The sequence below is a fragment of the Elgaria multicarinata genome, chromosome 6 (genome assembly GCF_023053635.1).
Source record: "Elgaria multicarinata webbii isolate HBS135686 ecotype San Diego chromosome 6, rElgMul1.1.pri, whole genome shotgun sequence".
NCBI classification, from domain to species: domain Eukaryota; kingdom Metazoa; phylum Chordata; class Lepidosauria; order Squamata; family Anguidae; genus Elgaria; species Elgaria multicarinata.
This window is the reverse complement of record NC_086176.1, coordinates 73,837,296-74,085,441: the sequence shown is the minus strand read 5'-3', so window position 1 is coordinate 74,085,441 and position 248,146 is coordinate 73,837,296. Positions and strand designations below refer to the sequence as shown.

The 248,146-nt window shown below is 41.2% G+C and overlaps 8 protein-coding genes across 13 annotated transcripts; 4 read left to right on the top strand and 4 right to left on the bottom strand.

Moving 5' to 3' along the window:
- Window positions 1–8,978: 8,978 nt before the first annotated feature.
- Window positions 8,979–42,096, top strand: FAM81B (family with sequence similarity 81 member B). Its single transcript, XM_063128620.1, has 10 exons — window positions 8,979–9,026; window positions 13,981–14,155; window positions 16,349–16,410; window positions 24,404–24,662; window positions 29,021–29,139; window positions 32,302–32,431; window positions 33,709–33,815; window positions 36,060–36,195; window positions 40,814–41,009; window positions 41,930–42,096. Exons 3-10 carry the CDS (start codon window positions 16,367–16,369, stop codon window positions 42,061–42,063), a joined length of 1,125 nt encoding a protein of 374 aa, XP_062984690.1. The 5' UTR covers window positions 8,979–9,026; window positions 13,981–14,155; window positions 16,349–16,366; the 3' UTR covers window positions 42,064–42,096.
- A 2,843-nt stretch (window positions 42,097–44,939) lies between these two features.
- Window positions 44,940–110,269, bottom strand: SKIC3 (SKI3 subunit of superkiller complex). 3 transcript variants are annotated; one of them, XM_063129597.1, is made up of 41 exons: window positions 110,200–110,269; window positions 107,890–107,984; window positions 106,929–107,072; window positions 104,958–105,049; window positions 103,949–104,024; window positions 101,634–101,774; window positions 100,905–101,003; window positions 100,695–100,803; window positions 97,535–97,675; window positions 96,963–97,064; window positions 96,128–96,267; window positions 92,904–92,990; window positions 92,712–92,815; window positions 92,519–92,645; window positions 91,383–91,562; window positions 88,903–89,027; window positions 87,271–87,524; window positions 85,693–85,795; window positions 84,906–85,082; window positions 83,499–83,643; window positions 83,260–83,338; window positions 83,092–83,153; window positions 82,935–82,991; window positions 81,375–81,443; window positions 79,533–79,607; window positions 79,018–79,159; window positions 77,695–77,788; window positions 76,846–76,923; window positions 72,331–72,455; window positions 70,019–70,142; window positions 65,007–65,228; window positions 63,182–63,254; window positions 62,131–62,184; window positions 61,908–62,019; window positions 59,981–60,109; window positions 58,471–58,592; window positions 56,238–56,396; window positions 49,929–50,081; window positions 48,553–48,683; window positions 47,406–47,529; window positions 44,940–45,774 (listed from the first exon to the last, which is right to left on the bottom strand). In XM_063129597.1, the coding sequence occupies exons 2-41, from the start codon at window positions 107,977–107,979 to the stop codon at window positions 45,694–45,696; spliced, it is 4,701 nt and encodes a 1,566-aa protein (XP_062985667.1). In that variant the 5' UTR covers window positions 107,980–107,984; window positions 110,200–110,269; the 3' UTR covers window positions 44,940–45,693. The 3 variants fall into 3 exon arrangements, with proteins under 3 accessions (XP_062985667.1, XP_062985669.1, XP_062985670.1); XM_063129599.1 differs by having other exon boundaries at window positions 107,890–107,981; XM_063129600.1 differs by lacking the exons at window positions 44,940–45,774; window positions 47,406–47,529; window positions 48,553–48,683; window positions 49,929–50,081 and having other exon boundaries at window positions 56,244–56,349.
- Window positions 110,270–110,620: 351 nt separating this feature from the next.
- Window positions 110,621–131,087, top strand: ARSK (arylsulfatase family member K). The gene is made up of 8 exons (XM_063129593.1): window positions 110,621–111,121; window positions 112,907–113,036; window positions 116,098–116,257; window positions 118,035–118,317; window positions 122,194–122,365; window positions 122,797–123,018; window positions 125,986–126,210; window positions 128,917–131,087. Exons 1-8 carry the CDS (start codon window positions 110,900–110,902, stop codon window positions 129,222–129,224), a joined length of 1,722 nt encoding a protein of 573 aa, XP_062985663.1. The 5' UTR covers window positions 110,621–110,899; the 3' UTR covers window positions 129,225–131,087.
- Window positions 131,088–137,043: 5,956 nt separating this feature from the next.
- GPR150 (G protein-coupled receptor 150) lies at window positions 137,044–138,402 on the bottom strand. The gene is made up of 2 exons (XM_063128771.1): window positions 137,622–138,402; window positions 137,044–137,498 (listed from the first exon to the last, which is right to left on the bottom strand). Exons 1-2 carry the CDS (start codon window positions 138,400–138,402, stop codon window positions 137,044–137,046), a joined length of 1,236 nt encoding a protein of 411 aa, XP_062984841.1.
- A 6,949-nt stretch (window positions 138,403–145,351) lies between these two features.
- RFESD (Rieske Fe-S domain containing) lies at window positions 145,352–154,468 on the top strand. Its single transcript, XM_063128619.1, has 4 exons — window positions 145,352–145,397; window positions 152,115–152,295; window positions 153,228–153,262; window positions 154,093–154,468. Exons 1-4 carry the CDS (start codon window positions 145,389–145,391, stop codon window positions 154,363–154,365), a joined length of 498 nt encoding a protein of 165 aa, XP_062984689.1. The 5' UTR covers window positions 145,352–145,388; the 3' UTR covers window positions 154,366–154,468.
- A 3,547-nt stretch (window positions 154,469–158,015) lies between these two features.
- Window positions 158,016–171,657, bottom strand: SPATA9 (spermatogenesis associated 9). The gene is made up of 5 exons (XM_063128617.1): window positions 171,597–171,657; window positions 168,937–169,025; window positions 165,270–165,497; window positions 159,448–159,543; window positions 158,016–158,252 (listed from the first exon to the last, which is right to left on the bottom strand). The coding sequence occupies exons 1-5, from the start codon at window positions 171,655–171,657 to the stop codon at window positions 158,016–158,018; spliced, it is 711 nt and encodes a 236-aa protein (XP_062984687.1).
- Window positions 171,658–184,224: 12,567 nt separating this feature from the next.
- LOC134400912 (carnitine O-palmitoyltransferase 2, mitochondrial-like) lies at window positions 184,225–196,393 on the bottom strand. The gene is made up of 5 exons (XM_063129588.1): window positions 196,215–196,393; window positions 195,387–195,467; window positions 194,412–194,520; window positions 191,498–192,794; window positions 184,225–184,553 (listed from the first exon to the last, which is right to left on the bottom strand). Exons 1-5 carry the CDS (start codon window positions 196,391–196,393, stop codon window positions 184,225–184,227), a joined length of 1,995 nt encoding a protein of 664 aa, XP_062985658.1.
- Window positions 196,217–235,687, top strand: RHOBTB3 (Rho related BTB domain containing 3). Of its 4 annotated transcripts, none has more exons than XM_063129590.1 (13): window positions 196,217–196,241; window positions 200,607–200,791; window positions 200,988–201,213; window positions 205,546–205,738; window positions 210,319–210,470; window positions 217,925–218,036; window positions 219,898–220,263; window positions 222,464–222,576; window positions 224,157–224,277; window positions 226,982–227,155; window positions 230,403–230,569; window positions 232,557–232,653; window positions 234,665–235,687. In XM_063129590.1, coding segments are annotated over exons 2-13 (1,839 nt in total). In that variant the 5' UTR covers window positions 196,217–196,241; window positions 200,607–200,789; the 3' UTR covers window positions 234,781–235,687. The 4 variants fall into 4 exon arrangements, with proteins under 4 accessions (XP_062985660.1, XP_062985659.1, XP_062985662.1 ...); XM_063129589.1 differs by lacking the exon at window positions 196,217–196,241 and adding an exon at window positions 200,393–200,513; XM_063129592.1 differs by lacking the exon at window positions 196,217–196,241 and having other exon boundaries at window positions 200,393–200,791; window positions 210,352–210,470.
- The last annotated feature ends 12,459 nt before the right edge of the window (window positions 235,688–248,146 follow it).

The window sequence follows — 248,146 nt, the reverse complement described above, 5'->3', positions numbered from 1 at the left end:
GGGATAGAGTTAATATCTAGGTGTGGTTCCTGTATCTGCACCTCTGTTACACAGTCAGTTGTAGGTGAGAAGCTGTTTCAGGTTGTGGGGACTATCTGTAAGCAAGTACAAGCCTACCACCTCAAAACCTGTGAAAGAGAAGTGTCATTGTCCAGGCTGTAGATCATTAATATGTTTAAGCGGTTTTCGCGGGAAACTGTATGTGACAATAGCTGATTTTCTGTTATTTTCTCTTCTCAATCTGTCCTGTAGTGCATTGTTCCTGGGTAGCAGTCTGGCCTTCTTGATCTGCTTTTTTAACTTCATTGGGTATGTATTCTAGTCTGAGGAAAGTCTAATTTAAACCAGTAAATTATGAGTATCTGTCCAACATGTCTGAATACATACAGTTGTATTGGAGGGCTTGGATGTGGACAGTGGATTTTGTGATCTCTTCTAGTAGAAACTGGAAGCATGTACATGTGTAGTGCTCAGCAGGTTTCCAATATAAGGTAGTGCTTTATATCCATTATGTAGTTGCACACTCATGCCCAGAAAAAGAAACTGTTGTGTTAGCTGTTCTATATTCTGGTGGATGGTGGGATGAAAGTTATTGAGTTGCTAGTGGAACTTCATCAGGGTTTCCCGTCCACAAGTCCATATAATAATAATGTTCCCAATGAATCTCAGAGAATAGGCTTTTGGGGACATGAGCTGAGAAAGCATTGTTCTAAGTCAGCCATGAAGATATGGCCATACAGTGGGGCCACACACCAGTACTCACAGCGGTGCAATTGATCTGAAGATATATGTTCTCCCCAAAGCTGATGAAGTTGTGCATAAGTTTGGCAGAGTTTGGAGATATGCTGTGCCACCATCAGTGATGATTTTCCTGATGGCTTTTAGTATATCTCTGTGGGAATTTTACTGTAAAGGGCCTCAGCATCCATGGTAGCTAGGACAGTTTTTTCTGTGATATTGTCAATGGATTGTATTTTTCTCAGTGGTATCCCATATGTAACTTGGAATGTTAGCAGCATATGATCTGAAACTAGATATCATATAACCAGACACTCCACTGTAATTGTACCAATGTCCAGGATAATTCCATTAGTTTCTCCTACTACTTTAGGTCAAGACATGTATGTTTGAGAGCAAGGTTTTGGATTTCTCTTAGGCTCCAATGTCGGAGCTGTCTGCAACAGAAGATAGGAATGCTCTGCAAATGAAGCAATAATACTGTGCATCGTTATATAGATAACTATATAATGTTTTGATACAAGAGCTGAAAACAGAAACATACAGATCTGCTTCTGTTGATCTACAATGATTACTTGTTCACTTAATATATGGCATAATGTAAAGGACACTGAACTTTCATCTCTGGGGACAATAGCTTATGTCAGAAAATTAAGGTATTGATAATGATCTTACAAGAAAATGGTTCAATTATTTGCAGAATTAACAGTAAATTTTAGAGTAGCCATGTTCATCTATTGTAGCGGTCTGGATCAGCTAATTCCCATTCATTTTTAAAAAAGGGGGGATCCCAGACCAGTAGACTCCAAAACAATATGTTTTCTTATACTAAGATGTGTGTGTTTATATTCATTGTGCTTTGAAAAGCTCTATATTGAAGCTTCCAAAGCAATTTTGTTTTGAAGTGAGATGTTGAAACCAACCAAGCTGCACATAATTTTAATACATCTAATTCCATATTTCTTCTTAAGTAGAATGATTTTCAGGTAACATATACACTGCAGTGATTCAAGCTAGAACTATAAATTGAAGTGCATTGAAAAATCTATACTGATTCACTTAAGACTGGTTTCCAAGAAGACTCCCTGACTTTTGATTTTAAGTTGGAAAGAGGAGTGATAAAACAATTGTGTGGTGTTCTATTTTAAGAGTCAGTGGCACTCTTTCATTAGACAGAAGGGCAAGTGCTTTGGGCAATTTCACACATTAGTCTCAAATCGCCTTTGAGCCTCTCGCAGCCAATGTATGTTAACTTCTTGCTAGTTAATTTCCACCAGAAAGGTTACAAACTTATATGCACTTCTCAAAGAGAAATCATCATTGAACTCAAAGGAACTTTCTTCTGAACAGACATGAATAGGTAGTGGAGGCTAGTGGCTCCAATGTCAGCGGGGTGGCAAATCAGAATTGGGTTTCAGCCGGAAGCGGGTTTCAGTGTGAACCTTTGATAGCTCCTTTAGAGTTCTGACTGGTTCCAACTGAAACCCAGAATGGATTCACCGGCCCACTAACATTGGAGCCACCAGCCTCCACTGTGTATAGAGTTACAGTGTAAATGGAAAGATCATAGGTTATTTAAATGATATTTTAAGAATAATAGTTTGGATCCAATAGCGTTCTGCCAGCAGAAGGGAAACTGCTGGTAGCATGGAGCTCTCCCTCTCCCCTCATCCCAGAGCTCCCCAAATCTGATCTGAAGAGTTGGGTGACACTCTGGAGCAGATCTGTGGTATACACAGAGGCTGCAGGGTGGAGGAGAGGATGGGGAAGTCCTGTTGTATGAATGAAAGTCCACTCGCACAAGACTGGCCCCAAGCCAACGTGTTTCAATTTACTCAGACATGTCTTTCCAGACTAATTATCATAAAAGTTAATGTGTTTAATATAGTGAAGAAAATAGTTTATAATTTCATTTATTTCATTTATATGGGCCACCCAATAACCATGCTCTCTGGGCTGTTCAGGAACATTAAAAACAAGATTAAAATGCAATGAAGATAAAGCAACAAATCGCAGCATAAAGTTGTCAGCAAACCAGTTTCACAGCATACCTCTTAATACTGAACAGATAAGCAGCGGACATCTAGCCTATGAAACAACAGGATGGGATGGTTATAAAATGGTCTAAACATGCATTAAAACATCTACAATTTACTAATGGAATCTTATTCAAAAGGCATCCAATATTTTGGGGGGTATGGAAAAACATTTTTGAAAATTCCTTTCAGTGTCATTATGGCAGGATTGCATTGTTATCCCAAATGCATTTCTCAGACTTCCACAACTGACTCATTGGGATGCAAGGGATTTATATCTGCAGCATTAGGGTTATTCTATTGTGTATTGTGACTTTGCCACTGCACATATCCTCCGCTAATACACAAAAATAATCCCAATAATTGAAAAAAGAAAGAAAATGAAAACATGATGCTCTCATCTTTTGGGGATTAACCTAGCTTGGGAGCAATATTCCCTCTCTTTCATCAGCATTACTGCTGCAAGGAATAAGCCCTTTGGGGAAATGTTGTTCAGAATGATACACCAAGTACAAGAAGCATATTTGTTTTCTATAAGCCAAATGAAAACAGCAGTTGATGCCCCCCCTCAAAAAATTCACTCATACCACTTTTGAACTCAATTGAACTTTTAGTTTATTTCTTTTGTTACAATTGTAGGGTGACCATATGAAAAGGAGGACAGGGCTCCTGTATCTTTAATAGCTGTATAGAAAAAGGAATTTCAGCAGGTGTCATTTATATGCATATAGCACCTGGTGAAATTGCCACTTTATCACAACAGTTAAAGCTGCAGGAGCCCTGCCCTCTTCTGTATCTGGTCAAGAGGGCAGGGCTCCTGCAGCTTTAACTGTTGTGATGAAGAGGGAATTTCACCATGTTGAATGATTTTAAAGCTGGTGTAATATGGTCACCCCTAGGTCACCCCAACCTGGCTGCCATATTTTGAACTAGCTGTAGTTTCTGGACTAGGTACAAAGGTAGCCCTATGTGCAGTGCATTGCAGAAGTCGAGCCTCAAAGTTACCAGTGCATGCACTACTGTCTTTAGGTCTTCTAATATAATCCCAATAATTGAAAAAAGAACGAAAATGAAAACATGATGCTCTCATCTTTGGAGGATTAACCTAGCTTGGAAGCAATGTTCCCTCTCTTTCATCAGCATCACTGCTGCAAGGAATAAGCCTTTTGGGGGTAATTCTAGGAAGGGGTGCAGCTAGTGTATCAGTGAAAACTGATAGTAGGCACTCCTGGCCATCGCATCTATCTGGGATGTCATTTGGAGCAACGGATCCAGAAGCACCCCCAAGCTGCAAATGCATTCTTTCAGGGGGAGTGTAACCCCATCCAGAACTGGTTGACACATCTCCAAACCCAGGTTAGGGCCCTTGACAGTAAGCACCTCCATCTTGTCTGGATTCAGCTTTTTTTCCTCATTCAGCCCATTACCGCGTCCAAGCATTCATTCAGAGGAGACACACTATCCTTAGCTGATGCTGTTGTCGGAGGCATAGAGAAATATATTGGGGTGTCATCAGCATACTAATACCACCCTGTCCCATGCCTCCAGAGGATCTCTTCCAGCGGTTTCATGTAGATATTGAACAGCATTGGGGATAGGATGGCTCCTTGTGGTACACCATACAACAGCTTCTTCTTTGAGGAGCAGCTATCCCCAAGCATCACCATTTGGAACTTACCTGAGAGGCAGGACCAGAACCACTGGAGCACAGTGCCCCCGATTCCCAAATCTCCCAGGTGTTCCAGAAGGATGCCATGGTCAATGGTATCGAAAGCTGCTGAGAGGTCCAAAAGTACCAGCAGGGACACACTCCCCCTGTCAATACCTTTGCAAAGATCATCCATTAAGGCGACCATAGCAGTCTCAATTCCGTATCCTGCTCTGAAGCCAGTATTCCCCAGCCAGCCATACCAGCTGGGAAATGCTGGGAGTTGTAGGGCTTATTCTGTCTAAACATACATAGGATTGTGCCCTAATTGCCCAGTTTCTCCCTCCACCTACCTACAACCCTCCCAACTTGATGTGGTTCATCACATGAGGCTGAAATCCCACATCCTTAGTTGGGTATTCTGTTTCTGGAGTCTTTGCCATATTGAGTTTGACTTCTTTATATGGGGCGAACACATGGAGGACTTCTGTTCTTGACAGGTTCTATATGTTTCATTTTACATCCACTAGATGGCACTGTGATTATAGTGCTACACTGTCATTTCACACAGGCAATAGATCAAATAATGTCCCTTATTGCCTTAACTCTGGTTTTTTGAAAGTGGGATAAACCTAATAAGCCACAAGAGGGGCCCTGGAGGTTGATGTCTTGTAAAGGAACTGCTAACTTCCGTGAATAACCATTCTTGATCACATGATATAAGCCCCATGTGGAGAAGCTCAAATGTTTTTTACTCTTGTGTTTTCACTTGGTGCACATTGCTTCTTACAGATCGATCCTTATGGAAAAGAGACAAGGGGTGGGGTGAGGAGAAAGGACAGAAAAGGTAGGAAAAGTAGGATAGATTTTTATTGGCTTGCAGGCCTACCCAGCTGATATTGGCACAAGTCTTTTATTTCACCTGGAATAAAAGGCTAAGAAAAGGGAAACAAGAGAAGTGGAAATTGGAGCAAGAAAAAGAAGCATGGAGGAAAGAAGGGATTTAAGGTAACTGGAGGAACCAGGGAGCATGAGAAGGCCATCAGGTAACAGAAAAGGAAGCTAGAGCTGGTACTTTTTCAGAAAACCAGAAACACTCTCCCACTATTTGTAGAAGACAAAATATAGATTACAATTCATTTTGTCCTGACATTTATGGCTGTAAGACTGATTCCCAAAGCCCTGATTTGATTATGTGTCAGAGAGAGAGACAGACAGACAGAAAGCATTTGGTTTCTGAACTTTCACAATGAGACATGACATGTTAAATTTGTTTCCCTGTTATTTAATAGATGTAGCAAGTAAAATAAAATTGTAAATCCACTTTAAATGTGAACCGTTCTGTATCACCTCCAGGATAAAATGAATCTGTATGCAGTTATACACACAGAAACTTTGGGATGGGTGAACATTTCATTTCTATTTGTTTTTGATAAGAATGACCAAAATGTGTGCAATTTTTCATATCCCAGGTGGAAAGAATTTGAAATTTACAAAACTAGAATGCAGGAGAAAGTAATACTCACAGATTCTTCCATCCCTACACAAACCTGGAGGAACTCACCCAGTGTTCAAAAGCAGCATGGAGGCCTGCTATAAGTGTGGCATCAGTCATGACATAAATTTCTGTCCAGTGTATGGGAAGGAATGCAGAAAATGTGGCAAACTTAATCATTTTGCTAAAATGTATAAAACCAAAGACAGGAAAATTCAAGGCAGACAGATATTTTCAATAGAAGAAACCACTAAAAATACTCATGATTTCTTCATTGGTACATTGAATTCTACAGCTCTGGAAGTTGAATGGTGTGTGGATTTTGTCATAAATGATCACATGTACGTGACTTTTAAAATTGACACAGGGGCACAGGCTAATGCTATGTCTTTAAAAACATAAAAAGCCTGGCAAGTGGAACCAGTTCATTGTTCAAATACCAAATTAATAACCTACTCTGGAGAAAGACTGCAAGAATCTGATGAATTTAATCTGGATTGCAAGTATAAAGATAAAAGAGTTCAGTTGGAATTTGAAATTGTAGACTTTGATACACAAACCGTACTGGGTCTACAGGTTGTGACTAATTGAAAAGTGCCAGAAGGTCAGTCAACCAAGAAGAAGAGAAGAGTAGTCGTTGTGGGAGACTCCCTGCTGCATGGGATTGAAACCCAAGTATGTCATGAAGACCCATGGATTTGCCAGGTATGCTGTCTCCCTGGAGCACAGATTAAAGATGTGACTGAAGGGTTTCCGAAGCTCATAAAGCCCACTGACACATATCCTTTTCTTCACATATCCTGATGTCGCCAAGCGGAGCTACGAAGAAATCATGTCAGACTTTGAAGCTCTTGGAAGGAAACTCAAGAACTTTGGGACCCAGATAGTTTTCTCATCCATCCTCCCTGTTGTTGGAAGAGGATTAGAAAGGGAAAGAAAAATACTCCAGATGAATGACTGGCTACAAAGGTGATGCTGACGTGAGTTTTGGATTCTGGGACCACGGGTTACACTACTTGGAAGATGGACTGCTGGCAAGTGATGGGTTGCACCCCACAAGGGCTAAATTTGAATTAATACACCTTTTAATGTATCAAAATCAACCATTACAAATGAACTGAGCATAACTACCTTCACATGTCTTGCTGTATCAGTTCTTGTCTATTTTGTGATATTTCCAAAGTGAGTGAAATTAATCACATGTAGCCATCACAAAGCTGAGTTAGTCACAATCATATTGTGGCAATTATAAAATCTCAAAGAGTCACTAGTACCCTTTTCATGCATCTTTAGCATGCCCAAATTCAACAGCTGCACTTTTCCCCATCTCTGTTTTTCCAAGGTGGGAAAAGTTCAACCAGCTAAATTTCTCCTGGTTGCACAGCTGTTAAAAAATCAGGTGTCCTACCTGGAAAAGTAATTGTCCTAAATTGGCAGTTTTATTTTTGATTTCTTTTTTGCTTTCATGTTTATTCTATTGCTTGAACTTGTACCTTCTACTTTAGCCTTATAAGATCTCTATTTTATAAGTGAGAACAACAGCAGGCACCAGATTTATTCCCCAAATCCAATAGTTTATCATTACAACCTACTAGGAAAATCTATGGCAGAAAAACCTGGATTGGAAAGGGAGAAAAACAAGTGCAACGTAACCGTGAATTATCCAAGAGCACTGGTCCTTCTGGTTGTGTATGTATGTGTAGATCATGCAGGCCCAAGTATATAGTCTTCTACTGAAAAAGTGGAACTATTCCTCCCAGAATAGCCTGTTTGCGATGAGCCTTCTAACTTGCCTCTTAAAGATAGCCAACAGGAAGGCATCAAAGTAGCTAAAAAACAAAAGTGAGAGAAAAATCACTTATTTATTTTTGTGTCAGTCTGCCAAATGTTTCAGAGATAAACTCATTTCGCAGAGGCTACTAAAAACATATTATAATTTTATACATATACTTCCAAAAAATAAGGGACAAAAATACTATAGAATAATTAACTGCACCCATTCACAAATGCATTATAAACTTTCAACACAAGGATATTCACAAATAAAACTAATAAATTAAAAACCCTCATATACAATGTATGTCTAAGTAATTAAAATAACACAATAAACACAACTGCCCAATAAAACAAAGACTATGTTATTTGCACTAGTCAAAACTCCGCCTGGCACCTACACTGTACTCCTTTCGTCGCCAACTGAAGACCTTTTTATTCTCTCAGTATTTTAACACTTAATTTTAACTTAAATTTAAATTTTACTGTTCTAATTCTGTATTTTAATCTTATATCAATTTCTGCTGCGTGGTTTTATCCTGGTTGTGCTTTTTATACTGTATTTTGTATTTTATACTGTATTTTATACTGTTTTTAGACTATTGGTTGTTTTATTATGGTTTTAATTTTTGTGAACCGCCCAGAGAACTTCAGCTATTGGGCTGTCTCAAAATGTAATAAATAAATAAATAAATAAAATTGTCACTGCACATTCACATGACTCTAAAGCACCCGCCTATATCTTAAACATAGATGCAAACATTTCCCTCTAGGGTTCATCTCAAAAAACTAAAACCCTGAGTTCACTCCCCAGGGATTATCACTAATCTCTGTTTTTATAATTTAAGGGCGGGTGGTGGTGGGCAGGATCCAAAACACAATCATAATAAGGGAAGAAATTATATCTTCTCATTCATTCCTCCTGGAAACAAACCCCCAGGCTTCAAGATCCACTGGATTTCTTTCTTGATGACATTTTTTTCAACTTCCTGAACCACCTGTTCCTGAGAGGTGAATGAGAAGCCCTACAGGGTTCAAATGCAAGGCACAGAATAAAAACACACATATTTAAATGTTATATTCATGCTACAGTGTGACACACGCAGCGCTTAGCTTTCCTGTACACCTCCCTGCCTGAAAGCACTGTAGGCATTCTGGTTGCCTAGAGACAGAAGTAAACAAAAGAATCTTGGTGACAAGAGTGCTAAATCCTGTGGAACCTATTTGCTGCTCTTCATGACAAATCAAGAAAAAAACACAATGCTGCAAAGCCTCCTCTTTTGATTTGTCGCTCCAAAACGAAGTACAGTAGTTCCATCAAGAATTTTACCATCAGGTATTGGTAGTTCTGATATTTTTAGCAAGGCGCCAGGCAAACTAGAAGAGGAAAGAAATGGCTACTGCAGGAAGATGTCAGGTTGTCTTAGTTTGGAGTCAGCTTGTTGTGGCACTGAAAATGTGAATGTGACCAGTTTAAAGCTTTTTAAAAGACAGATGACAAGTGTCAAAGACAAGGTAAAATGCTCGCTTAAGAGTTCTGTTGTGATTTTCAAAGATTGGATGCACTCACAGGAATTCAAAAGTTGCAACGGTATGCGGAAGAGGGAATAATTGTCATAATCCACTGTCTAGAAAGACAAATTGTGTTGAGCAGTATCTTGTATTATTTGACTAGGTTTGCTTATTGTTTGTGTTTAATAAATTTATAGCATATATAAGTAGGGCAATTTCTCTGATTTTGTTTTAGTTCTATAGTCCTAAGAAACTGGAATTTTCATGTCACTTCTCTCATTTGGGATTTGAATCTCTCTCTCATTGAACAATGCTGAATTATATGTGTAGGTTTAGTCCTAAGTACGCTTTGGCTGTCTAAGTGAAATAACATTTCTACAACATTTTGTATTATTCATATCATACCTGTGCCAGATGTTGAAAAATTGCTAATTGCTCTGGAAATTGCTGGAGTTGCCAATCAACTGATGACACATTTTTTTCACATATGATGGGATCATAGGACAGTGAAAATAATATTGGCCAAAACCCTTAAAGGGTATTAAAGAGCTATAAAATCCACTGTAGAATTCATTAGTAATTATGTTAAAAAGGTAATCTAAGAAGAAAACATTGTGAACTAGTTAGGATTTTGTTAATGACAACCAATGTATCATTGGCAAAATGTGAAAAGAATACCCAAATCTCTAATCTGGCCAAGAGGTTGAGATGATTTTAGGAATGAGTTAATATGCTTCAGATTTTATTTATTTATTTACTACATTTCTATACAACCCTATAGCCAAAGATCTCTGGGCGGTTCACAAAAATTAAAGCCACAAAACATAACATAAAATACAAAATAAAATATAATGGCTTAAAACTGCAATTTAAAAGTGCAACCAGAGTAAAACCTAGCAGCAGTGCAGAGATTTAAAATGCAACAGCAGAGCTGAAAACTGGAATGCTAAAATGCTAAAAATGCTTGGGGGGGAAAAGTCTTCACCTGGCACCATAAAGAGTACAACATAGGCACCGGATGAACCTCATTCTATAACTAGAGTGCCACAGCAGAAAAGGCCCTTTTCCTGGTATTATTTATTTATTTATTTATTTATTTATATAGCGCCATCAGTGTACATGGTGCTGTACAGAGTAAAACAGTAAATAGCAAGATCCTGCCGCATAGGCTTACATTCTAATAAAATCTTAATAAAACAATGAGGGGAAGAGAATGCACCAAACAGGCACAGGGTAGGGTAAAAGTAGCAGTATAAAGTCAGAACAAAATCAAGTTTTAAAAGCTTTAGGAAAAAGAAAAGTTTTTAGCTGAGCTTTAAAAGCTGCGATTGAACTTGTGGATCTCAGATGTTCTGGAAGAGCGTTCCAGGCGTAAGGGGCAGCAGAAGAAAATGGACGAAGCCGAGCAAGGGAAGTAGAGACCCTTGGGCAGGCGAGAAGCATGGCCTCAGAGGAGCGGAGAGCACGAGCGGGGCAATAGTGTGAGATGAGAGAGGAGAGAGAGGAAGGAGCTAGACAGTGAAAAGCTTTGTAGGTCAACAGGAGAAGTTTATATTGGATTCTGAAGTGAATTGGAAGCCAATGAAGAGATTTCAGAAGTGGAGTAACATGGTCAGAGCGGCGAGCCAAGAAGATGATCTTAGCAGCAGAGTGGTGAACAGAAACCAACGGACTGATGTGAGAAGAAGGAAGGCCAGTGAGAAGAAGGTTGCAGTAGTCCAACCGAGAAATAACCAATGCTTATCACTTCTTATGGCAGAGGCTCCCAAAGAAGGATCCCAGAAGAAAACCTTAGTGTCAGTGCATGTACATGTGGGAGGAGATGTTTATGGGACAGGAAAATACATTGAGGCTTTTTTCCTATTTCATTAATAATTGGAATAAAGATAAACCAGAAGAGATTGTACAAAAAGCAGATTAGCTATGAATTATCATCATCATCATCATTATCATCATCATTATGTCTTTCCTGCCTTCAGGTCACAAATCCTTCTTCAGTAGGTTACAACAAAATATTGTATTTAATGTTGTTCCCCGCCTCGATCCAGAGGGAGGGGCGGGTAAGAAATAAATAAATAAATAAATTATTATTATTATTATTATTATTATTATTATTATTATTATTCAATAAAGATAGTTAAAACAATACCAAATTGAACATTAAAACACAACAGGATGAACAAAAAAGAGTGAAAGTATATTCAGACCAGTCCCACTCAATAAATGTGCTGCTTTCTGCAATCCATTCTGAATCTCTCTGAAAATAAGAGTTCCATATGACATAAGCACTCATATATGATTTATGATTACATTGCTGTTTTTTTAACCTTGATATTTTGTGTGATTAATTTTGCTTAATTTAATACTGTTGGGGGGAGGAGGAGAAATACACATCATATTGCTATTTCAGGCACATCCATGAAACTCATAATACTAGTACTTTAATCCAGTTCTTCCCTGCCTTCAAGGCCATAGAGTTCTCAAGGAGGCTTAACAATACAATTCAAGTAAACATATTAATAAAATCATACCAAATATAAACAATGTAAAATATAAACATACATTTCAATAAAACATACATTCCAAAATATCCATCAGGAGTGAATACTATAATTTTCTTTTCAAATTACAAGCCAAGCAGAATAGACAAGTTTCAAAAACTCTCAAAAGCAGCCATATGTGGGACAATCTACATATTTCTCTGGAGGGAAATCCAGAGGGCAGGGTTGGGCAACATGTGGGCTACATGTACCCCCCAGCCTTTCTTACACTCCCACACTACCAAAATTTGGCAGCGCAACAATGGCAAAAGAAGCTGCAGCAGCTATTTCACCCTGTTTTAAAGAAAAATTGCACACCTGGAAGTCGTGACAGGGAGGTGTGTGGTCCCATTGGGTTCAGGGGAGGGGGAGAAGTTGGCCCCTAGACCTCCAGAAGTTGTCCACCCCTATCATAGGGTAAGGGCCACTACTGAAAAGGCCCTATCTGTGGTGCCCATCAACCTTACATGGTGGCTGGCCAACAAGCAGGGCACCTAAAGATTATTCTGGATTAGCCCAGGAGAACTAGCAGGGTTGCACTCTCTCTGTTCATACCCCAGTGTAAGTCATCGACAAGGGCAACCAAGTTGTTTCTATCCCAAAGCTAAGCCTGAATCTAGAATGGAGTGGATCCAAATAATGAGTATCCTCCATGACTACCTGGATTTGAGAACCCAACACCTGCTCCAGAACCTTGCTTAAAAATGTAAGGTTAGATTATCAGGCAATAGTTATGTTAGATTAGGGGTGTGGGTGTGTGTGTGTGTGTGTGTGTGTGTGTGTGTGTCATCTAGATTTGCTTTTTTCGGGAAGGCCTAAGCCCCAACTCCTTAAGTGTAGAAGACCCCACTCCCTTCCTCAAAGAAGGTTTTATTACTGCTGAGATCAAACATACAGCCCTAGAAGACTTTAAAAGCCAAGATGGGCAAACATACAAGCGGCAGGCCTCAGTCCTTCAAGAAGCTTGTTCACACCCTCAGGCTGCACAATATCAGCACTGTATTATCAGAGAGACATTTGCTATCAGTATTGAAAAACAAAAGATGCACAGAAACAAGAAACCAACTAAAGCTGTTTCTCTCCTCCCCCAAGCAATCTCTAATGCTGGGAATGCAAATAAAGATGCTTGCTGAAGCCCCATTAAGCAATGTACATATATTCCTTAGAGAGAATAAAATAGTAAAAATAGCTACAGCATGGGAAAATCCAAAAGACTTTATTTATTTATTTACAATATTTATATACCACTCCATATCTAAAATATAATCTGGAGCAGTGAACATAAGAAATAAAACAGTAAGAAGTTAAGATTAAAACAGTATATTAAAATTGTTCAATTTAAAACAGAATACCAATTAAAAATGGTGGCTAGTCAGTTAAGGAATGCTTCCTGGAAAAGAACTGTTTTCAGGGGGTGCAGGAAGCAGCACAGTGTTGGCGCATGCCTGGACTCTATGGGGCACAGAATTCCCCCCAAAAAGAGGCCACCACACTAAAGGTTCTTCTCCTCGTGGACTCCAGTCGGGCCGTAGGCCCATGTAGAACCACCAGGATCATTCCCTATAATGACCTCAGTGACCAGGCAGGTTGGTATATTACACCTTGTAGGAGATTAAACCATCCTTTTGCAAAATATTTCTCTATGGGAGGACTTCATGTCAGTATCATACCATATTATAACCTCCTCCATTGCACAGATAAACAAGGAACAAGGATAAGCAAATCTAACAGTACGAAAGGAGCGTCGTTGACTTCCCATTCAACCACATACAGACATTAGCCTAGTCACCAATTCAAATGCTATAAATCAAAGATCACTGTAACACCCCCTTCAGATGTTCAGTTTTTGTAAGCACGGATAGGGTGGAAGAGCTGAGTACTTCAGCCCCACTTCCTTCACGTCCAACCTCCCTGTTGGTTAAGCAGGAAATTGAAAGAGGCAGCAACAGCTAGGCCTACAACCAAAGCTTTATTGAAACTGAAAGTGGAAGACCCCACTAAGCTTAGAGCTGTTCCCTTGTGACTAGTTTCCCCCAGAGAGTCTGTTGTCAATTTCAGTTCCACTAATCAGAGCTCCATGAGATCAGAACCCCGCCTTACCAGCACTATTGCAGAGCTTCCCGATTAACATGGGGAGGTTGCATGTGGAGGGAGTATGGCAAGAATGCACCTTCCATGGCACCTTCCACACTTATAAAAACGGAATACCTGAAGACGCTTTATGTTTCACTAATTCAGGTTGCCCAAGTTCTGTCATGAGCCATGGAAATGGAATGTTGAGCTCATGGCATCACCTAGGAAACAGCAAGACCAGTTCTAAGCATCATTCAAAGTTGGATAACAGCCTGAGTTGTTCAGTACGAAGCTGTACACCTACTGTTGGGTTTACAGAACTACAGCTCCTTAGTCTGAGGTAAGACACTTATCTAAACTATTTTATGACAGTTCAATTTGCAATCCTCATGATATGTAGTGCATTATAGATATTGTAGTATTCATTATCAGAAGTCTTTTCTGTAAGTACTATGCAGAAATAAATCTAATTATGTTATTATCTTTTTCGTCTGCTGCCCCTTACGCCTGGAACGCTCTTCCAGAACACTTGAGAACTACAAACTCAATCACTGCTTTTAAAACTCAGCTAAAAACTTTTCTTTTCCCTATAGCCTTCAAACATTGAGTTTGTTCTGACTCTATACTGTTAGCTTCACCCTACCCGGTGCCTGTTTACACTTCCCTGTGCCTGTTTGCATTCTCCTTCCCTCTTTATTGTTTACTACAACTTATTAGATTGTAAGCCTATGCGGCAGGGTCTTGCTATTTACTGTGTTATCTGTACAGCACCATGTACATTGATGGTGCTATATAAATAAATAAATAATAATAATAATAATTAGCATTTCTCTCTATATGCCATCATTACGAATAGTATGTTACTACTAGTAATAATGTCATATAGAGATCCATCACACCAGCAGTTTAACACACTCTCACCATGTCTGGTATCTGGATTTGCAGCACAGGACTCACATGACATCGCCTCTGTCCTGCTCACTTTTTGCCACTTTTCCTCTGTTTTGTGTATTATTTTGGTGTGAGGAAAATCTAGATTACTTTCCCAAAGCGGATTTAATGTGCCCTTAAGCCTCTATGTATTGCTGTCCTCTTGCTTTTTCCTTTGTTGGGTGTGTGTGCTTTGAATGCAGTCTTGCTGATGAAAGGGGATGGCGGGGCGGTTCTCCTCCTCCAGCATGCCTTGTCGAACAAACAGACTTGTACTTAGTCAGTTGAATGGACTTTTTACTGTTCCAACCCCACCCTCATTGCCTGCAGAAATGGAGCCCAGCTGATGAAACATTAAATCAGTAAATCGCCAGACAACAAAGCCAGAGCAAAGGGTGGAGGGAGAGCCCACGCCTGTCCGATTACCACAACCAATGAACTGAGGGGGGCAGGAGAAGGGGTGGGGTGGAGTGGAAAGGCAAACAAGCGAAAGGGAGGTTTCACAGTGCAGCACAATACCACAAACCCATGTGAAAGGAACCTTTACCTTGACATGCTTATGAAACAGAGGTAAAAAACATGGAGACAAACCAAGGGAAAAAATAGGTGTGATGGACCCCATAGAGAACAAAACCCCCAATAATAGAAATACTAGTAACTGTTCTTTGTGAAGTGCCATTTATATAGATGGCACAACTGTAATAATAACAACAATAATAGCAGTATGCTAGACACTATGTTCTAGAACAGGGGAGGGCAACTTTCGAAGGTCTTGGGGCTATTTTTGCACCAGATCCCTGCCACTGGCCACAATCTTCAGGGCACTGTCTAGTCCAGAAAGGGCCAAGATTCAGTGGCAAACCATTCCATAGCGCTTCAGAGGTTAAATTTAACCTGCTTCCAAACAAAATTTAACTGTTTTGGTGGTCCGGAGCTGCTACGGGTTCCATTTTAATAATAATAATAATAATAATAATAATAATAATAATAATAATAATAATAATAATAATAATAATAATACTTTTTTTAAAAAAATGGAAGTACTAGGGGGTGTAACAGAGGGCTTGCTTACAGCCTGTGGGCTACACATTGTCCACCCCTGTACTAGAACAAATTTCTCTAATGTGCTGCCTCCAGATGTTTCGTGCTTCAGCTACAACATCTGGTGGGCACCAGGTTGCTAGCTGCTCTTAGAAGAATTCAGAAAAGGTGTTGCTGAAGTAGTGGGTTTTCTAGAGGGACATGGAGGAGTAGAAGTTGGAGTTAAGGGAGATTGCCCAAGGCATAGGTGGAAAGCAGTCGAGATTCTCCCTTTTTCGGGGGGTGGGGAATGGTGGAAGCGACATCCTTCTGGAACGTCGTGTGGCCATCAAGATGCTGGGGGAGGATCATGGAAGCCGATAAGTCCACAATCCTCCCTCCCTCTACACCCGATGGTGTAGACATGCCCCCAGTTGTTCTGAACATTGGATTATATGACTACGTTAGGTTTTCTGCAAGCCATTCAGTAAAGTAAGACTATACAGTTTGAAGTGCAATGCAATTAGTTTGATTGGTGGATGTGGAGCCTTTAATTAATAATGTTTTCTGGCCTATGTTGTAGATAATACTTCAAATAAAGATGTCCACAGAGAACACAACAGAGTTGGTTAAACGCCTTGACAAGTAAGTCAGCCATTCTCTAGGTTTTCAATTATCACAAGCCACAATTAATTTGATTAAGAAGGATAACACAAATAGGGCTGAATTTGTGATAGTCGGCATCATTACTAAGAGTTGTTGAGTTAAAGCAGGCATCTGGACATTCCTTCTTTTCCATTTCACCTTTTACTGACTTCCAAAAAATACACTCCATTCAAAGCTTCCAATGCCTTGTCTTAACCTTCTCAGATATCTCTCCCAGTTTTTCTTCATCCTCATTAGACTCCTGCCTAGACAATATCCAATGCATAATGTCTAAACCTGCCTTGAATTCATATTGTGATAAATATGTTCCTTAAATTTACCAAAATGTAACTGATTTGTTACCTTGTCTATGTAAATATAGACAATTATATTTTTATTCTGCTTTTCAGACAAATGGAGCAGTTTATATCAATTTTAAGAAATGTCGGCCCAAGACTCTTTGCAATGTGGTATATCCTAGTAGAAAGATGACATTAATCACTTCTTTAAATGATTAAAATTTGAATTTTTGGGACACATAAACCCTTTTATACAGCTTTTAAAAACAACCTTGAAGCATTATGGGTCAGCAAGAGATTAATCATACCACGGTTCCAGTTAAATAATAGTGAATGTATGATAAAAAAAACAAACTGAGCTGAGTTAAACTCAAGGTAAAAACTGCAACAACAAAAATTCACAGGATGCAAAGGTCAGTGCAGTAGGTTATTCTTTATATTCTCCTCAGATACAGATTTCACAAGAGCAAAGAGCATAAATGATTTTTTCTCAGTGAATGAATTAAAGCAACCACTCACTCTGACGGATGCTCTCACATGTCTCTAAGGGAATATAATTAATACAATCAAGCGGTAAGAGTGAGCTGTTTTGTTCTGAAAGCAATAAAGCGGGGGAGAGGGATTAATCCAGCCTACAGAGCATTTTATGGTTACTCCAGGGGGCAGGACTCCAATGTCCCCCTCATCCCCACCACTGTCTCCAATCCCAGAATGGAGATAGCAGCAGGATACAGGGTGACCTCTTTGTCTGTGTTGGGAGGAGGCCCACTAACCATAAGAATTAGTGGTCATAAGAATTCAGAATAACTTCCATAGCCCGAGGTGACAAGGCACAAACCTTTTCTTCAGCACGAAGAAAAACGAAACAGCTCACCTTTGCAGATGTTGAAGAAGATTCACTTGCATTTATTCACTCCTGCAAGGGAAGCAGCACTGGAAATCAGAGATACACATCAGTTTGGCAGTATTTCAGTGCTCTTGAAAACATGTCCCTCAGTCCCTAAATTCTGCTTGGAATGAAATCGTTGAGTGCTGGTTGTATGGCTCGTGACACACATTTTTAAGACCAACTCATTTTTTATAGCTCCGTTTGTTATGTCTAACGCACATGGGTGAACTGGCATCATAAATAATTTGTCTTATGGCAACCCTGTTTCCAGGAGAGATTGCAATTGGGACATGCTCCGCTGAAATTACTTGAGTTGATCAGTCTCCAGCCATTAAAATCTTGAAACTGTGGGGCCATGTATACGCAATTCCACACGAAGTTAGGATCAGCTCCCCTGAAAAATTAATGTGATTTGGCACTGCTCCAGTCAATCCAAAGTCATGCAGACAGACAGGCAGACAAAGGCTTGTTTACAAAAGGGTGAATTTTATTAGAGCTAAGATTAATTGTTTCAGTTAAAGATCCAGACACAAATATGGATGTTTTGTAATATTCAGCTGTTAAATCATCAGGGCCAAATGTTTTATTCTTCTTTGGGGACTTAACATGTAATGCTACTTGATGAAACGGCTTTTCTAAACATATCTGCTTAAGTGACATTTTCAGAAGAGTTTTCTAGTTTTCAGGTAGTGTATTTAAGAAATGTTAATATCCTCTGCAGTTAATTGATAGAGCAATAAATTCACAGCCCTCATTTTTATTTGATCGCTTATCTAGCCGAAATTTCCCCAATCTGGTGTCCTAAAGATGTCTGGCATTACAACTCCGATCATCCACCAGTCCAAGACTTCTGCAGGGCACCAGGGTGGGTGAGGTCATTCTAGCTAGTTTAATTTTTCCACCAGCAGGGAAACCCTAAGCTTTTTAATAACTACTTTAGGCAGGATAAGGTGTGCCAGTGTTTGTCCCAAATTCTGCTGAACAGCCCTCTCCTAAGAAATAGGGCCACCAGGGCTGGCCCAAGACATTTTCTTGCCTGAGGCGAAAGACAAGATCTTCCTGTGTCATGTCATGTACCGAAGTCAAGCTGGGGACTGTCTAAACATTGTCTTTGCCCTAGGTGGATCAGAATCTGTGCTGTGTTGGTTATATGACGCAGCTGCTGATTTGGAGCCACCCTGGGGCAAAGAGCCAAAGATCTGCAGCAGAAAAGTTGGGAATGTACCTCAACTTTTCCTGCCCAAGCGAGGTCAGCAAAGCTCTTCCACCATCTGTCCTTGCTCTGGCGCTGCACTGGGGGTGTTCCCAGGTGGAAGGCAACCTCCCATTGGTCTCTGGAAGCCACGGGAGTGGGAGGGGGCAGGCCCAGCAAGCCTAATGGGTGCTGGAAAGTCTGCACTACCTCCCTGAGTGGGGATTACTGGGCGCCACCCTACACCAATGATACCACAGGATTTGGCGGCAGAGCAGCGCCAACTTGGTGCCATAAAGCTGCTTACTTCAACACTGGCGAAAGGATAATATCCTCAACAACACATGAGGCAGCAGGCTAACTTCGGGGCCCTCAGCCTACTTTTCAGTGGGGTGGCCCAGAAATCTATGCAATTAGGAAAATTCCACTCACTTTTGGCTCTGGCTCCACCCATTAGCTGTATCCCAACCCCAGACATTTCCCTTGTAGCAATAGCCCTTCATAGGATAAAGTTTCAACACCCCTGAAACCTCTGGGCTTATATTTAGGCCAGAGGCCAGTCACTATTCTTTCTTTACCATTTTGTTTTCCCCAGAAGCAGTCCCTGAAAACACTTTCCCAATGCTCTTAGCCTTGTAATATCATCATCATCATCATCATCATCATCATCTTGTATAATGCATGTTATTCCAGTTCATTAGCTCTTTCCCAGTGGGATCAGCACTTATGAAAATAAACAGCATAAAAAGAGAAAAGAAGCCAATGTTTTTATTTTTCTGTTATGATGTTTATGTAGACTGAAGGCAGAGAGACTGTCTATACTTAAACATGTTTTTAAAAGCAAGCCAAAAAGCAGCTAAATAGTGGAAACTCTTCCAGTGCATTTTACTCTGTCTAGTCCTTATTTTAGCTGATCCCAGGATAGTTTTCCTACATGGACCTTTCTTCTGAACAGGAAAACTGCATGTACATTATAAGATGTGACAAAAATACGCAACTGTGTCCATTTCTCTGTGTGTACACATGGTGGTATGGGCCCCTACACTGTGGTGTACCATTGAAATCCATTTTGTATCCTGTGTCTTCAACATACTAATTACGACGTGCCTCATTAATACTGCATGTTCCTTTCATCAATCCACATTAACAAATGCAAAGACTAGGGAGAGGGGCAATCTAACAACTAACACAATGTGCAGTTGGGACAGAACACTCCCTGCCTTATTATTATTATTATCATTATTATTATTATTATTATTCCACCTTTTGCCCAATACTGGGCCATATCCACAAAATTTGTTAACTGTAGATGCATTGTTAAATAATTAAGACCTTGCTAGCTATGTACTCGTACAACATGAGCCACCTTGCCTCAACAATAGATCTAATAAATGTTTTACTGTCCTTTGCTTTGTTGTCTTAACCTATCTTGTGCCGGATGCTTTTCTCTGCTTGAGAATACACGTCCACCAAACTAGGCCTAATGCACAGATGCCAATGGTGGAAACTGCTGGTAGGTCTTCTGTAGGGTGACCATATTTGGGAAACCAAAAAAGAGGACACCTAGTGTGTGTGTGTGGAAGCAGCTTTCTGAGTCCTGCAGAAAGTACGTTATTCCCCCGCCACCTTAAAGAACCTGATTGGAGTGGAGGAGGGGAAAGGATTTCATTCTGCACCACCACCATCCACTCCAATTGGGGCCTTTTCTATAATGTCCACGAATGACCCACTTTCCCCTTTAAGACCTCAATTGGAGCTCGGGGTGGGGGAATGATGTGCCTCAAGAAAGCATGCCATTCCCTCCTGCCATGCTAATGGCAGCCTTAAAGGGGAAGGTGTGTCATTCCAGGACATTATTGAAAATTATAGAAAATCCCTCCTGACACCATGGAAAGAACAAAAAACAGGACAAATCTGGGGAAATCCTGACAGTTGGTCACCCTAGTCTTCTGGCCATTGGTAAAAGGAACATGCAGTGTCAATGAGACATGTTGTAATTAGTAGGAGTAATGTCCACTCTGAGAAGGGCTCGAAATGATCAGAATCCAAATAACCTTTGTGTAGGTGGGCACTTGTGGATGACTTTCTGCAACTGTTTCTGGGTTCATGGATTTGAAACAGTCTTCTTCTATCACTGGGTAAAGATTATCCTGGTCTTTTTAAACACGTGGACTGCATCAGATGAGCTGCTGGAGAGATCCTTGGAGCATGCTCTGCAGGAATCTTGTCACTGGGAACATAGTGCCACTATTCTGGTCATATTGATTTCCTTGAAGATATTGGATTGGATAACAACAACTGTGAGCAGAACTTTGCTTGTGGAATGGGGTTTTCTACCTCCTTTTTCCTGCATTCTGTTGCAGCCTCTTCAGCCCCAAAAAGCTACTCTTGAAGGCCAGAGGATGTGACTCAGGGGACTGCAGCTGGAGGGGGGGAATCAGCAGAAATTAGGGCCTGCCTCCCCTTGCATGATTAGAAGTGCCTTCAGTCATGCTAGGATACTGCTGGATCTAAGCCATCAACCTTTTCAGTCTTTGCATCCATTACTGCAGCTGTATTCTAAATTGGTTTGCTTAATAGGTAAAGTACTTAAGTCGAAGGGTCAGATACCTGCTAAGGTTAAGGCTTGTACTATATTTACTCCTCATTTTGACTCTGGAAGAAAATGTTAATTCTAAAATAGAAATACCATTCAATTTTAACAGTTAGTTGTTCTGTGAATTACTACCATGAGAAAAGCAGACTATAATATATGTAATATATCTTAAATTGGTGCAAAGGTTGGCACCACTCCCACAAAAACACCAACATTGTTTTTAAAAGAAACGTTAGCTGAATTTAATCTGTTCAAAACTAAAGTTGCTCCTTAACTAGCATTGATGCTGAGCTAAAGAGACAAATATAGGAGAGTAAATACTCTCCCTTTCCAACCAGCAAGATGGCAATCCTAACTAGCATCATTTTTAACAGCCACAACAAGAAGGGTACCAGGACATTTTACAAATCTAGCACCACACCAAGTTTTTGGTGTACTCCATAAGTCCAGGTTCTCACCATCCCAAACTCCTGGTCCTGGCTGCACCAGGTATATAGAAACAGTCTAGCACAGTTTTCCCCAGTGTGGTGCCCTCCAGATGTTTTGGACAACAACGCCCTCAACCACAGCCAGCATGGCCAATGGTCAGGAATAGTGGGAGTTGTAGGCCAAAACATCTGGAGGACACCATGTTAGGGAAGGCTGCACTAGCATTTCTTGCTGCAGGAGTGAATATCCTGCCTTACTTATGAACCGCTGCTTAGATGGTTCCTTTAATACAGTTTTGGATTGGCAGAATATACCTTAAGTGGTTTAGACTGAAGCACAGAACGTTTAAATGTGCAACTGACTTAAGGCTTGATAATTTTCTATCTAGCCTCAGTGGAACCATGACTCCAGGTAAGATGTATGTAGCAGAACATGATCGTAATAACTCCAGTGGGGAGGGGGCAGAGTTATATGTTATATATTATAGAGCTGATAACTGAAAACACATTTGCATGGCAATAGGCCCCCACCCCCACAAGTCTTAATAGAATCTGAACATAAAAACTGAAAGAAAAGGGCAAAATTGCAGGTTGTAATTGCAGTTCTATACTAGAACTGTCAATACCTTTTATAAGAACATTTACAGGAATTGATCTGTAAGATTAGAACTTTCTTTTTAAGTAGAATGCATGCCTTTCCTCCTCATCCTCGGATATCAAAGGAAGACCTCCTTATCTATAATTTCACAGCATTTTCATATTTATTAGAAGGTTTTAACATCTAACCTCCCAACTTTAAATATTTCTTTTATGGAACACTTGCGACCATTCAGCAGCCAATGATTTCCATGCAGGCTGCACATGATTTTGAACACGAAGTGCCATCTGTATGGGGATTCTGTAATGTTTGAGATTGCCTTGAGGTTTCTGGAGGTTGCATCTGTTTAAGTTAAAGGTGGCCTGAATTTGCACTCATCCTAGAACCTATTTTGCTGCTGTTAATAATTTAGATATACTGCACAGGCATTAACCTTACAGCAACCTTGTGAGGTAGGATCTCAAGGATTCCATATACCTAGATGTAAACAGAGATAATACGTGGCCAGCTAATTCATGGGTGAAAATTTAGCTCGATCCTTTCAGCTCCAAATCTATTAACCAATGTGGCTGGTTTATGTTTAATAATATGATCTTATGTCTTTTTAATTGCCCAGTAACTGCTTAAATATTCTTGGCTTAGAACAGAAGGAATTGTATGTATTATTTATGTCTCAGTAAAGAATTAGGGACCCATTTTCCTGGGCATTGTTTAAACATAGGTAAACTATCTAGTCCCACAGGAATTAATTCTTCTGTGGCTGTAGAAAATCCCATATCATGTCACACAAAATATCTGGTTTTATACACTACAGTGCTATAATAAAATTCTGTCACCCTTCTTGCAGCTACATTCTTACTACCTTTGGTAACAACTGCACATGTTGTCGTTGATTTTTTTTTTGATTTTTTTTTAATTTATTTTCTACACTATATAAACATACATAAAACATTACCATAATAATAATAATAACAGAAGAAAAACAGAAAAACATCAAACAACTGCTGCATACATATTGAATAAATGTTGAGTACATATGTTGAATAACTATTACATATACCTTATCATACTACAACATCATCATTCTTAACATAAAAGTGCACCCCCCACCTCGGGATCATTCCTGAGTCCAAAATCTAATCGTTTCTTCTGCTGGCGGTTTCCCACTTCCCTTAATAAACACAAATATTAGGAACTGTTTCCAGATTCCTTCAAACTCATTTATTTTAGTTACGCCTTTTCTCCACTTAATATTACATGTCAGTTTATCATTCATGGCTATATCCCATACTTCTTTATACCAATCTTCTATAGAATATTCCCCTTGAACCTTCCAGTACCTAGCTACCATCAATCGTGCTGCAACCAGCAAACTCGATATCAGCTCTATAGTTCCTTTTCCACACTTTATATCTTCGAATAGTGACAGCAATGCAATCTTTGGTGTTTGTTCTATTTTCATTCCCACTATTTCTTCAATTTCTGAAAACACCATCATCCATAATCTTTGTACATATTTGCATTGCCACCACATATGTAAATACGTTCCTTTTTCCCCACAACCTCTCCAACAATTTGCTGAATGCTGATCGTTTATCTTATTCAATCTAACCGGGGTTAGGTACCACCTCCATATAATTTTAAAATAATTCTCCTTTATTCTCACTGATAAACTTCTCAACACTCTTTGTTTCCATAGTCCCTCCCAGCTCTGTCGCTGAATATAGTGCCAAAATGTTTGCTTTTCCCCCACACCTCCCCAGTGGTGAACCTCCTAATCCAAAGTCTTTTTGCTTTGGGCAGATTACATGGTCTTGAAAGCCGTATAATATAGTCACACATAGAAATATGCAACCTGAGGAGGGGGAGAAATTACAACATGAATACACTCTATCGTTGTTATATTTTACCTTGTCATAGTTGGGCACAATCATAAATGGCTTACCTTTAACTCAATATCCTCTTAACCTGTGCTGTTGCTTGTTGGACAGGAGTTTGAGCCAGTCTTTCTTGCCTGCGATTCCTAATGTTTCTGGAAGCAGAGTGAATTCCCTCGAAGACCGGATGTCCAACCAGGAAAGGACCACCGCTGTTCTTCTGGATCAGGCCTTTCGGATCAAAGACGGCATTGTTTCTTACCTTCAGGGGAATAAAGGTTTTCATCAAGGGGAGGCAGCAGCGCGCCAGCTACTGGAAAACCACATCCAGACCATTACAAGCATCGTTAAAAAGCTGAGCCATGACATAGAGGTACCTCAGAAGTCGTGTTTGGCATCACTGGCAATTTGTAAAACCTCTAGTTTATTCATTAGCAATGGGTTTTTTCCCTTTTAAACTGCAGATGGGTTTACTTAATCTTAAGTTACTTATAAAATATGTATATCCTTATTCGCCCCAGGAGGCAGGAAGTCTAGTTAACTTGTTGCCAGGATCTACCTTCTGTCCTGAATGCAAAATATGTGGAGGTCTCACCCTTATGACAAGGGAATCCTCAAAGGACAGATTCTGACCGGTGGCACAGGTGGGAGTTTCTTGGCCTCTACCCTAAATTATGGGGAACCAGAGACTGGGGTTAAAATAACTTGATTCTTTGCATAACCCATCCCTGAACTTGCCAGGACTTAGAGATGCATTTAAAAAGATATATACAAGCTCTAGTTTCTGAGGCAGTAAGCTGGTATACACCAGTTGCTGGGAAACATGGGTGGGAGGATGCTGTTGCACCGTGTCCTGCTTGTGGGTCCCTGGTCGACAGCTGGTTGGCCACTGTGTGAACAGAGTGCTGGAGTAGATGGACCTTTGGTGTGATCCAGCATAGCTCTTCTTATGTGCATTTAGTGCAGGGGCATTTTCAGCTGACTGTCCAGAAATTGAAGTTGGACTCTATATTTTCTTTACCTCTTGTTTCCCTGGGACACAGAGACAGTACTCCTTTTCAGTTCTAAAACTCTTTTAGTTGTCACATTTCAACTGCTAGGTAATATTTTCCAAAGCACTTCTGCTTCAACTTTCCTGTGGCAGGGAGGAACCTAAGGTCTCTGCCCCATGACAAGAATCCTGGTGCAGCTGGAACACTTAAGCAATGACAACAGAATGATCCCACAAACTCTGAAAACTCAGAACAAGTTTACACAGTAGGAAGAATGAGGTGGTAGAAATGTGAACTATACCATTTCTGATTGCATGTTTCTTCATGCTCCCCAATGTTAAAAACTCTCCCTTTATGTACTAAACTTTTCATCCTGATGTGTCAGGTATTTATGAGCTGGAGCATCCAAAAATATCACAAACACATACCTTTGCAGTGCAATAACTAGTAAGGTCCAGAATTTTACCACCCTTATTCTTCACAATATGTAAACTTGGGCAGGATCTACACTACGGCTTTATAATTGTTTATAATGGTTTTGACCACTGTTTGGGCCCAGGGCACATTATATATACCAAAGTGCTATATCCTGCTTGGTGTAGATCTGGCCTAGCTCTCAGGGTTCTTGTAGACAAGGCTTTTTACGGTCCAATTGCCTAGCCTCATCCATGGAATTTTATGGGGGATCCAGATTATGTCCTCTTCCATTTTACCCTCCTGTGTTTTCCTACTGCTTCTTTGTTGTTGTTTTACCTCAGAAAGTCTATTTAGGGGGACTTACCTCATGTTTTTATACACATCCCCCCTTTTAGTATTTGGAACTGGATGGCAACGGGGGTGGAGGGCAGGTTCCCCCACCCAATGTAAAGCATAAGTGGAATCCATGAGCCAAGATCTCTCTCATGCACACTCACACACATCATAATAATGAAATGCTTCCTGGAACAAAGGTGGTTTTTAATCAGTCTTGCTAACATAGGAATATGAGACGGACATAATAACCATGAATAATTTGGGCCTTGGCAGAGGAAGTCACCAGGGAGAGTAAAGTTAACAGTCCCATTCTCAGAGTCATCATAACTGTACTGATGGAAACATTAGTAATACTCAGCATGAGGAGGTAAATGGAGGCAAAGTCGTTATGGATCTCTCTGCTTAGGAAACAGTAGAAAAATTCAATCAGCACTTGGCATATAGAAATAAAACTATTAGTAGGACAGACACATTCTAATAGAGGTTTTCAGACTGTGGGGAGAATCATAATTAAAACCGTTTTGAAAGAGTATTCAACATTGTTATTTCAATTATATTCATGAAATAATAATTACTTAGAGAAAGTTGGAGGCAGAAAAGGAGATAATGTTTTATCTGTTACCACACTCTCATGGAGTCTGAGAATTAACAGCAATGTTAGAATTTAGTCCTTAGATGACCAGCTTGTGGAACAAGTGTCATGAGTGACAGCAGCAGCAGAACTTTGTGGCACCTGGCTATAGCTTTGAATCAGGCCTGGAGACCTGCATGCTTCCCCTGTATTGAAATTATATATATGTATGCCATTGGGAAACACTAATTTCCCAGGCCGTGTCTATACAAGGTTGCATTGGTGCCTCGAGACCCCACTTTCGCTCCTGGGTAGTTCCCACAGCAAAGAGCGCAATGCAGGGTTTAAAACCTCACCAGGAGGAGGAGGAGGGGCCATTGCCGCCCATAGCACCCCATTCCCCCCCCCATTGTTTCCCTGCTCCTCCTCCCTGCTACAGAAGAGAAAGCAGTTGCAGAGGGGGGAGTCTGCACCTCGCTCCATTTTTTTTTACTTTTTTCTTTTAATGAGAAGCTCCACAGAGGTGGCCCAGCAGTCATTTGGCTTGCTGGGCTGCCCCTTCCCCCTGTCTTGGCACGCCAGCACCTCACTACAGTTCTTTATTTTATTTTTTTACATTTTCCTTTGACTGCGATGCTCCACTGGTTCATGGAGGCATGGAGGTGGTCCAGCGCACACTTGGCTCGCTGACCTACCCCCTCCCTTATCCAGCCGATGACAACCAATCAGGGGTTGCCATCAGTTGGGGCACGTCTCCGCCGCAGCTCCGGAGCAAGGCAACAAACGAAGAATGGTGTTGTCACCTCACTCCAAGTGGGAAATCAGTGCTTCAAGGGAAAGCCCTGGGATGGCTCCACAGTGGCTGCTGTGTGACTTGCTGCCACTGCGGATCCATCCCAGGGCTTTCCCCTTGTCAAGATGTACCTCCTGCTATGTGAATGAGCCATGTCAAGTGTTGGGCTCTTGTACAGCCTCTACTTTCTCCACTTCTTTATCAGCCACAAGAATGAGATCATAAGCATTTGCTTTTAAACAAATCACAGTTTGCTGTGATGTTTCAACTTGGAAGACTGTGGTTTGTTTAAACTGTGGTTTCTTTGAACAAACCAGGATAAAGTTGTAGTTCTAGATCCTGGCTTGTTTACTAGCTGGAGTTTAAACAAATTACAGTTCCTTGATTCTGAAAATCCCTGGGCTTTGTTTAAAAGCAGAAGGTGATGCTTCTGTTGCCATGGTTGCAAAAGAAGAGAGGGAGGAGCATGTGAGTGTAGGACTCACCATGATTCATATAGCAAGATTCAGGAAACTATAGTTTCCTGTAATATCTCTATCAGGCCCTATGTCTTACTATTAGATGGGGGAAAGTAAAATGGTTTCAAGGAATATGGTCCAGGATTTGTGTTTTCTGCTTCCAGGTGACCCAGAACCTCCCTTTTGAATCACAGTAAAATCCTAATTTCTACAGTTCTACCTACTACACCCTTTTATTCTAGGGTGACCATATGAAAAGGAGGGCTGGGCTCCTGTATCTTTAACAGTTGTACAGAAAAGGGAATTTCAGCAGGTGTCGTTTTTATGCACGCCGCACCTGGTGAAATTCCCTCTTCATCACAACAGTTAAAGCTGCAGGAGCCCTGCCCTCTTTTGTATCTGGTCACTCTAGTATAGCTCCTGCAGCTTTAACTGTTGTGATACAGAAGCCCTGTCCTCCTTTTCATATGGTCACCCTATTTATTCATCATTTTATCTTATGCTGCCAGATCTGGTTCAACTCATCTGCCTGTTGGTTTAAAGGCCTCTTTGCCAGAAAAGAGACAAATCATATGTTAAGGCCTTAGGAACCTTCCCCACATTCCATATTCTCTCAGAGATTCGGTACTGACTATGACAATGTGGGCAAAAATAATATATGCCAACATAGAAATTGGGCGCTTTTACAATGTGGGGACAGATAAGTTCCAAAGGTGCCACCAGTTAGTCTGAGAATCCTGCTACTCCCTTTTGTAAGATAAAGGAGTTACATAAGCACATTACTATGCACTAACCAGGGCCAGATCTACACCAAGCAGGATATGACACTTTGAAAATGGTTTGAAAACTGTATATGTAGTGTGCCCTGGGCCTAAACAGTTGTCACTACTGTTATAAACCATTATAAAGCAGTAGTGCGTGTCAGACCAATAGTCTATTTAGCAGCTATTTATTCCTCCATTCCAGACTAGGAGGCAATTCTGAAGTGTGCCCCATTAACTCCATTTAGACTTCCTAAACAGATCGGTGGTAGAGCAGTAGTTTTACAGGTTTCAAACTGAGGTGCCCCATTTTATGGAAATACCAGCTCTTTTGCATTCTTTTGTAAAACAGTAAACTGAGCACGTACAAACACAGTGTTTTACAATCCATATACATTTCTAGACGTTGGAGAGGCAAATAAAAACAAGAGATGATGTGACATCAGGAACAAATTTTGCAATGCAGAGTCTGGACCATAAGCATCTGCAGGGAGTTGGGGATCTACGTGGGAGAGTGGCTAGGTAAGTTCACCCGGCTCTATTAGTGGAAGCTTATCTTGACAATGGTTACGTTTGGGCATCATGATAAGCCATGGTTTAACTTGAAAAGAATCAGCCTGTGTGAGCCTCAGACTCACATGCTCCCTATCCCTCTCCACCTTCAGAGACTTTTGTTTCCGCTCTTGATATATTTAACATTTTATTTACTTATTTTATTATTGCATTTATATCCTGCATTTTTTTCTCCAAGGAACCCAAAGTGGCTACATAATCCTTCTCCTCTTCATTTTATCTTCACAACAACAATAACAACCCTGTGAGGTAGGTTGGGCTGAGAGTCTGTGACTGGCCCAAAGTCACCCAGTGGGTTTTTTTGGCCGAGTGGGGACTAGAACCTGGATCTCCAGACTCCTAGTTCAACACTTTAGCCACTACACCACACTGGCTCTCCATAACAAAGTGAATAGTAAATCGAATTCATCTAGCCAGATTTTTGTACTGAGATTGCCTATACATCTGCCAGGATAGTTTAGGAATATATTTAGGGATCCTTTTGGAAAATGCAGGCTCATTTCAATAGTGTCCAAAAGGGCAGGTTTATTTTCTGGTCTTAGGTTGGCACAGAAACATAGCATTTGGAACTACAGGGATGAACCCTTGGCATTTCCTGCATAATTAACATAGTGTGAGTGATCTGGAGCATTAGTTTTAATTTCCCAAGTTATTTTATAAAATAATTTCCACCTATTTTTGAGAGTGAGGGGTGGAGGGAAACATGCACACACACCAATCTCTAGGCTCAGCGCAACCTCTTGATATTGTGGCACCAGGGCTGGCTATAGTAGCTGTACTTAAAAAGCCCATTTTTAATAGATCTGAGCATGAATAATTGCTCTTAGGTTAAGCTAGCATACAGTGAAATGATTTATGCTACCTTTTGCATATTGCTTGCTACTAGTGTTTCTTTATGGAAATGTTGAGCTAGCCTAATTTCCAACACTGGAAAATTACCAGTAGAAACTATTCAAGGAAGCTTTTATCATGCTGGCCTCAGACACGTGTTTCCCATTGTACTAGCAGTGGGACCTGGGGGGATCTACACTACTGCTTTAAAGCGCTTTAAAGCACTTTGAAAAAGTTTTGAAAACTGTATATGGAGTGTGTCCTGGGCCCCAACAGTTGTCAAAACTGTTATAAGTAGTAGTGTAGATCCTGCCCTGGTAGCTCACGGCCAGCGTGGACTGCCCTGTATCCGCCATCTCAGGATGACATTACATGTATCTGATAATGCAGGCTCTGGTTGATGAAAGCTTATGCCATAATAAACTGGGGCAGATCCGCACGTCGGCCCCAGAGCGTATTTATGCGACCCCAGGGCACCCCGAAAACGATAGTCTGTACTTGCCTGTAAAAAGAAACGAGGAAGAGACGACGACAATAATGCGCCGACGCCGATGCCACCCAGCTTCCTGCTCCCCGGCCGGGACGGAGAGCTGGGTGGAGAGCGGAAAAAGCTCTCTACCCTGCCTTCTTCAAAAAGAGCTCTCCGAGCCGCCGGGGAGCAGGAAGCTGGGCGGCGGCGGCATCGTCGTCGTCTCTTCCTCGTTTCTTTTTACAGGCAAGTACAGACTATCGTGTTCGGGGTGCCCAGGGGTCGCATAAATGCGCTCTGGGGCCGACGTGCGGATCCGCCCCTGGTTAGTCTTTAAAATGCCACAAGAGTCTTCATTGTTTTTGTCCCAGATAAAGGGAGGATAATAGGGGAAATCTGCAGTGAGAAGAAAAATTAGCCAAAAGGAGCCTGCACAATGACACTTCAGCAGTTGTGGGGGCAGCATGGGATTGGGTGTTGAAGAGGAGGAAACTGGAAAGCTGCCAAGAGAGGAAAAGAGACGGGAATACCTTTCCTTATGATCTGTCTGAGAACATAGGGAGGTGGAGTGAAAATCCAGAAAGAAAGGCTCTCATCAGTCACAATAAGGCTTTACTGGGCTGCACAGATGAGCACTCAGAATGGGGAGCTCCAAGAGTCAGCTAGGTTGTGTTTATCCCAGCAAGGGCATTCTCTTGAAATCACACAGTCATAGTCTTAGAAAACAACCAGTATATAATGTGAGACAGTCCTGGAAGGATGATTTCCAGGTGCAGAAAAGAAAGGATGATGGATTTTACTTTGGTGCATTGCAGTACTATTTGAAAAGACACACGATAACTTTTTGATAATTGATAAGCAATGCAGTGTTCATTGAATTAGTTAGCGCAGGAAAATTAGGCATTACTGAGACGAAGAGGTCCAAGACCAGAGTATAGAACAAGGGTAGAGAATCTGTGATCTCCTAAATATTGTTGGATTCCCACTCCCATCAGCCCCAGACACCATGGCCAATGGTCAGTGATAGTAAGAGTTGTTGTCCACTAGTTTGGGGAGTGCTGGTTTAGGACCTTCAGGGTCAACACTAGCACTTTAAATTGGATATGGAAGCCAATGCTATTGTCACAGTATCGTTGAGTTGACGGAAGCATTGTAATCCCTCCCCACAGATGGCTGTCCAACAGATTATTTATTTATTTATTGCATTTTTATACCGCCCAATAGCCGAAGCTGGTTTGCACAACATGGTGCTGCTGGTCATACATTATTTAACTCGTGATGATTCATGTGCCTGTGGGCATTGCTTTGCATATTCAACCCCTGTTTGGGGCTTGACATGCCATGCAGATCTGGCATGCATGGGTTATACGAGGGTTAAACAACCCTTGCATAACCTGTAGTTTGTTCTAGGGTTATGAGTGGGTTGTTTAACCTTCACATAACCCCCACTCAGAACCGCCACACATGACGACCCCTGCTTGGGGTTGGATATGGAAAATGGTGGCTGCATGCACCCTGTATGTAATGGTTAGAGTGAACCCTGTAGTGGACTGGGAATCAGGAGATTCGAGTTCTAATCCTCACTCGGCCATGGAAACCCACTGGGAGACTTTAGGCCAGTCACAGACAATCAGCCCAACCTACCTCACAGGGTTGTTGTTGTGAGGAAAAAGTAGAGAGGAGAGAGGAAAGCTGATGGTTTGGGTAGAAACACTTCTGGGTGAGTGATGGTGATGGGAATGTATGGGATGGAGAACATTTAGGGATTGTTAATGCCTCTTTGTGCTTTGTCCTCCAACTTTCATTTCTAGATGTGATGCCAACATTGCAAAACTCTCTGGAGATATAAATATCATCAGGCACGAAATTTCAAAATTGGAGAGAGACATTCATGCCATCCAGTCATCCCTGGAAAATTATGCTAATAATGTAGAAATGAAGGTGAGTGGATCTGAAGAAAAATGTTTTTGTTATTTTAATGTCACTCCAATCTCAGCCCCTCTTTTTATCCACAAGTCCTAACTGATGTTAATGGAAAGCAAAGACCGAGGGATGCCTTTGGCACTCCAGTGGGGAGGGGATGACAGCTTAAGAGGTAAGGATCCAGAGTGATTACAGTAACCAGATGTCCGATGCAATGCAGGGCAGTGTTGGGGTGTGGAGGCTCTGAAGTGATACTCCATTGTCATTACCATCACAACATTATTATTTCTGCAGCACTTAAAACTAAATAATGCCCCAAAGTGCATAAGTTTATTGAAATTAATAGAATGGAACACACAAAAACACCAGATCTTTTCTTAAACATAAAAAAGATTCTGACATTCTAAAAAGATTATAGCAGCGTTCTCCAACATGGTGCCTTCCAGATGTACTGGATTCCAACTCCATAATCCCTGGCCAGCACAGCAACACCCAGCTGGATAGGGGTGGGTGGGAGTTCAGGCTGACATGTGCAATGGTAGGGAAGGCTGGATAATAGGTGTTGTTGTTTTTTAAATTACAGGAGCCTAAAACCCAATTTTCAATGTTCATGTATTTCAGGCTCATGCCTGAAGACCTGTTTGGAGTGTGAAAGCTCAGTCCTGAAACATTGCTATTAAAAAGGGCAAGATTATTTGTGAGCACCGAAAAGCTGCTGTTTCCTCACCGTTAGGAATCTACAGCTAGACACCATCTGTCTGAGGGAGGGAGGGAGGGAAGGAGAGAGAGAGAGAGGCTCCATTGATTCCTCTCTGTGTAAATGTTAAAAACACTGCTTCCATAATCAATGGAAAATATAGTAAATACATATCATATGAAATAGGATACCAAAGTATGTAAAAATAAAGCCAATCCTTTCATAGAAAGGGAAAGTAAGCCAAAAAAAAAAAAAAGACAAATAAAACCTCAATAGTAAAAGAGCATTTGCATTCAAAGCTGAGCTATGCATTCTGAAATAACTATATGGTACAGTCCTTTCTGGACAAGAGTTAGGGAAAAGAGTTCTAGCACAGCTTTCCACGTGTACAAAAAAATTCAATCTATGGAATGCCGGGTATTAATAATTATTTTGCCCAAATTAGGGGCACATTTTTATTGTTCAGTGAAGCTAATTCTGAGAAAAGCTCTTAAGAATGGGTCTTATGGCTTTCTCCACAGTCACTGCAGCAATAATGTGTATTTAATGTAAGTGCTGGAATTCTGCCTCATAATGTTCCCTGTTGAATTCTTATTAGGTAACGCAGCTTTTAGGCAAGATAGAGACTTCAAACACAGAGCAAGACTCAAATTTAAAGGCAGTACAAGGGAATCAGCACCATGAATTGGAGCTCCTGGATCTCAAGTAAGTGATTGAAGCTTTTTAATTCTGTTAATGTGCCTAGTGGAACGGTTTAGATGGATGGTGTTGGCATGAGAGCAGAACGGAACCATTAATTTACATGCATTTGGGAATCCTGATGGACGAGTGAGGAGAAAAAGTCTGGTAGAAATATAGCAGTATTTCTTGCAAAGAAATTTGTCAAAGTGAGGCTACACTAATTTGCTCTTGCGCTTAATAAAATCAAATTTTGCGTCTCACATTTAAAAGCAAATCAAGGATTGCACCTTTTCATGTTATGGTCGCATTTCATTCTGACCTGCAGGGGTGTTTTGCATCTTCTTCAATTCTTAGGTTTCTCCATTAAGGGCCATGGTATATATGTTGAAAAAATCCACGTGAAGGCTGTACTACAGCTTTTGGTGGTTCTCCTAACACTTCCCAGGACAGTTATTTCCTTACCTGCTAAGGTCCACTGTGAAACCCAAGATTTGTTCAATGCCTGTTCCTGAATCAATTAGAGTTCTGAGGCTAGTAAATATCTATCATAAAACTGAAATAAATGGAAAACAAGAGTGGGGGGAATCTATGAGAAAAAAATAAACATAAATGAGGAATGAAACTTTGGGGGAGCAAAGGAGAAAAAGAAAAGTCTTCATACAAAGACCAAGAAATAAGTACGGATATGGTGCTTAAATTGAAGCTATTAGAATTCAGAATAAAAATGAGATCAGGATTACGAGATATTAAATGGCACAAGATACAATATGATAATATACAGACTGTCACTCTGTCTCAATTTAAATCTTTTTTAAAAAAGTTTTTTTTATTATTTTGAAGCAGAATAGTTGAAGAATACATTCCATTTAATATCTGATTGAATGGAAATGTGTTTCATTCAGGCATGAAGAACTTCAGGCCCGGGTGCCAAATCCACCCATCTAGCATTACTCAGAACGCCATGCACCTGTCTCTTACCCCAGGAAAGGCTAGCATTATACACCATCTGAAAACAGGCACGGAGTTTTAACCTACAATTAATTGTCAGAAGGCTCAAGGCAGACATGATTCTTTTAAAAAAAGAACAAGGAGTACTCAGAAACGCAACAAAATAATTCATAGCATATTGGAGGCATTCATGTCAAAAATCCTTTCTTAGGGGGCACCCAGTATGAAAGTCCCAGACTATGCGGCAGGGTCTTGCTATTTACTGTTTTACTCTGTACAGCACCATGTACATTGATGGTGCTATATAAAGAAATAATAATAATAATAACAACTATTTTTTGACTCAGGGGTTTCAGAATTTCAGTCCAAACCAAGGACTCTCCAGGACTCCTAGTTTTTTCTTCAAATTCTTATGATATAGAAGGAAATGTTCACAGAAAATCTTCAAATCAAAATGTAACAGCGTGATTCAAGTTCAGGTCAACCACAAAATCATGCAGTAAAATACAGCCCTGAATCATTACACTAATTATTGCTCATATTGTAAATGTATATGCATGCACACATACAGTTCATACTGAAATGTCTAATCTCTATTTTCAGGGTGGTTTTCAGAACCTCATTATCTTGGAGATCTGTTTCCATTCTGGTCTTTTATAGTTCAATCCACTTGCTGCCCCCATGAATACCTGATGTTCTTATTTTCTGCTTTCTTATATTTTCACACAGACTTCGAACTTTCCACCATAAAAGTTGTGATCATAGGCTAAAATACCATATTTGAAAAATGAATAGATTTTCAATACTGTCAAACAAAAGTAGCCATGGTAACTGTAAGAATAATTCCAAAAATCCATTAAGTGTAATACCTTCATTAGGCCAACTTTGTGCAAGGTTTCGAGATCTCCATATCTCTTCACCACTTGAGTCCAAATGTTTTCTAGGTATCCATCCATTGAGTATAAAGCCAACAGTTTCATGATCTTAGAAAGAAAAATACCAGAAATGGCAAAATTTGGATCTCTGATACTTGTAACATGGAATCTGGCATGGTAACCACATTTCACTGTTTGACTGGCACTACCACACACAAGAGTTTGGTTTCCTTGAGAAGGTCACACTGAGCTAACATAAAATTAGACAACATAAAAAAGCCAGTTTGACATATAGCATAACCATATTCCAGCCACCTTAAGATTTAAACTGTTTGTAGTTAGATACAGTAGATTTGAGAAGTCTCCAATTTTGACTGATATATTTTTCATGCTGTATTAATATTCACTACTAGTAATTAAAAAAGCAATTCTCTTTCAATATTAGGATAAATGGTATTTTAAATGACTTTAAGGATCAAATTCTGAATCAATGGAAATGGACTGAAAACGAGGTGAGGAGAACTGAACAAGAGCAAGCCCACCTCGCAAATCAGCTTCTTGGCACAATGAAAGACAAACTGGTAAGAATAATGTCATAGAGGTGAATACGGTCATGGAGGTGACATGACGAAAATCAGTATAGAACAAGGGTGGGCAACCTCCAGGCTGCGGGCCTAATCCACCTGTGGGAGTTTGGGCTTCCTCTGCAGGTCTTGTCGCCTCCTCAAGCCACGCCCCGTGGTCTGGATGCTACCATTGTCTTTGGGAGGAAGCAGAGAGAGGAATTCCCTTGTTATCTCTGATGCATCGAAGATGGTCATGTTTTATTATCCAAGATTGATATTCTGACATCTTTGTAACAGTTTAGCCCTTGTTTTCAGCATACTGCTGTTAAGAGTAATGTAAAAATGTTTCTTCTATGAAATGGGGCATTCCGAAAATGTATGGATTTTAATATTATATTACCTTTCAGTATGGGTGTTGCTCCTTCAGTTACAGGCACAACCATAATATACTGCCTGAAGTAAGTCTCCCGCAGATGGCGAATTGCCCACTTTTCAAAGAACTGCATTCTAAATTACACTTTTGTTCTTGGCAAATGAAGAACTCTTGGCTACATGCAGGCACTTAAGTAGAGTGTTTAGCATCAGGAAATCCCTGTTCCAGGATCAAGGCTATCAATGTTATCTAAATTAAATTTCTCAGAGAGTTCTTGATGCAACTGGAAAGGTACATTTCATAACACAGGAGCCACATATCCAGTTCCACCCCCCACCCCAAAAAGCAAAAAACTAAATAACGGATTATTATTGACATTGTATACCATATGTATATTAAGCACTGTAGAGTTTTCTTTGTTGAAGACAACTCATTGTGAAAAATCCCACTGAAGGGACATGGCAGAAGAGATCTGTAGCCTGTCGTACCCATTCTAAAAACCCAGAGCCTACCGTGGGAAGCTCATCTTCACCAAAAGCCATTGTAGAAGCAGGAGATGGCTGTGGTGACTGTGAACTAGGAACATTCTGATCTGGGATAAACACAGTGCAGTCCACACAATGGCCTGTCTATTTATTTAAAACATTTACACCCCACTCTGCAGCCAAAATATCTCCCAGAGCAGCTTACAAAGATCAGAAATAAGACACACCCTGCTTGCAGGCTTACAAATTAAAAGTTATGAAAGAAAAGGAACGAGGATTGGGAGGGAGGAGGAAAAAAGCAGACCTCCAACACTGGATTTATACGGTCAAACTACACACATAGCTATCAGCAATGTCATTTTTTCTTTACTCAAAAGGTAAGCACTGGGGACCTGATCCAGACTGGGACCTTAGCATGGGTGTAGTGGAGGTTAACTCTTTGTCCGCTGCTGTGATCCTGATCTGGATCAGGGGCCCTGTGCCTCCAATTTGTGTTGCAAGAAAGTGCTCCATTCATTTTATGTCTTTAAAGTAATGTGTTTTGATCCTTAGTTACAAAGTTCAGCAGATCATAGAGTTGGACCTAAGCACAGTCAAATGGCTGATGTTTCCTCTTCAGTGGCCTCAGCAGTGGCATTTGGTAACCAAAGAGAGGGTTCTGGAGTAGTGTACCTCTGAAGATACCTAGTATAGCTATGTTATTTTCAATGAGAATATAAAATCTTGGTCCTAAACTCTATTTGGATATGATTTTTGTTTTGCTACCATTTGAAATAATTTAAGTCCAGTAGAAAGAAACTTTTTTGGGGGGGGGGCACTGAGCAGATACAGGGATTTTTACACTATCCAATTACTTCAGTTAACAAATATCATTTAAGTTCAGAAATACATTTGTTATAACGTTGTGAATATTAAAAGGAGTAGGCCTCACTCTTCTGTCTTCAGACTCCACTGTTCTCCACAAATTATGGCTACAGTGTAATATCTAAGGGCAAGGGGAATTTTGAGATTCCCCCCCACCCAATGACTGGACTGAGGAGGTGCTTCTGAAGGCAACTGTATTAGATTCTTAAATCATGTAAGTCATAAGGAACAGCCTTTCCAAATAACCCTACAGAAGAACTCAGTGCCATCGATCCTTATGAACATGAACACAATTTTGGATACTATTTTTGCTATATTCATCTACCACATAGACATTTGCCTTTATTCCTCTCCCTTAGCTATCAGGGTTCACAAGCTAGACCACAATAGGAGGGTGACACTAGAATGCTATTAAACATCTTTTTTTGTAAAAAGCAATTTGACACATAAGAAAACTGTTATATAATCAGAAGTTCTTTATCAGATCATTTTTGTATGTGTATCTGACTTTAGAAATTATTTAATTTGGAGTTAAATATTGCCTATTCTAACTGCTCTTCACACTTCACCATATTTTGAAACAACTATGGAAAACTTCAGTTAATCATTTTGGTTTTTTTAAAAAAACCCTACTAAAGTCGTTTTGCTAAATGTATATTCTAGTAACTTTCTGTTGACATAAGGCTTTAGCAAAATTTATTAATGTTTTCTGATGAAGTTCGTAGTAGCATGATATTTGCTGTAAGGCTATTATCAAAAATAGTTAATTTCATGCTGTTTTTCCTATAGACAGTCAGTACTGCTGAATATTTCACTAAGATTAAATTGTTTACAAGCTTTCTACACAACCTTAGGGACTGTTTTATGTATTTTGCAACACTCTTCCCTCATTGAAAGCCCACTAGCTCTCTGGATCTGTAATCCACCCATCATTATTAAGAGCCCCTGTAAACTCACCAAATTCCTCCTGTAATAGGGCAAGACACAGATTTGAAGGGGTCATTTCCCCCAAACCCATTTGCCATAATGAGGAGTGCAGGTTGAAGATTCATTTGGCCAAGGTTAATTTGCTGATAGAAGATTATGGAAGGGTACACTGAACCACAATGAGATGATAGGGGACTAGAGCTTTCTTTTCAATTATCCCTACAAATAGATTCTCAAAGAAATCTGGGCTTCCATAATGCAACACTGTAGCCTCCATGATGGCAACAGCTCACAGTTACAAGTATATTAATGAGCAAGATGTTTATTATGTGGTTAAGAATTGGCAGTGTGTGGCTGCTGGTGATTTTGAAATGATGGTCCTTAATGGTGGGCATTTTAAAAATGTATATCCTGCCTTTTCCTCCAAGGATCTCAAAGTGGCATAGAGGATGTGTGTGTTCCCAGTTCCTCGCCCCATGTTTTATCCTCACAGCAGCCCTGTGTGTGATAGGTTAGACTGAGAAATAGTGATTGATCCACACTCAATGAGCTTCATGGCTAAGTAGGTATTAGAACAGTAGCCTCCTCACTCCTAGTTCAACACTCCGTAAACATTGCACCAGACTGGCTCTTCACCCAACATGAATTCTGTGCTACTACATGACAGTTAGAATTCCTCATTTAATTGGAGCAGGTACCCATCTTCTAAAGCACAATGATGAAACTATGTAAATAAAATACAATCTGTATTTGGTGACATTAAACAGATCATATATTGTTCAACTAGGAGGCTGTCTATATGCTGTCTTTGCCCCAGAGTGGCACCGAATCTGCACTGTGTCAGTTATATGATGCAGCTGCCGATTCGGAACCACCCCAGGGCAAATTGCTGAAGATGCAGAGCAGAAAAGTCAGGAATTTACTTCGGCTTTTCCAGACCAAACAAAGTCAGTGTGGCTCTTCTCTTTGCTCAGGCACTGCCCCGAGGGTGTTCCTGGGTGGAAGGCAACCTGCCATTGGTTGCCAGAAGCTGCGGGAGGAGAAAGGGGCTAGCCTAATGGCCACTGGAAAGCATGCACTGCCTCCCTTCATGTGCATAACTTGCTGCCACCCCACACCAGCAATACCGCATGGTTTGGCAACGGCATGGTGCCAACTCAGTGCTGTGAAGACAGCCCCTAGGACTAGTTTAAAGCCCATGTTGCCTTGGGTGCTAGTAATATGAGGATGAAACATACTGCTTTTTTACTCCTGCTGTGTCTGTTGTACAGAAGCTGTATGGTGGTTACTTTCCTTCAATGTAACAGAGGGCTTTTGGATCTCACTTCTTCATAGCTGTCACTACTGAATGATGTTAGTTACTTCCCCTCAAGCCTCTCTCTTTCTTCCCCCACATTTTAAAACTCCCCACCCCCCAGGGCTGCTTCTTTTCCTCCTCCGCTGCCTCAGAGCATTCACTGCTGATTCCACCGGAGCGGGCTCAATTCGCAAAGCCCAAAGCCCTCACTCTGTCCCCACCTTTGTGTTTTTCTCCCTGCATGCTTTCACGGTGTGGAGTTACATGGGAGCTGTAGTTCCCCAGCTATCTCAGGCTCCAAGCCAAGACGCAGAATCATACTGTTTGGCTATTAAAGCTTCAGCTTTGAACTTTTTCAAAGTTTCAAAAATAAGCAAAATCAGTCTGGTAGATTTCAAGTAATAAGCCTTATACTACTGTATTCTTATATAAGATTTTAATTCGACGTGGTAAGTTTTTACAGCAAAGAATTTACAACAGGGAATGAGAAGCAGTTTAACTCATGCTTGAAAGCCAGTTTTATGGGAATGAGTAGAATCATAGAATCATAGAATCATAGAATAGCAGAGTTGGAAGGGGCCTACAAGGCCATCGAGTCCAACCCCCTGCTCAATGCAGGAATCCACCCTAATATACAGTTCTTATATTGGTAATTCTATTAATTTATCATAATCCATCTCTCAAAAGGAAGCAGTGGAAAAGAAAATGGAAGATGGTTTTTATTACCTCTCCAAACGGATAGAGAGCACAGATAAAACAGTGCAATTTGATACAGACCTGAACCAGGTGAAAAATGATCAAAATAAACTCCATGCAAGGATTACTAGATTTGAAAAATTGATGTGGAATGAGCTGGAAGAAATTCAGAGTGAATATAGATCAGGTGAGGTTTTTTTAAAACAAGTATTTTAAAAAAGCAATTTATCTAGCCTTCTCATCTTTCAGATGTTTACCAAATCAGACCAGGAAGAGAGAAGTTCATGTCCTTGTGTATGGTTCATTATCCCCTCATATCTTGGTGAAGTATGCATCAGTCACTAATGACAAAAACCAAGCTGCGAGTTGTGCTCTCCTGCTGTGGTAGATGAACCAGTTTATTTTAGCAATAATTTCTTCAAGAACCAGAAGCCTTTCCAGATCAATACATTCCTAGTTAATTAAGGAAAAGCAACAAACAGAGCTAATTTCCTACTAAAAAGATATGTTTTCTTGTTTGAAGCAGTCTGTGTCTGGCATCTAGACCAATGGAGGGACTTGCTCTGCTAACTCGTAAAAGCTGTTAAGTTCTCCCATTCAATCAATATCCCCGAAAGAGACCTCTCCCAAGGTTTCCAGCCCTCTGTAGCGGCAGCCCATAAGGGTTGAGGGGCTGCCACTTTTTTTGCCTTTCCGTGTGTGTGTTTGTTGGAGCCCACCCAGTGAAAAATAACAACTGACACTCGTACCAGAATATGCTGAACATTTCGAGATTCAGGCATCAAATGTAATGCTTCCCCAATTATGATGCCACATTAAAATAGCAGAGCATGTGGGAAAATAATTAATTACAGCAGTTATAGAAGTGTGAATTTTACCTCCTTTTGCTGAGTGGGTTGCATCAGAGATATTCATATATATTTTAACGACTAACAAAGAACTTGTGTTTTTTTAATTGCAACTTCATGGCATGAGATAGAACTGATTAATTCAGTATACCTCAAACCAGGTGATAGGTAGCTGAAGGTCTGCCAAACTTTTAATGAGAAAAAAGCAGTAATGACCCTTGTTTTTCAACTTAACTTAAGCATGTCTGCTTTTAACCAGGATTTCAATCCATCCGTGACTCTCTCAACACACTAAAACAGATACAGACAACAAAGCTGAAACTTGAAGAAGAGAAGTTCAAGCAGGACATGAAGAAGATACAAAAAAAGATAACTGAACTTCAAGAAGATTAATGTCTTTTTAACATTTGCAGTTATACCATTGTGGGGAAGTGTTCAAAAGGCTGAAAAAATAGTTTCTCACTTGTTTTCCTGTATATCCCTAGGGCATTAGTAACATATTGTACAATAGCATTCAAATTGAATCATATTCATTGATTATAATTTATATTTTGGAGAAAATAAAAATTCAAGAGCTGCCACTAATTGTTGTACAAGCAGTTGCTTGATCTATTTTGGCTTTGGTTATTAATCAAGCATCCACTGTTACATCCTGAAATTCTCAAACCATAAGCCTATTTTCTGGCTTCATACATATACTAAGAAAAGGCCTACAAAAGTGTTGCAGCAAAATTTATAATCAGATACCAATATCACATATAAAAGGGCAGCTACATATATTTTCTCCTAAAACCCACTTAAATTTTATTTTAAAAGCTGCCCTTTGTGACAGCAACAACTGTCTTGCAAATTCAAATGACTGATCTTACATGCATAGTGTTCTAACTATAGATTTGTTGTTCCTTGCTGCTTTAATTTTGACATAACATACAAGGTATAGAAAAGGCCAACAATATTATAGAATGCCTGGAAAGATGGTGGGTGGTTGCAGAACTGGAGTACAGGAAAGAAGGATGTTCTCACTGCTGTTCTGCGACCCCCACTGTAACGATGAGATGGTAAATATGATTCACCAACGTTTTTTTTAACATGGTTAGATGACTATTTAGTTCTCTTGTGGTGGTATTTGCATGAGAGATGGACAAACAATCCAGAAACAAATCCACTTCACACACCAATCTGACCAGCCCAGGAAATGAACACTCATCTCTGCCTGCCCTCAAAGCATCCTTCTCACCTCTCCCTCTACTTACCTGCATGCAAAAACAGCTGTGGAGAACAGGAAGTATTACTTCCCCTGCCTTTCTGCCCTCTCATTCCCTCTCTAGCAGGCTTGAGGAGGTATGGACATCATGGACCCTTCTTCAGCCCAGCTATTAATTTGAGCCAGAGGTGGTCTCAGGAGTTTCTTAAATTCTTTCCTTTCCTTTTAAGAACCACAGAAATTCATTTTTGAGCTACGCACAGCATTTGTGCTATCATTAATCTATATTCATGTCTATATTGCGAAGGGTTCAACATGAATTCAGAAGAAGTCTCTACAAAAGAATAGCAGACCTCGGGGGGGAAAGTGTTCCTAAAAATTAGAAACGGCACTCATTTCATAGCTCTCATAAATACTTTCAAACTCAAGATGCTTAGCTATGTACAAGTGACCATCAAAATGGTCATAGGTTACACTGGTTGTGGACAAAGTATTCCTCATTTTCCTAAAGATACCTCCAAGTCACATTTTGCAATCATGCTAGGAAAAGAAACATTTTAACAGCAACTGTGAGATCTATGCCATATCTAAAATGGGGTTTTTCAGTAGAGTGTATGAATTAGAGATATAATTCTATTTCTGGGATAATAGAGTAAGCAGCAGATACAGAACTTGACTTCATTTCAGAGAGCTATTTAGTATTTCCATGTCACTCACTGCCCTAATTTAAAACATTGAAGAAATTACTTACATTCTACTTCCTCAGCCTCACAATCTATAATTTAGGTATTACATTTATTGCTCTTGAAATAGTGATAAATGAGTGATAAAAAGTGCTGACAGTGATAAATCTACAGATTAGATATTGCTAACTTTGAAAAAAAAGTCTTATTGCATAGGAAAGGAGTGAGGGAACTTGAAGTATGGAACTTAACTCAGAGAAATTCCTCTGATACAGTGGCAGCAGGTTGATTTGTATAGCATTTTACCTTCCCATCTAGGAGTGTCAGGAATGACACAGGAGAGGCAGGAAAAGTCTTGATTAGGAAGTAGGCAGCACAAGAACAGGATAAGTGGCGTTTACCTTTAGGCTTTAAAGTACCTTGTTAAAATCTCCCTTCAAGCAGTTATCTAAATATATATATATGGGATGCAGAATAGCAAACTCCAAAAGAACATACTGCACATCATTTTAAGCTACAAAGGGCATCCAGAACTGACATTTACAAGACTTGGTAATGTAGAGCAAGAGTTTGGAAGTCAAAAACTATTTATCCTAAGGTACTCTTTCATAAACTGAGAAAACAGAAGTATTTAGATTTATTGTAATTATCATCCATTCCTAAGGCTAATGGTACATAAACCAACAAATATAATGATTTTGGTAAAATAACAAACAAATTTGTTGAAATTAATGATAAGAGCCCACAATCAGTAAAGATCTAAACCAATTAGATCCTGATGCATTTGTGTCAAGAATACCCCTTTCTGGCTACTATTTACCCTTGCTGTAGACAGGATATGATGGGTACATATCTCGATTTCTTCTTTACAATGGGAGGATCTTAAACAGAGCAATGACATGTCAGTACATATTAAGAAACCCCATTCAGGCCTTTTGCTTCAAAGTGCAGCCTCCAAGGATGCAGTATGTGAAGAAAAATCTAAGAAAAGAATCATAGAATGATAAGTAACATAGTTCCACCCTCAGAAAAATGCAACCCAACTATTTTCACACATTTAACCTTAGATGGAGTTTACCACCCACTTTGGGCTGTATTTCCAAGCATCCCAAGTCTGAAAAGACTTTGTACAGGTGTAGCAGAAGCCTCTATTAGTCTCACACCATCCAACAACCTACTTTATTAGTATAAAAAAATCTTTCAAAATTGACCATAATGCAGGAAATTAAAGGATAAGACAAAATTTTCATTTTTGGCAATTAGACTTAACATCCATATATCGAAATCAAAATCAAGCAGCATATGCTTGAATGCGAACATTTACAGCACACAACAACACTGAAAGATATTGGCAACACAAAAGATCAATGGGGACAGCAAAGTAAATGCACTGTTTTTAATTTCATGTGGACATGGGGAATTACAGTTATGTTTTGTTGCAATCATCACAAGGCTCTGAGTTGCAGAAGAGGTTTTGCAAGAAAAAATGTAAAGATTTTAGGCAAAATGTTTCAACACATTATAGGGATTAATTCTCCAACACCATCAAGTTGTAATATTATTTTGCCCAAAAAGCTGCAGAAGGGTGAACCTATAAAGGAGAATAAAATGGATACTGACATGTATGGCAAAAGCTTTGGCATGCTATAAAGCAGCCTTCCCCAACCTTATACCCTCTAAACGTTATCAGTAACAATGCCCATCATCCCCAGCCATTGGCCATGCTGGCTGGGACTAATGGAAGTTGTAGTCCAAAACATCTAGAAAGCACCAGGTTGGGGAAAGTTGCTATAGGTGTGGACAATGTTCCAACAATTTTGCTTAACACATGATTATTAAGGCTGTGTTTCAAAGACAGAAACATGTTCTACTCTGCACCATAGCAGACACCAACTAAGCATAAACCGTGGATGGAATCTCTCAAATGATCTGTAGAATAAGTTGTGCACAAATCAAACAAATGTCAAATGAATTGCAACTGTTTAATGACAGATCCCTTTTAAAATATGTTCGGAAAAGTACCAACAAAAGTACTTAACAAAATGTGAACCCTGACTTTAAGGAACAATTGCTACGTGGATTTCCATGGGCCTCTGCAGTTAATTTTCTACGTCTGCCTCCTCATTGCAGCTCACATTAGGATGCTGCTGCTGAGAGTTTCTTGTCTAGTTCCAAAGCTCGAACATCCCCATTAGCTTTGGCGTTTGCTACAAGAGCCTGTAGGAGAATGGAGGTGGGCGGGGGGGGGGGGGGAGAGAGAGAATGGTACATTACTGCTAAGGCTTGAATAAAATCATTTACTTCCTTGCTGACAAGTCACGAGCTAAAGAGGTCACTTGATCATATGACTTATCCCAGGATCCACATGTCTAATATCAAGGCAACCCATTCATGGGCAATCTTCCTACAAGCTACGTTCCCATGGTAATCCTGCTACAATAGGAACATAGAGCAAAGAGATGAGGCACACAGCACTCTTTGCCAAAGCATCAGTGCTCCTCAAATGCACCCTCTTTTCATATTTAGTATTTTATTCCTCACAACAGCATAGCTGGGATGAAGAAAGGCAGTGCCAGACCCCACCAGTCCCCAGGTACAGAGAAGCAAAATATGACAGCAATTGGTAAAGAGGTTGCAGTGGGAGCCTAACAGCTTTTCCAGCTTGCCACTAGCAGCTGTCGACTTCTTTTCATGGCAAGGAGAGTATTTCCCCTTGTAGCCACCCCAGACATGCACTGATGCAATTGGGATCCGCTGCTTCTCTTGGAGAGCCAAACAAGTGCATTATTGAAGGAGGGGCAGTTCTACAAACAGCACACATTTTCTTAAGGAACATCAAATACTGGAGAGGCTTCTGAAATAAAAGTAAAGTTCTCTAGTGTTGTTTGATGACCTGGTAACTACTCTTGATTGGTTTTTTGCCAGTCACACATATTACTGTAATAATTAACGGCTGACACTACAAATTCATGAGTGTTTCCCATGGTGTGAAGAGAAAACCAAAGTTCAAGATCCTCAAGAATGGTTCATCTACTTAATATACTAGGGGTGGGGAACAGGTTTTAGGTGGGAAGCTGAATTGCCCACCACCAGGACCTCCATGGGCTGGATGATGTCAGTGGGAAGGCCATACCCCTGAAGTCAACAGGTCATGGCCATGCCTACTGACGTGACACCCCCTCCCCCATTTTGCTGTCCTCTGTGCTGAATGGGGCACCAAATTCCATGACACTTGCAGCATGGAACAGAACTTGGCTGGCACTGGGAGGAGCAGATGTCAGCTCCTCCCCATAGCAAGCAAAGTCCTTGGTTTCGTGTAGTGTGTGTCATCCACATGCAAATAGACTCAGACGGTGCTGGGAAGCTTTGTGTGCCACACATCATTCCCATGGGGGCAGCACATGACCAGATTCAATCTACTTTTCAGGTGAAGAGCAAAAGGTAGGTATGGACTTAAAAAAAAAACACCCAGTAATATAACCAAACATAAATAGATTCACCAACAACAAAGCATATGCATACTGCAGCTATTATAAAATCCACACTAAGCAAAGCACTTCTAACACGTGAGAAAAGTTTTAACCATACATCAAAAATTATGGAAAGATGTATTCTAGCTTGACTTTCTGGGGAGGGGATTCCATAACTGCACCACTATCACTAAATTATATATATATATATATATATGCATGCCTCAGTTGCTAATACATCTAAATTTCCCAAACAGTGGGCACACAGAGCATAACTTCATTAGCTGACCTCAAATAACAATCCCAACTATTATTTGGCCGTATCTAATTCCTAGATAAGGAATTCAAAAGGCGTTTGTACAACAGAGTGCTACTTACATCTATCAATTCATAATCATCTTTGGCATGTAAGTGTCTTAAGAGATACCATCGGGCAACTGATGCTACAGTTTCTGGATACCCAGGTTGATACACCACCCTTTCTAGCAAGCGACGAGTTTCTCTGCAAAGAAAACCAGAGAAATTGTTATGCTAATTAGATGTTACAAGATGTGAAGAGAAAATTACTAGAAAACAACTTTGAGTCTGTAGCATTTTAAAAGTTCAAATTAGGGCTTTCTATTCAAACGGTACAGTTTGCACAGCACATTTTCACATGCATTTGAGGCACTTAGTATAAAGAGCAGAACAAACCTAAATGCAAAAGTGTTTACACTGCGCCTGTTCTGATGACACTTCAGGCTCTGTGGTTAGCGAAACTGTGGTTCTCTGGGATTACCACTAACCATAAGTTGTTCTGTCGCACATAACACTTTAAGCCACAGTTAGAGCCACTAACCCTGCTGCACACGGTGTGATTGTGGTTAGCGAGTGCAGGGTTTAGCAAAATGCATCGCACAAGACACCTTAAACTCTGTTGCTTAACCAAAAGCCTTAACCAGCAGGGTTTAAGGTGTCTTCTGAACAGGCCCACTGTTGAATCAAGATAAAATGCTGGACTGTTCCATTAGAATGAAGCAGGAATTAGATGCTCCTAACTTCCTCTTGGGGGTGGCATCTGAAGTGTCTACTGGGCAGAAGATGTCTTGGCCACCACTGTGTCTTATTACTTGGCTCTCATTCAAAGGATAATCTCAATGTGAGTAAGAAAGCTGTATGTGCCCCCAGAGATTTTGTTTTCCATTTCTGTAGCAGTTTCCACTTCTAAAGAGGCAGGCCACATTTCATTTTTAAAAGCATTGCCACTTTGGCAATGGAAGCTGCTGCAGCGGAAACTTCACAGAAACCTGCAGTTGCAAGCCATTTCCCTACTCAGTTATGAATTCAGAGGTTTTAGGTCTCCCCAACCTGCTGCCCTTCAGATACGTTGGATGTAACTCCCATAATTCCCATAGGCCATGCTGGCTGGGAATTATGGGAGTTGTAATCCAACACGTCTGGAAGTTTGAAGGTATGTTTAATTAGGTATATTTTCATTACATCCAAAATTCTGACTACATGCCATGTAACAGAGACCAGTACGCACCTGGAACCCATTTTGCGGTTGTATTGCAGAAGTGCTTGAAATAGAACGCCCAGAGGGCAGAAGGAAAGTTTCAAAGCTTCTGTTGTGGCTTCTTGAACCAGAGATGGCCAGTGATCATTTGAAATATTAGCCTTTAAAAAACAACAATGTTCTATCATTGCATGATAATGGTCACTGGTTTTAACTGTGATTCCAACAAACAAGAAGGCTGCAGTTGGTAATCACAAATGGTAAGGAGTGCCCCTAGGCACACAACTGCATAACAGTTGAATCAAACAATATTTATATCGAATTTCAAAACAGTGACTTATTTTACAACAACAACAATTATAAGGTAGTTCAACCAAACAAATTAGTAACATCAATTATAAAGCGGTTCAATCAAACAACATAGAATAGGGAGTAAATAATGACTTCCCAAACATTACATTGACAACGAAAATACTGTTTTTAAAGTCCCTACATTGATGTTGTTACGATAGACTGAATTATTTTTATGACAATGAAATTATTACAATAGACCGAATTATTTCTATAACAGGAGTCCGGATTAGTGTCCCATTTCGTGTTACTTCCTTAGATATACGGTCATTAAGCGTCGCCATGTACGAGCATAAGCCGTAGGGGTGTTGGCTGGAGATAGCAAGTCCAAATCTCCTTTTAATTATCTGACGCCTTCTTTCTACAGGAATTCTCTTTTGCCCCAGCTAAGAATGTATTAGCTTCAAGTCGATGAAACAGCAATTTTAGAAAAAGCACTGGCTACTTCAGGACTGTGTATAAGTCCTGTCCAACTAACAATTGGACAGCTGGAATGATGAAGTATCAAAATGTGCTTGCCTAACACTTCAGTAAAAAAAACAATCACCTTAATAACTCTGCCTTGAACACTTGTGGGAAAGATGCCATCAGTTCTTCATAAACTGTGCTTCTTTCTGATACCATGGAATGCTGTTTCTATATTTCCTTTACAATTAAATGAAATCAAACTCCTCTGAGCAGTGTTGGTTGCTTACTAATGCTATTTATTTATTTATTTATTACATTTTTATACCACCCAATAGCCGAAGCCCTCTGGGCGGTTCACAAAAATTAAAACCATGAAGAGCATAAAAAAAACCAACAAATTTAAAACACAAATACAAAATACAATATAAAAAGCACTGACTTTTTAGCACTGACTTTCATAGTACATTTCTAATGAATGCTGGCTAGTGTAAATTACCTTATCATACAGTTTGTATGGGAAAAACTTCCTGCCCATAAATTTTCTCTGATTTTACACATAGTCATAAAAGGAAAAGCACCCTATTACATTTTAAACTCAGATTATGGTAATCAGAGCATTTGATCATTGAATAAGTTAGCTCTCTTACCATGCAGATTTCCAGGGCAAGGTTAGCAAGCCTAAGTAGACTAGAGAGCTTCCCACTCCAGTTGCCCTGCTGGGATGCCAGTTGCAGACTTTTTCGGTAACACATCTCTGCAGCAACCATCATTCCCTGAGATCGGTACACTTGTGCCAACCACTGGAGAGAAAGGAACAAAGTTCATTTTTTAGACTAACAGCTTTGTTTTTATTGTTATTGCATACTTAATTCCTAGTCTCATAATTACATAAAACATTCTTTTAAAAAACAAAAACAAAAACCCCATGAACAGCAAAAGTTACTTTAAAGTAAGTAAAAAGGGTTGATACCCAAAATATAAGCATCTGCAAAGTGTCTTACTGTTCATTAGCAGTATAATGTAGAATTCTATATAGAGGTCCATTAAGAGTATATTAGATTTGGGTAAAAGGGAACATAGAGCTGGAGGTCAGTGACTCTGCCTATTGCTTAGATATGTAACTTATTCTGGGATTATGAGAAAGTATTAAAGATCCTGGACAGCTTCCTCTCTTAAGTGCTGCAGCTGGTAGCATAAGGCAGAATTCTCAAGTTGCTCTATGAAACATCCCCTCCAGATAGAGGGTTTTCATGAGTATCAGCACAGGTAACATCTGCAGATCACATTGTGCTCAATAGTGCTACCTAAAATGTACTAGGAAAATTAGTGCTACTAGGGAAACAAATGTCACCCACAAAAAACTGCAGCACTATTGTCATCGGTAGGCATTCACACAGCTATTGTTGGAAAGGGATGGCTGCATAAATTCCAAATCCGCATGCTGAATGGGCCTGTTGGAGTGCACACACACATTTGGGAATGACTCAAGAGGAGTTGATTTTGGTGCTGAACAGCTATATCCTTTCTCCCTCCCACCTTTCTCTACCTCTGCTAGGCATCCCCTAAATACACTAAGATGGCACATTGTTTTAACTGCTTTTACTGCTTTTAAATTATATATTGTTTTAACTTGGTTCATGGTTTAATTTGTTTTTAACTGTGCATATTTATTGCACAGATATGCTTTTATCTGTACGCCGCTCTGAGATCTTAATGATATAGGGCAGGATATAAATGTTCTAAATAAATAAATAATAAATAAATAGCACACAGTCTAACAGAACCCTAGAATTTAACTCGTGGAAAGGTATGCTTTCACCAAGCACAGATGCACCTTCTCCAGCATCTTATATCTCTCCTTCTCTGCACCTCCCAATAAAATCCTGGGTTTTTACTCTAGTCTAAGCTACTGTAGTTTCATTTTTGCCTCTGCTGAGCTCATTTAGCCCTGTAAGTAATTATTTAGGAAAAGGACACTCACTACCTGCTCTGCTTGCCTGCGCTTCACTAACTTTCCCATAATTCCCCTACTGCCCCTGCCACTCTACACCCCACCCCTGCCAGAACATATCTGAGCTTGGCTTTGCAATGGTGAGTACATGCACTGCCCACGCGCACACCCTCTCCAATTTTCTAAAGGACAGCAGCCCTTTCAGGATCATACAGAGAGAAAGAAGCCAGTTAAGGGGTGTTATGTCAAAGATACAAAGCTCCGCATCAGAATATAAGAGCATCCCTGCTGAATCAGATTGAAGACTTTGCTAGTCAGGCATTCTGTTTCCACAGTGGCTAAGCAGGTGCTAATGGGAAGCTCACAAAAGACACAAGCACAACAACACCCTCCCACTTGTGTTCCCAGGAGGTATTCAGAGGCATCCTGCCTCTAATGTTGCTGGCAATATATAGATGTTTGCCACAACTCTACTCCCTTAAATGCATCATTTGAGATGCTTCCTGATCCTTCCATTCTGTGCAAGCCCATTTCGTTTGTCCCCCTTGTCTCCTCTTCACATGACTGTCCCCAGGCTGAAAATCAGGCTTGGAAGAGACCCCCACCTTCACTTGGCAAGCTGTTTTTGTCTCCTCAAGACCCTCTTTTTAGCAAAGCCTCCCCTGAATCAACCAAGCTTCATTTCATTCGCACTGCAACTGTCACCAACTCATATCCCATATCCCTGCACTCCTCACCAGCCCTGAGTTCTTTTCCCCACTCGATGTAACTCACCCATACCCTAGCATGCAGTTTACCAAAATGCTTTAAATATCAGCACTACAAAGAAGCAGAAGAAATATGCTGCATAATAATCGTAGGTATTAAAACTTTGCCAGGCATTTGTATTTTTCCATTGTGTTCTTGAATCTATACTGCTGTAGAAGTGTCATTCATTTAGTTTATCAAGACGTTGGTAAAGATACTTTTACTGGAAATGTATTGGCAAAGATGGGCCAGAAACTCAAAAAGTAGTCTGATAATATCAAGAGATGTGGAAGCTCAAAAGAAGCTTCCAAGAAATGATTACATCAGTACTATTCCTTAAGTAGCAAAAAACAGCACCACCCATACATAACAGCGCAATATCAACAGCCTTGAGCAATTCCAAGGCTTGTAGAAGTACAGCTCCCCAAAACAGCCAAATGGAACCCCTAAAACAGCCAAATGAGGGAATGCTGCTCAGTGAGCACAGAATACAGGCTGACTGTTTGGGGAGTTGGGGAAGAATAGAAAATAAAGGTGGGGGTGAGACAGAATGTCCAGAAGTCTAAACGTACTCCATGTTGCAATATTTTCTTTCAACTCCCACTTGTCCAGTATTAATGTGATTTGGGCACAGAATATTGAGATTTGTTTAATTTTCCCAAACCAAACAATCTGACTGTAATATCACACACACACACACACCTGTATATCCATATCTATCTATCTATCTATCTATCTATCTATCTATGGATTTGGTAACGAACTGTAGTAGTTGAAACTTATTGTATGTTAGAGCAAAAAGAAAGGGAACAAGAGAAAAAGCTTGCAAAATTTTAACAGATGTACTAGATATGCCTAAATTAATAAAATCAAATTTGTTAAACAAAGTTTTGTTATGTAATGATTGTGAAACAAGATTAAAGAGGAGCAATGTTTTTTTCCCCTTCAGTGTTTTAGTATATAGTACTTTCTCAAGCAAGCCTGCTCTTCTTTTATGAATTGGGTATTTGTATAAGTTCATAGTGATAATACAGAAGGAATTGCAACAGGAGGAAAGAGGGCACATGTGGTAGAAGAACTGGGTAGTTCTACATCTTAAATGCCCCCCTCCCCTCTGCTGCCCTGTGCAGATTGGGGTGTTTTTTAAAAAAGATTTTGTTATCCAGAAATAGTGAAAAAACAGCTCTGCATTTAACTACTCTTTGTTCTTTTAGTTATTGGCCATGGTGTTAAACCATTTTTGCTTGCATTAATGAAGTGCAAAAAGCCATATTCTCTGGGCAAGGTATCAAATGCATTTAAGTGCAGAAGAATGGAATCAAATAGAATATTGCAAAGACTACTTTGATTCTAAAGATCAACTGAAGAAGCTACCAAGAACCAATGTGCTGATGCAGGATTAGAGTTATTGATAGTATCTATTCTTCCACAGGCAGTCATGTCAACTTCTATTGACTTTAATGGTGTGATACTGATGGCAGCAGGACAAGTAAATGGCCTGACTGTAAAACTTGCTTCACCTGCAAAACTACATTCAGTATGTGTGCGTGTGTCCATGCATAACTGAGTGAAAGAGGGGAGACAAGCACAAGCACGTACATTCCCAGTATATTCCTATAGGCAGATATACCTATTTGAAAGACGCAAGTAAAAAAACACCTGCTCAACTACATCCTATAGCCTTGGGCATACTTGGTTGGATCCAGATTTAGGTGAATGCAAGAGGGCCGTTCCCTTCCTACCCATGTCAGTTTCTCCAGCCTCCAGAAAATGCTACACAACGGATGGGGGGGGATCACTAGAGGAACCCACCACTGATTTTCTCAAGATTCACAGAAGTATGCATAGATCTTTATCTCAGAGAATTATCTAGAATGATATCACAGAATAGTAGAGTTGGAAGGGGCCTATAAGTCCATTGTCTCCAACTACCTGCTCAATGCAGGAATCCACCTTAAAGCATCCCTGACAGACAGCTGTCCAGCTGCCTCTTGAATGCCTCCAGTGTGGGAGAGCCCACAACCTCCCTAGGTAATTGGTTCCATTGTCATACTGCTCTTACAGTCAGGACGTTTTTCTGTTTATGTTTTATATGTTATTTTATAGTACATAACATCATTGACTTCATTTCAAAACTAAGCTCATCTCTAAAAGACCAATACAGATCTGCATTTCTGAATTTTTAAGTAAAAAATAAACATGGAGGTTATTTATTTATCACATTTCTATACCGCCCAATAGCTGAAGCTCTCTTAGATTCATGATCTGCCTTCTGCGAGAGGAAGGGATCTTGTGCAAGGGGAAGGGCTCTGGTCACAGAAGGTCCCTCCGCCTGATTTTTGGGGATCCACCCCTCCCCACAGCTCAGCCCATTCAGCAGGGACTCTGGACTCTCTTGGTAGCATTTTTAGTGGGTTTGAGGGGCTGCTATGGGAAGGAGAGGATGAAGAAGTCCACTTCTGCCAGCACAGTTGATCAGCGTAACTCTGGATCCAAATAGCCAGAACAATTTTAATATCAGAATCAACACAGTAACGTTGAATGTTTTACTTGGTTGGCACAACACTGTTTGGGATATTACTTGAATGGAAAACCCAGGGTGTTTCCAGGCAGAGGGCTCTCAGCACTACACCAAAGGAAAGGCTTTGTGCGGTTATTCCATCTTTTCATCCTTAACTGATATTTCTAGTAAGAAAAGAAGACTGAAAAAGGGGTGGGAAAATATGGGAGGGGTTACAAAAGGAAAATGACCTCTGGCCCACCTGCAAAATTCCATAAACAAGGCAGGCTGATTGCACAATAAAAGCCTCCTCTGGAAGCACCCCAACTCACAATATGGGCATTATTTGAGGGACTCTTCTTTTCTGGCTTGCACTTGGGATATTGTGCCCCTTCTCCATTGCTCTCTACTTGTGAATTATAATATGGTCCATTTGTATTTATCTTGATTTCTATCTCAATCCATCCCAACCCCATGGTAGTGGAGAGAGACAGGTGAAATGATAATGTAGGATTACTATTTGGAAGGCTCTGAAGAGTATCTAATTAGATGTCAAGCTCCTTCTAGACCTCATAATTCTGTAAATTCATATTTTCTCTTACAAGGGTTTAGAGATTGAAAAAAAATCAGAAGGGTGTTTGTGCCCAAAACAAGCAAAACATCCCTAGTTTGGGGATTCCCAAGCCATTTTGAGCCAGTGCCATAACCCACCCCCACTCCAAATTTCATTTCTGCTCACACTGCCTTAGCATCAGCCTTTCTCTGCCAATTTCCATCCTCCCCCTTTTTCAAGCCTGCCAAATTTTGAACAGGGAGGAGAGGAGAGGAAAGAGCAGATAGAACGACCGGCAAAAACCAAAGGGTTTAACTTTCTGAATATCTGCAATGAAGGCTTCTGAGTTTGCTCAGACTTTGCATTATCAATGTGAACTCTGTAACTACAGTTCCTTGTTATTATTCCTCCGGGAAAATGAATGAGCAACAAAAACTACACTTCCCATTATTTCCATCAGAAAAGCAGGCTCTATGTATGCTCAGTAACCTTCACTGCAGAGAGTCAGGCACAGCTTGGAAACAGCCCTCAGCTTCAGTCAATCCTCCTGACTCCAGTTTCCCTTCCTCCCTCTATCTCATAACCTTGTTAGCTTGGGAAAAATAGGAAAGCATAGGGAATAATGGCTATTAGTCACAATAGCTATATTTTACTTCTACTATCTGAGGCAGTATCCCTCTGTATACCAGTTGCTGGGGAACAAGAGCAGGAGGTACTATTGCACACATGACCTACTTTTGGGCTTCCCATAGTCATCTGGCTGTCCAATGTGGAAACAGAATGCTGGAGTTCACTGGTCTGATTCAGCAGGTTCTGCTTAGGTTCTTGTGGAATGGCAAATAAAGGAGGAGTTGGCATGAGCTGGGACTTTTCAAGCTTTGCATAACTCCAAAAAAGCTCAAGCAATAAACATGTATTTGAAAAGCTTAAGCTGATTTGGCAACTGTCCAAAAAGTCTCAGAAAAAAGCAGCCCATTTCAAATGAAGATAGATGGGGTTCATCTCTCAAAGTTGATAGAACTCTACTTCTTATCTGCTGCATAGCTAACAATGGATTTCAATGGAACTTACTTCCAAGTGATGTTTAAAACTAGCTCTCACATGTGGTATTCTCAACTCTTACATTAATAGCCACCATTATGCCAAACTGCAATCAGAGATAATGAAGAGATCTCAGACCACAAACAAATAATATCCAATCTTACATGCCAAGCTGTAACTGAAGTAGAGTTGGACATCACTGCCTTTCGGAGCTCTTCTAAGATGGCATCAGGAAGCTCTTTGTGAGATTGCAAAAGGGGTTTACACTGAACTTGTCTTAAAAGCAAGTACAAAGTTGGATGCTCAGGAAACGTTTTTAATTCCTAGAGACAAAAATTTGTTTTGAATTGAATATGGAAAATAATTTGAAACAGTTTTAATGATAAGCAGGACCTTCATGAGAACAATACAACTTTGAGTGACTCAGAGGACTGAAATTACTCAAGGACTAACAAGCAAAAAGGGAATATGTGTTCACTAACAGTCAGTCAATACTTTATTTATTGAAATCAAAAGTCATAACAATGGCTACATTTGGACATCACAAAACCCCAGTTGTTGTTTTTTAAAAATCCTCCGATGTGAATTAAATTAGAGCAAGCAAGCATGTTGGTTCCTGCCTGATTGCCCCATTCAAGGCTAAGCTACCGAGGGATGTTGTTTAGCATGATCTCAGAACCAAAATTCTGGTTTGTTGGGGGAGGACACCCCAAAATTGGAATCCATGGTTTAACTCATGATGCATCCCTGGGTTCTTTAGCTGCTCCTGCTTGCAGAAGGAGTGATTGGGCAACAGGAGCCAGCACACTCACTTGCTTCCATTTCATTCACATTTTATGAGGTCTGAAAACAGTCAATATTTAATAAGTAATTCCTATCACATTTTGGTGAAGAAGTAATGTCACCAGACAAGATTGTTCACAGTCTCATGTAGAGGAGCTATGCCTCCAAACATGTTTTACTAGTAGGCAATGCAATTAGTGTCTTAATGGGGGTAACCAAAATATGTCAGAAATTTTACTTATAAAATAATAATTGTACCTTTTTGTCCTTTTCTCTTACATCAGTTATCATACAAAGAGTTTAACTAGCCAGCAAAGAGGTGCAAAATATTCATTTTCTTTCTTTTATGGGAAATCGACAAAGACTCACCCATTTGAAGATGAGGAATTTACAAAGAATTCTAAAGCAAATCTGAGGGTTATTTTTTTTACCTATGCGGCAGGGTCTTGCTATTTACTGTGTAATCTGTACAGCACCATGTACATTGATGGTGCTATATAAATAAATAATAATAATAATAATTACCCCAAAGCCAAACCATGACCATCACTGTTATCACAATCCTAGCCATGTCCACACCATCTCTTTTGATATAGTTTCCCTCTCCAGTGTTCTTAGAGGCCTATAAGTTACTAAGTCCTTTGGCACTGAAGCCAACCATATATCTAGACAAATACTTGTGTTAATTCAAGGAAAATATACTTATTTACGTTGATGGTACCTTTCTGCCAGCATTTTCTTTGAAATTAATTTGGGGAGTAAAAGAAATTGGACATGGAACAAAAATCTAAAAGCATCTAATATATAGAGTTTGCTCCAGATTTAGTCAATGGGTCTTGAGCTTTTCATGATTAACTTGTCCCATGTGTTTCAATGAGTCTTCTGTGACCTTCCTGAACCTGGTGTGATCCAGATGTTTTGGACTTAAACTCCCATCAGCCCCAGTCAACATGGCCAATTGTTAGGAATCCTGAAAGAAGCTGTCCAAAACGTCTGGAAGGCACCAGATTGGGGAAAGCTGGTCTTCTCTAAGCATTGCTAACTTTGGATCCAACCCACTGGCAATAGCTTGTCTTTTTCAGATATTTCTGAAATTAGGATTGTAGCATGAGAACAAAGCGTCAACAAATGTAAACAGGAAACAATGAAAAGTGTGCATAAGATTGCATTTCTATGCTAGAACTACAAAGTAAAGGAACATCTGCACACATGTATGGAATGTGGCCATTACGTGTTGCCTACATATGCCAAAGAGTTTCACCTCATGATGCTCCCTCTCTACCATCCACTTACCTGATGCAGGTAACTGACCACCAATGCTAGCTTTTGCAGCAAACTTCTTCTGCTTCCAGGATTGTGCAGAGAAAAAATATCCAGAATGCTACTCACATTTGTGTCTGTGAATCTACAATTCTCAGCTGGTAGCACAAGGTACTGCTGCACAGACAAGGCCCATCTTTTGAGTCAAGCACATAAAAAACTGGTATGCAGCAAACTCACCACAGTAATTTTTATCAAAATGGATCAGCCCTTCTAACCAAATACACTCTAATACTTATACCTTAGCTCTCCACTCAAAATTTACAGAAGAAACTATCTTGAGAATGATCATACCTTTGCACAGAGAGCCTCGGCTTCTGGAGCTCTACCTGTCTCATTTAAGCCAGTAACAGCTTGGAAAAGAGACCACTCTTCAAGAGCTTGGGCATGGGAAGCTGGAAGATTCTTTTCTTTAGCTAGAAAGCATGTAAAGCTCATTATTTCTCAAAGTTCCATGGCTTGTTTGTGTATAAAAAAACAAGCTTTAGCAGCAGAAGCTATGTTAAAGTAAGAAGAAAACATACAAATAAAATACTTTTTACATTAAAGCAATCCTTGTGTTCATATATCATTTTATGCATATATATGTGTCACGCATTCAAAAGCTTTGCCCCTTAATGGAAATGTCAAGCCCTGAGGAAGATGAGCCTTGATTCTGGCTCCCCTACCCTCCATTCACAAGCTCCTCAAAGCCAGCAGCCCTCTTTTATCTTCGAGCTCAAGCCAGCTTCTGCATCTTGTTTGCTACAAACAAAGCAGGGAAGGAGAAAAGCAAAAACTGATTTTTTTTTAATGGTCTACTGAAGTTGTTTTTGTTTGATAAATGCACATAAAGCACATAGCCCTGAGTAAAATTTCCGGTCTGTAATTGGAAGATCACAAATTCCTAACAAAATGACTGATAGGATATTGGTATTCATGTAAGGCATCACCAGAGCTGCTAATGTCTTTAATCATAACCATTTATTCATTCTAGTTTTTGGCTTAAGCCCTTACATTTAGGTACAAAATATTTCCTTTACAACAATGTGGCAATGTCCTTCGTCACCAGTAGAAGCACAACCAATATATAAAATAATACAGAAAGGGTGGAACAGAACATCTACCTGCTGGTCACACTATTCTTCAGCACGGTCAAAGGATGAAGGAGCCACTAACTGATACCTAAGAAGCCCCATGTCCCTGCAACAATCACTTAGGTCTAAGCTTGTGGCCAAAAGAGGTGGTAGTATGGACTACACCAGGCTACAGGTGGGGGTGCCGTTTTTGAATGCTCTACAATGTCAAAAACTTCCTGCAAGTTAAAACAAAATAGCTCAGAGAGCAAGGTTCTAGCCTTTTCCACTCTTTGCTGTGCTAGTTTTTTTTTTTTTATTTGCAAGAGGCTGCTACACACAGGAGAGCATTCAAAAACATACCCTCCACCTGGAGCCTGAAAGTGGTACAGCTCATTTTGCCAGCTCATCCCACTGCATGTGTAGACCAGGCTTTCTCCTGAGCTCTTCAACCAAATGGCTGTCATTTTTCCCTTGTGATGATGGCTCTTCTGATGATAACATTTCTGATGATCACTTCTTGTGGTGATAACACTTCTGGAATAGTTCCAAGCCTCATTCAAATTTTTGAATTATGCTTAAGAGATACAGTGACTTTTTCTATCTACATTACACATACTGTGCTGCACCCACTTGTGTCGTTATGCCCATTAACTAATCATTTCAAAAGAGAACGACTGAGGCTGGAAGAAAAATTCTAAAGACTTCCTCTCAAAATGAGTTATTTGTACCAACAAAAAAAGCCTTACTTTTCACTGAGATTGTGGCTACAATCATTTCCCCCAAATTTATCCTCTTGGGTTGTGTATTATGTAGACAAGCAACCGTGTTTTCAGCATGACAGGCAGCCAGGAGCACTGCCCAAGCAGCAGGATCGTCTGGGGGGGGGGGGGAGGGAAATGAGTTAGCGGTCATTTTCAAAATATAACAATAGCTGAATAGCTAAAGAAGTGGATGTACCCAGGAATGCAAACCCTAAGAATTAAAATGGACACCCCATTGAGAATATGAATATATGTAAGACTCATATTGTAAGATGCAAATTCTTTCATAAACAGCTCAACATTGTAAAACCAGTTCTGTAGGAGTACAAACATTGCAATGATTCAGAATACAAGAGCTGGGTACATGCAAGTCTTAAATCCTGAGCAAAACTTGGTTTGTTTCACTCAGTCAGCACAGGAAGTCACAAATGCAGAGAAGAAATTTCAGAGTCTCAGTACTAGGCTGCTCTTCAGGAAGAATTGCTCATAAGCATTCTTCCTTAGTATCCAGGTGTCAATGTATCAGGAGAAATATAAAAAAATGCATTGCCACAGAGCCAAGTAGGAACATCACTCTGAGTTTAGATTTCAGTTTTCATTTCATACATTCCATCCAAAGGCTGAGGGAATCTTACAAGAGTATGAAATATCAAAGCATACTGTAAATAACCTACAACACAACTCTGATTGGTTTTGAACAATCATGTCAGTAAAAGCAGCCACGGCTTCTTCCCCTGCCCTGGGATGGTAACTGTGGTTTACATAATTCCCTGTGATGCAGTGCAGGTTGGTGTGTCATCTGAATGCAGCACGGCGGGGGTGGCTTCAGACCCATCCTACAACCCACAACTTGAAGTAGGGGTCGGGTGCCGGGTTTGGATGACGCACCAACCCATGCTGCATTGTGGGGAATTATACATGCACGGAGAGGAGAAGCCACAAAGGTTTCTTTTTCCAACGTGATTGTTTGAACACCCTCTTTTTATCCTCTAACCTCAGGATCAGAAACTACAGTTTCAGCCTCTTTCAATCCCAAATTAAGTTTGTTCAAGCCCTTAAAATCCAGGAATCCAACCTCACCCACTTATATTTATATCTCCACTCCCAACCTAAACAAAACAAAGGAAAAGATTTTGTAATTTCTTATGGACCAGCACTGCTTACTTTGGTTTTATGTGTAACTTGGAAAATACCTTATTCAGCTATTCAGGAGCAGGGTTGTATAACTAGATAAGTACCAACCACCTAAAGATGGGACTTTACTCTGAGTATTTCCTTCCTTCCAACCACTAAATACCACCAACAATTTGTCATTTATTGACTTTCTTTTACCTAGAACACCACTCAAAATTAATCTCCAGCTATACTAAAATAAATGCTGCTATGTTTCTATTCATTTTGCTCTCTGCCTACCAAGGAACATGTGTGTTTTAGCTAAGGTTGGAGACAAATCCAAATAACTACTGGTTTTAATATATTTTTTAAATGGGGGAGTCAGCCATTATGTGCTTATTTGTCCTAATAGTTCCAGGTGAAACCTGAAACTTGCATGACACCTAATAGACTAGAGGCTAATCCACTTCAGTCCGTGCTTCCTCCTCCACTCCATCTTAACACTTGGATGATGCCGACTTCATGACTTCACCATCAAGTCACCCCTCCCCACCCCTGCCATTTGTAATATTTTGCCTCATAAAGAGATCTGGAGATCTCAAAACTTGCCCACAATTTTGAGCACATTTTTGTGTTTTTTTATATATAATAAAGCATTTCCTGATTATGACACTTAGAATGGCCTGGTATGGCTTATTTATATATTATGCTACTCAACTGTCTTCCAGAAAAGTCCCTGAATGTTGCTTAAAATTAAGGGTTTAGAACTATTAGTTCTGGATTCAGAAATAAAAGTTACCTGGGGAAAGATGGACTGCCTTTTGGATATTCTTCAATGCATTGGTCTTTTCATTTTCAGCTGTGTGACATCCTACAGCCAACTGATTAACTGCAGTATTCAGCAAGGCTTTCTAAATATGAGAATATATAGCACATGATTACTTTATTCTTTTGATTAAAAATCACTCTAAAGTCATCAGGCAGGATTTTTAAAAAAATAAATTAATTGAGAAAATGCTAACCTTTCCATGGTTCAAATCAAGAATATGAGCAACCGTTCCTGCCACAGCTCCACCCTGCAAGGTAAAATATTGATCAGGGTATGGCATGTCAGAGACAAGTCTGACATATTAATAAGTCAGAATAGATCTGCTGCCCTTTGGATCAATACATGTGAAAATGTCAAATAGGTTTGTATATTTAAATATTCTAAGTTCTTCAAAGGATTAATAAAAATCAGTCTGTCACTTGCTTCCTTTGCTCTCCTTTCTTTGTACATCTTTGCTGACAGGGTGAGACAACTCACAAATGACCTCTCCACAGAGACTCAGTGAGAGATTGTACTGCTGCTGCAAGCAAACTGAGACAGGTAAATCCAGAAGTTGAGTGGGTTTGCTGCAGCAGTGACAGCTCATCATTATACCTTATCCCACAGAGAAGGAAAACATAAGGACGAAAGGAGCTTCGTAGAGGCTGGGAAATGCAGGAAGGATTCCAAGGACTGCCACCTAGCAATGCTTACAGAAGACCATGGTTGGCTGTGCTGAATACAGTAGAACCTGGTCCTTAAATTTAATATGGAAGCTTTTATTCCACCCCCACACTCCACTCCTATCCTGAATTACCCAAGCCACTTCATTTCCATTAGAAAGGCCCGTTTCTAAGGGATCAGTCTAGCTATAAACTGCTTTGTGAGTTTTACAGAGCAGGGGTGTGCAGAAGGGTTAGTGATGTTTTAGGAAGTAACCAATCTCTATCAATAATAGAGACCATAGCCTGCCCTTGCTAATCTCCAAATAACTACTTTAGATACTTTTAGAAGGATCCAGTGTCACTATTAGTATATAGATCATATATTATATGACACTTATTTTCTGGAAACAGAATTGGTATCATTAATACCCATTTGAAAAGCCGAGAATGTTGAAGGTTGTTTGTCAAAATAATTAATAGTTGTGTATGACTGTTGATGCTAACTCAGCAATTTGTTTTAGTAACAAGTTCTATTTATTAATATTACAATTCAGCATATAAATAAATGGCCATATTATGTTTCACCCTATGCATATTCACCTTTGCATTTTGCGGTGTACACCGAGGTACCAGTCGGGACAGAAGAGACCACAGGGCAGGATTATCTGGGTTGCTAGAGAAGAGACCATATCAGGATTGAAATTATCATGTTCTACAGTTGTAAAACCTATCAGCATGGATTGAAGTTATAAAATGTGTTTTCTAAATAACCATTTCTAAGTCAGCACCTCCTAATTTACATTGTTCTTTTAATCTAGAAAAAGTTAACATTTACAAAAGAGTAGTCATTTAAGAATGGAGGGCATAAGCGAGTGGAAGAAATAGTTTGAAAAGTTATTGAAAATTAGGTTAGATTAAAATTTAAATCTAAGTTCTACTGACACATCAAGACTTCAAAGAATAAGGCAAAGCCTAACCCCACAAAAATGATTAAAATATTCCTTATCAATTGTAATTAGTGCTGGATGTGCAATGCTTGGATCAATTCAAAATGCATTCTACAAAAGAAGTATTAAAAGAACCTAGGGTATCCATGGAAAACATGCTGCTCTAGCTATGCTATTGGCATTACACTGCAGGTCGCTTATGCTAGTGCTATGTTGATGGTATAAGTGTTAGATACTGGCCCTAGAAAGAAAGTTACTTCTTCTTAGCCCAAATCTAAAACCTGGACACCACCGCACTTCCAATTACATCTTTTGAGCATACTGGAGCCTGAAAGCTTCCACCCAATCCCACTCCAAACTTTGTTGGAGTTTGGGTTCAGTTAATAATGAGTTAGAAGTTATAATGAATGATTTCATTTTTATTTTTTTTAGAAAAAGGAAACAAGGTTCATTCTTGAAAATTTTCTTCCTCTGTTACTAGGTATCACCCCAACCCTCCCAATAACAAAGCTATTATCTAACAATAGTGAGGTTTTAGTCCCCCACCCCTGAATTCGCTGCCCATTATTGGGGGGGGGGGGGGAGAAAGAATGGCTGACCTAAAAGTTCATTAATTCATTTCATAGGTAATTCGTGCTTTTGAAGTTCAATTATTCATATTAAACTGGAAAAGTTCACTTGCCCTGAAACACCAGAGTTTGCAAGAAAAAAAGTCTGGCTTCTTACTGAATGGATAAAAACTCTTCTCAACCAAGGAAGGAGAAAGTTTGAATTCTAGGCCTCATATTGAGTATTGTGTTCAGTTTCTGGACATCACACTTCAAGAAGGAGCAGACAAGCTGGAGGGGGTTCAGAGGAGGGCAACTATGAAGATCAAGGGTCTGGAAACAAAGCCCTATGAGGAGAGACTGAAAGAACTGGGCATGTTTACCCTTGAGAAGAGAAGACTGAGGGGAGACATGATAGCACTCTTCAAATACCTGAAGGGTTGTCACAGAGAGGAGGGCCAGGATTTCTTCTTGATCATCCCACAGTGCAGGACACAGAATCATGGGCTCAAGTTACAGGAAGCCAGATTCCGGCTGGACATCAGGAAAAACTTCCTGACTGTTAGAGCAGTACAACAAGGGAACCAATGAGCGAGGGAAGTAGTGGGCTCTCCCACAAAAGAGGCATTCAAGAGGCAGCTGGACAGCCATCAGACAGATATGTTTTAATGTGGATTCCTGCACTGAGCAGCTGGTTGAACTCGATGGCCTTATAGGTCCCTTCCAACTCTACTATTCTATGATTCTACATGCACACGCAACACCATGGGGGGTCTACATTTCCATCTAGTTCAATTCAGCTATGCAACCTATAGGGCAGTATTAGCAGTTGAATCTTTATTAGCCTAACCTACCTCACAAGGTAGTTGTAATGCCAAAACAGAACAGAAGAGTGTAACCCAATTTGTTTCAGGAAAACAGATTACATACCTGTGGACAGCTTTAGAAACTTGTCTTTGAACAGCCAGATTTCTGCCTTGTAATGCGTAGACAGCAGATGTAAGAAGGCACCTTTTATATACATTATCGTTTCTTTCTACATGCTTTAACAATTCTTTAAGTGCTGCTGTTGCAAGGGTAGCATCCTGCTTTATCAGCCCTAAAGTACATAAAGCTTGCAGACTTTCCATATTAGGTTCCTGTAATATAGAACTAAGTGCAAAACAGATAACTGGTTACTCAATGCACTATCATTCCAAAGTAAAAAATGATGGATCTGTTGTTTACTTGGCACGGTATTTAGAAATCTAAATGCCATTTGTCATCTGAAAAATTACGTGTGCTTCTGAATGACTGCAAAATGCTCCAGAACCACAAAATGGGAAGGAGCCATAACAGCTCATAGGGAGAGCATATACTCTGCATGTAGATGATCCCAGGTTCTCTCCTAGCATCACCAGTTGCAAGAATCCCAACCCTTCTACCACAGATTCTTTTAAATGGGATATTCTAAGGAATGTAATCTTCTGCTTAAGACTTTTGAGAGCTACTGTCAGCTAAAGTAGACAGTTTTGGGACAGATAGACCAATGATCTGACCTGGTTATCAGCTAGCTTCATATATTTATCTCCAGATCTCAAGATAGCTGAATGCTTGCTTCTAACAATTAACTATATCCTTTAGTATATTCGTCCAGAGCCCTGCAGGCATACAAGATTTACATTGCTGAATATGACAGGTAAGGTTCCACGAGACTGCTCTCATCATAGCCATCACAGCCATCCCTGAGATCCCTTCCAACCATCCTGAAGTAGAGAGGCCATATGGACTAGTTCAGATGACACAATAGTCAACTGTTGCTTAAATAGTCCACCGTTGACTATTGTGTCTTTTCCATACAACGGTTGGTTATTTCCCAGAAATAACCAATGCAAAAAATCAACGGTATGCAGAGTTGACTTTCTGCACAATCATTGATTATTGTGTCGTGTGGTGGGCTCCGTTGACTATTTCACATGCCTACAGAGTCGTGAGGCAAGAGTGGCAGAAACCCCTGCTTCTCTTTGCCCAGCGAAGTTCTGTAAGCAGGTGTCAGCTGTCCGTTGGAGCCGCGATTGTTGGTTCCCCACGTGCTTACCGGGATATGCACATGCTGTCCCTGGGTGGGGTGTTGCAATGTGTGACTTCCCACATGTTCACAGGTATGCGCATGTCCCATCCCTGGGTGGGGTGGGGTGCTGCAATCAGCGGAAGGATGTCTCCCATGGTTTGATGTTACACGTTCAAGCTGCGGGACACATCCTTTGCCCCACCTCCCGCAATCCATTTCAATATGGGGTTGGGGAGATGGCAGGAGAGCTCCTTCCATCCCCCTGACCCCATATCCAAATGGCAGGGTGACAGAAGCATCTCTCCTGGTTCTGGCAGCTGCAGGAAGATCCTTGCGCCACCACCCACCCCTTCTCCACAAAGAACAAGCGGGCAGTGGTGCAAGGATCTCTCCTGCAGCTGTCATGAGCAGGAGAGATGCTTCCGTTCCCCATCGACCACAAGAGAAGAGGGATGGGATGTAGAAGCATTTCTCCTGCCAAGGCAGGAGAGGTACTTGCACATTCCTTCCCCCTTCTCTTGTTGCGAATGGGGATGGGACACGCAAGCACCTCTCCTGCCGCAGGTTTTGCATCTTGTCCTCCTTCATTTGTAGCGAATGGGAACCGCAGGCGCTGCCTGCGCGTCTTGTCCCCATTCGCCACAAGAAGGGGACGTGATGTGCAAACATGTCTCCTACTTGTGACAGCTGCAGGAGAGATCCTTGCACCTCCGCCCACCCTTTCTTTATAGAGAAGGGGCGGGTGCCAGTGCAAGGATCTCTCCTGTAGCTGGCAATAGTCAACCCTGTGTTAATAGTCAACTCCATGGATGACTATTTAGGGGGTACCCAAAACGACATGATAATGGTCATCCCTGGAGTTGACTATTAACACAGGGTTGACTATTGTTGTCCAAACGCGGCCATGGAGAAGTATATTACAGACTTCAACATGTCAAAGATACTCCTATGGAGATGACTACAGCAGCTTCAAAGCTCCCAACATGACAAGATTTGAGTTTTGCTTTTCAGTTGACAAATGTGTAGGTGTTTAGGGTGGCATTATTTCCTGATGAAAAGGCAAACTATCTTGAACAACAAAAACCATCAACTTGAACAAAAATCAATAGCAGCATACAAAGCCAGTTGTACCCACAATTGATTTTGTTTTTTTCATTAAAAGAAAGAGATAATAGCACCTTGACCCCCAATTAAGATTGTGGGGTATGCATCCTCAACTTAAAGGTTGAGAATCCTAAAATAGTAAACCAAACTACTCTGGCCATAAACAGTTAACAACTGAAGTAGAAGGAAATGATTATGATTTTTTTTTGTATCTTTAAGTTCTCCTGATTTTAACAGTAATAATAATAAAAATAAAAAAAAATTGTTCTTACCCACCTCTCCCTCTGGATCGAGGTGGGGAAGAACATTAAATACAACAATGCAATACATAAAACTGGTTAAAAGAGCATATAAAACCGATACAATATTAACGTAACTATCACAACTTCTTAAAATTCTTAGGTTTAAAATTCATCTGGGTAGGACTGCTGGAAGAGATTATTCTTTATGGCTGTTTTAAACTCAGAGAGAATGTGAAGTTGACGAATCTCTCCCAGCAGGCCACTGGAGGTGGCAGAGGAAACTCCAAACTGTGGTTTTCGCAAATCACAGTTTGCCAAGTTTGGATGAAATAGCAAACTGATTTGCTGTAACTGATTGGCACATGAGAGGAGGGCAGAATGCATGAGCTGACATGTGCCTCCACATTCTCATAATGTCAGACCACAAATTCGGCATTACATTTGAATGGCTCCACTACATAATTCATTTATCATCAAATAAATTTAAATATTGACTTTTCAACTGGGAAATGTAGTGAAACTTTTGTCAATTATGCCATTGCTCTATTATTTACCAAAACATGACAAATTACAAAAGTTGTGTATGTGAAATAACAGGAATGTATTTAGCATTATAATGCAAGTAATTTATTCTGTATTAAGAAAGAGGTAGTAAGATGTTCTACTGTAGACTGGTTTATTCACATGCAAATTCATGCATGCGTATACAACCTATTGATGGGGTAAAAGCCAAAGAGATGGTAAAAACTCAGAGTGCTCTGCTGCAAGCACACACAAGAAAAAGAAACTCAGTGAATGAAGGCCAAAATCTAGAGCTCCCACACACTAACAATACATTGCAATTGGAATGGTATTAGATATAACTATCATTGCAGCTAATGTTTTGATTGCTAGTGAAAGAGCAACATGGCTTTAATATAACTCTTATAACAACAACCTCAAAAACAAAGCTCATCAAAATCAGACTGAAAGGCAATCTTGACATCTGACTCTTTCCCCCCTTATTTCCAGCCAAAGCTCTGTTCAATTCTTTTTAATATTAGTGATGTATCATTTTGTTACTGCTGCCAGTTAAAATTGGAGCAGTATAAAAACTCAGCTTTTAGAGTAATAGTCCGCACATCTACAGCAATGCTTTGCCTCTTCCTATTAAAATGATGCATCTTTGAAGGATGTTACCATTTGTCTCTAAAATAAATGACTAATATTCTGTAGGATGGTTAAAAACAGGAATGCTGCTGCCGTGGCTAATCTTCACAATTTCTAATATCAGTTATTACTTGCTCTGGGTCTGGAGAATTGTCAATCAGACACCTTTATCAATTTAGGGAATCTGAGATCTACATGCCTGGCAGCATTTCTGAGTGCATCTCAATTCATGGTATCAAGATCAAGTTAAGAGATATTACATTTTGCTGCTGCACCCAAGCCTCTACACTTCTGCATAGGCCCCTGCAGCTTCAGTTCCTTTTATTATGCAGTCACAGAGACATTAAATGCTCCAGTGCCATTTTAAATGCTCCAGTGCCATTCTTAGAAAATACAAAATGGTATTTTGTATTTGGATTCAGCACAGTGCTTTGTTTTGAAGCACGTCCACCTGTCCAGGAGAAAGGGAACGCTAACCAAGGGGCGGTAGGGAGAATTCTATCCTAGGGGCTAGAGATGGTGAGGGTGATGTTTTGCCTATAGGGTGTGCATGCGTGTTTTGCCTGTGTTTTTTTTTTTAAAAATTGGTGCATGTGCTTTGCCTTGGTTTTGTTTTTTAATGTGGCTTGTGTGTATGCAGGCGTTATCTAGTTTGTTTGCTTTGGGGTGGCATGCATTTTGCCTGGTGTGCGTGTGTTTGCATGTTTTTTGTGTTTTCTTGGCTGTGTGTGTGTGTGTGTGTGTGTGTGTGTGTGTGAGTGAGAGAGAGAGAGAGAGAGAGAGAGAGAGAATTAAACTTGTCTTCTGTGAAATGAGTATTTTGTTGTGTTTAATGGGGGGAAATATGTGATTTGGCATTTGTAGCACAAATCCGACCTCTGCATTTTACTCAAGTCATCTTGGCCATATTACTTGTCTCTGGAACTTAGCACTTTGCCTTCTGTGAAATGGGTTTTAGATAAAAAAATGTGGGTTCAAAAGTTTTTTGTTTTGTTACTCTGATTCCACCTCTGCCTTGCACTTATTCTTGGCTGCTGCTTTTTCTTTTAGCTTCATCAGTGTGCCTTTTGGGAAATGGGTGTTTTGTGATTGGCCATGCCCACTGGCAGCCATTTTGTAAACAAGCAAGTCCCTCACTCATGAAAACCATTTTGTAAAAAGGTTGGGGACCCCATAACCCCTTCAATATATAGAAGCCACAATTGTATTTGAGGATATTCCCCATTTCTTTTCAAATTATTAGAAGGAGTGATGATTACTTCCAAAGTATTTAATAGGTAGGCGACCTGGTGCCCTACATATATTTTGGACTATAACTCCCTTAATCCCTGACCATTGGCCATACTGGCTGGGGTTGATGGGAGTTCTTTAGAAAAATGCAAATACTTTATACATACCATTTAAACAAGAGAGCCTTTGCAGCATCCACTTGATTCTGCTTGTATTCTATTATTGCAAGAGCTGTCAGAATATATGCTTTGTCTTGCTCACATTCAGCAACAGCAAGTGCTCTCTCATAAGCTAATAATAATAACAAAAGTTAGAAATTCAAAAAACATTGGGAAAGCATCACTGTTCAAAATACTTTGCCCTCCCCCAGGATAAGCAGCAGAAGAAAGTTACCTTCTATAATATCTGTAATGACTATTTTTATACGGCTCATTTACCTCACTTTCTAAGAGCACCAAAATAGAATTTACTTAACATATGAGTGACCAGGGTATGCTGCTAACTTAAGTTTTTATATTATTTCGTATAGATAACAAAAGACAGTCAGCATAAACTTATTAGATTTACAACTGCACTATGGTTCCATGATTTGAAAATGCAAGAAGAAGGAGAAGATGATTAACAGTGACTTTAGAAATATTTTCCAGTAAGAATTCAGTTTCTTTTTGATGGTTAGCTTAAAAAGGGTATATGGGCACTAATTTGCTCCTGGGATACTACTAGGGCGGGACTGAGAGTAAGGCCTTCGGTTTGCATTCTCCATCCGTTATTCTTCTGCATGAGTAGAAATAAACACATGATCTGGGAGACTGCATTTTTATTGGAATGCAGGATCTTTCAGTTTAAAAATAACTTCTATCCATAGTAAGGGAAGCAATAAGGAGAAAGAACAGGTTGCTTCCCTGTAACTGTGGTTCTTCGAGTGGTCATCTTTGGAGTCACACATATGAGCTCCGCGCAGGCGCAGAGCCCATATGTTTGATGCAAAGAGACCACGATGAAGAATAGTGCAAATCCAAAACCTGTCTTAATTTCAGATAGACACTCAAGAGCAAAATAACATCTGAAGAGACCCTGGTGATGATGGTGATGATGGTTACTCATATTATCAAATGACCGACATGATCATATTATGCCAGTACTTTCCCATCTGTACCAGCTTCCATTTCCAGGTCTGACTCAAAGTACTGGTATTAACTTTCAAACCTGGCTTCAAAATAGCTTGGGGCCAGATTACCTGAAAGATAATATTCTCCCATATACACCTGACTGGACCCTAAAATCATCTTCAGCAGTCATTCTCTGGGAGCCCCACCGAAGGAAGTGAAGTGGGAGGCTGGTAAGAAGAGGGCCTTTTGTGTTGAGGCACCCCGGTTGCAGAACGAGCTTCCCTGAGAGGCTCATCTGGTGCTTACATTGTGCTCTTTGGGGCGCCACATGAAGACATTTTTATTTTCCCAGTTGTTTTAGTTGTTCAGATTTTGTTTTAAATCCAGTACTATATTTTAAATCTTTGCATTGCTTCCAGGGTATATTTTTGTTTTATACTCTACTTTTAAACCCTCAGATTTTTATACTGGATTATATTGTATTTTATGGTTTTAACTGTGAACCGCCCAGGGAGCTTGGGGTATTGGGCAGTATAGAAATGTAATAAATATTCGCCAACCTGCATCTTCAGCCAACATTAACACAGGAAGTATTGCTTCAGCTGAATAAACATGAATGTGTTCTTGATACAGGCTGGCATTAGGTAAAGATATGATCGGGAAGTCATGTTTGCATGGCAGCATCTCACTTGAAACTCAACTATTCAACATACAACAATGAGCGTAGGGAACATCCTTGGAAATGTCAAGGTTTGTCCTTTGTGCGATGGCTGCAAACCAATACAGTGAAGCTGGCTGTACAAACTGTATAGTCCAAAACTGTTTAATGGCAAGAAGTCAACAAACCATGGTGAGTGTCCCTCCTGACATTGGAAAAAATGTTTGCCTCTAAGTTGTGCTGCACTTTCAGGGCACTCCAAGTGCATTGGAAACAGCGTGATTACACGTATAGTCTCTTGGCCCCTCTCCCCCAAAGTTTGTCAATAGGGGAGGGGGGTAATCACACACATTCCTACACCCTGTTGAAAGATCATGAGCTCCATCCCCTGCCCATTCCAACCACCTTTGTTTTCAGACAGAGTATGCACAGAGCTCTTCCACACAATAATAAAACGTATTAGCTTGAAGATGGAGGAGCCTTTGTTTTGTCGATTATGTGGAGGGAGGGCTACCATTCTGACAACTACATCTTGTTAATGCCCTTTTTTTTCTGATTAAGTTGCATTTTGTGGGGAAATGTGATGAAGTCAGTCTATTACCATGCCTATTTAGGAAAGAACATTGCAATCTTAATGCATGTGTATAAGTCACAACAGAATTAAAGCAGTGACATTGCAAATTCATACAGATGGTGTATTTGAAACACTTACCTTTCTTACTTTCTTGGAAATGGCCTTCCTTGAAGTAAGCCTGGGCAATTCCTACAATATTATCAAATTCTGTGAGATGGGTTGACATGTAAGCCTGGATGGCATCATCATAATGGCCAAGAGCACTTTCAAGAAGGAAGAACAAACAAAGCCCAATGAGAACATACAAATGATTCTTATCCTCTTCAGACTTAATAATAAGCTCCTAGGTACACAACACACCTTTCAAATCACTGGGAGAAATCTAGCTCCATAAAGCTTTAAGGAGTGAATTGTGCCTATTATCTTGGCCATTATGCAGTTGTTCACTTCTGAGTGTGATTAGATCATTTATCAACTCACCTACAGAAATTATGTAAAATTAGTTTCAGAATGGAAATGCTTGGCTATAAAGAGATTTGGGAGTATAATTTAAAATGCTGAGCTTAAATGATAAAGCCCTGTATAATTTGAAACCTAGCCAACAGCAACTGCTTCTCTACTGGTGATCTTTTAAAATGTATTGTTTACAACATTTCAACGCTGCATTTGGCAACTAGAATACATAAGGAATCAAGGTGAAAGACACTCAATCTCTCGAACTTCAATCTCTTTGAACTTCCTTCAAATTTCTCCTCAAAATCCACCTTTCCCATGACCTACTGTAATTCACCCTGTAAGTAATTTTTTTTTTTTTTACATTTTTATACTGCCCAATAGCCGAAGCTCTCTGGGCGGTTCACAAAAATTAAAACCACAATAAAACACCCAACAGGTTAAAACACAATTACGAAATACAGTATAAAAAGCACAACCAGGATAAAACCACACAGCAAAGTTGATATAAGATTAAAATACAGAGTTAAAACAGTAAAATTTAAATTTAAGTTAAAATTAAGTGTTAAAATACTGAGTGAATAAAAAGGTCTTCAGCTGGCGACGAAAGCAGTACAGTGTAGGCGCCAGGCGGACCTCTCTGGGGAGCTCGTTCCGCAACCGGGGTGCCACAGCGGAGAAAGCCCTCCTCCTAGTAGCCACCTGCCTCACTTCCTTTGGCAGGGGCTCACGGAGAAGGGCCCCTGTAGATGATCTTAAGGTCCGGGTAGGTACATATGGGAGGAGGCGTTCCTTCAGATAACCTGGCCCCAAACCGTTTAGGGCTTTAAATGTCAATACCAGCACTTTGAATTGGGCCCGGACCTGGACTGGACTGTAAGCTTCAAAACACTATGTCAATCTTTCCCAGCCTGGTGCCCTTCAGATGTGCTGAACTCCAGAATCTCCCACCCAGCATTATTTCTTCATCGTTGTCGTCGTCATCTTCTTCTTTTTAAAGAGGAACTAATTTTTTGAAGACAATCAACCAAGCACTACCATTGCACGTTCAATTCAGTGGACCTTAAGAGCGAGCCCTATGTAAGCTTCACAGTAGTGATGAAGGTTAAGCTGCCGAAGCTTAGTTTGGATTAGACTTCCCCTACTTGGGGCCCTTCAGATGTTTTGGTGGCCTATAACTCCCAGTGTCACCCAGTCAGCCATGGTTGGGGAATGCTGCAGTATGTTCCACTGTCAAACACTGTTCCCCCTTCCTCTGTCATTTCCCATGTCAAATTTTAAAGTGTAAGCTCCTGTCTTCTTATACTCTAAAAAAGTCATGCACAGTGATGGTGCCACGAAAATAAATAAAAACATAAATAGACTTCAGATATATACCAACGTCTATACCAGCCTTCCCCAACCTAGTGCTTTACAAACGTTTTGGACTACAACTCCCAACAGTCCCCAAAAGAATGGCTACTCAGGGATGCTAGAAGTTGTAGTCCAAAACATCTGAGGGCAACAGGTTGGGGGAAGGCTGGTCCAGGAATGGTAGCCAAACAATGACATTCAACAAATCAAGTTACAGTAAATATCAGTTAAGAAGTTACAGTTGAAGAGAGTCAGTCTGTGGAGAGAAAGGGAAAAGATCTGCTGGCTGGTGTGCGCTATTACAGAAGGACTAGGAGAAAGCTGAGGAGAAAGTGAATAGCTAAAGGAATGAATAGTAAATTATCCCTTCTCTGTGGGATAATCTTACATAGCTGGTAAAGATCAAGAGTAAGGAGCAAATGGCTGTGTTCTGCCAGGCAGTTGCCCTAAGATCTTGACAGAAGATTATACAAGAAGTAAAAACCTAGATAAACTGTTCAAGCAGCCAGTAATACAATGTGAGGAGGTTTGGTGTCTGTACCCAGAAGCTGGATCTTGTTGTGTTTTTTGCTGGGGGGAAGTTTTAAGGAATTTGGCTTGAGGTCAAATGTCATTAAGAGGCTCGCAATAGCAAAAGTGTCTCTTGAGTCCTTAAGAGTTCCTTAAGCGCAGAAATATAAGCATTTGCTAGGTGGGAGCAGCCTCCCCTATAGGTGGTGGCAGCGCTGGAGAGAAAAAAATCTTCCATAGCTGTGAAAAAGCAGTTTATATCAAAGCCTGCATTGGCCATACCTAAGCCCGTAATATTTGAAATCAGTTATGAATTGATATAGTAAAAGAAATAATTCACTGTAAAAGAAATAATATAGTAAATTAATAAATATACTAATAATATAGTAAATATAGTAAATAATATAGTAAAAGAAATAATAACACTGGAGCTTCCCTCATTTCATGTGTATCCAAGGGGCACAGGAGTGTTCCTTGGTTAAGGTGAGTTGCAAAAATGAAACTTCAGCTAATAACCTGAACCATGGCTTCCACAATCTACCTGATGACATCTACAATTGTGCAAAATTTAAAACCGATCCAATACAAATCGCTACAAGCAGAGCAAGTTATAAAAAGTGCTGAAAATTGACACATTTGTACTTTTTACTCAAGCTACGGTTTAGAATACCATCTATTTCTTTCATATTCTAAGGGAAAGCACCGATATACTATATTCAGGCTTGTTTAGGAGGGATGGCTTTCGGTGGTTTGCTGAAGTTTTGAGCAACAGTTTAAAAGTAATCAGTTTTTTATGCTGCATGAAAGCCTATGGCAGCAATTGCTAGCAAAGTTATGTCAGGCATGCTTAGTTTCACTTTGAAGCTAGAATGCTGCCAGTACACGCCGGTGTTTTGAATTCCACTGTTCTTCTCAGCATTTTGACAGCAGGGGAGGAGTAGCTGGAAACTGTCAACTGTCATAAAGTGAGGTAATTTTGAAGGCTGAGAGAATCGCTCTCACTAACAAAGAGAGGGAGGAAAAAGAAAAAGCTATGCTGGATTTCTGCTCAGGCTTAATTTGAACTAAGTTATTCTGAACATGCAGGGTCATTTGTACACATCTACTCATTTAAATGACTTCTTTGTGCATGTTTTAAAGTTTGTGGGGGTTTTTTTCAGATAAGGGTTATAATATATTACCTTTCTGAAATCATGGAAAATCCAATGATCAAAAACCTGCTGGTTTAAGAAAAGGTTATCTCAAATTGGTTCAAGATCCACAAAGCCAGAAAATCAAAAGTTTAGGCTGATGCCTTAACAGACATGCCTGTGATCAGTAATGATGTTGTACAATGTCATATATTGTGTTTGCTTGCAAACAACAAACAATAAAGTAAAGTTCAGTTGCTTTATAAAATAATACAGGGCCAGGACAACATGGGGCATCTTTGCTAGTCCCAGGGATTCTATCCTCCCCATCTGGATTTGGCCTGAAAGACTCAGGGAAAGTGTAGGTGCATGGAGGGTTATAAGCAAGCCCAATTTGTGCTGTTGCATAACATCATTACTGATCACAGGGCACATCTAAGGTTCCATGTTCCTGACTCTGTGCAGCTTGAGACAACATGAGACAACCTTAAGTCTGGTCTTAAACGGGCAGGGTGTTTTTTTACTATTGAATTTATAATGGGTTGAATCCAGAGATAATTCAGCAAAATTCCAGTCTTGCAACGAGGATTTTCTGACTCTTCCCCCACCCCACCACTAAACTCCCCCCAAACCTCTCCTAAGAGTCAGTGGCCATTCCCTAATGGTGTAGGATGGGGCAGGTTGGAGCTGCAAAAGGACAGAGATATTGGAGGAATTCAGAAGGGCTGCCTTATATGTGGTAATGTTTTTCTGCTCACACAAGACATCTCTGAATTCAAAACAAAAGATACAAATTTATTTACTAATTGTATCCTGCCTTTGCCCCAAAGATCCTAAGGCAGTAAATATGGGTTTGCCTCCTATATTATCCTTCTAACAACCTTATGAGGTAGGTGATGAAAGATGGTGACTGGTCCAAGGCCACCCTGTAAATTTCATAGCCAACTGTGGATTTGAACCTGGGTGGACCCCAATCCTTTCCAGCATTCTCACCACTATACCACACTGGTCCAAGCATAGAGTGTAGTAAAAATTATGCATTCTAGGAATTTTTTGCATGAAAACCTATTGAAAGATGTGATGTGGTAATAGCTTTTTCCAATGTAGTAAAAGATTATTCATTATTTAAAAAGTTTTTTTCAGAACTGTAGATCTTAATTTTAAATGAAGATTAAAATTATACCTATCTAAAAATAAGCAGACTTACCACAGTGATCTGCCATAATTTTTCATTGCTATATTGTATTTCTCTTTATCTTCAGAATTTTTCAGCAATAGAACTGCCCTAAAAAGTGAACATAAGAAATAAGAATTCTTGTAGTTTTAATATGAATGGCTGGTTTGTAAAATGTGGAAGGCTCAAAATTCTATGCTCTTATTTCACTGAGACCACTTATCTAAGTTTTAAGATCTGGAGCTTGATTTTTGTAATTGAAGTGATTAAAACTGATACACGTCCCACAAAGATAAAGAGGACCAAAGGCAATTTTGTTGCATGCTTTGCATTTTCTCTGCCAAAAACTGTATCCTGGAGGTTCAACAAAAGCTTGAGCCCTTACTCGAGGTAATTTGAGACTTTCATGTTGGGCCTGGCATTTGGCGGTTGTGTAAGACAGTAATTGTGAGGTTATTTTACTCTTTCTACTTATTCCTTGAGCTTTCAACATAGAAGAGGATGCACATTTAAAAATAATAAGAGCTATATGACGGGGGAAATGTGTAGCTTTACTAAATCATTTACTCAAAACAGAAGCAACAGAACATGGTTTGTATTGCCTTTATTATCCAATTCCCTCTGGTTGGGCATTCTAACACCTAAAACCCTTCCCCAAACATGCCAAAAAGGACAGATGCTATTATTTTGATCTGATCATTTTAGTGTGAAAGTCCACGTGAAATTTAGCACCTGCTTTTGCATGTCCTCCAGGTCAGACTAATACAAAACAAAATTAAGCTAACCTAGGTTGCTTGTAGCGTGAATATTTATTAGTCTAAGATGCAGCTATGCTACAAGAAGTAGTAGACTGAAACTGTTATGCTGCTCAACCCAGTTTACCTTTGGTATGCATCTGTTGCCTGCTTTTTCAGTTGGAGATATTCATTTAAATAACCAAGCATTGTGAAGGCACATGCATCATTTTGGATTCTTTCTGCAAGAACAAATCATACACACACACCAATGAAAAGGGGGGAATAAAGAAGCAAAGTAAGGAAAGCTGAATTCTAGGTTCTATGTCTGTTGTGACACTTACAGAAGAGGAGGGGAATACTTAAGATCAACTGTGATTATTCTTAATAATCTCTGATTATGTGGAACAAAAATTAACAAATACACTGCTTAGGGGCAATTTGAGCACAAGTGTATTCAAGAGCAGGCGTTTGAACCTTGCTGCGCATCTCTCTCTCTCTCTCTCTCTCTCTCTCTCTCTCCACAGTGGTGCTACCTCATACTTTGGACTGGATTTGTGGCACACTTGCCAAAAAAGGCTGGTCAGAATGTAAGCTTATTTTAGGCTACCAGAATTTAAGAGAAGCCCTGCTGGATCACAGCAAAGGTCCATGTAACCCAGCATCATGTTTCTTATAGTGGCTAACGAATGCCTCTGAGTCCACTTACAAGGACAGCATGAATGCAGCATCCCCTATCCTGTTTGTCCCCAGACTATGATCCTCAGATGTATACTGCCTCTGATCATAGTGGTACCACCTAGTTGTCATGAGTAATATAAGTTATACATCTATCCTTCATGAAGTTGCATAATGCTTTCAAATTAATGTTTTCACATAATATTGTGGAAGTTAATTCAATAAATTAATTATATGTTGTCCAGCGCTGATTCTGGTTTTTGAGGACCTTTGGGCAAGACTCTCTCAATAGGCCTCCTCCTCAGTGAGTGTATCTTTTCACTGCCATTGACACCAGCAGCCATTGCTCCTCATTGTGTTTTTCATCATTGCTTGATTGGCAATGATGAAAAACACAATGAGGAGCAATGGCTTCTGCTAACAATGGCAATGAGAGCGCCTCCTTCTCACTACCACCATGGTCGGGAGCAGAGTGAGAGGCATGTGAACAAGCAGGTCACAATGGCAGAGGAACTCCAGGAGGAGTACCTTCAACACTGCCCCTGATGCTTTCTGGAAATAGTACTTTCCTACGTCTGTTCTGAAACTCTTGATAAAATTTCATTGGATGCCCCCCAAGTTCTGAGAGTTCCTCCCACTCTCTCGTACTACCAACTTTCCCTAAAGAATGACTTTTTAAACCACCATGTTTCATTTCGAGTAACTAATTGACTTGACTGAGGTTTATGCCTATAGAACAGTTGTTACATAGAATAGGTAGTAGGCTGCCACTTCAAACATCAGATGAAGTTACCTGTGTATTTGGTCAGAGCTACTTGTGCTGCTGGAATAGCATTCATCTGAAGGATATTGTACCTATACAATTCAGTGTTCCTATTGGTTTCATCTTGCAGGGTTGAGCACACCCAATGGGCATAGCCTTTCGCTCCCTCTGTCTGATTGAAGGGAAAACACAACTGGAGTTAATAACTGTTCAACTGGGACATCTTAATTTTTTTACTCTTGTTGAAGCATATAATCCTGCAGTGTAAACGAAAGATCTGGATGAACAACACTGTCTTTTGCTATTCCTCTTAAAGCCAAACCCTAGGCATTGGACTCATTTAGGAAAAATAACCCAATATACCGCATGCTCAGCAGGTTGGATCAAAATAAAGGCAGCAGTCATATTTCAGAAGATCCATTTAATACATCTAATGAAAGTACATCAGGAACGTAGGAAATTGTAATGGACCTCTTGGTAGGCTTTGGGCAGCCCTCAGCTTCCTGCTTACTGATTCGGAACCTGAAATAGTGACAAGTACTTACATGCATGCTGAGTTCAGTAGTGTGCCTGAAAAGGTCCATAGTTTCGTAGCTGCCTACAGTTTCTGCAATGAGAGCCTACAAAGAAAATAAAGAAAAAAAACCAAGCTACTTCATTTGACACAACATGCACTAGAGCAGGGGTCCCCAACCCCCGGTCCACGGACCAGTCCTGGTCCGTGGCCTGCTAGGAACCGGGCCGTGCAGGTGAGCTGCTTTCACCCACCTCCACCCCCAGCCCAGCACACCTGGGCGCGGGACACCATCTCGCCTGCCCAGCTGAAGCGAAGCTAGAACGTTGGGGTGGGGGTGGGTGGGTGGCTTCGGAACAGCGCACCTGGCCGGAAGCCGCTCTAGGAGAACGACTTCCGGGCACACCATTCTGAAGCCGCCCCCCCACACCAGCGTCCTGGCTTCACTTCAGCTGGGTGCCCATCCAGCTGAAGCAAAGCCATGCCTGCCCCCCCCCCACTCCAGCATCTCTCAGAGCCGCTGTGGGAGAGTGGCTTCCAGGTGCGGCGGCAGGGGTGGGGAGGCTGCCGCAGCTCAGCTCCACCTTCTCGGGGACCAGTTGGGTGCAACCCTGGCCACCGCCGCTTGCAGGCAGGAGCGGGCCTTGGATGGGTTGGAGGCACATGGCACCGTTGGCACTCCGAACACGGAGCAGGTTGCAGCTTGGGCTGATGCTTGGTGGGAGGAGGAGGGAGGGAGAGTGGCTGCAGCTGGCAAGGAAAGGGGCGGCCCACCCCTTGGCGCCTCCCTAAGCCCTCAACCACCACCACCCCGGTCCGTGGAAAAATTGTCTTCCACGAAACCGGTCCCTGGTGTCAAAAAGGTTGGGGACCACTGCACTAGAGCATTGCATATTTATTTCTCAGTACTGACACCATCACTTGCTAAGTTCAGGTATGGCAATACTTGATTTCAACCCGATTAGTTCTATTTATGGCCACAGGATTAACAGCCCCAATTTTGTGGATGCAAGAGGACTTTCACTGTCCTGAAATTGAAAGTGGCACAGAAACAGAATTGGATTGTTCCACTATACAGCAACGTTTTGGGCTTTATGGGACAAAAAGTTTTTCTTGTGTTAAGAGGGTGCAGAGGAATTTTCCACTGCCCTGCCCTGCTTCCCTGAATGTTTTTTAAGGTGCAGTGGTGCAAACCTCTCTTGCCCCACCTCTCTAATCATTTCCTTAGGTATTTTAGGAACTGTTTATTATTATTTATTAGATCTTTGCACTGTTTTATCCTTGTTGCTGTTTTTACTTCTGGTTTGATTATGTTACTGCTGCTGGATTTATCTTGATTTTCATCTCATGCTTTATCTTATGGTAATTTTGTATTTTTATGTTTTCAGTTTGTACACTCTCCAGAGAACTTAGGTTATTTGTTGGTTGTTTTAAATATGTAATCAGTCGATAAATTTATACCACAACAGCTACTGTAAGTGATAGTAGTGGTGTCAGTACTTCAAGCTTGACTGGACTGTGAATAGTACTGCCATGAGACACATAATATTTCATCATAAGATGAAAATGACACTAAGTTCAGCCATTTCTGAAGGTTCCAGCAAATAAGGAGAGACTGGTAACAAGAAAAGTAGGAGAAAACAACAAATTTGAATTTGAATCAAAGAACTGTTGTTTTGTTTTTAGAAAACCAGGTTCAGTGATAAGCCTGGTCCTCTATGCTTTGAGTCACTTAATAAGGACAGCAATCAATTTACGTTTCAGTAGGAACTTAATGCCATTCAGATAGTAAAATGCCAATCAGGTGGTATGTTGTCTAAATCCTTAAACTACTGACATATAAACAGAGAACTAAAATAGGTTAAGACCTTACCTGCCCAATCCAGCATGTTAGATAGGAGGGTTCTAAGGATTGGGCTACTTTGAAGCCTTCATGAGCTTGCTAGAAAAATAGGAAAAATCAACACAGAATGGTAAAATTAACTGATGGTAGCTATGCATGCAACTAAATAAGCTATACAAGATACAAGAATAACTGTCCCTTCTTTTCATGCTTGCCTGCAATTTTCTCCAGATTGCCAATTTATACAGCAATGACTGAACAGAACCAGGCAAAGCTCATTTTAGAAGGGGGGACTGCAGGCTCATAGGGAATCTCAGGTTCGAGGGCCAAATCCAGCCCTCCTGGAGTCCCAATCTGGGTCTCTGGAATTCCCCAGATGACTGTGCTTTATTTTTCTGGCCACAACACTCGCCACCCCCCGACTGCTGGTCATTTAGTGGTTTTCCAGCTTTTGTATGTTCCCCCCCACCCCACCCCTGCACCCTAAAAGTCTGAAATATCTTTCCTAAGGCTTAGCTACTGGCAGGAAGAACTTTAAGATAAAATATGCTGGTATTTTGGCCCCACTTCTTTTGCCTTTAGTTCCTCCCACCAGTGGAATACAGCCTGAGAGCTTCTGCAAAACTGAATTCAACCCTTGGCCTGAAAGGGGCTCCCCATCTTTATGTTAGAAGGTAAGCAAATTTCCATCTCTGCAGGAATATGAACCTCAAGCCCCCCACCGAAAACGTCCAAGCCAGAACTGGTGAGCTCCCCAGGAGATTAGTCAGCTAACGATGTGGCTATTAAATCTTTTCACATCCTTCAATTACCCCAACCTCCTCCTCCCCACTTCCTATGTTTTATACCTGCGGTACAAAACATGCTGCAGACAGCCTTCAAAACATGTCTGGCTGCTGCCAGACCCCCAGCATATGCAACTGCTGAAAAAAGGGGGCGGGCGGGACAAAATACACATGCTCTATGATTCTTGCCATGGAAACCTTATTCCTGGAATGTCCCTGGAGTGTCCTAGGAATCAGCACTTTGAGGTTCCTCCCAGCTTCTTAAAATGCTCTGGGATCTCAAGGAATGAGGTTTCTGTAGCAGAAACCATTGAGTCCATTCCTAGATCATTTTTTCTTCTCTTTTTTGACAATCAGGTTGGGGTGGCTGGGGAGGGGAGGGGGCACCAACATCCTGATGCTGAAACATGCCACAAAACAAAGATCTGTTGCTGCTGGGTGATGCATGTGTATCCAGCAGACACCCTATGTGACCATCGGGGCTGAAAAGCTCTATACTATTTTAGAGGGACATATTTAAAAAGTTTCTTTTGGGTCATTGTTTCTGATGTCTCTGGGAGACTGCTCTGACAGCATTGAAAGACAGTTACATAAGAGTCACAATGCTGTTCTTCATACCAATAATTACCTGAGACTTGAATAACGTTATTTTGGTATTTAAAATGCTCTGATAGTCACTCAATGAGAAGGAAACATCTCAGATTATTTCTTTACAGTTGGTACCTCACTTGGCTTCTTACACTTAAAATTGCATTTCTGAAGATAGCACATGTACACACACACACACACACACACACTTATTTACCTCTATGTTTCCACTTGTTAAGTATAAGACGCCCAAATTAGTCCAAGCAACAACGTTCTAGACAGAATAAAAGTTACAAAACATAAATTAAACATTCTTGAAACATCCTTCAAATATCCTTTAAATATTCTTGAGATATCCTATCTAGAGCACTTACAATTTGGTCAGCTTGAATAGATTTAATGAATGCATGTTGTGCAAGGGCATAGTTTCCAGCACCTAAAAGATACAGATTTAGCTAACATCCTCTGCAATAGTCAGTTAAAAAAAAACTCTGAACAATGAAAGGGTGTCAATATTTTTAAAGTTTTCCTTTGAAACATACCTTTGCAACAGGCCACCACACCAAGGGCATTCCAGTAGAGATGATTTTTACTGTCTAGTCTCACAGCTTTTTTAAGACACTGGAAGAGATTGAGAGTGCAGTGCTATAATCCTATGTGTCATATTTTGATGTGTTATGCTAACAAACATCTTATGCTGGGCACAACTGAGAAATGTTCCTAACTCGAATAGATCCATTATTGTAAATGTGATTAAAGACAAGAAAGTTTAAAAAATTACCTGTATGGATTTCTCTAAAAGTTCACTTGTCTCATTCTTGTTACTGCCCATTGCTGTAAGATGCTGTGCTTGATGGTAATAATTTATCCCAAGATCACACCATGTATTTGGTGAGGACATCAGTTTTAATCCTCTCCCATAACACCTACAGAAATATGGATCGTTGAATGAAGAGAATAATTTATTAGCTAGATGGGCGGAAAAAGAAGTAAACACATTAATTTAAGAATGTTTTTAGAGCCTGCTGCGTTCATACACTCCCTATTCTGAAGACAAATGCTCTAAAGAAACTATATGAGAGAGAACGAGAATGTTACACAACCTTCATTCTTGAGAGGAATATTCAGTTCAGTTAGAATTAGGGAATGAGAGATCTGAATACATCTTGGCCCACATAGCATTGGTTGCGGGGCAGCTCTACTGTTGAAGAATTGTGAAGCCTCAATTCCAGAAGTTAATTCTAAACAGGCATTGATAAAATAGCCAAAATGTAATGTCTAGGCTATAGCTGAGGGAGCGGGTGAGTGAAAGTCCTAACTTCCCTTTCTAATTGTTTTTGCCCTGCATTTCTTTATGATTTCTCCATGATTTCTCCCTCTCTTATGACTCTTACTACTGTCCATTTTACCCAAGCCCTATATGGCCAAACTAGTGGGGTTTCCAGACAGCAGCTATGCTGGCTGTTGCTCACATTTGTAAGTCCACATTCATTCTCAACTCTTTGCTTTCCAGGCCTGTTAAGCATGGCAGTCTTTGCTCCATTCCTCAGTGTGAGGCATGTTGGTAGCTAGGCATGCAAATAGGCCTGAGGGTGGGAAATGATATAATAGCACAGTCTTCAAAAGCATTGAAGCTTTTCCAAAGCAGAGAAATAATTGTTATGAGTCTATGCATTTTCTAGAAGGGAGAGAAGAGACATTTTGAAGATTTTTCCTAAGTGAAAAGTTGGAAGTTGCCCAAACACAGTCCATTACCTTCTCCTCCCTCTCAGCTTTCAAATGACTGCTTTCCTGCCCATGCCAGCAAATCATTTCAGGAGAAGGCAGCCAGCCTTCTAGAGTTGTGGAAGACTGCAAGAAGATCAAACCAGTCCATACTCCAGGAAATAAAGCCGGACTGCTTACTTGAGGGAATGGTATTAAAGGCAAAACTGAAATACTTTGGCCACATAATGAGAAGACAGGATACCCTGGAGAAGAGGCTGATGCTAGGGAAAGTGGAAGGCAAAAGGAAGAGGGGCCAACCAAGGGCAAGATGGATGGATGATATTCTGGAGGTGACAGACTTGACCTTGGGGGAGCTAGGGGTGGCAACGGCCGACAGAAAGCTCTGGCGTGGGCTGGTCCATGAAGTCACGAAGAGTCGGAAGCGAATGAACGAATAAACAACAACAATATTACACATTACCTTCCTCCGAGACTGAGCAGATCACTTTTGTTTAGCACGCATTTGTCCATATTCTGACCAATAAGGAACCCTAAAACTTGCACATTCACTTTAGACGATGAAATAACACAAACGCAGCTACAGGCATCTCCAAGCAACTTCCAGAGGCAAGACACTTCTGGGCGATGCTTTGCTGCTCTGAAAGAAATCAAAGGTTTTATGACCAGAACTCACCTAAAGAGTTTATGGGTTGGATCCAGATTGGCTATTCTGTCTACAACATGGCTTGCACGCATGGCCCCGTATCATTTACAACAGTGGAGCACAACATCTTGCCCAAAAGGGCCACATCTACTGTTGGCTAGGCTAGGGCCTGCACATACGCTCACACACTTACACCCTTCATCCCCTCTCTGCATATCCACATATGGGAATGGGGAGATTTAAATCTCCCCTCCCTGCCTGCTGAGATCCAGGGATCGCTGGCGGTGGTAGAGATGAAAGCTTTTCCCCTCCCTGCAGCGAGGAGTGTGGTTTTCCTGCAGCTAGTAGCAGTGAAAAACAACAATGTCAGAAGGCAGGCAACAGCAGTCTCCCCCGTCCCCAGTTTATCAGCTCGATTGTGGGGGAAATTGGGTAGGGTTCTGCCACTTTGGGGACTGCACAGGGAGTGGACAAGGGTTCTGCACCTCTCATTTACAGGAACCAACTGCTTTTTTGATATTAGTTAAAAAATCTATACTGAAATAAGGCAATTTGTTTCAGACTTACAGGACCTTGTTGGCAATGGAGATATATGAATACTAACCGTGCTAAAAAACCAAGGGATTGTTCTATGTAGTCCAGAGCTTTCCCATCCAGATAGTCAGCAAGGGCCATCTTTGCCATCATCAGATAGCACTCTCCCAAACCTAAATAGAAAATAAGCTGTTAACGTGTGATAAGACTGCAATAAGCACAGTGGCAAATGCTGGGAAACCGTTTATTTGACAATGAGGGTATTTAGTATAAACTTTAAAACCCTTAGGTGCACATTAGAAATGCAGCAGTAAGGTAGCCCAGAAATCTAAGGATAATTAGAATATTAGTATATTACATATACATGCACATTACTTCCAAAAAATTAAATATAATAAAGGGAGTAATAAAGGAAGTTAAGGGGTTGGGGAAGCAAATTTCCTTACCAATTTTCATTCCATGCAAGATGTAGGATGAGGCAAAAATTCAGAAAATGGAACACAGGAAGCTGCCTTATACTGACTTGGTTCACACATCACCATGACTAATCTTGGGTTAATTAACTCACAATTTGCAAGAATGTAGATAGCATGAGCCATGTCCAGTTTGAATCAACAACCATGTTTCATTGTTGAGTTAAATCTGACATGTTTAATCTATAAACAACCCAGAGACCTGGTTCTCATGTAACAACAACCCATTGGTTTAAAAAATGATGGGTTGTTGTGCATGAATGGGAGAGAGCAACAAGAATCCATGGGTTAATGGCTGGCTTACTTAGCGCCCCGAAAAACACTGCACTCTGGGTCCAGACATTACGCTCTGCAACCTATGAAGTAGCTGATCATGGCTTGTGGAGTAAAAGCAGAAGAGGTGGATGCACTGCAGGCTCCCTTTCTCTCCCACTCATGCATGACAATCCATCGGTTTTACATTGATGGGTTGCTGTTACGTGTGAACAGCCCTAGAGTGTCCAGGTTTGGATGTCACACACTAACAACCTATGAATGGGGGCGTTCATAGGTTATTAATTCAATCTGGAAATGGCTTGTACACTCCGCACATCCCTGAAAATAGTCGGTTAATTAACCCACAATTTACTCGAGTGACGTGCAAACTGGCCCATTGACTCAGACCATTGGTCCATCTAAGCCCAGTATTGTTGAAACTCACTGGTAGCAGTTTTCCATAGTTTCAGACAGGAATTTTTCCAGCCCTACCTGAAGACACCAGGGACTGAGCCTGGTACCTTCTGCATGCAAAGCATGTGCTATATCACTAAGCCATAGCTCCTCACCAAGTGACTGAATTGTCTTCTTAGTTTACAGCTTTTTTTAGTTAGAACATGTAAATGGAAATATTCTTTACTAGCAGTTATTAATGTACCATATTTTAAGTAATGCACAGCTGTATCATGGAATATTTTTAAAGAACATCCTTTCCCTTCTCAAGTCTCTCAAATAGCCTAGCCATTCCTCTGATTTCAAATCGCCTATAGAAACTCACATATTTTGTTGAGAAGTGGTCATATTCGTTTAAAAATGGGGGGTGGCAGTGGGACATGTTAAGCATGAAACTATATCATCATAACTCTCTAGTGTGGAGAATATATTGCATGTCACTATATCTAACAAAAATACATGAATACCTTTCAGTGCAGGGACATAATCGTTGGATTTCTTCAAGATGTGCTGATATTCTGCAATAGCTTCTTTATATTTTCCTAGAATTTGTTCAATTGCTGCAGCTTTATAAACACTATATATAGACTTGGGGTTTAGTTCTCTGGCCTTTCGGAAAGACTTCAGTGCTGTCGTGTAGCCCCCTCTGCTCAGATATGCCTCTCCGAGGGATTCCCAACAGTGGGGATCCTTTGGATCTGCTCGCAGTGCTGCCTGCAAACTGGGCACATTAAGAAAGCACAAGCCATGAGTGAACTCATAACAACATTAGAAACGACTTTGTTTCTCTACATGTAACTTCTTAGAAATTTTATCTAGAAACTTTCAGATTGAAACGTTGACGAAAAAAATTAAGTAATTATTGTGTTTTGGGGTTGTTGGTTTTTTTTTTAAAAAAAAGTTCATAGACCATTTGCTGAGGGAAAAAGCCATAACTCTAAATACAACTTGGGGCCCTCCAGATGTGTTGGCCTACAACTCTTAGTATGCCCAAGCAGGCCATGCTGGCTGGGGGATGCTGGGAATTTTAGGTGAACATATCTGGAAGGTATGAGATTAGGAAGGCTGGTTTGGACAACCAACTTTAACCGGCTCAAGGGTAAAACCTCGTATTCTGTGCTCTCAGAGTGCACATAGGTTCCTCCTATGGGGCTTTATGCCAATTCTTCCCTATTTGCAGTCTTTATTCCCCAAGGTCCCAACATTCAGACTACTCCCAGCAAAAAACAAGAGTAGAGTGGTGTGAATTGGGACTGGCAAAAAGCCAGGGAGAGGACACTGTCACAATCACATAGAATCGCTTTGGTCATACTGAATGACTCTGCCAGGTTGCAATGTACTTGGATCAATAGTGGGACCCCATACACTGAGGCGCTGCATGGGGAGTGGTTAGGGTTGTCACAGAGCCCTGTGTAGGATGCTCTGCAATGTTCCATATAGCTACAACATGCAGGATTGCACCTCCAATGTTTAAAGGAGACACACTAGTGTCTCCTTTGCCCATCAGTAACAAGGTTACTGAAAATTATAATCAGGGATATCATTCTTACTTTCATAAAATAGTTTTACCCATCATTCTGAAGTTTTCAGGAGCCAGAAAGAAGTGTTGATTTTACATACTCTGAAAATCTCAGGTTGATTGTTGAAACTTTGAAGGAGAAAGACCAATTTAAAGGCAAAAAAACTTTATCAAAAGTGACTTTGAAAAAAACATTGGCAACCATTTTTTAAATGATGAACTTCCTTTTTCATTTACAGTGCAATCATATATGTGTCTACTCAGAAGTAAGTCCCACTGAGTACAATGGGGCATACATCCAAATAAGCAGGTATAGGATTTCAGCTTTCGTATATTATTATCAGAGAGCGTAACTTCTGGTGCTCATTTATTAATTTGAAAAGGGATTTGAACTCATAACACTCACTTACAATGAATATTGCAAATAAACACCAAGAAGAAAAATTCATAGAGAGGAAGACGATTTCCCTTTTTTAAAAAAAACATATATAGACATTTATCAGATCATCTGTTTAACTTGCATTTTGCAAAAAACAATGAAATCTCCTCCTCCTCCTCCTCCTCCTCCTCCTCCTCTTACTCTGCCACTGCTTGTGAATGCTGACCAGCTCTCAGGTAATAAAGTCCACGTCGAAGCCAGGCCCATTTTGCTCTCCCAGGACTTGCTCGTTCAGTTACCTCTGTCAAGATGGTAAGGGCAGTTTCCTAGCACACAAAGATAATGTTGGGTTGGATCCAGATATAAATTGGGTTAACTGCATGGGCGGAAGTGGCCATCCTGCCCTTTCCTTCCCATGGCAACCCCACCAGCCCCCAGAAAATGCTACAGAGTAAGCAGACCCTGCTGAGTAGGATGAGCTTTGTTGTGGAGGCAAGGATGGATTCCCAAAAATTGGGCAGAGGGAACTTCTGTGAGTGGAGCCTTTCCTCTCATGGAAGGCAGATCCTGGATCTTACCCCCAATGTTACATTAGGTGCTTGGCAAAGGAAATTGTGCATATGCTCTTCTACCATGAAATTGGATTGTATACGGGGAAGGATATGAACCAGGCCTGGAGCTCAGTATATTAACTATGGACAGCAGGCTTGAGAGTCTGCTAGTTTAAGTTCAGCGTGATTATTACACTTTCATGAATAAATCGTCCCTCCACTTCCTGTGTGGCAACCCACTCTGCCATCTCCTGGATTAAAAATAGTGATGGATGAGCTGTCCCCTTTCGGTCACATTGACTTGGCTTGGAAATGAGCTGAATTATTCCACCATCCCTGAAAAGAAGTAAAACATAGCAGCGCATTTTCTTAGCTGATATGGCATTTGGACTTCACCCCTCCCTGTCAGCCCTTCCTGATCCCCAAAACTCCTTCCTCCATAAAGGCTTACTAGCCAGTGCAGAGCCAACCCAAGATATTTTGTTGCCTGCAGGCAGAGCAGCAAATGGTGCACTCCTCTCCACCCAAGTGGAAGTGCATGGTTCCCAAAACTAGCCGAATTATTTTACTACATATGGCAGAAACCTCTCCCCCTTCCCAGGCAGTAGAAATGCAATAAATAATTTGGTGCTTCTTATGTGTACACATAATGACAAAGATCAGATAGATGTAAGCACATTTGAAAATGGATACGAATCTCTGAAGTAGTTTCTTAGAATTCCTGTAACCATAAAATAATCAAAGCGAACACACACTACCAACAAAGGCTGATCATCTAGATTTCATTCATTCAAGGAGAGGTGCTCAGAGCTCAGGCCTGCCTTAGAGTCATGTATCTGAGCCAGAAGCCCTCCGGCCCAATGAATGGGGCTGGTTGCAGCTTCACATTGCTAAGGGAAATGTCTTCGTAGTACATGCTGGGAAACCCTATTAATGTTAAATATTCCAGCATTGAGCCCCGACACTGAACACAAATGATGAGGTTAAGCCCTGACTCACATTAAACCTTCATTATACTCATACTTACTACTTGATCAGTGGTAAGTACTGATGTGCCTATCAATTTATTGATGGGCAGATTAGGAGAAATCCTGACAACTATGACTTGGCTTTAAAAAAAGGGGGGGATATGCCTTGCTTTTATAGGTAAACTGTAATTGCAGATAGGACAATCCTCAAGTTCTTACCCTGAATGATGAGTAATACACAGTATATAGGGTGCGTGTGCAACTCCAAAGGCTTTTGGTAGCACCTAGAATGAACTCTCTGAATTTGTTATCCTGCACTTGTTTCCATACTGCAGAAGAGTACACAGGATTCCATTTCGTACCATTATCATAGCAATGGAATACTATGCTTTCCATTGCTTTAAGATTTCCACCCAGAAAGCTCCCTCTGTTGGCTGAAAATCAAAATGCCAGGGAGAACATTAACTCTCCTCTGCAGTAGTTTCATGTCATGGGTGGGTATCCTGGCAGCAAGTGGAAGCTTGGACTAAATCTCAGAGAGGGAGCCTCTCTCAAAACATGATTAACTGTTTTAATCATGCACATTGCTTTAACTGTTTTCACTGCTTTTAAATTATATACTGGTTTTAACTTGATTAATGTTTTAATTCGTTTTTAGCTGTGTATATTTATTGTTTTATATTGTATAATTTTCTCTGTACACCACCCTGAGTTCCTAGTGATATAAGGTAGGATACAAATGTTTTAAATAAATCAATAACTCAATAAACTCTAGGAGCAAGGATTTAATCCATGCTATATATGACCTTAAAACTGTGATTGAAAGCTGGGCGACCACACAGCGTGGTGGGAAATATCTGGGAGAAGCACTTGTCACCCCTCAGAGCCATCCTTGAATCACACAAAGTTTTACCAAGTTGTCAGTGGATTCTGAAGCCATCTGAATTGGTGGAAGAGCTGAAGGGGTGGGGGAAAGAGTGAAAATGCAAGACATTCTGAGGTAATTTTGTTTATGAGGGAACAAGAGTAGCTCCCCACTTGGCAAAAATTAAGCTCAAAAAGATGAACCATTTTTGACACATATGTATTTTGTGAACACCATTACAGCTATACTGGTTACTGTTGTACATAAAAAAAACACTCAAATTAAGATGTACAGTACCAAGTCTCCAAGCTCAGTGCTTAGGTCTACTACTGCTGCTCCAGCTTCTCCATCTGTTTTGTCTTTCTCAAATGCCTTTTTATAGCAGCCGAGAGCTCGGTTTTTATCTCCAGCTATATCCTTGTAGTATTGACCTAAATAGTGGAAAGCACTTCCGAAGTAATTGTCCAGTTTTGCCGCCTACAAAAAAACAAAAAACAAAAAAACACCAGACCTACTACTGCAACAAAAACCTAGTCAAGTCCTGTCTTTTGTGTAAGTGTAAACAAGAACACTAATGCAGGAGTTCTACAGGAACTGTGGTAACTGAAGGAACACCATCTCTTGCACATTAAGACAATCTTCAAAAGCCCTTTTCTAGATAACCCACCCTTAGAGATGGGATGGGTGGTGAAAGGGAAGAGGATTTTGGCACCCAACCCCCCGAATACCCTCCTGGAAGCCTTTGGAGCAAGGGCAATGTTGTCTTGTTTTGAATTTATTAGGTCTTTTTAAACTATGTCTGACTGTTAAAGGCGTGTGGGTTGGTGGTTTTTTTGCTGCAATTCTAGCCTGCTTTTTATATCATTGTTTTATTTAGGTATTTTGATTTTGTTGTTAATCTGTTTCTTTTACAGTGAGCTATATGCTAGGAGTAGCAATACCGAAGAGTGGTGTATAAATTTTTAAACTAAAGTAAACACATATAATATTAACAGAGGAAGGATGAAGAAGATTAGAAAAAAGACAGTAACTTTCAATTCAACTGTTCCTGGTTTAAGTCTCTCAACGGTCAGAACTCATGTCTTCTGTGTAACCCCCAAATTAACCACATTGTCCGTATCGCTAAGACAAAACCTAAGTATGAATAACTTCATTGGCCCACCGTATTTTGCTACCCTTGTCTCTGTTGTTTCCTTACCCCAGCATTTAAGCTATAAACTCCTTGCGGCAGGCACCTGTCTTTTTGTTGATATTATTATAAAAAGCACCAGGTACACCACCAACTCAGTGGTGGGCAACTTTCAGGGATCTGAGGGCCAATTTCCTCCTGCCAGACTCACTAGGGGTCATACCACTGCCATGCCACCAAATCTGCTGCTGAAATTCAGTGGTTTAGTGGCAGTAGGTAAGTTATCTCTCTCATCATATTTTACCTTCAGAAACTGAGTAAGAGCTTTGGATTTATCTTTTCTTGTCTCTTCACTCATAAACCAATAAGTGAGGCCCAGGCAGAAATGGAAATCAGCAATTTCAGCTTCTTTTTCAATAGCTCTCTGGAAACTAAAAAGAAAAAATCATTAAAAATGGTTTTCAAGTACCCTCTCCCCAAAGAAATGTGCAATTTACCTTGTTTCTGCCTCATGATACTTCTTCTGCCTGTAATGAATCAAGCCTTCAAGATGGTGGGCTTCTGCCAGGTCAGGATGTATCAATTTAAGCTCTTGTGCAATCTATAATAAAGTGTTAAATTTTACAATTTACAAGGAACGATGCCATCATTTTAACAAAAGTCTGCATTATAAAGAAAAATATACCAACCTTCAAAGCTTCTTTGCCAAGTCCTTTATTTAGATAGGCCTGTCCTTTAAGAATTATAAGCTTTGGATCATTATTCCTATCCAAAACCTAGAAACCAAATGGATATTTTAAGTTTCAACCCTCAAAAAATGAAACACATTCTGAAGATGTTAAATATGTATAACACTAAGCCTACCTAATACCACAATGTTGCTGCTTTCTAAATGCAAAACTTGATTTTCACCTCTACTCAGTGGATGACAAAGTTTGAGAGTATTTAATAACATTGGTATATCCTAAACATTAACTTTCAAGGGAAATTACATAACCAAAACGACTTACAAACCACCCATGGTTAAGGCAATTCTAGCACACATACAAAAAAAAAAGATCTATCAAGTTGTCATTGTACATCATTGATCACTGCATCTTGTTATTGAAGAAAATCCTACCCTACTGCATGCCAGGTAGTTTTAGGTTCTTTCTTTCTTATTCTAGAAGTGCCTAAAAGTCTGATGAAGAAGATATAACCTTATTATTATTTGGCTGTGTATGCTCCCTAAAGCCCAAATTAGATGAGAAGCCATTCACAGAATTAACCATTGTGTGAATGGTGTCTCACCTAGCTTAGCCATTTCATGAATGGCTTTTAAAAAATAAAGAGGTGGTGCAGGGAGGCCCTACCTGGATCAGGATCCTGGCATAGGGGAGCCCTGACATCTGCTTCTTGCATTTGCACCAATGGAAGCTTTTCTTGCAATGCATATAGCAAGCATGGGGCCTCCGAGCTGGAGCAGAACTGCGGGGTAGGGAAAAGGGTTAAAGCTCCCGCCGTCATGCCTGCTATTTACTTTAATAAAAAACCCACGCAATTGCTAATAGTGCAAAAGGTATATAGTCTAGTTTAGTCTCGATTAATTCTTGCTATCTTCCAGAGCTGCTGATCAAGATACAAAGACCTATTTTAAGGCTTGCACATACTCAAGAGTTGTCTTTTCTTTTCTTTTAAAAAACCCAACCTTTTTTCTTCGAACAGCAAAACCCTACGTGATACCACCAGCTGCTTCTGAAACTTGTATTAGTTTCAAAAACTGCTTGACATGTGACATAGAGAACTGTACTTTTAAGAAACAGAAGCCCAAAAGCTCCTTGGGTATGCAGGACTAGTTATACAGTTCTTTAAATTCTGGGCATTGTGAATAATTAAATAATGCTAGCAATCTGTGGTAGATGTCACACATTTAAAGAAATATTTGGTACACTATTAAATATAATTATACAATATTTAATGATAAATGTACCTCAGAACTGTGCTGGAGTTCCTAGCCAGAAACTGACTATTCTCACAACTTTGTAATTACCTTTTGGATAGAAGATGTACAGTGCAGACAAATTAGATTCTTGTGAAAGTAAAATTCCCTGGCAGTGCAGTAACTGATGATAAATGCACTCAAGGAAACAGATTCAAATATGCTAACTGATACAATCTCAAACTGGCATGAATTTTATGAAGTTTTAAAGTTAATGTTAGAAAGAAGCTTTACCAATTTACTGTAAGTTTAAAAGTATATAAAGGCAACAACTGAAAAAGTGTAAGATATTTTTGGTTGATTTACCCTCACCACTGGTCAGAGCAAAGGATAAAATTACAATAAAAGGAGATACCAATTAGATTGTGGTTTCTTTCAAAACTTTTATGTTTATTAAAATGTGTAATTGTTATAAACCAAAATAAAGAAGTGTTAAGAATAATTTTAAAAATGTGTCATAAAAGCAATCAATCATGTGCACATCTAAGAGGTTTTGCCACACTTTATGCAATCATTAATGTAAAAGTTATCTTTCCCAATACATTTCTCTTTCTACTGGCAAACAAAAATGTAGTTATTTAATTATATTGACAAGTGGTCTCTTTCCAGCAAGGAGAGTTTCCAGAGATTTATGTATAGAAAGTGCTGAAAGAAGTAACACAACAAACAAGCCCTTCACTACAGATACAGAATCTTAAATTAATCAGGAATGTTCCTGTTAATAGCCATTGCAGACAACTCAGTGGCCTCACATAACCGTTTAGCAGGTGAAGCTTTTTCTACCACATCTGCATGTGAGGAAAAGCATAACTTGCTACACTGTATGGCAGTCAGCTGAAAGGAGTCTGCAAAAAAAAGGGGGGGCAACTGTAGTCTAGAGGAAGAAGGCACTACAAGCATGAATTTAAAACAAGAAACTGAAGGAAGCATGTGTGTGCGCATGGGGGACGGGGAATTAATGAAAAGGGGTGGCTGTGCAAAAAACCACAGGGTATGACTGTGAATGCTGTATTAGCAAGGAGGAAGACTGGGGCTTAGCTTTTCTCATGACTGCAGCATTACGAAGGAGAAACCAACCCTTGATTACACTTTCCTTTCTTGCAACTATTAGAGCGGGGGCGGGGAGCAACTTGTGGCCCTCCATGTTTTGGCCTACAGCTCCCATCAGCCCTCGCCACAATAGCCAATGGTGAGGGATCATGGGAGTTGTGGACATCTAGAAGTTTGGGATTACAAGGTACCCAACCCTGTATTAGAGGCACAGCGGTACTGTCCGGATCATAACCTAGAAATCCTAAACGGCAGGAAGCCAAACAGGCAGGGCTGGGAGCTGAATTTCAAATGGATTTGCACTAACCAGATATAGTGGAGAATGGGATGAGAGGCAAATCCTGCACTGTGTTGCCAGGCAGGGCTCCTTGGTGAAGAATATGAAACTATAATGAGAGGCAGCAATAGTAACACCAGACTTCATTTCTTTTCCACCTCAACCATGGCAGAGACAGCATTGTCTTTGGAAAGGAGCATGTACTACTCCAGTGAAGATGGAGAACCCAGGGCAACCTAGGCCTTATCTCTCTCTATTGGAGCTATAGAAGCAACTGCACTGGTATAATTACAGCCTAAGACCTCTAATATTCTTTAAAACTGACAGAGGGTGCTTCCAGACAGAGGGTTCCTAGTGCTAAAAGTCAAAAGGCACATTGTGCAGCTATTGCATCTTTTCTTCCTTCAAGGATTTTTCTGGGATGAAGAGATGGAAGAAGCAATGGGGAAATATGGGAGGGCTACAAATTGAAGACAATGTTATTTGGATCCCTCATAAATGCTGCAATTGAGGCAGTACAATTGCACAATAAAAGCCTCTTCTGGAAGCACCCATGGATTTTACTTACCAACACTGTACTGTTTTTTTTTTTAAAGTTAATCACATACCTGATCAAGGGAACTGATGGCTTCTTCTGCAGAGTCAGCACTTGGAATTTTAATCAGGGCTACTGCTTTGAAACAATGGGCAAGGTTTTTCTGTTGCTGGCTGGTACTGGATTCATTAAATTGTCCCAATGTCTTTAAAGCTATCAAAGAAAGAACTCTAGTTCTATGCTTGTCTTAAAGGCACTGTCACTTTAACAAGTTAACATATCAACATTGCTAGTTTGAAAGGGCACCAAAGAATTACGAATTTTAAAATAATTCTGTGGACGAAGAAACTTACATCTTTACAATATGAGGAAATTTCAAGAAAAAGTTATTCAAGTCTACCTGTTTGCAACCTATGCTTTATTAGCACGGTATAACACATATTGTTTTTTCATTAACATGCTATCTGGGACCTAAAGAATCTGTAACATAACATTCACAATAACATTAAATATACTTAACACTGAGATCTAGCAAGTTACAATTTTTGGCAAGTGCCAACTACTGTAAAATTACAGCAGCCGAGGAGGCTTTTTTGTAATCAGTTCCAATATCGTGTAACTATCTCCCACAAGAAATCCATCAGATCAAAAAGCACAATCTTTTTAAGTAGGCTTTGAAAGTTTTTAATTAATGAGCTTTTGACTGCTGAATATAACAATTGCAATTTGTGCTTGCTACTGGTGTTTGACATTCCATTGCCTTCATTATTTGATTTTTTATTATTTACTTTGTCATATTTTATTAATTATAAAATTAATTATAATTGCTGTTTCCTCCTTTGGAAGTTATTTATTGAAAGGCAGACTACATTTTTTCTAAGTTATATTTTATCTAGCTCCACAATTACCTTGATTGCAAGACTGAACAGCCTCTTTGTATTTATGCATTTTCACTTGTACCTTTCCTAAGTAACACCATGCTACTGGACATTGGCTGGTCCGCTGCAAACCTAGCGGGAAAGATTGATGTAACACATTTTAAACACATGAGGTCAGATGGCCCTTCCTGTTACTAGAATTTAACACTATATGACTTTTCAAACCATGCACAGAGAATGGCTACACCCAAAATAACTTGCTTAACTATTACTTGGACCAGTTTTGTCTTAATCCTAACACATCAACAACACTGGGAAAGTGGGCCATTAAGTGATTAATTGTTATTACTGTTGGACTTAATATAGATTAAACTTTAAAATGTCACTTACAACTAATTTCAACATTCCCCTTCCCAGTGTCTGATGAGGAATCATGTTGGTTTTAAGTAAAGTTCACTTCTAGCATAAGACTCAAAATTGAGTGCATTTAAGATTATATTCCCCATTTCTAGCACTGAGATCTCTCTCACACACACACATACATTATATATCTGCATCTATAAACACACTCACACACCCCTACCTACACCCATATTGCTTACCTTCGGTTAGGTTTTTTTCAGCTTCATCATATTTTTTTTCTTGGAGGGAGTGAATTCCTAAACCAATGAGAGCTGGGCCACTTCTTGAGTCAATATCCAAAAGCATCCGACAACAATTCACAGCCTCCTCAGTGAAATTGCCTATAAATAGAGGAATTTGGTCACATTTTAGAAGTTAAGAATATACCATAAGCAATTTTGCCACTTTCTTTTCTCTGGTATTCCATTTGAAAAGCATAATATTTCCTGACTTGTCCATAGCAAATATTTCCAGGGCCTACAGGTACACTTAAGTTGGTTAAGGATTGAAATCCATAGTCACTATGCTAGGCAAGACCAGTCTTTGTAATTTAGTACAATGCTTCAAGCTGAACATTTTCTCCTCTTCTCCAGAGGAAGATATCTAAGAAAAGTTCTTAATTCTTACTTGCAGAATAACCATTGATCTAAACATTTTAACAGGTGTGAGGAATGAGGGGCATCACTCATTAGAACAGAAGCCAGTATTTGTTACTATTTATCTTGCACCCACATCTATCTTGTAACTTAAAGTCTAAATCAAGTCATTTTCTCCATGGATTAAATCCAACATCAAGCAAGTGGACTTCCACTTGCCCAATGGAGCTTCCCCTTGCTCTCTTCCTCCAAAGCCCTCTCCCCGCCCCCACCGCAATGTGCTTGGGGGAAGTAGGGGGAGGAGAAATCCATTCAGCTGGCAGACTGATAGCACTGGATCCAATTCCATGGCTCCACAATCACATAACTTAACATTTTTCTGCTTTAACTCATTAAAAACTAAGGTTATCCACAGCACTGTTTCTGACCATTTTATCTAGAACATTAGAGGATCAATACAGTGGTCTCCTTTATGCTCAAAGACTTTGTATTCATCAAAAGGCACCCCCCCCCCCCGACACTTTACCTTTTTATTGTCCTTTGAATCAGAAATCTAGAGAGGAACTGGCATTTTGACTTTAATCCAAGAAAATACCCTTTACAGGGGGTACAGAACTTGATGGCCTCCCTCAACATGCTGCTTTTTAAAACTAAATTACTTGACCATTAAGGACTGCCCCTCCCTTATATTCAAGGATGCTCTTAACTAGGGATAGATGCAGCTGTCTACTTCTGATTTGTGTCAGTTTTGCATGTGTTCAGACAGAAGTCTGTTCCATCAATTTTCATATTGGTTTAAGATGTATAAATTGCATGAAAATTCACATTTTCCCTAAAATATGCATTTGGTATGCAATTTTCCCCTTACATACATATTTTATCTATTTTTGAGCTGGAAACTGCATCACAACATTTGAAGAAGCAGGCATTCTGAAGAATAACTGTGTTCTTATCTGCATATTAGTCCAGGAACTATGAATTAGGTCCATTCACTTAAAAATGCAAAACAGAATTCTTCCCCAACTTCACTTGCATCTATACCATCTGTTCAAACAACAAGGTTACATAGAGGGATGTTCTTGATGCTCCCCACAACTTTGCAATTCCCTTTCCCAAGATAGTTATCAAATTTCAAAAATTTCAAAAATGTCAAAAACGTTCTTGTTTGGTCTGGCTTTTAGTGGTTGGGGTTAACAGGAGAGTATATTGTTTTAATAATTGTTAATTGGGTATTTTATTCTGTATTTACTGTGTAGCTTTTTACATTGTTACCTGCCTTGATCTTTAAGAATAGAGTGGAATAGGTGAATATATTTAAGAGCTTTGCAGGTCAACAATAGCACCTTCAATGGTAACCAGAATGCTATAGGAAGAGGGGGAGTTTTCAGGGCCACTACTTTACTTCAGAATCTTCCATCACCCCCATCTGCCAGAATTTATTTATTTAAAACTAGCAAATGGTCCTGGCTTTACACAGCTTGGAATAGCCCTTCTTTATATACAGCAAAGTCTTCAAAACAAAGTTATACAGCTTTAAGAGTTGAACACATTGTGCCTGGCCTGTACAGTGAAGCCATGACTGCTGGCACTCCTAGGCACAATGACTGCCATAGGTCACCCCTATAGATTCCTGAAGGGGTCCATCCACTACCTTCACTTGAGAGGGGGCTGCCCCACAGCAGGAAGGAGAGGGAATCGGTATAGTTCTGTCCCTTAGACTATTTCCTCCAGGCTTCAAACTGTATTGAATGCACAGCTAAATGCTGCATAGAAATACCTCCCACCTAGTGACGGATGACAATATTGCAGGCTTCAAACACATGGATACGTTAAAATTAAAATTAATTAATGCACTTTAAAAACCAAGTAAGCCTACGGTACACACCCCTAGGGTCCCCTTAATATGCATCCCATGTTTCAAGTGTCTAGGTTTCATGGTCTTGGAGCTATGGTGCTGACAGACACACATCCTCTTTTATTATTATACTTATTAGCCACACATCAAAGCAGTGCACATTAGTCAAGTATAGAGACAAAAGCAGGAAGTGACTGTTGCCAGATCTGGATCAAAGTTGCCACATTCCGCCACAAAAGCTGGTGAACAATGTCCCAACCACTATCACAACCTAAAAGTCCAGAAGCAAAAGCAAGCAACCCTTGAATGATTTGTGCTATTTTGACACCTTGTTCTCCATTTTCAGATACACACACACACACACAAAATGTTGAGCTGAACTTCATACTTTTTTACTTTTAAAAGCCCTTCTTGTGACAACCTCAGATCTGTCAGAGATCCTAGGACAAAAGCTCTGTATTAATCTGGGGTTCTGATTCTGTCAGGTCCCAGTCAAAGTAGATTCTTTTGATTAACAAGATGAAACAAAGCCACTTGTGCAAAAGGGTGATAGTTTATTGATAGAAAATGAGGCAGAATATATGCGCAAAGAAAGCTCACACCTCTCTTCAGCTTGGGACCTGACAGAATTGGAACCTCAAATAAATACATTTGGCAATGAAGATGGCATCAACAATTTGGACAGTACTATGTGGAAGGGCCAGTGGCTCACAGGCTCCCTGGATAGCCAATGCATGGCACATGAAAACCCGAGGCCTAAATGCTGAGTGGTGGTGCCCATAAGCTCCTTTGTTTGAGAAAACTTGATTAAAGGCAGCAGACACAGTGGTCAAATTAAAAGAGGATGGAAAAGTAACACACACACCCAAAAAGTAACACTGATTTAAATTAAAAAGCTACCCGAATTACCTGACTGAATGAAATGTAAGCAAAGAACTTCCAGAGGATCACTCACAGCAGCATACAACTTCATCATATCTTCACAGGCCTTCTTCAGTCTAGAAGACTCATGAGGTAACTTGTTTTAGGAGAAGAGTAACAATTAACAATGTAGACTGTGATACAGATTAAAAACAGGTCATTTTTCACTTCAATAATACAAGTAAAAGCAATCCTTACTTTTGACAAACATTGAATGAACTCTCTGTAAAGCTTTTGGTGCTCTTCACTCGGAACTGGGTCTGAGGAATTCAGTGCCTCTTCAAATGCATTAAGAAGCTGAAAAAGAAATACAGGCACTGCAAGATGGAGCTCAACAAACAGCAAGTTTTGAACAGGTGGAGGGGTACTCTCTGGATACTATGTGTGCCTAGAGTTTGAAAAGATATCGTCCTCTGACTCTACATATAGACCATTTCTTCTAGATTCTAGGCCTATAGATTGTTTCAGGAACAAAGCAGAAGGCAATAACGTGCAACATGTTGAGAGGAAGATGTAGGAAGGTCCAATTTTGTAACACAGTCTAGCTCAGTTAAGGGAGCCAATGAACATAAAGCAGACATAAGGGGAAAAAAACAATTACCAAAAAGCCCTGAACTAGTTGTGCATTGTGACACTCTTGATTACTGCTTATGTTTTCATACTGCCAGTATATTATTTATACCATAAGATATTTATGATACACAAAGCAGAATTTGCATCAGAGCTGGCCATAAGCCAGTTTAGCCACAAACTCAAGCAGATAATCCTGGGAAACTCCATATATTTTGCTCTCATTTCCCACCTGTAAAATGCACATTCTGAATACCCTGTTCTGAGAATCAGCTTGAATGATTGTACAGCACTTTGCATATATGTTGACAGGTTTTAAAAACAGTAAATAATCTGACCCTAAGGGACAGCCCTTACCAATTGCTGCGTTTCATTATCCTGGAGATGTGCGCCTTCTTCCAGTAACTTGACCAATCTCTTCCATAGCTGATGAAGCTCAGCATTATCTGCACCTTCTTCCTGTCTTATTTTTATTAGCTTGTGCCACGTTCGAGCCACCTGTCAAGAAAACCAGTCAAGCTTCAACAGCTTCTCAAATGAGAGAGCTGTTTGATCTTTGATTACTAGTGAATTGGAAGACATTTCTCAATTCCAGTGATCAAGGTGAATGTCCTTTAGCTTGACTGAGATGTCAGAAGCAATAAGGAATCAGTATTATAAGATGACTTTGCAATATTGCTTACTGTTGTCTACTGAAACATACACCTATAGAAATTGTTTTAGTGCTATGTTGTAGGCGGCATTTCCCAGAAGTTTATGCATGATTACTGGTTGCTTCTACACTACACATCTCCTTCTTGAATTGCCATGTTTAGTCACTCAGCTTTTATAGAGTGTCTAGATGTTTTCATTGTCAGTCCATGACATTCTAGTATTTCTGTGCTGTTCTCTTGTGTTTTTTCAGATCTAATCGGTGACAATATTTGCTAATACAATGCAATTGCCATACCAGCCTTCTCTAATGTGACAGGCAAAGCCCCATCAATGCATTTAAGGGCATCTTTTGGCAGGCTGATCCCCCTCTTTTTTTTGTTTTCTGCTTCCATTTTATTGTGAGTGTTGGTTTCATGATGAACCGTCTGCTAATTGTCCCTTCACTAGACTGGCACTGGGACAATGAAGATTATTTCCCCCCCCTAAAGAGGGACATTTGAATTGCTAGTTTTCTTTCATTATTATTGTTTTCTACATCTTCAGCATGGCTGGCAGAAGGTTGCTTGACATCTGAGAAAACTGGAGGGCACCAGGTTGGAGAAATCTGAATTAAATTCAGAACATAAATTGACACTGGGCAATTGAGAAGTTATTTGTCATTAATTCCCCCACCTGCATTAAGCGAGAAGCAGTAAATTAGGCTAAACTTACAAGGAGGAAGCTCTTAATTAATCTTGCACAGAATTTTGACTGAATGAGAATTACCTGTGAGTTAACAATTGTAAGAGGATCTTGGCCACAAGAAAGAGCAGCACAGGATAATATAATGCTACATTGAGTTGCTTGTGTGGAAACTCTGCTTTAATTCCACTTTCAGTTAATTGTGGAAAAGCAATGCCCCAGGAGCACTAAAGTACTTTAATGAACAAGCAACCAATACATTTCTGGACAATATATTAAAGGAATTGACACTAATGGAAGCAATCAAAGAGCAATTGAAGTACATAACAGACTGTATCCCAATATGCTAGACTGTGAAGAAACTTTACTGTTAACCACAGGGGTCTCTAGCAATACATGTGCATAAAAAAGTGACTAATTTAATGGTTGGTTCAATGAAATCTAAGAACAACTGTCTGTGTAAGATGTACAAGAAAAATTTCCATATGATTTCTACACCTTTGATTTAAAAGGTTTGAACTGTCAAAGTGTTTGACTTGCTTCCATTACAAAATAGAACTTCAACAGACTTATACTGCCTTGTTCTCTTAGGGCTACCAACGTAATTCCTTTGCAGACTAACTGGGATAGTAATAGATGCTGACATTCCCAACATCTAGAACGGAGAGGACATAATCCCTAAATCCGGAGAATCAAAACAGTAGCCTGGGGGAAACTTATGAAATAGAAGAGCAACATAATTTGGGACAAATTCAGTTGCACAAAACGAATAGCAAAAACTGCCTTGTGCCTGAGTTTAATCATACAAGTACCCTATTGAACACTGTCCTTCCACCAGCAGAACAGACATCACTGATGGACTGACCTACCCTTCACATTGAGCCCCCTAAATCTACTCCAGGAAGCTGGGGACCCCCTAAAAACAGACTGGGGGGCATGTGAAGGGATGCTGCAAGAGGGAGGAAAGGAACCTCCCACTGTATGAGACAAAGTTTGTTCAAATTATTGGATTTTGAATTCCTATGCTTTTTCTCTCAACTCATTTGCAGCAGCTAATATCTTACAATCAGATTAAAGCCAAAGGCTTGTGGCCACAGCCATAGCACATCTACAGATTACCAGAGTAGATGAGTACAGGAGGCAATCCTCACCAGGCTACACCAGAACATTTCCACTAAAAACAACAGAAGACAGAGGAACGCCAGAAATACCCAAGGAGGTGACATTTGCCAATATAACACAGACAAACATTTCTGCATAGCAACATGCTTTATGTAAAGGAGGCCGATTACAAAGGCTGATCACAACAAATGACAATCAACAAGATAATGACTAACCTGGAGGTATTTTTTTTCTTGCTGATACTGCTCCACAAGCTTTCTACATACCTCACACCATTTCTGTTTATCAGTACTAGAAAAAAAAATACAAAAGAATGTCTATTAATTCACTAAAATTTCAATTAACATACTGCATCAACTTAAAATGAGGTTTGTTTAAAGATTGGCTCTTTCGTACCTCTTGTTTTCGATCAGGCCTCTTCTCTATCTCATCTTCAACCTATGAAGAGTGAACACTGCTTCCAGCAGTCCCCTCTGTGCCCCTCCCTTGCTGTCTTTCCCATTCAAACCCTCCTTGTCCCTTAACTTCCTGCCATCCCTAAGATGGCACAGCTTCCCTTCAATTGGTCCCTGATTCCTTCCAATTCAGTTTATGGTTACCAGCTTCCTGTATCCCCCCTTCCCTTGACTTTGTCTTCTACCTCCTTCCCTTCAGAGTCCTACTCTATCAGAGCTAGGCGTTTCTAATCAAGCTTTAAGGCAAAAAAAAGGCTTGTGCTGTCACACCTATCCACTTACAGGTAGCCTCTTTGTGCTTCCCCACTGCAGTTCCTAGAAAAAAGGGGAACGAGGCTTTCTCCTAATTGAAGGAATAGAATACTATCTCTTCTCTCCCTCAACTTTCCAATGGTACTGTCCATATTGGTAAAGTGGTTCAAAATGAAAAGAGAAGTGCATGCAGATATACAAAACATTTTGGGGGTGAAGTAATAACACGTAATAAATGTGGGGGTAAAATTTCACACAAAAATGTTTTTGTATGGAACGATCTTCATAACTTTTAATCAACATGACAGAAATATAACTTCAGATGCCAAGGATTTATATTCATGACTAGGAGAATTTCATATTGTGGCAGAAAAAATATATTTATTAATTTGACAAGAAAGGTATTGGATACTTTAGTGATAAAAGATTGCTCTGTGATTAATAGCATGAAGATTAGATTTAATTGAATTTTAACATATTGTTGCAAAAGGCTGTAAAATCTTCCGCTATTTCTTACCTTTCATAGAGTTCCAGGAGTTTTTGGTAAACATTAACCAAATCCTCTCGCACATCTGCACGGTTCATTTTTTCATATAAATTTGCTAAGCCCTAGATGAAAGTGAAGCATGTTATTTAAAAAAAACCTTATATGTGGTTTATCTCCAGATTCACTTTAGTGCTGATCTAATGATCAATTTTTAAGGGCCACATCTTATAAAACAAGGTGGACATATTACAAAACACTCAAGTGAAAACCCACTGAAAGTTGAGTCTGTATACAGAGGTACTATTTACACAAAAATAACATAAGTTGATTATACTCAATGCTGTTAATGGAAATAAAGCCCATTAAGGACTTGTTTTTACAGTACTGGTGATAATAGGTATTGATTCAGAGTGAATCAACAATTTCTGCATCAACAATTCCTGTTTACTTTGGCAGAGAAAGCCAGATGTTTTAGTTACACCTCTTTTTCATCCTTTCAGAACATTTTCCACATAATATAAATTCTCTGTTGCATCACCATTCCCAGATATGACCATGCTACTATATATTTAATATCCAATGAAGCACAGTAATTTACCAGGAGGTTAACTTATTTTCTTTTAAACCTTTTGAATGTATAAAATCCAAAAATGAAAAAAGTATCAAGCTAATATTTCATGGCCTATCAAAACACTGCATTTGACTGTGTGAAAAGAATGCAGCAGAGACTAGAGAGCCCTACCCATCACTTATAATTTGCAAGCCTCCATTTCAATCAACTTTTTCCTAAGCAGCAAAACTTGGTATCTTCAGCCAGCTTTCTCCAGCTTGCTGCCATCCAGATGTGTTGGATGACAATTACCATCAACCCCAGCCAGCATTGCTATTCTTAGTAGGCATGCATGGAGTTGGGCTGTGCTTTGCATACCTGAAAACTGTTATACTGGGGCTTACTTCTGAGTAAATGTGTTACCATGATGATGATGCATAATAAATATAGGGGCAGTAAACATGCTAAAAGAGATCTCAACTGATTTAGGGCAATTAATTTTTTCCCCAATTCATAACGTTCTGGGAAATCCACATTACTGTTCCCCATTTTACTCCCCTAGTTTTGGCTTCTTTGAAATTCCCCACAACTTATATGATAGCTTCCATTAACATATATTAGGGGTTCAGTGTTTGCTGGGAGAGGGAAGAAAGATGTTTACAATACTGCAGCTACCCTGTATAAAGAGCAAAATGAGCATGCATACTAACGATGCATTACCAAGGCAGGAAGAAAAACACGTCTTTTTAAGTCCAATCAGGTAGGGTGCTGTATTTAAGATGCCCAGATGATCCAATATAGGGCCTCCTATCTGTGAATCCAACACCGCACAGCACGAGTGGGGAACCCTTTCAAACTGAGGCCCAAATTCTAATCTGTGAGAATTCTCAGAGCTGCATTCCATCTGTGGTCATTGGCCAAATGTAGCATGGGCAGGCTCAGAAATGATTACTTATTTTAAACCTATTCAGAAGTAAGGACAAGGCTTCTGAATGTCTACTCATAAGTAAACAGGACAGAATCAATCATTAGCTTCCTCCACAGGTTCCATCCCTGCTTCCCTGTAGGGAAAAACTAGTGTCTCCAATCAGCACCTGAACAGAGATGAGAGCTTTTCCTGCTACACAGTGACAACGGCTCCCTTTCTCACTGCATAGCATGGAAAAGCTTTTATCACCAGTCAGCTGCTGGTTGGCTAAAAGAGCTTTTTCAAGCAGGGGAGAGGGGTTGGGATCTGGGGGAAAAGTTGGCAGGCTAAATGGAGAAGCCCTGCAGGCCTTATCCAGCCCAGGGGCTAGAGGTTCCACATTCCTGTTGTATAGTGTTCACGAACTATTTGTACGTTACTCCTTTTATAGTGTTCACAAACTATTTGTAAGTTACTCCTTTTACTCATACAAGTACATAGAAACCTATTTAATACAATATGGAAGATGGGATTGACTGCATACCTGCCATGCCAGCAACTGTCCTGGTTCAAGTTCAGCAGCCTTTTTGTAAGCTCCTTGGGCTTGATCAGGTTGTTCAAGTTCAGCAGCTGCCAGTCCAATGAATACCCAGGCATTGTAGTTATTTTTTTCTTGTTTCAGCACTGCCTAGAAATACACAAGTTCAAGTAAAAAGCACTGAAATATCCACTTTGCAATACCAATGTAAAATTCATAAATCATTTCACAGCTGAGTAAGCAGAACATATGAAGCAACATCCTGATTTGTGCATTATCCTAACCAAAAGATTCAGGACAGTTTATGACATCTAAAACTATGGAAGAATAAAGCATATGCATGTGCAAGGTCTCAGGCTCAATCCCTGGTAGCTGTGTGACAGCAGCTAGGGCTGGGAAAACTTTTGCCTGAAACCCTAGAGACCCACTGCCAATCAGTGTTAACAATACTAGGCTAGATGGACCAATGGTTTGACTCAGAATGAGGCAGCTACCTATGTCTCTAACGTCTCCAGTTCAAAGTATATCAGGTTGGAGGAAAAACCTGCCTCAGATACTAGAGCAGCCTTCCCCAGTTTGGTGCCCTCCAGATAGTCAGGGATGTTGGGAGTTGTAGTCCAAACCGTCTGGAGGGCATCAGGTTGAGGAAGGCTGTCCTAGAACCACCGCTAGATAGAGAAGACAGTACTGGGATAGACAGACCAATGATTCAACTCAAGATAAAGCAGCTTTGTATGTTCATATCGCCAAGGATGAAAGAAAAGCCAAACCCTCAACAACAGAGCAAGAAAACAAAATCATACTACTCCTGCATAGCACAACTGGAGTACACAGCTAGAAAAGTACCTTAGAAGTATTGAGGTACAGTGAAGATAAGATAATCCTTTAAAGAGCATCAGAGAGGATTAAAGAGAATAGGTAAAATTGCATATCTAGAAAGCTTAGTTGTACATTAGAGTGCTGTTACCTTGCAGTGTTTCAGTGCTTCTTTGAATTCTTTATTTCTTATCGCATCTCTGGCACTTCTCAATGCTCCTTTCACTTCCTTGCTTGACATGACTACTGGTAATATTAACAGAAGGAAATTACTGCCTTACACAACACTTCAAATATTTTAAAATCATTATAACTTACACTCACCTATTTGTGAAACAACAAAAATACTGTAATAGTTAACTGATCAGTGGGATCAAATGAAAAGAAACATGCTTTACAGCTACACTGACTGCATTTGAACACAATGGTAAGAAAAAGCCTGGCTTATTGTGAACAAGCAGGATGCTTTTGGATACAGTCCATTTGCTCCTTGACTCTCCCACCAGCAGAAGTGGTTAAACTAACCAGGAATTGAAAGCTTACTGTGTTGTCCAGAACCATAAACCATCACTTAACCTAATTATCCTGTTAGTACAAAAGGACAGATCCTTGCCCTGAGGAAATTACAACCTAAATTCTATACAAGGAGTTGGAAGCAGAGAAAGAATAGGAGTTTATTTCATTTCAACATGCTTAAGTTCACTAAATTAGGGTATGGAGACTAAGACTACCTCAGAGGAGGTGATTTGACCTCACAAACCCCCTCCCAGTGATTGCAGTTCTTCCACAGCCCTTGCTGCACCTGCATCAGTACAGAAAAAGGGCCGTTGCATGAATGTGGTGGGGCAAATCAGGTGAAAGCTTGGATCGACAGAATTCATAGTCGTCCTTTTATCCTGACATGTGTCTGGAATAGAAGAAAATGTACACCAGCCATGGAGTTGGCATACATAATTTTCTTTGGATTGCAACGAAATGGAGGGAAATCATATTAAAAGTTCCCAAAAGGGAACAAAATGAAAAACACAGCTCCTCTGATCTTTCTACCCTGCTGCCACAAGCCCAACAGAGCTTTGAATATGGTAATTCAAATTTCACTCACCAGTAGGATTTCTCAGCATAGAGTTGCACTAAAGACTGGTGTAAGAAATAGGCTTTGAGGAGCATTTTAGAGAATTCAAAGCAGTGTGCCTACAGTATTTGTTTAACAATATTTATGAATTACTTATATTAAAAGATACTTCTACACAGGCTACAAAAACATGGTATATTGTTTATACGGAAGATAACATTATCTTCCTGGTAGTGCTTGTTGGAAAAGGTTTATTTTCTGTGGGCACCAAAAACTCAGAAGTGGTACTATTAATTTGTAGCGGTAGGAAGTTCCAGAGAGTAAAACTTAAAGTAAAGGCCCTATTCCAAGCCACCACAGACATTGACCTGATTTGTACATAATGACAACCTATCAGGACAAGTGGGTGTGCTGCCTATAGTATACCCACTACTTCTGCTTTTACTGCACAACTAATGATCAGTTCCTTTGTAGGCTGTGGCACGTGTGAAATGTGAACGCCAATCATGGGTTATTTAGTTTGTTGTTGGGTTAACCGCTGGGTTGTTTAGCCCCTAAACAACCCAGCCGCCTGTGTTCACATGCCACGCTCAATAACCTTCAACTGAGCTAATTGTGGGTTGCAGGATTAAAGGAGAAGAAACACTTGTGCACGACAACCGATGTGTGAACAACTCCAAAATCTTGGCCACCACCAGGAGGGTAATCCTTACAGCCTATTTTTGTGTTGCAGAGGGTGGTGAGGGGACTGAGGGACTTGACAAAAGCCACTTAGTGAGTTCATCATAGCAGAAGCAAGATTGGAACTGGTGACTTTTGGATTGGCAGCTCCACCTCAATAAGCTTATTCAAGCCAGTTGCAGGATGTTGGGAGTTGTAATCCAACACAACTGGAGGGCACCAGGTTGGGGAAGGCTGGTCTATATTGATTCACGATCAGTGGCCAAGCTATGGTACCTCATAGAATGACCCAAAGAGGAGGGGACGGGGGAAGGCAGGGAGGAAAGATTGCCTTTACATATTAAACGCACAACTTGTTTACAGTAGGGAATGAGGATTAAAGCCAAGGGGGCCTGTAGCCAGAGGCGCTCAAGCTTTACCAGACCGTTATTCCTGCCGTTTAACTGAACTAGCGGGCGAGAAGTAGCCCAAATTAATGAAGACCGGGCACACCTCGCGCAACTCCCGAGCGAGTCTAGCTCAGTCGTTTGTCTCCCTCCGCTTTCCCCACTGGAACCGCGGCCCCAGCGCAAGCTGGAAACTCACGGCACTCCTGCCTAGCCCTTAGCAGGGGAAAAAAGAGAGGAACAAAACAGGCACAGCGGCAGAAAGAGCCTCCTCAAGAGAGGCCTCAGCCCGGAGCCGCGCAACAGTCAGTCAGTCACTCACCGGCTGTCACCACTCCCTGCCACAACTACCAACAGCGGCTACCAACAACCATTGTCCGGAACTCGCGCAGGCGCACCAATTCGTTGTTGCTTTAAACTCCTCCCCTTTCGCGGACGCAGAAGCCTTAGAGCGCATGACTGTCAATCACGCTATCACGTCCTCCGCGTGGTGATGGGAGTTGTAGTTCGTTACAACTTTCCTCTCGTGATGTACGTACGCTAGGAAGGATCGAAACTCTCAAGCCTTGTAGACTGAGGCTGCAATCCTATACACATATTTTCCTGGGGAGTAAGTCCCACTGACTATAGTAGGACTTACGGCGGAGTATGCATGCATAGTATTGCACTGTTAATAGTATAGGGCGCAGGGAGTGTTGGGAGTTGTAGGACTTTTCTCTGTCTATAAGTGCATGGAATCGCGCCCTTATTTTCTTATCTTTATTGGCCACATTCATAGTACTGGCTTGTTTCCGAAAGCGATAGGCTTTGAAACTATCTTTCCCCACACGCCTGATGGGAGTAGTAGTTTCTCCCGACGCAGGCTTGAGTTAGCCTGGGCGAAATCATGCCACTTGCCCTCCCTGAGCTTCTGCTTCTAGAGGGGCCAGCGGGTGCACCGTGGGACGAACTCCTCCGGCAGTGTCAGGAGACACGCAGCCTAGCTGTCTGAAACGAAGGGTGGGTCCGAGAAAGCGCTCTTGATGGAGGCCCCCTCGAGCCCTTGTTCTGCTCTTCAGGAAGGCATGGATCGAGGGGGTCGAAATCACGGAGCCGTCCGAAGCCACGGCCCCCTAGCAGTTGCCTCGGTGGCCCTCCTGCTCCTGGGGTTTGCTTCTCGAGGAGCTGTGGAGGCGAGGCCTCTCTTTGGCACTGATGATAGTTATGGCAAGCCTAACGTTGTGATGGTCATATGCGATTCCTTTGTAAGTATTTTATTTTTAAAAAAACTAATCTAGAACAACTTGATTTCCGGCGCCTCTGTTTGAAGGAAGGAACGTGAGGCGAAGTGATGTGAAACAGCTATGCTTTCAACTCTCATATGCTCTTCTATAACTGCTTGAGCCTTCTGCCTCTTGGCTTTGCAACTAGTAGTGCATCTAGGTAATTTTAAACCCAGGATGTAGTGGTCCCGTTGAGGCCGCCTTTGCCTTCTCTCCACACACACTGCCATTCCATGCTTAACAACTGCTTTTACATTCCTAAATATTTGTTAGGATAGCAGCAGCAGTAACAGATCTGTTTGCCAACCGTGGTTTAAAACAACAAAACTCTGAGCATGTGCAGTTTTGCATTTTAAATGGACTTAAATCATAGTACTGTCACAACTAACTGAATAAAACAAAGCTCGTTTCTGCTGTCCTGAAGCCCCCATCACCTGCTGCTCTCTGGGTGGTTATTTGGGGATGGGCTGTGGGGCCTTGGACTTTTTGGCCCCAAGGTTGCTCTATTGCTAGTTGCTCTACTGCTTTCCACCTGGAGGTGCCACTTTCATGCCACAGAATCTAGTGTGAGCACCGAGCATTGTTGCTAAACTTTTGCTTAGTAATTTGGGGACATGTTCATGTATGTGATACTGCAATCCTATGCACATGGTTATTTGAGTACATTTGTGCATTGACATGGTGGGACTTATTTCCAAGTAGACATGCTACACAAAACCATTTCAAACTGCTCTTTCTGTCCACTGGGTGGCCCACCAGCATAGCCCAAAAAATCGTAGATTGGCTGTGAGGCATTTTGTAACATCTCTAGTGTAGGTGTTTGTACGCAGTGGCAGTGTGAACATGAAGCAGCTTGATCAGTATTACTCAAGAACAGATAGGCAGCTTCTAGAAATGAGAGCGTTAGCATAAGTGACGGTCACTTGAACACAGAACAAATTGCTATGTGCAGAGCTCCCTTAAAAGACAGAAGCATTCTACTGACATTGTTTTCTTTGCCTACATCATCGGAAAGAGGCAGGTCTACATAAGCAGCCTTAAACAGCTGGGAACAAAGATTCTGAGTGACTAGTGGTCATGACTCAGGCTCCTACTCAACAACTATTCACAAAGGTTACTCCAAGATTTACTGAATTTTATGATGGGTGGGGAGAAGTGAGAGGGAGAATCTAGATGATGTGACCATCCCATGTTTCCTCACCACTGCTTCCACCTTTCTTATCAGGGAAAATCCATTAAGAAAGAAAAGATGAAATAGCTGCACACTGCCTTCTGATAGTTAATGTTAGGATCCCTCTGTCTGAAAGCACCCAAAGTCTTACTGAAATGAATCTACACAATTGAGAGGGTCACAAGATAGCACTGTTACTACAAAATTGTACTACCTCAGGCTTCAGATGTGAAATCACAATGCTTCCCCACTCTAAGTGTATAGAAGACAATTGTAGGATAGGAACTGTTTCTCTGACATGTCAAGCTAAGTGCCCCAGGTGCGCCATCTTTCTCAGCTTCTGATGTTCCGAGATGTTGTTAACTGTGTTGGTGTCTGTGATTGAAAACACGCGCATAGAAAAACTCCAGTTTTTTTAAAAAAATAAAAAAAATAAAAAAAATACCTGCAGCAAATGTGTGTATGTGTAATAGATACCATCCAGAACATCTGAAATGGATGTTTTGGAAGAAGATTTACAGGTTGATTGTAGTATTGCAGATATTAACCAGCAGAGAATTTCCATAATGTCCTTTCCCCTCCCCCCCTTCGTACAGGATGGAAGGCTGACATTTCACCCAAAAAATGAAACGGTAGCTTTGCCTTTTATCAATCTCATGAGAAGACATGGCTCTCTCTTTCTTAATGCCTACACCAATTCTCCAATATGTTGTCCTTCCCGTGCTGGTAAGATCATACTTAAGCAATAAACACTTGAGTAGAGTCTGCTTAAATACTAATTTATGATAGTTAAACTTCAAAAGGCTTTACTTGGATAACTAAAATCTTGTGTTTTTTAATTGTCTGTGCCCTGGACTATGAGGATAGACATATCATTGGTATCTATATTTTTAAATGACATAAACAGCTGTAAGACTTTGAGAATGTATTATTGTCTTCTTTCCTATCCACCATGTACTGAAGGTCAGAATTAGTGATTCAGTCATTCACACAAAAGTGTGAGTTGGTTAGGCCTATTGTCATGCGCATTTAACAGATGGAGAACAGAGTCTGGGTATTGTGGTGACTTGCACAAAGCCGCTCAATTGACAGTACCAACTCAATTGACAGTACCACTTATCCTTGATAAAAGTTTGTTTCATGACCTACGCATCTGCTTATCCCGTCATTAGGAGTTGTGTTACAGAACTGCCAGTACTGGGAGATCCATCTGGCTTCCTCCTCTATAAGACACCTTTATTCTGTCAGGTATTCCATCTGATTGACTCTTTTCTCTGTTTTCCTAGACAATTTTATCTGTTACTTTGTCTGTTCTTGCTTTATCTGTTTGAAAGCTGTTATGTGGGGTTTTTTTTTTCAGTTTAGGCTTCTTCCAGACAAGGATTTATAGTTTTTTCCAAATTTGGTGTGTATGTAAGGTTCATACAACTTTGTCATTATTTGTAATCTTCCCATGTTTTCCTAGTACAGTCTTTTTTCTTACCAGAGGAAGTCTGACTTTTTGAAAACGATGGAAGAATAATTCAATCTCCATAGGTGTAGAGATCCTTACCAATATTCTTCTATCTTGATTAAGGAGTGTGATTTTGATGTGACAAGTGAGTTATTGGGCAGGTGAACATATAGCTAAACACACATTTAGTTTGGATGCCATTTTTATTACCTGCTTTGTGACAGATTTGTCCTTGTCTATGGATTTTATGATATGGGATTTCTGTATGTAGCTGGATCATGAATCAGCAGGTAATGTATTCCATGCAATATTTCAGGAACAATGTGTCACCATAGCAATTGTAAGTTTACAAAATTCCTGGTAGTAACACACAGAGTTTTTAAATAGAAGCCTCTGAGAACAGGTATATCTTTTCATCTTTTATATTTCATGATAAAAGAGCATTAAACATATAATAGTTGCAAATAAAACACATATTAAAAGTGTTCTAAGTTTAGATCTAGAGTACTGCCTTTAAAGATTAAAGTTTCTTAGCCAATGACATTTCTGAGCTGGGAGCAAAACTGAGCATAGAGAAGATGATGAGGACTGGTGCCATTGTCCTGCAGAGGACAGGTGGAATATTCTGTTAGAACCAATGTCCTGGAGTCCCTATGCTTTGGATCTCATATTTAAATGATTTCTTATCAACTTGCTTATGTATGTTTTCCACCAAACAGAATTTCTCTAACAATTATTTATTTACTGCATTTATATACCGCCCCATAGCCAAAGCTCTCTGGGCGGTTTACAAAAAATAAATTAGTTTTGGGGGGTATTTAATTACTTCATCTTCTGTCATTAGTCCTGAGGACATTTCCTTAAGTTGCCCAAACAGAATAACATCTACTTCTCTTATGCAGATCCTGTCTACTTCTCACAATATTTAGGGTGACCATATGAAAAGGAGGACAGTTGCATAGAAAAGGGGATTTCAGCAGGTGTCATTTGTATATATGGAGAACCTGGTGAAATTCCCTCGTCATCACAACAGTTAAAGGTGCAGGTGCTATACTAGCGTGACCAGATTTAAAAGAGGGCAGGGCACCTGCAGCTTTAACTGTTGTGATGAAGAGGGAATTTCACCAGGTGCTGCATGCATACAAATGGCACCTGCTGAAATTTGAAAATTGTAGCTCTTAAAAGTTTTGCCATTTATGAGAGAAGTGTGGAAGACCAAATAACTCTTCATTTTGGATAAATATTTGCAAGGTTAATTATTTATTTTGTGTGTTTCCTAGAAGTGGAGAGACAGAATAGAAATCCCTATATAAACAAACACTTGGGCATTGATGAAGTGAGCTGCCCATGCACAGGTGGTCCTCCCTTTTCTTTATATTGAACAGATTATGAGAACTGACTGTACTGATAGTAGCAGGTCAGAAGGGAAAAGGACACCTGGACTGAGTGCAACACCTCCTTTCTCTTTTCTCCTGCCCCCTCTTCAGTAGGTTACCATATTAGAACTCTGATCATTTGGTGGTGGGTGTTTGGGGCACGGCCAAGTATGCATATGCTGAATGTTATACCTTCTCCTCTCCCATCTTGTGGCATCCTTCTGTGCTCAGATAAGGAAGCACCACTAGCAAAAAACTGTTTCCACTCTTGTATCTCCCTTGCTGTAGTATGGCGTTTAAGAATTAATTGTCAATAGTCAAAAGCATAGGTCTAAATTCAGGAGATGATTTCTACTTGTAGTTCCATCTATCAGCAAATTGAAAATAGTGGCAATAGCAGTCCTAAATAAGATTGGTCATAATTGCATCCATTTCATCTCTTAAGTTCCATGTCAAATACAAAGGGTTGGATCTAAACTTCGTTGTTCTTAGAGTAGACCCATTGAAAGCAATGGGACTTAAGTTAGTCATGACTAACATAAGTCCTGTATTTCAATGGATCTGCTCTAAGTAGGATCAAATCTTGATCCACCCCAATGTAATCAAGGCAATAGCTATATTATGGTTTCCAACTTTTTTTTATTGTAAATTGCTTTGGGAGGACTTGCTCTAAAAGGTATGATAGAAGTAAATGAAATAACTTTTTTTTTGTTGGGAGTGGAGAGGGAGGAGGGATTTTCATGCTGTTGGACCAGCTCTGGTCTCCTGGGATCAATGCAACAATGTGCCGGAAAAATAAAGAAAGACTCTATCAGTCTTGAAGTCACAAGTTCTTGCCCTGTAGGATGCCTTTTAGCTGCAGTGCAAGTTATATACATTAAAGAGAAATTTTTATAGAATTTTTATAGGATGGTTTTATGCATTTATGATTATCAACAACTTATGGTATGTTTTTTAGCTATGTGGAGTGGACTCTTCACTCACTTAACAGAGTCTTGGAATAACTTTAAGGGCTTAGATCCAAATTACATAACATGGATGGACCTCATGGAAAAGCAAGGCTACTCTGCTCAGAAATATGGAAAAATAGATTATACTTCAGGGCACCATTCAGTAAGGTGAGCAAATGAAAAAAAAGAAGTATTTTTTGATGCCCATTGATTTAAACTTTATCATTGTTTTCTCATTTCTCTTTTATCTGTAAAGTGCTTTTCAGCAGTTAGCTTATTTATCATGGCAACAAACATAAAAACATTGGGAATGTAGGATGCAATCCTATGCATGTTTAGACAGAAAGAAGTCCTACCACACCCAGTATTCCTAATACAGCATAGCTGGGTGGTGGATGCTGGAAATTGTAGGACTTTTTCTGACTAAACATGCATAGTATTGCACCCTTAGTCACATGACTCTTGTGTCACATATAGTTTAGCTATCAAAGATGCCTCAGCAGTCTTTGTACTACCTGTTAACTTCCTTATTAATAGATGTGCCCTCTGCTATAACCTCAAATTCTAAGAGTACAATGGCTATCCGTAAAATGAGTTATCCCATTAATTTTTTTTATCTGTCTCAAACTATATGAGACTTTTTCTCAAATGATTTTTCTCAAATGATTTTTCTGTTAACTTTTCTAAAAACCTCTTTGTATTGTCTGCCCTCATTGTGTGGGAGATATAAAAATGATAAGGCAACAAACATCTTAGAGTGGCTTATATTTTTTGTAAAAGTTCAATACCTTATGAGAATTGTAGGTATATGTGTGTGTTTTTAAATGTCTAGCTTTTCTCTTCAGAAAATGTAAACACTTGTAGGCACCCACGCAGAACCTTTCTGAGGGTCATGGTTTGTTTGCACTGTTATAAGGAGAAAATGACTGGGTGTGTGTCATTCCTTTTCCAGAATGTCTAGATTTAGTCAGAGAAGTTCAAGTCTATTACAAAAATATTTTTCATTTCCTCTTTTGTATATGGAAGAAGGCACCATTCTATTATGCACTCAAAAATGCTGTTCAGTGTTTTTTGTGGTGCTTATTTTGTGGCGCACAGCTGTGAGGAGGCGACTGGAAACCTCCACATTCATTTTAGATTAACCTTAGTTTAATATTTCATCTGAACCCTACACTGTGGTTAACCTTAACTATGGTTAGTGAAAACAAGCCAGCTTTATAATCTATGATTTGAATTTGGCTTGTTTTCTTTAACCCTAGTTAAGACTAACCATAGTTTGTATGGTTTCAGATATCAAGACAAGCTGTGGTTAGACTAAATTGGAAGCAAAAGCTCCTGAACTTCTCCTTGCAGCTGTGCCAAAGGAGGAGGGGTTAGAGTGCAAGCCCAGGGCTCTCTCTACAGCTTGTCCCTCTAATGCAGCGGTTCTCAACCTGTGGGTCGGGACCCCTTTGGGGGTCGAATGACCCTTTCACAGGGGTCGCCTAAGACCATCGGAAAACACATATTTCCGATGGTTTAGAAACTGTATTGACTGAACTGTCATGTATCATCTTTTGTATTATTAAAGCTATTGTTATGTATTATTTTCATCAGCAAACCATCCCATGACGATGGATCGTGTAGAGAAGAACGAAAATAATTTTATGGTTGGGGGTCACCACAACATGAGGAACTGTATTAAAGGGTCGCGGCATTAGGAAGGTTGAGAACCACTGCTCTAATGCTAAACTACGGTTTCACATTACATGCACACACAGCATATATCTGGAAATATGTTGAAGGGTGAGATATAAATATCCAAAGTAAAAATATTCCAAAAAGTATGAGATGGAAGTACTATATTCAAAAGGCAAATGTTTCAGAATTTTGAAAAGGCTGGTAATCTGTCTGCAACTATGCGTAATCTGAAATGGCCAACAATGAATGCTCTTCTTATTTTCAGTAACCGTGTGGAGGCTTGGACCAGAAATGTCAATTTTTTGCTTGAGCAGGAAGGCAGGCCTGTGGCCAAACTCATAGGTAACAAGAGTTATATAAGAGTCATGCAAAAAGATTGGGAGATCACTGATGAAGCAGCAAGTTGGATAAGAAATAATGCAACTCACTTAAAACAACCCTTTGTTCTTTACTTGGGATTAAATTTACCTCACCCATATCCTTCACCCTCCTCAGGAGAAAATTATGGATCGTCTACATTTCTGACATCTCCATATTGGCTACAAAGGGTATGTAAAGGTTTTAAGAATAGCATTTGTTGGCTATCACATTTCTCAACTCCGTGCAACTCAGTCTAAGAGCCCCATCACATCTAGGTAGAAAAGTGCAGCTCCCGTCGCTTCTCTCGTTGTCCGACGTTGCTTCCTGAAAACAGAAAGTAACGAGGTCTATTCAGTCTGGCAGGAGAGAGTAGCAACTGGACTTTTTCTGGGTGGGGGTGGGGGTTGCGGTGCAAGGAAGGCCAGAAGGGGTGGAAGATGCGCGAGAGGTAGACGACATCATGGGAGCAATCTGTGAATGCCCAGTAACAAGCGTGCAGTAAAACGCTCATTGGATGGAGCTCTAAGACTAAAGGTTTAGTCTTTGTCTATGTTGATAGATTATCAGAAGCTAGGTAAGACACATCTGCACTAGCGGTTTATGATAAGCCTGTTCAGACAACATGCTATGCCATGGTTAGGCTGCTAATCCTTTTGCAGCAAATGGTTAAGTGAGCGTGTTTAAACCATGATTTAAACACTTTGAATGTTTTTAATTTTTGTGAACCTCCCAGAGAGCTCCGGCTATTGGGCAGTATAGAAGTGTAATTAATAAATAAATAATAAATAAATAAATGGTTATTGTAGCCACCATGGTTAGGAATGTTTTTTACACTACTTTAACTGTCATCCCCTTCTCCCCCCCACCCACAGAATTGTAGTTTGGTGGGGATGCTACCGGATTCGGCAGTCCCTCCAACCCTCTATATATCATTTTTGGAGGGCTGGAGGGACTGCCGTGAAGATGAGGGAGTGGGGATGTCCACTTCTGCCAGCCTCATTGCACATTCCTAAATACAACCAAATATTATTTATTACATCAGTATACACCTTATAGAGTTGCATAGGAAGATTGCTGCCTGCAAGGAATTTCCAAGCTAAAATGCACAAAGGGGGTAAACTGTAGGAGTTGGGTGGTGTTGAAAGAAACAAGAGGAAGGATGAATGTGGGCAAATGCATTTAACTTTAGAACACACAAGACTTGTCCCCGGTGTGGTGGCAGAGGAGAAGGCATCACATAAGCGTAGTAGCATGAGCATGACTTGGCACCATTCTTTGACTCTTTGTGCTTACGCTTGTTTCCTTCTGAGTTTTTTTCCACCATGATTAGGGAAAGTAAACTGGTGATAAACAGTGTCTGCTACCAAGGTGGAGTGTGTGTGCGTGCTTGGAATAGGTTATTTTGTACATTTTACATTTGTTTGCTGGTATAGTCCTTGTATTGGCAGTCTGTATCTCACTGTACATAAAACATATGTCCTTGATGCAGTATTGAATATTGTGTTGGTAGATTGACCTTCCCTGGAGTAATGTTGCAATGTAACATTCTAAAGAGTGCTTTTGTTTATGTCTGTTACAGGATTGGTTGATTTCTATTATATGATGGAAAAGTTAATTCAAGCTGTTTACCCTTTCTTCTCTAATTTGTGGGAGTGGGATCTAGTTGTTTTCCTATGAAGGAACCCAGTAATATTTCCGAGACAGGGAGTCAATTATTCCTGTTTGTTTGTATGCCATTTGAATTATTCCCTGATGCTGTCTTACTATGGTCACAGCACTTTCCAGACTGGTTACCATGGCTCCCAGTGCTTAAACAGCAGCACAGTGCTGTAATTCAGCAGAATATTTTAAACAAAACAATCATTTCTTCACAAAAACATCTTCAGTGCACGTAGGTTGCTTTTTTCTTTTGCTTTTTTAATATTTGAGGTAATAGTCAAAACTAGTCCTCATAATTGTAATATCTGGGATTTTCAGCTGTTTAAGAAATCTTCTTTTCTCCTGTTGTAATACACATCAGTGGTCTGTCTTCATTTAGTGAAGCATGATTGGTTTACTGTGCATCTTGAACTCAGCTCTCTAAAATCTCTACTAAGCTCCCCCCACCCCCCTCAGCTCTGGTCCCTGTGCGACATCCTTAAACTGGGGACAACAGAGAGTGTACCTCAAATCTCTGCTCATGTGATTCTTAGACTGGAAATTGGGTGTTTCATGTAATGAAACCAATCTATTAAGACTTCTCTTGTCATTTTTCATCTTTGTGGCCAACAGGGACAATTGTAGGGCTACCAATGGGCTGCACAATTGACTTTCCACTGTCAGTACAGGAGAATCCTAACAGGAGAAAAGTTGTGTGTTTTTTCCTGGGATCCACATGCAGTTGTGTGCTACAGTGCCAAGCGAGAACTATGGGTAGCTTCTGTGCAGATATGCCATAAAGCCCACGAAATATATACTATGCAATTGATCTTTGACAGTGCATAGTTAAACTATGGAATTCACTACCACAAGGTATAGTGATGGCCACCAATTTAGATGGCTTTAAAAGAGGATTAAACAAATTAATGGAGGATTACCTCCACTGTCGGAGGCAGTATGCTTCTGTATATCAGTTGATGGGGATCACTAATGGGAGGGTGCTATTGCACTCACTCCTGGTTTGTGGGCTTCCCAGAGGCAGCTGGTTGGGCACAGACTGCTGGAGTAGATGTAGGTCTTTGGTTTGATTCAGCATGGCTCTTATGATTTTAGATGGTAATTTTCCTACCCTTCTGTGTCTTCTCTTCCCTTCTGTTAGTTGACCTTTGTCTTTAATTTTGAGAGCAGTTGTATGGATGGATGATGGATTTTACATGGCTAGAGTCTAGATTTTTAGGTTCCTTGTAATAGCATCTGTATTACATTTTCACAGAACCCCAAATTTGGCAGCAGCAATTGGGGCAATAATTGACAGGATTTCTTCTTCAAGTGCATGTTTGATTAGATACTTTACCATGGCAGAGCTGGAGCCAGACAAAAATAGTCCTTTGTTTGCTCCTTGGCTTCCTCAGGGGAAAGCTGTGGACATCTAAGAACATAAGAGCCCTGTTGGATCAGCATCCTATTTCCCACAGTAGCCAAACAGAGGCTTTCAAGGAACTCACAAGTAGCACATGACAGCAATAAACTACCTGGGTTTTCCCCCCACCCCTCCCCAGCAGCCGATATCCAGTGTCCATTTGTCCAGCTGTGGCATTGTCTCCACTGAGCCGGGCCAGAGCTGTCCAGTTCTGATATTGAATCTATTGAAATGAATCAATCTGAGCACACGTTTAGCAAAATCCTGGGGATTTGCTACTAGAACTCTAGGATTGCCATCATGACAAACGTTTGCTGGGTAAACAAAGGAGCTCTTTTGTATGAGCCTAAGGGATTTCATGCATCAAGCGGGGCTTTTTTTCCTTTCTTTCAATACTAGTCTGCCATGCTGTGTGTGTGTATGTATGTGTGTACACTGCTGGAAGTCCTGCTGGGCTTGTAGAATGAATTCCATGGTTCCTGGGATTGTGGCAGCCTGACTAGGTTTGAATGGAGCTTAGCATTGAAGCAACCTCTCTGTTCATTTGGTGCATCAACATGATGCTCTCACAGTACACTGTGTTGCTAAGCAGATGGTCTGTAAGGCAGTATAACAGCCAGAGCTGTATTTGAGGCATGTGGCTTCATTCCAAGACACATGAGCTGTAGTCAGCAAAGGCAGATCAAGTTCAGTTTTGTCGGAAGAGGTTTTATTTTAGAGGATTTATATAAGCATTTGAATGGTTATAGCTATACGGTTAGAGGAAATACTGTGATCAGAAGAGGCTGCTGGACTCTACAAAAGAGGAGGCCACTGCAGCAGAAGGCTGTGATACTCCCCCGAAACCAAAGAGTAGCTTGCGGCAACAGACTGTCCTGGATCCCTCCGCCTGTGCTTTCTGAATGATTTGGGCTGGCAGAGAAAAAAGGCACCTACTTGAAAACTCTTGACAAATTGTGGGTGTACACTAGTCTGCCAAAATAACATATTTCTATCTTCTTATTAGGTGAGATACAAAGCCATTAAGATTCCAAAATGGTCTCCATTTTCAGAGATGCACTCAGTAGATTATTATTCCTCTTACACTAAGAACTGCACTGGGAAATTTACACAGAAAGAAATCAGAGATATTCGAGCACATTATTATGCCATGTGTGCAGAAACTGATGCCATGCTTGGTAGGTGATATCCTAGTCTAATTTTCTTACTAATGCCTTAATGCAGTTCTTAATAATATTACAGTGAAAACAATTATTATTCTGATCCTGGTCATGTAGAAGCTGCATTGCATTCCAATCATACATTATTAGAAGTCTTAGAATTGTAGCTTGCAGAAAACGTTTTTCAGAACCTAGCGCAAGGTGTTTTATGTTGGAGTTTCTTTGATCTTTTATTTATTTAGGCTTCTGCCTGTCCAGAGGGTTTAAACCTCATGCAGTCCATCACACCTAGAGATCACCAGGTTGGGAAGGCTGATCTAGTGCTTTGTGTGTAATGGGGAAAGAGTTATGTTCAAGGCTTAACAAATACACACCAGTTTTTATACATACAGATATTTAATTAATATTGTAATGTTTGTGTGGTAACATTTTCTTGTCTTTTGTTGCAGGTGAGATAATTTCTGCTCTAACTGAAACAGGGTTACTCAAAAGAACTCTTGTCATATTCATGGCAGATCATGGAGAACTTGCTATGGAACATAGACAGTTTTATAAAATGAGCATGTATGAAGCAAGTTCCCATGTTCCCCTGCTTATAATGGGGCCGAGCATTAAGCCACAAGTCATAGCCAATGTGGTGTCCCTTGTGGATATCTATCCTACCATGCTTGGTAAGTGTCCTAAGTAATCAATCATATTTAGCTGTATGACATCACTGAGGGCAAAGAAAGCCAATTGAGAGGGAGGTCAATGCTTCTTGGGTCAGTGACATGGGTGATCCCATCCAATTGGAAATCATGTAAACAGGATGACAGCATGATGTTACATATTTGGCTGAAACAAAGCTAATTCATTTTACCCCATGGGATGATCTGAAGACGCATGATGCAACAAATGTTCAGAAGCTAAGCAGATCTGTGTCTGATTAGTGCCTGGATACAAACCCCATGAATGCTGCATTTTGTTTTATGGAAGTAACACAGCGTATAAATAAATGAGCATGAGAATGATGCCTCCTGGAATGGTCATGTGGGTGATCCCAACCAATTGGTAATTGCATTATGAACATGATGACATGGCAATGCTACATAGTTGATTGTAACTGAATTCATTTGTTATGACAGTATTACTGGGGGCAAATGAAATCAATTCAGAGTGAGGGCAACATGTTCTGAACAGGTAAACACTTTTGAAGAAACTATTGAAGAATTGCCCAAAAGGCAGGGGCAGGAGGTGGTGCTATTCTGTGCTGCTGAAAATTTCCTGCAAAATGCTCAGCACTTTCAAATGAAACCCTACGTTCTAACTAGAGGCTTAAATTTAACATTACTAATCAACTGAGTCATACAGCACATCTCAGTCCCTCCCTTCTTGTTGGTGACTTTTTTGTTCCAACTGTGTTGATTTCTCTCTCTCTCTCTCTTCCTGAAGTTTGTATTTTTAAATCACTGTCCTTCCTGTTCTCTCATTCTCCATATGTTCTCCTGATTCCTCCTTCCTGTAATCAGAATGTTAAAAATAAAAACATAAATCAAGAAGGATTAATTTATTTAGGTGAGTAACCAACAAATGATTAATGTTATTTTCTCAGCCATTCTGACTGATGAAATAAATTATGACCTTGTCTGTAGTAAATAGGAGTATCTGTCCGTGTTCTTTATCATTTTATTTTGCAATTTATTGCTTTATGTGAATGTTCTGTGTTTATCACAACAATTCATGCCTTAATAATATGGTAATGTACTTATGCATTTAACCCTAATACCCTAACGAGCTTCTGAGGCTGCAATCCTATGCCACTTCATTGGGACTAACTCCTGAGTATTGACATGTACAGGATTGTACTCTCAGTTAGCTTCAGTCCACAGAGATATACATTTTTAATTGTATCTGTTGTTGATGCATTCCTTCGATTCTCACAGCTGTAAATGACCACTAAAATAAATCTCTGGAGTTGTGCCCCTTATTTGCACAGACGGTACAAGGATGAGAAAATATCTGTTCTAAAGCAACACTCCAGCCAATGAAATATGTTATGTTAGGGTTACAGTTAGGAAAACGTAATCTTCACATCACAAACTAGATTTTAGTGACCTTGAGATCACAAAACTGGAATCTCACCCTAGATTCTGAGTGATCTTGAAAAATCTATGCTCCTTAGTGTTGTGGGAAATGGGAATATTAGTGATCACCAAATTTATAGGGTGGTATACAGATTATGCATAAGCAGCATGAAGCATTTTGTGCACTAATATTCTAGAAGTGGTTACCAATAATTACTTAGACATATTTTAACAGATTCATAAAAAAAGCATGAATTTAACTGAATTCTGCACCAATGAAAAAAACCATCTTTATACATATTTACAAGGCTATAATTGGGGGAAAAGAATTTTGTCCATTTACAAATTGTCAGGAGGGTATCATACAACTGCAAAAAGGCAAGAAATGAATAGGAAAAAATAACATAGTCATATGAAATCCCTAGTATAACATCAACTATACAATGAATTTGAAACAGTTGTATTACTTTGGTGACAAGTGTAAAGCCCATGACACCATGGGCACTAGTAGTCTTGCTCCTTTTTGTCCCTCAGTCCCCTCACCACATAGGAGCTCATGAATAATACAAATGTGGCTCATGCATAGTGAATCCCCCCTCCAAAATTTGCATGTAGTATAGCCCTTCCCTCTCCCTCTTGCCCCCTGATTGGCTGCCTCCACCCCTTTCCTCTTCCCTCTCCCCACTGGTGGTGTCAGCCTAACTGTGTGGCTGTGCCCAGGACCTGTCTTTATGCCACACTGATTGGCTGAGCATGGCTATCCATCATCCCACTGGAGAAGGAACTGCCCTGCCTGTTTGGTGCAGAGGAAATTAATTGCTATTAAAGCTCAAGCTTTGAACTTTTTAAAACTTTCAAAATTTTCTGCACATCTACACTGTTCAAGCTTCAGTTTAAAACAAAAATGAGCAAAATCACTCTGGCATAAGCCTTACATTACCATATTCTTATATAGATACTGTCTATGCTGTAGTCATACAGTCTCCTTACTGTTGAGTACTTCCATTGGTTACAATAACAACTATTATAACTTTCTGCCCACTTCTAAGCAGTTTTTACTTGGAGATAATTCCCATTGATTTCAGTGGGCCTTACTTCCAAGTAGCACCCTAATTCTAAACATCTACATCAGTGTGTCTCCCTGTGGTGTTGCTGTTGATGTTTTGCATTATTTTGTGATATTATGCTCATATAATTTTGGATGCATCCCATTGTCTTAAGAGAATTGAAATCTTGACGGCAAGAATTCTCTTGGATACATAGCATTTATATTTTTATACGGACATTTAGGTTACAATCCAGTTACCTTGGAGTAATGCCTATTGAATACAGTGTCTTTACTTCTGAGTAGATATGTATAGTATTGCATGGTTTGTAGGCATTTTGGGGGTTAAAATAGATAAAAAAGACCAGGAATAGCTCTAAAAGAGCAAAAGGACATGACAAAAGAGTTGTAATAGTTAACATGATATAATTTCTTTTCTCAGTGGCTTTTAGAGTTTTGTTTTTTGCTTTGCTTTTAATTCAAACTTTTACTTGTTTTCTATCCAACTGATTTAGTCACATCTTTTTCAGATATTGCTAGAGTACCCATGCCAAAAAATCTCAGTGGAAATTCACTGATGCCTTTGTTATTGGAAAAGACAGAAGATGAAGTCCCAACTAGAAATCCACGTCCCAATTGGGTTCTGAGTGAATTCCATGGCTGCAATGTGAATTCTTCAACCTACATGCTGCGAATTGACAAATGGAAATACATAGCTTATTCAGATGGCCGTTCAGTATCTCCTCAGCTGTTTGGTATGTTTACCACTTTACTAAAGTTTCAGTCCAATCCGATACACATGAACGGTAGATTTCCAGTGTTGCACTAGTGCATCTACACAGTTCCTGTCTTGTACCAGCACAAGACAGTCAGCTTAAAAACGAAGAAAGAGTGTGATACAGGTAGGATGGAAGAGTAGTAATAATAATTAGCATTATTATGCCTAATCCTGCAACAATGCAAGTCAGTGCACTGAAAACATACATTTTCATTCAAAATACAATACTATAAATGCACTGCCCAGTGGGGAACAGTGGGAAATTCAGACAAAGAGGGAGTTAGGAAGAAACCCTGCAGAGCTGCTACCAGTCAGTGTCAACAATACTGGGTTAGTTGGACTACTGGTCTGACTCAGTATAAGGCATTCTCCTAAATTCCTAGGTCAGTTGCCTTTCTAATGTCTCAGGTGCTGTGCCTAGCTTCCTGGAATCCATAAACCTGGATTTGAATCTGGCCACTGAATTATAGCTCCTCTCAACCTGGGCAACATAGTCCAGGGACCCATGCATGGCCCAAAGAAGTGCTGGCTAAGGATCCGTAGTTTTTGAGTTCCATTACTGAATGGGGGAACTGGGTTCCAGTCCCATTGGTTTTGAGTTCATCAGTTATCCTATAGACTGCACACATTTCCATTTAAAATAACTATTGAAAGGATCCAGATAGGAACATTAACATAAGTGTATTACATAGAATATTAGAATAAAATTACATAGAATGTCAGCTTTCAATTGTATGGAACAAATCAACTGTAATGGGCGTGGAAATGGGAAAAGGAGTTAATACAAACTAACAAGATCACAATTTTACTCCTATCTACCAATTCCTAATGAAGCACTCTTAGCCAGCAATCAATCACTTCAGAGGTTGCATGCTTTAATCTTGTTTTTGCAATTTTTCTTCAATGACTGCCCATTTCTTTTGTACACCCACACACATTTCTGTTAAAAACCAGTAATTTTCATAATGTAGATGGCTGCATATATTTCGAGATGCCCCTGAAAATATTGTGTGCAGGTGTTAGAGCTGAGAATCAGCATTTGCCAGGAGCAGGAGCAGATGTTTCCTTCGTGACAGATTTGTTCTTGGCTGGGGATATTATAATATGAGATTTTTGTATTTAGCTGATCATGGATTAACTGGTAACATGTCCCATGTCATGTTCCAGGTACAAAGTGTTACCAAAGAATTGTAAGTTTACAGCATTCCTGGTATTAACACACAATTTTTAAATAGAGAACTCTGAGATCAGGAGTGTCTTTTTATCTTCTACTTCAAAATCTCAAGCAGTTTCTACATTGCATGATATCATTTCCATTCAGTCTTTATTTGCTTAAAACCAAAGGTTATTGCAAAACAGGAGCATTGATACAAGACAAAATACAAAGTGGTTGCAAGCAGAACACATTTTTAAAACTATCTAAGGATAGTTCTTGGAGCATGGCCTTCATTTTAAAGATTAAAGCATCTTATCCAATTACATTTCTGAGCCTGGAGCAAAGTAGAGCAGAGAAGTCAATGAGGATCGATGCCATGGTCCTCTTGAGGCCAGATGTCGCATCCTCTAAAAACTGATATTGGGTTCTGAAGTTTGACTCTCGTATTTATCTGGGTTTTTTTTATCAGCACTGCTTATGTCCTCCCTTTCTGCAGAATGGAATTTCCTTGACATTAAGTTCTTATTTTTTTCAAACTTCTCAGCTGTGATTTTGGGAAGTAATATATTTACTTCATTACTTGTCAGCACCACTGAGCTACACATTTCCATCAGTCTTCCAAACAGAACAATATCTGCCTCTCTTCCACAGGTTTATTGTTTCACTATTTAACATCTTAAGTTTTTCTTGGTTCTGTTTACTTCCCACATTATTTAAGTTCACTTATTTGCATCACAACCTGAACATGTACAATAGTACAGTAATCTTCCACTTTCTTATCGGATGCATTTGTTACTGCTTTCCAGCTGAGAAAATTTCATCTTTCCCATAGCAGGCTCCTAGGTCAGTGGAAAATCACAGCATATCAGCGGAAATGCTTCTGTTAGAATACCTCTAATAGAATCAAACTGATATAAACTTCATATGATAATACGTTTTAATATATTATTTGTTTCTCTATGAAAAGTATAAACTCATGAGAGATAAATTTGAGGGAAATATGAAGAAGACCAATAATCTTCCTTTTGGATAAATATTTCCAAGGTAGCCTATTATGCAAATTGGTGCAGGGGTCTTCCCAGATGTGAAGGCTTCTGGGTGAAATATTTGTCACACACTTTTTATTGCAGCACTTTAAATCACGGACCTGCAATGGCATGGTTGACATTCCTGGGAGGAAGGCTGTTAGTCTTCCCTTTAACCCTCACTGACCAAGATCAATTGGAGATAAAGGGATAAAAATGAGTTAGATATTGCCATCGATATAAGTATGATGTTGAGGTATCCAGATCGATATTTTTCTACATCATTTGGGGGTGGGGGCTATCCCAGCATGATGCCATGATTGGTGGAGGAGTTGCTGTTCACTTTGTGTGGGTGTGCTAACAGTTCCTGTGTTCATGTAAATGATACAGAGCTGTGCCTGCAGCTAGCAGTGGGTGTCTTCGCTGGACTATATGATCAAGCTACCTAATGGATTTTTCTGAAGCTGAGCCTCAACTTGTTTACTTTCTTCCTTTGTTGCAGATCTCTCTGCTGATCCAGATGAACTAACAAACATAGCAACACAGTTTCCAGAGATCGCACAATCTTTGAACAAAAAACTCTACTCCATAATTGACTATCCAAAAGTTTCTGCCTCTGTTGAGCAATACAACAAGCAGCAATTTATCAACTGGAAACAAAGTTTAGGACAAAACTATTCAGATACCTTAGCTAACCTCAGATGGCATCAGAACTGGAAAAAACACCCCAGGAAGTATGAGCATGCAATTGACAGATGGATTAAAGGGAATACAACTATACAAAATGCATGTAGAAAGTGCCCCAAATAATCTGAGTCTGAAAATAAAGGAATAGTGCAGGTATAATGAGCAGTGATCTCTCATTGCTACAGAGATTGGGAATGGGCCGTAGGATCAGTTGCTCCTTGTCCCATAGTCTCTCCCATCTCCAGACACAAATTCACCCTGCTGAGCTGTAAATACAGTTCAATATTTTACCAATGTGAGCTGTGATTAATACTAACCCAGTTCTCTCTAAACGATTTCAAGTCTGGTTTAGAGAAAACTCTGGTTAGTGAATCACGATTAGCATGGGTGCTGACATAATGGCCTCATTCAGACATAATCTATCTCCTCCCTTCTCCTCTTAAGGCATGGCTGCAAGATCAGAGCCTTTCTCTTCTGTTTTGAACTAACTGCAGTGTATTGTTATGGCCAAACCCAAACTGTTTAAACTTCACCATGGTTTGAGCAGAGCAGAGGTGCAGAGCCCTTGTTCCATTGGGACAACAAGTGGGGCACAAAGCTGGGGAGTTGGCTGGTGCTCGGAAGAGCACCTGTTCTTTCCAGTCCTGGCTGAGTCCCTTTCTCTGAGCTGAGAGATGGTGTGGAACTCTGTGCCTCTTCTCAACACAGGGAAAGTAAAATTGGGTGGGAACAGGGTGATGGAATCAGGGGGTGGGATCTTGTCCACTGACATCATCTAACCTGCAGAGGGCCTGGGGGGAGGCAGTTTATCACTTCACCAAAGATTAGTTCTGCAACCTAATTTAGAATAACCATTTCTAATCTTGGGTCCCCAGATGTTGGACTACAACTCCTATCATCCCTATCCATTGGTCATGGTGGCTGGAGATTATGGGAGTTGTCCAACAACATCTGGGGACCCAAGTTTGGGAAAAGCTAGTTTAGGGAAATAAGCCAACTTCAAACCATGGTTCATGGTTGTTTCCCTAAATCATAGTTAAGATTAACTACAGTTTTGAGTTCAGATGTAATGATAAATTTCCGTTAAAAAGGAAGCAAAAGCTTCTAATGTTTTGATGAGCCTAAGGCTCATGCATATATTGGTAAGCCATAGTTTAGTGTTACTTCTGAACCTGTCCAGTGCTTAACTGTGGTTAAGGCTGACAAGGGAATGACAGGGAATACATCCAGGGGGCTTATGAGACATGGTCTGCTCCCAGTCATTTAACCATGCTTAAGAAATCACTGCATATTACATTTGCACCAGCCGTAAAGGTGCCTTCAGGAAAATAAAAACAGTATATAACATTGTGGCTAAATGATTGAGCTACAAATCAGGCCGCTAAGATCATCTTCCTGGCTCGCAGCTCTGACCATGTTACTCCACTTCTGAAATCTCTTCATTGGCTTCCAATTCACTTCAGAATCCAATATAAACTTCTCCTGTCGACCTTCAAAGCTTTTCATGGTCTAGCTCCTTCCTATCTCTCCTCTCTCATCTCACACTATTGCCCCGCTCGTGCTCTTCGCTCCTCTGATGCCATGTTTCTCACCTGCCCAAGGGCCTCTACTTCCCTTGCTCGGCTTCGTCCATTTTCCTCTGCTGCCCCTTACGCCTGGAACGCTCTTCCAGAACATCTGAGATCCACAAGTTCAATCGCAGCTTTTAAAGCTCAGCTAAAAACTTTTCTTTTTCCTAAAGCCTTTAAAACTTGATGTTGCTTGGACTTTATACTGTTAGTTCTACCCTACCCTGTGCCTGTTTACCCTACCCAGTGCTTGTTTGCATTCTCTTCCCCTCCTCATTGCTTTACTATGGTTTTATTAGATTGTAAGCCTATGCGGCAGGGTCTTGTGATTTACTGTTTTACTCTGTACAGCACCATGTACATTGATGGTGCTATATAAATAAATAAATAAATAAATAAATAAATAATAATAATAATAGTTTGAATCTCTCCTCTGTCATGAACTCAATAGCTGGCCTAATGAGACAAGGCATTTTCTCTCAGCCTCAGTCTCCCAACCTGCAATATGAAAGATAAAACTGATTTATGTTACATGATTGATACAAACAGGGACCAGGGAACCTCAGGCCCCTGCCCCAAATCCATCCCTCCTGGGAAAACCCTGTATGCCTCCGCCCCCTGCTCCCTCACCACCAATCATCTGCTGGTTCTTTGGTGGTTTCCTGGCTTCTGTGCAGGCTTCTTCCCATTCTACAAGGCTGAAATGCCTGTTGTTATTGGCAGGAAGAGCTTTTAAGTTAAAATATGCTGGTATCTTTTGTACTTTTGTTTCGATTTTGGCCCTGCCCTTTTGGTTTTTGGTCTCACCCACCACTGGAATGCACCCCACTCCCAAAGAGCTTTTCCAAAATTGAATTTGGCTTTTGGGCTGAAAGAGCCCCTTTTATAAGGATGTTAGGATTCCAACTAGATAATGCATCTTGGAATACCCCAAAGCACTATACAAATATGGATTGTTATTATACTTGCAAGTATTATTTTCATACTTGAACATATGTAGTCTTTGCAGCACTTCACTTATAGTATCAGGTTTGTGCTCACAGGTTTGTGTTTCTATTGAAAATTGAACCATCTTAAAGCTAGGGACCAAATTCCTTGATCCTTAAAAAGAATGCTCTTTTAATGTTTTCAGGAACATGCTTCATGTCTTTCTTACCTCCTACGTGGAGAATTAAACAAGCTCTGCATCCTAGCATAATGTGCTCTTAGTCGTGGTGACCCTAGCTCACTAGGCTATTTAAACAGTGCCAGGATCTCACCTAGAATACTTTCTCTTCCTCTAATCTAGAGCTACCTGAATTTGATGGGTTGTTGGTAGACTGACCATTCCAAGTTAAAGGAGAATTATCAGTGTAAAGCAGCCTTCTCAAATCTGGGCAGGATCTACACTACTGCTTTAAAATGGTTTATATAGGTGTTTATAACAATAGTGTCAACTCTTGGGGCCCAGGACACACTCCATATACAGTTTCCAAACTGTTTTCAAAGTGTCATATCCTGCTTGGTGTAGATCTGGCCCTGGTGCCATCCATGTTTTTGACTTCATTTCCCATTAACCCCAACCAGCATGGCCAATCATCAGGAATGGTGGGAGTTGTAGTCCAAAACATCTGTAGGACACAAGGTTGGGAGGGGCTGATGTCAACTAATGGTAGACTGAGGGTTCAGTACTTAAAGAGTGTAGCGTGCACAAATGAAGTTTTGGACTACACAACAGAACTTGTAAGAGTTCTGTAGATAGGAGACTTGGGAATACAGTTCTTCAAAGTAGGAGCCCCCTACGTTTTGGGTGGGTGGGTAGGTTTGGAATTTTGAGTGTGTCATGAGTGCTCTCACAAAATAGCTGCTGTGAAGAAGGGTTGCTTGCCCATTCATAAAATTGCTGCCATGGTCACAAAACACTATTTCTCCAGAAGGAAACTAGTAAAACTAAAAGAAAAATAACTTGCCCCAGATATCTAAATAAAAGGCCGAGGTGAGGGCTGAGCTCCTAAACATGAATGCACTTTTTTGAAACCCAAAACAGATGATGTTAGAGGACAAGACTCCCAATTTAAATAAATAAATCTGAAGAAATAATATAAGAACCAAGAGAGCCAGGGAGCTTGGTAGGTGACTAGAAAATTGTTTGCAACCCCACAGACACTATACTGGAAATCTCAGCTTTAGAGCATATTTTGCCAAAACAAACTTTGAGACTGAATAGCATGCTATAGCCTGTGTTGTACAGATCAGCCTATCAATAGTATAGATATATGATTTGGAGCAGCTGAAAGGTCAACTCCCAATTTGATTCTTCTGACCTTTAATTCAGTCATTTTCATCCAGTTCTTAAATTTTAAAGAAAATGTTCACAGCTGTTGGAGGGGAATCAACAAAAGTTGCTTCCTCACTCTTCTGCCAGTGGGTTCTCCAATGATTGTGCAATGTGGCCCTAAATATTTTGGCTTAATTGCTTTGCATGACAGATTACAAGTGTATTTTAGTAGGGATGTGCTCCGCTTCTAATCGGAACGGCGAATTAGAAGCAGAGTGGGGTGCTTCGCCTCCCCTTAAAGCAGAGGCGAAGAGGATTGGGGGGCCGGCGGAGCGTTGTGAAGAGGATCGAGGTGAAGGCGGATCCTTCGCCTTGATCCGGAGCTCCGCAAGAAAGGTAAGTGGGGTTTACCGGGCCCTGCCGCTGTCACCCATGCGTCGACAGCGGCAGGGCCCGGTAAACCCCCCCTCCCTCCTCCCCCTTACCTGCGTCCGTCCGCGGTCCCTCGGCTTCTTCAATTGAGCCTGCGGCTCAACCAGGAAGTCTAGGCCGCACTTGACCTAGGCCACGGGCTCAATTGAAGCCGAGGGACTGCGGACGGACGCAGGTAAGGGAGAGGAGGGAGGGGGCCTTACCTGGCGCCACTCCCCTCCACTGCAGAGCTCTGATTCGGAGCCGGAGCTCCGTGGCGAAGAGGAGCAGACTATGGGCGGAGCGGTGCGGAGCAGGCCGATCCGAAATTTTCGGATCGGCCCGCAGGGCGGAGCAGGGGGTCCGTGCACACCCCTATATTTTAGCTAAACAAAAATGTAAACAAATATGATGATGGTGATTCATACTGTGTAGATCAAGACTAATTCCATCTGCAGTTCTTTACAGCTCTAATAGAGGCTTTTCAAAACTGTGTTTTCTTTTACCATGTTGTATCCACTGTTTATCCTTCATGCAGTGAACTCCAAATATGTATTTGCATATACCAATATGACTTGCATTTGCAGTTCAGTTGTTGGCAGCATATTGCATTATGTTTAAATTGGTCTAAATATCCAAGACATTTGCATGCAGATTCCTTCCACCCAAAGGTGTTAAATCTCCCAGCAACTTTAGTGTGCCCTGCCATGCCTGCTACAAAACAGAGGCGTTCGCTCTCTTTTCCTTCCCTCCCTCCCTCGGCAAGCCTGCAGCGGGTGCTTCCTATTTAAAGGGTCCATTCTCAGCTCCTCAGCTCAGCTCCTCCACCTGGCCGCCACCACCGCTGCTCAGACTGGGCGCCCAGACCAGCAGGATCCAGAGGAGTGCGGCCCCTTTAAATGGGTTTTAGTGTGGTCTGCCTACTTCTCTCCAAGCAAAGAAATTGACTCCAGGTTACTAAATGTGGTGATTTAAGACTCATGTTAAGTGACTTTAAACCAGACATTGGGAAACTGGTATCAATGAGTTGATGAAACTGGTATCATCAAGCCCATCCACCACATTAAGAATTTACAGAATAGTGAGGTACTCTACCCTAGTTACTAAATGTGATATCTACTATTCTTGCTAAATGACTATCAGACTTTGAAAAGATGATATCACTGGATCAAATCTGTCAATTATGTTTAATTGAATAAATTAAAAAAATGTAATTGGATTTTTAATATTCAATTAATTGTTACTGTTTTGAATTTTATTGTTATCTTCCTTAGTGGTTCATTGAAAACTTCTATTCTGAATAATAATTTTTATAGTGTAGGGTAGGGGGCACTGGGCATGACTTTGTGGAACCAAGTCTTTGTGGTTACCTGAAAAAGTTTGGGAACCACTGCCTTAGCATATAGGCTGGTAGGATGTTGTGGAAAGTTTCAGATGGGTGGCCAAGAAAAAAAGGGATTCCTTTTTGTTTTCCCATCGTGAAGCCTTCCCCCTGGAAGCTCCGAGGCTGCTTGGAGCCTTGGACAACAGCACTTCCACTAACCAAGAGGTTAACTGCAACATTTTGTTGGGGTTCCCACTTACTTATCTTTTATTACACAGGCCTATAATGCTACATCAATTAGATAGCTTGTTCTTCTCCAGAGACACCGAGCCCTCCATCAGACAAGTGTTTTATTGCACGCTTGTTACTGGGCACTCTCAAATTTTCATGGGTCCCTCTCACAATGTCATCTGCCTCCTGCATGCCTTCCGCTCCTTCTGGCCTTCTTTGCGCCACAAATAAACACCCCAGTAAGTCCAACTTAGTTTTAAAGACGGAAGTTGCCACTATCTCCTGCTGTGTGGAGAAGCAACATGATCAAAATGACCCAATGAGACACATGAAAGTTGTTTACTTCCCCTTCAAAAAGAGGAAGTAATGAAGGACAAATGCACAGGTAGAGAAGCGACAGTAAGCAAACACGATTTCGCATGTGATGATGCTATAATTACTCCCACGTGAAACAATACTGTGCCTGAAAGGAACAACAGGAATAATGGCTGGAATTCATTTCAGCATTAATAAATGGTATGGGCTGTGTCCAGACCAGTACTTGTTACATTTCATTTGATTTCAGTCCCTTGGTATCCTACCACACAATGTGCTTGCTCATCTTAAGAGTTGTTGGCTTTTGTTTTGTTTGTTTTTATAGAAGATGAATGACTTAATTGCACCCTTTCCTACAAAATCATTTGATAAGTGTGTGCTGAAAACAGGAAACCAACTGCACAAAAGAGCACAAAATAATAGACAGTAGTACTACCTAAGCCGGCTTTTCCCCCAATTTCCTGGAATATACTTTATATAAAACAACAAAACAACTGTTGGCCTGGATGAACTTTGTAGTTTTATGCAGATCTACTTAGAAGTAAGTCTGTTCAAAAATAACTCAGTGAGACTTACTCCCAGGAAAGTGTATAGCATTGTAGTCTTCATCACTAATTTTAATAGGAGAAAGTAATTATTTATTAAAAACAACTGCAATTGTAGAATACCAGAGTAGGGGCTGCTTATATACAAGACATTTATTTAAACCCATGACAAAGCCACATCTTTTTGCATATCTGATACTGATGTTCAAGTACAAGGGAGCTGCACGTTTTGCAAGGTATATTTTGTACCTGCTGATTTTTGTCACCATCTTCCCACACAGGTCACTGACTCAGCCTTCATGACTATATCGTATATACTAAGCAGATCAACCACAATGAATAAAAGACAATTGTTATCATATGCTCCATATACAAAATGTCTCATTCATATATTACTTTATTTACAATGATAGTATGGAATATGACAAAATTAAGGAAGGCATTAACATATCCTGTCTGTTTGCATAGCAATTAGCAGCCCTCTTTTCTTCTGCCCTTTTCTCTTGAAAACGAATGGGATAAAATTTGTGGCAATGGAACGTGAAAATAAAATGCCTGGAAATTGTTGATGGGTGAAAGCAATGGATTATACATATTTCCTTTATGACCAGCCTGATGCAATGATTGCCCTGCTTCTGTACAGATCCTACCATCAGTTATGGGATGCAGTGAATTCTTGCAAGATTCTGTTCCATCGAATCAATCTGTAATGAAAGTGTAAAGGTTCCCACTGCTTTGAACCCAGATACTATAGTAAAACAAATCAAACCCCAGAAAGCTGAAAACTTGGCTATGTTATCATCCCCATCCTAATCATGTGTACTTGGAAATAAGTCCACAGTTCCAAGTAAGTGCTTAAAATAACCGCTAGACTTGAAATGGTCAAAATTAATCCATTGATCCAACTAGTCTTCCTTGATTTGGAACAGGGTGTAAGATTCACAGCCTGGTTTTTGTATTCAACACTAGAAGTGAAAAGTATTTGTAAAGAGTGTTGTTGAGCACGGGAAGGTCCACATGAGACATCAGTTCCCACTAAACAGTAGCTAGCAGCCCCCTATTGTTAACAGGAAGGTCTTCCAGATAAGAGCATGACCAGCAGGGAAACTTGAGCCCCAGCACTTCTTCTTTTAGAAATGATGGACTTGCTTTAGTGTGAGATCCGGGGCACACTGTATGAAGAGAGGCAAGATAAGCCTTTTAATATGTCCCTGTCAGATTGAGACAGATTTCTGCCAGCAGGTTTTTGTCGCGCTTCATCTCTTCCTTGTCCGTGCAGAGCGCGAGCTAGTTAGAATCCGCTCTCGCACGCAGGCGGGGCAGTCCGGCTCTCAATCTCCTCTCGCTGGGCCGCCGTGGAGACGTTGGATGCCTTGCTTTGGCAGGGGCAGAGCCAGAGCGCCGTGCGCTCGGCGGCTGCCTGTGGCGGCGGGCCGTGCCGATGGCGAGCTCGCCGTCGGGGCTGTCCGTCTGGGCAGCGGCAGAGACTGCGCTGGAGGCGCCGCGCCCACGACCGGTGGCTATGGAATAAGAGGCACACGTAGGGGTTGAGGGCACTGTTAGTGGCCGCCATGATGCTGCCCAGGGTCGTCCGGGCTTCGTCGTCTGTACTCGCAGGAGAAGCAAACGCCAAGCCGAGCTCCAGAAGGAAGCGCGGGAATCCACAGAGCGCGAACAGCGTGGCCAGCGCCAGTGTCAGCTGCAGTGCCCGGGCTCGCGCGCGGGGCAGACTTCGGGGCGCAGTTGGCGAGGGTAACACGCACTTGGCGACTGGCAAAAGCCGCAGTAGTAGAGGCGGCGGCGGCGGATGCGCTGGTGAGGACGCAGCGGAGCCGCCAGGCAGCTCCACGCGATATTGGCGGGCGCTGCCTCCCGCCGACCCCCGCGACGGCTCCTCCTCTTGGGTGCGCGAGGCGCTGAGCGCGTAGAGGATGCGGCCGCAGGTCCCGCCCAACAAGCAGGCGGGGGCCACGAAGCCCGTGAGGGCCCCGTACACGGCGTAGGCTTGGCTGTGCCAGCGGGGCCGCTGCCCGAAGACGCTGAGGCAGCGGCCTCCGGGCTGCGGCGGGCTCAGCCTGTACACGAAGGCTTGAGGTAGGGCGAGCAGCAGCGCCAACAGCCAGCCCAGCGCGGCCAGGGCACCCCGGGCTGGCATGAAAGAGGGCAGCGGGTGCAGCGGTCCCCTCACCAAGTGGTGTCGTTCCAGCGCGATAAGCACCAGCATGTGCGAGGGCGCTAGCAGCCCCGAGCCTTGCAGGAGCCGGAGCAGGCGACAGGTGGCGTCCCCTGCCGGCCACCCCGCGTACCCCGCCTCTGCTCCCTCGGCTGAAGGAAGCTGGGAGAGCAGCGCCAGTCCGCAGCCGTAGAGATCGGCTACGGCCAAGTGCGCCAAGAGGAAATCCATCTTGCGCCGCCGTCCGAAGCGGCCCCCGCAGCAGCAACACCCCCCGCAGCGGAGATGGTGCAAGAGCAGACCGTTGCCCACCAGTGCCAGCAACATGATCGCGCCCGCCGAGATGGTCCGCGCGGGCTGCCCGGGAGTAGCCCAGCCGGAGGGGAAGGAAAGGTTCAAGTTCCACTCGCCGGGATGCTGCGCGCTGGACAAGTTGGGTCCGAAGGGAAGGCTGTCGGGCTTGAGCGTGCCGTCCATGGCTTGTTGCACCCGCCAAATTGGGAACAAGAAACTTTATCTCCTGGAGAAAGAAAGTGCGAAGATTTTGCATGGATGGACGCGCCTCGGCGGCATATATAGGGCTCTGCCTGTCACCTGGCACTCGCCGTGGGTGGGCACAACAGCCGTCGCTCCTGTGCTCTGCCCACCCCTCTAGCATCTCCCCCCCTCCAATTCAGCAGTAGGCAATAGCCTTGCACACCCACCTAAGCAGAGTCAGGATCTCCTCACCTTATTCCTCACAGCCATCCCCTGAAGGAGCATCTTCCACACCTGAACCGTCTTCTTTCCTGGCCAGGATGTGGCTTAATCTTTATCTGAGCCAAAGAATCAATTCTCCCCATCATCTAGCAGCCGCATGGATTCACAGTATCGTTTGCTGGAATGACGGAATCCTGTGTCTGGCTTGAATATGAATGCGTGAGAAACCTGTTGCAAGGAGAATCAATGGCTGCAGTCCTGGTGTACTAAAATCCACGGCAGCGTTGCCAGTTAATTAGGAACAGGATTGCATATTCCTCACAAGCTTTTCAGAGCTAAAGTTGCCAATTAACCTGCAAGAAACAAACCCTAGCCTGATGTACAGAAAGCAGCAAGATAAGCTTTTCAAAGCACAGAGATAAACACTATCAATTGTTCAAGTCTATGTCAAGCTTCTGTTAAAGGCAGAGGTACAGTGACCAGTTAAGTAGTTGACAACTCTAGACCCAAACATTCCTTAGGATGCAATCCTAGGCATGCTTAGATAGGGAAAAAGCCCTACACTTTCCAGCATGCCTAGCCAGCATGGCTGACCGGAGATATGCTGGGAGTTATAGGACTTTTTTTCTGTCTAAACATGCATACGATTGCACCTTTAGTCTAGCTTGTAACCTTTCATGCTTCACAACCTCAAAATGAAACCCATAGATTAAGACCAATCGGTTAACTAAATTACTACAATCCTTTGCTCATAGGTTCCATACTTCATATAGCATTCCTGTGGTATTTTCACAGCTTCTGTCCCAACATGGTGGAAGAAGGTAAAACCAGACAAGCTAAGGTGCATTTTGCACACCACTAGGGCATTTCCATTCTTTCCTTTTGGAGTAGAAATGAAGCAAATAGCTCCAATTCACAGATCCTCTTTTTCTTTTAACATGAAAAGAGACTCATGGCACATAGATTTTAATGTTTAACAAATTTATTGTGACATAAGCTTTTGTGGACTGGAGCCCTCTTCATCAAAAAGTAAATGAGTTTGCCTTTTAGATGCTATTTTGTTTTCTGTAGCAATCAAACACAGCAGCTACTCTGCAAGTTCATTTATTGTATTTTAAGGCTGCCCAATAATCAAAGTTCTCTGTGAGGTGTATACATTAAAAACATAAAATACAAAATAGCAATCAAACATGTAAAATAAAAGCAAGATACAACCAGCAGCAAGACATAATAAAACCAAAAGTAAAACCAGCAGCAGGGATTAAAATGTGAAGATCTAAAAGCACTAAAACCAGTTCCTAAAATACCTAGGAAAATAAAAAGGTCTTCATCTGATGTGCAAAGATAATAATGTAGGCATCTATGGAATAATGTATTCCACAGATGATGCGCCACCACTGAAAAGGCTCTCCTTGTAGCCACCCTCTTCATCTCATTTGGCAGGGACACCTAGGTAAGATCTCAGATGTTGATATTAGTGTCTGGGTGAGCAAATATAGGAGAAGATGCTCTTTCAGGTAACCTTGTTCCAAGCCATTTAGGGCTTTAAAAGTTAAGACCAGCATTGTGGATTGTGTCTGGAAATGGACTGATAGCTAATGCAGAAGGCAAAGTACTGGCATAATGTGGTATCAGCTAGTCCTCATTAACAATCTAGAAGCCCTGTTTTTGACTAGCTGAAGTTTTCAGATCATTCTCAAAGGTAGCCCCACCACACAGTGCAATAATCCAAATGGGAGGTTATGAGAACATTTATAAATATTGCAAGGCTATGGCTGCACAGTCATATTTGGTACACCCACAAGTAATATCTCCATCTTCTTGAGTTTAATCTCTCTTTGTTAGCCATCCAGTCTCTCTTTTTTAAAAAGTTCTCTTTTTAAAAAAGAAGTTATTTGCTTCTGGTCTGTCTCTAAGTGGAGAAAGCCCTGTGGTGACTGCAAATTTGCACTGCGTCAGTTATATGATACAGCTGCAGATTCACAGCCACCACAGGGCTTTCCTACGAAGCTGGGCTTTGAAAAAGTCAGTGACTTACCCCGACTTTTTCAGTGGGAGCTAGGTCAGTACAGCTCTTCCACCATCTGACCTTGCGCTGGGGCTGATTTGGGGGGTGGTCCTGGTGGAACGCGACCAGCGCTTGGTCGCCTTCCACCAGGAAGAGGGCAGGGGAGTGGCTCCAGGACCCAGATGACAGCCGGAAACCCTGCGCTCCCTCCTTGGCATCAGGATTACCTAACACCACCCTGGTAAGTAAAATTGGTTTTGGGGGAACATGGTGCCAACTTGGCACCATGAAGACAGCCCCTTGTATGTGATCCAATCAAGCACCTTTAATATGATCAGGTAACTTTACACAGGTCCTTATGGTAGAGCTGACTTCAGGTTTGTCCTTTGAGCAAGATGCTCTGAGTGGACATATCTCCTTGCCACTGCCCCCACCACAAACCAGAAGGAGAGTGCAAGGCAAGCGGAAGCTGTTCCTTCTAGTTCTTGCCACTGGTTTTATGGCTGTGAATAGGCAACAAGAGGATCGGGGGCCAGGAGGTCTTGGGATATAGGCCTCAGCAGGTGTTTGTCAATGTTGACCCTTGACTTCAGTCCTGCCTTATAGGATCAGTAAGGTGTACTTGAGTAGGGTGGTTCAATCATTTAGAAGAAGTAAGAAGTTATTATCTGCTATCATTGTGCTCCATTTAATGAAAAGGGGGTGGCCAGAAGAATTAGGAGTGCTATATAATATTTTATATTAATCAAAACAACCTACTTTCCTGCCACACACAGAGTTTATGCTAAACCTGTTCTCAAACCCTATTCAATTGAAAGCCACCTGTTGCTGTTGTAGTCTGTAATAAAAGTTGTATCCTGTTGGGAGCCATATTTGTCACTGTGCTATGATTTACAGTAATATTTTCTCCATCCTTTCATTTCAAAGAATTGCCACAGAGAGAAGAAAGGTCAGTCACAGAGTAATACTCCCGCATCAACTCACTTGCATGTTCATTCCAAAGGATGCATCTCCTACATCATCACTTCTAATATGATTTCCACCAGATGGCACTTCATTATAAGTACGCCCCCATGTAATGGGAGGCAAAATGAATCAGAAAAGGTAAAAAAACACCCAAGGTTTTCATCTTCAGCTCATGAAAAGAATCTAAGAATGAAAGTACACATTTAAAAGTGGAGGGAGCCTTTATTGTTTAAAAATATTTTTTGTAAAATACTGCTTGAGGGTTGTTGTTGAGGGTTTTTTTGCTATGTATTTTTCCTCGCATTAATTCTGTTTGCTATTTTTTGGCATTTATTTTGCTATCTCTGTTTATTATATACTCTCAAGATAACATTGATAAACGGTGCAATCCTGAAATCAGTGAATCACATCGAGTTACAGTAGACCCAATGGAATTAATGGGACAATTTTGTCACAAAAACTAACTAGCTTAAATTCCATTCATCTCAGGAGGTCTACTCTAAGTATGATTAAGTTTGGATCCAACCCGTAGAAACATATTTGTAAGTAATGAGTTTGAGATTGAATTATAAGGCTGAAGTTTTCAAACAATAATCTTTAATAATCCTAGTGGCCATGTCTTTTATTGTTCTATAAGGAGTTGGAAATCTGAGCTCACACAGTGATAGTTGCAACAAACCTTCCCAGTATCCTGTTCCAAACCAGAGACGATTGTCTGCTGAGGTTATAAATTAGATTTCATTGACTAGAATTACAAACAGTGGGATCTTTAATCTTGCTGTGTAAACAACATTCAACTCAATTCAGGGTTTATTTCACAGAATCATAGAATAACAGAGTTGAAAGGGGCCTACAAGGCCATTGAGTCCAACCCCCTGCTCAATGCAGGAATCCACCTTAAAGCATCCCTGACAGATGGTTGTCCAGCTGCCTCTTGAATGCCTCTAGTGTGGGAGAGCCCACAACCTCCCTAGGTAACTGATTCCATTGTCGTACTGCTCTAACAGTCAGGAAGTTTTTCCTGATGTCCAGCTGGAATCTGGCTTCCTTTAACTTGAGCCCGTTATTCCGTGTCCTGCACTCTGGGAGGAGCGAGAAGAGATCCTGGCCCTCTTCTGTGTGACAACCTTTTAAGTATTTGAAGAGTGCTATCATGTCTCCCCTCAATCTTCTCTTTTCCAGGCTAAACATGCCCAGTTGTTTCAGTCTCTCTTCATAGGCCTTTGTTTTCCGACCCTTGATCATCCTGGTTGTTTATTTTATTTATTTATTTATTACATTTATATACCGCCCCACAGCCAAAGCTCTTTGGGCGGTTTACAACAGTTAAAAATGGTAAACATTAAAAAGTATACAAAATTTAAAAACCATCAAAAACATAAAAAGTATACAAAATGCATTTGCCAGTTTCATCATCCAATTCAAAGGAAGGGGCCACCTCAGGATATTCATGTTTTAGCGCTGTGCATAGGAAGGCATGGCAGGAGGGGGAGTTTCTCTGCATCTCCAAGAGAGTAAGTGGACTGAGGATAGAAAGCTCTGCTTGTGTACTGCTCTCTTACTACTGCCTATAGAAATATCAGTGATTCCAGACACTTCTCCAAATTTCAGTTTTGGTAAACAACACTTTTCATCCTATTGCATTAGATAGACCAGCTCTGCTATCACTACCAGTGTTTTTAGTAGTTTTCCTTACTGGTTAAGTAAAGCTTACAGTTCAGAGCGATGAGAAGTTTCAGGGGCTCCAGTGTGTATTCAGTGTTCAATTTCCTTAGGAGGAGATCACTGAAGTCTTAAGGCGTTACTGCAATATTGGATTTGTTTACACACACATATATGGGCTGAAGAAAAGATGGAAGGTCCACAGCATTAACACTCCAACAGATCCCCATCAGATTTCTAGGGGAACCCATAGCAACTGCAGAGAGCAACTCTTTACCTCCTTTCAGTTTCTGTTCCAGCAGAGAATAACTTCCTGCTAGAGATCTCTTACCCGGTTCCCGTGTTCGGTCTCCACCCATCAACTATTCTTTCTTGGGCTATCCCAGCACCCATAGAAACACATCATCAGAATGTTACAGCTATTCTCTGGCCTTTGTCAAGTCTCTTTACACATCTACACTGATATTTACTTACAGAAATTGTAAATCATGAATTAGAGTCAGAAATGATTTTTTCCTCCCTATCCACTTTCTCCCCACATGCATAATTTTGTACAACTCTATCACATCTCCCATTTCTTTCTTTTTTTCTAAACAATGCCAGCTGCTGTAACCTTTCCTCATGGGAAGCTGCTCCATTATTATTATTATTATTTATTATTATTATTTATTTATTTATTTATTTATTTATTTCTATAGCGCCATCAATGTACATGGTGCTGTACAGAGTAAAACAATAAAATAGCAAAACCCTGCCGCATAGGCTTACATTCTAATAAAATCATAATAAAACAATAAGAACAGGAAGAGAATGCACCAAACAGGCACAGGGTAGAGTAAAACTAACAGTATAAAAGTCAGAACAAAATCAAGTTTTCAAAGCTTTAGGAAAAAGAAAAGTTTTTAGCTGAGCTTTAAAAGCTGCGATTGAACTTGTAGTTCTCAAAACTTGCAGTTCTGGAAGAGTGTTCCAGGCGTAAGGGGCAGCCGAAGAAAATGGACGAAGCCGAGCAAGGGAAGTAGAGACCCTTGGGCAGGTGAGAAACATGGCATCAGAGGAGCTAAGAGCACGAGCGGGGCAATAGTGTGAGATGAGAAAAAATTATGAGAAAAAATCCAGCCCCTTGATTTTAGTTACCTTTTTCTGCACTTTTTCCATCTCTACAATATCCTTTTCTAGGTGCAACGACCAGAACCGTATATAGTATTTTAAATGTGGTCACACCATAAGGTTGAATCAAATGGATTGTATCCATTGTTAGCCTAACTTAAGTCCAATTCATTTCAAAGGGTCTACTCTTAAGTAGGACTAATGTTCGATACAACCCATAGATTTGTATGAGGATTATGATCAGCCTAAGACAGAACCAAATAATGACTAGATTTTATCTTTAAAATAAATAAATGGGGAAACAAAATTTCTGCGACCTTGTCCCAGTAACCCTGGGTGAATCCTAAAATCTGTTGGGTCCCTGGTGAGGTTAATCTGTACATATGTCTGCCTATTTTCTCCTCTTCCCACCCAGTCTTTAAAAACTTATCAACTGCAGGCTTTGGGTAACATCAAGGCCAGCTTTTGCTACCTTCTCCCCCACCTCACGTTTTGCTCAACATCCAGTGTGATGAAAACAGCTGAGAAATTGCAAGTTTGTTTAGAGGCTTTATGACTTTTTGATTGATCCTAATAAAGGTATTACCAAACCATGACTTTTGAATATTTTTCCCTAATGAATTAACGCAGATACATACAATTTTCAGGTATTTCCTGATAGAACAGTTCTATGCACACTCAAAATCAAGGTCCAATACGTTCAATGGGGTTACTTCCTAGTAAATATGCATAGGATTGTAACCTAGGGCTGCACTCCTATGCACAACTGGCAGGAAGTAAGTCCCATTGAAGTCAATAGGGTAGCTGCTGAGTAGACGTGCAGACGTGAGAGCACCATACATCTATAAGAGGCAGGCCGGTTTCTATCACGTGATGCTTCGATCTCCAATAGCGTTTCAGATTTTGCCATTTTAGTGATGCGACGCTCCAACAACAGAAAACTCGGGGGAACGATTCTGCAGTTATCGAGTCGCAGTTGATCGGAAGCGCTTTCGGTTGTGCTTGGAGGAAAGGCAAAATGGAACAGGTTTGTATTCGTTAAGACCGTACTCTCTCCTCCTCCCCCGTAACGCTTACGCATAAATCTATACATTGCACATGTGAGAGGGGAATGGGGTGGAGCTGATCGCAAAGCTTCTAGGGAATTGTAGTCTTTTAGACCGCGAGGACTACTGGGATTTGTGGTCTTTGAGTTTGGGCAGCGCACGCGCACTGGTGTTGGCTGGTTGGCAAGGGTTTGTGTGTGGAACGCCGCCTGGCGGGCGGTTTCGTCACCGACTTTTCCCTGGTCTTTATGGCCGCGTTGGGTGGGGAGGGATGAGCCTCGTTCCGAAGATGGGAAAGCGAGCAAGGACGGAGGCGGGCAGCTACAGTTGGGAGGGAAAAAACCTAGTCGGATTTGGATCTACTGCAAGCTCTCCAATAATGCATTTGTGGAGGCCCATCAGCCAGCGGTGAGGGATGATGGGAGTTGTAGCCCAGCAACATCTGGACCACCACACCTTCCTCATCCCTGGCTTATATCTTATCGTTATGATATTCTTTTAAAAGCGATTCTTATCAAAAAGCTAGGTATATTTAAACAGTGTTCTTACCTAGTAGTAATTTCTGGTGCAGTTGGATTTTCAGAATACTGTGTAATATGGATACAGTTTTATATTTTCACTTGGTGTGAGGGGTTCAACTGATAGGGCTTCTTGGATTTCTCTACTAATATTTAAAAATTCTGTACTAAGAAAAAGAACGTTTTCTGATTTGTATAAGTTATTCCAGTTATATGCTTGGGTTGTTACAGAACCTGTTTAAAATGACATGGCTCAAACATAATCTCTGAGCACGAGCAGAATACCTTTCTTCACTACATAACTGAACAGCTTCTACATTTGGGGGATAAGGGAGAAGAATTTGTAAGAAATTAGACTCAAAACAGGAGCAAGAAGGACATCAGCCTCACCTTTGCAAGCAACAACGGTGTTCTCAAACTGCAGTCTCTCCTACTCTCCAGTTCTACATTACAGTCCAATTCATGCAATTGTAGTCTAAATAGTAATGAGTATTCACAATTCCAGGCAGGGTTGAGTACCAATGCCAGCACAAGTAAGGCCCACCAAATACAAGACAGGAGACAAGTTCCACAATTTGGGTGTGTGTGCAAAATTTGGGTGTGTGTGCCTAGGAAGAGGTAAGAAAAAACTCTAGAAAAAGGCAGGCAGGTAGGCAGGCACGCCCCCCCATTCCCCCAAAAGACAGGTACTACAGCCAACCAACCAACCAACCAATAAGAACACTACTCAAAACAATCCACCCTTCAGTGTGCAAGGTTGCAGACTGCTAATGGGCTTGGCAAACAGTCTATAAACATCAATGCTTACACGTGTGTCTATCAAAGAGCCTTATTGCTCTTTCAAATTTAACTCATACTGGTAGGCGAATTCCAACAGCTCAATTCTGCAGGTGATTGGCTGGGTCTGCACATTGATGGCACCAATGTCAAGGGAAGGCACGTAATTGTCGGAATCAAAAGTGATGAGCCTTGGGGTTGAGAGGAACAGAACACCCACCGGACTAAAGCCAAATGAGAAAATAAGTCTTGCCACATGATTCTCTCAGCATATAAGAATTCTTTAATAGCATCATACTGACACATTAACTACTTATCATGATGCATGCTTTAAGCTGCATGGGGTTCTGTTGGCCAATAGGATTTTTTCTTATTCCATCATTTTCCCAGTAGACCTTTGCTTCAAAAGGCTTCTGGAGGTTTCTTAGAAGTTTTGTGTTATAGAAATTTCACGTAAGTGTGGTTTATAAATGATAAATTCATACACAAATAAATAAGGGTGCAATCGCATAGCAATATCTGTAACCCTCCGAACTATACAGAGCAGGAGGAGAGGTGGAGGTGATCGCCTCTGTGCTCCTCCCGCTCTGCGTTTTTCCTAGATAGGCTTTTTCTTCCATCTTGCTGGGGCGTGTCGAAGCGGGAGAGAAGAATGCTGGGGAGGCCTTGGGATACATTGGCTTCTCCCCTCCCCGTCCACTGGCATGCCTCCTTTACTCATTCTCCAAGGTTGCCTCAGAGAGGAAGTCAATGTGGTTCTTTCCGTGCTGGTGGGGAGAGGGAGCACGGATTCCTGGATCTGTGGTTGGAGCCCTGTCTCTGACCTCAGATCCAGGAATCCGAATCTTCCTATGGCTCCCCAGACTTTGTCTAGGAGCCATAGGATTGCTCCCTAAATGTTTTAATCCTTTTGCTATGAATTCATCACGTTTGGCTTTTACGTTTAGGAATGTTTTAAAACCATCTGGCGTACTATTTTGAATTTAACCTCAATGTTAGGCAGTGGACAATTTAAAACATGCATGCAAATAAATAAACAGATGCAAGTGAGCAGTACCCATCTTCTTTCTGGTGGAGAAAGGTGGTAACCCTAGACATTAATAGGATTTAGTTCTAGGCATACAGTGTGGGATAGCCATTATATCACAGCAGGGATAGCGACTCCCAGCAGAGAAGGAGCCAAAAACGACTAGGTGTCATCCCCCCCCTCCCATTCCCATCTATGTATTCTGAACCTAATGGCACTTTGGATGCTGTGTCAGTATGTTTACTTCCAGCCAGTTCTTTCCTTGTAAATCACAAACCATCTCAAGTTGTTCCCAGCTAAGAGGCTGCTTGGCAAATACAAACGGTGACTCACAGGAAGAATGAAAGCTGGGAAATGCAAGTGAATAGGATTTGCTATAGACGTTGGCAAGCATTCACAACTGGCCTGGCAGCTGAAATTGTCCATGCTACCCATACTGAGATTTTAATAGCTGTCAGTTACACCTCACGATGGGCCATCAGGTTCTGCTCACTTCTGGCTGAGTGGTGGTTTGGGTTCCTAACTGTGCCTCTTTATTGAAGATAGTGGTTAATATTGAAGTGCAGGCACTCATCATGACAGTCGCAATGGCCGCGTCCCCAAAGAGAGCCCAAAAATGTAAGCAGCTGTCTTAATCCATATCAACAAACTAGTTCTAGGTGGTTTCATGTGCACCACAAGCAGGCCTTTTGTAAGCTCATGGGTCTTAATTGCCCATTCAAGAGACCCAGCTATCCCCAAATATTGTACACTACAACAGCAATAGCTCACAATGATACATTGTTGCTGGAAAAAATCAGCTTATTGTGAGGATTGCAGCCAAGCTTAGAGAGAACATGGAAGCTTGAGAGATACTGGTGGTGGCAATGGTGGCAGCTGATGACATCATTGTCCCTGCTTATCAGAAAGTCCAAGTGCCTCCACCCTGCAAGCCCTGGTTCCACTATACCACTAATGGAAAGGTTTCATTTTGGGTTATTTGCTGAGGGTTGCATGAAGAAAATGCTATTTCAATAGGTTCTCTGACAGTACAATGCCCATTCATCTCACTAGGGTTATGTCTCCAAAAGGCATAAAATGTTGATGATGTTGGATAGGAACATTGTTCCATTGGAATGAATGGAAACCATTAAAGCCTGGTCCAATGTATGTTTGTTTGGTAAACCTACTGAATCCAGTCACAGCCTCACTCTGGAAAAATATAGTAGTAGATCTCACTTTTCTGCAGCTGCTACCTGTCATATTTTAAGTGATCCTTTGTTATTTACAAAGCAAATTTTTGGTTGGAAAGGTAATGAGCTGAAGGATACAAAGCTTCCTCATTAATGAGGACGACTCCTTTTGTAAAAAGAGCATTAGCCTTTTAACAGTAACGACAGGAAGTGGATTAGTTTATGAAGAGATGTGGAAACGATTGCTTTTTGAGTCATGCATAATTGGTTGGTCATAGTGACAGTGTATTGTTAAGACTGAGTTATAATTAATACTTTCGTTATTATGGTGGAGAAAACTCAATTACTGGAGAAGGCAAGAATGAGGAGGAAAGTGATTGTAGAAGTCTCTAGAACCTAAAAGGTCTTTGTTATCAATTTAATGCAGACTTGTTCCTGCCCTCTTATCTGCTCGGGCATGATGCATCTTCAGCCACATCACTATTGTTACACTGTTCACGGGACTACAGACAGGCTCTATAAAAATGTTTTCTCTCCCAGTACACATACATATTTACACTTATGTAAATATGCATATGATGGACGTGGTGATTAGGAATTTCAGCTGGTGATTCAGAAACATCCTCCATTTCTTATTATCTCCCTTCTGATTGTTGTGAACACCCAAATTCTGTGTGGTTTGCTCTGCTGTTGTGGTGGGTCACCATTCTGATCTCCTTGAGGGGTAAGTCTGTTTCATCATACAGATCCCATTGTTAAAATAGTTTGGGAATTAAGTACCTCTGACTTGTAATTAAAAGGTCATTTGGGCTTTATGATACAGAGTAATAAAAATATATTCTGAAAGTACCTTGTTTTATCTCAAACACTGGCATATGTCTTATTATGCACTTTTCAAATTGCCAGAGTTTAAGATCTTACCTGTAATTATATATATTGGTTTATCTTGTACTGTTACATGTATTTACTTCTCTTATGCTACACTTCTGTGCGTGCATACTTGGGAGTAAGCCTCATTAGGATTTATTTAGGGTTAGGTTGTTAGTTGTACAGTATTATGCACTGATAGTGAGCACAAGGCACATACACTGCAGATCTGTCAAGTATGTGATCTAGGCTGCAATCCTGACCTCTATCCACTTATTTCGGATTAAGTCCCATAGAACTCAGTGAGACTTTTGTGCAGCATTGCACTGTTACTCTATTTTCTCATAGATTGTAGCTTACTCAGAAAAGCATGCTTCACATCCCCTGTTTTAGCTGTCACTTAGGTTTTTTTGTGTGCAATAGGAATTCATGTTTTGCAATAACAAGAACTAGAATTATGTATTATAAGACCGAGGTTAATAATATTTGTTGTTACTGATCAGGTGTAACCTGACAAAATGTGTTGATCTCTCAGCACTTTTGATACTGTAGTAAAGTTTGTACTTTTCTCTCTAGTTGAAATAGTTCTATACATATTGTGTCTCCTTCATAGCATCCATGACCTTTTCAGAAGAAGTAAAAAAAAGTTGAAAAATCCAAACATTTGCTTACTTTTTAACACATAATGCTCTGTCATTGAATGAAAACAGATTCTATTACAAACAGGGCCACCTCCCCACCCATGACCCCTTTAAAGTGAGGCATTTGGGGTGGCTCTCTGGAGAGCCATGCTGGCTGCCTTCTCTTCTTAGTGGCCAGCGGCACTTCCCAGAGTGTATACCTGCCTGATGAGTGGTCCTCAAAGTGAGGCATTGGGCGATAAGTGCGCCACAGAGCTGTGTCAACCACACTTGCTGAGGCAGGGGAGCGGCCACCATGACTTACTGGAGCACCAGGTCGGACATGCAGTTCTGGAGGCAGCATCTGCCACCTGAGGAGGGGAAGCATTCATCCCGCCTCATGGAAGGGCTGGCCCTGCAGACATCACCTGGCTGTGATGTTCTGCTGTCTGGGGACCTTTTTTACATTGATTGGTTACAGATTATGTGTTACTGATAATTCTACAGGTTCAATTCTACATATACAGGGAGAATCTGTCAGGTGCAAGGAGCTTTTATGCCCTTGTAGGGTTCTCCCATTTTCTTCATGCACACTAAGGTTCAACCCCTGGCAATTCCAGCTATTCTTGGCGGGGGGGGGGGGGAAACCCTGCCAGAAACCCTGGGAAACAGCTGCCAGTCAGTGTAGATGAGCCTAAGCTAGATGGTCCAATGATCTGAGCTGGCATAAGGCAGCTTCCTACAGAAGAGCCCCCTCTGTGCAAATGGATAGTAAAACCCACCCAACAGGTGCTCTGTGCACTCCTCAGTACACAGAGTTCTAGGTTCAGGACAAGTAGTTAGTGTGTGAGCATATTTTCTTTTTAATAGCCACCATTTCTGAATAGCCGTCAGGCTCTAATGAAAACAGTAGAACACTGTTCAGGGAATGGAGCCTACACAAGAAACTAGTTGACTTGAAAGGATAAAAAGTGAGCAAACATTGCTAAGAACCTGGAATTGGTGGGCTTCTCTAACAAGAGTCCTCACGAATAATGGGTTGGAACTAGCAAGGGTTGTACCGTACCATTTCCAGGGAGAAGCAGGTTTTACTCCCTGTACCCTGTACAGATGTGGCACTTGCCTTCCCCACTCCAAGGGGAGAAGAAAGTACCAAAATAGATCCCCAACGCTGCTGTTTGTCCTGACTGCTGGAGAAGACAGTAAGCTTCCTTTTCTCAATGCCCAGGATAGGTGGTAGGAGATTTGCCCCAATACTTACTTTCTATTTTCTTTTTATAGAGAAGCAATTCAAAAATTGCATTAATACATTTAAGGTAAAGGTTAAACTTACACTTGAGAAGCGTGTGGCCCTTAGGAGAAAATGCATGGTGTATATTACCTTCTTTAATGGTGTTTTAAGAGTTTTACGATCCTATAAATCTGGCCTGCACAACCTGGGACCTCCCCACAGCAGAACACAGCTCACTGGCCGTGTGTTGTGGTCTGCCAAGGTCTTGACATGTCCCCCTCCCCATTTTTGGAGACCCAGGCAGCCAGAAAAAAATAGGAGGTATATGTTGGTCTCCTGGTGAACCACTCTGTATGACTTGTCACTCACAAGTTGTGCAGTCCTGCTATAAATTGTAACTTCAGTACAGGTATGATTTTTTTGTGGCCATGCAATTGTTTTTGTAATGTTCGTTTTTAATATAGTGCTTTTTCCGTTTGCTTGCAGAATATGAATGAGGACAACTCAGTCAAAACATCTAAAACGAAGTTAGCCAACAGTCCAGTTTGTGTGGGCAGAGAAGATGAACTTAAAAAACTGCAAAAAATGACAGCTACTGTTCATGACAGAGAAGTTGTTGTTTTCTACCATGATGAAAGGTTTTATGCTCTGGACTGCCGCTGTTACCGTAAGAATTTTTCAGAGGATATATCTTGATGTTTGTTCAACAATGTTATGTTTATCTGGATTGAGTAAGAACATAACAAGATCCCTGCTGGGTCATAAAATCTGTTAAAAAAACTGCAATAGTTGCTGATTGCCAACCAAACCACATTCAAGGTTATGTTATTATCATACAAAGCCTTAAACAACTTGGGACCAGGATATCTAGCAGACACCCTTCCCTTCTATATATCCAGCTGACCTGTAAGATCGTCAGAGGATGTCTTGTTGATCATTCTGAAATGAATGGAATGCCACCATGTAAAACCTCAATGGCACTCACCCTATGGAAAACCTTTGTGTAGTTTGGGAGGCAGAAAACGTGGTATGTTTCAAATGCCTCCTGAAAATGCGCTTTCCCTGGCATATAATTAAATTGATCATACTGCTCCATCTTGCTGCTCCTTCTGTACTATTGTGGCAATTAAAATGGTTTTTAATATGTTCCTGGTGGTTCCTCATTGACCTATGGTCCAATTGGAGTCCACCAGGAGAAGAGCCTTCAGAGTGATGGCCCCTTTCCTATGGAATTCCCTGCAATCACCAAAGTTGTGTTGCTTCTGGCACCTCCTGAAAATGTTGCTTCAAGAAGCTTTCCTTGAATGACCAGTTTTAACAGAACTCGGGTTTTATCACAACTCTGTTTCTTTTAAAAACAGTCATTTTTAAATTAGTTTTTATTCTTTTATCTTATCTGTTGTTCACCACTCGAAATCTTTGGATTTGGAGCAGTATATAAATATTGTAAATATAATAAATAAAATAATATTGTAAATAAAATAAATAAAATAATATTGTATTTGAAATATGATTTTAAGAACCACTTAGGAATTTTATTATATTAAGCAGTTAGAAGTATCATAAATAAATAATGCCATATTCTCTTCTTTTTAACAGATGCAGGAGGTCCTTTACATCATGGGGAAATAGAGGTATGGAAGGACAGTAAAACTTCACTTGGTTGTCCGGCGTGATGACCAAAACCTTCAGATAAATTGAGAGCACTGTTTACATAAGGTTACCATAACAGAGCAAAAGAGACCTGCATGATCAGACAGAACATTTAGTGCAGGGATGCAGAATCTCTTTCAGCCTAAGGGCTGAATGCCATTTTAGAGAAGCGCTTGGGGGTGGGGGGCGCCATCCAGTCAAGGGTGGGATTGAAGGCAAGAGGGGGCGGAACCAAAACTACCAGCATTTTAGCTTAAAGCTCTTACTGCCAGTAACTAAACCTTAGGAAAGGCATTTCAGTCTCTTAGAATGTGGGGAGGACAGAGATTTCACAGGAGCCAAGAAATCACCAAACAATTGGTGGTGTGGGGCAGTGGGGGCAGGGTCGTGGAGGGTGGGGCACTGGCTTCTGTGCAACCTGGGAGGACCAGATTGGGACCCCAGGCAGGCTAAATGTCCCCCCCCCACATTCCTGCAGTTCTGCATAAGATTTATTGCATTCCATGAAGAAGGATCAAATTATACATTACTCCCCCCCCCTTTATTCAAAAGAATGGAGATGTAGTCAAGGTGAACCAGTCCTTAAGCCTCTTTCCCATTAACCATACATGAGACTCTCCAAGGCAGGAAAACAGGGTGGACCCTTGAGATTCTCACAATGTTTTGCAGAACTTCACTTACATTTCTTATCTACTATCCCTGCTACAGCAGTATGAAGGATTATGGATGGGCTGTGTGGGATTTATCTGGTGTATACATGTTACTGAGGTTTATAAGATAGTAAATGTCATTTTCCTCCTCATTTCTTTAGGACATCAACGGACAGCCGTGCATTATTTGCCCATGGCACAAATATAAAATAACTCTGGCCACTGGTGAAGGAATGTATCAAGCAATTAACCCCAGAGAACCATCTTTATCACCAAAATGGCAATCAAAAGGGGTAAAACAAAGGACTCATAGAGTTACTGTGGACAATGGAAATGTTTATGTGACTCTTTCAGATTTAGCTGAGAGTATAGATTCTGATTACTATGCTGAGAAGAACTACAAAAAGATGATAGATTATCCTAAGAAAAAATAACATCTTTTGTGCTTCACAGAGCTCCATAAGACTAGCTTTTTATTGCATGCTTATTACTGGGCACTCACAGATTTTCATGGGTCCCTCTCACGATGACATCTGCCTCCCACCCCTTTTAGCCTTCTTCACACCACAAAAAATCACACCAGTAAGTCCGATTTATTTTAAAGATGGAAGTTGCCGCTATCTCCTGCTGTGTGCAGAAGCAGCAAGATCAAATTGGCCCACTGAATGGGCCACATGCATGTTGTTTACTTCCTCTTTCAAAAGAGGAAGTAATGAGGGACAAATGCGTGGGCGGAGAAGGAACGGTAAGCAAATATGATTTTCCTCATCTGATGGAGCTTATTGTAACAGATTCACCCATTTCTGCGTGATGATATGAAATTGATTGAGTTATGTTTAATAAGCATATAAACGAACTCTTAGTCCAGGTGTGGGCATCTTTTTGGCCCTCCAGATATTTTGGACTGCAACTCCCATCAGCCCTAGCATGGCCAGTGGTGAGGAATAATGGGAGTTGTAGGCCACAACTTCTGAAGGGCTACATGTTTCTCACTCGTGCTGTAATCAGAGAGACAATCAGTCAGTCTCTCTCTGTGTGTGTCTCAAAAATGGGCTGAACAAGTCAGAAATTTTATATTAGTCTAGTTGAAACTTTAAATTTCTAGCCTTTAAGTGTTTCCCCCTGAAGGTAAAACAAAAAATGCTTTAAGAGTATTATTATGTTAAAATATTATCAATGTAATTGGAGATGCTATTTTTATATGCTGATCATATGATTATTAAAATTATAATTGGGAAACTTTCTTTTTCTTGTACTTAATCCAAGCCTTCCCAAAATAGTCCCCAAGGTTCATATTGAGACTGTTCCAGTTGTGTGGTTATTTTGCAGCACTGTAAATCAGTCTGGGAGTGAGGCAGGCTGCAAATGGCTCACTTCTGCTGAATGGAACAAGCAAGAGCCCAGCTCACTTGCATTAGCTGGAAGTGACAGACTGATTTTCAACTAAATAGGCTCTGTTGATGGCATAGCTAGAAGAAGCTGGGCTCCTTGGAGATTTGCCCTGCCTGTTTCCTGGCAGGCAAAGAGAGGTGTGCAATTTACGTGGATTGTGGCTGAATAACTGCAATAAATATATGCCTAAGGATGGCTCTTCTTGGCAAGAGGGAAGGGTGTGCATGTGTGTGTTAAAATAAACTATTGCAGTAATAAAAGTCTGGGTGGTCTAAGTAAGCAGAATGTACTCCTGGAAAAGGTGGAGTATCTTGCCAAAGGATGGGAGAAAAAGACATAGAGAAGCATACCTCTAATTCATATATGCGTGTATATACTGTATAGACACACACACACATACACACTGCTTATCTGATATGGTTTAATTTTCACAATGTGCTGCTCAAGGATTTGACATACTGTTGTTTTCACATGCTTGTGCTTGTCTTAAATAAATGTGCAAAATCACCCAGTCGTGCATGGATCTTGAGTATCTGCATGCCCCCTGGAGATTATAAATGTTTAACTCTTAGTTTTTGTCTGCATCACTAAGTTATATTGAAATATGTGTGAACCTTTCACTAAAAATATAGAAGAATGCTAAACACAAAAGTTTTCAGGGAACATATTGCAATTTATTCACACGGGATTGTTTTCTCTGGGGTTTTCCTCTCTCTGTTAACACATTTCCTCCTGCGTCAAACACTGGTTCACAGATGGTAAAAACCCATTCGATGTTTGACTGTTTAGTCCCCATACCAGAACTGCAAACCCTGCTAGCTGCTGGAATGGATGTAGAGATGCTATAGGATATTGGTCGAAGGCAGGTAGTAAGAGCTTTCAAAGGTAATATACTGCCACGTAAGAAAACTTTTCAGCAGCAACCACATGGGGTCTGTAACATTTAATCAGGTCTTGGATTTCTGCTAAGCAAGACAATATGTCCTTCTCTTCTAGCTGCAAACAGAGCCCTTTTCTTCTAGCATACAGAATCTGTGTACGGGAAAGAGTTTGTGAGCAACAAAGCCCCTTTTACACAGTAGCTTTGAATAAGCTTGGCACTCGCTGTTGTGTAGGTGGGGCTTTTAAGAGCAATCTGCCCTTCACACAGATTATGTGGTTAGCTCACTGACAAGTAAGATTCTAGAAGGGAAAAACCCACATATACAAACTGAGCTCAACTCCTGCATTGCCCTAAATTTGATGACACTTCTTTTAGAGATGTAAGTTCTGGAACTGTGTTCTAGAATATCACTGAGTTTTGTTTTTAAACTAGGGGAAAGTCTGGATTATTTCCCCAAACGGAATTAAAGTGCCCTTCAGCTTCTGTGTAGTTCTGTCCTCTCTCTATTTGCTTTGTTGGGGTGTGTGTGTGTGCTTTGAAGGGAGAGCTTGCTGATGAAAGAGGAGGGCAGGTCAATTCTCCTCCTCCAGCATCGTGTTGAACCATTGGACTTCTACTGCTCCAACCCCACTCTCATTGCCCACAGAAACAAAGCCCAGCCAAAGATTTATTTATGTATTTATTTATTTATTACATTTCTATACCGCCCAATAGCCGGAGCTCTCTGGGCGGTTCACAAGAAACATTAAATCAGCAAATTACTAGATGACAAAGCCAGAGCGAGGGTGGGGGAGGAGCCCACACCCAATGCAATGTTACAACCAATGAACTGGAGGCAGAAGGAGGCAGGGCGGGGTGGAATGGAAGTGCAAACAAGCAAAAGGGAGGTTTCATCAGTATTGTGCAATACCACAACCCCACGTGAAAGGGGCCATTAGCTTGATGCGCTAATGTAACTGAGCTAGAAATTGCAGAGACAAACTAGGGGGAAAAAGTAGGTGTGATGGACCCCTAAGTCTGTGAGGAAACAGTTATATATGCATTCTAGAAGAGTGAATTAAGAGAGAAAAGATTGTAAAACTAGGATCTTCCTGAATAGGTAGGCCAGGATACGCTCTGAATGTGTTTAGGAAAGTAATACCAATTGTGATGTACAGTAGCAGTGGGCAACCTGGTGCCATCCAAATCTTTTGAACTATAACTCCCATCAGCCTCAGCCAGCAAAGCCAGTGGTCAGGGATTATGGGAACTTTAGTCTAAAAACATCTGGAGGGCACAAGATTGCCTACCCCTGAAATAGCATAAGTTTTTTTTTTTGCTGTCAGCATTTCCAAAATGGCCTTGTAATTATCAATGACTTGTTAAAATCTTAGTAATAATTCATCTTTTAACTTTATTTTTTACTACTTAAAAATTAGATAATGGTATATCATATGTTCCAACAGATATTAACTTTGGTTCAATGTTTTAGAAAAGTGAATTTCTTGCATAAGTAAGATCTTTTTAAAAAACAAAATAAAAACCATGCGTACTGATGCTATCAAAATGTTTTTCAGTGTTTTGAGGCTCAAGATATGCAGCAGCCTTTAAGATGGTATCATGGCACATGCACAATTTACTTGGTTACTTTCAACTAGGTAAGGAACACTGACACAATAAGCTTTTTGCAGTCTGGAGACTGCCTGTGTGTGTATTTATTTAGACATTTGCATTTGCTTGATGGAAAATGAGTACTATCTTCACATATTTGTGTATTTAATAAAACAGTTTGTGCACAGACCGAAAGATCACAGCTATGCCTACTCAGAGTTACTGTTCAATTTCTTGATCCATGGCTGCCAGCAGTGTATGGATGCTTCCACTATTTGGTGGTGTCTGCACAGAAAATTCTGAAGATACTTGGGGAGAGGTTGCGGAGTGCTGTGCAACATCATTGGCACTAGAAAATCCATCTGCATCAATGTCATTGCTGCTGTGTTCTCTGGAAGCACTTTCTGTTTGAATGAGGTCTTTTATTTTTTCTAGCATTTTGTTGATGGAGACTGCCTGTATAAAGAAGACATACATTTTTCTTTGAAATAATGGACCAGTTTTTATATTTTTGTATTTCTAACAGAACTGGTACAATTTGTGATGTGGCTAACTAACTAAAGTGCGTTAATTACATCAAAATATCAGATATAACATCATGACAGGGATGAGGAAGGTTGTTTCACACAGTAACTTTTTCCTGAACTGAACTGAACGTGTGTTTATAGGTACCATGTCCCTTAATTACTAGTGTATGTCTGCCTCCCTGAGCCATTATTATGCACCTAGCAATGGTTGGTAGACCTCAAGGTTCTACCAACACCGCATCCCCCCAAAAACAAAGTAGATCCTGCAAGGCTGACCATCCCTGCTTTAGAATAGCTCTGCTAGAGCAATGCTCCGAATCTTTCCTTTTTGGATGACTAGAAGTGTGACAGAAATAATGTTCACAGCACATTCAATTGCTGGGAACATCCATCGATGAAGAGGATGATGTGAAAACTGACAATATTTACACCACCACCTGGAACCTTAAAGAAGAGTTTGGGCTGCGTGGTCCTTTCCCAGATCATCATACTATGATGGTCGCAAAACATTGTTTTAACGCTAAGGTACAAATGTAATAAATAAATTGCTTCATTAATTAATGAAATATTGAACCCTGAAAGTTCTACAGCAGAGTTGTTAAACGTTGGGGGCCATGGGCCACATCCAGACCACTTGGGACCCTAACCCAGCTATCTCAGGTGCCCCAGTCTGTCACGCCCCTTTTCTCCTAACCACGGATGGTTTGGTGGCTTCCTTCCTTTTGCACACTTTTTCCCTATCCTAAAAGATTGCCATGCCTCTCCTAAGGCTTTATTACTGTCAATAAGAGCTTTAAGCTAAAATATGTTGTTATATTTATTTATTTATTGCATTTCTATACCGACCAATAGCTGAAGCTCTCTGGGCGGTTCACAATTATTATTTTTTAGTATTTCTGGTATTTTTGGCCCCTCCTCCTTTTGCCTTCAGGCCTGCCCAGCTCTTGAATGTGGCTCTGAGAGCATCTTCAAAATGGAATTTGACCCTTGGACTGAAAGAGATTCAACACCCCCTGTTCTACAAACAATAAATGATTTTAATTTACTTCTTGAGAATAAGGTCATATTTAGCAAGAGGAGGCACAAGAGAAGCAGGACCGGAATAACGGTATTTAATAACTTACCAGATAAATTAGTGCTGCATACGAAACACACATTACACCAGTGAGAGCGGTCTTCGCCGGATAGGAAATGATATCATAAAAGAATATTGTTTTGTCCTAAAGAGAGAAAAGAGTCAAGCAAGGCATTTGTTTGTCACATCAAAATTTGGGTGGCATGATCCTTTCAAAACTGAGCACTCTTAAATCCCATTCATCTGAAACCTATTTATATCTTTCTCAATTAAATCTGTGGGACAAAGGTTAATATCCAAAATTAGTTCTACTTAGAGTAGACCCACTGAAATAAATGAATTTAACAAGTATCATTCATTTCAATTAACACTGGATACTAAACAAAGCACTTAATTTTTGATGGACTGTGCCCCAGTATTTAAGCAGATTCCTAGGATAGGTCATCTCAATCCTAAGCATACTTCATGGAAGTAGTTCTCATTGATTTCAATAGAACCTAAGGCTGCAACCCTATTGTCATGTCTAGCCTTCCTTGGGGTGACCATATGAAAAGGAGGACAGGGCTACTGTATCTTTAACAGTTGTACTGAAAAGGGAATTTCAGCAGGTGTCCTGGTGAAATTTCCTCTTCATCACAACAGTTAAAGCTGCAGGTGCCCTGCCCTCTTTTAAATCTGGTCACTCTAGTATAGCTCCAAGACTAGGCTGACATCAGTTTCCCAGAGGACCTTTTCTTCTGTTGCCCCTGGATTATGGAACAGCCTGCCAAAGGAGATTCATAATATTAACTGTCTCTGTGATTTTAAGGCAGCTTTGAAGACTAGCCTTTTCCGGCAGGCCTACCCAGATTAATGTAAAATCAAGAATTTTAAAAATGTGTTGACTCCTGTACTAATGTTGTTCTCAGCCTCGATCCAAAGGGAGAGGCGGGTAATAAATAAATAAATATATTATTATTATTATTATTATTATTATTATTATTGAAACAACATGTTTTTGTTGGGAGTGCAATTGCGCTCATCTCCCCTATTTATTTATTTTAATGGCGGGCACGACATCCCTCCTTCCTCCTGGGATGTCGTGCACTCTGTGTGAATACAGGGGGAGGATCTTGTGAGCAGAATATCGAAAGATCCTCCCCACTCCCTCCCGGAAGGCTGGAAGGTGTAGAAAGGGCCTGACTGTAGGCCCATCAGAATCTGCCTTATTCTGAGTCAGACCATTGGCCAATCCATGGGCTTATTTATTTCATTTCTGTACTGCTCAATCAGCAAAGCTCTCTGGGCTGTTCACAATGATTAAAACCATAAAATACAACATGATATAAAAGTATAAAACTACAGTATAAAACCAAAATAAACATCAGTAACAATGTAAAGATTTAAATACTGTAACAGATTTTAAAACAACAGAAACTGAAAGACTAAAATGCCTGGAGCCAAAAGACTACAATTTAGGCACCAAGGAAGGCTCTCTGGGGAGGGCATTCCACAACTGGGTTGCAACAATGGAAATAGTCACCCACCTCACTTATTATTATTATTTATTTATTTATTTATTTATTTATTTATTTATTTATTTATATAGCACCATCAATGTACATGGTGCTGTACAGAGTAAAACAGTAAATAGCAAGACCCTGCCGCATAGGCTTACATTCTGATAAAATCATAATAAAACAATAAGGAGGGGAAGAGAATGCAAACAGGCACTGGGTAGGGTAAAACTAACAGTATAAAGTCAGAACAAAATCAAGTTTTAAAAGTTTTAAAAGCTTTAGGAAAAAGAAAAGTTTTTAGCTGAGCTTTAAAAGCTGCGGTTGAACTTGTAGTTCTCAAATGTTCTGGAAGAGCGTTCCAGGCATAAGGGGCAGCAGAAATCCACTTCATTTGGATTTGGATCCAGATTTAAGCTGGATCAACTGCCATAGCAGAAATGGACTTCTCTTCCCCTCCTTCCCACAGCAGCCCCTCAAGATCCCAGAAAACGCTACCCAGAAAGTCAGGAGACCCTGCTGAATGAGTGAGGTTTAGTTTAAGGGGAAGTGGGGATCCCCAGAAATTGGGTGTAGAAACCTTCCATGTGCGGAGGTCAGTTCCATGATCCAACCCTAGCATGGTAAATGTCTATTCTGAAGTGAAGAGCCTGTCTATGAAAAGCCATGAGGAAAATCTTTTGGGGTGTGTGTTGTGGACATAGCCAAAGCATAATGCACCTTTCTTTCTTTCTTTCTTTCTTTCTTTCTTTCTTTCTTTCTTTCTTTCTTTCTTTCTTTCTTTCTTTCTTTCTCTGTGCCACTTGATCCTCTCTCTTTATGCCACCCCATTGCTCCCTTTCTCCCCCTCCCCCACATTAACACAGATTTGAACTGATCGCTTATGGAGGGCTTTCCTCCCGCCCCCCCCCCCCCCCAATCCTGCTCCATCTCTCTGTCTGTTTTGGCATTTTACCCCCTTCCCTCACCCCCCTCCATTAACATGGGTCTGAACTGAGAGCTTCCCCTTCCCCCCATTCACACAGCTTTGAAATAATCACTTGCAGAAGGCACTTTCCTTCCTCCCTCCCTCTCTCCTCTCTGCATAATGATGTGCACACAATTAGGCTGTGGGATCTCCTCCCACGACTTCTAGGGGTGGGTGGGTGATAATTATCACGACTGAAGTGGGAAATGCCAGAGGATTTAACTTTTTCCTCCCCTTCTGTAGTCCTGTGGAAAATCTTTTCTCTGAATTTCATACTTTCGCTGAGGAGAAATCACCCATTGGTAGCAATGGGGGATTTGCCCCACAAGCAAATATTAGCTCCAGAAGAAGGATTTTCCTCAGGACTGCAGCAGGTGAGGAAAGGATTAAATTCCCCACCCTTCACCTCAGGCCTACTCTCTGATCACATTTATTATAGTACATGCCTGCCTGCACACTCATGCACATACACACACAACATTCTGCAGTCCTCTCATTGGCCCCATTCAGAAGACACCTTAAACCATGGCTTTAATCATGGTGGTTAAGCCAGAAAGCTGGGTTGTGTTCAGAAGACACTTTAAACCACGGCTTTAACCAAGGTAATAAAGCAAAAAGCCTTATTCACCGTGGTTAAAGCCATGGTTTAAGGTGTCCTGAACACGGCCTGACTTTCTGGCTTAACCACCATGATTAAAGCCATGGTTTAAGATGTCTTCTGAACGGGCCCATTGCTGTGTATCTCTGCTCTGACGTTCTCCGTTTCACCTGGAGAAGGCAGGGATTGATCTGCGGACACTCTGCATGCAAAGCCCACATCACTGAACTATGATCCCACCTTTCCATCCTATCAGAAACAATTGGGCTACATAAGCATTTAGGAAAGTGATTGCAATCCCCATTTCTAATTTTATACCTGCCACTCTTGGGATGTTACATTATTATTTGGGCTTTATCAAGGACCCTAAATCCAGAGCATAGGTTTTCAGTGGCCAGAACAGCAGTCTCCAGGACACTGTACATTTGCATATTATTACTTTGTGTACTTTCCCTCCTTTTAAATCAGAAATTGCAGTGAATATAGATGAGTAAACACTGCTCTTTGTAGGCATTCTGCTGAGTGGAGTAGGGAGAACTGGGACAATGGGAAACAGAAGGCAAAGAGGAAGAAAATGATTGCAGCGGCATTGCCAACTGACTAGAGTTCATGAACGGGTTCCATTTAAACTGCAGACACCATTGAGGGGAAAAATGCTAGGCTCAGTTGTTGAAACGTAAGTCTGGATTCAGACACAGGGCTCATCTACACCAAGCAGATATTGCACTATGAAAGTGGTATGAAAGCAGTATATAAAAGTCAGGAGCCACACTACTGCTTATAGTGGAAGTGAAGTGCACTGACAACTGTTGGGGCCCATGATGAATACCATATACTGCTTTCATACCACTTTCATAGTGTTATATCCTGGGCCGGATATACACTAGTCTTATAACATTGCTAGTGTCCCTTTCCAACGTGGTTCTCTGTATCGGTTCTCTGTATCACGGGGCACACTAGCGTTACTTACATTTAGCTGCAACGGTACTTCAGGGCACATTGTTCAATCCTTTCCGTTCTTCCACTTCCCTGAGAGTAAGCAGAGCTGCTTGGTTTGCTCCGCCCACTTCCTGCCTCGTTCCTAGCCAGCAATAGTCATAAGCACACACAAAGTCCCTCCCAAAACATCTTAATATAAGTCCCTGGGAATAGCCTGAATGCATAGGAGACAGCCACTTTGCTGAAGCTAAGATGGTCTGGGTCTGGTCAGGGTTAAAACTTGATGGGTGACCAAGTTGAAAAGTTTTAGCAGCAGCCCCAGCTGTTGAGATTATTTCAAACACACCATTTAAGCCCCGCTGGTCACGAGTTTTGGACTGGGAGCAGAGACCCTTGTTTATTTTCTTGCACGGAGCTACAGCGCTCCTTTGAGAGCTCCTTTGCAAAGAGGGGGGAAATGTTAAAAAAAAAATCATAGAAAATCAACCGATGACCCAATTCGATTAAAATTTGGTATTTGAATTACTGTGCCAATTTTGGTGTCTTTATCTATAAAGCTTACACAGATGTAAGCATTTGTTTAAAATCCTGCTCCTGAGCCCACAGCAGCGGCTCGGGCGAATCTTTTGCAAAAGGAGCACAATTAAGGCAGGATGCATGGGAGTACTTCACAATAAAAGCAGATTCTAAGGTGGAAAACTTCTGAGTCCTTCGCATGCAATTGTCAGTGATTGCACAGTATAACGCTGGTGTCATTTATCTGCTGTAGCAGATAAGATAGCAAACAGGGCGAAGGAAGGAGAACAGGAAGTGGGCGGAGCAAACCCAGCAGCTCTGCTACTCTCAGAGAAGAGGAAGAGGAAAATTACCGGTAGAAGGAGGCACATGAATCTGTAGCCGCGCTGCAACTAAGAAATAGAACCGGTAAGTACAACTCATTTACAGCGTTGGAGACCCAGGGTCACGTGACGCTGTACGTCACAGTAACCCATTCAAAACGTTAGAATAACATCAGTGTAGATTCCCACCTGCTTGGGGTAGATGTGTCATGGGCCACAACAGTTGTCAGTGCACTTCTTTACCACTATAAAATAGTAGTGTAGATCCTTCAGCACACTTCAATACCGCTATAAAGCAGTTGTGTGGCTCCTGCCTTTTATATACCGCTTTCATAGTGGAATATCCTGCTTGGTGTAGATGAGCCCTTAGTCATACATAGAGTACACCAACTTACATAGGAAGCTGCTTTATACCAAGTTAGACCATTGGTCCATCTAGCCCAGTATTGTCGACACTGACTGGCAGCAGCTCTCTAGGGCTTCAGGCAGGAGGTTTTTTCAACCCAACCTGGAAAAGCTATGAAATTATGACAGAAGGCTTCTCCACATTGAAACAAAAATCCAGCATCCTTACCAGGGCTTCATTTTCTGGAGCCTTTGCAAGATTACAATTAGCACAATACATGCTTTCCCCCCCCCCTTTATTTTTTTTGGCCATTTGCTTTGTGGGAAAGTTCCATATGTTGTATTTATACAGCCAGTAGATGAGGCTGCAATATCGCATGAAATACATCACCTCTTTGATGGTGGTTAATATTTATTACTTCATTTTCGGCAGATTAAAAAATGGCAGAACAAAGCTTTAAAAATGATGGGATAGGCACGATGGGATTGACGATGTCAGCAAACTTCCTTGAGTGAACAATCACGAGCGCACAATAAAAGCCATGTGTGAAGAACGCCTAAGTCTGGATCCAACCCAGTATCTTTAATGCAGGGATGGGGAACATTCTTCATCCCTGCTTTAATGCCTTTGTAACAGAATTCTCTTAGTAAATGTGAGATGTACAGTCAATCAAATTCCTTGCCTACCTTCATTCCATACAGAGGTTGTTTGGGAATGTTCAGGTTTTTCAAAAGACGATGTGATACTGTACTTAGCTCTGCAATTTTTTTAGCAACTTGTGGCTTCAAGAATTTAGCCATTGATTTTGAAGACCGGGATAGTTTAGTTAGTCCATTCATAATGATCGCTCCATGAGTTGAAGAGAACACCCTTGCAATAACGGACCCAGATTCCTGCACAGGGTGATTGCTTTGCTGAAACAGAAATGAACAAACAGCAAAATTAATAAAATGACTGTGAAAGGTGTTAGGATTAGAACAGAGAAAGCCAGCAGGTCAGGATCTACTGGTAGATCTGTGGGTGATTGGTAGTAGTTCTCCAAGGGATTCTGACTCCAGTACTTTAACGAGAGCAAGAAAAAACACCCCATTGCTATGGCTGGCGTTGTGCTAAGTGCTTATTGTTCTGCAAGATGTTGCTCGCAGAGTTCGAAACATTGCCAATTAGAAGGCATTGTGAAGCTATTCCATCTTTTCCTCCTTAATGTGGCAAGAAAAAAGATGGAAGAAGCAGTGGAAAACACAGGAGAGTTATGAATGGAAGATGATGTTATCTGGACCCCTTGTAAAAGTGTGAACGGGAGAATAAATGCCTCATCTGGAAACACCTTCAGTGTTCCTCATCTGTAAGGAGGAGTTCTAATTTACTGCTTTTGACTATGAAGTCCTTTCGATTAATGGGAAATTTAGCTATTTTTTTTAAGCATCACTCTGCTTCTTGCTTCTCTTCCGCATTTGAAATGAGCTGAAATTACATGGGGAAGAGAGCAGTGACCATGTGGACTGTAATTTAAAACCTCCCAGCTCACACAGTTGGGACAGCACCCTCTCCAGGGCATTTTGTAGCACAACTTCGGCAGCACACAGCAGGAAATCTGGACATATTTCAGAAGAAGGTCTATTTTTAAATGGAATAACCAAGGCAAGGAGCAGGAGACTTACAGGAGGCTCACAACATTGTCAAAATGACCCACTAACTTCTGTGAGTGGCTAGTCACGAGCATGCTATAAGTCACTCATTTAAAGAAGCCCCAAGTCTTTTAGAGTGTTGTGTTAGAATCCCTAACCCCTGGTAGCTCACATGTAGATTTGTATATCCCAGTATATGTATGGTTCATAGGGGGAAATAGATAATTGAGTCCACTCCCAAGTCACCACTTTGTGCATGGTTCTGGTTGATAGACCTCAGCATTCAAGTAACTCCCCCACAAATAGCTCTCATAAGTCTGTACCTGCCCACCCCTGCATTAAGACAATCTCAGCTTCCATTTTATTAAATATGTGCGTGGGGAAGAGAAGAAACAAAATTCTCGCTCTCATATTTGGAGAAATACATTTGTAGAAGAAAAATTCCATTTGGTACTAAACAACATTCCAAACCTGCTTTAGAGATAGAAAGTTACTTTATAATTGTAATGTTGACTCTAGAAAAACAATGCTTTTGTTTAAAACTCCAACTGTTACTTTTAGTTGAATAATAAAATCATTCCTAGTAGATGGCTTCACTATGAATGCCTACTGAAAAGCAGGATAAATTTTTATTAAATAAATGGTTGATTGTAACAACTATATCCAGCTTCTGAACTCATTTAAGAAGGAGACACTCTTTTTAATTATATGAAGATACAAATATACAGATACATCTATGAGTAAATAGATACTATCATCTTGTCTTTAAATCAAAATATAATAGTATAAAATATAAATGAAAGGGAATATAAGTTATATAATCCAAATGTATATCCATATAAATAATATATATGGTTTAATGTTTTCTTGGCATTTCATGTTCCAATGATTTATACTTAAGCTCCAACTTTCAATGCACTTGTCTGCAGAGCATCTGTCTTTAAATTTCTTGTTAGATGTAAGCTTTGTCAAAATGCTACTGCCTAAACTCAGTCATACTAGCTTGATTTTAAAGTTCTTGGGGATTTCCATGATAGTGCTAAAACTTGTCTTGTGGCAGTAGCAGAGCAATCTTATTAATGTCTACTCAGAAGTAAGCCCAACTCACTTCAGTGGGACTTACTCACAGGTAAGGGTGTATAGGATTGCAGCATAAGTGAAGTAGTCATCACTTCTAAATCCTCCTCCAAAATGTGAGCATTCAAATATCCATGAAGCAGCATTTTACATTTAAGGGGAATTTTAATCTTATCCAGTAAATCTTTTACTACTTCCATAACTTCCTGCCAGAATTATTTAATAAGAGGACAAAACCAGAATCCATGTATTGAGTCTGCAATCCTGGATAGATTCCAATGTTAGTCTAACAAGTCCCATTCATTTCAGTAGGACTTGGATCAAACAAACAAACACTATTCCCACTTACCTCTGAGTAAGTCCTATTGAACTGAATGAGCTAATGGGGCATTCTTATAGGATTGCACAGTAAATCTTCCCCAAAAGCCTGAATCTCCATCATTCACTTTTCAGTGGTTGATATGTTTTCTCCGTCAAAGGCAGGAGTGAGAGCATAATCACACAATGGGAAATCGCGTTTCCTTACCATCTTTTCTCCGCCCCTGCTTTTGTCCCTCATTACTTCCTGTTCTGCCCGGAGGGGAAAGAGGAAATAAGCAAAGACTATGTGGCCTATTCAGGGGCTGTTTTAATTTGCCAAATCAGAAAAGCGGCTAGGAGGTCTTTATAGAGATCCTGCCTGCCCAATGCCTTGCTCTGAGGTGTTATCAGAGTGAGATATTGGGCAGGTGGCTGCCATGGAGATCTGTGCCAGCTGCTTTTCTGTTGTGCCATTTGCTGCAGCGGGATAGCAGCCAGCAGGGCTAGGGCAGTTCAGGGACTGCCTCTCCTGTGTGTGACATTAAATATATAACATTAAACCATATATATTATTTATCATAATCTCTGATGAAAATGAAAATGCAGTTTTACAGCACTGGTGTACCCTGGCAGGACTGGCCCAAGATATCTTGCTGCCTGAAGCAAAGGATAAAATGCCCCCCTTCTACCTACAGCATAGGTGGGTCAAAGGAAGATCACCAGATGTGTTGGACTTCAACTCCATAAGCTCCTGCCAGCATGGCCAATGATCAGAAATGCTGGGAGTTGAAGTCCAAAACATCTGGAGAGCTACTTTCTGCCCACCCCTGGCCTATAGAAATTGTCCAGAGTGATAGCTGAATTTTACTTCAGCAGTGGTGATGGGACAGCATCCTCTACCACATCTGAAGGCAGCAAGCTAGCTTGGGTTGTGGGGAAGAGAAGGCTGCACAGTACCCACAACTCTGTTCTGCAACACCTCACGGCTATCTGTCCATCCCCCAGCATCCCTCTAATGATAGGGCTGGCCCTGTACCACGGCCAACTAGGAATAAACTTCTGCCATCAGAACTAAGCCCTTGATTCCTCTAAGTAGTGAGATGCTCAACTCCCACCATCTCTATCACTATCTATCACTATCTATCACTATCCCACTATCACTATCACTATTTAAATCTTATTGTGCTATGTTTCTAGTGAGCTGAACATCTTCCCTGTTTTTTTTTTTTAAAAATTGTGTATAACTAAAACACTAAGCCGAAACTTTGCTGCAACTTATTTTTAGCAAGCCACTTTCTAAAGAAGCCAAACATTAAAATAATGAAATACAATGGTTCAGAAACATTACCTGGTTTGAACTTGTCAGTCTCAATAAGTTTGGAAATTCATCCCTAATCTCATCTATAATTTCCAAGAAGGCTCTCTGTATTATCTCGGCTGAATTGAAAAACAATTGTTAAAAGAATAAAGCCCCTGTCCTCAAAGTTAGACTTCATATGTAAGCATTGTTGAGTTGTGAAAGAGTTGGGATGGGTCAAATGAACAAATAAATCTACAGTGGCAGGACCAAGGAGTAGACCAAGGATCAGGCAGAATGTATTTGGTCTAAATGGCAAAACCATATTCTATCGCTTAACCACTATTAGGATGTGAAATGCCAGTTAACTCTAGATTCTGCCAGGCTCCATCCATTCCGACCATATCCTGTCAGGTTGAAACCATAACATTCCAAAGCATGCTATAGCTACGTCCAATCCCACAAAATTCTGTTTTGGGCTCTTCCCTTTTCTCTCTAGATTCCATCCGGACTCACTGGTTCTAGGGTAAACCCACCCCAGAAACACCACTGTTCACAGGTAGAGCACATGCTTTGCATGCAGAAATTTCCATGTTCAGTCTCTGACATCTCCAACTAAAAGGATCTTGGGTAGCAGGTGCTTGAGTATACGCCTGCCTGAAACCTTGAAGAGATGCTGCTTGTCAGAGTAAACAATAGTAGGCTAGATAGAGCAGTGATTTATAGACCATAAAACAGCCCATGGGTTCTGGGTAGTTTATTATCTATGCAACAAGCCACCTTGGCCAGGTTCACACAATACGTCAAGCTGCACCAGTAAGGATAATTATGCAAATCCCCCCAGCATGCGCAGTGGGGAAATAAGGCCTATTTCCCCCTCCGTGATCGTGTGAACTCAATTAGTATCAGGCAGTTTCATATGCTCAAACAGAACAGCTGTTTGTGTTCGTTTGTTTTGTTTTGTTTTTGAAGATAACTCTTCCTGGCTGCACTAGAAATTTCACCTCCTGAACTGATTATTGTTCAGGAATAAGGGGAAACATTGAGCCAATCTGCTTTCTGAAACTTCTAGTCTGGGGTGGGGGAAACAAGTATATTTCCGGGGTGGGGTGGGGAGGATACATATTTTGGGAACTTCCTTCAGCTTTCGATATTTAGAGTTAGGAGATACATGTCTATTTCCAACCTTGAGCTTTAGAGGTAGATTTTTTTTAACACTTCTCTTCCAATTGAAACAACTGTAAATCACCTCCTCTGAGAGATATGGGGAGTCACTGTGCCTACATATTATGTAGGCACAGCATAGGAGAGTGTGCATATGTGTGCGTCTACACACGTGTGTGCATCTGGTGGAGGCTCACTTACAAAAATGAGTATGAAGGTATAGAGAAAGCAAAGTTCTTTGAATCTAGGGTTTGCTAATCCACTTCTGGTTTGGGGAGTTCAAGACTTGGGGCCTTGCTAGACCTACCTGCAAATCCGTGCAGGAGGCGGGGCCAGCCTGCGCTAGAAGTAGCGTGGGCTGTCGCTCCTTTCCACACATCAGACGTGACAGGCTGCACGGAAGCCCCATCACGTCCACCATTTTAGTTTAGTTTTAAAGGGGACGGATGCGCAGGAGCGCACCAGCGATTAAAGTAAGGTTGTTTTGTTTTTGTTTTTTTAAAAAAGGGTTCCCCGTTCCCTCCCTGGCTCTAATTCCCCCCCCCCCGGCTCCAATTTCCGTCCCCCTGGCTCCGATCTTCCCTTCATCTCCTTCCGGCTACGATCTTCCCCCCCATCTCCCCCCATCTCTGATCTCCCCCTCCCACGATCGCCGATTCCCCCCCTGTGATTGCCGATTCCCCCCCCACACCCCCAATTTCCTCCCCCCCTGGCCGCGATCTCCCTCCCATCTCCCCACCCTGCCGTGATGGGCCCAGCGCTCCTGCAGAGTGCTGTGCCCTGTCCGCCGCTTTTCCCAGCAACTCGGGAGTAATTACAGTCGCCGGGAAAAGCGGCGGACCAATCTACATGCCTGTGGTCTTGGGCTCAGCCCAAGTCCACGGGAAATACTGGGCCAGAAGTGGTGCTGGTTATCCTGGGCCAAGGGAGGGTTAACCCTGCCTGAGCCTGGGATTCCCTGTGTGTCGTTTGGATGCACAGGGGCGAGCCCAGGCTTCACACCAGGCTAACCCACCTTCTAGCAAGGCCTTAGAGACTTTGGGTTCTTTCAGACTGAGGGTTCCTAGCACTACCAATTAAAAGACACTGGGAAATAATTATATTGTGCCTGTGTGCTTGCAGGAGCGATTACTTGTGCAACGGGACTTTCACGTTTCTAAAAATAAGCTGAAACAAAGTAATTTCCAAGATTGGGCAAGTCAGAGGACCTCACCGAAGAGAGTTCCACTGTCTTGTCCCAATCCAGAAATGAGTGCATCCAGGCTCATTCCTGGGTTATTTTTAGAAGCGTGAAAGGCTATTATGCAGTTGGTAGGTCCCACAAGCACAATTGAACTCGGAGCGTTGAGTAGCCCCAATGGATACTGTCTAATATCCAGCTATTTTGTATTTTCTTCCTTAACATAAGAACAAAAGATGGAAAAACTACAGCGAAGTTACAAGTTGAAGATGTTGTCGTCTGAACCCCATGTAAAATTCCATGAATGAGGTAGGTCAATTGCATGACAAAAATCTCCTCATTTGGAAGCACCCAAAGAGACTCATACCTTGTCCGGCAAATTTCCTAACCAGCTCCCCACATATCCAGCCAATTGGCCTGAGAGCCATTTTGTCTGCTCCTCTGATTTCTCCCTACCACTCTTCAAATTAGTGTATGGTGTCTCCTAACCAAACTGGTCTATCAGGCCACAGATGACAGTTGCCCATATGTATGAATATCTCCACCTACAAGGCAAGACACCTTTATGAGGACACAATGTGCCTCATAAGCACAGCACCTACTTGACTCCTGACATTCAGAGTATCATGTGTACACAAGAAAACTGCCACACAGTAGTCTCAGGAGTCACAGTAGCAGCCAGGACTCTCAAATACAGCATTCCAGAATAACAGAATGAATGCATTGATGAGATTCTCTTTCTATATTACCAGAAAACAACCACAATGTATAGCCTTGTTGAGTTTTATAGTCATTAATTGGCTACCTCAAAACTCAAGACCAAGGTAAACAGAAAGAAAGAAAGAAAGAAAGAAAGAAAGGCCAGCCCTGGGTTATTCAAGGTCTAATCTTCTCAGCATTCTGCTTCCGAGTAAAGAAAAAGCTCCAAGCCTCCTTTCCTTGAATTTCAAACATAGAGTACAATTAGAGTTGGAGAATATGACATTCACTTCAATAAATCAGGGGTTAATCTCTGTCCTGGGAACATTCACTTTACCATTTCTTTTTCCATTTATGGATTTTATGTGTTGGATTCCTGCTTTTGATGATTACATTTGCTTTTATGTTTAATGGGCTGGATCCAGATTGGGGCCGTAGCTAGACTTAAGGTTTAACCCAGGATCATCCACGGTTTGCCCCTGCCTGAGCACTGGATGCCCTGTGTGGCACTTAGATGAACAGGTTTCACCCCAGGACAATCCTGGGATAAACCTTAGCTTTGCTATGGCCTGAGTCTCGTGCAACTGATCTGGTGGAAGTGATCTTCCAAGCTTCTTCTTCCCTACCACAGGACCTCAAGCCCACTGAAAAGCTAGACAGAGACTCAGCAGACCCAGCTGAATGGGGTGAGCTGAGTGGGGAGAAAGGGGAATCCCTGAAAATGGGATGCAGGCAGCTTCCGTGAGCTGTATCTTTCCATCCATGGAAGGCAGATCCTGGATCCAATCCTATGTGTTTGCATTGTCTGTTACTCACTTTGGACTGAGTATGGTAAGGGAAGAATGGGATCGCTAAAAATAATTGTGCTTTGCATCCTGAGAAAATGTGGTGTCCCATGGAAGGCAGAGACTGCACATTTTTTCTACACAGACTAAAATAACTACATAAAAAATTAAATATCACTTGAAAAGGCAACGATAGTAATTATACCTTGTGGCCTGATTCCTGCTAGGTAAGATTAGACGGAGGCCAGATCTACACCAAACAGGGTATGGCACAATGAAAAGCGGTATATAAGAGGCAGGAGCCACACCAAGCAGGATATAGCAATATGAAAGTGGTATATGGTATGTGCCATGGGCCCCAACAGTTGCGAGTGCCCTTCAATACCACTATAAAGCAGTAGTGTGGCTCCTGCCTCTTATATACTGCTTTCATACTGCTTTCATAATGCTATATCCTGCTTGGTGTAGGTCTGGCCAGACTTGTTGGGTTATTGTGCCAGAACTTTTCTCTCTCTGGAACTCTGTTTGTGCTCAGAAACAAACACACATCACGCAGGTCTTACACAGCAGAGCTGGTTTATTTCCTTCAGGCTTCTGTGCAGTTCAATTCAGATCAGTTCAGATCAGCACACTGAGGCATACACAGAGAGCAGTGATCAGAGAGCAGTGATCAGTTCCATTTTACACAAGTGAGAAACTATATACACATCTTACACAATTCTTATCTACATTACATACAGCTGTGATGAGGCTAACTTAGAATCTTGGCAAGGTTCCCAGAACAGCCTCTATCTCAAGGTAATTACCCACAGATAGTCTTTCTCTGTTTAACCCTGAGATAGCCATACACACACAATTTTAATGACTAAGCAAGTATTTCTTTTCATATACTTAACAGTCCTCCTCTTGCGCATGTTGTTTAAATTGTGTTACAATCTGAGACCTAGCTTTAAAGCATCTCTTTTTGTTTTACTTTGAATACTCATTTACTGGTAATGGCTTTACGACCTTCAGGTAAAGGTACTAGCTCCCACGTTTCATTTTTTTCCATTGCTCTGATTTCCTCTGACATTGCTTCATGCCAGCCCTGAGCTTCTGTAGGTTCCATTTCCTGAATTTCCTCAAATGAAGTAGGTTCATAGGCTATTAGTAAAGCTCTATGAGAAAACTGTTTGCTTTGGTATTCATCTGAATAACGAATTGGAGCTTTGCGTTCCCTTTCTGGTCGCTTTGGCATAGTTACAGGCATAGTTTCCTCCTCTACAGTTTCTTCCCCCTCCCTCTCTTGCTGAGATTGTTCAGGAATTTCTTCTGTTTCTACAGCTTTCTGTTCTATAGGCAAACTTACATACTGTTTTGTTTCCTGCATTTGTTCATGAAAAACTACATCTCTGCTCACAATTACACTTTTGTGATATGGAGACCACAAACGATAGCCTTTTGTTTGTGTATCATATCCCAGCAGTTTACATTCCAAACCTCTCTGAGCTAGTTTTCCTGGTCTGTTTTCTTTCTGAATATGAGCAAAACATTTACTCCCAAAAACCCTTATATGTGACACTCTAGGTTTTCTTTTGTAAAACATTTCATATGGGGTTTTTTCATGTACAGAGTGGTAAAGCCTGTTTAACAAATAATTTGAGGTGGACAAAGCTTCTGCCCAGAACAGATTAGACAATCCTGACTCTTTCAATAGAGCTCTTAACATGTTCTGCAAGGTTCTGTTTTTCCTTTCTGCAACTCCATTTTGAAATGGTGAATATGGAGCAGTAAGGTTATGTTGTATACCCTCATCACTGAGGAATTTTTTAAATTGGTTGCTAAGAAATTCACCTCCCCGGTCCGTTCTTAGATTAGCTATAGGTTCTTTAAATCTATTTTTACTCCACTTAACAAAGGCTTTAAACTTTCCAAAAGTTTCACTCTTCTGTTTTAACACATACACAAATCCAAATCTACTGTAATCATCAACAATAGACAAGAAAAATCTGTTTCCTCCTTGACTTGTCTCAAAAGGACCTGCAAGATCTGCATGAATTAATTCAAAAATTCTTTTTGTTGTTCTCTCACTATGTTTTGGAATGTTTGACTTATGACACTTGGTTTCACTGCATACATTACATTCTACATAGTTAGAACATGGTTTGATTTTCACCCCTTCACACAATTCTGGAATCTTAGAAATTGTTTTATAGTTAGCATGACCAAACCTTTTATGAGTTAAATGGATACATTCTTGGTGTGGTTTGCAATTGGCTATTGTTTTTGTTGTGACTTTGCTGGCTACAACTTCATTTTCTGTACAAGTATTAATCACATACAAAGATTCTTTCATTATTCCCTGCACACACACCTTGTTTCCCTGTTTTATAGTACAATTTTCTTCAGTAAAACAAACCTCATACCCCATTTCTGTTAACTGAAACACACTTAGAAGGTTTGTTTCTAATTCTGGTACATATAAAACACTTTGTAGTTCAACTCCCAGACAATCAAAATATACATTACCCACACCACAAATCTGGATTTTTGTTCCATTTGCAAGGGTAACACACTTTTGCTCTGAAGTAGAAGTTTCCAAGGTTACAAATGAAAGTTTGTCTTTTGCCATACTTATTGAAGCCCCAGAGTCCAAAAACCAAGGATTCATTGTCTCTTTGACTCTTGCTAGAAGACACTTCTTTGTTGATTCAGCTTCATTCATGTTGTTTTCTTCTCTCCACTTTGCTGTCGACTGCTTTTTCTTCTTGTTGTTGCAATCCCGCCTTAAGTGTCCTGTGGAACCACAGTTAAAGCATTTCCTTGCCTTTAATGCAGCCACTACGTCAGAAGATTTATGGCTTTGTTGAAATTCAGCCACAGGATGTTTAAGGCTCTGTTGTTTTGAAGCTTGTCTTCTTTCATAGGTTTCCAGTAGTTTTCCAGCTACATACTCGAGGGTTAAATTTTTCTCCTCTTGACTTTCCATCATGGTGACAACCGCGTCGTACGATGAATCAAGACTTGACAAAATCACATAGACTTGGTGTATAGTTGTAAACTCCATCCCTCGTGCCCTGAGTTGATTGAAGATTTCTCTCATGCTTTTCAAATGGTTTGACATAGACTCCCCTGGTTTTAGCTTCATTCCATACAGCTTCCGGGTTAGAATTACTTTACTGCCCGCTGTTTCTCTTTGATATACAGCTTGTAGCGCATTCCAGCACTCTTTTGATGTATTCAAAAACTGAATGAAGGAAATTTGAGAGTCTTCCACAGCTAATGCAATAACTGCCATTGCTTTTGCATCGTCCTTAAACCATTTAGCATTCTGTGTATCTGCTCTATCTGGTGGATCCTCTGTGACTACATACCACAGTTCAGCCTGAATCAGATACATTTGCATTTTGTAAGACCATAATGCATAGTTAGAGTCATTCAGCTTTTCCAACAATTGATGCAAACCAGACATATTAGCTCCTGCCATTCCCTCTGCTTTAGGAATTGGTATCTCACCGTCTTCCTGCTCAGAGTCCTCCTCAGAGTCAGCCGACTGAGATTTTTCCTCACTTTGCAGCACTGGCTTCAGCTTGATGTCTTCCTTCATCAACAGTTTTCTGTTTTAGCAGACTCCTGGTTCTGATACTGCACCGTTCCCATCAAGTTCTGGTTCTTCTGCCTGGATTAGGCTGGCGTAGGCTGGTCTAGGCTAGACTGGGCCCATAACCTTTGTTGGGTTATTGTGCCAGAACTTTTCTCTCTCTGGAACTCTGTTTGTGCTCAGAAACAAACACACATCACGCAGGTCTTACACAGCAGAGCTGGTTTATTTCCTTCAGGCTTCTGTGCAGTTCAATTCAGATCAGTTCAGATCAGCACACTGAGGCATACACAGAGAGCAGTGATCAGAGAGCAGTGATCAGTTCCATTTTACACAAGTGAGAAACTATATACACATCTTACACAATTCTTATCTACATTACATACAGCTGTGATGAGGCTAACTTAGAATCTTGGCAAGGTTCCCAGAACAGCCTCTATCTCAAGGTAATTACCCACAGATAGTCTTTCTCTGTTTAACCCTGAGATAGCCATACACACACAATTTTAATGACTAAGCAAGTATTTCTTTTCATATACTTAACAAGACTGTGCAATTCTTATGTGACTGATGAACTCTTAGCACACCCTTCTTGAAAATGAGTCATTAAGAGGCTTATAGTTAGTAGCAATAGTGTCTCTAGTCCTTCAGAATTAACACCAATAGTCTTTCGAAAACCCCAAAGTAAATAGTAGTAGTATTATCTGATGCACTAAAAATCCCTTTAATCTGAGGTAGAAAACAAGGCTGATATCTGAAATTTTATATAACATAGGAAAGTTATATGAATATAGGAAGAGGAGACATGGGTTTTTCTTCTCTTGTATTCTATTATCAAGCTGTCAAATTAGCCTTGCGGAATTACTGATAAATTGTTGGAAAAAGAAAAATACCTTAGAGATTTTTTTTAAAAAGTTTAATGTAGTATTAGAAAAAACATTAGAATATATATGATTATAACTCCTCTTTAGATATGTGATATGAGATTTAAACTTTTGTTGTTGTTGCTCTGGGTTATTACCTTGAAGTTTTATAATGAACAAGTAACGTATTTCTAGTTTCACAAGTTATTTATTATTATTAAGACAATATAATGAGCACAGATTGGTATATTGTCAAGATATTGTAACTGGTGGTGGAGCTATGAGGAGGTATAAAACCTCCGAAGTCTAAAAATGAAGCTGAATGTCTGGATATGGAAGTTAATAAGTTTTACACTACTGTATTGATTTAAGTGTTCACATATATATGCTTTTTTCTTATTGCAGGGAAACCATGGCAGTTTACATCATCATCTTCCTCTCCATCTTATCCTCGAAACAACCCTACGAGGTAGGTCAGTCCAACACTCTAAGCAATATATTACACTGGCTTTGATTGCACTTTTTTGTATGTTTCATTGCCTTCTAGTTTGTTGATTGTAGATTTTCACTCCCCTATCCCAGGTTGATTGTCTCCTGCACTTCTGAAATCAAGAATCTGCCTTGGCTGGCCTGGCTGAAGACTTCCCTGGGCATTTCTCTGCTTTCCACCTCCTGGATGGATTGAATGGAAAGTGAATGCAGCTGCCAAAGAAGAAATGCCTGGAAGTTCTGCTGTAAAGATGTGAGAGGAAAGCACTGCCTTCAGAGGGAGGGGACCTCTTATTGCCAGACATCACACTTTAGTGGCCAGACACCCCTTCAAGGGGAGAGCACTGCTTATTGCCGGCCTATGCACTTAAGTGGCCAGACAACCCTTCAAGGGGAGAGCAGTGCCTATAGTCAGAATTCAGACTTTAGTGGCCAGTGTCCTGTCTCCTGTCTCCCCTTCATGGGGTGGGCTCCCCTGTGAGAGGAAAGCACTGCCTTCAGAGGGAGGGGTCTCCTTATTGCCAGCCTTCACTCTTGTGGCCAGACTCACTTTCATGGGGAGAGCACTGCTTATTGCCGTCCTTCAGACTTTAGTGGCCCGACACCCCTACAAGGGGAGAGCACTGCTAATTGCGAGCACTGTTTATTGACCACCTTCAAGGGGGGAGCCGTGCTTATTGCTGGCCTTTACACTTCAATGGCCAGACTTCCCTTCAAGGGGAGAACAGTGCCTTTGGCCTGCATTCACACTTTAGTGGCCAAATTACCCTTTAAGAGCAGAGCAGTGCTTTCTGCTGGCCTTCACACTTCACTAGCCATAATCCCTTTCATGGGGAGGTCACTACTTATTGCCGTCCTTCACACTTTAGTGGCCAAACTCCCATTCAAGGGAACAGCACTGCTTATTGCGAGCAATGTTTCTTGCCCACCTTCACACTTTAATGGCCAGACTTCCCTTCATGGGGTTAACAGTGCCTTTTGTCTGCATTCACACTTTAGTGGCACACTCCCCTTCATGGGGAGAGCACTGCTTATTGCCGTATTTCACACTTTAGTCGCCAGATGCCAATACAAGGGAAGAGCACTGCAAAATGCTTAAATAAATAAATAAATAAATAAAATTGAGAGCACTGTTTATTGCTCACCTTCACACTTTACTGGGCAGAATTCTTCAATGGGAGAACACTACTTATTGCGAGCACTGCTGACTGCCAGCCCTCACACTTCAGTAGCCAGATGCCCCTTCAAGGGGAGAGCAGTGCCTTTTTCCTACGTTCACACTTTAGTGGCCAGAAACCCTTCAAGGGGACAACAGTGCCTTTTACCTACATTCACACTTTAGTGGCCAGACTTCCCTTCATGGGGAGAGCAGTGCTTCTTGTCAGCCTTCACACTTTGTGGCCAGAGTCCCATGCATGGGGAGAACAGTGCCGTTTGCCTGCATTCACACTTTATTGGCCAGAGGCCCCTTCAAGGGGAGAGCTGTGCCTATTGTCAGCATTCAGATTTTAGTGGCCAGTGTCCCGTCCCCTGTCTCCCCTTCATGGGGTGGGCTTTGCTTTTTTCCTTTTCCAAGGAAACTGGGGCAGCTTACATCGTCATCTACCTCTCCATCATATCCTCGAAACAATGCTACGAAGTAGGTCAGTCCAACACTCTAAGGTATTTATTACAGTGGCTGTGATTGCACTTGTTTTTGTGTTTTATTTCCTTCTCGTTTGTTGATTGTAGATTTTCACTCCCCTATCCCAGGTTGATTGTCTCCTGCACTTCTGAAATCAAGAATCTGCCTTGGCTGGCCTGGCTGAAGACTTCCCTGGGCATTTTTCTGCTTTCCACCTCCTGGATGGATTGAATGGAAAGTGAATGCAGCTGCAGAAGAAGGGCTGCCTGGAAGTTCTACTGTAAAGAAGTGAGAGGAAAGCACTGCCTTCAGAGGGAGGAGACCCCTTATTACCAGCCTTCACACTTTACTGTCCAGACTTCCCTTCATGGTGTTGAGCAGTGAAGGCTTCATTTTCAATTGCTGAATGCATTTCCCCAATGAAAACATGTATTTTATTATTGTAAGCTGCTTTCTGTGGACTTTCGCCCTGAGAGGTGGCCATTAAATGTTTTAAATATAATATCTAAAGATATAAACATCTGCTTTTTTCCTTCAGCCCCAGTCACTACTGGAACCTGGCTTCCAAGAGGTACTCTGAAGTTTAATTTGGGCTCTTGTGCTGAATGAGGTTTGGCACTCACCTCTACCACAGCCCCAGTTTTCTAGGTGTATAGGGAGGCCTTCCTTAGTGTTGGGGCCCCAAAACTCTGAGCACTTGTGTTGACTGAGCCCGAAAAGCAGTGTGTCTTCTTCCAAGAGGTCCCACAGTCCTCGCCAGTTGCTAATCACCACAGAGGCCCCTCAAGTTGCTCACTTGCCATATTCCTACATGCAATTCCTGCACATACCAGACTTTCAATAAGTGTGAGTGAATTAACCCAAACAACCGTTTTACTTGCAAAAATACCTTCTTCAATTATCAGGGTAGAGTAAGCAATAACAATAAATAAATTATGATAAATATTAATGACGCGTGTGTGTTTTGGGTTTATATGGTTCTTACGGCCTTGACCCTCATCACCATGCCAGTGTCCTTGGTTTGTGGGAAAAGGCCACCCTAAGAGCTTCCCACCATCCTGACCGCAAGTCCAGCCCCTCACCAAGGTGTTGCCATTGCAGGGAGGATGCAATCTGTCTGCAGCATCATACTTTCCTTTTGCTACCCCCGTCTCAAGGTGACCAGATACCAAAGAGGACTGGGCTGCTGTGCCTTTCACAGGTTTGTGGAAAAGGGCATTTCACCAAGTGCCGCTTCTCACGCATTCACCCTCTTTGCAGCTCTCAACGGTGCAGGAGCCCTATCCTTGGCCACTGGCAACCCTGCTCTCAATTCAGTTCACCAGATCCTGTTAGCAAGAGGAAGTCAAAGTGACAGAAGTGGATTTTCATTCTGGGACTGGGAGCAACCAACTAACTCCCTGTTCACTGGTGTGTGAGTTTGGCCTGTTTTCTCCTGATCTCTCCTGGGTTGACATCGGGAGCATGGGAGAGCAGTCTGGGTCCAACATGGGTGTTGCCGCCTGGCTTGAACAGCCCCTGAACAAGACACACTCAGGTCAGGGGGAGGTCACACGCATACTCCCGGGCAGTATTCTCTCCCCCCACCAGCATGTTCCCCTCCCCCCCAGCCTAGCTCTCTGTCTAGTCTTTCTCCCCCACACACTTACTCTACCTCCTTATCAGGCAGCGCCTCTTTTCTCTTTTAACTTTTAGAAGAGTTTGGGCACTGCAGAGCAAAGTTGCAGTTGTGCCACATACCTCTGCCCATGTGGCAACGTGCCCAACCTGTTTTAAAAGTTAAAAGAAAGTTTAAAAAAATAAAGGGGGTAAGGGGGGAAATAGTACAGGGGGAGAGGGAGCACTGAGTGAGGTGGGGAGAGACTGTATTTGCGGTCCCGGACCTCTGCCTGGCCTTTCTGGTGCCACTGTCTGACATGTAGGGGAAAGAGCTTTGGTTGTCAAAATATGTAGTCAAACCTCAGGTTCTAAATTAAGAAACTTTATGAAGCTCAAGGTTGGAGGGCAGGTTTAAGGGAAGAGGGAAATGTTTCGATATTAGGAAGAGGAGGAGGCGCGGTGGGTGGGTGGGAGACGAATGAAGTTCCACAAATGATGGCTCTCAAATCAGTATCCTCTACCACATTTTCAGGATAGCTTTTGCTGAAAACTGGTTTGTTGGTATCCTTTTGCCACAATCAAGAAAATTTCAATGTAATATAAAGTACAAACTAGGATTTAAACAAGTTGCATCCTATTGAAGTCAAGTGGATACATTTGGCTTAAACTGAAGTATTTTCTGCTTACCTGGGTTAGCAGTCTATTAGTATGCTAATCAGTCATTTAGTCAGAAAATTGTGTTTCCATTACAAACCAGAGCTTTGCCAATAACCATAGAAAGCTGGTACTTTGTGTTCCCTATTTTCAGTTGGCAAATGGCTTTAAAATCTCACCCTGCTGAGCATTTCCATGTGGTTAAAAGCCTTGGGCTGACCCAGCACTACACTTACATTCTTATTCTTATTTATGGTTTCTTCTTCCTTTCCCCACCAGCCCTGAAAAGCACTACAAGGCTCTTTTTCAGGCTGGCTGGACCCCTGAGGAGAAGCACTCCTCTAAAGGGCTAGGAATTCACTGCAACATTTTGTTGTAGGTCCCACTTGTGACAGACAAATCACATACTCTTTACAAGAACTGAAAGACCATAACTGATGTACTAAAATGCTGTGTATTCTTTTTAATTGCTTTCTATGGCAAATGGGAATCTGGGATGGCAACATTACATTACTTTTTTTTGCTGGTTTTTGATTGCTTAGCAAATTATTTTGTTAATTGTTTACTTTCTTACTGTTCTACCCTGCAACCTGTGTACTTTAAACTGGGTAGTTTTCTCTGTACATAGGTTAATCAGTTGCTTTTAATGGGTATTTCTTTTATGTCTCCACAAACTTTCCAACTGCTTTTAGGATCTGTGAGCTTTATTATGTGCACTGGTTACTGTATTCTGGTGAAATCTACCTTTTACATGGTGAGCCTCACAAAGACAGCATTGATATATGTGTTATTAATTTTAATCCATTTTTGCTTCAGCTACCTTTTTATTTGTAAGTTGATAGCATGACTTTTATCTAAGAAAAAATAAGTATAAATAGAATACTCTTGGGATTATATTTATTGAGAACTGCAAAATGAGAGGCTTTTTCTGTTCTTTTTCTGTGCAGCTAAGTGAGGGGAAGGTTAACAGGCATGTTGCAATTGTGAAGAGGAGGAGCAACTCCAGAGGACTCGTTAGTGGGCATCTGCTGGGGTGAGGGTCATCGATAGGTATCACCATGCCTACCCTTGGCACCAGCCCTGGGTCATTCCCCCACTGAGGAACAGCCTACATCAGGGGTCTGGAACAGCTTGAGCCCTCAGGGAAGATGGCCACAAGTTCATCCATGCAAGAGGAGGGGAGTTTCGCCTCTGGAACAACCACTTAGCCCCTGAGAACATTGCCGTCTCAAGAGGCAGGCTAGTAGGATTCCTATGAGAAGTGATTGGTTACAAAGGAGAGCTCCTCAAGAGTAAAGGCCTTCTCATAAACATGACCCTCTGCATGAGTATGACATTTGCGAAAAGGTCTGTGATGAACTTCAACTGAGATCTGGATAGAGTTCCGGCTATATTAGCTTTCAGTTAAGAGTTTGCCAACTGCTAGAAATGCCTTTCAGCAGATCTCGTGCTGTGGATCCTCGGTCTTGCTCTGTGACTGAACTTTCCTGCTACTGACCTTTGGACTCCTGCTAGACTTTGCTTCTTGGGCTCTTTGTATCTGACTGCTTACCTGTGTTTGGGCCTTGACCGCCTCTTTGAATTCTCCCACTTGTCTGATATTACTATTCTAGGGTGACCATATTTTGGAGACATTCAATGTATCTGAAATGAACATGTATTTTTAGTTGCTGTACAGATATCTTTGTGGTAGTTCTTTTTGCTGTCCTCATAAAAGATCAATCGAAGAAATCTATTATTTTCCATTTTTCTAATAGGTCCTGGATTAGGAAAAAAAAAAGCTAAAGAACACTGTGGTTAGGAGGGGGTACACCAGTACTAAACAGAAAATGGGAAATATGCGGTAAAGAAAGATTAGAAAGGGAGGCAAAAGGTGCAAGTCCTAAATTCCCAGAATTCCACAGGCAGCATGCATAGGATTGCACCCTAAACCAATTTCTACCCAAATCCTAAGCACAAGGACTGGGAAAATATCTAAATATTATCAATGAAGTTTGCTTACAATTTCAACCTTTAGCACTTTTAGCACACAGATTCATTTTTTTCCTTAGCCAATGCAGCCTCATGAAGTGAAATCCCATGCATGTCTAACGAGAAACAAGCCTCACTGAGTTTAATAGGACTTATTCCCAGGTAATTGTATATAGGATTGCAACTCCAATGTGAAATATGTGACATTTCATCCTGTGTAGAATTCAGGCAGTTGAAGGGTGGAGAAAGAAGAGATAAAGAATGATTGGGTCGCTGTAACTCTAGAGATGTAGGAGCAGAAAAGAATGAAGCACTTTGAGAGCCCATTCATATTACACAGATGTTGTACGAGATCATTCCCATATTATTTATGTAGTGGTTTAGCATTGCAGACTTCAGAAATGGTCCCAAAGTTTGAATACCCTTCAGCAAGAAATGATTTCCCTAGGCATGAAGAGCTCTAGAGAGTAAATAAAATCAGTGGAAAATTCTTTGTATCATCTTTAACCTTTAATATAAAAAAGGACAGCAATAATATGCATTAGGAACAAGAAATTAACAGTATTAGTATCTGTTAATACTACTCTAACATTTTGTCTAGAAATTAGTGCTTTATACAGTTCTGTAGTATTCCTTTTATAACTTTCGGATTTCATGGTAGTTTATACATATTAAAATATTTTGGTTGATTTTGCATTATTTTTTCAGTTCAAAATAACAATAATTTAATACTACGAAAGGCCTCTTCCTTCTAAAACATCAAGTATATCATCCAGAGTATACTCAAGACATTTCAAAAGGCCATCTAAGTCTTCTTCTAAATAGCTAGTTATAATACATCCTATCCATGTATCAAACACATTATATCCAACGCCAAAACCATTTGGTACCACTGGTCCAAACCCACCATGATTAATTGCTGGACTGCCTAGTGTACTAGTTGAAATTATAATGTGGTTTATGCTTTTGTAGGCTGGGTCATTATAAAAATCAGGAATACGTCCACCTCTGCGCTGGACAAGGTACTTCAAGGCAAATAAATGGCGATCAAATCCTTGGCCTGAATAAAAAAAGATGACAAATGCATTGAGTAGAGAGAGTAAGTAGATTATTTATAAAAATGAGCTTATGATGGGCTTTTTAGAAAACAGTAAAAAAAACCATCCAGCCAAAGTTAAGCACTTTGAGTACTCATTGATTTCAATAGTAAAATTAGAGAGATGCTTAATATTTGCCAATTGAAATCAATTTGATTTCAGCATGCCTCTCTGATTTGCAAAGCCATTTTATATATTTTTTGAAGTCTCAACAAACATGTTAAAATAAGAATGTTATAATGCACAAAAGAGATATTGACCTGGTTTGCATGTCGCAAAACAATCCACAGTTTGTTAAAACCTGGGTTCTGAGTCTGAGTTCATCCTCCAACAACCCACAGTTCTGGGCTTGCAGGTCACATTAAATTCCCCAGGGACATTTTTGGGATTTTAGCACAATGGGAGTGGGTGAGCAATTGGGAGCCAGCATGTTCGCTTTTTTACTCTTGTTCAAACTACTATGGTTAACAAACCATAGGTTGTTTATGACATACAAACTTAGGCCATAGCTAGATGGGGCTTTATCCCGGGGCGAACCCTGAATCGCCCCTGTGCGTCCACATGATGCACAGGGGATCCCGGGATCAGGGAGGGATCATCCCTCCCTTGCCCCGGGATAGAGTCCTCCCCTTTGGCCCCAGTTTTTCCATGGTCCTGGGCTGAGCCCGAGACCGCGGAACGTGTGGCCGTTTGCTGTGGGTTGACCCGGCTCCGCACAATTCTTCACGAGGAGCCAGGAGTCACGCACAGGGCGCAGCACTCCTCAGGAGCACTGCGCCCATTGGGGGTAGGGTGGAGGGGAGAGGGGAAAGTATTTTAAAAAGGACTTACCTTTTGCGCATGAGCGTTCGTGCGCTGCTGGTCCTTTAAGAAAATTTCAAAAATGGCGGGCGTGATGCCTCTCCTCCTGAGGTCATCGCGCATCGCGTGTAAACAGAGGAGGGATCTCACGTTAAACACAATGCAAGATCTTCCCTTCTCCGTCGTGGGATAACAGGTAGGTCTAGCTAAGGCCTCTGTCACAGAAACTATTCCTGCTTTGATCTATTGTCCTTTTTTTTCAGGCTTTATTTCTCAGTTTCTTTTTTGCCCAACTCATTTACATCTGCTCCTTTATTATAGCATTTCCTTGTTATTCCTCAGCTAAATGGGTAAATCTCAAAATTAATTTAAAGAAAAGAAAACCTTAAAAGGATACTTTGTGACTGCATGCTGCATAGAAGCACAGGCAGAATTACCTTGATTCTGTTCTGATGTACAAATGACTCACAAATCTTATCCAGGTGAGATGATCATTGGAGGTTATAGATTTCACACTGACCTTGTTTGCACATAAAGGCGGTCTTTGGTAACAAATTGTGGGTATGCATGTTGCGTGCTGCTTCCAATTTCCAGCAACAACCTACAAATTCCATATTCATAGGTTGTTACTATTGTAAAGGAGACTGGACCCAGCCAAGCTGGCCTTCCACTGGATTTTGCACAGATCCCCAGAACAAAACGCACACAGCTCACAGTTTGGAGGTTTAAGCCCAATTTATTTAGGAAAGAGGCAAGCAAACAGGATTAGCAACTAAAACTATAGATACATGCAGATATATATTGAACCCAGAACCAAGCAAACTAAAAACTAAGTTACAATATCATACGTCACCCAGCCATGGAGTCAGCCAGCTCAGAACAACCCCCCCTTTCAAAGTATACCCTTTATAGATACTTTTTCCACTCCTTCCCCCCTCCCTTCAGCTCTCCCTGCGATGATCTTTCACACCTCTCCAGAGATGTTAATTTCTCTCAAGGTTGGCCGGCCTGGCCCCAAGCGGTTCCAGGAAGTACCAGAACGCCCCCATACATCTGGCCCCCATACATCTGGCCATACATACATAGGGACATAGAATTTCCCCCCTGATCGTGCACCAATACCTTGGGGACCCCCACCCGGGTGAAAATGGTCATCATGGCTTTCGCCACCTGCGGCGCAGAGATGACCGAAAGCGGCACGGCCTCAGCGTAGCGGGTGGCATAATCCACCAGGGTCAGAATATACTTCTTCCCCGATCTAGTAGCTGGGCTAAAGGGTCCCAAGATGTCTACCCCCATTTTTTCGAAAGGCACTTCTGTGATGGGCGAGGGGCGTAGTGGGGCTTTAGGGTGGTCCCGAGGGAACCCAACACGTTGACACATTTAAAGCACCCCCCACTCGCCTGGGGACCAACCGCCGCTGCTCCGCTTTTCTCCCGGCGCTCCTTCCCAGGCCACGCCGCCTTCCTTTCTACAGCCGCCCCGCCGGGACGCTTATCTGGAGTCTTCGGGGTCCCTCCGGCTCCTTTCCGCTTGAACGCCTGCAGCCGGTCTGCCATTTTCGCCGCTTCCATCAGGGTCGAGGGGTTCTTTTCCCCCACCCACGCATCATATTTCTCAGGAAACTGGCGGTAGAGTTGCTCCTTAGCCATCAGGTCTTTGGCCCCCTTCATGTCCCGGACCCCTTCGGCATCCATCCAAGCCTCCATAGCCGTCATCATTCGGGTGGCAAACGCAGCGAAAGTCTCTTTTGGGTTCCTGGTTAGCTGGCAGAACTTCTGCCGGCAATGCTCCGCTGTCAAGGCAAATTGTTCTTTGGCCAAACTTTTGAAATACAGGTAATCGTGGCGCAACTCCCATGGGATGGTTGCTATAATTTCTTGCAAAGTCCCCGTCACTTGTGGACGCAACAGACTCATCCTCTGGGTTGGCAAGACCCCCAACTCGTCACACGTGTCTTCAAAAAGGGCCAGGAACGCTCCCACATCATCTCCCTCCTGGTACATGGGAAAAGCCCGCCGGTCGAACCGCGGCCCGGGGGTCCCCCCCTTTCTCTCTCTACGATTTGCAGGTGTCAGGACATCAGTTCCATACATTCCGCGTACAGCCGTTGAACCTTCCGTTCCTCGCTTTCTCCTCCGGCCCTCACCCCTGAGCCATTTCCGTCCGCCTCTCTTGGTGGACGAGGGGGTGGGGGCAGCGGTGTTCCTCGCGGCCGTGGGACCTGCACCCTCCTGGCGTCCCCTTCCAACGTTACCGCCAACGTTGGGGTCATTGGCAACTGCGGGATTGGCATTCCTGGAGTGTCTCCTGCCAGCAGCGTCGCCGGGAGCGACATCCTCGGCTCATGCTCGAACCACGCTCCTTCCTGCTCTTCCTCTGGCCTCCAAAGTTGTGCCGCAAACCGTCTCCGGGCCCCTCCCTCGTCGCTGGGTGACTCTTGCATCCCCCACTCTAAAGTGGACAGACTGGACTCCCCTACCGCTCCTTCCTGAGGGTTCAGCCCCCCAACTTCTACTCCTGGAGCTTCTGCTCCCTGACTCTGAGATAACCACTCTATTCCTGGAGCCGTAGCTCCTTGATCCTGAGACATCCTTGGCTGGCCTAACCACCTTTGCTTAGCCTGGGTTCAATTCTCTGCTTCACTGCTCTCCTTTTCCTGCCAGCGTTCTGTTCCTCTGGATCTGTGTCGAATCCCAGCGCTGCCCACCATGTAAAGGACACTGGACCCAGCCAAGCTGGCCTTCCACTGGATTTTGCACAGATCCCCAGAACAAAATGCACACAGCTCACGGTTTGGAGGTTTAAGCCCAATTTATTTAGGAAAGAGGCAAGCAAACAGGATTAGCAACTAAAACTATAGATACATGTAGATATGTATTGAACCCAGAACCAAGCAAACTAAAAACTAAGTTACAATATCATACGTCACCCAGCCATGGAGTCAGCCAGCTCAGAACAACCCCCCCTTTCAAAGTATACCCTTTATAGATACTTTTTCCACTCCTTCCCCCCTCCCTTCAGCTCTCCCTGCGATGATCTTTCACACCTCTCCAGAGATGTTAATTTCTCTCAAGGTTGGCCGGCCTGGCCCCAAGCGGTTCCAGGAAGTACCAGAACGCCCCCATACATCTGGCCGGTTATCTACTCCGCTCCTAAAACCATAACAATAGAACACTTTAACATATTTTAAGAACAGCCATTCCATGTATGAATTTACCCCTTCCTTACAACTATGACATCTGAACCCGGGTGCATTGGGTTGTTTGTGGGTTAAATAACCCAAAGTTGATCCAATAACAAATCATGGGTTAACTTTGGGTTGTTTAATTCATAAACAACTGAAAGTACCCGGAAACCGATGTGATGGTAACAACCTATGCATGTGGCATTCATAGGCTGTTGGTGGAAACTGGAAGCAGCATGTGATGTACGACACGCATCCTGAAAATTCGTAAGTTAATTAATCCATATGCATACAGCCCCCACATGTGAGATTCTGGAGTCTCACTTTGGATGTTCTATTAGAAGCGCTTACACTTTCATCACTTCTGTGTAACAGGCAAAAATTGGCTTTCAAAGTACCTAGAGGGCATCACATCTGAGTATGGTTAATGCTTTCTAGAAAGTGAAACAGAGCAATTTTTAAATGTTGGGTATATCTACTCAATGCACCTTTCCATTTTATTTAGAGTTATATCAAAAACAAACCCCTATTTCTGCATAATTTGTGAAAATGGCCTTAATTGATAGCTCATAATTTTATTATTGTGAGGAATATCTCTGATTTGGGTTGCAATCCTATATATAGGTACCTTGGAGTAAGTCCCATCGAACTCAGTGAGACTTCCTTCTGGGTAAACATGTATAGGATTGCACCATTAAACAGTTTTAAGCCGTTTTTCCTTCATTAACTTTGTGATGTTTTTGATTTTCATCATATATTCCTCTTAATTTGGATTTATCAGTGGCTAATGGATGCTAGTGACACCCCAAAGTATCCTCAAATATCTTTAGATACCTAAACCTATAACACCTTTACTAGGGAGTGTATGGCTGTTGGGATATAAGCCTTATTTTATAACATTTCAATTTAATACAGTAGATATCCCTAGTTTCATAAAGCCCAAAAAATACACATGTACTAATGTTAAGTGAGATGATACCATTGCTACACCAGTTAATGTTTAAAATGTTGGAAGATAGCTCTTGAGTCATTTTCCTTCAGGCCTGGGAAAGAAAGCCTCCCCCCGCCCCCATCCACAATATTACTTTACAAGAATGATGATCTACTTGGTCATGTCTGCTTTTACAACAAAACCATCAGCAATGTAGAATATATACCCTGTTAAACTTGTTTTGATGGTGGGATTATTATAAAAAGCTCCTCTAAAGATATAACAGTAACTAAAAAAACAATCATTGAGTTTGGAAGTATAACAACCAAAAATTAGATACATCTGCAAATGTAACATTTCAGTTCAACCTTCTTATAACAAAATCCAGGTTTTCCAAGGTCTTATATAGTGTTCAAATGTGACCTACTTCCTTCTGTTAGAAATGTAATCTAATGCCCAGTTTTTTCAGTCAGCCTTCATCTCATACAATACTTGATTTAAAAACACACACCTTTAAAGTCACTTTTTATGTTTTATACCCTGACAGTCCTTCATTTAAAGATCTTCTATTCTTTCATCTTAAAAATTAAGTGATGAGGTCTTAATGTCATTAATAATCTCTAAAAATTGCATTCTTCTCATTAATTAAGGAGCCAGTATGGGGTAGTGGTCTAGTGTTAGAGCAGGACTGTTGAGACTAGGGTTGAGAAACAATGAAACATACTGGGTGCCCTTGGGCCAGTCACTGGGCATGACTAGACGGGGTGATATCCCGGGGATCGTCCCTGTGAGTCCACATGATGCACAGGGGATCCTGGGAGCAGGCAGGGAAGATCCCTGCATTTCCCTGGGATATTGCTCTACACTTTTGTCCCGGTTTTCCCCGCAATGATCCCAAGACCGCAGGATGTGTGGGAGGCCATCCCGATTTGTCCCGGCTCCTCGCAAGTTAATGGGCACGGGGCATGGAGCTCTTCAGGAGCTCCAGGCCCATTGGGGGTGGGAGGGGGAGGGGGGTTATTATTATTATTTAAAAAAAACTAACCTTAGCGATGGAGCGCTCGTGCGCTCATTTTCGATAAAAAACAATTCCCAAAATGGTGAGCATGATGTCCTCTTCCTCCCGGGACGTCATGCACTGCATGTAGACTGAGGGGGAGGATCTCGCAATCACCATATTGCGAGATCCTCCCCATCCGCTGGTAGGTCTAGACATGCCTACTAAATCTCTTAGCCTAACCTATCTTACAGTGCTGAGAGGATAAAATGGGGTGGGAAAATTATTTAAGCCAACTTGATTTCCATGGAGGAAAGGCAGGATACAGTGACCCAGTTTGCATGATGTCACAGGCTATCATGGGCTAAATAACCCATGAGTCACGGTGCATGATGGATGTTTGCAGCTGGTGTTTGGAATATGCAACCCCAGATTGGGGCATTTGAAGTTGTGTCATGTAGTGCAACCTGGCCACTGTGTTTAAGAACCCTCGTACAACCCTTGATTAGTAGTAGGGTTATGCAAGGGTTGTTTAATGACTCATGGTGACCAGGTTTGCACGTCATGGCGCAATTCCCAATTGGCTCAATCAGGGTTTGCATATTCAAATGGTGATGGCATATGCTGCAACTCAGCATGGGTTAAATAACCCACAATGGCCTGGCCATGTTATGTGAACCAGCCCTATGTGTTTTAAATTGCTAATCTATCTATATTCATTAGTAAGGTCTTTGGTTAAACTAGGAAGAGCCAAGGTGAACTAGGAAGAGCCAAACTGAACATTACTTATATTCCCATGTGAAAACTCATAAGAAATGCACCCTTTCTATAAGACAGAAACCCAATGCTTTTATCAGTTTTTATAAAGTTCAATATTTCACCATGATTTACTGAAGAGCCTATCTAAGAGCCAGTCCTAGAAAGACTTTATCACAAGACAGTTAGAATAAATACTATATATATATATGACAAAATGTTGAAGAGACCAAACCTAATGTAGCTTCCAGCTGCAAGCGTCTATGATACTGTGAACAGTCAGCAATCATGTTTCTCATATCTTCAATGCTGTGCTTTCCTCGTTCATCAACAAATGCAACTGTACATTTTCTTGTGTACACAGATGTTGGCCGAATTGTTTCAGTGCGACCATGTTTAAAAGCTGCAGTACTGCATGCTTCATAAGAAGGAAGTAATTTTCCATACTGGCGATAGACAGCCATCTGACATGCAAGCTGAAACACAGCATCAGGGCTCAATTTTTGTTTTGTTGTAAACTGTTTCCCAAACTTTTTATACTTCAATGATTTAACACAAAACTGATTCCTTTTTTCATCAAATTTTATACGGGCAGCATTTATAGCTGATGTTATTGTGCGATCCACATTAAATTCCAGTTTGTCATATGATGCAACAAAAATAGCTGGACTGGCATCTGGTACAAGAGCTGGGTGCTCTGTACTGTCTCTATAGACTTCATTAATAAAACGTAGAACTGCAACTCCATCTCCCCAAGAGTGTTCAAAATTAACTCCTGCAGTGCCATCACCAGTGACTATCAGACTGAAGGATTTGTCAAACCAGCGATTGAAACCATATCCATGAAGAAAACAATGAGTAATTTCAATTTCATCTTGTGGGGAGGTTTTATCTAAACAAAGACAAAAGACTGCACTGTCAATTTTCTTTAGGTTTTCTTCATTACCTTTTTGGACAAGTTGCTGTCTTACAGTTGCCCAAGTATTTCTTTCTTCAGTTGTTAAGTAGGAAAGTTCAGACCTAGGTAACCGATCAGCATCATGTATTATTTGTGTTAAATGAGCCTGGATTTCGGATGGGTGTAGAATATTACCAAAAGGATCCAATACTTCAAAAACATATAGATGACCATTTCTCATCACCAATAAATGCCTTGCAAATTCACTTGTGAACAATGTATCTTTGCTTAAATTAGGAATTCTGGTACTGTTGAAGAGTGACTTATACTGTGACATATCTAAAGGATAAGCATTCACCAAATATGCTCCATACCAGGATAAAGTAGGTGGAAGAATACGGATGGAATGTTTGAAAATTTTGCTCTGACCCCACTTGCGGTTTACATAATATATATCTGGCCGCAAATAGTCATTCTTCAGGGAGTTCAGAAACTTTAATGATGATACAACCAGATTTGTTGCTCTCACTACTTGACTGTTGTATCCTGGTTTTGGATCAGGATTTAAAGAAATAAAAGGATTGCTGTTGAAAACAATTGGATCTCTTGCAGAAAGATACATATCATACCAGGGCTCTACAAAAACAAAAAACAATTCATTTAATAAAATAGACATTTAGATCTTTGGTATATAAATACACTTGTATAATTTACATTCTTTGGATTCAGCAGTACTTACCTTTTTGTTTCAGATCATAGGGCATGTCTACACCAGACTTTATCCCGGGGGTCGTCCTGGGATCATCCCTGTGTATCCACATGATGCACAGGGGATCCCGGGAGTAGGGAGGGATGATCCCTCCATTTCCCTGGGATATTGGCAGGCCCTTTTGTTCTGGGCTTTCCCGCAGTCCCGGGACGATCCCAAGGACAGCGGGTGGTGTGGGCAGCCATCCTGGCTTCTTCCCTCCTCCCCGTGAGTAGCGGGGGTCATCAGAGGGAAGGATCTGGGATGGGGGGAGTTCAGGGCCATCCAGGGTGGGTGGGGAGTGGGGTCAGGGCTTTTTTAAAAAACTTACTTTTTCGCTGGAGCGCAAGTGTGTTCCAGCTCCATGCTTTGTAAAAAATAAATAAATGGCGGGTGCGACGTCCTGCTTCCTCCCTGGACGTCATGCGCTGTATGTGAACCCAGGGGGAGGATCTCATGAGATCCTCCCTGCTCCCTCCCCTGGTGAAGACATGCCCATGAAGGTCATGTCAAAAAAATTAAATACAGTAATGAAGAGTAATGATAATACTTTGTAAGACTACAGTAATGCTCACACCAGGCTAAACCCTCATCTAGCAATGGCCATAGTCTACCTAAATTTTAACAGAGGCACAGAGTTGAATCAGATGGCCAGTTTGAGCATGGCAGGCTGCTTAGTTTTTCTGTGCGAATAACTTTCCCCCTGCAATTTCCAAATGAAAAGGAGTTATGTGAGGATACCATAATGGGCCTAGATCAGGGGTGGAGAACCTTTTATCGGTCAAGGGTTATATTTCCTCTGGGGTAATCTGTTGGGGGCTGCATGCCAATGGAGAGTCGGCAGGGCCAACCCTTCTCTCTCTCTCTCTCTCTCTCTCTCTGTGTGTGTGTGTGTATGTATGTGTGTGAGACCCTCTTCTTTCTGTTTCTCTTTTTTTGTTATCTCCTTGGCCCTTTCTACACCTAAGGGTTATCCCAGGAAAATGGAGGGATGGTCCCTGCCTGCTCCCGGGATCCCATGTGGCATTTGGATGCACAGGAACGATCCCAGGACGATCCCGGGATATAGGGCTGGTGTAGACATGCCCCTTCTCTCTGCCAACTCCTTTGCTAGGGAGAGGGATAGAGCACTCTTGTTAGAGGCCTAAACTTGCAGAGGGCTTTTGAAATTAGAAAGAGGGTCACAAGAAATTACGCTGAAGGCCACATGAAGTCCTAGGGTTCCAGGTTGCCCATCCCTGACCTTAATCATGAGTGGGCATGCCATTGTGCAACCTACTTTTAAAGCTTTGGGATAGAGGTCTACAGTCTCATCATGAGGTGGAGCTCACATGGCCAATTCACCACAAAAAATAGCATTTGGTATAAAACAGCAACAACCAACAAATGCAACAGTATGTTTGGGGAAAATAGTTCATAGACTGACTCTGGAATAAACACTAACAATAGTAAGAAAATATGCTAACAAAATGTTTAAAAACTACACGAAAAGTTTAAAAACACACCTGATATATAACTTGTATGCTTATTGATTCTATCATGTTCAAGAAGATCACGATGTATGAACTTGCCTTCTCCAGCTTCAAATTCTCTGGCAATTTTCTCAGTATTTCTAGATATTTAAAATGAGATAAACATTATATTGCTAGACTTTTAATAGTAAGTTTTAATTATAATATGTAATTAAAATTATTCCCTTTCCATATATATAAATATGTCATCCTTGCACACCCAAACTAATGTAGGTTGTTCAGCAGTACCTTACTAGATTACACCATAAATAAATATCACATGAAATTTCCATGAGTCAAATAAACATGAAACTATTTTCAGAGTCAATATCAATATAGGAAGGCTTTTTAAATGGACTAACAAATACTATAAACAGGGTTGCAGTTTTAGCCTAAGTTTATCTGGAGATGAAGACTATGCTTTACTTCACAGAAAATGTTGGTTGAATGGAGAGAAGGGCGACACCATGCAAATGTTCTGGAATTTACATATTGGAAGTTCCCTTACATTGGCCATGTTTATACATGTCAGAATACCAGGAAACCTTTGCTTATCAGGAACTGGGACACCAGGATTGCTGCTGCTCCACCTACCAGCCAAAATTTTTACTTGGTTTCTGAGCAACAAGCCAGAAGTCCCAGTTCTGATGTAACACTAAGCTTTTGCCTATTGGTTAGTTTCCAGTTACTTTAGCCAAACCCACTGGTAGAAGGAGCCAAGTGGAAGCAATCCAGGCAACATGAACAAGCACATTGTTTGTGATTAACCAGGATTCAACCTGGCAATGCTGGGGATTGAACCTGGGACTGTCTGTATGCAAAGCTAGTGCTTTGCCACTTAACTATAGCTCTTCCCCTAGGCATGGGGCACGAAGAGAAAATAGACAAGATTTATGCAAAAGAGCAGAAGAGAAGCAGCTGGTGCAATTAACAACTTTTATATCATTACAAATGTCATTTCCGATACCTGTACTGTTCATCGTTCAACAGCGGATTCTGAGCGGCTAAATATCTGTTGATAGTATCCTCTAGTTTCGGAATTGGCAATCTAAAAATGGATAACATTAACAAGTTATGTCTGCTTTCCGTATCAGGTCTCAAAAGCTACTAACCTACATAAGAAAGTATATCTGCTCACATATATTTACGTTAGTCATTTATGTCATTCTAAATGACCTGAGAGGTGAATTCTTGCCAGATCTACACCAAGCAGGATATGGCAGTTTGAAAACGATTTGAAAACTGTATATGGAGTGTGTTTCGGGCTCCAACAGTTGTCACTAGTTGTAAACCATTTTAAAGCGGTAGTGTAGATCCTGCCTCACCATAGGTGAGTGATGATTATACAGTGAAAGGAAATTTAAATGGAGCGTTTTCTATAAATGTTAAAGCATGTGGGTGTTGTTGTTTTTACTGTAGAAAAAGAAACCTAGAGGAGGATGTGATAGAGGGTATATATATACACAGGCACACACACGCACACACACACGTAAGGGGATAGAGAGAGGGAAGAACAAATCCTTGTATTCTCCCCAATTCACCGAAGGGAACTGATTTGTGATAGGCTGAGGGGACTAAAAACCCCAGTGGAATTTGTCATTATTGAAACGAGTGAGTTTGTGTAGCACGGCTGCTAGAGGGCAGAGGGCAGAGCAGCCTTCTCCGGGCAGAAAGCGGGGAGGTTCCTCGGCGAGCGGAGGGAGGGAGGGAGGAAGGGACGACTGGGTTACCATCCTCTTCTCCGGCTCTGCTGTCTTTCCCCCTCCCTCTGCAAGTTGGAGGAAGTAAGAGGGACCTGGGCAAGCTGGGCTGGAAGTGCATGGTAGGAATGGTGCTCCGGTGCACGAAATGATGGTCCGTGTCCTGTTCCGACACGATGCCCTCCGGCTGCCCCACGGTCCTCCAATACCGTCGCCTCCCGGCGGCCGCGCTCCTCAGGGTCGCGGCGCCCCACGGGGGCCTCGCTCGGCGCATGGTCTGGGAGCGCCGGGGGGGAAGGGGCGCGGCGAGGGACGGCCAGGCGCCAACCGATACCCGTCGGACGGCCAGCCGGCCGGCACGCTCTTTTTGGAATGGCGGCAAAACGGCCGGAGGCGGCGGCGGTGTGGGGCCCGACAGCGGTAGCCAGGGCAACAAGAGAGCGCGAGAGGCCGCCGCTTGCGGCCGTTGCGGTCCTCCGGGGCGGGGGGCGAGCGCCGTGCTTGCCTGGCTGGCTGACCCCGCCACTCGCCCCCTGCCCCGCCTCGCGCTGCTGTGGTTCGGCTTCATGGGCGGTGGTGACGGGCCAAGCGTTTCTTTCGGAGTTATGAAGCATCGGCAGTTTGACCTATGCTTTGTCTCTCTGCATACGCCCAAACGATCTCATGAGGAAAACCTCATGAGCTGAGGAAGCCCACGTCGTTCATGCCCATTTGTCAGTTATTTAACTATGTGGCCGCCCCGAAAAGCGGGCAACGACTAACTATAGGTGTTTGGGGTTTTATTAAAGCGTGAATTCGTGCTAATAACGGATTGAAGCATGATCAATGAGTGAAACGCTGCTAGAAAGCAAAGCCTCGTCTCGTCTTTACAGATGGGAACTTTTATGACCGCCAGGTTTTCTGCGCATGGTTTGTTTTGAGAACGTCAACCTTGTATTTTAGGATGCTTTTTCCCAGTTGCTTCGGAGGTTTTATTGAGTGTGCAGTGAACCAAAGCAAGCACCACATTTGCCTTTTTTCTTCTTTCTTTTAGTAACGGAGCTCAAAGGCTTATTGGGATCAGTAATATGTACAAAAATAACATTTCAAACTAGAGAGTAGTAGTGGAACCAGCATTACCTGTGAAACACTTGTGTCCTGTCATAGTTTCTGGTCAAACTGATGCCCCCAGGGAGAGATTTCATCTCTCTAATGATTGTAATGTGCCAAGGGTTAAAAGATGGCTTCTCTGCCAAAGGGTGGCTACAATTTATTTATTTATTTATTTATTTAAGGATTTTTATGCCGCCATTCAGCCAAAAAAGGCTCTTACGGCGGCTTACAAAAGTATTTCTTGACAGTCCCTGCCCACAGGCTTACAATCTAAAAGACATGACACAAAAGGAAAGGGGATTAGGAGGGAGGAGGAGGAGGGGGAAAAGGAAAGCAAATTCAGGCACTACAATCTTAGTTGTAAAGTTCAGCAGTTACAGTTGACAGCAGGAGGGAGGGGACTCTCAGCTGGAGCTGGACCCAGGCACGGTGGAGAGGTGCCTGACTGCTGCTTCCTCCCTCACTGGTGGCCTCTGCAGAGACAAGTGGCTATATGCCAGATTTGCATTCCTTAAAAGTGGACATCATGTCTTAGCAGACAAAGGGAAAAACTTTCAACCAATAGAACATCGAATGTAACCTATGACTTATTGAGATTGCACACCTTAACTTGAAAATTTAATGTAACTTAACTTGCTTAAACCAGAACTGACCAATAGAAGGGTTAGAAAGAGACTAACACCCTCTTGTAGTCAGGGCCTATATATACTGTGAGATTCCTTTGTTCTGGGTGCCTCCATCTTGTGGAACCGGAGAGCACCTCCATACTGCAGCATTGGAAGTAAATGGATTAAGTGTATTCCCCAGCCTCGTGTGTTTGATTGGCTATTAATGTGCCGGGGAAGTGGGCCTTTAAATCCCTGGTTAAGGGACAACAAAACTTTTTTGTTATATTTCAAAGTGTACTACAGAAAAGGCGAAACTAGTCCTTTACATACAAGTGCAATAGATGTGATTTGGTGTGACTGTATGAGAACCCGTAGGCTCACACCACTTCTGTGCTTTGAATTCAGGGACAGGGAATGGTTTTGTGTATTGATATCTGCCTTAGATTCATATCGGAAATCAAATCAATTCAAATTGCATAGGAAAAAAAAACTGGTTTAGGTAATTTGTTTAAATTGATTCCTATTTGAATTTTATATACATCCTTATTATAATTGGTTGTTGTAACCAGACATATTGGTTTTAACTAGTAAAGTGGCTTAATTTTATTCTGCAGCTTTGAATGCCATTTATAAAAGTGAGATGATGATAAGAAATGTACACTATTTAATGTGGGTGACTGGAGGAATGCAGGTAGTTGTACGACTTTTTCTGTCTAAACATGCATAGGATTGTGCCCTTAGGAGCATAATCCTTAATATCAGTTGCACATCAGAATTATAACAGACTAGGGACAACACCGTTGTAGTTAGCTCTCTCTCTCCATGTGCAAAGATACTAAGCAAGATCAGTTAACATGAAGGTTAAGAGCTCAATTCTATGGTTCCTGGAGAATGGGAAGGTGTCCTAGAAGCCATAGGATATCACAGTCTTCCCTTTCTCCAGATAGATCTTTCTCTTTCCAAGTGGAGGAGGTCCAGGTCCATTTCCATCTCTGCTCTGCTGGCAGTGGCTCCTGGAATAGGGTGTGTTTGGGACATGCTAGAGGAGGTTAAGAACCTGTAGAATTGTAAACCTCAATCCCCTGAAATGCATCCAAAGCAGCCCAGAAACTACACCAGCCGTGGAGCTAGCCTAGTTCCTTTCTCTACCCCAATTGATGTCAGTGGGAGGGAAAATTAAAACAAAAGCACCCATGTGGTGAAAAATGGTGAAAAAGTTGTATCCCCACCTCCTGCTCTGGCCATGACGAGCCAGCAGGGCATAGGAAGAAGTAGTAGCTTTGCCGCAGATTCTCCTCTCCACCTGCCATAGAATTGCTCTGAACCTCTCCACAACTTTCCAGAAACAACTGAAGGATTCTTAATGGGCAATATGAAATGAGAACTACATTTACAAAAGTGGGACCTACAACAAAATGTTGCAGTGTGGAGCGCTCCTGTTCAGAGTTCCAGCTATGCCTTCTTTGAGGTTATGCCATTCCTCTTTCCTCCACCAGTTTACTGTCCCCCCTCCCCCAGACAGTTATATCACCCCATCTCCATTGCATAAACCCAATCCTTCTTGGGCTGATTTGGGGATTCCTCCCCGTTATGGGTTTCCCCCCTAACTATTCTTTTAACTTATGCAAATCCTGGCCTTCCTCAAGCTTGCTGATACCTCCCTCTTGTGCTAGATGGAGCTGTTTTGGCTACATAAGGATAGCACTTGAAGAATGAATTCTTTTTTAGTATGTATGATGCTTTAGTTGTTAGAGTAATAAACATTCATAATTTGAGAAGTGAATACAAGTAGTTGAAGAACACAAAATTGTACATGATATTGGCTTAGAGAATGAGTACAGAACTGACAATACATTTATCAATGTATTGCAGCACTTCACACAACCTGAAATAATATTAAGTTGTACACTCTCCCCCCTTCTTCATTGCTACAGCTTTTAAGGATTAAAAAGAACAAGAATATATTTTATAGTAGATATATTCTCTTAATATTTCTGTTGGCATTTCTATTTCTATAATGGAATTTTGTTGTGCCTGATTTATAGTGATGCCACTGAAAGGAGAAACTATTATCAAGAGGCCCATAATGTTATTTTTCAAAAATAATACTTGTAGCAAACAAACTCTACATTTAATATTTTTAAAAAATACTTGCTACACAATCAAATACAAGATCTAATTTAACCTGTCAGTTAACAATAAACCAGTAGGTGAATCTAAAGTGCTTTATAAAGCTGTTTTAAAACAACAGTGCTATGGCACAAGTGAAAGGTCTGAAAGAAAATGTTTTAAATTGGGGGCATTTCTTTCTAGAGTGTTGACATCACTCCCCTACTAGTTAGGGCTGCCTGCCTTCCCGCATATGGGAACGACTGAAAGTGGATTGGCTGCCAGTGAGCTCATGTATTTATGTATCGTTTTCACGCTAGCAGCAATGTACCACATAGTTCCCTTCAGTTCGGTGAGATGCTTCTGTTCCCAACGCTTCACTTTCTCTCTCTCTCTCTCTCTCTCTCTCTCTCTCTCTCAGTCTCTCTCTCCCTCCCTCCCTCTCTCTTCCCCCCCCTTCCGCTGACCTGACTGTACTATGTTGGCTCTGCAGAAATGTCGAGTCTCTCTTCCCTTTGCGGGCATTAATACCCTTTGTTGGTAGGGTTTACTGACGTCACGAGGCAATGGCTGAGCTCGAAGCTGGTAGCTGCTGAGTTTATGTGCTGATTTCACCTTCAGCCAGCAGCAGTAGCAGTAAGCTATTGTCACAGAGCTAACTCTCATTTTGACTTGCAGAGAAGGGTTTGCAGAAGAGGACATTGGCGGAAACATCCCAGAGCCACTGAATATGTGACTGAGTGAATGGAACAGCCTCAAGAAATGGAGGAAGAATAAACCCAAGAGGGTTTGGATGTATAAAACAAGCAGCTTTTGCAGGATCACTAGCTACCTTGCTCTCCTGCTTTTGGATTTAAGATCATGTACGTGGGTCATTATTTGTTCCTTAATTGGTTTGTGTTTTAAGGCACACAAAAAGTGAGCCTTGAAAAAGAAATAATATTTTTATTTTGACTTGAATAGATTATTTGTTTTTCTCTTCTTCCTTCCCTACATTCTCTTAATTTTCTTATAATAGGTATTTGATACCAGCAGATTAAAAACATCATTTATTTGTAGGTCTGTTCACATTGTAGCCTTTGGAAACGAAAGAGGTGGATTTTCTGAAGATGATCAGCAAAGGAGTCTAATCTGGACCTACCTTGGGAGAAGTGCTCTTGTTTCAGAGACTGACAGCAGTTTGTTGCTAAACTCTGCCAACTACCTTAGAAACCCTGCATTCACCGAGTATCACGCCTGTGTGTTTGGAAATGTCAGATTGGTGATACATGACTGTCTTCTCTGGGTAAGAGATTGTAGTAGGAAATTAACAGACCAATCTTAAACATATTTGCTCAGAGGTAAGTCTCAATGAGTTCCATGGGACTTCCTTCCTTTTAAGTATGCTTATGATTGCAGCTTTAATCTGGTCAATTTCTAATTCAATATAAGGTTTTTAAAATGTAGAATCAGTAGAAAAGGAAATCAAAGTACATACTTTCTGAAAAGTACTGCCAGTTGAGTAAATCAATTAGGCAATCTCTTGGAGTATCTTGAAAAGTTCAAAAGAAACAGGACCATCATCTATTGTTCCTATATGGAAGCAATGTTTTTCAGACAATGAAACATTTTTGAGGGTTGAAAATCCATTTCTTTTTTGCTGAAATTAATAGAATATAACATTCTTTGACAATGTTAAAGAACAGTTCGACATTAAACTAATGTTCTATGAAACTTTCAGGATAATGTGAGTGACAGTTGCATGATGACAAAGTTTTGAAAAGTGTACATAGTCTGTTTTTTTTTCTTTTGCAATAGATTGATCATGCACCAAAATAGTTGTTAGTAATATTCCTGGAATTAGTATTAGAATCAGTTATCAGGAAACTAATTTATAAGTCTTTGGTGAGAACTTGGGCAAATAATATTGGGTTGAGTAAATAATTTATTCATTTATTAATGTTCTATTTGTATATTTTATTCATTTTCATTTAATGGGTTTTTCATTCCTTGTGTACAACATCTGCACTTAAAGATGTTCTATAAACTCATGGGTTTTAACCCACACTTTGTTGCATCATCACTACCACCATCATTCTGTATGTGTTTGTGTTTTTAATGAAAGCAAGATGAAGTGAGTGGAGAGAAAAAGGGCAGGCTTATGCAGTCTAAAATTTAAACATAGAAATGGTTGAAAGCTATGGTTTTATAGAAATTCATAGATGCTTTAAGATAGCAAGCATTGGTAGAATCATCTAGGTGGGTGAGGTGCTGCTCACCTTGGAGATATCTCTTATGGTTCAGGACATAACATAGATTATTAATAGGGATCTGTCCCCTGAAACTGATGGCTGTGGCCAATATTCTTTGGGCCTTAATCTTAATTGCTAAGTACCACAGACCCTCCACTGCCAGTGACATCATATTTCTAGCCCCACTAAACAGAAGGTTGAGGGGGTTATCTTATTTATTTATTACATTTATATCATTTTTTTTCCTCCAAGGAATCCTAGGTGGCATACATAATCCTCTTCCTTTCCATTTTATCTTCACAACAACAACCCTTTGAGGTAGTCTGGGCTGAGAATCTGTGACTGGCCCAAAGTCACCCAGTGAGCTTCCATGGCCCAGTGGGGACTAGAACCTGGATCTCCGACTTCCAATCCAACACTCTAGCCGCTACATGACACTGGCTCTCAATATGTTACTTGTAACATATTGGAAGATACAGTACTGGAGAAGTGCAGTGTCCGAAAGGAGGTAGGAACCAAGAAAAACCAAGAAAAAAGCTAATTAAAGTAGCAGAGAATTTAAGCTACACAAAGTAACATAGAGTAAGAAGGGACTTGTATTGCCCATCACAGTGTTGCTGCATGTATTATCCAATAGTGCAATAATGATCATATGACATTACTACAATGCCTGATAGAAGGCAAAATTGCATTTTCCTAGTAATTTAGTATTGAAGCTTATGTTCAGGGAAAATGTGATTGTCCAGGAATTGGTTCATTATCCCTATCATTCTCAAGATCACCTTTTCATATTTATTTTGGATGATGACATCTGGAAGAAGTATCATTTCCTGGATCTGTACCCACAACTGCAAACATAGAAAAGATTGAACTGCCGCACATGAAACGTGCATAGAGAATTTTTAAAAGTACTTGCTTGCTGTCCTGGTAACTTTTCTGACCATGTGTACAGAAGGGTTGGTTGAAGTATATTAAAGGGTAACAATCTGCTGCACAATTATGAATACATGCCCTAAAACTATAAGAGGAACTATGCATATGTATGTTTGTAAGCAAACATACAGAGACAATTGTTGGCCAATGTTATTGATTCAACTGACCCTGTATTTTCTGTCTGGGATATGATGCGATCCATCATCAAGTCAACCTATTTCTGCTATTTATTATTTGTGTTGAAAACTTGATTTTCTGCAAAAGATTTCAGGGATAGATAAACTGTTTGTTTGTTTATTTGACTAAGAGCGCTTCTAGGTGTCTGCTTTCTCCAGGGATGATGATGCTTTTGCAGCATATTATCTGAATTTTACAGAAACTTAAACTCAGATATCTTCTGTGGTGATAGCCATACAGATAAGTACATTTGCTGTTGTCCAAGGGCAGCAGCCAAACCCTCGGAATAAGAGGTACTTCTTTTTAAAGGTACTTCCAGTTTTGTTTTCTGGTTTGGCGTTATCATCACAAGTATTCAGTGGTCCAGCTAGGCAGCCATTCCTTCTTCCAAGGTATTGCATTCCATTCTCCTTCCTACTTGGTTTGCTATTTTTCCTCCCCATTCCATGGCCACTGAGCACACTCAGTCCTTGTTGGACTGTTTGGGAAACCCTCAGAGGTTTTTTCCCCCCTAAGGATTTGTACTTTTGCAAACCTTCGGTTCCCCCAAATCTGATACCTCTCTCTTGTGCATGGATGGTGCTGATTTGGCTACAATAAGTATCCGTTCTCACCTCTGAACTTCTGAACTACAGGGAATTATGTCCAGAAGTACTTAACTATCATGGGCTGGGCAGTATGTTTTGTGCTTGCAGAAGGCTTGGAATTTCAACATTGTAGCTCTATAATTGAGCCTTTGCCCTCTAATTGAAGAATATACAAATATGGGTTAAAATGTCTCAGTATATTCACCAAACAAGTTTAATTTTTTTGTTTTAACTTTATGTTACTCATGTTCCTTGTTCTGTTTTCTGCCTCCTCGGTTTTCATGTTGTCTCTCCGTAGTTTGAACTTATTTTTCCTATTTTACTTCCCACGCCTCCGAACATTCTGAATGTATGTCTTGCTCTATTTTGATCCAATATTGTGAAGAATGTTGGCAAGTTAAGGCTATTCTCAAATTGTTGTACCATTTCTGCAGTTGTGCAGATTGGGATTTTACAAACTGAAAAATGAGCAGAGCAGAAGATCGATTCATAACAGACTATGAAAGGCTTTCATCAGCTGGTAATAACTATTTGTTGCATAAGAAGCAAGGGCATTGGCCTGTCCTTTTATTTCTCTAGCAGTGTTCTTTCCAGAATGCCACTGGAGAAATAGTTATAGAATCTCAGGTTGCCTATGCTTGTAAGAATAAACAAAGAATTCTTCAAATTTGAGCATTCAGAATCTTATTATAAAAGAATGAGGAACAGAATGCCAGTCGAAGGGAGTATGGGAATGTGGATTCTAATATGCTGGGAAAGTGTAGGCAGGAATAAGTGGGAATATTAGTCTATTTTTTCAGAGAAAATTCTTGAAATGCTCTTCTAGAATGTTATGGTTAGTTAGCTGTTTGTCTTGAATTGTTAAAAGAAAAATGGGCCATACATTAAAAATGTTTCACTTTACAATATATGTAAATATTGTAAGAACAATTTATTCCATTCTTCTTGTTCCTAGTGTTTACTGATCTCCAAAAATGAAGACAAGCTTATTTAAATAACCATGGCTCTTCATGCAGCATTCTGAAGCCCAGGAATATTGTGTTTAGGTTGAAGCTGTCAGCAATGCAAATGACTTTCAATTACGCAAATTACACCTTTCTAGCAATTTACAGTACTAGAAAAAGAATTCTGAATAGTGTTTTTAATTTATATTAGTACTACGCCTGTTAGCAGATGTTGCTGTAATTAACTAGAAATGAAAAGCAATTTTGCTGCATATACCTTTCTTAACAGTAATACATCAGTAACTGCAACAACCAGAATTACTCAAAATCAGATAGAATGTTAGGCTTGGAGTTGGAAGATCTGGATTGAAGTTGTTGTGCATGTATTAACATGCCATTTAGCAATCCCAAATTACTGTGTCATGTACTCAGTTCCCTACCTGTAATCTGGAAATATTGTTGACAGGGTTGCTTCAGGGGTCAATGATATAAAGCTTAAAAGGCACTTTGCATACTAATGAATTAATTAACTCTGGGCATCTGTGCAAATTGTTTTGTCTATGATAGCAAACAAAAAAGATAACTGTGATCATAAACCCTATTCTTTGTTTTAGCAACTTTTCCTTTCATCATAAAAGAAGAACTCAGAATCATACTTCTCTGTTAGTTTTGTGTGAAGGAATTCTCCAACTTTCACTTGATTCATAGGAAATGAAATTTAGCTCCATCTTTTTGTTTTGTATAGGATATTTTTGAAAGTGACTGGCACACATCTCGGAACCTTATTGGAGAAGCAGATATCATTGTGATTAAATACTCTGTAAATGACAAGTCTTCATTTCAAGAAGTAAAGGATATTTATGCACCACTGATAAAAAAAACATTAAGCCACTGTTCAATTCCAGTCATAATTTCTGCTGTTGGTGCAAGACAAAACGGTATGTGCTGGAGCTCATGTTATAAACCACTGGAATATAAAGATAAGGTTACTTGTTGGGGAAAACATAACAATAAAATTTGTCAATTTGCAGAGTTGATTAAAAGTGTCACTTAATGTTCAGTCAGAAAACATTTGTAGTGTTGGTTAGATCTATTAGAGTTAAAAGATCTGTTCTAGATCATGACTAGCAGTCTGTACACTTGGACAGTAACTGGGCTAAGCTAGGAAATGCAAGTTTGCCAATTTAGTTGGTTTCAGAATTGTAGCTCTTTGGTTGGATCCAGTATTGTTGTTCTGCCTGTGGAATAAATACTGCTGGCAGAATGGGATTTCACTGTCCTCTCCTCCTCCCTGTGGCCTCCTGCACACTCTCCAAATCTGCTCCAGAGGGTCCCTCCAGAGCAGATTTGGATCCTGCACAGGAGGGAGGAGAGGATGAGGGAGTCCCATTCTGTCAGCAGTATCTGTCCCACTGGCAGAACAGCAATCTGCATATGCTTTTCTAGATAGAAAGATTGGTATAGGATAAAACCAAGCAGTAGTAGTAATTCTATACACAAACAGTGAAGAAAAGTAAACCTGCTTCGAGAGTGATCCCAGTACAGAAAAATAACATTGCATATTATATATTCAGAGGGATTCAAGATTATAATTTGGCAGATGACAAATGGAAAAAAGTAGTTAAAATTGCTAAATTTTATTACTTGCCAAATACTTTTGCCTGCTCTTTTCATAGTGGCAATGTTGTGTGTAGTAGTAACTTTATAACCTTTCATTCTGTTAGAACATATTTTCATGCTAAAGTGCAACCCGAAGAGCTCAAAGGGCCCCCTGAAAAGGGCAGGTACCATCACCTTTGCACTTTACAGGTTGAAGCCACAGAAACTTAATTGCCTGTGCCGATGCCCAAATGATACCTGCTAGCTATTTGGGCTGTTGGATATCAGCACAGACTGAGGAGCCCTTTAAACAATACCATAGTTGTATGGAGCTGATTTATTCTAAGTGGATTCTGAAACTGTTGGGGTAATGTTTAAATGACCCAACCACATGGGCAGGGAATGATCTCAAGGGTCTTCCCATGGAATGGTCTTCCTGGCAATTTCCTGGTTGAAAACCATGTGATTAGCACTTGTCCATATGGTTGGGTCATTTAAACATCCCAGCCATGTGGGAACCATTCAAGAAAAAGCTTCTGAAGGCACAATCCTATGCATGTTTAGACAGAAATGTTCTACAACTCATAGCATTCCCCAGCCAGTCATGTATGCTGGGAGTTGTAGGACTTCCTTCTCTCTAAACATGCACAGTATTGTGCCCTGAATTTCCTGTCTGTAAAATAGTGACTACTATGTGGGGCTCGAATGTAGACACCCAGGTTTTAATCCCTTTTCATCTATGAATCTCAGTGAGTAGCCCTGAGGAAGCCACTGCCTTTAACCTATTCTACTATACAGGCCTTTTAGTAGGTGAAAGATTCTACTCTGACTGATGGAACAATGAATGTGATCACTTGAAAATTTGTGTGGATATGTCCTTACATGGTAAAACAATGATTTTTCACATTTGATTTCTATATCTCTCTGATGTGTGTAAAGGTCTCTTGTCAACATCATTTTCCTTAACTTGTACGTGAACAAAGGCCAATTTCATAACTTCAGCTGTGCCATTGTTTCCCAAGTTTTTGGTAGCACTCTTACTCCTGAAAAGTTTTTCTTTCAGAGCAGGGATGGACGGCTTGTAGGCCAAAACATCAGGAGGGCCATGCTTTCCACCCCTGAGTAGCCTGTGTCTTGTGTTAATCAATGTTCTGGTAATGCCTCCTGTTAGGGCAGGTAATTCTGCTTTGTTGCTATTGAGAACAGTCATATCAGCAGCAGAATTTCTCCACTCACAATGAAGTTTGAACGCTAGGAAGCAAGGGTAGAGTGCTATTTTGTGCAAAGACACTGGAAAGCCTTTTCTGTGGGTGGGTTCTTTAGGTTCACAGGAAAAACTATTTTTTAAAATAATATATTTCTTGTGACAGGCTAGCAGTTCTCTCATAGCTTACCAGTGTGCCTGCCCCTGGCACAATGTTGGGGAATTCATGAACTATGCACAATTCTTGTAAGTTTTGTTTAATGAGTTCGGAAGAGATTTGTATAAAATTTGGTATAATGTTGGAAGGAAAATTAGTTTTTCCTATAACGTTCTAGTCCCCTCCTCTTCTGTCACCTTCTAAGCTAATACATTTATTGGAGAGTAGCAGCAGCAGCAGAATAATCTTTGTTATTTTTCAACTGGAAGCATTTCTCCAATCATTAATGCATTGCCATGCTCTTGTCTATTACATTGCTATACATTGCAGCTACACTAAGCGTCATTATGTAATACAGTTGCTGTAATGCAGTCCCTTGTTACATGAATTCTTAAACTTGGCTGTACTGTGGTGTTTTAGACTTTTCAGACTATTAATATATGGCAGATAATTTGAATTAATTTTGGATTAACACTCAATTCCTTGTGCACTGTGATGCAGCTGTGCTGAATGGGAGCATGAAGGAAAAAGGGAGCACATGCCAGATTCAAGTTGCATATAAAAAGAGAACCTGTTTAAGAGTAAAACAAAATTCACAATGAGTTGGTTACGATAAACCGTCTACTCCATCTTAATACATGTCATTAGCTCTAACTATATTTTCTGCCACTTTAAGATTATAACAATAATATAAGTGAACTGTAGTCTGATATTCATCACACCTATTTTAATAGGTATGATGAATACCTATTAAAATAGTCTAATACGTGATTTAGACTGGAATTTCTTTACCTAGATTACTTGGGGGCATTAATACTAAAAATATTTAAATGGTTGTGTTGCATTTTAGCTGAACTATAAGAAGTAAACCTTGAAAATTATCCATAGATATTAAACATGGTGCTTTGTGAAGAATGGTTTGATTTTGTATAAGTAGATCTACGTAAATATTTACGTTTGTCATTGTTTTGCAATGCTTCTTACAAGGTAGTAAGTTATTTGGAACGGCTGGGAATAAATGGCCAAGATAGATTGCTTCAGTATGACTGTACTACTGTTTGTACAGTTTACCAGTAGGTAGCAGCCATCTTTTTGCCTAAAAGATTATCTGATGTGATTCATAAGCAATCTGATATATCCTAAGATTTATTAGAGATTAAAGTCAGCAGGAAAGGAGAGCATGTATTTTTGCTTATCAAATTCTGTGAAGAGCCCTATATATTGATGGCATAATATATTAATACTACTACTACTACTACTACTAATAATAATAATTGTTTTATTTATAACAATACTAATTTGTTTTCTATAGGAACATCTTTTGATGCATAATGGCCTAGTAACTATAATTGACATTTGTACTGATTTTTCTTTTATAAATTTTTTTTTGATAAATTGAAAAGTGAAGAGGACATAAGATGTTTATTTTCAGTTTAGGGAGAAATTGTGGTGTACACAGTGACCTAATTACAGTTAAATGAATTAATTATAAATGTATTGTTATAGAAACAACATGCCTACAAATATGAGCATGCTTTTCTGTTTATGCAGGACATTTATGGATTCAAGCCTATCTTAATAAAGGATTAATAAAAACCAGAGTATCTGTAGCCAACAATATATTTTCTCCTGATAATTTTCACACAGAAACTATGAATATTATAAGGAGAAAATGTGTTGGAAGTTTCAGATACTATGTCTTTATTAATCTTTCATAAACTTAGACTTGGATCCAGAGAGGTCCTGCATAAACAGAAAACCATGTCTACTTTTAAGAGGCAACCTTCCTGAATTCCTCCAGTTACTCCATCCTGCTATGGCTGCCTGTGTCCCATCACATGCCATTTCAGAAGGTCCAGCTACTCTCTGGCTGTGGGAGGGAGGAGTGGGGGAAATCCAGTTGTGTGAGCAGGTTCTGCTTAATCTTATCTGGACCCATCCCTTACAGTTTATTTTACTTTATGTGTTAGAAATTATATATTATTTAAAGAATACCTATTATAGCTTCTCTGTAATTTTTTTATTTACTAAGTTATATTACCAAATTCTAACATGTTTTGAGAAAACTACTAATGAAGGAGGAACAATTAATCAAAACATGGAACAATCCAAAAACAGTCCAAAATAATCATCTTAGTAAGTCTTAATTGTGTATCAGGAGGGATCTTTGCCTTCCAGTATAAGTAGTTTGCCACCAGGAAACCTTGATTCAATTATACCTGTTGTTCATCAGATAAATCCCAAGCAGATGTTAAAAAATTACAGGGGGGAAACCTAACATAATATTTAACACCAAATTAAAATTACGGTATAATTCTTGTCCAAGTGACTCTGTAGTAAGGCAAGTGCAGGACACTTGTGTTCTTTATGGTCATAGGCTACAATCCTATGTACTTATAAGTGTTATTTCTGAGTAGACCATGTATAAGATTGTACTGTAAATGGTTTCACATCTTGTCTTTTGTTGTTTAATGCATTATTATTTAGGAAGATGTAGAACGCACTGAAGAAGAGCTGTTGTAATTAAAATGCTTTATATGGATAATTTGTCTTCTCAGAAGTTCCTTGCACTTGTCCTTTGTGTATCTCAGACAGAGGAAGCTGTGTTACAGCTTCTGAGGGGATTCAGCTTGCTAAAGAACTAGGAGCTACTTACCTGGAATTGCACAGTCTCAATGATTTCTACATAGGAAAATATTTTGGAGGAGTGGTAAGTATAACATTGTATCAGTATGGTCAAATGTTAAGATTTAAAATTCAGACTTTGTTTGGGAGGCTGCAATGGACATGGATGACCCAGGATCAGGGCCCCTGATCTGACCTGAAACTCACTTTATGATCACATTCTCTCAATTTAAGCTGTCCCAGCGTTGTGGTAAGAATAAATTCGGTAAGGCGAATAAATAGTGTAATTGACATTTTTGCTGAGTAGACTACAGAAAATCATACAAGAAGGTAATGATGTTTCAACTATTTGAGAAACATTCAGTGATTGATACTTGAACTATGAGGGATAAAGCTAAAATAAACCAAATTGCAACATGATGTACCCTCAACAATGTAATGGACTTTATTAAAATGTTCTGTAAAAGTGGTAAATTAATATTCTGGAATAAGAATTTAATATTTTTAAGTAAGGATATAACAATTTTGAGATCCAAATATCACTTTAGGAGCAATCCTATGTCTTCTAGAAACCTTTAGGGAGGACATAGGATTTGTCAGTTTTCTGGCTCCGAGTTCAGAGACAGTGCTCTGAGCTCTGAGCCAGGAAACTGCGCTCCTCTCCCCCTCCCCCTCCCCCTCACAGCCAGCATGGAGTGAACCATGGTAGCTACCTCTCTGTGCTTGGTAAAGGAGCATGGACAGGGTAAAAGGAAGGTTGCTGGGAGGGGAGGAGACTGTAGAAGCTGCTTTAGACTATTTTCTAAACGCCCCTCTCCTGATCCGAAGCCCCTAGCTATATAGTCAAAATTGGCCATCTAGCCAAAAAAACAGGATGGACAGAGCATAGAGGAAAGGATCTCCTCTGTGCTGAAACCAATGTCAGACGCTTATGACTTTCCCAATAGGATTGTGTCCTTTATCTTAAATGGTGTACTGGCAAGATATCTAATTCATTTCATTTTATTAATTCCATTGACCATTGGCTATAGCAATATCAGATATTGTAAATACAGCCCCCCACTCCTGTAACTTGTTTTGAATGGATATGGATTACACCCAGTCATGGAGAAAATAATATTCTCAAATGAATCACTGTCTTAGTAGATTCCAAATTATTTCTGAGAAATTGTATTTTGTGTCATTAATGGATTTGCCAATTTTAATTGTGTACTGGAAGTGAGCCTGTTTTAAGATTTCTGCAGTTAATCTGTTTGCAGTCAGTAGGCATTTTAGTTTGTTGAATCAGCTACTTTTAAAATGCACTTACATAGGCATAATGTTTCTCACATGGAAAACAGGATTGGGACTAAGAAATAGCTGCAAAGAATCTTATTTTAGAAGTTTTACATAGATTATTATTGTTTAATATTGCCATCTGTATAAGATGTCTTACTAAATATGCTCCTTAATTACTTTGTACTGATTGTATTTATTTCTGCTATATTTTACACTATAAATGATAAGGATGCATCTGTTAAAAATGTGTAAATAATACTTCAGTGATCTTCATGTACTTCTTATTTATTTTATTTTTTATTTATTTTAAGGATTTTTATGCCGCCATTCAGCCAAAAAAGGCTCTCACGGCGGCTTACAAAAGTATTTCTTGACAGTCCCTGCCCACAGGCTTACAATCTAAAAGACATGACACAAAAGGAAAGGGGATTGGGAGGGAGGAGGAGGAGGGGGAAAAGGAAAGCAAATTCAGGCACTACAATCTTAGTTGCAAAGTTCAGCAGTTACAGTTGACAGCAGGAGGGAGGGGGCTCTCAGCTGGAGCTGGACCCAGGCACGGTGGAGAAGTGCCTGGCTGCTGCTTCCTCCCTCATTGGTGGCCTCTCCAGAGACAGTTGGTAGCAGGAGGGAGGGGGCTCTCAGCTGGAGCTGGACCCAGGCACGGTGGAGAGGTGTCTGGCTGCTGCTTCCTCCCTCACTGGTGGCCTCTCCAGAGACAGTTGGTAGCAGGAGGGAGGGGGCTCTCAGCTGGAGCTGGACCCAGGCACGGTGGAGAGGTGTCTGGCTGCTGCTTCCTCCCTCACTGGTGGCCTCTCCAGAGACAGTTGACAGCAGGAGGGAGGGGGCTCTCAGCTGGAGCTGGACCCAGGCACGGTGGAGAGGTGCCTGGCTGCTGCTTCCTCCCTCACTGGTGGCCTCTCCAGAGACAGTTGACAGCAAGAGGGAGGGGGCTCTCAGCTGGAGCTGGACCCAGGCACAGTAGAGAGGTGCCTGGCTGCTGCTTCCTCCCTCACTGGTGGCCTCTCCAGAGACAGTTGGTAGCAGGAGGGAGGGGGCTTTCAGCTGGAGCTGGACCCAGGCACCGTGGAGAGGTGCCTGGTTGCTGCTTCCTCCCTCACTGGTGGCCTCTCCAGAGACAGTTGGTAGCAGGAGGGAGGGGGCTCTCAGCTGGAGCTGGACCCAGGCACCGTGGAGAGGTGCCTGGCTGCTGCTTCCTCCCTCACTGGTGGCCTCTCCAGAGACAGTTGGTAGCAGGAGGGAGGGGGCTCTCAGCTGGAGCTGGACCCAGGCACGGTGGAGAGGTGCCTGGCTGCTGCTTCCTCCCTCACTGGTGGCCTCTCCAGAGACAGTTCTTGCTGTGGGGCCTGTGAGGGCTCCCATTATACTCACTTTTATTTATTTATTTATTTATTTATTTACATTATGGTCACCCAATATTACTCTCTGAAATTGACCTTGCAGGTAGGACTGGAACCACTGTAACACAGTGCCTCCAATTCCCACCCCACAGAATCAATCCAGAAGGATACCATGGTCAATGGTATCAAAAGCTGATGAAAGATTGAGCAGAATTAACAGGGTTGAACTCCCCCCGTCCCTCTCTTGATAAAGGTCATCCATCGGGGCAAACAAGTCTGATTCAGTCCAGTAACCATGTCAAAACACAGATTGAAATGGGTCTAGATAATCAGTGGCCTCCAAGAATGCCTGCACTTGTTCTGCCATGGCTCCCTCCAATACCTTCCCTAAGAAAGGGGTATTTGCAACTGTCTAATTAAATTATGTCCATAGTGAGCTTCTTCAGGAGTGGTCTCACTACTGCCTCCTTAAGGACAGCAAGACCACCCCTTCTCAAAGAGAAGCATTCACCACACCCTGGACCCAACAAGTCAAACCTCCTTGGCTAGCTTTTATTAGCCAAGAGGCACAAGGATTGAGAGGGCACGTGATTGGTCGTATAGCTACAAGTACCTTGTCCATATCATCAGACTGCAGCAACTGAAACTGATCCTACAAAATCAGGCAGATGGTGGCATCAAACACTTTGACTGGAACTGCACCAACAATAGCGTCAAGTTTGCTGTAGAGGCAAGTGATTTTGTCCTCAAAGTGCGAAGCAAAATGGTCACAGTAGGTCATTGAGCTCCATTCGCTGGAGAGAGTGTTAACAACCACCAGACTACTTGAAAGACCTCTGCTGGACGGCTACTTGAGGACACAATGGAGGCAGCAAAGTAAGTCTTCTTTGCTGCCCGCACTGCCACACAATAGGCACGATTATATGCTCTAGAGCATGCTTGGTCATCTTTACTTTGAGTCTTGTGCCATTTGTGCTCTAACCAACATCCAGCCTGTTTCATTGATTGCAGTGGGAGCAGAATGGGCTCCACAGAACTGGAGAGGGCACTCAGGTGCAATCAAGTTGATGGCCCTCTGAATCTCAGTGTTCCACAGTTAGACTACGGCCTCAGATGGATCAACAGCTCTCTTCACTGGAAAATTCCCAAGAGCATTCAGAAATCCATCAGATTCCATCAGTCTCCTGGGGTAGACCATCCGAATGGGTCCTCCATCCCTGTCGTGAGTTTGAATCTCTGCAGGAAGTGATCAGACCATGACAATGGGGTTACTTGGAAAATCCCCCCCCAACACACACACACACACACATTTTCAGAACCTCATTTGCCAATTTTATCTTTAATAATGCTTTCAACCAATTTTCCTGGAACAGACATTAAGCTAACTGGCCTGTAGTTTCCTGGATCCTCCTGGACCCCTTTTTAAAAATTGGTATTACATTGGCCATTCTCCAGTCCTCAGGTACAGAGGCTGATTTTAGGGACATTGTTAAATATTTTTGTTAGAAGATCAGCAATTTCATGTTTGAGTTCTTTAAGAATTCTAGGATGGCTACTATCTGGGCCAGGTGATTTGTTAACTTTCAATTTGTCAATAAGGTTGAGAACTTCATCTTTTTTTTACCACTATTTGCTTCAGTTCCTCAGGCTCACTTCCTAGAAACATCAGTTCAGGCACAGGTATCTGTCCTGTAACTTCTGCACTGAAGGTAGATGAGAAGAATTCATTTAGCTTCTCTACAGCCTCCTTATCCTCCTTTATTACTACAACTCCATTATCATCCAGCGGTCCAACTACTTCATTAGCTGGTTTTCTACTTCTTATATATTTAAAGAATATTGTTGTTCTTGATGTTTTTAGTGATATGATCCGCAAAATGTTTTGCATTTCTGCTTGCAACTCCTTGTGCAAGTTTGTGCTCCCTTTTACTTTCCTCATTTCGGCAGGACTTCCATTTTTTGAAGGAAGCTTTCTTTTCTCATAATATCTTCCTTGACACTGCATATAAACCATGCTGGTGACCTCTTGGACTTAGTGCTACCTTTCCAAACCTGTGACGTACATTCTAGCTGAGCTTCTATTATTGTGGTTTTGAGTTAACTTCTAAGCATTTTGAAGGGATTTAACCCTCTTGACTCCCCCTTTCAACTTCCTTTTTACCAGTTCTCTCATTTTAGAAAAGTTTCCTCTTTTGAAGTAAAATGTGAGTGTGTTGGACTTTCTTGGCAATTTCCCACTTAAATATATATTAAATCTGATAGCACTGTGGTCATTGTTTCCAGTAGGTTCTACAACATTAACATCTCATACTAGGTCCTAGGTGACACTATTTAGAATTAGGTCCAGGGTCCCCTCCTCTCTGGTCGAGTCCAGTCTAGGACTGGTTCTCGTCATTCTACCAGGTTTCTGTAATGCCAGCAGGTTGATTTTAATTTACTTAATTATGTCTAAATCAGAACCATTACATGGTTATGGTTTAGCAGAATGCAGTTTTGAAATTAATTTTCAGGCCATGTAAAAAATAAGTCTAAAAGTTTAAAAACAAAGCTAAATGATATTATTAATTTCTTAACATAATCATTTCAACACGCTTTATAGGATACTGTTCTTGCTTGCTTTATTTATTTATTTATTTATTTATTTTATTAAATTTATATACTGCCCCATAGCTGAAGCTCTCTCGGCAGTTTACAAAAATTAAAAACAGTGAACATTAAAAAGTATACAAAATTTAAATCCATCAAAAATATAAAAACAACAGTATAAAACAACAGTACCCAATACAGATTTACTTATTTTTTAAAACTAATCCCAGTTCAGCAAGAGATAAAATGTAGCTAGCCCATTGTAGTTTTTCAGAAATTCTTCTTTCTTTGTTATGCTTTCTCCCTTGCTGTAAGGAAAACTCCTTTGACAACTGGTTTTGAATATCAACAATTATGTTCTTGATGTTGTCCTAGGATTAATGCTCTAATACCTAAGTTTTGATTCCTCATATGAGTCTTGATTATTACTTAGCTCTATGCTACATAGTTTTTATTTTTATTAGTTGTAAATGACGGAGCTAGAAAGATGTGGCGTAAGACCAGGAAAGAGTATAAAGCCACTGTACAAATTGCCATTTTACTGCAGAGGGAGAGAGACAGCACAGTTCATTCCATTAGCGTAGATAGGATTGATTGCCATTTTGCTACTCCTCTCCCAAAATTGTCTTCTATTAGCAGCCATTCTACCTGGGTGCAGCAGAAGGAAAGGCAAGACAGCATGGGCCACTTCTTTGACTCAGCTGGGGCCAACTGCCCTTTGGCTCCTCCTGTCCCAGAACTACATCCCCCAGTGTCCATTTTAAAAGAAGTCTTTATGCAGTGCCTAGAAAATCTTAGGTGTAGTTATAATAATGATGATGGATGGGGCCTGTTTATTTCTTTTTTTTATTTTAAGCATTTTTTTTACCCCATGAGAAGCACTTATTCAGCCAAAATGGCTCTTAGAGAGGTGTACAGATCAATAAAAACAACACAATACTTGCCCCTCAGGCTTACAATATAAAAGACAAAAGGAAAAAGGGATATAGAAGGAAGAAGAAAATAAGCAAATTCAGGCACCAATTCTTAATGTTTGAAATGTCCTATAATGACCAGCTGGGATGGAAATGGGCTGCTGATAGTTCAAAAACAGGCCTTGGCAGACTTTTGAGAAATGGAGCCAGCCTTCCTGGTGTTGGCTATAATGCAGCTGGAATTTGTTGGCCTTACAGGGTGGGACTTTGGCCTTCTGGGGCCTTAGTGGAATCTGTCAGAGATTGGGTTCACACATCACACAAACCGATGGTGGGTGGTAACCTATGCTTAGTAGATGGTTATGCAAAGAATCTACTGTGCTCCTGTCAGATGATCAGGCAAACAAGTTACACAAGAGTAATTTATTTCAATTACTCCCTTACCCCTCCTTCTCCTGTAGTCATGCTTCCCAGCCAGGCAGGTATCCTAGCTTCCATTGCAGCAGGAATAGAGATTGCTTGAGAGTTTTTGTCGCTCTTGCTGAGCAACTCTGTAGGCGATCTCTGTAACCCATCCTGTGCGACAGACAACACACTACCCACCATAGGTAAAATAACCCTTACTGCAGACTGGGTTCTCAGGGTAGGTTATTTGGGGGAAATAACCTACCATGTGGTAGTGGGATATCTCACAGACAACAGGCTAACTTATCATGGGTTGTTCTGGAAAATAAGACATTATTGGTCATCATGTTGTGTGAACCCAGTCAGAGTCCTGTAACTCCTGCAGTAGTAGGTAACGCTCAAGGAGATCCCTGAGTACATGGTCCTGCTGTTCTCTTTCACTGAGCAATTGGTTGTGAAAGTCTCTGGGAGTGGAGAGGAGGTGCCCAGCCCAGTTGGTGAGAGCAGTGGGAATGGATTTGGCAGTTTCAGGCCCTCCATGTGCCTTCAGGCTCCAGTGTCCAATACTCTATCCCTCCCAGTCTTTAGTTAACTGTTTTAAGGCACAATCCCATGCATTGTTTAGTCAGCATACCTCAGCCAACCGTGCTGGGGCATGTTGGGAGTTGTAGGACTTTTTCCTGTCTAAACATGCATAGGATTGCGCCCTTAAGTATTGTATTGTCAGCTATAGCTGTTGATAATAAAAACACTCTACAATTAAGCCAGTTAACTTCCATTGATTACAGTGGGATTTAAGTAGCCCATAAACAGGATTGCAGACCTTACTTACATAATGATAGAGCTCAGTCTTCATGAATGAGTGCTCACATTAGCAGCAGTAGTAACACTTTTCCATACATAGTATGACAACAACAAAAAACAGATCAACTGTTTTCTCCTTAAATTGTTTATTTATGGTATTTAGTAATGTACATTTTTGTTATGTTTTGTTTTAGCTGGAATATTTTATGATACAAAGCTTGAATCAGAAGTCATCTGAAAAAATGAAGAAAAGGAAAAAAAGCCATAAGTGCCATGGAATTAAACCACCTCAACTTGATCAGCCAGGTATAATGTCATCTGGTATCTGAGTTGCTGTGAATTATACTGTAGTTCCACTTGCAGTAGTCATAAGATTATAATTTAAAATTATAGTAAGTAATTAGTGTAGACTTTCTAATAATACGCTTCATACTAAATTACATAAAGTAGAAGAAAGGGTTGTTTCAAAATTCTAGATTTTGGGTTTTCTAGCTCCAGAAAATTCTGATGGAAACTTGAGTGTGAAGTAGACCTAGATGATGTAATAATAACAGAACACAATTAGGGATCTTAGTACTTAACCACAGAAACTCGCATTTAAAGTGGAAAATAAATGAACATTTTTATATATTTCTACTGTGGGTGAATCATATTTGCATCAACCCTACATATGCTGCCTGAGGATACTATTATATAATGGTCATAATCAAGCATACAAAAAGATGTGCTCCTCTTGTTGATACACAACCTTTAACACATAGAAATAAAGCTGCTGGATCAGCGCTTTAACACAGTGAAACAAAGCCTCCAACAAGGCAGAAGCCTTCAATGCATAGGTAAATCAAAAATAGTTTATACCAGAATAATATACAATGTATCAGCAATTAAGTAACAATAACAGCATTTTACAGAACAGCATGTGATTTTTTTAAAAAAAATACAATATTGTACCACCCAACAAGTTCAATATTCTAGGTGTCTAAGTAAAAAGTAGACAGCTTGAGAGCATTGTTTGGCTGATCTACACATGAGAATTATAAGGCGATAGTGTCGTTGGGAGGGCTTCACCCCAAGCATACAGCCACGGCTCCTTCTATGAATAAGCATTCTGCTGATGAAGATATCTCGAAACGGGCACTGTACCGGACACCAGTGGAGGGGCACATGCCTATAGTGAGGAGTCAATTGGATTTATCAGACTTTGATTTTTCTAAATGCATAGCTGCTGTCAAAAATGGCAGCCACATGTACCCCAGGCCCCCTACCCATGCCTTGATATTAGAATGTTCGGCAATTCCTCACTGCTACCAGCAGTAGATGGTGATATTCAGCATCAAATCTATTTTGGGTCTCAGTGGTCCAGATCAGCAGTCGTTGGTGCACAGCCTTTTAGACTCACAGTTCTTTGTTTATAAAATGAAAATCAGCTTGAAGGTCAAGTACTTCCCAAATGATTAAATTCAGAAACATTAGGTTAATAAAGTAGTAAAAAAATATTTACTAAATAAATAAATTTCATAAAATAGGCTTGCTTTAGTGACTGAAATGTAGTGAAAAAAAATATATATTTAGCCATTTGGGAAAAAGCTGTTATGTCTTCATTTAACCCAGGGCCTTGGTAGACGCGTTAGCACGCTGTGAGGCCCGGTTTCCCTGCTGTGCGTCCAGATGACACACAAGGGAATCCGGGCCCAGGCCGCGCTGAGACCTCCCTTAACGCGCCATAAGCGCCGCCGCCAGGGCAAGGCCGGGGACAGGGAGGGCGGACGGCACGGGCATCAGGGATGGGGAGGGCGGGGGGGACAGAGTAGGCAGGAGGGGCTGGGGGGATGCCTTGGGGGGGGCTTCATTTTTTTAAAAAACGGATTTACCTGGTCCGGAGTGTTTGGGCCGCATGTGGCCCCTTTAAACTTTAAAAAAAAATGGCGGATGCTGCAGGGATCCCGACGTCCCTGTGCGTCCCATGTCTGGAAGCCGGGGCGGCGCGCACTAACGTCAGCGCGCCGTCGCCCCACATCCAGGCCGGCTCAGCCGGCCTGGTCTAGCAAGGCCCCCAGTCTCTGGGAATAAAAATCATTTTGTTTGCACTCTGCCTAATGTAAGTTTGGGGTACAAACACTTTATTCATGATGACTTTTCTAATATCTCAGTTTATTTTTTATTTTAGAAAAAATGCCAATCTTAAAAGGTGAAGCCTCGCATTACGAATCTGATTTACATAACCTGCTGTTCTGCTGCCAGTGTGTGGATGTGATCTTTTACTCTGAAGACTTGAAGGAGGTAGCAGAAGCTCACAGGATTGTTTTGTGCTCTATTAGCCATGTCTTCATGTTACTTTTTAATGTGAAGAGCCCAGCTGACATTCAGGATTCTTCTATCATTAGGACTGCTCAGATCCTTTTTGCAGCAAACCAGGAAGTTGTGTTTCCCATTTTAAACCACGGTTCATCCTGCAATTCACCAGTAAGAGTCATTGTTAAAGACTCTTCCTTCTGTTCTTGTTTCTCAGACATTCTGCACTTCATTTATTCAGGTATCCTGTCAGAACGGTTCCAGCTTCTTTTTGTCTAATATAGTGGGGCTAGGCTAGTATAGAGGCCTAGTTCTCACTGAGGTAGTAAATCTGTATCGGGGCTGTGCCACTTTAGACTTTAAGTAGAGCTCATCTGATTGAATGCTTTTCTAAAAAAAAAAGAAAAAGCCTGCAGTAGCATGTCATAGAGAAATCTATGCAGAGGGAATTTTATCATTGGAGTAGCATTCAGTCATAGGAGCATCCATCTGCAGCCTTCGGTGGTGCAGGTTTACCATTTTAGCCAGAACCATGCCATACTTGTGATTCAAGGCTTGCTGACATTTAGCTGCAACCCAGCAGTTCTGCTGGAACCTGTAGCTCTGTGTACACAGAAGGTGTGTTCAGATGAAGCCATTGTGGCTTGTCCTCCCACCTGTGCTACCGCCATATGCATAATCTCCCATGATGCAACACGGGTTGGTTTGTTGTCTGAACCTGGCGCGCAACGCAGGTTGCTTTATATCCACCCTGCAACATCTAGTGTATGTTATGCATTGTAGGGTGGGTATGAAGCCACCCCCGCTGTGACCCATGCTGCATCACTGGGGATTATGAAAATGGTGGTCGTGTACGCAGCATTCACGGGAGGAGAAGCCGTGATGGCTTCTTCCTCATGCATGATCATCTGGACCCAGTTCAGAGTCTTCCTCATTCTCTTCTTTGCGCAAGAATATTCTCAGCACTTACAGTACGACATCCCTGTGAATGTGCAAAGTGCTTCCCTTTACAGAAAAGAACAGGACCCCCAGAGCATTGAGGGCTTTGGATTGTACATGAGCTTATCCTAGGTCATACTGAGCTGATTGGAATTTAATCAGCTTTTTATGGTTTTAAAATTTGTATATCGGTTTTTAATGTTCAATGTTTTAATCTTTGTAAACCACCCAGAGAGTTTCAGCTATGGGGCAGTATATAAATGTAAATCATCATCATCATCATCATCATCATCATCATCATCATCATCTATGGTGTTTTACTGAGAACATCTGGGAATCTGTGTAGATGCCAACAGACATTGTATTTTCAAGTTGATTGGGGACTACTTTTTTCATTGTTCTCTGCTTGTTTACATGTTCTGTGATGTTTTGCTGAATTGCTATTTTGTCCGTCTGATTTAAAAATAAATAAATAAATGATGGTAGGTGGCAAGCAAAACTGTCACCAAAAGAAAGTCAGAAGGGTGGCACAGATCACATTTGAAGATAGCTTAATTGTCACAGGGTAGCTCAGTGGAAGAGATTGGACTAAATGCTATAGAGCAATCCACCAAGCTACACTAGGCAGCCCCTTTGTAGGGGGGATGGGGTTGGGGAGGGACCAAAACAAGTAGCACAATAGCAGTGCCTGGAGGAGTGTACCCTGTTGTGCTGATATAAAGACATGGGGTGCTCCTGTTTGCACATGGAGCTCTTCCACTCAAGTTCGTTTGAGTACATTCCATTCATTTGTCTATTAGGTTCAGTGCACTGAATAAAGATGCCCATATTCTCCAGGAGAAGCGCAAGGCACGTAGAGTTCTGGACCTAGCTGTATATCTTATATATTTGTGTATATCCAAGTTTTTGGACCCAGACAATCTGATATGGAAATGTTGGTATGAAGGGTGGTGCTTCTGAATCTTTTCAAGCCCTATTGTTTAATGACAAACAGATATTTCCTCTGCAGTTCCAAGCCCAGAACAGAAATTTGCTGTTGGGAAGAACAACTGGAGTGCCAGCCATAGCTCTAGTGGCCTCCTAATATGAAGTTTCTCTTTCTTGAGTCTCTGCAGGGTAGTTGTTTTTCCTTTCCTGCTTTTTTCGGAGAACAAAATGGCACAAATATGAGTGGGGAAAGTAGCTGTGTTGCTTGTTGTCATTCACACCTTAGGTATATCCTGTTAGTGCTAATAACACCTACATAACCATATTACTCACTTCAGTCACAATAACAGTGGATTTGCTAGTGATGTGCGTGGGTGGATGAAACTTGCCTTTTCCCAGCTACAAAATATAATACAGCTGGGGCTGTAAAAATGCAGTATGCCAGCAACAAAAGTAAAATCTCTAGTGAAAATGCTTGTGCAACACATATTGGTAGCAGTTTCATTTATTGTGTTAAAAACTAATAATCTGGAAAGGGCCACACTCCAGATATGTTATTTGCCTCTCTTCCATAGGTGCTTTCCAATGGGAATTATTGGAAGAACATATTAAACAAAAGCTGAAAGATCCTGGGAATGTTGAACTTGTTCTTGAGAGAGTAAAATGTATCTTGAAAATTCCAGGAAAGGTAAACTATATTATTTAATTGTATAGTTGACTTATTACTATAATAGGATGCAAAGATGTCTAGATAAAATTATTTTGATCCCCCAGATTTATCCTTATTAAGAAAGTGCCTTCTTTAATACTAGTGTAAAGCACACGTCACCATGGGTCCAAGCAGCGCTGCTTCTTTCCCACTTTTTTGCTCCTCAGGGCCTTGCTCGTATGAGCGCTGTGCCCAGTCCGTGGCTTTTCCTGGCTACTTGTAAGCGAGTAGCCACAAAAAGCTACGGACCTTGCTAGACGTTCCGCAGCCCCGGCCTCAGGTCGGAAAAGGCGCGCCATAAGCGACTTCGCTTATGGCGCGTTAGGGGAGGCTTCAGCACGGCCTGACCCTGGATTCCCCTGTGCGTCATCTGGACGCACAGCAGGGAAACCGGGCCTCACAGGCCTCGTCTAGCAAGGCCCTCAGTCTCCTCACCACAGAGGGGATCATGAATAATGCAAATATGTCTCATGCATAGTGAATCCCCCTTCTGAAATTAATTGCTATTCAAGTTCAAGCTTTGAACATTTTAAACTTTTAAACTTTTCTAAGATTGGTGTTCTGTCTCCACTGCACAGGCTTCGGGTTAAAACAAAAATGAGCAAAATTGGTCTGGTAGCTCTCAAGTAATAAGCCTTACACTACTGTATTCTTATGTAAGATTCTTTCTTAAGGGCCCTCTATTAAGAAAGAGTCTAAATAGTAAACATGGGAGTTTTGAATGGCAAGAGTTAAAGACAGGTGCGATTCAAGGAGAAGAAGGATTTGGTTAATGTGGGAAAGGATTATTTATTCTACTTTATGAATGTTGGAGCAGAAGCAGTCCCTGCCACATGGGCGAGGCATAAGTCTCAGGTGGCAGATTTTGAATGTCATTAAGGTCAGCAGTGGGAAACAGACAGATCTAATGCAAGGCTTGGGTACAATTTACTGAGAAATTCTCCTGTGCTCTTGCACAGGAGCATCCTGGTGGATGGTGCCCTGTGGTCAGGATCAAACTTCTGTACGCAGGGTTCTGCGTGTTCATGGGTAACTTTCAGAGTCTCCCTGCCCCAGCAACAGCCCTCTGTATATCACTCCCTATGAGGTGAGGCATTTAAGAATTACATCTGGAAGGAAATATTGGCTACCACTGTGTGCACATGCCTCTCTGGATCCCATCCTGTGTTAATTCAGTGAAAAGGGGGGTACCATTTGGATTTTCAACCTGAGGCATCAAAATGTCTTTGACTGGTTCCATGTTGGAAAGGAAAACTTTTGTTTGCACTTTTAGTTGTACTTGTACCATGGATGCCCCCATTGAACAACATTAGTGAATTCAAATGCATCTAAAGAGAAAGAACCAGTAGGGAAAGAACCATTGTATAATCCAGATTTTTGGTAAGTGGAGATGAAAATTAAGAAAGAACTCTTGAAAATGTGTGGATCAAATGTAAACAAATCAAAATAACAGATGGGCCAAAGATGGGTTTGATTTTATTTGCTTTGAAAACAGTAATAAAGGTGGGCCTTTAAAAAGTATTGACACTCATATGTTCTGCTGTCTTCTCATTTTGCAGGTTAACAGCTCATGGAATTGCAGGTCATATTTGTCGAAAAGACCCTTGCAGTTATGTAACAGCTCTCTCAGGCTTTTCTTTAACACAACTGTGTTAGCTGATGTCATGTTCAAAATACAAGGTATCAACAGGCTTTTCCGATTTGTTTTACCCCTGTTTTCTTTTAAATATTTTCAAATGATGCTTAAATACCTCCTGCTTTTTAAAAAGGCAGTATTTCCATGGTTTTAGAAAATTCTTACGAGAAACCAAAATAGACAGTCTACTGAAATAAAAATGGGGGATCTTTCCTTTGATTAGCTAGAAAGAAATGCCGAGGGAAAATGCAATATTTATTACAATATGAAATAAACTTTGCAAAGCCAAGTGTTGCACTGAAATTTTTTTATAGTTGATTATTTTGGTACTGTTTTGTTGCCTTGACAGTCAAGGACTTTTTTTTGTACACAGTTAAATGTTTAATCTCATTGTGGGAATTAAACAGATTATGTTCAGCATTGCAGTTATTAACTTCTATACATTTACACAGGTAAGAGTAGTGGCAAGTATTTTTTTATCGACTTCAAACTCCTGTCTGTACAAGGTTAAAGAATTGTTTAATTGTTTTGCTTTCAGTTTTGAAAAGCCACAGCCAAGTCTCAATCTCTATGAACTAGGCACATGCGTATAAGGGGATTTTTCCCCCTAGATGTCGCCTTCAATACGCAGAGAAAACAAACAGTCTTTTCAAAGGAGAACAAAATACAAATGCTCAGCTTGGTGAGCCAGACAGCTCAGTTCTAAGAACTACTTTGTGGATATTTCATGTAGGAAGTCGAGGGAACAATAGGTCTTATTACTGGCCTGAAAGCAGATACCACAGAGAAATAAATTAATATTAACAAGAGTGCAAAGATCCATTAAAAATAGAACACACTAAATTAATATCTTGTATTTTTAACGAGTTTCATCCTTAAATAAATAAATACAAATAAATACAAATTCCACAGGAGCTGTACTGACTGAATTGTATTCAAGTTTTTGACAGGATGCACACAGCTGAGTCCCAAAACATTTTAATGCTGAGACATGTGAAGTAATAATGGCAGTACTTCTGAGGACGTGCAAAGTGCCTCCTTTCTGACGGATTAGGGTAAGGATTCCATGGCCCTGAGAACGGTCTTCAGCCTGGTGGAACATTTCTTTTTAAAAAAATTAACAACAGATCGTGTCCCTGATTGCACTTAAATATTTATAATCTACACCCACAAATGAACACAGGTATAGGTAAATGCCTCACCAGAGCATTATGTTTCTGATACTGTTGCAGAGCAATACAGACAGATATGAAATGTTTGGAGAATTTGGGAGATTTTCTGAAACAAATCAAATGCCACATGGCTTCTCAGAAGTCCTTTTTCAAAGAATTAGCACTCCTATAATTGGACCTCTTCCATTGTACCTGCAAAAATAAGTCTCCTAGATTTTTGGAAGAGAGGTACTATCACTGTGATCCTAAGACATTCAGCCTAATCCTGACGAAATCACTGCAATATTAGTTGAGTGTGTGTTTGTATGGATTTGGATGGTATAGATTGTTCTTTGGAATATTGAGCTGTTTTATCCTCAAATTCTTTACTTATGGAATAGTCCTGATTAAATTAATAAAACTGCTTGAGAATATATAACAGGGCAATATACTTCTCGTGGCAGAGAGTTCCAACACTGGAGCTTCTGGTGATTTCAAAACCCTGCTGATGCAAATCCAGCAGAGCAGGAGAGATGAAGAAGTATCATTTCCGCTACCCTCTCCTTCCATGCAGTCAAATATTTTTATTATTATTTGTGTTCAATTTCCCATGAAACCAATGGAAGGGAATTGATCTACACCAGCTCAAGGGTTAGTGTAGATCAGTAGCTGGGCTGGTGACACATCTGGGGACCAGAGTAGCTGTGGATCCACAGCCACTCGCTGTTGAATTTCATCTTGTTATATCACCCCACCCCCAGTATTCCTGTCCATCGAGATCCCACCTAGCTTTATGTCATCTGCAAATTTGATATGCAGTCTGTCTTCACCCTCATCCAGTTTATTTATAAAAATGTTAAGCAACACAGTGCCCTACCACACTCAACTGGAGAACCCCATCAAGGAGGATGCAGATCCATTAATGAGCACTTGTTGTGTAAAGTCATTCAACCAGCTTTGGGGAACTGGTTAGTTTAGAAGTGAAATAAAAGCTTCTGATCTTTTTTTTTGTAGCGGCTCTGTTAACCATGAACCCTCACCCTCAACAAACTGCTATCTCGTCCAAACATATGCCAAAACTTTGTGCGGTTTGGTGCTGTTTTATGCCACAAATCTCGAGTTTTGTGCCGCGGTTGTTGGTGGCAGCACAAAACTGGCACAAAATTTTGGCATATGTTTGGAGGCGATACTAGTTTGTGGGGTTCATTGTTTATGGAGCCCTTTGTAGCCACACCAGAGGAGGAAAGAGATCTGTGTTTGGCACAGCCACTGTGCATTAATAAGGGTGGGCATTTCAAATCCTTAAAATATCAACCTATGTTGTTTTTACCATTGCAACATCTTGGGTCATTCTGTTGCCATAGGTCATGAGGTTGCAGTTGGCAGCAATAACTGAAGCCTCTCCCCCACTCTCCATCCTTTTCTGAGTGGTCAGGTTATACTGTAGTATTTGTTGTCCCCAAGAATTTTTTCTTGAAACATCGATGATCAAGAATAAGTAAACCTAGCCATTCACTTCAGAATTTTTCAGCATGAAAAAATTGAAATTATGGTTTCATGGTTTTCTTTCTCTCCATCCCATCCCTCTTCTTTACAGGTGCTACAGTGCCAGCTCACAGAGCAGTCCTGGTGGCTCGCTGTGAGGTAATGGCAGCTATGTTTAATGGTAATTATATGGAATCTAATAGTTTTCTGGTTCCAGTATATGGGATTTCGAAAGACACATTCCTGTCCTTTCTAGAGTATCTGTATACTGACTCCTGTTGTCCAGGTAAGCAAATATGAAATCATGCTTGTACCTTCAAACTTCAGATGCATTTAGTAAATGCTTGCTCAGATTGCTATTTCAGTGGAGAGTGGGGAGAGACAGAACTAGATATTATCAAATCTCTTTCATCGTCTTCTGTAGCTGATCTAGGCTGCAATTCTTTGTGTACTTAATTGGGAGTGAATCCCATTGAACACAGTGGAACGTACTTCCAAATAAACTTGCATAGGATTGTACTGCACAGCTGCAATTCTCAGAACAGTTTTGGGGAGGGTGACCCATTGAACTATTGGATTTACTTTTTTAATAAATTTAGCACAGTATTATAAATCAGTATTATAAAGGTACCTTTTGAGTCTTGTCATTGATAAACTTGGATTTGCTTTTCAGGGTCCTGCAAAAGGCATTGGTTTTGGGTATTGTATATAAATAATGATGAATATTATCCCATTACTTACCTATCTTGATGGTCCAGACCATGTGATAATTAAATCCATATCCAAAAAATAAACGTAAACAACAGATACACTATTTAGGGGTGGGGGGGTTGCCCAGAGACTAACTAAAACACTGGGGGCCTTGCTAGACCTACCTTTGAATCCAGTTGGGAGGAGGGGCCAGCCCGCATTAAAAGTAGCGTGGGCCGTCGCCCCTGACTACACGTAAGACGCGACGGGCTGCAGGAAGGACCCGTCGCGTCCACCATTTTTTTCAGTTTATAAGGGCCATGTGCGCAGGAGCACGCCAATGATAAAGGTAGGCTTTAAAAAAAAAGGGTTCCCCGTTCCCCCCTGCCCCCAATTTCCCCACCTGCCCGCCTGCAATCTCCGATCCCCCCGCCCGCCCGCGATCTCCGATCCCCCCCATCCACCCTTGGCTCCATTTCCCCCCCATCTCCCCACCCTGCTCCGATGGCCGCAGCGCTCCTGTGGAGCGCTGCGCGCCATCTGCCACTTTTCCCGGCTACTTGCGAGTAAATGCAGTCGCTGGGGAAAGCGGCGGAATGGGCTACACGCCAGCGGTCTCGAGCTCAGCCCGGGACCGCAGGAAATACCAGGCCACAACCGGTGCCAGTTATCCTGGGCCATGGGAGGGTTAACCCTGCCTGAGCCCGGGATCCCCTGTGTGTCATCTGGATGCACAGGGGCCGGCCCAGGGCTCGCACCGGGCTACCCCATCATCTAGCAAGGCCCTGGATGTAGAAAGCTGCAGTAGCATTTGAATAATTCCACATTTCCCAAAAACACTAATATCCATACCTTTCACTGAGGGGAATACCCAACCTGCAAGTGTCTATCCAGCTTTCAGAACAACCCATACCATACGCCTCACTTAAGGGATCTCTCCACCCAGATGGACCCATTCCTAAGAAGTGAGAACTTCTTGCTCTCACCAAAGAACCCCTCCCCCTGATCTTATTAACTCATTTACTGTATTTACCAAGCTCACTCAGCAATGTACTGTATCAACATTTCCCTTCCCTAACCTAACAATGAAAAGAAAGCAGACTAGGGCCATAACTAGACAGGGCGAAGTCCCGGGGCGATCCCTGGGATCGTCCCTGTGCGTTCACATGACGCACAGGGGATCCTGGGAGCAGGGAGGGATGATTCCTTCTTTGCTCTGGGATCTTGCCCTCGTCTTTGAGCCCGTTTTTTCCACGGTCTTGGGCTGATCCCAAGACCGCGGAACGTTTGTGCGGGCATCGCAGTTTGTCCCAGTTCCTTGCGAGGAGCCGGGACCAGTGCATGGGGCACAGAGTTCCTCAGGAGCTCTGTGCCCATTGGGGGTGGAGTGGGTGGAGTGGGCAATTTTTTTTAAAAAAAAAAACCACTACCTTTTGCGCATGACCGTTCATGCCCTCTTCTTGCTTAATAAAAATAAATAAAATGGTGGTCGTGACGTCCTCTCCCTCTGAGGTTGTTGTGCGCCGCGTGTAAACAGAGGGGGAGATCTTGTGATAAAAATATCATGAGATCCTCACCCCTCCATTGTGCTAGACTGGTAGGTCTAGCTGATGCCTAAGAAAGCAGTCTTAAGTGGTGCAATGTGATGAGGTGTAGTCCAAAAACTATTTGGAGTTTTGAGCAACTCTTACTTTTAATGGCCAGACCATTTTATGTCGGCATCAATGTGGTGATTACATTGTGCGGACCCAGCTATTCTCCAACAATGCCATGTGGCACTGGCTGGGAAGTACATGTCCTGCCTTCCCTCTTTGTTAGCCAAGGCGTGTAAGGCAAAGTACCATGTTACCCCACTTCACTGGCTGCCACAGCAGTAATACTGCTAACAGAACTTTATATTTTGGTTTTTTGTTAATCAGAAAGGAAATGCAAATGTGAATATTTTATGCTATGATTATGAAAACCATTTAAATGAATGTTGATTTTATAACTATTGTAGGTTGTAGCTGGAATTCCTAAAATTATATACAACTCTTGAGGAGGGAATAAACAGCACTTAAAAGCAAAACCATTTCTTGTTACTCATGTCTCTCCTTTTATTTTCTCCAACTACTTTTTCTATCTTCTTTGGTTCCGTTTTTCTCCATGCTGTTTGAGGAAGTAGCCAATAAAATGTTTTAAAACTATAGTTATGCTGCAATCCACCAAAGCTCATCTGTCTATAAAGTGGAGTTTTCCATTTGACAGTGACAGGAAAACAATGAATATTGTATATTCTATGAGACCGTCCTTTCTCAGCCAGTAACAGGACATTGGGTTCTATTTTATGCAGAGTAAAGTGAGACTCCCAGAAGCCTGATTCACCACCCAGTTAAATAAAAATAGTGGGATTTAGCCTTACCTACAGTCTCTAATGAGATTAAACTGGCTGAAATGCATGTCCTTTGGCCAAAGTAAATTACACACTGAGCTCTCTTAGAACCACTATATTTTAATCAAGAAGGATGATTTCTGATTAATTGTTGACTTGTGTATGACGTGTGATAAACGGGATTAATTTGGTCATAAGAAAGATGTTGCTTACATATTTACGTACTTACTGCTTGTTATCTATTCATTAGCCCTTGGCATAGCCATTTTGGAGATGTGTGGCTAGGGCTTATTTCATAGATATTAAACCTTTCAGAAGGGACTAGTAAGTATGTTTAAAGAAAGACCTATTTAAAAATGACTGCTGACCCATATGAATTAGAAGCATAGACCAGCGCAGGTAATTGCTGCTCCTAGTAAGTGTGCTCTAGTAAGTGCGCTCTAATGTAACTCAGTTTTGATATTTTTACCAGCCAGTATTCTGCAAGCCATGTCACTCTTGATTTGTGCTGAGATGTACCAAGTGTCAAGGCTCCAGCACATCTGTGAGCTTTATATCATCACACAGCTCCAGAGCATGCCTAGTAGGGAATTGGCATCAACAAGCCTGAGCGTTGTCAACTTGCTTCGAAAAGCAAAGGTAAATGTTCTCTGTTTATGAATGTATGCTTTGTAATTGCTTTACCAATCAAGAGATTTTACTGGCATTTCTCTAGCCAACAAAAGCTGGGACATTCCACAATATCCTTTCTGAGGTGAGGGTTGTCATCTACTTATAAAAAAGGAATAATAAAGCTGTCTGGCCTGCTACCGTCCCTTTAGCAAGGGCTTAGAAATTAGCAGATGAAGCTTTTTATGGCATAGATCTAAATATATAGCCTCTTATTTGCTGCATAACACCAAACTGCTGTTAGATTACCAGATACAGGACTGCTTCAAAAGTTGGCTTCAAAGGATGGCTCTATGACCCTACCTGAGGTGCCAGAGCCAACTAGAGATGATGTCCCCATCAATATGATGTTAATATTGTGAGCTGTCGAAAGTCTCCACCCACTTCTAACCTGAAATTACTTTATTTCACTGGGAATTGACCCCTTATGGTGGCTGTTCCATTTCAAAATGATTGTGTGCATCATTATTATTATTATTATTATTATTATTATTAATTTATTTATTTATATAGCACCATCAATGTACATGGTGCTGTACAGAGTAAAACAGTAAATAGCAAGACTCTGCCGCATTAGTTGCTTATTGCAGCAATTAAGGCCTAATCTACACCCTTTCACAATGAAAGTGGGCTACTTCTGAATGTCTATATACTGTAACTAGCAAAATATCGTTCCTAATGATTGTGTGTGTATTTGTGTGCAAGTGTGTGTGTGTGTGTGGCAGGAGCCCCCTGGAGGCTGCAGTATATCTTGTTGTGCTCTGTGCATTGAAATGTATTGCATCCCCTGCTGGACCTTATCAGTGAGGCTTGCGCCATCCAGTGTCAGGGTGGAAGGCAGATTTTGCTCTTCTCACAAAAATGCTACAAGAAGCAAATATTTTACTTTTCTCCCTAGAAGTGAAGTGTTGCTCCTAGTGATTTTAGTAGTAATTGAGTCAAGCCTTCTATCTACATAGTCCTTCCCTTCATCTGCATAGCCCCATTCTGGTTTTTATTTCATGCTATAGTACAGTTGTAATTCCAGCTTTCCTCCTGTGCCAAGCAGCAACTTTAGGGGATGGTTTTCATTGAGATGTGGTGAGTTGGTGGGGACCAATCGCCCCCACCCCTCTCACCAGTGATGTCTATTTGCAGTTTAAAGGTTCATGCAGCACCAAACTATGGGGTTGTATGCAACAGTATAATTCTGCTAGAGCAAGGGTATAAAAAGTGTGGCTCCCCAAGCAATTTCCAGCAGCACACCAACCCCCCTGCACCTGCTCCTATGGTGGCACTTCCAATCTCTTGCTTAACTCGGATTTCTTAGAGAATCCTTTCCTTTATCTCTGTTCTGACAAGAGATCCTAGATAAGGGAGTGGGCTAGGGCATTCAAGCAGCGGCACTGAAGCAACAATCTGGGCTGCTTCTGGGTTGTTGGGAAATGATGTTGCACTAGGGGATACCAAATACCGAACATTGCACAAGGGGAGAATTTTACTGAAGTTCCGTTTGTGCAACCACTTGCAAATCTTAGGTTTACAAAGTGGTCCACTTACGCTTGTGCAATTGCGTGCACAACATGAAAAGGCACCGGAGCTCTGCTAGTGCAACATATTTTTCTGCTAATGGTACATTGGATTTAGGTCTTATGTTTTATGTAATCTATGTAGGTTGTTCTTCTTTACTGCTGTCAATATGATCAAACTTGTTTACACTGCAGACAGGCATAGCTTGGGTCTTTATTACATGTGGATTCTAAAATCTTAATTCAAACAAGCATATAGTGGATGCATATTGAAGTTTTGGATTCGTAATAGGGCAGACATGCTTTAGGGGACAAGCTTTGCATTATTTCTGTGAGAAGTATATATGGAGACCATCCTTTTGCAAATTAAGTACCTATTTTAGTTATTGTTAATGCAAAAGTCTTTTTTCTATAATCGATGTATTTTATTTCTGGTTTTTTTCTTACAGTTTCATAACTCTGATTGCCTTTCAAATTGGCTTCTTCATTTTATAGCTTCTAATTACTTAATCTTCAGTCAAAAACCTGAGTTTGAAGACCTTTCAGGTAATTTACCTATTTAGTTCCTAAACAATACCCAGAAATTTTAAATTGGACTAATGATACAGTTTAAATATCAAAATGAGTGCACATGATTACTGCTTTTGCTTTAGCAGAGTAACAGGATTCTATCTTCCCCACAAATATTTAAATCAACTGCAATATGCCGTTCCACCTTTACTTAGGAATTGATGAAGATTGCCAAGCAAAAACAATGCCAGGTAATTTCATGAAACCATAGGGGAGACAGAGAAATCCCTTCAAAGCTCTCAAAAATTGTATGGCAGGCTTAACAGGTTTTTAAAGGGTATGGATGGCTCCTGGGGATTAGTGAAATGGCAGGCCTAAAACAGAACTGGAAGGCAAAAAGAAATAAACAAAAAGAAATAGACCACCAGCACTTGGCATGGTTGGTCTGTGGGCCCTAGGGGCTCACTGGAGCTGTTGCTGGCCTCTTAATTGTTTTAAAACTTTTTTAAAAATTCAACATAAACAAACCACACCAGGTAAGTCAGCTACAGCTGTTGCTGCTGTTATGATCTACCTTCTTCTCAAGTAGGAATATTGGAATAGGCTCCAGAGGCATTGGGGGAAAGAAAATTAATTGCAATAAGGTGGCAGTGTTGTGCCCAGCCAGTAATGCAGCAAAGGGAAGTGGTTGCATCTGTACTACTCTGGGTGAGTAGCGACAAAGGCCTTAGCTAGACCTAAGGATTATCCCAGGCAAATGGAGGGGTCGTCCCTGCCTGCTCCTGGTATCCCCTGTGTGTCATTTGGATGTACAGGGATGATCCCGGGACGATCCTGGGATGTAGGCCTGGTCTAGCCATGGCCTAAGTAAGCGGGAGAGCCCAGAGTGAGTAGTGCAGGCAGCAGTGTTTCTCCTGTCTGGCCACCACCGCTTCTGCCATTCCCAACTGCCTAGAGTTAACACAAATGGCAGCTCCTCCTAGTTGCCGTGCACACTACTATTCTGGTTGAGCAGGAATGGCAGAAGTGGTGGCAGCCAACCAGCTAGGAATGGTTACGTAGGAGAAGCACCACTGCCTACGCTACCAGGTCCCTTTACACTTCTTTCTTTCCAAGAGGAGCACAAACAGTCCTCCTCCATAACCCCTACCTACTAAATAAACACTTGAAGAGGTCCACAGAGGGCACCTTGCTCAGGCTCCCCTCAAAGCTAGCCCAGAGGGAGGGAAAAAGAGAGTGAATGAACATTGAGAGACCGAAGAAGGATCCATTCCCAGCAAGGATCCAACGAGAAGAAATGCTTATGGTTAGAAGACCTCCAACAACCCCAGGCAGTTGCAATTTACTATCAAGAGTCACAGTCTGCATCAGTAAGAGCAAGAGTGAGTAGGGGTAGGAATAACAACCAGAAAGCTGTGTATACTGCCTGCTTTTCCACCCAAGCTTAGCAAAATAGGATAGCTGGGTTTCTAAAAGCCCTACAGTTCAGCCCCTCTTACTTGTACCTCATCCTCATGAGTCGTATTATGTGGAACCCAAAGTGCTGTAAGTAACGCACAATAGGAACACAATCTCTCTCTTCTGTCTGGACATAGAACAATGGGGTAACTGGGTTTTTAAAGATCCTACAGGCTGGCATCCACTTCCTGTACATCATCTTTCTCTCCAGTAATATAAAAAGCAAAAACTAGGAAGCAGCGGCAGCTTTATAAATTCCTATTCCTTCTGTTCCTAATAACCTCTTACAATGGTCTGGACAAGATGTAGTAACTACAATGCCCCTTTCTCCCCCCTCATATTTCAGTTTCTCTTTCCCAGTAGTAAAGATATACAGGCAATTCTCAGATTAAAGTAAGTTGTGTATTTTCATATCCAAGTGTTAGAACTCCATTTAATTGCTTTTTATTATGGCTGTCTATAGCCCAAGTTAAGTGCAGGATATTTGAAGCTGTTGTTACAGTTCACATCTGGCACTAGGATGTAATCTTACCGATTTCAATCTTTAGCATGACAAGCCATACAAGTCTTTGCCTTTTTCTTCTTTCAGTGGAAGAACGCAATTTTGTTGAGATGCATAGATGGCCTTCTAGTGTGTACCTGAAACAGCTTGCAGAGTACAGGAACTACATTCATTCTCGGAAATGCCATTGTCTAGTAATGTAAACTGAAAGCTGATCTTTCTTCATTTATGAAGAGGAGAGTCACAGAAAGGCTTTTGCTTCAGGAATCTTAAATCTTCAAAGACTGAAAGGAAATACTGAGCTTAAATGATGTGAAACAATATTGCACTTGCTAATGAATAACTACTGTATTTTTTTTAAAAAAGCATGTGAAACAAATTGTAGGACAGCATAAGCATTTAACCAGGGTATGTCTCAATTGTGCTGCTGAGCCTGGGCTTTTTTTTAGAGGAGTATGAATTATATAGAATTTAGACAACTTGTCAGCCTCTGCGATGGGAATTTTAAGAGTCCAGAGAGTCCAAATTCATTAACCCGCTTTTTTGTTTGCTAGTCCGTTCTGTTTTTGGTAAAATTTCTGTAATTTATTTATGGGCCTTTTAAGAATTTTGTAAAAAAAACAAAAAAAAACCTGCAGGACTTGGTATTATATTTCTATACAAGGACTTAAAAAGTGTACCTCCTGTTAGCAGTGTAGCACTGTAAAAACACATCATTCTCTCTCTAGAAAGTTACTTAGGTTTTCTTCTCATTGAGGTGTCTAATAAAAGAAAATAGTCCCAATCATGTATTTTTTTTTCTGATCCCTATCCTGAAAGGCAAGAGATGATTGAGGAACAAGCCATTCCATATAACATTCCAATATAATGTCTGCTACAAAGGTGTTTTCTAAATGAATTGAAACATCAGAATTCTCTAACAATACTAAATTCTCTTCCAGCTTTGTCCACCTGGGTTCTCTGTGTGGCCACAGGCAAGGCCCGGGGAGCTGAGAGGAGGAGTTGCAGTGGTCTGTTGTGATTCTGGCCCCTTGTCCAGGTGCTCCATCCCACAGTCTTCCAGTGTTGAGTGTGCATATCTGCAGGAGGGTGCTTTGGGGGCTGTCTATATGTTCTAATGTATGTTCTAATATATGTTCTATATGTTCTGTCTATATGTATAATCGTACATCAATTATACGATGCAGCAGCCACCTCGAAGCCATTGTGGGGATTTCCAGAGAAGCTCCGCATTTTAAAAGTCAGGGACTTGCCTGCCACATTACTCAACAGTCTCCCTTCCTGAGCTAGCCAAGGTGGTCTTGGGATTGGTGCTGCAGCTTCTGCAGCTTTTTGTGCTGGGGGCCTTCAACATACATGCTGAGGCCGCCTTGTCAGGAGTGGCCTCCATATTAACCATGCGTCTGACCCAATTAGTATCTGGTCCCACTCATTAAGCAGGGCGCAGTTTGGTTCTAGTTTTCAGCGTAGGGTGGGATGATGGTGATCTAGGGGTGGAGGAATTTTTTATAGTTCCATTGCCAGATCACTACTTTGCTGGGACTCAGAGCCTCTACAGGGGCAGGAGGCTGATGAAGATGGTCTGCCACAAGGAACGGATGGCTTTGGATGGCTTTCTGACCGCTTTTGGAAATTTTCTTGTCACCTTGGCAGGTGTTTTTGTGGAAAATCTGGTTACTCTCTGGAACAGAGAAATGGCCTGGGCAGTTGACAAATTGCTTCTGAGCTTCCTCTCCCATGGAGTGGTGCTCAATGAGCCCTTTGTTTTTTCAGGGTGCTGTGGGCGATGAAATGAGTGGAATGTTGACTGGAGTGACATTGGCAGAAAACCCAGAATGAAACTGATCGAACACAGGCTAGAGTTCATTTGAAAACCTAATCTGTGGTAATGAGAGCAGTGAAGAAATCATACATTGCCGCCAACACTGCATCTGCTTAGAATCGCCCATCAATGTTTCTTTGGTTGGTCAGAGGCTGTTATGCTCTGGCCCACAAGAAGAAAATGTGGGCCACCTGATAGCCTGCTACGATCAATTTGAGTGACACTTTGCAGATAAAATAAATTGAATCCATGCCAGCTTGAATGCCATAGTTAATACAGGTCCTGCTTGTCCAGTTACAATGGATACTTTTCAGATTGTACAGCCTGAGGATGTGAACAGAATCCTTGGAGAAATGAAGCTTCTCCAGGTTGGTGTGAGGAAGGCATCCCACAATGGGTTAACTCCCCCTATCGCCCAGGAAAAGCAGGGACTCACGTGACTCAGTTTTAAGCCCTCTATAGGTCTGAAGCTCCTCCTAGCCAGTTCGTCCCTGCTTTTCGCCCAGGACAGAGCTAATTCTCATCTCCTCCTATCTCAAGCCTATACTTATCTCTATTTCTAAGATTATTTTTTAAACTCCTTATCTCTTTGACTTTCTTTCTTATAACCAGCCTTTATTTTTTCATCCTCTCTTACCAAAAAACAAACATACAAACAAAAACTTCTCTGCTTCTTTTTCTCTGCCGCTTGCCTATCATTCTCCATGACCCCTCCGGCAAAGAAAACCATTTCGAAGCCTCAAAAGAAAACAATGACTCATGTGAGAGTTGTTAGGAAGCCATCAGCAGGCAAAGGATGACCTGCCAGAAAGGTCAAGGAGATAACCAGTTTGCTGGCTTAGGCTGCCTACTGAGTCTCCCAGCCACGGAGGAGCCAAGGCCCCTCGCTGAGTCTCGTAGACACCAGGAATGGTGTGATCCCAGCCTCAAAAGATGCGGCCTAGACTGAGGGAGTGGGGGGGGGGAGTTTCAGCATGCCACCCTCTCCACTCAGAACAAGAGGAAGAAGCAACGGAGCAGCTAGATGCTCCAACAGCATCAAGGGTGAGATCAAATCCATTTTTTCTCCCCCACGTGGATGCTTCCCGCCAAACAAAGCGGGCGGCCATTTTGAGTTGCAGTTTTGATTCCAACTTGCAAAGGGAAGTCCCTCCTCCTTCCACCTCCTCCATTGCTCAGACACAGAATTATGAGATAGCCCCAACGCCTATCCCAAGCATGGCTCAAATAGAAAACAAAAATAAAAACAATGATAAAACAAAAAACAAAAATAAGGCTTTCAGGTCAAAACAGCCCAATTCTTCCCATAGTCTGCACTCATCAGCAGGCTCTGGGGTTGACTCTCCAGACCCACACTCCATAGCCAAAGGTCGCTCTAACAAATCCAAGACCCCCTTGGCTGAGCCCCACCATGACAGTGATTCCTCCATAATGTCACTGCAGGAGTTCCTTTCAGAAGGAGAGGAGGGTGGATGGTCAGACATAGAAATTACAGACCATATCTCGGCTGATCGATTCTTTAACGAAGAGGATTTTTTACCTTTATTGTCCAAAGCAATTGTCTCTAGCTAGTGAGCCAGTACAACCCGACAAACAGCAATCTTTATCTAGAGGGGCAGCGATGTTTCCAGAACCCAAGCCAACTACCAGAGAGGTACCTTTTCCCAATTCCTTTAATAAATTAATGAAGGAGGAGTGGAAATCTCCCCTCCAGGGAAAAAAGGGAGTCAGTACAGTGCATAGGTTTTATACTCTTCCTCACAATGTGATGGAAGAATTAAAAATTACATTAGTAGATGCCCCTGTGGCGGCCTTGCTCTCAGGTGCTGTATTGCCAAAAGACGGTGACTTTCCCCTAAAAGACCACGGGGAAAGAAGATCAGATACAGCTTTAAAAAAGGCGCATGAAGCTTCAGCATTAGCTTTAAGGGCCTCAGCAGTATCATCTTTTTTCGCTAGAGCTTCCATCTTATGGGTGGAAGACATAATAAACAATAAGGAATTAGATCAGCCTACTTTATACAGAGGACTGCTCAAACTCTCTAAATCTTTTGCCTTCCTGGCTGATGCTACACAAGATGCGCTTCAGTTTTCAGCCCGCTCCATAGCAGCTGCTAATGTGGCCAGACGTTCCATTTGGCTTAAGCACTGGAATGTTGATCTTCCCTCAAGGGGAAATCTTGCGACTGTACCCTTCACAGATGCACACCTTTTTGGAGAAGAGGCCTTAAAATATGTCCTCATAGAGACTAAGGATAAGAAAAAAGTTATGCCTTCATCCTTCCGGCGAGAAGATAAAAAACTCATCCGGTCTTATACATCCTTTCGTCCATTCTGGACCACTAACCAATCTTCCTTTCGATCCAAAAGCTACAGGTTTCCTAAACCAGCATGGTCCAGATCCTGCTTCCAGCCCAGAAGCGCCAACTCCTCTAGCGCTTCTGCCAAACCCCCTTCTACTTTCCAGACCTCAAGGTCTGGACGCCAACAGTTCTGACGCCAGGGAACCCTTCATCGGGGGGTTTCAACGTTTGCTCCCAGCATGGGAACAATCCACAGATGATCGCTGGGTCCTGGACGCCATCTCCCATGGTTATCTCATAGAGTTTTGGAAACAACCTCCCCCTCGGTTCATCCCATCCCTCACATCACAATCCGCCACCAAGAATCACATCATATCTACTGCCATACAGCATCTACTTCAAATAGGAGCGATAGAACCAGTACCATCCATAGAAAAATACGAAGGTATTCCATCTTATTTCTAGTAGCCAAAAAGGGCAAAAGCTGGAGACCAATTCTGGACCTCAAGCATCTGAACAGGTTTGTCAAATATCGAAAATTCTGTATGGAGACACTGCAAACCATCAAAGAAGCCCTTCACAAAGCAGAATATTTGACTTCCATAGACCTCACAGAGGCATATCTGCATATTCCCATCTCACTACCTCACAGAAAATTCCTACGCTTCACCTACCAGAACTGTCATTACCAGTACAAAGCACTTCCATTTGGCCTATCCTCGGCACCCCGCATCTTCACCAAGATCATGGTGACACTAATAGCTCATCTCCGGCTAAAAGGCGTGCATATTTATCCATATTTGGACGACCTTCTTATCCGTTCTGTTTCCAGTCAGAAAGCCTCGCAGGATCTACAGACGACTGTCGAGTGCCTAGAAAGACACGGCTTTGTCATAAACAAAAAAGAGCCATCTCACACCCACCCAGGTCCTCCCTCCTCTAGGAGCACTCATCGACACCTCCAAGGGTTTAATATTCCTCTCCCCAGAGAGAATAGTCAAGCTTCAGGACCGCTCAAGGGCAATTCATCGGCAAAGAATAACCAACTTAATGGATGCTGTGCATCTTCTGGGTTTAATGATCTCATGCCTCGGCATTCTCCCATGGGCCAGGCTGCATTCTCGCCCCCTTCAGTGGTTCCTATTACCCTTCCAAGCTCAAATAGCAAGGAGGGATCGCCTCCCAATACTTCTCCCTCTGCACGTCAGAGACTCCCTCAAGTGGTGGCAAGACCTCCAAAATCTACAGGTGGGCAGCCCCTTCCAGGAGCCTCAGAGGATCTTACTGACAACAGATGCCAGCCTTGAAGGGTGGGAGCCCACTGCAACTCTCTCCTGGCCCAAGGAAAATGGAATGCAGAGGAAAAATGCCACAGCATCAACTGGCTGGAGCTCAGGGCAGTACACCTGGGTCTAAAAGCATTCTCACACCATCTGCGACATTCTCATGTCCTAGTCAAAATGGACAACACAACAACACGAGCCCACATAACGTGTCAAGGGGGTTCCAAATCCCTCTTCCTACACCTGGAGGCCCAGAGCATGCTATTATGGGCCAAACAGAACTTAGCCTCCATATCAGCCCAACACATCAAAGGGACCCTGAACCATACAGCAGACTATCTGAGTCGGCAACAAATAGACCCAGGAGAATGGAGCCTACATCCAGCAGTCTTCCAGAGAATCATACACCATTTCGGCCCACTAACGCTGGACCTGTTTGCATCCAGGCGCAACCACAAGCTGCCAAGATTTCTCTCCAGATTCCAGAGCTGAAGGGATAGATGCACTATATATCAACTGGCCGAAAGAGGGGCTCTACGCATTCCCTCCAATCCCCCTCTTAGCCAGAGTTCTACAAAAAATCAGAAAGGAACAAGCCACTGTAGTCCTAGTAGCCCCCTTCTGGCCCCGACGCCCTTGGTTCTCCGAGATTCTAGCCCTAGCAGTGCAAGGTCCATGGTTCCTGCCCCAGATCTCAGATCTCTTGTCTCAAATTGGCTCAAACTAGCTGCCTGGCTGCTGAAAGGTCCATCTACTTAACTCTGGGTAATTCTGAGGATGTCATATCCACCCTGCTGGCATCCCGCAAGGACTCCACCACCAGAATTTACAAAACACCCTGGAAGTCCTTCTGCAGGTGGAGTGAAAGGGAGAAGCTTATTCCACGGGCAACAGGTGTCAAGGAACTCCTAGCCTTTCTCCAACAAGGCCTCCAGATGGGTTTAAAACCGGGTACCCTGCGCAGGCAAACGTCAGCCCTGTCATCAGTCCTTTCCAGGCCTGGTAGGCAGCCGCTAAGTTCACACCCTCACATCAAAAGATTCCTCTGTGGAGCAGCATTCAAGAGTTGTTGCGTTGTCCATAGGTTTCCTTCCTGGAGCCTACACATTGTACTTTCTGCATTGACTAAACCTCCCTTCGAACCAATTGCCTCTATCCCACTACGCATTTTGTCACAAAAAGTTTTTTTCCTTGTGGCCATAACATCTGCTCGCAGAATCTCAGAGTTATCTGTCATCTCAATCAGAAAAGGCCTCATCACCTTCCACAAGGATTCTGTCGTCCTTTGAACAGACCCAACCTTTATCCCTAAGGTCAACACGCTATTCCATAGGTCACAGGAGCTTATTCTGCCATTTTTCTGTCCTAACCCTTCTCATCCACAGGAGAAGGCCTGGCACAAGCTGGATGTCCGCAGAGCCATTAAAGTTTACTTAAAAAGGACAGAGTCCTTTCGAAAATCTGATTCACTGTTTGTTTCCTTTCACCCTGTGGCTATGGGCAAGAAGGTTACCAGATCTACCCTAGCTAGGTGGTTAAAAGCATGTATTTTTTCGGCCTATGAGGCCTCATGCCTCCCCAAGCCATTAGGAGTCACAGCTCACTCCACTAGAGCAGCAGCCACATCAGCCGCCTTAAGTACTAATGCCCCTCTGGCAGAAATCTGCAAGGCGGCCACCTGGACAAGTCCCAATTCCTTCATAAGACATTACAAAATAGACACATATGCCTCAGCGGATGCCTCCTTTGGCAGGAGAGTCCTCCAGCAGGTTGTAGGACTACAATAGACTCGGCTTAAGATTTTCCCACCTAAATAAGGGGTTTTAGCTTTTGCATGTCCCATTGTGGGATGCCTTCCTCACACCAACCTGGAGAACGGAACATTGGTACTTACCGAGAAGGTTCCTTCTGGGTTGGTGTGTGGAAGGCATCCCAACCACACCCTGAAACACCACCGAGTCTATCAGGCCACTTGTCTCTGCACTTAGCTGGCCAGACCTTTTCCTAAGGATCCTCAAAGTTTGTACTCTCAGATTGATTTCTAAGTACTTACTAATAAGTTATCTGTTCCTCTGTGGTTCTTGTTAAGTATATGAAAAGAAATACTTGCTTAGTCATTAAAATTGTGTGTGTATGGCTATCTCAGGGTTAAACAGAGAAAGACTATCTGTGGGCAATTACCTTGAGATAGAGGCTGTTCTGGGAACCTTGCCAAGATTCTAAGTTAGCCTCATCACAGCTGTATGTAATGTAGATAAGAATTGTGTAGATCTGTATATAGTTTCTCACTTGTGTAAAATGGAACTGATCACTGCTCTATGATCACTGCTCTCTGATCACTGCTCTATGATCACTGCCCTCTGTGTATGCCTCAGTGTGCTGATCTGAACTGATCTGAATTGAACTGCACAGAAGCCTGAAGGAAATAAACCAGCTCTGCTGTGTAAGACCTGCGTGATGTGTGTTTGTTTCTGAGCACAAACAGAGTTCCAGAGAGAGAAAAGTTCTGGCACAATAACCCAACAAAGGTTATGGGCCCAGTCCAGTCCAGGAAGCCTACGCCAGCCTAACCCAGGCAGAAGAACCAGAACTTGGTGGGAACGGTGCAGTATCAGAACCAGAACCAGGAGTCTGCTAAAACAGAAAACTGTTGATGAAGGAAGACATCAAGCTAAAGCCAGTGCTGCAAAGTGAGGAAAAATCTCAGTCGGCTGACTCTGAGGAGGACTCTGAGCAGGAGGACGGGATGGTGAGATACCAATTCCTAAAGCAGAGGAAATGGCAGGAGCTAATATGTCTGGTTTGCATCAATTGTTGGAAAAGCTGAATGACTCTAACTATGCATTATGGTCTTACAAAATGCAAATGTATCTGATTCAGGCTGAACTGTGGTATGTAGTCACAGAGGATCCACCAGATAGAGCAGATCCACAGAATGCTAAATGGTTTAAGGATGATGCAAAAGCAACGGCAGTTATTGCATTAGCTGTGGAAGACTCTCAAATTTCCTTCATTCAGTTTTTGAATACATCAAAAGAGTGCTGGAATGCGCTACAAGCTGTATATCAAAGAGAAACAGCGGGCAGTAAAATAATTCTGACCCGGAAGCTGTATGGAATGAAGCTGAAACCAGGGGAGTCTATGTCAAACCATTTGAAAAGCATGAGAGAAATCTTCAATCAACTCAGGGCACGAGGGATGGAGTTTACAACTATACACCAAGTCTATGTGATTTTGTCAAGTCTTGATTCATCGTACGACGCGGTTGTCACCATGATGGAAAGTCAAGAGGAGAAAAATTTAACCCTTGAGTATGTAGCTGGAAAACTACTGGAAACCTATGAAAGAAGACAAGCTTCAAAACAACAGAGCCTTAAACATCCTGTGGCTGAATTTCAACAAAGCCATAAATCTTCTGATGTGGTGGCTGCATTAAAGGCAAGGAAATGCTTTAATTGTGGTTCCACAGAACATTTACGGCGGGATTGCAACAACAAGAAGAAAAAGCTGTTGACAGCAAAGTGGAGAGAAGAAAACAACATGAATGAAGCTGAATCAACAAAGAAGTGTCTTCTAGCAAGAGTCAAAGAGACAATGAATCCTTGGTTTTTGGACTCTGGGGCTTCAATAAGTATGGCAAAAGACAAACTTTCATTTGTAACCTTGGAAACTTCTACTTCAGAGCAAAAGTGTGTTACCCTTGCAAATGGAACAAAAATCCAGATTTGTGGTGTGGGTAATGTATATTTTGATTGTCTGGGAGTTGAACTACAAAGTGTTTTATATGTACCAGAATTAGAAACAAACCTTCTAAGTGTGTTTCAGTTAACAGAAATGGGGTATGAGGTTTGTTTTACTGAAGAAAATTGTACTATAAAACAGGGAAACAAGGTGTGTGTGCAGGGAATAATGAAAGATTCTTTGTATGTGATTAATACTTGTACAGAAAATGAAGTTGTAGCCAGCAAAGTCACAACAAAAACAATAGCCAATTGCAAACCACACCAAGAGTGTATCCATTTAACTCATAAAAGGTTTGGTCATGCTAACTATAAAATAATTTCTAAGATTCCAGAATTGTGTGAAGGGGTGAAAATCAAACCATGTTCTAACTATGTAGAATGTAATGTATGCAGTGAAACCAAGTGTCATAAGTCAAACATTCCAAAACATAGTGAGAGAACAACAAAAAGAATTTTTGAATTAATTCATGCAGATCTTGCAGGTCCTTTTGAGACAAGTCAAGGAGGAAACAGATTTTTCTTGTCTATTGTTGATGATTACAGTAGATTTGGATTTGTGTATGTGTTAAAACAGAAGAGTGAAACTTTTGGAAAGTTTAAAGCCTTTGTTAAGTGGAGTAAAAATAGATTTAAAGAACCTATAGCTAATCTAAGAACGGACCGGGGAGGTGAATTTCTTAGCAACCAATTTAAAAAATTCCTCAGTGATGAGGGTATACAACATGACCTTACTGCTCCATATTCACCATTTCAAAATGGAGTTGCAGAAAGGAAAAACAGAACCTTGCAGAACATGTTAAGAGCTTTATTGAAAGAGTCAGGATTGTCTAACCTGTTCTGGGCAGAAGCTTTGTCCACCTCAAATTATTTGTTAAACAGGCTTTACCACTCTGTACATGAAAAAACTCCATATGAAATGTTTTACAAAAGAAAACCTAGAGTGTCACATATAAGGGTTTTTGGAAGTAAATGTTTTGCTCATATTCAGAAAGAAAACAGACCAGGAAAACTAGCTCAAAGAGGTTTAGAATGTAAACTGTTGGGATATGATACACAAACAAAAGGCTATCGTTTGTGGTCTCCATATCACAAAAGTGTAATTGTGAGCAGAGATGTAGTTTTTCATGAACAAATGCAGGAAACAAAACAGTATGTAAGTTTGCCTATAGAACAGAAAGCTGTAGAAACAGAAGAAATTCCTGAACAATCTCAGCAAGAGAGGGAGGGGGAAGAAACTGTAAAGGAGGAAACTATGCCTGTAACTATGCCAAAGCGACCAGAAAGGGAACGCAAAGCTCCAATTCGTTATTCAGATGAATACCAAAGCAAACAGGTTTCTCATAGAGCTTTACTAATAGCCTATGAACCTACTTCATTTGAGGAAATTCAGGAGATGGAACCTACAGAAGCTCAGGGCTGGCATGAAGCAATGTCAGAGGAAATCAGAGCAATTGAAAAAAAATGAAACGTGGGAGCTAGTACCTTTACCTGAAGGTCGTAAAGCCATTACCAGTAAATGAGTATTCAAAGTAAAACAAAATGAGAAAGGACAGGTGGAACGTTCAATGGTAAAACAAAAAGAGATGCTTTAAAGCTAGGTCTCAGATTGTAACACAATTTAAACAACATGCGCAAGAGGAGGACTGTTAAGTATATGAAAAGAAATACTTGCTTAGTCATTAAAATTGTGTGTGTATGGCTATCTCAGGGTTAAACAGAGAAAGACTATCTGTGGGCAATTACCTTGAGATAGAGGCTGTTCTGGGAACCTTGCCAAGATTCTAAGTTAGCCTCATCACAGCTGTATGTAATGTAGATAAGAATTGTGTAGATCTGTATATAGTTTCTCACTTGTGTAAAATGGAACTGATCACTGCTCTATGATCACTGCTCTATGATCACTGCCCTCTGTGTATGCCTCAGTGTGCTGATCTGAATTGAACTGCACAGAAGCCTGAAGGAAATAAACCAGCTCTGCTGTGTAAGACCTGCGTGATGTGTGTTTGTTTCTGAGCACAAACAGAGTTCCAGAGAGAGAAAAGTTCTGGCACAATAACCCAACAGTTCTTCCTTACCTATGATACAAAGAGTTGCTTCCTTTCTCAATTTCTGAGCTTTAGCCATGGACGGAACTGGCTAGGAGGAGCTTCAGACCGATAGAGGGCTTAAAACTCAGTCACGTGAGTCCCTGCTTTTCCTGGGCGATAGGGGGAGTTAACCCATTGTGGGATGCCTTCCGCACACCAACCCAGAAGGAACCTTCTCGGTAAGTACCAATGTTCCGTTTCCACTTTGGTGCTGGACCCATGTCCTTCCTGGCTTACAAAAGCAGTCATGACACTGGCTGAGTGGATCAGGGCGGTAGTGAATGTCATGGCAAGGTGTGATTCTGATTTGCCTAAAGGAGCCAGTGATAAGACCTTTGTTTAAAAAACTCTCCCTGACTTCACTGTGCTGATAATTTCCGACTGCTCTCCAATATTCCTTTCTTGGGCAAGGTGTTTGAGTGTGTGCTGGCTTCTCAGCTCCAGGGATTTCTGAATGAGATGGGTTATCTAGATCCACTTCAATCTGGCTTCATTCCTGTTTATGGGACAGAGATTGCTTTGGTTGCCTTGGTGGACAATCTACGCCGGGAACGGGATAGACAGAGTATGTCTCTGTTAGTTCTGCTGGACCTTTCAGCGGCTTTCAGTACCATCGACCTTGGCAGCCTTCTGGGGCATTTGTCTGAAATGGAATTGGGAGGCACTCTTATGCACTGTCTCCAGTACTCCTTGGAGGAGCAATCTCAGAAGGTGGTGCTGGGGGATTCTTGTTCAGCAGTGTGGCAGTTGGTCTATGGTGTCCTTCGGGGTTCCATCTTATTCCTTTGCTGCTGGATAAGGGCAACAGATTTAAGCATAATCCAGACAAGACAGGTCAGTCAAAAGGCAGATCAGAATAGGGATTCAACCCGTGCTGGATAGGGTTACATTCCCCCTGAAGACTCAGGCTCACAGTTGGTACATCCAAACTATGAGTCTGAGTCTTCAGAAGTGTAACCCTCAGCGGTGGCTAGGAGTGCATTTGCACAGCTGAAATTAATGTGCTAACCACAGCTATTGTATAGACATCTGATCTGGCCATGGTCACACATGCCTTCGTTACATCCCATTTGGACTACTGTAATGTGTTGTACTTGAGGCTGCCTTCAGAAACTTCAGTTGGTCCAGAATGCTATGGCCAGACTGTTGACTGGGGCCGATTACAGGGAGCATGCGACTCCCTTGTCACAGCAGATTTCATTGGCTACTGGTCTGATTCTGGGCAGAATTCAAAGTGCTAGTTATGACCTATAAGCCCTTATAGATTCTCCCTATCATGAAAGTTGAACTAAAGCCCAGGTAGGTCTTTTGGACATTACCACCCCTCCCAGACATACTGTGCTCAGCAAGACCCTGCCCGTCCTATCAGTTTATTCCAGGTAGGCCCTGCATGTGGTCACAGTGCATTCAACTTGTGTGCCTGGGCTGTCCAGGAGTCAGAGAGCTGGATGCCCTTCTACAAGGCAAGAAGTGCTTCCTATTGCTATGTAGTGGCATGCTCCTGCCAAGGCCATAGCCTGTTTTTCTGTGTGTGCATGTGAGGCTATATACATGTGTTCACCTATTCGACAGGGCCTTTGTGCACATGTGGAAACCTTCACATTGCAACTTCCTCATGCACAAACGTGTAGGATAATGCCCATTCTACCCGAGGAGAGATTTGAATAGGTGCCTCCCAGTCCAGAGTACACACTTTAGACAATGCATTACATCAAGCTTTTCTTGCATATATTTCCATGGCCCTTGTAAATAATGTTTTATATTAGGTTTTTAATGCTTTTTAAAATGTGAAGCATTACTCTCCTGTTGTCAGAGTTTTATGGAAGCAGTTTAAAAACATTTCCTGCATTTTTGTTTGTTTGACATACCATAATATGGAAATGTACAACGTATAATCAGTTATAGTTTGTAGCCGTTTTAATTGTAAATAATAAAAGATTTTTTGTAAGTCAGTAGGGCAAGCATGAAGTTTAAACTTATATACCAACTTCTAATTATTTGCGAAGTATGCAAGTATACAAAATAGGCTGTAATTCCTTACTTGCACTCTTACGTGCCTGTATTAGATACAAATTCTGAATAATTGCAGCAAATCACAAATAGATTTGATAATTTATTGTAGTCATTTTCCAACTAAGCTTAGGAATAATCTTCTTAAACACAGAAGTGTTTTAAAATTAAGATTTATTGTAGACGATCTGTTCACTTGGTAGTGGGTAGCCACATGTAGGTACTGGTTGTATATTTATTTATACCAATCTAAGGCCTGATTTTATGGCTTGCTATGTTGTAGCAGTGCTGTAAAACAGTCATTGCATTTACCTTGATGAG

Bases quoted from the DNA above. Each gene is read 5' to 3' on its own strand.
- SPATA9 (XM_063128617.1), bottom strand. From the start codon at position 171,657: ATGGCTCTCAGGCCAATTGGCTGGATATGTGGGGAGCTGGTTAGGAAA. The intron at 165,498-168,936 runs GTAATGTTTCTG...TTTCTGTTTCAG, and splicing joins GACTGACAAGTTCAAACCAG to CAAAGCAATCACCCTGTGCA. The intron at 159,544-165,269 runs GTAGGCAAGGAA...TTCTCTCTTTAG, and splicing joins AACCTCTGTATGGAATGAAG to GACAAAACAATATTCTTTTA.
- GPR150 (XM_063128771.1), bottom strand. From the start codon at position 138,402: ATGGACGGCACGCTCAAGCCCGACAGCCTTCCCTTCGGACCCAACTTG. The intron at 137,499-137,621 runs GCAGCGCCCGCC...TGTTACCCTCGC, and splicing joins GTCGCGGGGGTCGGCGGGAG to CAACTGCGCCCCGAAGTCTG.
- LOC134400912 (XM_063129588.1), bottom strand. From the start codon at position 196,393: ATGCGCCGAGCGAGGCCCCCGTGGGGCGCCGCGACCCTGAGGAGCGCG. The intron at 195,468-196,214 runs GTCCCTCTTACT...ATCCATTTTTAG, and splicing joins TTCCAGCCCAGCTTGCCCAG to ATTGCCAATTCCGAAACTAG. The intron at 194,521-195,386 runs GTATCGGAAATG...TTAAATATCTAG, and splicing joins TTGAACGATGAACAGTACAG to AAATACTGAGAAAATTGCCA.
- ARSK (XM_063129593.1), top strand. From the start codon at position 110,900: ATGGAGGCCCCCTCGAGCCCTTGTTCTGCTCTTCAGGAAGGCATGGAT. The intron at 122,366-122,796 runs GTAGGTGATATC...CTTTTGTTGCAG, and splicing joins AGAAACTGATGCCATGCTTG to GTGAGATAATTTCTGCTCTA. The intron at 123,019-125,985 runs GTAAGTGTCCTA...CATCTTTTTCAG, and splicing joins TATCTATCCTACCATGCTTG to ATATTGCTAGAGTACCCATG.
- FAM81B (XM_063128620.1), top strand. From the start codon at position 16,367: ATGTCCACAGAGAACACAACAGAGTTGGTTAAACGCCTTGACAA. The intron at 36,196-40,813 runs GTAAGAATAATG...ATCTCTCAAAAG, and splicing joins GCACAATGAAAGACAAACTG to GAAGCAGTGGAAAAGAAAAT. The intron at 41,010-41,929 runs GTGAGGTTTTTT...GCTTTTAACCAG, and splicing joins TCAGAGTGAATATAGATCAG to GATTTCAATCCATCCGTGAC.
- SKIC3 (XM_063129597.1), bottom strand. From the start codon at position 107,979: ATGTCAAGCAAGGAAGTGAAAGGAGCATTGAGAAGTGCCAGAGATGCG. The intron at 100,804-100,904 runs GTAAGGATTGCT...TCCTAAAACAAG, and splicing joins TCATTCAATGTTTGTCAAAA to TTACCTCATGAGTCTTCTAG. The intron at 63,255-65,006 runs GTATGTAATCTG...TCTCTTCTCTAG, and splicing joins GTTTCTAAAGCTGTCCACAG to CAACCCAGATAATCCTGCCC.
- RFESD (XM_063128619.1), top strand. The intron at 152,296-153,227 runs GTAAGAATTTTT...TCTTTTTAACAG, and splicing joins TCTGGACTGCCGCTGTTACC to ATGCAGGAGGTCCTTTACAT. The intron at 153,263-154,092 runs GTATGGAAGGAC...TCATTTCTTTAG, and splicing joins TACATCATGGGGAAATAGAG to GACATCAACGGACAGCCGTG.
- RHOBTB3 (XM_063129590.1), top strand. The intron at 210,471-217,924 runs GTAAGTATAACA...GTTTTGTTTTAG, and splicing joins GAAAATATTTTGGAGGAGTG to CTGGAATATTTTATGATACA. The intron at 230,570-232,556 runs GTAAATGTTCTC...TTTTTCTTACAG, and splicing joins ACTTGCTTCGAAAAGCAAAG to TTTCATAACTCTGATTGCCT.